This window comes from Aethalodelphis obliquidens, unplaced genomic scaffold (assembly GCF_003676395.1).
Source record: "Aethalodelphis obliquidens isolate GAN/ISIS:26980383/991018 unplaced genomic scaffold, ASM367639v1 scaffold81, whole genome shotgun sequence".
NCBI lineage: Eukaryota > Metazoa > Chordata > Mammalia > Artiodactyla > Delphinidae > Aethalodelphis > Aethalodelphis obliquidens.
Genome location: NW_020838025.1, coordinates 5,146,199 through 5,434,556, shown reverse-complemented (window position 1 = coordinate 5,434,556; position 288,358 = coordinate 5,146,199). Strand labels below are relative to the sequence as shown.

General features: G+C 42.2%; 2 protein-coding genes, 1 long non-coding RNA gene and 1 pseudogene across 6 annotated transcripts; 3 read left to right on the top strand and 1 right to left on the bottom strand.

Annotated features, from left to right (window-relative positions):
* Positions 1-67,578: 67,578 nt before the first annotated feature.
* Positions 67,579-88,210, top strand: TM4SF4 (transmembrane 4 L six family member 4). The gene is made up of 5 exons (XM_027092845.1): positions 67,579-68,418; positions 69,181-69,270; positions 81,355-81,494; positions 86,228-86,417; positions 87,554-88,210. The coding sequence occupies exons 1-5, from the start codon at positions 68,245-68,247 to the stop codon at positions 87,569-87,571; spliced, it is 612 nt and encodes a 203-aa protein (XP_026948646.1). The 5' UTR covers positions 67,579-68,244; the 3' UTR covers positions 87,572-88,210.
* Positions 88,211-101,690: 13,480 nt separating this feature from the next.
* WWTR1 (WW domain containing transcription regulator 1) lies at positions 101,691-234,315 on the bottom strand. Of its 2 annotated transcripts, none has more exons than XM_027092857.1 (7): positions 234,055-234,315; positions 233,216-233,649; positions 154,937-155,073; positions 126,760-126,962; positions 111,393-111,526; positions 109,860-109,972; positions 101,691-105,157 (listed from the first exon to the last, which is right to left on the bottom strand). In XM_027092857.1, exons 2-7 carry the CDS (start codon positions 233,644-233,646, stop codon positions 104,973-104,975), a joined length of 1,203 nt encoding a protein of 400 aa, XP_026948658.1. In that variant the 5' UTR covers positions 233,647-233,649; positions 234,055-234,315; the 3' UTR covers positions 101,691-104,972. The 2 variants fall into 2 exon arrangements, with proteins under 2 accessions (XP_026948658.1, XP_026948659.1); XM_027092858.1 differs by lacking the exon at positions 234,055-234,315 and adding an exon at positions 233,855-234,004.
* On the top strand, positions 233,452-237,797 carry LOC113612745 (uncharacterized). 2 transcript variants are annotated; one of them, XR_003429945.1, is made up of 3 exons: positions 233,452-233,565; positions 235,049-235,428; positions 237,532-237,797. It is a non-coding gene; the product is annotated as an uncharacterized LOC113612745 (long non-coding RNA). The 2 variants fall into 2 exon arrangements; XR_003429944.1 differs by having other exon boundaries at positions 233,560-233,666.
* Positions 237,798-242,284: 4,487 nt separating this feature from the next.
* On the top strand, positions 242,285-243,176 carry LOC113612711 (60S ribosomal protein L7 pseudogene; annotated as a pseudogene). The gene has a single exon (XR_003429938.1). The product of XR_003429938.1 is annotated as a 60S ribosomal protein L7 pseudogene (transcript).
* Positions 243,177-288,358: the final 45,182 nt, after the last annotated feature.

The following is a 288,358-nucleotide window of genomic DNA, read 5'->3' as shown; positions in this document are numbered from 1 at the left end:
AGGTACTTGACACCATTTCAATTTTCTTAAATTTACCAAGGCTTGATTTGTGACCCAAGATATGATCTATCCTGGAGAATATCCCATGAGCACTTGAGAAGAAAGTGTATTCTGTTGTTTTTGGATGGAATGTCCTATAAATATCAATTAAGTCTATCTTTTTTAATATGTCATTTAAAGCTTGTGTTTTCTTATTTATTTTCATTTTCGATGATCTGTCCATTGGTGAAAGTGGGGTGTTAAAGTCCCCTACTATGAATGTGTTACTGTCGATTTCCCCTTTTATGGCTGTTAGCATTTGCCTTATGTACTGAGGTGCTCCTATCGTTGGGTACATAAATATTTACAATTGTTATATCTTCTTCTTGGAGTGATCCCTTGACCATTATGTAGTGTTCTTTGTCTCTTGTAATAGTCTTTATTTTAAAGTCTATTTTGTCTGATATGAGAATTGTTACTCCAGCTTTCTTTTGATTTCCATTTGCATGGAATATCTTTTTCCATTCCCTCACTTTCAGTCTGTATGTGTCCCTAGGTCTGAAGTGGGTCTCTTGTAGACAGCATATACATGGGACTTGTTTTTGTATCCATTCAGCCAGCCTGTGTCTTTTGGTTGGAGCATTTAATCCATTCACGTTTAAGGTAATTATCAATATGTATGTCCCTATTACCATTTTCTTAATTGTTTGGGGTTTGTTATTGTAGGTCTTTTCCTTCTCTTGTGTCTCCTGCCTAGAGAAGTTCCTTTAGCATTTGTTGTAAAGCTGGTTTGGTGGTGCTGAATTCTCTTAGCTTTTGATTGTAAAGGTTTTAATTTCTCCATCAAATCTGAATGAGATCCTTGCTGGGTAGAGTAATCTTGGTTGTAGGTTTTTCCCTTTCATCACTTTAAATATGTCCTGCCACTCTCTTCTGGCTTGTAGGGTTTCTGCTGAAAGATCAGCTGTTAACCTTACGGGGATTCCCTTGTGTGTTATTTGTTGTTTTTCCCTTGTGCTTTTAATATTTTTTCTTTGTATTTAATTTTTGATAGTTTGCTTAATATGTGTCTTGGCATGTTTTCCCTTGGATTTATCCTCTATGGGACTCTCTGCACTTCCCAGACTTGATTGAGTATTTCCTTTCCCATGTTAGGGAAGTTTTCAACTATAATCACTTCAAATATTTTCTCAGTCCCTTTCTTTATCTCTTCTTCTTCTGGGACCCCTATAATTCGAATGTTGGTGCATTTAATGTTGTCCCAGATGTCCCTGAGACTGTCCTCAAGTTTTTTCATTCTTTTTTCTTTATTCTGCTCTGCAGTAGTTATTTCCACTGTTTTATCTTCCAGGTCACTTATTCGTTCTTCTGCCATGGTTGTATTCTGCTATTTATTCCTTCTAGAGAATTTTTAATTTCATTTATTGTATTGTTCATCATTGTGTGTTTGCTCTTTAGTTCTTCTAGGTCCTTGTTAACATTTCTTGTATTTTCTCCATTCTAGTTCCAAGATTTTTTATCATCTTTACTATCATTACTCTGAGTTCTTTTTCAGGTAGACTGCCTACTTCCTCTTCATTTTTTTGGTCTGGTGGGTTTTTACCTTGCTCCCTCATCTGCTGTACATTTCTCTGTCTTCTCATTTTGCTTAACTTACTGTGTTTGGAATCTCTTTTTCGTAGGCTGCAGGTTTGTAGTTCCTGTTGTTTTTGGTGTTAAGGTTGGTTCAGTAGCTTGTGTAGGCTTCCTGGTGGAGGGGACTGGTGCCTGCATTCTGGTGGATGAGGCTGGATCTTGTCTTTCTCGTGGGCAGGACCACATCCGGTGGTGCCTGTGAACTTATTATGGTTTTAGGCAGCCTCTCTGCTAATGGGTGGGATTGTGTTCCTGTCTTCCTAGTTGTTTGGCATGGGGTGTCCAGAACTGGAGCTTGCTGGTCGTTGAGTGGAGCTGGGTCTTAGCGTTGAGACAGAGATCTCTGGGCGAGCTCTTGTTGATTGATATTACGTGGGGCTGGGAGGTCTATGGTGGTCCAATGTTCTGAACTCAGCTCTCCTGCCTCAGAGGCTCAGGTGTGACACCCAGCTGAAGCACCAAGACCCTGTCAGCCACACGGCTCAGAAGAAAAGGGAGAAAAAAATAATGAAAAAATAAATAAATAAATAAAATAAATTTATTAAAATAAAAAATAAAAACGTAATTAAAAAAGAAAAGAAGAGAGCAACAAAACCAATAAACAAATCCACCAATGATAACAAGTGCTAAAAACTATACTAAGATAAACATAAAAATCAGAAACAGGTCAGTTGCATACAGCAACCTGCAAGTCTGCAGCTGCTCCCAAAGTCCACCACATCAATTTTGGGATGATTCATTGTCTATTCAGGTATTCCACAGGTGCAGGGTACATCAAGTTGATCGTGGAGATTTAATCTGCTGCTCCTGAGGCTGCTGGGAGAGATTTCCCTTTCTCTTCTTAGTTCGCACAGCTCCTGGGGTTCAGCTTCGGATTTGGCCCCACCTCTGTGTGTAGGTCACCTGAGGGCATCTGTTCTTTGCTCAGACAGGAGGGGATTAAAGGAGTGCTGATTAGGGGGCTCTGGCTCACTCAGACTGGGTGGAGGGAGGGGTACAGAATGTGGGGTGAGCCTGTGGCGGTAGAGGCCGGCATGATGTTGCAACAGCCTGAGGCACACCGTGCGTTCTCCCGGGGAAGTTGTCCCTGGATCACGGGACCCTGGCAGTGGTGGGCTGCACAGACACCCAGGGGGGAGGTGTGGATAGTGACCTGTGCTTGCACACAGCTGTCTTGGTGGCTGCAGTAGCAGCCTTAGCATTTCATGCCCGTCTCTGGTGTCCGCACTGGTAACCGCGGCTCATGCCCGTCTCTAAAGGTCGTTTAGGTGGTGCTCTGAATCCCTTCTCCTCATGCACCTCCAAACAATGGTCTCTTGCCTCTTAGGCAGTTCCAGACTTTTTCTTGGACTCCCTCCCGGCTAGCCATGGCGCACTAACCCCCTTCAAGCTGTGTTCACACAGCCAACCCCAGTCCTCTCCTTGGGATCTGACCTCCGAAGCCCGAGCCTCAGCTCCCAGCCCCGCCTGCCACGGCGGGTGAGCAGACAAGCCTCCTGGGCTGGTGAGTGCTGGTCAGCACCGATCCTCTGTGTGGGAATCTGCCCACTTTTCCCTCCGCACCCCTGTTGCTGCGCTCTCCTCTGTGGCTCAGAAGCTTTCCCCCTCCACCACCTGCAGTCTCCGCCCACGAAAGGGCTTCCTAGTGTGTGGAAACCTTTCCTCCTTCACAGCTCCCTCCTATTGGTGCAGGTCCTGTCCCTATTCTTTTGTCTCTGTTTTTCCTTTTCTCTTTTGCCCTATCCAGGTACGTGGGGAGTTTCTTGCCTTTTGGGAAGTCTAAGGTCTTCTGCCAGTGTTCAGTAGGTGTTCTGTAGGAGCTGTCCCACATGTAGATGTATTTTTGATGTATTTGTGGGGAGGAAGGTGTTCTCCACATCTTACTCCTCCGCCATCTTGAAGGTCCTCCTCAGGAAAAATTTTTAAAGGAATGTTTTCTTCATCCAATCCCATGGACTACTGAATTCTGTCCCTGCACCCAGACAAAGGACTCTTGTTTTACAGGGGTCTGGGATCAATACATTGACTCCATTTCTTCTGTTAATGTGGAGAGCACCTTAATGAGACCCATCTCCCCATGAGAAGGCAAGAGGTATATTCACTCCCTCAGGAGATGGGATAAGGAAGAGGAAGGTCTACTCTTGCGTTGTTCTTTTAAAGCCTGTATGCCTAAACTCTGTATTCAACCTGTTAAACACTGTAAACTCATTCCATACACCTTCCCTAATCCTTTACAATTTTAAAATTTATTAAAAAAAAAAAAAAAAAGCTTTAGCCCAGAGACAGCACAGTAGAGTAAAACAAACATGAGCCTGCCAGAGAACCCTTGTGCCCCAGCTTCATCTCCTGCACCACCTTGGTAAGTCCCCGGACTTTGATCCTTGGCTCAGTCACCATAAATCAGGCACAATAATAGCTACCTAGCAGCATTACGGTGAAGTTTAAAGGTGGCAACATCTATGAAATTTGTAAGCTCTGAAGAGCTGTGCAAACACTACAGAAGTTCACTGTATATTTACAGAGGACTGGGTCTCCTCTATATGTCTTTTTCTCACTGTGTGTACAGACCATGGCCCCAGAGAAAGTTAAAGTCAATAACAGCACATTAAGGAAGAAGTGTCCCTGCCTAGGGACTGGTACAGAGTGTCAGAAAGGTAGAGAGTTTCCTCTGCACCTGGTGTGTCTCAGAGCTTCTTTCCCTGCTGCTTTCTGGCTGGATAAAACCATCCTGCTCCACCAGCTCCCACAAGAAGAACACATAAAGTTTCCCAAGTTTGCTTTAACCACTGAAGTATTCATCCATCCACCCACAAATAGTTATGAAAGATATTAGAAATGGCTTTGCAGGTGCCAACCAATTGGACCTGTAGAGCCACCAGGGAATACAATGGCTCTTCTGTTTTGAAATAAATATTTAAATGTGCAAATATTTGTGGGCATTTTGTTAAGCCCCTGTACACACGGCTAACTCTTCAGCCTATACTCTGCCAAATGCCACTAATACAGAGACCATATTCCATTTTATGTGAGCAGTTATTCTTTTAAGATTTGTACATATATTTTAGAGAAACACACTGAAGTATTTTTGGATGAAATGATATGAAGTATAGATGAGTGAGATTGACCATGTGTTAATATTTGTTGAAGTTGCATGATGGGCGTGTGGGGTGTAATTATACTATTTTTTCTGCCATTGTATATGTTTGTATTTTTCCATTATAAAGATATTTAGAAGCTTTACCTGTACATAAGGAAAAACAAGGTATTCCACATTCATGTTAAATAAGTGAAAATAAAGTGAATGAGTGAAAATTTAGACTCTATCAGGTTCATCTGGAGAGATGGTTGCTATGCACCCTAGCTTGTCCTAAAATTTGTTTTAGGAATATTGGCACTATTATTTTACAGATAATAACAATGAACATTACTTTAGGCAGGAAAACACATAAAACATGATTTTTTTGCTCTGTCTGCACCTTTTTTCAGCTAGACTGATCTGATTGCCAATGACGATATCCACCAGTTGTATCTGTTCAAATATGGTCTTTTACAGTAAAACTTAGAATAGCTATTTTTTCTGAAAACACATTGAGCGATCAACAAAGTGATCAATTTGAGGGACCTGTGACCGAAATATATAGTATATATTTAAAGTAGAATTAAAATTCATAATGGAGATACTGTTATTTACTGAGTATTTTAGGTAATTGTCATATCTTTAGTACATGAAACACATATGGCAGCCTCAGTACTATAAAGATATCTTTCAACAGCAAGTTACAAGTGAACCACAATTTAAGATAATATATCTTTATGTAAATAATTCACCACTTTACCTTATAGCCAAGCCATAGATGCATTATTAAAAGGATTATCTCCTAAGAACATGAAACTGGTGATTACAGTTTATTAAGGCAACACGTAAAATGGCATTAACCCATTTTACAGATGATCCTAGAGATGAAATTTGAAGAAGTTTAAAAAATGCTCTTCTGCAGGTTGTTTCATCTCTATTTTCCTCAGTATCATTAAATTTTTATATTAGGACAAATACAGCACATTTAGGAGTGTTTGCTAAAATCCCAATGAAATGTATTAGTTTCTGCATGTTATTTAGGTTATAAAAAAGGAATATTGATCCCTTCTGTCACTTTTATGAATACCTCTATGAATATATATTGATATTTATGAATTCCATATTTCCATGAAAATTTAAAATATGAATAGTAACTCTTTTCTCCCATTCCATGTCAAAACATACAACTTTTGATTATAGCAATAGTGACTTGCTACCACAAAGACCAGCTCCCTATGTAATCGGTTCCTCTTCTCCAAGAATCAAGAAAAATCTTTCTGGGACTTCCCTGGTGGTCCAGTGGTTAAGACTTCTCCTTCCAATGCAGGGGTGAGGGTCTGATCTCTGGTCGGGAGCCAAAAAGCCAAAACTTAAAACAGAAGCAATATCGTAACAAATTCACTAAAGACTTTAAAAATGGTCCACATCAAAAAAAAAAAAAAAAAAAAGTATTTCTGCACCACCCAGGAAGCTGATTCACGACAGAAATCAACAAGCTGTTAGATAGCATTCTATATCCCATTCAGGGTCTTACTGGGGCAAATTGGGTCAAGGGTAGTTGACCAAGTTTTAAATCCTTTAAGAACATCTAATGAATAAGAAAGAAATCATACCTTCTATATCTTTATCAAATGCTGATTTGATACTGTTTCGGTTTTGATTGCTTTGATCCAGCTTGTCACGTAAAAAGAGTCCAAAAAAAACAAGTCGGTTTGGCCATGATCTAAAACTTTCAATCACGTGTGCATGGTATTCGCAACTGTATTTGTTTGATTACTTAGAGTGATATTTCGCTCAGTGCAAAAAAAAAAAAGTGAAGTAAAAACTCAAAAGGAATGCAGTAGATACAGTCCTTACTAATAATACCTCCATTTATGTAGAACTTTATGGTCCTCAAAGCCCTTCTAAATTCATAACCAAAATGTCGAGAAAAAGGCTGTGTGATTATTGTATTTATTAACTAGACTTGAGCTATTTCATTTGATGCACGAAACAGTGTTAGTACAGGCAGAGCAGGTATTGTTACCATTTTACAACTGGGAAAATTAAGACCCAGAGAGCTCAAATGACTTGCCCAGGATCACAGAAAATGTGGCAAGCCTAGAAGTAAACCTATGTCTTGTGGATCCTAGCACTTTTTCCCTCCTGCCATGCCATACTGTTTCTAAGATAGTTATGAATGATGATTGACCTTAAATTATTTGTCTATCTTTGGAAAACGTTTTTTCTCCCTGGATCCCCAGCTGCCTGGCACCAGCACTCTCCTCAGGCTCTTGGAATCATGATTAACAGGAGGAGAACAGGTGGCAGCTTGGCCATCTGCCACATGGAAAGACTAGGTCACTTCCTCGTCGTAAAGGGCTTCCAACCTCAGATTTGTCAGGCATTCTAAAATGGAGAGAAAAACAAATCCACCTCTGAAGCAGATGGAAAAATAAACACCTAAGTCGGTATTTTGTGTTCCAGATGAAAGCGTCATTCTAAAGGTAAATAATTGTTATTTCTAGAAAGAGAGAACAAAATTTCAGTTCGGTGTACCAAAACTACGGCCTCATCCATTAGGGTCACTGATGCAGAAGCAAGTAAAAACTATTGAAGGTCTGGAGTTCCTATATGACTAGGTAGTGCTTAAATAAATATTCGGTTCCCATCGTACAACTCAGTGTTTAGCCAAGTCCAAACATACTGCTGCCAACATTTTAAAGTCAACACTGATATCTAAAATAAACACAGGCTGACTATCACACACTGGTACTTTGATGAAAATGTATTGTGCAATAGCTCCCTACAAAGAGAAGCTCTTGGGCTCTTTCTCTGGTTAACTGTTGATTATTCAGAAGAATGGTAAGCTCCCTAAAATATATTTTTTTAATTCATTCATTCAACAGAGTTTTGTTTGTTTGTCTTGTGTTGTCATTGTTTTTGTTTGTTTTTTGAGCACTTACTCTCAGGAACTGTATGAGATTTTGCCCTACTTTCAAGTTCACAAGTTAGCTTGCCCCAGTTTCATAGATGCTGACACAAGTGGTGAGATTCCTGGGTCAGAGACAAAGGACTTTATCACTTGGAGCTGTAGGAGTAGCCAGTGTCAGCATTTGAGAGAACTCTGAGCTTAGGGAGACCAGGTCTCTTATACTGAACAGTAGGCATGCAGGCTTATTGCTATTGAAGGAGACTCCCTCCTTCTTCTAAGGCAGTTTGCTACACCAACATCCTTGAAAAATATTGCATAGCAGAGGCATTCAATGCCTCTACATGGAAGATGTGTAGAAATATGAGAGATCTATGGAGAATTGTCTCCTGACACCTCTTCTCCACCAGACACTGTGATAGATGCTAAAGATATGAAGATTAAAAGAAAGAACATGCTGGGGCTTCCCTGCTAGCGCAGTGGTTGAGGGTCCCCCTGCCGATGCAGGGGACACGGGTTCGTGCCCCGGTCTGGGAAAATCCCACATACCGCGGAGCGGCTGGGCCCGTGAGCCATGGCCGCTGAGCCTGCGTGTCCGGAGCCTGTGCTCCGCAACGGGAGAGGCCACAACAGTGAGAGGCCCGCGTACTGCAAAAAAAAAAAGAAAAAGAAAAAAGAAAGAACATGCTATCTTGTTCCTGATAAATCTAATAGTGCTAATAGCTTCAACAATGACACTGAACTCTTAAATTCTGTCCACAGAAAATGTGGGAAGTACAGTTTGTTCAGTATTGCTCCCTAACTTGATTCTTATAATCAAGAAAATTGGTGGGGGGTTCCACAAAGCAGAAATCCTATCCTTTGGGTCCCAACATGTTTGCTATTGAAGTGTTAAAGTGATAAGTGCCGGCAAAATGGAGCTAACACATTGCAATTGCATGAAAGTGCAATATTTCAACATTTCCAAAGTATCCAGTTTGTGGCATAATGATCCCAATGCCATAAAGGTAAAGGTCATTGGCAGGGGAAGTAGATAACAGTGTTTAAAGAAAGAAGTGGAAACTGATAGAAAAATATTATGAGGGAAACCTCTCTTAATTGTACTGATAGGACTTTGCTATAAAAGAAATAAGTCAAGCCACACCAGAATTCACACCGAAATAGTTGGCTCTAGAAAATGAAACAGTGACAAAAGGCCTTTAAAACATATTTTAGAGGTGAATTTTTCTGTGGAGACTTGAGCATTATCACCAGAATGTATCAAAAAGACAAGTTTTTAAATTTCACTGAGAATATACAGTCTGAGCCTCTGAAAATAATACAGACATTTTACCCAAATCATTTCAGCTTCAGTTGATGCTTTATAATGGCAGTTCTCATTAAGGCGATCCAGCTTCCTTTATTCTGACTTTGTTTTTACCAAACATCTTTCCATAGTACTCAACTTCCAAGGCAGACTTTCCCACAAGTGAGAGAAAATATTGACCTGAGAACATAAATATTCCAGACCCCTTAATAGCTCTATTTTTTTTCTACTTCACATTACTTAAGCAGCAACCTGGTTATCAATGAGGCTCTTGTAAATTTGGTTAGTACAAGGCAGTTCTGTAAGACTCTGATTTCCCCTAACATAAAAATAACTGAGTTTTTGAAAATTCAAACACACCGTCAAGCAGAAGTAACACAACATTGTAAAGCAATTATACTCCAATAAAAAAAGAAAAGAAATACTTATGTTCATCAGTGGGCTCATCCTGGGACCCCACAGATGAATACACATATCTGGAAGACTCTGAAGGATTAATCAACTAGCTTTCCTCCTTGACATCTTCTCAATGTACTAATGATTTTATTTGTCCTTTTCCTTTGACTTTTCCATAAAATTTAAAATTTAGAACTTGCTGAAGATCTAGCTATAGTCTTTAGTACACAGCACCATTTCCTACACTTGAGTATTCTTGGACAACCTACAATAACAACAATATCCAAATCATTTTATATGGTCATGTCTGTAATTCTTTGATCTCAGAAGTATTTCTTTGATCTCAGAAGTATTGATCTCAGAAGTATTTCATATGTATATATATATATATATATATACATATAATGTATGTGTTTTATATGTGTATGTGTATATTTATAATGTTTTTGAGACATAGTAGAATAATATTGGATAACAAAGGCCTAAGTGCATGGAAACCTAATATATGTTCAGATTATTTAAATCCATTTAATTATGATGGTGGGATTATCCCCAAATTAGTTTATCATTCCAAAATATTTGAATCATTTAACACTTAAGAAATTGTAGAAAGTTGTTCAGTTTCCCAAGGTCTCTGGCACTTTTTTTAATGAATATTTCCTCCAATGTAATTTGCTGGTGGGGAAAGGGCTGCGAGGGAATCTTAGTATCTCCCTATTTAGATACGTCCAATGTTCTGGGGTTCTTAAGAAGAACAGATTATAAAAGTCATGAAATTTGAATTACCATAAATAAAAATAAGTAATATGTTTTACTTAAAATTTATTACTTAAAAATAAGTAATAAAATACTATTTCTAATATCTATTGACTAGGTCTGAAGAAGTTACTCTGCTCTGTGTAATGTGGGCGTGAGGTTGGATTCAAAGGGGAGTGTGTAAGAGGCTGGTGAGACATCTCCACAGAATCTGCCCAGCAAACTCCTACATTCACCCATGGCAAGATTTTCAGAGAAGTTCCTTGGATGTGTAAGGAGGAAGAAGGGAAAATATATTGGAGCCAAGTTTGCTTCTCTATGCTTTGCTCTGGGTCCCCATTATTCAGCTGATACATCTCTTTTCCCAGTTTTCAAAACCCTGCGTGATGGGAGAAGGTAGATGGCGGGTCACCCAGAGGAACTGAAAAGGCACAAGCCAGTCAGCGGGAGAGTTGTGGGCATTTTATTTGGAGGGGGATTAAATGTATGCATGGTGGGAGGGGGTCTGTATCTGCCCCCTGCATGGAGTTTCCCAAAGTTGCACATTTTTTAAAACAAAAGTTGCACATCTTAAAAGGTTTAATGTCTTTAAGGAATTACTTCAATGCTACATTTGTGAAGGTCATGATGAAAAGATAAAACAGGAGGGAATGTGAAATCAGGAGCCTGAGACCCTGGGAAAGGGTGACGCCCCTACGTGATTTATGTGTTTGCCCCCCAGCAACTGGTATCAGGCCTTGCTTTTCAGTCAGCCTGGACCCCAGGCTGCACCCTCTCAAGTTAGATGCCTGCTTTTACTCCTAGCAAGAACTACAACAAGGGATTAAAAACAAAACACCAAAAAACCCAAATATCTACCTAAATAAGAATATTTGCTGCCATTCCCTATCTTGACTCAGTTCCTTAGCTCAGTTTTCTTGCCTATAAAATGGAGTTTTGACACCAACCTCGCAGAGCATTATGAAAATTAAATAAGATAGTTTGTGTCTTAAGTTTGGGTTCCCAGAAGAGACCTGAAACGGGGATTTGGATTCAAGTAGCTTATTTGGAAGGTGAAGGGAGTATTCAAAGAGGAGGAGAGTAAAGTCAGGAAAGAAAACGGCCGGTGAAAGGTGCATTAGCAAGCCAGCTGTCGCTGCCCGTTATTGGGGCTTGCTATACCTCCAATAATTCTGTGAAAAAAGAAAAAAAGGAAAAGACAGTCAAACTGGCTGTATGACACTGTGTGAATCCTACAGAGATTCATGGCAGAGGAGTTCTCTTTTTTAAATTGGTTGTCATGTGGGATTCCAATGCTCAGGGGTTTGTCCCTTTACTTTATTTAGTTATAAACTATCTAAAACAAGTAGGGCAAAGAATATAAGCTAATATGTCAGTTCTGACTGAGTGATAGCACATCCTAGAGTTTTGTCTAGAAGGATTCTGAGGGTCCGTCCATGCTCAGAAACAAAACAAAACATAATGGATTGTTAACATGAAGAGGGAGAACAGTACCCAGGCTTTGTGTCTGCCACCCTTAACTGAGCTATCATCCACACACTGGTTATTCATTTACCCAGGCCCAAAACCTCATCATTGTAATAACTTCCTTTACTGTGAGGCCTTGAAAACAATAACCTAGATATCTTTTAAAACATTACAGCTAGGGACTTCCCTCGTGGCTCAGTGGTTTGGAGTCTGCCTGCCAATGCAGGGGACACTGGTTTGAGCCCTGGTCTGGGAAGATCCCACATGCTGCAGAACAACTAAGCCTGTGTACCACAACTACTGAACCTGCGCTCTAGAGCCTGTGAGCCACAACTACTGAAGCCCATGTGCCACTATTACTGAAGCCCATGTGCCACAACTACTGAAGCCCACATGCCTAGAGCCCGTGCTCTGCAACAAGAGAAGCCACTGCTGTGAGAAGCCCGCACACCGCAACAAAGAGTAGCCCCTGCTCGCCGCAATTAGAGAAAGCCCATGCGCATCAACGAAGACCTAACGCAGCCAAAAATAAATAAATAAATTTCAGCTACAGTATTATGATTAGTTTATAATAAGAAAAATTAATTAAAACCACAGGATCACTTAACCTACAGATTGGCATATATTCAAAGCATGGATGAGCTTCTGGGGAAAGAGGTCCTCACATATGTTTTGGTGGGTTATAAACTGGAACATTTCAGAGTTTAAGTGTACATGCCCTTTGATTCACCAGTTCTAAGCATTTGACCCACAAATATACTCACATGAGCACACAAATATATGTTGAGGTATGCTCATTACAAAAATGTTAGTAGTAGCAAAGATTGGAAGCAACCTAAATACTCATCACTGGGGGAGGCTCATAAATTACAGCACATTCAGACAATGGAACACTAAGCAACTGTGAAGAGTAATGAAGATAGTCTACACAGTGACGTATGTGGAAAATCTTCATGATAAGTTGTTTAAAAAGGTGCAAAATGATTTATTATGCTAGCATTTGTGTAAAAAAGAGAAGGAAATATATATACACACAAATGCACATGTATATTTATTCACACAAATTGTATAGTTAAATACAAATTGTGTTAACAGAGGTGGTCTCTGGGAAAGAAAATTGAAAGACAGGGAGGTGTGAGTGGAATGTGTATTTATTTCTCCTTCTCATATCTCTTCTGGCACTTTTTCAATTTTTTAAACTATGTTTATGTATTTTTTTTTTTTTTTTTTGCGGTATGCGGGCCTCTCACTGCTGTGGCCTCTCCCGTTGTGGAGCACAGGCTCTGGACGCGCAGGCTCAGCGGCCATGGCGCATGGGCCCAGCCGCTCCGCAGCATGTGGGATCTTCCCGGACCGGGGCACGAACCCGTGTCCCCTGTATCGGCAGGCGGACTCTTAACCACTGCGCCACCAGGGAAGCCCTATGTATATTTTTAAATGAAGAAAATTAACTCTTTGCTCATTCTAACTGTTCGCTATCCTACTTTCTTTTCTTCATTAATCTTAATGAGAAAGGAAGCTTAGAAGGAAAGAAGGGAGGGAGGGAGGGAGGGAAGGGGGGAGGGAGGGAGGAAGGAGAGAGGGAGGGAAGGAGGGAGGGAGGGAGGGAGGAAGGAGAGAGGGAGGGAAGGAGGGAGGGAAGGGGGAGGGAGGAAGGATCATTCCTATTCTCACCACTCAGGGAGAATCATCATTAATATTTTCGTGTATTGATATTACCATGTAGTCTTTTTTTCTCTGCATGAATATTTCTCTGCCTTTTTATAGTTAAAAAATGGTATCATGTTATACATATGCTTATATCTCCTACTTTTCTCACTTATATCACAGCTTATTGTATCATTTAATATTCTTCTACAACATGATGTTTAATGCCTTATTGTACTCCGGAGCATAGATATAATATAATTTATCCAATTAATGCTTTAATATTAGATATTTAGCCATGCAGTTATTGTTGAGAGTTGAAAACATAAAGAGACTATAGTAATGAGACTGGTTTTTGTGTGTGACTTGAGGTGCTAGTTCCTTTCCCTTATTCATGGACAGTTAACATAGTTCTCTCTAATTTCTCACAACCTCAGGTATCTCCCTTAGCCAAAATCACACATGGAATATGTAATTATAAAGCAGCTTTTTATTACCAATGAATAACTTAAAAATGTGCATATTAAAACTATTTCACAAATTGTTTGCTCGTGATTATGACATTAATTGGAACTAAAAGAATGAGCATGCTTTAAAACCAAACTCAAGGGATTATCTTTTTAAACATTAAAATATGAGGAGATGTTCATTTTGTTTTACAGACTGTCTAATGGAGTAACGTTTTTCCAGAAATCAGAACATTTGCAGAGCAGAAATGCAGGGAAGCATGGAGCATGTTTATCAAATAACGCAAATCAAATAATGCAAAGAAAGTTATCAATGGTTTGTAGCTTACGAAAACAACATAACAAACTCTTGCATTTAACAAAGCCATTTCAACCATCTGTTCAAAAACCACAGTTCCATACAAGGGCAGGTTTATAAAGGTAAATAGCTGAAAGGAAGCTCTTGGCTTAAATTCCCAGTTCCCCACAGTGTCTAAGCCCCATGTGCTTGGAGGGATGCCGGCGCTCACAGCACCATCTCAGCAAGTGGACCTGGGCAGCTGCCGTTTGTTTTTTTTTGCAGACTTAAAGGATCTGGGAAGTGCTTCTGTAATGAACAGAGCGGTGCCCTTGGGAATAACTTACTAAATATAAAATAGAAATCATTATTAAAATAAGACATTTTTTAGAAACTTGGTATTATAATCAACATTTTCATATACACTAAATTTGACCCAACTGTTTATAAATCTTTTGATATGTATTTGGCACCTTAATCAAAATATTAATGTATGTTATTCATTCATTCAACAAATATTTATTTGTGCTTGGTGCCAGCTACCCTTTTCAGTTCTGGGGATATGAGGATGAAAAGGGTCTTAGGGACTGTTATTTTTTTAATATAATAAATAAGCCAAAAAATAAACTATTGGGCTTCCCTGGTGGCGCAGTGGTTGAGAGTCCCCCTGCCGATGCAGGGGACACGGCTTCGTGCCCCGGTCCGGGAGGATCCCACATGCCGCGGAGCGGCTGGACCCGTGAGCCATGGCCGCTGGGGCTGCGCGTCCGGAGCCTGTGCTCCGCAATGGGAGAGGCCACAACAGTGAGAGGCCCGCATACCGCAAAAAAAAAAAAAACTATTTCCAACAAAAAGCAATAAGTTCTATGAAGGAAACAAATATGGGCTGAGACTGAGAAAAACCAAGGGAAACCTCCCCTAGGTAAGCAGCCAGGGAGGAACTCTCTAAGGAAATGAAGCTTGAGCTGAGACCATCCCCAGGAAGAGATGGAGCTTGGGGGCATGGGAAGAAGGGCATTCCTAGCAGAGGGAGCAGCCTCCAAGGGCTATGAGTACAGATAAGACTTGGCGTGTCTGAAGAACTGAACCGAGACAAGCTCAGCAGAGCATCATGAGGTAGGAGAAATGGAACAAGACGAGGCTGAAGAGATAGGGGTGGGGGACCCTCTTCTACAAGCCCTGTGGCCCAGACCAGAACCGGGATTTTTTTCATAGCATGAGGCCAAGCACAATGTTTGTAATATGCTTTATTAAAGGTCCAGTTCCAGAAGTTGAATAAACTCAAGATCAGTGAGTTATTTTACTTTAAGAATAAAGACATGATAAGGTTTATGTAATGACAACTCAGGAAGCAGATAGTGTCATGTAGCCAAATGCAACCAGAAAAAAATTGGTCAGGGCAGGGTGATTGTATTTCTCAGTTTGCTCAGAAGAGTCCCAGTTTACACCTATATTCTCAGCATCTTTTTGGTGTAACACTTGTCCCAGAAGTGTTTTTATTAATAATTGTGTCAAAACAAGCCAGAATGGGTTGGGTAGACAGCCACTTTATACTACCAGCTTCTGCCACAGTCTCATTGAATAGTATGTGAGATGATTGTGCAATGTTGTTTCACTTTAACATATGGAAAATCTGAAAGAAACCAGCAATATCCCATTCTTCTTTTCCCAGCTCTTTCCAGAAGCAATATAGCTAATACTTCCTTGCCATCATGCAGGGTCCTCCCTGATAAAATGAGGTACCCTCAGTCATGAGCTACTAGAGACAAATAACTACTTTTGGTTTCAGGTCGTGGTGAGAGAAATAGTCCATGGGGCTAACCCCGCCAGCCACTTGTTGTATCAGCTTGTGACATTCTCTGAAATGCACAGTCACCAAGCACCAGGTCAATGGAAAACATGTAGAGTTATGGGTTAGGTAAATATATATATATGTCCAGGAAATAAAACACGACCCGTCCTACCATAGAGCTCACTGTGTAGTCTGAAGCTATGGTGGCTTTGCCATTTTTGAATGGTGTAAAGCCACAAATATTTATTTTATTGTTTGACAATGCTTTTTGATGTTTCAATAAACCCTTTCAAGAGCAATGACCTCAAGGAAATGAAAGTATGAGTTTAATGAAAACTTAAGCTCAGAACTTCCACTTTTCAAGAAAGTTAATTATGAAAGCAAAACTTGCACAAAATGTATACATTATGACCAACAATGGGACCCACAGTGAAATCACTGACCACTTGAAAATGAGGAGCTACCAATCTTCTGAAAAACACCAGAGTCTACTTCAAAAGTTAATAGTTCACTTAAGAAGATTGGGATTGAATACAAGAGTTGAGCAGGTGCAGCTTCAGAAGGTGTATTTGTACAACCCCTCTTGAATCATGCCTTTTGATGTGGCTCCAATGACATTTTTCTATTTTAATTTTGTCCTGTTTTAATTCCAAGCTCCTTCATGTACATACACTTGTAAAGTGATAGCCAATAATGTTTTGACTCCATTAACATAAGAAGAACTTGCCAAACTACTAAATGATGCCAATTTTATATCTTTGTCATCTGGTGTCATAAAAAATCCAGTGAATTATAACAACAGTTGAAGCCCTCCAAAATTTTTTTCTTGGAATCAGAGTAAAACTTTTAGGGTTTTATTTTGTTGAAAGCAAAACACCTGAATTGTGAATGCTATTGTAAATTCAGTTACAAAGTTCAACACTAAGGATTAAATTATTTGTTTTTGCAGCCGTAATATGTTTACAAACTTTGGTGGTGTGCAGAATTATGGGAAAAAACTGCTCTTACTAAATTAAAGCTATGGAACAAAAATGTACTGGAAATGATTGCCATGCACATAATTCATAATTGTGTTCAAACAGGCTGTGATACTCTACCAATTGTAATAGAAGCTGTGTTATCAACATTTACAAATATTTTTATAAATATACAGATAAAATAACTGAATTACATAATTTTCATGACAATACTGTTGTTGAAGCAAGAAAATACTTGGGTATGGCAGTGTATAAATTCACTTTTTGCTGTCCAATATTAATCAGATGTTAAAAACATTTGAATCTTTCAAGAACAAATTTCTAACTCAACGTAAGTGTCCTGTAATGGCATTGAACATTTTTTGTAAATATGTTATGTAAATTTTGCTGCATTTTGTACAAAATCAGTTGGAAATGTTTATTCAAAGTATTCAATAAGTGGAGTTCCCCAGAACTTCACCTTTTACATTTTGGCAAATTGCTATTATTGAAACTAAAGTTTGCAAACAGGAAGATATTGAAATTAAGCCATATAAAAGCAAGGGAGGAACTGAACAAAATAAACAATGAGAGTTTAAGTGGTTTACAAGATTTAATTTTAAAATTCCAAAATTGTGCTTTTGACTATTTTGACTTATATGAAGAAATGTTTGATAAACCTTTTATTTTTAATTTCCTAAACTTGTATTCTATACCACAATAGAATGAAATTGAAAGGCCTATATTTTTGCAGCATGTGTATTTGTTGAAACACTCAAAAAATCATAATATAGAGAATTTTTTTTTTTTTTTTTTTTTTTTTTTGTGAGGTATGCGGGCCTCTCACTGTTGTGGCCTTTCCCGTTGCGGAGCACAGGCTCCGGACGCGCAGGCTCAGCGGCCATGGCTCACGGGCCCAGCCGCTCCGCGGCATGTGGGATCTTCCCGGACTGGGGCACAAACCCGTGTCCCCTGCATCGGCAGGCGGACTCTCAACCACTGCGCCACTAGGGAAGCCCTGAACATGATATTTTTATTTTTGGAAGCAATTTTATTTTTGAAAATAGTTTTTGAATAGCACTACCTTATAAATTCAATAATTTGTCATTCAAAAATATTTTTAGAGCTATATTGCTTTAATTATTTTTGTTAATCTCTTTTATTCTTAAAAATGTCCCAGTCTGTATGATAAATTGTAAAGTACCTAGTTAGCGCAGTGTCTCCTTGCAGGAAAAAGTCTAAGCACAGGGACTGAAATTTCTGGATGCCCAAGCTAGCTGGGAGCCCCTCCAGGGACGTCAGGCCTCAGGAGCACAAATGCTCAGCTCCCATTTGCTCTCAGGCCTTCTGCATTTAAAACTCCTCCCTTTGAAATCTTCCCTTGGTACTTGGCTCTATCGCAAGAGGAGCCTGAGAAATACTGACCAACCTCTGTCTCTCCGAGGCTGGAGATGTCTACAGTAGATGTAGGTCACACGCCCCCGAGTCCCTCTTTAATAAAGAGGAGGTGGTGGGCAGGTCTGCCCTTCCTGGGTCCAGTCTCCTGTGGAAAGTAAAGAGAGTGGGAGGAAGCATGCCAATGAAAAACAGGCAAAAATCCCACAGAAACCCTACTTCAAGAACATTGGCAAGAAAGGCCCAAATATAAGGAAAAAAAGTAACCATGGGAACTTGCTGCTGATCCTTCCTGAGAGTTCCGAGCTGAGTTTGAGAGTGATTAAGGGGGCGTAAGGGAGCCAGCATTTCCCTCATAAGCCATTTGATTTACTCAGAGGTCCTGCTCTACTAATCACATAGGACTCCAGTGTTTTCTCAAGTACAAAAAGGCAGAAAGTCTTCTTCACAGGGAGGAATGGTATGTCCTGCTCTACCCTGAAATAGCAGAGTTCAAGTTCTCAGCACTTTCCATTTCTCAAGGTTTCTATCTCTCAGAAAGTGGGAACTCTAGGTTAGATGGGTTATGATTTCAAGGAAAAAAAATAGCTAAAGATAAATACTCAAAGAAGTTAGAATTTTTAAAAATAAATTCTATTTTAAAAGGAAAGAAAAAATCAAATACACCCTTCATAATGTCACTTCTACAAAATTGTTCCTATTTCCTTTAGAATACAACTTCTGAAACACTATTTTTCCAGGCTCTCCATGTTAATGGCCCAGCCAACTTCTCCATCTTTACGTTCTCCTAACTCTTAATCGTGGACTTTCGCTCTTGTCATCTGGTATCCTCACTGTCAAACACTCACGCCCTCCCCCTCTTTGCCCAACTGGAAGCCCTGTTTTTGATGACTTTAATTCTATCTAAATGCTATCCTTCTTTCAATTATCTACTCTAATCTCTATTTCACCATAAAGCCTTCGCAGTGTACTCTGCTCACAGTGATTTTTCATTTTTGCAAATCTACAGCACTTTGTAACAAGTCATTTCCCCTCTGGTCATCCTCATTTCCTTACCCGCAAATGAGTGACACTGTCTACTTCTTAGTGCAGTTAGTGAAGACTGAATAAGATGATACAGACACCTGTTTCCGGCCCCAGTATATAATTATCAGTCAATGATTGCCACTGCATTGGAAAAGAGTGATATTACGGAGGAATAGATTGATATTGTGGAGAGAGTTTTTTGGTTCTGCCAGCATTGGGTTCCAACATCATTTAATCCCCTGAGTTTGTAAAATGGGAATAATAGTTCCTATTTCATAGAGCTGTGATGAAGACCAAAGAAGAGAAGGTAGGTAAGGAGCCTCCTGGCTCTAGTACACTCAGTTTGGTTGTTTTTTCACCTTATTTCCTCAGAGGAAATTCATTCATTCACTCATTCCCTAAACATGTATTAAGGGCTTGAGATACAGCTGTGAACCAAATATAAACAGTCTCCTCTCCCATGACCCGGCAATGGCAGTGCTATGATGGGGACATTCAGGATGCCCGTGGGAAGGGCACCTGATCCAGACTTGGAAGGTCAGGAAAGCTGGGAGCTGAGGGTAGCAGGGGCTATGGCAGTGATGCATCTCAGGTAGAGGCAATTTTTTATTATTTAATTTTTATAATAACAGTGTTTAACTTCTGAAAATTTAACACTCAGGTCTCGTGAGCCTGTACAAGTCAGCCCAGCACACTGCTGCTTCTGTGGGAAAAGAAGGTCACCTTAGGTTGATAGAACATCACAGAGTCATTCCCTGTGGCAGAAGCATGTTAAGAATGAATTTCAATAAAGGGATATCGGTATTTAGCTGTCAGAGTAAGATCTGCCGACGTTATCCTGAATAAAGAGAAATAACCTAATTCTTGTCGATTACAGTTCAAATCTTGACACCAAATAGTCTTAAAAAAAAGAGAGAGGGGAGTCCTAATGTCCCTTTCAGCTTGAACATTCTAACAATTTAAGGTTCTGTGCTCCAACTACTGCGCGGGCACCTTGGATACGTTTCTTGTCCTCTCTGAGTCTTCGTCTGTAAAATTGGGAGAATGAATGACTTGTGAGATGGTCACAAGGAAATAAAATACTATCAGTGGTTTTTCAGAAACAACCCAATGTCCATCAGCAGATGAATGGTTAGACACTTTGTGGTTTACTCTCTGGTGGAATACCATTCAGCAACAGAAAGGAACTAACTCTTAATATGTACAACGTGTATAAATCTCAAAATCATTGCCTGAGTTAAAGAACTAGATAAAAAAGTGTACATACAGTGTGAATCATTTTTATAAAATTCTAGAAAATGCAAATTAATATGGGAACCGAAAACAGATCAGTATTTGCTGGTGAGAGTTGTAGAGAAAGAGTGAGAGGGTAGAATTACAAAGGAACCCAAGGAGATTTTCGGAGGTAAAGGAAATGTTTGTTATCTTGATCGTGGTGATGGCTCCATGGGCATATACACGTGTCAAGACTTATTGAATTGTACACTTTAAATATATGCAACTTATTGTTTGCCATTATACCTCAGTAAGCTTTTAAAAAAACAGGAGAGACCAAGAAGCAGTGTTTTCTCCATGAATCTGAATTTATAATGAATCTTGTCATTCAAGAGGATGCTCATAGTTATAAATCAGTTTCATTAGCAATCCTTTCCCACTACAAAGGAAATGCCGTTTTCTAACAGTTTGTGCCCTTATCATGTCCCACGAGATCAATTCTCATGACAGAGGGTCATAAGGATCCCGTTTTAAACACTCAAGTACTCACCAGAAGCTTGTAGTGTGCGTTCGTTGTTTTAAATTCGTGGCTAAAAATTCCCTTCTCATGACCCTGCCCACCTTTCACATGAGTTCAGGAATTACTTGTGCAATCTGCTGTTGGCCAAAGTCACAGACCTAGTTTCTGGGAAAGATTATATGACTAAGTTGAATGACAAAATTGGCTGGAGTCAGTCTTTCTAAAGATTCAAGCTGCTCAATTATTTATATATTTATATGAATACATTATAAAATGTTTTATTTTTGAAGTAATACATTCATCTGGCGTGTGTGAATACGAGAAGGCACATGAGGCATAGCCTGAGAGCTGCCCCAGCCGTTTCTCGCCATTCCTGGCTGTTCCCTGATGGTAACCAATGTTAACAGATTTTTGTGGTGTTTCCAGATATAGAAAAAAACTACATATATGTATATTCTTCCCTCCCCCCCATGTTTTAACAGGCTGTCCGTGTAACCCATTGTGCACAGAAGTTTGAGAAGCACTGACCTGACATAATCTGGGTTTTTAGTTAACAGAGGTGGATATCTTTGTCCCAAACTCCTGAGTCAGGACTTACAAAGCCTAGTTCTCAGCTGGAAATGGGGTGAGGGATGGGAGACAGGAAAAACCAAGGGGGGAGCATGTAGACAACACTTCAATCCATCACCTGATTTCCTTTATTATTCATGCCTTATTTTTAACTACAAAATAAATAAATTCCCAATATATAAAATTTGTGAAATCCCATTACCCATAGGTAATCACACTACATATTTATGTATCACTGAGGGCAATGGGATTTTATTTAATTAGTATTATTATTATTTTTTGTGGTATGCGGGCCTCTCATTGCTGTGGCCTCCCCCGCTGCGGAGCACAGTCTCCAGATGCGCAGGCTCAGCGGCCATGGCTCACGGGCCCAGCCGCTCCGCGGCATGTGGGATCTTCCTGGACCGGGGCACGAACCCGTGTCCCCTGCATCGGCAGGCGGACTCTCAACCACTGTGCCACCAGGGAAGCCCTATTTAATATTTTTATATGTATAAATATGGTGTTTTTCTTTTCTCAACATTAATTCTATTGTATGTAAATTTGTGTCTATATTTTTCTCACTAACAGTATATCTAAAGAATTTTTCCAATGAGGCGGAGGCAGTTGGTTGTCTAGTCCACTAGTTGGTGGGGAAGAGGGCATGGCGGGGTGTCACAAAACTGCAGAGACTGATCTTGAAGGCAGCCTGGGATGCGGGTTGGATCTGAGACTCTCTGAACAGGCAGGCAGCCCTGAGCGAACTGTGTAGAATCTAGGGGCAGTGACCTACCTGAAAGTCAGTAGGTGAGTTGGCCTGATACTAACATGTCCATCCTTATTTTATAGAACCCCAGTTGATGCGCCACAGGTTTTGGGGACTGGGGCCCGGCTCAGAAAGGGAGAAAGGTACCAACCTGGGCTTGAGGTTCAAAGTGGTACTAATTCCTGGAAAGGGTGGCTGTGTTGAGAGTGAGAGTGAGAAAGGGAGAGAACGCTTGATAACCACACTCACTGACACATCTGTTAGGGATAAGGTTAGCCCTAGACTAGCTCCAGGCTGGGGACGCTGAAGGCTTGAATTAGAACAGTAGTGGTGGCGATGAAGAGGATGGGGTAGATTCAAGAATTAATCTTAAGTAATAACTGGTATGAGATGGTGATGGGTGGGGAAGGAAGGGAGGAGTATAAAGAAGTTTCCCAATCTTCTCTGCTAAGAATCAACTGGAAATCCTGATAAAGACACTTCCCAGCCTCTTTTCTGAAGGTTCTGGCTTAACAAGTCTGGGGTGGGATCCAGGAATCTACATGTTATTCTTTTCTGTGTGTATATAGTTAGTATTTTTAATTTTTTTATTGAAGTACAGTTGATTTACAATATTGTGTTAGGTTCAGGTACACAGCAAAGTGATTCAGTTTATACGTCATTCTTACTGGTAGGAAGATGACTTCCGGGTCCCTGGCTTGAGGTAATGGATAAGGGTAATGGCATTCACTGATTTCAGTTTTAGGCATGTTGAGTTTGGAACATTACAACAATGGTGACTAAATCTGTTGAGCATTTACTCTATACTGGTGCTTTACATGCACTATTTAATTTAATCCGTACAACATCCGTATAAGGGAATTACTATGGCCATACTCATTTTGTAAATGAGTAAACTGAGTGGTAGGGACAATAAATCATTTTCCATTAATTTCACAGCTAGTAAAGGGCAGATCTGGCTCTTAAACCCAGGCACACCTTACCCCAAAGTCTTTGTTCTTTCCAACAATGTTCTCCTGTCTGCTGAGTGGACACGTAACCATGGGCAGTTAACACCTGAGTTGAATCACAGGTCAGGGCTGGAGATAATGATTTGAAATGAAAATTTGCTTTAGATTGCCCAGAGAGAGGCTGCAGAGAGAGAAGAGTATTTGGCCAGAGATGGAGCTGTGTTTCTATTTTGAAAGATGGGCAGAGGGATTCAAGGAGAACCAGGAGAGACAAGCATTTTATAAACTAAGCAAGCTGAATTGCCAGACGGAGTAAATTTAAGAGCAGCAGAGAGCTCCAGGAAGATAAATTATTCATTGAATCTTGCAAAGGGGGTAATTTTTTTTTTTTTTTTTTTTTTTTTTTGCGGTACACGGGTCTCTCACTGTTGCGGCCTCTCCCGCTGCGGAGCACAGGCTCCGGACGCGCAGGCTCAGCGGCCATGGCTCACGGGCCCAGCCGCTCCGCGGCATGTGGGATCTTGCCGGACCGCAGCACGAACCCGTGTCCCCTGCATCGGCAGGCGGACTCTCAACCACTGCGCCACCAGGGAAGCCCAAAGCGGGTAATTTTTGACCTTGCCCAGGAAGGTGCAGAGTGGGGGGAAGGCCAGGCTCCGCAGATTGAAGAGTAAAAAGATGAGACGGAGATGGTGAGTGAAGTCTTGTTTTTCGGAGAGGCTAAGCCATGACAAAATAAACAGGAAAGATACCCACCGAAATGGTGTTCGCTGCACTCATCTTGGAGTAGAAGGATTCTAAGTCACTTTTATTTCCTGATTTTTTTTTCTTCTCTCAGGCTGAAAAATGCACTTTAGAAAGCATTGTTCTGGGGAAAGTATGGGGAGCAGGTTTGCCTCCAGTAGCCTGGGATGGACATAAGAAAAAGATAAACTGTGGTCTTACTCTCATGTAGGGGCAGGTGAACCGTGGAAATGAAAAAGATACATTCAGTGTCTTTAAAAAATTTTTTTTTTCAACTTCAACTTTAAAAAGTAAACATGTATTGACAATAATAGGAAAAATATTTAAGAAGAAAATAAAGGTATTTGGGGCTCAACAACAGAAAGGACAGAGTCATGGCTAGAAGGGCTGGTAGGAGAGGTTTCCAATTGCAGGTGCCTGTTCACAGGACAAGGGAAAGAGCCTGGTGGAGGGAGAATTGGTTGGATCAGGATGTCTCCGATGCAATTGGGCTGAGAAAACTGGGGTCTGGCAGAGAGAGGAAGCCAGATTACGGGAAACAAAAAATATCTCTTTGTCATCCTGTGGATAATCCTTCTAACGTTTTCAGCTTCTACTTCTAGTCTGGTTTCCATGTATTTATGTAAAGCATTTTTGCTACAAAACGGATCGTCATTTTGTAATGTGATCTTTTTCACTTAGTATAGCCTTTTACATGACATTAAATATTATTTTAAAATAATATTTTAATACCTAATAATTCCTTATATCGACGTGACATTTTTAGGGCTAGGGAAACATTTTCAGATTACTTTCTAGAAAAATTATATCAATTTCTTTCCCAGCAGAACTAGATCAGTCCCGCTTCACCACACTCTCACAAGCTGTGATGTTATCAATTTTTTCCATCATTGTCTATTTGACAGGGAAAATAGGGTATAGAGTTGTTTGTTTTAATTTGCATTTCCTTTATTATCTTCAAGGTTAGTTATTTTGGTGGCATTATTAATCATATATATTTCCACTCTGAAATATTCACATCCTTTGTTCTTTTGTTTAATATGATAATCATGCTTTTATTAATTTGAAATAGTTTTAGAAATATCAAACACATTAATATTTACCTGCTATCTTGGTCACATGTTTTGTTTTGTTTTTTAAAGATTTATTTAATTTATTTTTCACTGCATCAGGTCTTAGTTGCGGTGCACAGGCTCTTTGTTGTGGTGTGCGGGTTTTCTCTTCTCTAGTTGTGGCGTGCAGGCTCCAGGGCACGTGACCTCCATAGTTTGCGGCACGCAAGCTCTAGTTGAGGCACACGAGCTCAGTAGTTGTGACATTAGGGCTTAGTTGCCCCACAGCATGTGGGATCTTATTTCCCTGACCAGGGATCAAACCCTCGTCCCCTGAATTGTAAGGCAGATTCTTTACCACTGGACCAGGAAAGTCCCAGTCACATGTTTTTAATTTTAAAAAAGTTTAGAGGGAGAATAGCAAACCTGTAAATAGAATGTTGCAGATATTGAAAAGTGATAAATATTTGCAAATATTTATATACGTCTCCTTCGCTGACTGTATGATTTAAGTGTCTGCAAGCATTATCATCATTTTCATTATTATTTTTACTTCATGCTTCAATATTTACTCCAGGTATTCTTTTTCTTATTCTCCACTTGAGTTAAAGAGTTCCAACTATGATTATTGGGTGGCATTTCACTGCCAGTGGATTTCTTCATGGAATGTGAAGGGTTGAGACGGGAACAGCAGATGAGCTGTGTAGCTTTTCTGTGAAACGTCTAATTTTTTCAATGAATTGAAATGAGAGGAAAAGCAGCATTTCATAATGATTAAATGTGGCTGCAGGCTTCAGAGTCAGAAAGCCCTGATTACTAGCCAGGAATGTATCCGTGGCCCATATTTCCTCACTGGGTTGTTGTTTCTTCCTCTGTAAAATGGGAATGCAGTTTGGAGGGGGTTGTGAGGTTACATGAAGGACGCACGCAAAGTGTTTAGTTCCAGGCCTGGCACATGGCAAAGTACCCCATAAATGGTACCGTTCTCAGGTTCGTTGGCTGCAATGCCATTGCAGAGATTATCTCCTCATGCTATGATGTGCTATTTCAATGTGATTTGGTTTTTCAAGCATCTTTAGAAAATCTTTACAACCACGAGTCCTCTTAAGTTCTGTTCTGTGTAGACTTACCTTTGATCCTTTTATGGAACTGTGATAAAATATTACAAGAAGAAATAAGTCTGGGATCCTCATAACAATTGCTGATGGGTGGAGAAGCGCTTGTTCCTATGTAAAAACCCAACATTAGATGTCTCACGGCGCACTGTGAGTGCTTAAAATACAGCTATTAGTCACCAGAGTCTGAGTAGTGGCTTGACTTGAATTCTTTCAATGAATTAAAATGGTACAAATTAAAATGGTACAGAGTTTCAAACAATATTTATTCTCCTCTTTCTCAACTTGTCAAATTTCTAAAGTAAAAGAGATTACTTCGTGGCCAGCTCACATCTAGAAAACAAAAATAGGAGGTAAAGTCTGGATCTTCGTGAAGAAATAAAAGTCATCTCTAAACTCTACAGCAGTTCCTGGTGGTTCCCGTACAAGTGCTGGCTATTCTCACCCTTTATTCTCACCTGTCATATCACCTCAACGGTCTTATCTCAGAGGCGTTCTGGACTGTTCAGTTCCTTGCCCATCGTTTTCTTTCACTTTCTGCTTGGTTCCAATGTTTAACACATTCTTAACTGATTATTTGTGTTGCACATGCATCATCTGTCCCCTTTCCTGGGATGGAAGTTCCATGAGGACAGGAGCCAGGCCTCAGCATTCAGCTCGGGCCAGGCATGATGCAAGAACTCTGTGTATCTCTTCCAGGCACACCTGTTGATTGAGACAACTTCAAAGGTGAGCTAACAGTTCAAATCAGCCATCTCTGTACCTCTGTACTGACTTCCCTCCTTTCATGCTGGCTTCTTTTGCACTTGACGAGAACACATATTTGAAATTTCTCTAGGCATGTTCAGCTCAGGCCCTTATCAGCTCTCCTTTAGTCTATGACTCTCTCTCACGGGGTTCCCAGGGGGTGGTAAATGGAAGCCCATGGAGGAATGTGGTTGAATCCTCGCTCCTTAGTCTACAATAGAATTTGCTCAGAGTCAATGCAGAGCTAAACTAGGCTGCCTCCATGTCTTTGGTTACTCAACAAAGATAAGGCTAACCATAACAGCTCGTTGACAAATTGAAATAAAAATGTAAGTGGCTAAGGATACTTTCCTCTCTCTGCACCTTTCCTTATCTCTCCTCTCTCACAGGACCTCCAGAGAAAGCCTTTGTTTCTAAACCAGCTCTTGTTCCCCACGACCTATAAATAGGGTGTTTTTCCTTTATTCCACACCACTCAGCCTCAGGCCAGCACGCCCGGCCTTTGGAGACCTTACCTGGGGCAAAACTCTCAAGAGCAGGGGTTTTCATTTTTCAGGTAACAAAACATTAGTTTTGTTCATGGTTACACAGAAACATGATAACACATGGAAAACACAGCAAAATGCCAGTCAGACAAGTATGAGCGCTGAAACCACTGCCTTCCCCTGGGGAAAAAATTAGCATCAACATTCTGGCATACCCCTCCAGGAGGTTTGTTTTTTTTTCTTCCTATGTACATAGTTTATCTCTATAAGTACAGAAAGAGCAATGATGCATTTTCAAAAGGAAACATCTTTTAGTTTGCCACGAAATTTACTTTTAAAAGAAGAGCGGGGCTTCCTTGGTGGCGCAGTGGTTGAGAGTCCACCTGCCAATGCAGGGGACACGGATTCGTGCCCCGGTCCGGGAAGATTCCACATGCCGCGGAGTGGCTGGCCCCGTGAGCCATGGCCGCTGAGCCTGCGCGTCCGGAGCCTGTGCTCCGCGACGGGAGAGGCCACGACAGTGATAGTCCCGCGTACCAAAAAAAAAAAAAAAAAAAAAAATGAAGAGAATAGCAAAATGGATCCCTGTATAGCCATTTCCCAGCTTCAACAAAGATCAATATATAATCAATCACTTTTCATCCATACTCCCATGCAGGCACATCCAACCTCCAATGGATAATTTTGAAGAAAATTCTAAACATCATTATTTCATCTGTTAATATTTAAATATGTATTTCTAGAATATAAAAATGCTTTTTGTTTTTTACCTTAACTTCAATAGAGTAATTGCATCTAATAATAATAATAATTCTTCAATATGGCTAAATGTCCATATAGAGTGGTTTAAACATATTTAAAGCTTCGGATACACATTATTAAACTGCTTTTTGGAACGTCTAAACAAATTTATATTTTCACCAACCATGTTTGAGACTGTTCGTTGCACTTTTATCAAAATTGTATATTACTTTTCTTTCCTTCACGAATTTAATAAGTGAAAAATGTTATTGATATTTGAATTAGCATTTCTTTTATCAGTGGGGTTGAACATTTTTTCATAAGCTTATGAATTATTTATATTTCCTCATTAGCACACTGTCTGTTCCTGGCCTTTGAACATTCACCAGTTTGAATCTTGGTGTTGCTTTCTGTGAGATCTGCATGAAAGTTTGTTAGAGAGGTGGCAACTATTTTTCCCATTTGTGGCTTGCTTAGCCTCTTACCACTGTCACTGAATGTCACTGAAAGAAAAAAAAAACTCTGAAGTTAAAACCCCTCCCAGAGTCATCCAGTCCTACGTCCACACCATACTTCCATACTTTGCCTGAATCGATCCTGCCAGATCTCTGCCAAGGTGTACCTGGCTTCTGTTTAAACATTTCTAGTAATAGAAACTTCACTATTTCAAGGGCATCAGCCCTACATGTGGGCTATAATGATTAGAAAATGCCTTACATCAACTGGAAGCCTTTATATTGAACTTAGTCACTTCTACCTAGTTCTCTTGGATGGAGCTACCCAAAATGTCTTTCTCAGCAGATGACATCCTTTCAAATCTTTGATGACAGTAAAGTTCCCTACATTCTCCAAGCCAACATTCCAGTTCCTTCAACCACTCATTTACTGTCATTTCTAAGCTCCACTTGATTTTGACCATTCTCTCCTGGACACACCCAGACTCAACGTTCCTAATAAAATGACTCTCTCTGGCTCCTTATTTCTCCATCTACAAAATGGCTTGCAGGACAAAAGGGGTAATACTATCATTCTTGCCCTCCTGCTCTGTGAAGTTGATTATAATGTAGCACTTTAAAAAATTCTTTAGGGACTTCCCTGGTGGTCCAGTGGCTAAGACTCCGTGCTCCCAGTGCAGGGGACCTGGGTTCGATCCCTGGTCAAGGAACTAGATCCCACATGCTGCAACTAAGGGTTCGCGTGCGCAACTAAAAAAAGAGCCCCCATGCAGCAACCCAGATCCTGCGTGGTGCAACTAAGACCTGGCACATCCAAATTAAAAAAAAAAAAAATGCTTTAAAATATGTCTCTAGATGTAAGCCAAACTTTAACATGGAACTGAGCTTTTAGAATTAGAATGAGATCGTTATAAATCATCTTACTTCCTAACATAGAACACTTGATATTTTCTCTCAAATTTAAATAGCACAAATTATAAAGTTGTTCAGATGCTTTACAAACCCAAGACGTCAAATTATATCCTGTGCATATTTCTGTGTTAGAGTATGGTTGTCAATATATATTCTCCTAACCTTTGAGGATTCTGCAAAAATTAGGTTGTGAAATATTTTCCCCTCGGATAGTGCCTAGTGATTTTTGTTTTAATGGTAGAATGTCGACTATGGAAGGCACTTTAGAGATCATGTAGTCCAACCTTCCTTCCCCAGTTTTCCAGAGAAACAAGCTGCCGTTCAGGGAGGTTAAGAGATTTTCTCAAGGACACACAAGGAGTTAGGGGCAGACTTCTGAAGAAGTTAGCCAATCAGCCAATATCTTCTATGAGTGTTTGTGGGCATCTGAAAGAAATTTGTCACTGACATCAAGACACCAGACCCCTTTTGATTCTCAGAAGGTTTTCCTAGTCAAAGATGTAACGAGTGATGGAATCTGCCAAAATAACTAAGGTGGTAGATTGTATTTTCTGAAGGTAACCACAGCAATAAATCCTGAAGGATTTCTTGACCCAGTAAATCCACACATCTGTGAGGAATAATACACTATTGTTTTAAGGCATGAAAATTTACAGCGGTTTATTATGCAGCAGGCTTTCTAAACCACTCTCAGTTGTTGTCTTTTTTATAAACTCTTTTCCAGTGGGTACGGTTTATTAAAAGAAATGCTAGTGAAAGTCATATAAAAGTATTCTTGACTCCTTAATCCCAGTGTTTAAAACCACTGGCCCTCTTTCCCAACTCTATATACTTAGTTTATTCTGTTAAATTTACTCCTAGCCAGAACCTTTTAAACAAGACACTACAATTCTCACTTCACAGATGAAGTGCTCTAGACTGAAAGATAAGAAACTCTCCCAGAAAGGAATAGAGCCAGATTCACATCCATGGCTCTCTAACTAAATCTGGAAGTCTTTCTGCTTTCAGTTAATGAAAAGGGCAAGATGTTATTGGGTCTGGAAGAAGGCCTGGCTTTGGCTGAGTGTTAAGAATTAGAGGCAGGGAATTCCCTGACAGTCCAGTGCCAAGGACTCGGGTACAATCCCTGGTCAGGGAACTAAGATCCCACAAGCCTCATGGTGTACAATCCCTGGTCAGGGAACTAAGATCCCACAAGCCTCATGGTGTGGCTGCCATAAAGTGGCAAAAAGAATAATTATCTGATAGGGCTGTTGTGACGATTAAATATAATACATATGCAGCAGTAAGCACAGTGCCTGTCTGGGAGAGTTTGTAAATATGGCCTCCAAATAATTCCACCCATCCCTGCACACACAGCTGCTCCTCTCACAAGCCATGCCGTCTATCTCCCTCCCCTTGAATCTGGGTTGGTCTGGTGGCTTTTTTCTCCAGTTTCTAAAATTTACATGAAGACATGATTTAAAACTCTGGTGAGATGCCAGTAGCGCTTTTGGTTATTGCTGTGGAAATTATTAATTTGACTGACACACTTATTAAGTACACTTCTATATCTCCATAATCACTGAACTCAAAATGCTTTTTCCTCTATTGAGGAAATGCTTTTTCCTCTATTTATATTGACATATAAAGTTGTACATGGTGAATCTACTGAAATCTAATTATAAAGATGATGTCAGCAAGGATTCAGATCAACTGAGGAAATTTTAAGTGTGATTTACGATGGACAGAATGCAGTGAAAGGGATGTTCTGGGACTTCTAAGCCCAGGTCTTAAGAGGACCGGCAGTTTTCTACTTCTTTGCTGTTAAAATACTCCCTCTTGGAATGCTTGAGACTGCCATGCTATGAGGATGCACAAGTCAACCACCTGAAGGACAGAGGTGTCCAGGACAGGAGCCTCAGCTGAGCCTGGTCCCAGGGAGTCTGCCAGCTGAATGAAGCCACGTGGTGAATTCTAGGTAGGACCAACTGCCCATTCAACATGCATTATTGTGAAAAATAATAAGTTAGGTTTTTTTAAGCCACTACATTTTGATGTGTTTTGCTACTCAGCAGAAAAAACTGAAATGTTGAAACGTATTAATGCTCAATAAATATAATCGTTTAGTATATTATTACTATTATTCAGAAGTCTTGTAAAAAGGATAATGACATTTATTTAGACCCAACTGCCAATAAGAAACTTTTGACTGCATGGGAAATGGGAATAAGGATGGGATGATAAAGAAAATTCTCTTTAATCCTTTGTAGATTTCCATTTTTATTATGTAAAGTAAAAACTTCAGGACTCCAGTTCCAACCTGGAAAATCCTTCCTGCTATGATGGTTGAAATCCCCAAGATGAAATCTGAGTCACTCAATTGTTTATTTCTTTTTTTTTTTTTTTTTTGCGGTAGGCGGGCCTCTCACTGTTGCGGTCTCTCCCGCCGCAGAGCACCGGCTCCGGACGCGCAGGCTCAGCGGCCATGGCTCACGGGCCCAGCCGCTCCACGGCATGCGGGATCCTCCCGGACCGGGGCACGAACCCGCGTCCCCCGCATCGGCAGGCGGACTCCCAACCACTGCGCCACTAGGGAAGCCCCCAATTGTTTATTTCTTATTCAACCTGGAATCTGCCTCCATCGATGGCTTTTAAATACATGTCTTGTCATATCTTTGCTTTTCTTCCTGACTTGCAGCTTTGTGTAATTGCTGTCTAAGTAGACGTTGCAGTAATCATTTATCAGATTTATAGAAACAGCACCTCCTCTAAGCAAATATATAAATGTTTCAACCCTCTCTCACTTCCCTGCCACCCCCGAACATCTGGAGTTTTAACTTCCTTCATCTATTTTAAACAGAAGAAAGATGATAGTGGAGACATCTCTCCCCTAAAAGAGATTTGCTTTCCTTCTTCCAAGCAGCACTTAGACCCTTGGAAGAAATTTTAATTTGTTTTCTCAACAAGAGCATCTTGTTTCTCTAAGGAAATACTGAGGGGACAAGGAAGGACTCATATTTGCAAATAAGACTTCTTAAAATCCAAAACTGGAAAAAAAAATTTTTTAACATTTTAAAATCCAGACTTCCAGCAAAGGTGCCAAATGGAACACAGCTAGTCTCACCCCTCCCCAATCTCACTTACACAACAATAAAGAGAGTTTTGTTGTTGCTGTTGTTTTTAGGCATATGGTGACAAAGATGTGAACAGGAGAGGAGACAAGAGCCACAAAAGCAAGAAAGCACTAAGGCAGGACAAGTGGCAACTGAGGATGCAGACGGGAGAAAACTCAATCCCAAGTGAGTTTGTTTCCTAAGGCTGCTGTAACAAAATAACCATAAACTGGGTGGCTTAAACAACAGAAATTTATCTTCACACAGTTCCGGAGGCCAGAAGTCCAAGATCAGGGTGTGGGCAGGTTTGGTTCTTTCTGAGGGCTGAGAAGGTTAATCCGTTCCCTGCTCCTCTCCTAGCTTCTGGTGGTTTGTTGGCCATCTTTGGAGTTTCTTGCTTTGTGGAAGCATCACCCAGTCTCTGCCTTCATCTTCACATGGTGTTCTCCCTGTGTGCATGTCTCCATGTACAAATCTCCCCTTTTAATAAGGACACAAATCATCTTGGATTAGGGCCCACTCTCAGGACCTCATCTTAACAAAGACCCTGTTTCCAAATAAGGTCACATTCTGAGATACTGGAGATAGGACTTCAATGTATGAAATTTGGGGGGACACAAATCAACACAACACTGAGACCCAAAGCAATTTACACCACAGAATCTCCCAGATTCCCACAGGGTGTCACCGGCTATCTCTGGAAGTGGAGGTGAAGGAGCCAGACTGCCATTAGCAGGACGGTATCAAATCTGTGTAAGCGGCCAGGAAATTGAACTGACCCTACCCCTATTGGAGGCTAATTCTCTAGAGCTGAGCTGTCCAGTGGGGTAGCCACTCGCCAAATGTGGCTAATCACATTGAAATGTTAACTAATTAAAATGAAATAAAATTAAACATTCAGCTCCTCAGTCGCGCTAGCCACGTTTCAAGTGCCTAAGCCTCGTGTGGCTAGTGACTATCTTATTGGAAACTACAGATATAGGACATTTCCAGTATTGTCGAAAGTTCTACGGGACAGCGCTGCTCTGAGGCCTACACCAGAGAGAAGGGGACAGAGTGAAGCCTTTGCTACTGGATGTTAAGAAACCCCTGACCCCACAGCCCTCTTCCTTCACTTGACCCACCAAATCATGCCCCGTGGGCACAATGCAAAGCATAAATTCATCCTTCTGGATCAATAATAGAAAACCTGTACCTTCAGTGTTCTCCTTCTAGGAGAGCAGGAGAAAAAGTGAGGGCACTTAAGCTAACTTTTTCTTGATTCACTACTGTATGCCAAGCATTTGACACATATTTTCTCATTTAATCCTCATAACAACTCAGAGTGATGGGTGTTATTCTCATTTAAAGATAAGGAAACTGAGGCTCAAGAAGGCTGAGTAGCTTGCCCAAGCTGCCTTGTTTGTAAATGCAAACTCAGGACAGTTTGAACCCAAAGCCCGCATTTTGCTTCTGCTATACTATACTGCTTGCCTAAATGACTTGTTGCCTCACTAACTTGGTATAGGCGAGTCTCTAATTGTCTCTAGGTCTAATTTGCCTTCCAGTGTCAAATATGTTAAAGAACATCCACTCTATAAGATCACCTAAGAGAAGGTTGAAAGCTTAAGTTTATTAAAAAATCTGCATCTCTGTACAGATGCAAAATATCCTCCTATCCACCCAGGGAATCCTCACAGAGAAGACTATGCATACAGTTTTAGAAGGCTTTAGAGAACTTTAAGACATACTTGGGTTACTTTATACCGTCATATCACTGTTGAATATATTCTAGCCACATGTAGAGCCAGAACTTCAAATACTTCATATCTTCCTAAAATGAAGTTTTCTGACTTGATCTAGTGTAATATTTACTTAGCCCAGGGCGAGGTTCATGGACGATGTTCAACGAATGTTGAATGATGAATAAATCAATCATTCAATTGATGAATATATCAATCAATTGCTCAATCAATTCTTAAATCAATTTTTAGACTCCAGCTAACTGTGAGCCTCTCTAACCAATGTATAAAATCCTCCTTTTGTACATGCTACTATTATTTTGAAACTCCAAACTATATGGGACTATTAGGAGCTCCAATATAGGCTTAAGTCTTCCACAAGAGACTCAGCAACAGTGATGAGGCATCTGGTATTTTATTTCCATTACAGTTGTTTTGGAATTGGGGTAGGTCCCACTATAGATATGGCTGCATTTCTACAGGGACTAAGGAGTCTTCTCCATCTTTAGCTTTGCCACATAAAATAAAGATGGTCACAGGGTATTTTCCTTTAGTGCAAAGTACTGTCCTGACTACTAACACTGAAAACAGCACAGAGAATTCCCTGCTGGCCGAGAGCCTTGGGAGTGGCCCTCCTTAACCAGGTTTATCCTTAAGGACAAGATTAGCTGTAAAACTTCTCTGTAACACACTTTATAAAGGACGATGACTTGCGTCATTGCAAGTTCGATGGTGCACATTTCTACATGGATGTGAATTTGTTTGGGGCTCTTTGGTATTTTGTCATCTATGTGGTTAACTTTTACAGGCATTTGTTTCTATATGAAGAAATTAAGTGATTGCTAATGAAACATTTTCAAATGCTATTTAGAAGAAAAGATTGTTTCCTGATTTCTTTCTACAACCGGATGTGGTATCTAAAAAACTGGATTTTCTTTAGCTTAAACATATCTGTTTGTTTTTTTTTTTTTGCGGTACGCAGGCCCCTCACTGCTGTGGCCTCTCCCGTTGTGGAGCACAGGCTCCGGACGCGCAGGCTCAGCGGCCATGGCTCACGGGCCCAGTCGTTCCACGGCATGTGAGATCTTCCCGGACTGGGACACGAACCCGTGTCCCCTGCAACAGCAGGCAGACTCTCAGCCACTGCGCCACCAGGGAAGCCCAACATATCTGTTTTAATTGAAATTTTTCTTGAGGTAATTATAGATTCATATGCAATTGTAAGAAATAACAGAAAACCTGCATACCTTTTTTTTTCTTTTTTTTTTTTCTGCATACCCTTTACCCAGTTCAAACATATCTTTTCAACTGACTTCAGAAGAAGTCAATACACTTGACTTCTGAGTCAGTACCATTGATGCTCTATGTGTATTATACATGAAGAGTGCAAACAAACTGGTCAATTACTTAGTCCTCATTTTCCAATATTTAAAAGAAACAAGTTGTACTAATTGATTTGTAAGGGTTCAACCAGTCTGATGTTCTATTAGAAACTGAGATTAAGTTCTCTGGCAAACCATGGCCACCGCTGTTTCTGTACAGCCCATGAGGATGTTTTTTACATTTTTAAATGGTTGAAAAAAATCAAAAGAATACAACTTTTTGTGACATAGGAAAATTACACAAATTTCAAATTTCAATGACGATAATAAAATTTCACCCGTAACAGCCATGCTCACTCATTTTCATATTTTCTATGTCTGCTTTCATGTTGCAATAGCTATAACAGAGACCATATGTCCCACAAAGCCTAAAATATTTATTGGCCCTTCACAGAAAAAGTTTGCTGACTCCTCTTTTAAACTATTCTTGCTGTTTAACCCAGGAATGCCACTTCTAGTGATTTCTCTGAAAGAAAAATCAGAGATGTCCACCACTAGGGAATTCATTACATAGAATATGCTACCTTCATCTGATGGAGAAATACTCAGTCATTAAAGACCATGTTTTATAAGAGTATTTAATGATTTAGAAATGCTCACAATACATTGCTCATGTTCATGTTCTTGTTAAATCTATTTTTGGGGAAAAAATTAGAAAACCTCTGCATGTATTTATATGCATAGAAAAAGACACCTGACAAATCTCTCAGTGCTTGTCTTGGATGGAAGGGTTTTGAGTGATTTCCATTTTCTTCTTTATTGTATTCTGCATTTTCTAATGTTCCTACAATGAACATGTTTTACTTTATTTCATCTGAAACAAAATTTTGTTCTGTACTAGGTTGTTTACTTGCACTACTTCTAGCTGAATAGTCACTTATAGATGTTCTTGGCAGGAAGTTAATATATTTTCTTGTAGTTTGCCAAAAATCGTCAGAATGTAAAGCAGAGGAAAATCTAAGCAAGAAGGAACTGAAATTCTAATTTCTCACCTCATAATACTTTATAGTTATAATAAGGCTAATTATGTAGTGGTTTTATATTCTCTTTAAATAAAGTTAGGTTTAGAGGTACCATCAGATTAACAAAATCTGAAAAATCTGAATACTGTTGGAGAGACAAAATTTCTAATATACTTATGATGAAAGTGTAATTAGATCAACCATTGTAACAATTAGTAAACTTCTAGTAAAACTGAAAATGCACATATCTTATTCCCCAGCATATCCATTTCTAGGTATATACCCTAAAAAATTCTCTTGTGAGTGCATAAGGGTAAAAAATCAGGGCAAAGATATTTATTAATACATTTTTTTCAAGGCAGAAATTAGAAACATTCTATATGTCCATGGTCAGGAAAATGCATTAATAATAAGTGTTTTGTTGATATGGTAATCTCATACAACATTTAAAATGAATGAACTCTATGTCATTATGATTAGATCTTAATCTAATCAAATGAAAAAGGTGCAAAAGGATATGCATAATATAATATTTATGTAAAAGTGTTAAAAATCACAAGAAGAATATTATATATATAGTTTCATTAACATATACAAACAGAAAAATATATGAAAATGTAAACTTAAAAGACACACACCAGATCTGTGACAGCATTTACTCTAGAGAGGGAAGAAGGGAATTAGAACTGGGGAAAGGTAAGAAGGGGACTGCAATTTCATTAATAAAGTTTCATTTCATTTCCAAAACAAACAATAAACAAAAATATATGACACAATGTGAACTTTTATTTTTTTGGATATCTGCTTATATTTTATATAGTTTGAAATATTTTTTCCCTCAGTACTGCTTTAACAGCCCAAGGAAGACAAGATGGGTAAAGTTCACAGACTGTGATAGTACAAAAGTGAAAAGTATCTCTAAAAGCAGATGGTACTGAGTTATCTCACAATTCACTGTAGCTATTTTGAATTCCTATCTATAAGGATGTTCTTCTGGGGCTTTATCTCTAGACCTTATCATCCCCGGAAGTCAGGTGCCTTCTCTGGTTTTACGTTAGAACCAGAGCTTTCTCCACCAAGCTAGTGACATTTCAAAGTTCAATGACATTTACAATGATAGTCATTACCGCCCTTTAAAATAACTAGAGGAGAGGGTATGGGGTTTCTTTTCAAAACATCAAGACTATGTCTCACAAGTAGAACAAGAATCACAAAGGTTCTGGGGAAAAAATAGGTAATTGTTGGTTATTAACGAGATAATTCACAGATTCTATTCTCATACCAATTATTAATATCGGCTCAGAACAGTCATCTACAGTTCACCTAAATTTTATCCAATTGTGTACACAAATTTTTAAATTACTCTCTCTCCGTCATTAAAAATACATATATAGGACTTCCTTGGTGGTGCAGTGGTTAAGTGCCAATGCAGGGGACACAGGTTCGAGCCCTGGTCCGGGAAGATCCCACATGCCACACAACAGCTGAGCCTGTGTGCCACTACTACTGAACCTGTGCTCTAGAGCCCGCGAGCCACAACTTCTGAAGCCTGCCCTCCTAGAGCCCACACTCCGCAACAAGAGAAGCCACCGCAATGAGAAGCTCGTGCACTGCAACGAAGAGTAGCCCCTGCTCACCGCAACTAGAGAAAAGCCCGCACGCAACAACGAAGACCCAACACAGCCAAAATTAAATTAATTAATTAATTAAAAAATATATATATATAACTAAGTGTGTGTGTGTGTGTGTGTGTGTGTGTGTGTGTGTGTATATATATATATATATATGTATATATAGACTGACCAGAGCACAAGAGTTAGATATTGAATGCCTGGGTTTGAATCCAGATTATGTCATTTACTCTTTAGGTGACTTTAGGAATGTAATTTAGCTTTTTCAAATAATTTAATCATTTTAGCTGCTTAGCCTTTACAGTTTTCATCTCTAAAATGCAAATAATAATAGTACCTACTTCACAAGGCAATTACACGGTTTACATGGGTTAATATACAAAAAGTGCAAAACAAAGACACTCAATAAATGTTGGAATCTTGTATACTCCTTTAATACATCCATTTACATGGATGCCATGCACTCAGTAGGCACCCAGTAATACTTATGATAAGGAACACGAAACAGCCCAAACACAGACATGAAATCCATTAAGTCACTACAAAGTCTACTCAAGCCAGTAGATTGCTTTCCATCTACTCTTGCACATTAAGGCCCCATCCTTCTTGGTTCCTGATGTCACAATACAGCACAGCTGTCACAGTCTTCTTCCATAATGCCACAGAGCAAGATGGAGGTCTCCCTGAGTCATGACTTTCAGGAGGCACACAGTTCTGCAAAGATAAATTGGTCCCCCGATACAGACAACAACAAAATGGTAGAACCTTCATAAAACAGAACTTCCGACTTAGCCTTCTCAGCTCTGAACCTAACTCCATCCTAGCTCCTTTCATCTTCTCTTATAGATGTTGTCTACTCATTTATTTTTCCCTTTTGTTCTTTCCTAGTCCTGCATGCATACTTTAAAGTGTAATAAATTTCCACACTGGATAGGAGGGCCTGCTGCTTTCCAGCGCACGCGCCATACATAGTCCCATGATTACAGACCAAACCACGGCTCTTCCAAAATAAGAATGCTAAGTATGTAGTCACAAAGTTCAGCCTCTGGGGCACCAGATTTTCAGCTCTAGAAATTACAGTTTAATATTAGTTGGCACACAGCTATACGGTTAGCTCACAGTAAGTAGCCTTATGCTACATATAATTGAAATCTGCCATGCAAGGTGAATTTTTGGAAGGTATTCAAAATATATGTTGATAATTCTGTGTGCCTGTTTTGATGATTGTAACCATGGTTTCCCTAAATCTTTAATTTCCTGTGGAGGTTTCTTTGGAAGTAACACAGAATAAATGTGACAAGAAGATTCCACTACTGAAAAATAGAAAGCCAAAAAACAAAAAAGTTCTTGTATCTCAACATTTTGATATGTCTACTTTGATTCCGTTGAAGAGCACATTCACATTTCTCAACCAGGAGTAAGAGGATTAAAGATAATTTAGAATTTTATTAAAACAGTACCACATCCCCCTCAAAAAATGAAGATTTTAGCATTTATAACGGCATTGAAGTCACTCAAGAAGCTAACGTGTTAGCTTATGTGACTCTTTGGGATCTGAAAGCTGCCAATTGTATCTCCCTATGATTTAGACACACTTCTTTCTCAGGTGTTAATTAGAAAGGTTTTTTTTCTGTTCAAACCATCTTATTGCATGTGGTGCATTCTGCCACCCAAGCCACATGACATCTTTACATCCAACCTTCAGTAATCAGTGAAGGCTACAAAGATAAATAAGCCATTAAACAGAAGGAAGTAATTAGCTTTTATTAGAGAACACTGAGATGATTACACCCATGGTTCCTAGTCATCTTGAGGTGTGGCTCACTCTTCTTATTTTTAGCAGCAATAAACATACATCTCTTCCTACATTGCTGTTGTCTATGCATTCACAGGTCTAACTGGTATCTAAAGTAATTTCCACATGGAAATTTGTATAGAGAAAGAGCAGCAATGCTACCTGAAACACATGGGGAAAAATGAAGCTTGTTCATTTGTTTTTCCTTCCAAAAGGCTGCGTGATAGGAATATAAGATACAGTCTCTGGGACCTCCCTCGTGGTGCAGTGGTTAAGAATCTACCTGCCAATGCAGGAGACGTGGGTTTAATTCCTGGTCTGGGAAGATCTCATATGCCTCAGAGCAACTAAGCCCGTGCACCACAACTACCGAGCCTGCGCTCTAGAGCCTGCGAGCCACAACTACTGAGCCTGTGTGCCGCAGCTATTGAAGCCCACGTGCCCAGAGCCCATGCTCCTCAACAAGAGAAGCCACCGCAATGAGAAGCCTGTGCACTGCAATGAAAAGTAGCCCCTGCTCACTGCATCTAAAGAAAGCCCACATGTAGCAACGAAGACCCTTCGCAGCCAAAAAACAAAAAATACAGTCTGATGAAGCCAGCTTCCCCAGCTGCCTTCTCTAGTTCTGGGTCTAGACCTTACTGTGCAAATAACAAGCACTGACCAGCATTGCAGTCTCTCCTGCCTTGTCTGATGCTGAGTCTTTACAAGAAGATAACCACTTGTGCTACAAACTGTGACAGCAACGATCCTAAACTTCCAGTTAAGATCACTAATCTCTAACTTCAAATTTTAAGCACAGGTAGAAAACACTGTTACACTGTAACTCGTTCTTCTGAGTAGTTAAAACTGGTTGCCTGTGGATTGAGTTCTTACTTGATGACATCACAAGCTCTTTTTCCAGAAGGAGTTTTGCTTACAAATCCATGCATCATGGGTTCTTATCTGAGTTGAAAAAAAGAAAGCCTGATATAAATGGCAAGAATGGAATAAAGGTTATGGCAAACACAGTGTGATGTGGAGCCCTTAATTACCATGCTAAGCCCCAAAACATGATTGAGAGGTGGTGACGAACAGGCAGTGTCACGTCCCGCTAGCAGGCATCCCCTATCATGATGGGGTAAACCTCCAGCCATGACCAGCTCTCCTGTTTAACCCTGGTGTGGCAGGGGCCTCCCTTTTTTGGTCATTAGGCCTCGAGGAGGGACACCTTCTGTAGGTTCAAGGAGGGTAGGAGTAGGTGGGACCTACATTCTGAAGTAGAGAAGGGCAATGGGATGGCTGGTTCTCTACATGGGGGAAATCACCCAGACCACCGTCCCCCAAATTGTCACAACTTTAGTTCCAGGAAGACCCAGAAAAGATGGAGTTTGTATAGCAGGGGTTAAGGCATTTCACAGGGAGGAAAGAGAATCCTGCATCAGCCATGGGAGAGATAGCAGTGATTTCCTATGCGGTGGGCAAAGGAGTCACCCAGAATCTCACTGGACTCCGGTGGGCCAGGTGAGGGCTTGGCTAGATGCTTCCAGGGGCTGGTCCTAGGGCTACCAACTTGGGTCCCAGAGTCTCTCTATGAACCATGTAAGGTGAGATGAATATCACTCCCACTTTGAGAAGACACACACACAAACATACATACACACACACAGCACCATCCGTTCTATTAAGGGACTTATAATCAAAACAGTCTAATTGAAGCTGACATATGGGAGCTGGCATCAATTAGAAAGAGTGGCAAAGAGACCACTGACAGCTCATGTGGCTTCTCCTATGACAATTCCAGGCAAGGCCATGTCTCTCAGTCCATTGGTGAGGAAGGGGGTGCCTATAGTTCCTGAAGGACTAAACTCATGTAACTAAGGCAAATAACTCCTTTACAGAAATGTAATGCTTTGCCCCATGGGGACACATTTTGATGGGAGGGGAGTCTGAACTGTAATAAGAAGAGCAGCTTTCATCCTCATTCATAGCATGGGGCCATATCCTTTGGAGACACACACAGGCATTCAGAGAAATGCAGAGGCATTGCTGGAGGGATGAAGCAGTGGCACATAGTAGAGTTTTTCTAGCATCATTAGAATGAGAGACTTGAAGGGAAGAAGAGCTGTATATGTGGGCTTGAGGAAGAGAACTGAGGAGAGAAAAACGGGTGGAAGAACAGGTAGGTTCCTAGGATACCCATCCTTTAAAGACCTTCACAGAGCCTAGGAGGGCTCATTTTTTTTTTTATTTTGAAAAGAGTTTCCCTTTTTTATTGCACACATACTTTTTTATTCCAAACACAACCAAAGAAGGACAACAGGTACTCCATTATTATTTTTTGCTGTTGTTCAGTGATGTAAGCAGCACTTACAAATGTTACAAGAAAAATGCTGTAAGCATCCCAGCCAACCGATGAAGAAACTGAAGTATAAGACTTTTCTTCATCTCGTCTTCTCACCCCTTCCCCTCCCCCACCCAGAAAAAGGCTCAAATATTTAAAACAATGTACAGGCTTATGTACAAAAGGGACAGGATTGATTTTTCCTTTTTGTTTTTGTTACAACATGAAGAGAAAAAATAGACCAGATGAGTGCTGATGCATTTTCACATTCAAAATGGACTTGAGGATATGGGGAGGGGGAAGGGTAAGCTGGGACAAAGCGAGAGAGAGGCATGGACATATATACACTACCAAACGTAAAATAGCTAGCTAGTGGGAAGCAGCCGCATAGCACAGGGAGATCAGCTCGGTGCTTTGTGACCACCTAGAGGGGTGGGATAGGGAAGGTGGGAGGGAGGGAGCCGCAAGAGGGAAGAGATAGGGGACATATGTATATGTATAACTAATTCATTGTTATAAAGCAGAAATTAACACACCTTTGTAAAGCAATTATACTCCAATAAAGATGTAAAAAAAAAAAAAAAAGGCAGACCTTCTAGTGGCCCTAGATGTGATCACCAACGAAACAAGTTTAACAAGAAAGATGAATGCTGACCTGTGAAGGTGTGAAACAGCAAGCAGTGAGATGAAGATGGAATGTTAGAAAGATCGCACATCCATGACAAAGAAGCACTTACGGCTTCAGTCATTTTTTCCTTTTTTTTTTTTTCTTAAGGATGCTACTGAAGGGTTTTTTCATAAAGTAGCCAACAGCACCAAAAAATAACAGAATGGATTTCCTAATGAAACCAGGCATAGATTTCTCTCACGTGACCCCTCCAAGGCAGGCAGTCTTTTTCTTCTCTCTCTTTCCTTCTTTTCCTTAAACAGATGCCTAGTGATGTGCTGGAAAAGAAGACCTAGTCACTCCGACCTCCTCATTTTGCCTGTGGTTAGGGAACAGCGTTTGCCCGCAGCTGCCGTAACCGCCCAAAGAAACAAAGTGGGGATTCTCTGGTTTTAACAATCACGAACTCACCTTGCACGTGACAGAAGAAAAGATAGCCAGCATAAAGCCATTTCTTTTTTTCCCACCGGGAAGCCACTGCCATGGGTGTGGGTGTCCACCTTGTCACAGTGCACAGCCACGTGGCAGTCCTTCTCAGAAGGGCTCAATTTTTATAAGACACAAAAATCTCTCTGCGTGCAAGCATTTTGATGTTTACTTTTCCTGTTCTGAAATACCCTTTGGATACTCACCTCCCTTTTTAATAAAGATACAGTGGAGTAGGGCATGGGGGGAGGACATAAAGATAGATGGAGATTTGAGATGGAAAGGGGCAGATTGATTTCTAAAGTCATCACGTTAGACGAAGATTGCTTATTTTCAAAATTTACCTTGAAAATCACCTAAATCTTCCGTTACACAGAGGATATGAGGTTTCTTACAAATAGAGCAGGTCATTTATTTGTCCAAGGTCATTTGCACCTTTTCTCCATGGATCTTTCCCGCGGGCATGGACTGTGTTGGGCTTGAATTCATCCTTTGCCTAATTACTGTAATTGAGGCAATCACTAGGTTAAAGGGCTTCTGATCTGCCACAGGCAGGAGAAACCCTTTAGTAAGAGGGACTTATGTTGAGACTTTGCTGTGTACACATCCAAACTTGTGTGGTTGTATATGTGTGTACATGCCCTGCTGGAAGATGCCTGCGATAGGATTACTGTGGTCCCTATCATTAATTTCAAGCCTTGATGGAGAAAGGCATACTCTACTATGTTTTTGCTCTTTTGTGTGGGATCGCATTTGGTTATTGGCAAGAAGGGAGAGAGTGAGAGAGACAGGGAGGTAAGGCCTGGGAGTGGCCAGGGAAGACCTTCAGGCATGAGAAATCGTAAAACCAAAAGTGTAGATTGTCTCTCACCATGATAGGTTAGGGGAGATCGCTACTCCAGGCTGGAATGGGAGGCACCATGTCACATAGGTTGCATTTTGTTCATCTCAGAACACTTCTTAGGAATCCATTGCTATGTGTTCTTCTTTACTGTCTACAGGACTACATATCTCTTAACTTCCTCAGACATATATAGATTGCATGTCCCAGGCCATGAATAAGTCTCTCTACTTCATGATGGTTCTAATATACTTTCCCTTTAGGACTTCACAGTTCCTGAAATGATTACTTTCCAGGTGGAGAAAACAAATTGAAACACAAAAAATTATCTGTTGTAAAGAGGTTGCCATTTTGGTCCTAACAATTCTTTGGATAGAGATGAGATCACAGTTTAAAAGTTACGGCTTTTCTATTCTTTGCTCCCTTCCTAAGAAGGGAGGCCAAATGAAGTATTTTCAAGGGGACTTTCTTATAGATATGGGCAAACAGATCTGTGGGTCTTTTCTAGATGAGCATAGTTTTGTTTAAACATGATGATGATTAAATAAATTAAAACTAAAATATTTTCTTAGAAAGGAGTTAGAAAAACTGCTTCTACCTCATCCTCTTCAGATGACCCCACTGCAATAAAACTGCTGTTGAAATCTGAATTCTGAATCTTAATTGCTAAGTTGGAAACTGTGCCAGACATCTGATGTATAAAATATAAGACTTGCTGAAGGTTCGCAAAGTCACTATCCTTGGACTTGAAATTATATTTTTAACCAGGAGGACAACATGCTTTTCTTTTTCTATTCAATGTTTCTAGTAGTTTTAAATATATATATATCTTATAATTTTATTTTAAACTAAAGCAAATATTTATAATACTTTATCGTTTATAAAACACACATTCATATATTACCTCATTTAATCTTCACAACAACCTTTTGAAGTGGGTATAAATATTAGTCCTCTTTGACAGAGGAGAAAACTGAGGCTTGACCAGCCTAAGTGCTTTATCTGAGGACTTTAAGCTGCTGAGTGTCCTGGGTGGGACTTTAAGCTGATTTCAGACTCTCAACTCAAAGTTCCTTCCATTAACTTGGCTCTCTCATCTTCAGTCATTTTCCCACATGTTTCATTTGCAAGTATTTTCCAGTCACTGTAAGATAAAAATAAACAGTGGTTCTCAATAGCCTGCATTCTTTTCCACAAATTTTCATTTAAGTCAATCCCATAGATGTTTATTTAACTCAGTGATGATGACACAGGGGCTCAGTCTGTTTTAGGAAGGTAGAATATTACAGTGGACTAAAGACTCTGGAATCAGACTGCCTGGGCTTGAATCCCAGCCTACCACCTCCTAAAAGTGTGACCTTGGGCAAGTTTTTGTGCCTAATTTTCTCCATCTGTGTAAAGGGTTAATAATATCATGTACCTCATAGGGTTGTTATGGTAACTGATGTTATTTATATCAAGCACTCAGAACGATACTTGAGACTTACTAAGAACCAAATAAATCTTGGTTGATATTATTCAGAAGGAAGGAGAATTGTGGTGGCCATACCTACATAAATAACTATTTGAGATGCATAAATCACTGTGCCACTTGGAGCAGGCCGAGAAGTGCCACAGAATAGGTATTAACTAGGCTTTACTGAGGTTCTAACTTAGCGAGAACCGCGGGAGGAGGCTGTCTGAGAAGGCCTGTGGGCTGGGGGAGGATGCTAAACGAGTGGAACAGTCAGAGACACTTAGGTTTTCAAAAACATGGAGATTAAAATGAATATTTGATGTAATTTATTATTTTTATTTTATTTTTTGCGATACGTGGGCCTCTCACTGTTGTGGCCTCTCCCGTTGCGGAGCACAGGCTCCAGACGCGCAGGCTCAGCGGCCATGGCTCACGGGCCCAGCCGCTCCGCGGCATGGGATCTTCCCGGACCGGGGCACGAACCCGTGTCCCCTGCATCGGCAGGCGGACTCTCAACCACTGCGCCACCAGAGAAGCCCTGATGTAATTTTTTTTAAAGCAATACAACCACTGGTGCCAAGCTCTAGGACAAAGAAAGTGGAAGAGCTTCCAAACCTCCCCGTCCTCCCATCCAAGGAAGCACAGGACTTGAATAGCACCTGGTTTGAATTTCTCAGTCAGTTACCTTGTGGTGATGCTACCTGGATTCAGAAAGACACATGTAGTATTCCTGCCGAGGAGATGAAAACTTCAAGGTCTGTCTGCCCTCCCCTTCAGTTCTGACTTATCCTGTGACTTACCTAAGTCACATAGCTCCTTAGCGGCCCCTCCTCAATTCTCTCTTCTCCCTTCCCCCTTCCTTCTCCTCCTTCCCTTCCATATTATTCTATCTAATGACGTTTTTGTGAAGGGTGATTGAGACACATACAATCACTTTGTAAAAATATAAAATGGCCTGTGTGAAAATGCCCTGTGGTTAAATGATGACTAAAAAAGAAATAAAAATCAGGGGCTTCCCTGGTGGCGCAGTGGTTGAGAGTCCGCCTGCCGATGCAGGGGACACGGGTTCGTGCCCCGGTCTGGGAGGATCCCACATGCCGCGGAGCAGCTGGAGCCTGTGCTCCGCAACGGGAGAGGCCACGACAGTGAGAGGCCCGCATACAGGAAAAAAAAAAAAAACAGTTACAGTACAGTTATAGTAACAGAGAGCTGATCAGTGGTTGCCCAGGGCCAGGAGGTGGGGTTGACTGCAAAGGAGCAAAGGAAACCTCTGGAGCGATGGAAAGGCTCTATATCTTGTGTATACCTTTGTCATAACTCATTGAACTATATACTTCAAATAGATATATAGGCATATTTTACCATATGCAAATTATACCCCCAATTAAATTGATTTGCAAAGTTAAACAAATAAGTCCCAAAGCAAATACAAGGTGTAAGTCAATGGCAGGAAATTTTTAAAATCTGTAGGAAATGAACAGCTTCCCAGCAAATATAAGTAATCGAAATTGGCCCAAGAAGATAGGAAAAATATACAGTGACCATACAATAAACTTAAGGTGATTAAAAACTACCAAAGGCTACTTAGAAATTATTTAACTTCTTGATATTCAGTTTTTTAATCTGTAAAATGGAAATAAAGTAATACTTACCACACAGAATTTTTGTAAGAATTGAACGAATATGCTTAGTATAATACTTGGGACACAGTAGGCACTCAATACTAGTTTCCCTGGTCTGCAGTGGTGTTTTGAGTCCTTTTGAGGATAACTTTACTTCTCTTTCCAGATGGACAATGTAACATTACTTAATTCAGTCAACAAACATTGAGTTCCTCCTTTTGAGGCTCTTCCCAAGGAGATTCCCAACTCCACAGGATGGGACAGAGTTTTTCTGTGTTTTCCTTTCCTGGACCTAACTGTGGAGAGAGAGGAGAAAACACAGCTAAAAGCAGGAGGCTAAGCCCTCAGAAAGGAAAACACCACCCAGGGAGGTAGGAGATCCCTAAAGAATGTCTTCAGCATATTTAACACATACCCCCTGGGCAAGCCCTAAACTAGGATGATAACTGCCAATTCTGCTCTGAAGAATGCTGAGGTTTCTGAAGTCTAAGCCATGGTGTTGCAAAACTGAGCACTTAGCTTCTAAAGCTAAGGGGAAGATTGATGGAACCAGAGCTTTTCACCACAGGTGCCTTCACCCCCCTCCCCCAACTCCTACACCTCCCCCCAGGGGAAACATCTGGGCTGAGGGTGGAACCTGCTCTCCCTGGGAGGTTTGGGAGTGGCATTCAAGGAAGGCAGCCTCCTGCCAGGTTGGAGGTCTGAAGGAATGTGGCAGGTCACTTCTCTGCTGGCCTCCTCACCTCTCCATACCCCATGAATGTTTCTCTTGGCCTCCTCCAAGATCTGGGAATGTTCTAGTTTTCAGACAGCTGCTGGAGTCTCCTTCAGGTCTGACCTGGGTGACACAGATTCCTAAGAATCTGCCACCACATCATAGGAACTTTTCAAGAATTTCCATAGGTGACTTCTGTGGACTCTCCTCCAGATAGACATGCACATTCTAGGCAAGGTAAATGGCATTGAAATCAAACAGATCTAGCAACTGGACCCTGCCATACAGCAACTCTGTGGCCTCAGTTTTCTCATCAACACATTGGGGATGATTATATCAGCTCCTTTTAATAGTATTGAGAATGACGGAGAATAGCATACATCAAGCGCATGGTACTGTCCCTGGCTCACGATAGAGCCTCAATAAATATTAGTCTTCCCTAATCACTGTCATGTCACACACTTCCAACAGGAGCACGCAAGACAATTCCCTCTATCCTGTACATTTTCCCCAGCGCCCCTTACAAAAAGCCACAGTGAATTTTGGCGAGATCTGGTTTGTTCTGCAAAAGACAGTTCAGGCTTCCCTGATGGCGCAGTGGTTGAGAGTCCGTCTGCCGATGCAGGGGACACGGGTTCATGCCCTGGTCCGGGAGGATCCCACATGCCGCGGAGCGGCTGGGCCCGTGAGCCATGGCCGCTGAGTCTGCGCATCCGGAGCCTGTGCTCCACAACGGGAGAGGCCACAACAGTGAGAGGCCTGCGTAACCGCAAAAAAAAAGACAGTTCAATTCAATTTTGACTTAAGAAGGATTTGTGGAGCACAAGCTACCTCCTTGTAGGTCCTGGATGTTAGAGATGATTACTGGTTACCTATTGCCAAAACCACGCCAAAATGTAGTGTCTTAAAACAACAATGTATTATTGACCTTTGTGGTTCTGTGGGTTGACTCAGCCTAGCTGCCTTGTTCTCACGCCATGGTACTTAGTGCTGAGTCATCTGAAGGCCTGTCTGGGCTGGGCATCCAAGACAGCTTCTTCACTGACTTATCTGGTGTCTCCGTGTTCCTTCACATGACACATGTCTCCAGCAGAAGAGCCTAGACTTCTTACCTGGTGGCTTAAGGCTCCACGAGAGAGGAAGCAGAATCTGCCAATGATCTTAAAGCCTGAGCCTAGGAAGGACCCAGAGTGTCTTCTGACAGATTCTGATGACAAAGCAACTACAGGCCAGCCCAGATTCAAGGAAGAAGGACAGGCTGTACCCCTCAATGGGGGAGTAGCATATGTACACAAAGGGAAGGAACTGATTGATGGTGGATGTCTTGACTTTAGATACAACATACGATTTCCACGTGGATATAAACACAAGATATTTACTTGTATGACTTTTTTGAGCTGATAGTTTTTCACCCAAGTGTGCTGTAAACACCATTCACCACATGTCTCAAGCTTTTGAGTTCCTACCACTGAGAACGAGGCCACAGCGAGGGACAAATCTGTGAATGCGTCAGATCATGACATTTTCCTGTTGGCTAAGACGGCTTCATCACCTTGGAACCCTTTTCCCCCACAAATTTCATCCTCCATGTGAGCGTGTTACTTTGTAGTTCATTGTTCTGTCTTTAAAGTAAAAACCAAGGCTTCTGATCAGTCAGATGCTGCTTTATATCTTTCTATTGTCCCAATAATCATAGCTTCCAATGAGTTCTAGTTACTCAGCTAATTCTTCCGCTTAGTATAAGCCACGTCCTTTAATAGCTCCTTGTACTTCAAGGCACTTACCTTAACTTGTAACTGTATTTGTGAGATTGTTGGATTGATTTCTATCTGCCTCACTATACTCGAAGCTCTATAGTCAGGTACTATTTATCTCCAGCATATAGGTCTGTACCTAGTACATACTAGATGGTCAATAATATTCTTTGAATGAATGCATCGTTTCTTTTTTCGCAAACTATTTAAGGCTGAAAGAAGATCAACCCCATTAAAATGGAAAGAAATTTTAGAAATTTATTTCAAAAATATAGTGTTTAAGTGTCAGACCTTCGAAATCTTGACATCCAACTTAAGAAAAGTGAAATTATTGGATTCTGTGACTCAAGTAGTACAAACGAAGTAATCCTTAAGAACCATTCCACAGCAGGAGATATGACCTCAGGCACGCTAAGCCCTACTACAGGAATATATCTACGTTTCGACTCCCACTTACCATTCCCGACCGTCTTGCTGTGTTCCTGTATCTCACATTCCTTCCCAGTTGCCTCATACCTGGTTACCTAACCCCAGCTGATGGATGTTACAGCTGTAGTGTCCACTTGGCTTAAAATCACCCTGAACTTCCTGACCCTCTCAGTAACTTTCAAAGGCCTGCCCTGCCTCCCGCCCACACGCACACATAACTCTGGAATCCTTGATTAAATTCCAATACCCTGATTCTCAACGTATTCAGACACAGCTCCATTCCGCTTTGGAACTCCTCAAACTGCAAACACAGGTGAGGAATTAGACGCTAGAAATCTTTTTAGTCTTGCTTTTTATTATGAAAATTTTAACAGTAAAGAAAACACTGTAATGAACTTTGATATGCCCATCACCCAGCTTTAATTATTATCCATTCGTGACCAGTCTTTTTCCATCCACAACTCCACCCACTTCCCCTCTCCCCTGATGGATTTCAGTATCCATCTCCAAAAGATAAGTACTTTAAAAAACACAGCTTAAAAAATGATCACACCTAAAAATTCTCAGGGCCCATTTCTGATGACGTCCCTTATTGTTCCATGTAAGACATGGCACTAACAGACTATTGGCTTTACTTGTTTCTGTTCTTCAAAGACCACCAGGAACACCTGTAGTTGGTTTTTCATGGATGGCAGTGGTGGGAACACACACCATGGGGAACCAAGGAGCGTCTCAATAAGAGGGCATCAGAAGGAAGCTTGTAAAGGATTGGGGCGCTGGTGGGGTAGTTTGGGGGACAGCTGAAGGAAGCAGGGACTTACTGTGGATTGGGGGTTGTCAGAAATTGGAGGCAGTTCTATGAATGGATATCTCAATAGGTCACCTCTGTGGGAGGTCAGATTAGAGAAAGGTGAATGCTGACGTTGGTAAAGAAATTACTTTCTCCACTCAGTAAACGAGGGGAACGTTTGGTATTTTGTGTTGCACAGCGACCTTGTTTTTGTCTCACTTGATTGTGATCTGAGAGGGACCTCATTTGTTATAGATATTCTGTAAGATTGTTTCTGTGCAACAGGAAAGCAAAGTGAGGCTGTGAGTGCCAGACCAGCTTGTAACAGTGTTGACATCTAGCTGTGAACATCAGATCTATTCTGGATGTCAGGGGCAATTTTTTTTCTTTCTCATTATCCTACCACTTTTTAGGGTATATGAGTTCACTGAATACTACTATTTTTAGTCCTGGTTCTGCATGACTTTCTGAACCTATTTCTCTTAAAGATCATTTTTTGTCACTCATAATTTACGTGTGTGTGTGTTCTATTATACTGTATTCAGCTGTTTATAAAGTTTCTTAAATCTTTTTCTGGAGAAGAAAAATGAATTCATTTTCAAATGAATGTTTGAAAATGTAAAACTAGCCCAGCTATCTATTATTTATTGTCAAACACTCCAAAATCAAACTCATTTTGGGTGGACGTTCAATAACATTTTATGTGTGTAGGGCAGTCGGCAGGCCTACATTACAATTAATGTATTCAATTGAACTGGGCAATTTTCTCAAACTTTTTCACCTTCACTGGGACCTTCGGAAAGAAGTACATTGTACTCAGTAAAAGGTACACCACAAAATACACACCTCAGGCACATACCTTACCAAACTCGAAATTCTACAAAGCAATGCTTATTATAGTGATATACCCCAATACTTTCCATTTTATTTCATTAAAAATTAAATACTAACCTTCTAAATTGATTTCGCGACCTCCTCATAGATCTCAACTTGCAGTCTGAAAGACCAACTTGGCGCTAGGAATTTACTTTGCACAAAGTAAAATATTTATAGGTTCTTCATTGATATTGACGTTGCTGTTGTGTTTTAAAACCATGGTGGGTGCTGTAAAAATCATTTAAAAATCTTTCCTGCCTAAAATGATGACAATCATGCCGAATGGCATAGACTGGGACAAATTATTTGTGGAAAGAAATCTTGGCCCTCCCTCTTACTGTTAGACCTTCGCGGTCTCCTAGGAGTTTCGACTCGCCCAGGAAACAACAAGAGTCGGAAGCCGATGCAAAACGCAAGAGGTTTATTGAAGGCCGGTGCACCGGGGTTCCTTGGTCCTCACGCAGGAGGTCGAAGAAGGAACCCTTTTGGGCGCGAATATGTCAGTTTTATAGGTTCCCACTTCCCCGTATGTAAATTATAGATTTGGTTGTGTTCTCCTGCTGATTGGTCCCGGCTTAGGCTCGGACCAGAGAGGGAACTTGTCCCCAGCTGCCTGATTGGTCTTTGACAGACACCTTTTTTACATTTTGTTATCTCCCTCCTTCTCCCCAGCTGCCTGATTGGTCTTTGACAGACACCTGTTTTACATTTTGTTATCTCCCTCCTTCTCGGAAGGGGGCCGGACATCCTGGAAATTCACCCATTGTCTAAGAAGCCCCTATTGTCTGGAGAGTTCTTAATCATTAGCTGGAACAATGTCCCTCGAGTCCCACATTACTACTTTTTGGCTATCCCCATGCAGAGATAAACTCCATCATACATCAGGACTCTCATAACTGGATTTGAAGCCAAGTCCGACCTTAATTATCAACAAAGAAGAACTGCAATCCAGTGCTTGTCAAGAAGAATGATTTCTCTTCTAGCCCTACCAAAAGCTTAGCTGGAAGACATGACCATAGAGGGATGACATTTGGAGATATGTATCAAACCTAGGATTTTCTTGTTGACTCCCCATTTCTACCCTTGTCACTGTCAACATCATTCTTTTTTGTCTCCTGGCTCTTTCATTTGCCATAAAGAAGAAAGGACCCAAATTTACCCAAAGTAAATGAGATTCAGAATGGAGGCTGTAAACTCACCATCAAAAGTAGACATAAACTTGGCTTTGAAGATCAAGACATTTATTCACCAACACTAGACTCGAGACCAAAGAACAGAGAAGCAGGACCAGGCTGAACACTTCAGGATGGACAGCCTGGGTTGGGCGTGGGGTTGAGAGTGATGGAGATTAACAAAGGAGGGGGCATTACTAGGCTGGAGGTGAGTGGGATCCTGCTGGGGACACCTAACCAGAGAGGAGTCCTGACAAGAGTGGACTAAGCCTCAGGGGGCTGCCCAGCCCTGCCAGAGTGAGCTCCGTCCTTCACAGTGGCAGAATGTTGAGCCAGTACATTTGACTACCCATTGCCATTCACCTAAGGAGAACACTTCAATTTTAAATAATCATTCCTGCTACGCGTAGTTGTTTTAGCTGCTACAAAAGAGTTTGAGCACCTTAAAAACGAAGGAAATTCTGACACGTGCTACAACGTGAATGAACCTTAAAGACATTAAGTGGAAGAAGGCTGACATAAAAGGACAAATATCGTGTGACTGCATTTATATGAGGTACCTAGTGCAGGAGGTGTCTCCTGCCAGACTGTCCATTGCCTACACCCCCGTTCCCTGAGGGGAAAAAGAAGAAAACAGCTTTTTCTTCCCTGAATTATCTACATCTATGGAGTTACTATAGACACAGTTGCTCCGGTCAAAAACCTGGGAAGTAGTTTTGGCTTTTCTCTTTCCCTGTGCCCCCTCCTCCAGACTTTGCCACGATTACCCTCCAAATCGTATCCCAAATCTGCCACTTCTCTGCCACCATCAACCTCAGTAAGACTCACTTGGGCCACTACCATGGCCTTCTTTCTGGCCTCTTGACTCATATCTTCGTCTTGCTATAATCCATTCCCCACTCAGGAACCAAAGTGATCCTTTTTTAAAAAAAAAAATTTATTTATTTATTTGGCTGTTCCGGATCTTAGTTGAGGCATGCAAGGTTGTCGTTGTGGCATGTGGGATCTTTTTATTTATTTATTTTTTTAGTCACAGCATGCAGGATTTTTTAGTTGCAGCATGCTGACCTCTTAGTTGAGGCACACGGGCTTCTTACTTGCAGCATGCATGCAGAATCTAGTTCCCTGACCAGGGATCGAACCTGGGCCCCCTGCATTGGGAGCAAGGAGTCTTACCCAGTGGACCACCAAGGAAGTCCCCAAAGTGATCTTAACTAAAAGAAAAAAAAATAGAAAGAACTGTGTCACTCTTCTGCTTAAAACCTCCCAGTGGCCTCCCAGTGAACTTGGACTAAACTCCCAGCTTCTGACCCTGGCTTCAAGGTCCCACAAGACCTGGCCTAGCCCTCTCTCCAACCACAGTGCCACCTCTGCCTTAGCTCACGGTCCCAGCAACACTGGGGCCAGGTCTTCCCTGGACGAGAAGGAAGGATATTTGTCCTTCCTTCTCATCCCCTCAGTGTTCCCTACTCACCTCATTATTCTCTACCTTCCTATTCTGCTTGGTTTCTTTGTAGGGTCATCTCAATTTTTATGTATTTTCTTCACATTTGCCTACTTTCTCTCTCCCCAACTAAGCCCCATGAAAGCATGGACCAAGTCTGTTTGATTTACCACTGTAAACCCAGCACTGCTGGGCACAGAATTGGTACCCAACAGAATATTCATTGAATGAATAAATAAGGAGGTATATAGGCTGTATAAGCAAATCACATACAAAGTAGGAAGTGATAAGTGCTGGAAAAAAAATGTGTGCTGTTTGAATTCAGAGTCAAGAAAAACAACTGAATGTGGGGACGGGCAGGGGGAGAATTAGAGAAAGTTACAAGTGATTACATTCTAAAAATATACCCTGAATATGTACCTTATATGTAAATCATATGCATCTTTTAGACATTTTGCCCTTTTTTGTTCACAACGTTATACTTTAAACGTTGATAAGTTTTTCTATTACGACCTAAATAAATCAAATATTCGTCCCTTGGTCTGCACTCCTATTGAGATGCAAGGGAACAGAGCTGTTTAAAAAGAGTTTCCAAACTTTTGATGATTGTAAAATTATGATTTATGAGACCAGAAAGATTAAAGAATACAGTATAAAGTGAGCTGTGTAAAACCCTGGCACACATCTGGAAGGCTTGCGTTCAAGTGCTGCATTCGTGTGGCCTTGATATGGTCACTGTCTCACCAGGACTCCATTATCTTAGCTACAATATACTAGTTTGGGCCAGATGACATTTTAAAAAATACATTTATTTATTTATTTATTTTTGGCTGCTTTGGGTCTTCATTGCTGCGCGTGGGCTTTCTCTAGTTGTGCCAAGCGGGGGCTACTCTTCTTTGCTGTGCGTGGGCTTCTCATTGCGGTAGCTTCTCTTGTTGAGGAGCTTGGGCTCCAGGCGTGCGGGCTTCAGTAGTTGCGGCTCGCAGGCTCTAGAGCGCAGGTGCAGTAGTTGTGACGCATGGGCTTAATTGCTCCACAGTATGTGGGATCTTCCCGGACCAGGGATCGAACCCGTGTCCCCTACATTGGCAGGCGGATTCTTAACCACTGTGCCACCAGGGAAGCCTGGGCTGGATGACTTTTCAGTGTTCTAATTATAGAGCATAAAATAGTCTTCGCTATACTTTATATATTTTAATATATATAAATATATACCTAATGTATTATATATTTATATATATTATATATTATATTTTTAATATATATTTTTTCCTTCCTCCTAACTTTTGTCATGGAAAACTTCAAACATGTATACAAGTTGAAAGAACAGTAAAATGGACCCCCATGTGGCCATCACCAGCTTCCCAGCCACCAAATTCCCAGCGCCGGCCAATGTTGCTATGTCTCTACACTCACCCATGCCAATGGCTATTTTGAACCAAATCCCAAGACATCATTTGTTTCATCTGCCATTCCCTACTGGAAAGGAAATTTTGAGAAGAAAAAGAACAATTTTTAAATTTAGAGCCCCACAATGTCACATTTGCTCATATATAGAAACTTAAGGACAAAGAGTCTATATTTAGTAGCGTGGCAGGAAATGGACAACAGTTTTATCAGAAGTGGTTTTAAGAGGCATGATGCCCAGTTGCAGAGTTTTAAGAGAAAGGTAAAGATGTAACTTTTTTCCAGAGTATTCTTTGCATTTAAAAAGTCTGTCGTTATTTGTCAGCTCTGATTGAAGCAATCCATATGAATGGATATGGGGATCAGAGAGAATCTGTGAGCCACAGGATGAAGGGAGGGTCAATGCCGCCGCAGTCGGCCACAATCTGCTTTTCTGCTGAGGCCCCAGCTTTTGGAAGTCTGAGTGCCTGCGTCTGCAGGGTCATTTCTGGCCTCTCTAACATTATGGGTGATCAGTGAACAGGATGACGTAGATTTCGCATAGGTTGCCAAATTTAGCAAATAAAAACACAGGACGTCCAGTTGCATTCTAATTTTGGAGGAACAATGAGTCATTTTTCAGTATGAGGAGGTCCCAAATATTGCGTGAGACACACTGATACTAAAAAAAAAAATACTGTTTAACTGAAATTCTAATTTAACTGGGCATTCTATATTTTATCTGGCAGCCTTAATTACAAGGCCTGTGTTCCAGTTACTCTGGCTGCGTAATGAAACTTAGTGGCTTAAAGTGACAACAATCACTTATTATATTTCATACTTTCTATGGGTCAGGAATTCAGACAGAGCATATGGGGACAGTTTCTGCCACTTCTGCTTCACGATGTCTGGGGCCTCAGCTGGAAGATGGAGGACGCCTGTGTCTGGTAGTGGATGCGGTTGTCAGCACGGCACAGAGCTGTTGGCTGTAGTGCTCCTGTGGGGCCTTCCTTACAACATAGTAACTGGTTTCCAAGGGCAAGAATTCCTAGAGATAGAACCACACGGAGGTCATATTGCCTTTTATGACCTAACCTCACGGTCACTTTCACCCCGTCTCAAAGGGAAGGGGTATAGACCTGAACTGAACCATCTTCGTCACATAGTGAGAAGAGTGTGTGGGATGGGATATATACACTCTGCAACAGCACGTCATGCCATTTAGATATCTTATATCTGACTGTTCACTTTCAAATACAGATAAACTTGCCAGATATAACCTGGAATGAAGACTTTCCTTATGTGCTCTTTCCGTTAACATTCTATCGGACAGCTAAAATGTAAATTTAATTATTTACATCTGTAAGGGTAAAATGTCAAAATAATTCATTTTGATTGTGAGAGCTGTCTATTTGATATACAAAAGCAATTAAGAACTACTAAATTGGTCAATAGGGAAATCAGTTGACAGTTTGTGCAATAATTCTAACCTTTGTAGAATGAATTGGTGTTCTAACTTTCATAAAATTAAATAAAATAAACTTTCAAAATTGTATTTCATTTTTGGTTATTTAAACTCTATTTGGGTCATATATCTTTCAACGAAAAGTCTTATTTAGAAATTCTTTACATATTAGCAGGATGAATTTAAAGCATAAAGATAACTTTAACCATTTCAAAATGTTATGAGCAGGAGAAATTTCAAAATTATATGACATCTGTGATCAATTATCTTTGATCTAGACAGAATAATGCTATGATTCCATATCTAGGCTATTGTGAATATATATACAATGGAATATTATTCAGCCTTTAAAAAGGATATTCTACCATCTGCAACAACATGGATGAATCTGGGGGGCATTATGCTAAGTGAAATAAGCCAGAGGCAGAAAGAAAAAAACTACATGATCTCACTTATATGCAAAATGTTAGAAGTCAGATACATAGACGCAGAGGGTAGACTGGTGATTACCAAGGGCTGGGTAGGTGGGGGACATGGGGAGATTTTGGTCAAAGGGCACAAAGTTGTAGTTATGGAGGATGAATAGAGATCTAATGTACAACATGATGACTATAGTCAATAGTATTATATTGAATACAGTACTGGAAATCTCCTAAGAGAGTAGATTTCAAGTGCCCTTATGACAAAAAAAAAAAAAAAAGGTAAGTATGTGAGGACATGATATGTTAAATAGCTTGATCGAAATAATCATTTCACTATGTATATGTATACCAAATCATCATGTTGTACACCTTAAATATATTCAGTTTCTACTTTAAAAAAAAGCAATGCTATGAAGAAAAAGAGAAAGTACTAAATAATAGTGAGGTATCCCCACATATCTTGTTTCTCCACCAGCTTCAGTCAAAATGAGCATCTATTTAGATTAGTAGACAGTATCAAGCAGTAGATAGTGCTGAGTAATTATTGATCTCATGCTAGTCACACTTCTACAAAAAGTTCAAATAATAAAATTGCAATGATAATTAAGTTTATTGGTAAAATTTCAGGTTCATTCTTATATCCCTTACGTTCATCCCATGAAGCTAATAGTTGGCTTTTGCTCAGTTTTGGATGAATATAGATTTTAACATTTGGTTGTTATGCACTGGGTCAAAATAAGTACAGTAAGCTACCAGGGGCAATATAACATATATAAGCAATAGAACTTCAGGTTCTAATTCCAAGATTCATACAAAGGCTCTGTTTGCCTACACACTGTTTTTGGAAATTTTTATTTGGTTTCCAATCACTATCAAATCAGAATATTTTGTATGATGTCCAACTACCTTTGAAAGATCTGGAGGGGTAACAGCCTGGGTCCACATTTCACAGTAGCCAGAGGTAGGAATTCTTAGATTGATTGAAGTGATGACCCCAATTAATGACTTCAGTTTGACTTTGAAGGTCCTCTCATCTAGAGAAGTCTCTTTCACCACCCTTTGAATCTGGGCAGGCCTTGTGACTTGCTTTGATCAATACAATACAGCAAATAAGATCTTCCACACACCCAGTGTCTCTCTTGAAACTCCGCCATTGTCATCAAGTAAACAAGCCTAAGTACCTACAGGAGGATAAGAGACCCCCTGCAGGAGAATCCAGTTGTCCCAGCCTAGGCCTAGACCAGCCTGCTCGTAGCTAATCTACAAGCTGACCTCAAACACATGAGGGAGCCCAACTAAGAGCAGAAGAACTGTAGATTTATAAATAATTAAAAGTGCTTATTGCTTTAAACCATTGGGTTTTGGTGTGGTTTGTTACACAGCAATTACTAACTAATACAGAAGAAAATGGATAACCGCTAATCCTAATTAGATAACATACTCCCAGCAAAACCAACATGTAACACACATGATAATTAAGTCCTTTATATATATATATACACACACACACATATATATATACATATATATGTATATACACATATATATAATCCAGACCAACTGGATTCTTTTCCAGGTGGCCTCTTATCCTCCTGCAGGTACTTCAGCTTGTTAATATATATATATTATATATATGTGTATATGTGTATATATACATACACACACACATATATTATATATATATATATATACACATATTTACATATTTCTTCAGTTTAATTTTACCTGGGGGTGGGCTGACAGAGAAGAAGGAGGCTGAGTGAACAAGAAGCTTGGCCATGTGTGTTTAGAGCCGGTAGTTGGGGTTAGGTGCTGGTAGGCATTCTGGCGTGGACGCTCTGTCTCTGCCTGCATGGTAGCAGCCAGATCTTTAGCCTGAAGTCAGAGGATGTTTAATTCTAGTTCTGCTGCTTGCTGACTGTGTGAACTTTAGCAAACTTCAGCTCCTCATCCATTAAAAGAAAACGGCTATAACAATACCTGAGTGGCCGCCTCATTGGCAGGATGGAGTGAGATGATGCTACGAATGCACACTGAAGGCTCTGAGAGGTTAAGTCATTCTCAAGGGCCACAGTTATTCAGTGGTAGAGACTTAAAAACTTTCCATCATACCATCAAGGTTTCTAAAAAGAATGGATAGCGGGCCTGCCTCAAAGGCACATGCACCCCAGTTACTCTGAGAAGGTACCTTCTTGTGGGATGATGGTCAGGCGTCTTCACAAGAATGAAGCATAAAATTCTGAGAACAGATCCCTTCAGCCAGGAAGCTTTGAGGGATCTTCGGGGTTTTCTTTCCTCGCTCTGCAGATGGTAGATGAACCATGAGCCTGGTGGGCAGCTCTGGAAGTCACCGGGAGCTGAACTCATGGTCAGGGAAACCACTAGAGGTGTCCTCAATCAGGCAGCGGTAAGACTCTGTGGATCATGACAGCTGTGAGATTGTGGCCCATGTGGGGACCATGGGTGAGTGGCCCATGTGGGGACCATGAGCCACATGAGCCAGTGGCCCATGTGGGGACCATGAGCCAGTGAGTGTTTGCACATGGGAGAAGGGAAGTGGCTGATGTTTCTTCTGTCTAAAACTTAACTGTCTAGGGAGTTTCCTGGCAGTCCAGTGGTTAAGATTTGGTGCTTTCACTGCCATGGTCCAGGGTTCAAACCCTGGTCAGGGAACTAAGATCCCGCATGCTATGCAACACGGCAAAAAAGAAAAAAAAATAAAACCCACAGCTGTCTAAACTGTTTGCCAGAAAGTGTTCAACATGATGTTATTTTTCAGGTGTTCCCCCCAATGGGAGAAAATACCATGCTTCAGTCAGGTAGGATAATCTCTCCTCTCCCTCTCTGCCCTCCCCCTAAGACACCCCCCTCACCCCACCTTGCCAGTTACATGCACTCTTAAGTAGCTCTCAATTCAGTTGTGAACAAGCAATGAACGGATACTCTTAAGTGTTAAGTGGAATTTTAAAGTGCATTCAAAATTACACAGGAAGCACAAGAGCATGGAAATCCCAGCCTTGGAAACTTTAGGTAATTAACTATACGGTTATTCTAAAAGGGTATCAAAACTGGGTTCAAGAAGTAAATAAATGATCCTATCTTGCGTTTCCACAAGTCAGGTTTTGTAGTTGTGTGGGGTGGCCGTCATTATCATTATCATCACCATTATCAGATAACAGTTTATGGTGCTTCAGTTAAGTGACCGTACTGTACCAGGTACAGTCAAGGACTTTACCTTTCTAAAAGATACAGTCACTGTCTTTAAGGAGTGGTTCATCTCCTTTCCTGGGGCAGAGGTTAAGATGAAAGTTTTTGATGTGGTGATAAGTTTGGACAGTCGATGTAGCCTTAAAAGTCTCAGGAAGGGAGAACGTTGCAGAGTGTTGACTTCTAAAGTCATTGCACAGGTAACCAGTGTGACTCCAGCGGCTTAAAGGGAAGGATGAAATGCTGCAGAGGTCAAAGAAAAGTAAGACCTGAGAAATGGGCACTGGATCGGTCATGCAGTGACTCATTCTATAGTGAGCCCAGGGCAGGAACTAGACAACAAGAGGTTAACAAATCAGGAGGGACCAGGAACTGGAAAGAGGGGCTTGATCACTAAAGGAAACCGAGAAGTAGGGTGGTAGCTGAGGGAAGGAGCAGGGCCGAGGGAAGATGTTTCTAAGGAAAAAATTCAAAAGTGGCAAACTTTGATAATGATTGAAGTTAGTGAATGGGTAAAAAGGAGTTCATTATATAATTTTGTCTGCTTGGCAAATTTTTTTTTTTGAAGTACAGTTGATTTACGTTGTATTAGTTTCAGATGTACGATATAGTGGTTTGATATTTTTATAGATTATACTCTATTTAAAGTTATTATAAAATATTGGTTATACTTGGCAGATAATTTTTAACTTCCTTAATAAAAATTTAGGAAAAGAAAGGTAAGAACCTAACATCTGGAAGAGGGTAGAGAAATGAGTAAAGGGAGGATACTAAAAGTATATGAGATCACACAGTCTCAGAGGAGGTGTGTTGGAATGGAAACAAGAGCACAGGTGAGAGAATTTACCTTCTTATAGGAAAGAAAATAAAAATCAATGACAATGAGGACAAAATCTGAGTTGAAGAGGAAGTGTTGGTATAAAAATATAACAAAGTTAAAAGGAAGATGAGGGACTTCCCTGGCAGTCCAGTGGTTAAGACTCCACGCTTCCACTGCAGGGGGCGCAGGTTTGATCCCTGGTTGGGGAGTTAAGATCCTGCATGCTGTGCAGCCAAAAAAAAAAAAAAAAGGGCAGATGAATAAAGGAACTTGGGCCTCCTTTTCCACAAAGTGGAACGAGAGATTATAAGATGCAAAGGAGTGGGGATGAAAGGAGGGAGGACTTGGGGAATGTGGAAAGGGCTAGAATAACAGTCATGGAATGCAGTAGGGAATGAGTATGAGGGAGAAGACAGACTGCTGAGTGGTAAGGCCCTTCCAGTGGACATCAGCAAAAATTTTTAATGGACCCACACTTTGAGAACTACTGCCTTAAAGCACACAGAAATCAGTAAGCCAGAGTGATGAGAGCCCTCTTGCAATCTCAGAACCTTCTGAAATCCCCAAGTTGGCAGTAACTATCTCCAGAACAAAGTTTGCCAGAGCAAGTAGCAACTGTCCACAACACCCCACCCAGGGCAGATCCAGTGGGAAGTCAAAGTGAAGGTGTCCATTTGGCCCAAAATAAATATACTAATAAATATGTACATATTCACCGTATGGTCCTAGGATCACAGGTATGTCATATGACATGACCACCAGCATCACCTGGAAGCTTGTTAGAAATGCAAAATCTCAAGTCCCACCCCAGACCTCCTGAATCAGAATCTACCTTTTAACAAGACAAGTCATATACACACTAAAGTTTGAGAAACCGTGGTCTATAACTTTGTTAAAAGCTTTGATATACATATAGGTAATCACAGTAATGCTAATCTCAACAAAGGAAAATATTGGGCCTCTGCAATGTCCCTCAAGCTGTACGGGCTACTGTGAAGACCACCAAAGACCTCTAGGATGCATTTTATACCCTCTAAGTTTAATCAGCATCGTTATTACTGGGAGGATTTTTTTTTTTTTTTTTTTGCAATTATACTTCAGTCTCCAAAGGAAAGCAGTTTATTTTAACTTTGACTTTCTGTGATTTGGAGCTGGTCATTCGATTTCAGGTGAGTGATGTCTGTCGTTCAATGCGGGCTTCTGAACACCACCACCAGCAGTGGAAGGGCAGCCCAAGTCAGCCACAGAGTAAGTAAATCCTTATCTTACCAGCTCCCTATAACAAGGCCTGCCTTTAAAATTTTGGTTTTAATATTTTCACCACCCTAGTATTTAGTCTTACCCATCATTTTCTCTCTCTTTGCTCAGTTCTTTTTTTTTTTTTTTTTTTTTTTTTTTTTTGCGGTACGCGGACCTGTCACTGTTGTGGCCTCTCCCTTTGCGGAGCACAGGCTCCAGACACGCAGGCTCAGCGGCCATGGCTCACGGGCCCAGCCGCTCCGCGGCACGTGGGATCTTCCCGGACCGCGGCACGAACCCACGTACCCTGCATCGGCAGGCGGACTCTCAACCACTGCGCCACCAGGGAAGCACTGCTCAGTTCTTTTGCAGCTGAGAATCAGCTCTTAAAGTTAATGTGAGCATTTTTGGGCAGCGGGCCAGTGTGAGCCCTCCCATCTCCCCGAGCACTGCCTTCTCCTTTTATTAAGACAAGCAGTGTGTGGGCTTGGGTTCAAATGCTGACTTGATGTTTTCTACTGCATGGTCCTCAGCAAGCTCCTTACCCCCTCTGAGTCTCAGTTGCCTCCCACGTAGGAAAGAGTGAGTTACTGTACCCACTGCAGAGGGACACTGTCACAGTTAAGTGAGCTAATAATGAAAAGCATTAAAGAAATACCTAGCAAGTAACAAGCACACAATAAATATTAACTATACAATTTTGTTAAAATTTTTTCCTTGGCAGTAAAGTTTCAAAAGTACATTACATTCTCAGAGAAGCCTCAATATTTTCCAAATGTTGCTTGTTTTATTTTTTTTTTACTGTTTTCTAGAATATTTGTGAAACTTTAGAAAGTAAGTATGACTGGGGAAATACCTGTGCAGAGGCATAGACCAAAAAAATAATATATAATTTCATAAAGTCAGCTTTATAAACATAAAAAAATAAATGCAGTGTTCACATTTCTCCACCTTTTAAAACCATGACATGAATTTCTAAACTTAGTCTACTTTAGAACCTGTGAGTATATTTAATTTTAAAAAGAGGATGAGGAGTCTCAATTAGTGATGTTCCACTTTACGGAGAGTGGGTGGCGGCTGAGTTTCTATCGAAAGTTAACTTACCACCTACAACCATAGCAGCATAAGGCCAAAAAGAAAGAACGCTAAAACCAATCGATATCTGGGCAGATCTCTCAGAAGACAGTCATCAGCCAGAGTTCATGCCTCTCTGAGGGGTCAAGCTGTGCTCTTTTGTACTGAGACCTGGGTTAGGGATGGCCACAGCACACCCCTCTGAGTCATGAGGCAGGGTGTGCTCGCTCATTCTGATTTTGAAAACAACTGGAGATACTGACATCCAGGTGTTGATGGTGCTTGCAAAATCCCCAGTCCAAATCCTAATCAAGCTGTGTCCACCCATCTAAACTGGAGAGAATTATCCAGATTAGTCAGCCTGGAGCTGAGAAGGGCCCTGGATGTGAAGCTAAATGCACACCGGCAGCCCTCCCCGTGTTGATCGAAGCACAGCGTATTGAGGCATTACACTGTGGTAGTCCAGAGCTCAGCCTCTGGAGCCAGATTCCCTGGGTTCGAATCCTACCTCTACCACTGTGGCGGGTTAAAGATGGCCACAAATACTTTGACACTCTTTTCACGCAGAGGTGAGGTCTATGCCCCTCTCCTGAATCTTAGATGACTCTGACCAAGAGGATATGATAAAAGTGGTCCTGTCCCAGTTTCTGACCCAGGCCTTAGGAAACTGACAGCTTCTATTTCTTGTCTCTTGAACCACCATATAAAATCTCACTACCTTACTGCAGAGACCATGTGTGGACCCCTAAGATTACAGGGGGGAGAGAGGGACCCTACTGAGCCCAATCTTACCACCCTTCCCATCAAGCCACGTGGCATGTGAGTGAAGCCGTCTTGGACCCTAAAAACCAGTGCAATGCAGCCCTAGATGATCAAGAGCGAGTAACCCCAATGACAATATGTAGAGCTGAAGAATTACCTGATCTACTTTAAGATGAGCAGAAGAACCTAATCTACTTCTTCTGCTCAGGAGCAGTTAATTCATTTAACCTCTGTGCGTGAATTTTTTTTTTTTTTTTTTTATCTCTTGTCCCAAGTAACAGATTGTAATACAGTTGAGGGCAGAAAGTAAGTCAGATTTATTTTGTTCACTAGGAAAGCACTTGGCACACTGGTGGACACGTTGTGGGTGCTTCAAACACACTTACTGATTGCACTGAATTGATGATTCTTCATCTATTGCCAGGCGAAGAGTTTAGCAGGCTGAGAAAGCATCACCCAAGTATTGTGCATGCCTCCCGCCGGTCGTCAGAGTTACCTGGAAAACATCTCCAAGTGCACTGCTCGTTGGTTTAGGGATGGAGTCCCTGCATCACTGCCAGGAACCCCCGGACTTTCTGCTGCTTAATCCTCTGCCATCAAACTCCCAGAGGGTGTGGTCCAGGAGGAGAGCCGCCAGGCTCATGTTCTTCTCCTTTTCTTTCTGCAAGGATCACTTTCTGTCCCTTCCAGAGCTGCCATCTGCTCTCGCTTCTGAGGTCTTCTTCCTGCAGGACAGGATCCAAAGTGGGGTTCAGCCTCAGCCACCTCCTCCTTGCTGTCTCTGAAAAGGAGGGCTCTAGCCCTTGTGGTTCAAGGGCTTCACTGCTGAACAGAGTGAACAGCAAACATCAAGCCTGCATGTCACAAGATCAGTTGCCTGAATCTCATGAGTGCCTAGAACAATGACCCCACCCTTCCTGAGGGTGAATTTCACCCAGCCTCCCTACCCTCCCTATCCCCTTCCCCCAGATTAGGTGTTCCACTTCCTGCTTGCAGGTCTAAAGGCACAATGAATAGCTGAACAATAAATGAATTAATCACCCTCCAAGTATCTGAAGTCAGGGCATTCCAGAAGGGTGACTGTCAGTGTTTCCCTTTCTCCACACAGGAAATAAATGACCTCAGGCCTCTCCCTCATAGTTACTCATGTACCACATCTTCTCAAGATTCGTGGAAGAAAACTGAACTGTGGTCCACAGTATCTTTTGCTCTCACCTGTTCACTTAGTGATTGGTAACTCCAGTTACTAGTCTGAAAAGTCTAGGACATCAGGGCTGTGTTGCCCAGTGTTATTCAAATGCGTTGGCTAACTTCTAGGGGCAAAAGTCTCTGAAGAAAGAAAAAACTGCCCCGTCCCCAAAGGAGAGCTGCCTAGCTCCAAGGTGACATCTACAAAGATGAACTCAACACTTACATCCTGAGAACTTTTGTCTTCCTCCTGGCACTATTCTCAGAACTCCCTGTCAAAGCTGGTGGGTGACAACGAAAGCTCAGTTGCACGTGCTCAGAGTGTTGGAAAACAACTGCAAGGAAAGTGATAGCAGTCCTTACCTGCTGGTGGTAGGAGTACAGCTGGTTTTCCTTTTCTTCCTTCTGCTTATCTGTTTATGTGACTTTTCTACCCCTCACCCCACAAAAAAAATCCCGTATTACTTTGTAATAAGAAAAAAAATCACAGTTGTTTGTCATTGTTCAGAAGGAAGTATATCCCACTGTACCCATATACTTCACACATGGCGTCATTCTATTGTTTATATCGAAAAGATAATATTTTGTTAATTTCTAAAAGAGAAAATCTATTAGGGAGACAATAGCCTGGGTTTTGGCGACAAAGGGTCTTGTTTTAAAATCTTAACTCCTCGCCTTATTATGCTGGGATGAACTAGCAAAATGTATTTAACCTCTCTGAGCCCTAGTGCCTTCCCCTGTAGAAGGGACATGACATCCTCGTGGTCTGTGCTTAGTACATTATACATGCTCAATAAACACCTGCTGTTTTTCTTCTCGCCCCAACCCTGAGATCTCAGAAAGTATCTTTATAGAGCAACCAATGCACATTTCACAGAATCTTCAGAAGGAAACTCAGCGTCCATCCTACCTGACTTCTCTGGAATCCTGTCCACAGCTTCCCTGGTCAAGGGTCCCTGAGCCCTGGCAGAACACTGCCCACTGCTTCCCTGGAAACAGGTGGCCAACTCCATTGTAGGACAGGTCTCACCATGATAATGATGTGACTTGCTTTTTATTTAGCTACAGTTTGACTATGAAATTCTACCTACTGTCTTATTCTAACCTCTAGGCTCTCAACAAAGAGCTAGCAGTCTCCGTTTCCACCCCCTAGTCCTTCAGCTGTTACATAGCACCAGTACTGAGCAGGGTCATTGCGTAAGGCAGGGCTTGGGCTAGGCATGGCAGAGACTTTCTTAAAGTGACACAAAGCAATTTAGTAACCGAATGCTGCCCTGGGCAGTTGGCAAAATTTCCGGTAGCAGTCCCATCTTACCTCCTCTTACGCTGCCTGATTGCTCTGCCTCCAATCCACTCGTCAGTATCTTTCTTCTCCACCCAATGCCGACCTCCCTTTCCCCTTATCCTTTGTAAAGGTGGAGCTTTTTATTCCTGCATGGAAGCTATAGGTGAACAAGGTGATTGGGAAAACAGTTTTTGCTATTTCTATCACGCCAGGTTGGGAAAGAGATAGAACTGAATGGAGTAGCAAGTATAGAAATAGAGTAATCAGGCAATAAAATAAATAGTTATTCTGATTTTGTCCTTTAAAAAATTCCTGGAGGCCTGAGCTCAGCAATACCCAACGAGGCCATCACATTGTTATTTTCCTATTGAGGAAAACAGAAGCTCTTTCAAATAACTCTTTTGCACGCTAGGCTTTCAGCAGAAAAGACAAAGACACGCACTGTAGACAATTAAGTCCTCAGGAGACATGATTTCAGCTAGGATGTAACTCAATTTTACAGTGATTTCTAAAGAGCCTGGGGGAAATATTTCCTGATTTGTGCAGGGCCATTGTCAGTTTAAGGTGCAGTCGTCCCAGATGCTGTTTGTTCCAGCCCTAGGTTCAATTGCAGCAAGGCTGAGTGTCTTGTCTGTGCTGGTGGATTATTAACAGAGGTTATTGGTCTCCATGGCAAAATCGCAATGAACGTAATCTTATTTATGAGGGTGCAGGAAAAAAAAAAGACTTCGGGTCAGGGAGAACGTATAAATGTCCATCGCCATCGAGGTTCTGCTATATTTGAGAAGCTGAAGCGACTCCAAGGACACCGTTCACAGGGTGATCTTGCTTCTCAGCTCCAACGTCTGGATTGACCTGGGGACAATTATTACGCCTCTGCGGCGGATAACTCAGAAGACAGCCTGTAAAGGAGGCATCGAGGGGGCTCATAGCGAGACCTGCATCCTACCTCCCCGGCATGTGCACTGAGAGGTGTGCCAAGTGCCTGGGCAGCACCCTCATTCCCCTCGCTGTGTCTGGCTTCCTGGCTCACCTCCTGCTATTTTTCCCTGGAGGAAAAGTGATAGACAACAATGATCACCTTTCTGACGAGGTCTGGTATTTCGGAGGAATATTAGGAAGCGGGGTCTTGGTGAGTAAGGAAGCCTTAAAATCTCGCCGAAGGAGATTTTCGCTCCATCCTTTTAAAATTGGGTACTTACTGAACAGGAAGAGATTTAGTTGCTAACGAAAGCCCAAGCATCGCACGATGAAAAGTCAGCACTTTAATCTTTTCCCTTCCCCGTTGGGACTTGCCAGGGGCATGTGCACTAAGTTGACTAAGTCATGAAATCCCCAAGCTTAGGCGTGCAGCTCCCATGGGTCAGTTGACTTCCCTGAACCAAACTGAGAGCCGCATAATATCTTTAACAAGATAATGCTGCGGTGGGTGCCGGGTTGAAGAGGTTGGGGAAGGAGCACGCATTTTCTAGTTAATCGATTGACTAAAACCCGCCAAGAGAAGGAGGTGTCTGTGGGTTCCTCTTCCACTCTTGTGCTAATGATTTCTTTACCCCTTGTTTCCAATAGCAGTTGGGGCTCTCTGGTTTAGAGAGAGAGAGAGATTCATGTTTCATGCCAACTGAGGACAAGTTTCTTATCCCTATCCTAATCCACCATGTAAATGGAAACTCGGGGTGTCATATCTTGCCTTGGAGCTGCATTTAGGTCAGATAGAACCTAAAGACTCCATAATACTTGTCTACCCACCAGCCAGGCTCCGTTAGCTCTTGCCGTCCTCTTTGGCTACCGAGTCCCACGTTGCGGATGTAGTTCCTCATACAGGCAGGCAGGCTCGGGCCCCCCCTTCGCATGCCAGACCAGACCCACTCTGAGGTGCTTCTTTTGCTGGTAGATGATCTTCCCCGCGCTGGTGTTCTTGGGCCTGGAGAACAATGACTGCTGCATGTGCTGTGGCAACGAGAGCTGTGGGAAGCGCTTTGCGGTGAGTTGGTGGGCGAGGGGGGAGGGGGAGGGGAGAGGGGAGGGGGAGGGGATTGGGGAGGGGCAGCCACCAGAACTGCTCCGGGGCGCACTGCCTCCTTGCGCTGGGCGTGGGGATGAGTTACCGGCCCCAGGCAGGACTCTGGGGGCGGCTGGTACAGGGATGAAAGTGGGATTCTTGCTGATGCAAAATAACAATAATCATAAAAATGTAAAACCCTTCTACTTATAGGGTATAAGTACCATTTAAAATGTTACAAACAGGCAGGGATATCAGAGTTGGAAAATTGCAGTGATGCCATGTAAGGAATGCATGCTCGGAAGGCAGAGATGGGGGCTGTGACTCTCCCTCTGCCACTTCGAAGCCCTGAGACCTTGGGCAAGTCATTTCCCTTCTCTGGCTCTGCATTGCCTCATCTGTAGAGGGGAGCTGGGACAGGATAACAGTTGGTAACCTCCTCTCCCCGATAGTCCCCTAAACTCTCCATCCACACCACTGCCAGCTTCACTGCTTCAGAGGCTCAGCAATTCCCTACCTCTACCTGGATTTTGCCTTGGGCCTTCTGTTTCCTTTCTCGTTTCCTGCAGCCATCCATCTTCAGTGGGCAAGCTAGACAAACTAGGCTTCACCATTCCGAGCTGGAGTGGGAAGAAGGCTGGGAGTGGGGTTGGGTTCCATTTCCGCAACTGGGGTTCTCTCTGCTGTCCTCTGTTCATCTATAAGATGAGGAAGTTGGACTAGATCAGAATGTCCCAAGTACAGACAAACTCTGCTAGTACACAGATGTGCTCTATCTTTCAATAACATCGAAAGTTAATTTTGATTCTCCTTCAGTCCTCTCGATTCTATCAAGAAAACCCTTATGTTGATGGAAATGTCTTTACTATTTCTAATCCTTTGTAATCTCCCTTTCGACCAAGTCTCCAGCTCCAGGAATGCAAGAAACGTTAACTAGAAATTCAATAATATTTTGTTTTTGTGAGTTAATGATTCTAGTTTTTCATTCATAGAGGTGATATAAATGAATAAAATAGAGAGTTGACTTAAAGAAAAATATTGAGTTCAGGTACATTGATGTGGCAAAAATGAAGAAGGATGAACTGGAATTACTGGCTGGATGATGAGTAAGACCAGCTCCTGCTCTAATTTCCTGAGATTCAATTGTCCATCTAAGAGAACCCCGATGATGAATTACACACTCTTACCGTAACCTCTTAAAGGGAAAGGTGTAGCAATTTGTCCTGAAACAGAATCATCTCTAACATTTCCTTCTCATCACTATTTGTTCAGTCAATTAAAAAATATCTATTGACTACATATGAAGGGCTGAGGCTGGTGCACTGCAAATACGATGATGCTTTTCCATGTGAGATCGAGGATCATTCAAAGAGAATGTTCTCACCTTTTTAACACCATCAAGCATTGGTTATTATAGCAACATTTAAAATCATCATTTACAAAGAGATGTAAAAATCAACCACAATTCATTTGCTACAATTATGTAACATGTGCTATATATAATATCTTACTAGACTTAATTATAAAGGAAAGGAATAAATATGTAACTCATTTTCTCTTTGAAATGTAATCCCACTATACCTTGTGGATTTGGGGGCAATAAATCGGAAACAAGAATTTGAAAAAAATTAGCAATTAAGAAAGTTGGATGAATTGGTTAGAAATCTAACAGCTCGTTCCCTGGTGCTGAGTAGAAGTCTGAAGATTAGCCAGTATAAAGCCAGGGTTTTTGCTTGTTTATTTCTTTCGTTTTTAGGTTTATACATAACCAAAGTGAGATGCGGAACAATATTCAAAGTATTGTGCAAAGAGTGATTTTAAATTAGATTTATATGAAGTCCAAGAAGAGGCAGAAAAGTCACATTTTTACAAGCACCGTTGAGTCAATACAATCTGCCCAATTCTAGTTGTCTGATTGGGTTTCCTCACCCCACGGGGGCCATCTGCCCTTGGTGTGGGTTGAGGATGACTCCTCCCGGCCACTGGCTGGCTGTCCACAAGGGGAGTGCCCGTCAAAGGACCAGCTCTGCCAGCTGGAAACAAAGGCACAGCCAGGGCTGCCCTGTACCAGGCGCACCGCACTCTAGGTGGCCAGCAGAAGGATTTCTTGTTTGGGGTTCATTTGTTTGTCAGCTGCCAACTTTTAAAAGTAGAGAGATCTCACAAAAAATATCTAGATACCTTACTTCTTTTTCGAAAAACAAAAAAGTAACCTGTTACTCCTGGGCCTCCATTTTGACACAAAAACGGCCTGCACTGGGCGTGACTGAGCTCTTCACCCACCCCTAAGGGGCACTGGGTTCATGCCTCTGCTTTAGAGCCAAGTTTCCTTAAGGTTCTGAGGTTCTGGAGCAATCATCAGTTTCTAAAGAAAGGTATTTACAAACATTTTGTCAGACAAAAAGAAAAAAAGCTGCAGCATAATTTGATGGTATTATAATGCTAAAGGTTTGAATTAGTTTTCCTAAGGCTCACAGCCTTCCCCTCCAGTGTTTAAGGAACACTGGGCTTCTGAGGAACGTGGTGTAAGAAATCCTGTTGGGCAGAAAGGTCTGTGAGGCAGGAACAGACTAGGCCAAGGGCTGCTGAGCTAAATCCTGCGGCTGTCTTCACAGCTTTGCTCTCCATCGTTTGTTTCCTGGTCTCTCTCTCTCCTCTCTTCTTTGCTGCATCTTTCTGGAACATTCCCCAGAAGTCAGCTGCATCATTCTCTTCCCTTCCCTTGGGTAGTAAAACCAGGACATATGAATCAATAGTGGAAGCAGGATGTGATGGCTGTAGAGATAAAGCAAGACAGTGAGCTGGGAAAAAAAAAAATCTTGAGGTCACCTGATTGATAGTTTCATAGTGAAACTAAAAAATAGAGGCAAACTCTCCTCTGAGGCAGAGCAAGACTGAAACCCAGTCCCAGGGATCTGCAATCTTTTAAATAAATTAGGGTAAATGAGAGTTGAGAAAAGGGAGCCCTGGGGCAAAAGCTATGAGAGGAGGGTGACTTCCAAGGTGGGCTTTGGAAACCCTGGCCTGGGTTTGTAGTTAGGTCTCAACCTCGTTCTCCAAAACTGGAGGTGCCCTAGCTGCTGATCTGTGGTTGGTCAAGGTCTCCTGCCCTCTAATCCTTAAAAAAAGAAAAAAATTTGACATCTCAGGGTCCAATGGGACAGCTGATTAATTTTATCAACGCTTTTGTGTTAAGTATATTCTTTAATAAGAGCCTTTAGAAGACCTTGACCTTGACTCAGAAGAGTGTCTCTAATAATGGGCCTGATAAAGGAGATATTTAGGGGTAGGCTGGCATTTCAGCATTCTGAAAGTATATCAGGCCGATAAAGCCCCCCCCTGCCCCCCAACCCATAGGCAGGGTCAGATGATTGGCAGACCTGTTCTGAAGGAAGATCTTGGATAGTTCATAAATCAGTCTATTCACTGTAGAGTCAGCACTTCTCCCCATGACCAGCTCGGCTCACCAGTGCCCCTTAGGGATGCCTTCTGTGTAAGTACTTCTGCCGTCAGTACTTCCTGAGGCCAAGAGCACAGCCGCCTCTGCATTCCTTGGAAGGACAGCCCGTTTGAGGGGGATGTAAGAAGACACTTCTTTTGAAATAACAGATTATCTTAAAAGGAGAAATAACGTATGAAACCCTATTTCTTCAGTAAATGTTTTCTTTGCTTCAAAATCCTCTGCTGTAAAATGGACCGTGGCAGTTGCTACCTTTCGTAAGGACATTGCAAGAATGGGGGAAGAGGTTGCAAGCCTTAGCGTGCAGGGCAGGGGAGAGTAGTACCAAGTGCCTGGGGGTACTGAGGGCACAAAGGTCCTCGATAAATGCTTGTCGGATGAATGAAGTAAATGAACGCTCTGGGAGGATTTCAGGTGATTTCCGTACTTGATCAGGCTCAATTCTCACAATAGCCCCTAATGAGTTAGGCATTAAACTTCTCGTTTTATAAATAAGGAAACTGAAGCTCTTGCAAGTTGAGTTTCCGACCACCACACCCGCGACGCCCCTGTCTGTCTTCCGGGCTTTCCAAGGCTGAGGCAGAAAATACAGGAGGACATTCACGTTTAAGCGAGAAAACACTTCAAGTAACATCTATGTACCTCTTAGAAAACTTGCTGAGAGGAACCTTCATGCCCACCAGAGATGTTCCCCCAACATGTTGCCACTGCCCAAGCCTCAAAATACCATGTCTCCGAACCACCCACCCTTCCCCCCTTCTCAGCCCCCCGCCCCTCCTCCATTTGCTTCAGCTGACGCAGTACACACCACGGACCAGGGCAGAGCTGGGATCTCATCCCACATGGTCCGCCTCCAGAGCCCGGTAGAGGGGGAGGCCTTAAAGCTGACACACGGTGAATTTGGGAGCATCTTTTTCCGTTTCAACGGAAGTATTTACAGCATATACATTAACACATATTTCTTTAGAAATACAAACTGAACATGAGCGCTGAGCAACCATAAGACAGTCAGCCTGTCTACTTTTATTTTTCTCCCCAGAGCTATACTCTCTGTATTTCTGGAAAGTTAAAGTATGTGAGGCTATGATTATTAAAACATTATAATATAACAATGACACTTATCAAGTGCTTGTTAATGTCATGGGAAATGATCCAAATCTTGGAAATAGGCGAAAGAGATTTCTGGGTATCCCCACAGTGAAGTACCAGGCATTACCTACCCCACCTGGGGGTTATCTGATTTGCGAGACAATGTGTACATTTGATTCCCTATTTCCTATTTTTGATTAGTTATCTTACATATTATGATCTCTGGGAGACGGGTAGTTATTATCGAGGCTTATTTTACAGAAGAAGAAATGGAGATCTTAGAAAGATGACCTTCTCAAACTCATGAGGGAGGAACCAGGACTCAAACCCAGATCTGTCTGCCTGTATCCCACGTCCTTGACCACTACACTACACAGTAGTGTCCCCCTTTACTATTTATTCATTTAGAATAGGGAAAACATGCCCACAGTACAAAAACTACCACGGAAGCCACACATTCCTGACTTCAAAGTCTGGCAACGCCCTTCCCCAGAGGTTACCAGTGTTTCCAATTATTGTGTCTCCTTCCAGAAATATTCCAGGCCTTTTGCCTGTTTAGTTTAAAAAACACCAACTTGAAGCATCTGCTCCCTGACATATTCAACTTGATTTCAATAACTTCTCTTTTAACATGAAAAGTTTTGTATCATGAAACCCATGATAAATGGAATGTACTTCATCTCATTTTAAGATTGATAATAGCTCAGAGTAGTAAATTTAGCAATTTTTTAAAGACTTCTGAACACGAAATGACTTAAAACAAAGTGACATATAGTGTACCTTGCTTCATGTAGGTCATCCATTCTGGAAAAGTTATGAAAAATTATTTAGAGTATTTTTTTTTATTTCAAGTTGAGATATTTCAAATGTGAATACAAAAACAAAACATACTACCTGTAGCTTTATGAAATTGTAACCTGATGCCATATTTTCTTCAGAAAGTTTTGTAAAGAAATAAAACCTTATTGCTTCAATTGAGGGTCACTGTCTTGCCCTCCTCTGTTACACATCCCTCCCTCCTGCGAGTAACCGTAATCAGGGAATCAGTACAGCCCATATCCATCCATTTTTTTTAACTTTTACTACCAAAAATCAATCTTCCACATGTTCTAGACTGTACTGTCCAATACAGGAGCCACTATCCACATGTGGCTATTGAGCGTATGAAATGTGGCCAATCAAAATTGAGATGTACTAATTTCGTTCTTTTACATGTAGCTAGAGGCAGGACGGGAATAAAGGTGCAGACCTACTAGAGAATGGACTTGAGGATATGGGGAGGGGGAAGGGTAAGCTGGGACAAAGTGAGAGAGTGGCATCGACATACGTACACTACCAAACGTAAGGTAGATAGCTAGTGGGAAGCAGCCGCATAGCATAGGGAGATCAGCCCGGTGCTTTGTGACCACCTAGAGGGGTGGGATAGGGAAGGTGGGAGGGAGACGCAAGAGGGAGATGTGGGGATATATGTGTGTGTGTGGCTGATCCACTATGTTGTAAAGCAGAAACTAGCACACCATTGTGAAGCAATTATACTGCTATAAAGATGTTATAAATAAATAAATATAAATAAATTTTTTTTAAAAAAATTGAGATGTACCTGGGACTTCCCTCGTGGTCCAGTGGTTAAGACTCTGTGCTTCCACTGCAGGGGGCGTGGGTTCAATCTCTGGTCGGGGAACTAAGATCCTGCATGCTGCGAGGCTTGGCCACAGAAAAAAAAAAGAAAAATTGAGATGTACCATAAGTATAAAACACATACCAGATTTCAAAGAACTGGTAAAAAGAAGAATGTAAAATATCTCATTAGTAGTTTTTATATTGATGACCTGTTGAAATGATAATATGTTGGATATGCTGAGTTAAAGGAAATATATTATCAAAATTAATCTCATTTTTTTATACCTTTTAAGAAGTGTCACTAGAAAATTTTAAATTATGTATGTGGCTCGCATTATGTTTCAGTTGGACAGTGTTGGGATAGAGGTGCTTACAAGGGGGACTCTTCGATAAAGGGGAAAATTATCTCATTGCTATTTTATATTAACTTGGTTTTTCATTTACTCAGACTTGCCTAAAATGAGGACTGTTTGCCTCTGTACTCACTTTTTGTGTCTGTAAACATTTGCCTGCGACACGTTCCAGGAATGATATCTAAAATCCTCCACTCATCTCACACAGCAGGAATAGCACAAGACAGATTTCTCCTCTCATTACCAGCCAGTGGATGATGAAATCCGGAGTTGCTTTAGTCAAAGGGGCCATCTGGAACCACCCACCCCTTTCTTCTGTTTGCCACCAGAAACCGAGGCCAGGGAGGCGGGGGCCTGGGTGACTGAGGAGGCCGGAACCCTGGTTTCCGCAGACTTCCAAACTGCCTTCCTGGAAAAGTGATCTTTCTTTTCTATGACAGCAATTTTAGATACTCTTCCATTCTTAATAATCAATAGTTTCATGATTCCTGACTAATAATTAGAACTCAAGATCAGAAGGTCAAATAAGCAAAAAGATATTTTTTTTCTTATCTGTCGTTTTATTTCTGTGAGAGAACCAATGTCATTCACAGAGAAATTTGCAAATAATAGAATATCTGGCGCTAGTGGCAGTGTGTTTTCTGTGTGTGTGTGTATTTGAAGAGGTGGTAGGTACAGGATACTAGACTGGGAGGGAGACCCAGTTCTTTTTTTTTGTTTTTTGTTTTTTTGAAGTATAGTTGCTGTACAATATTATATGTTACAGGTGTACCATATAGTGATTCACACTTTTTAAAGGTTATACTCCATTTATAGTTACTATAAAATTTTGGCTATATTCTCCGTGTTGTCCAATATATCCTTGTAGCATGTTTTATACCTAATATTTTGTATGTCTTATCCTCCAACCCTATGCTGCCCCTTCCCCTGAGACCCCAGTTCTTTTTTTTTTTTTTTTTTTTACGGTACACGGGCCTCTCACTATTGTGGCCTACCCCGTTGCGGAGCACAGGCTCTGGACACGTAGGCTCAGCGGCCATGGCTCACGGGCCCAGCCGCCCCGCAGCATGTGGGATCCTCCCGGACCGGGGCACGAACCCGTGTCCCCTGCATCGGCAAGCGGACTCTCAACCACTGCGCCACCAGGGAAGCCCAGACCCCAGTTCTTAATCTAGCTCAGCCACCTTCTAGATGTGTGCTTTGAGAAGGTCACAAAAGCATGGGCTTTGGAAACAAGTGGCCATGGACTGATCCTACTCCCACCACTTTACTCTTTGTTTGACTTAGAGCAATTATCTTAATTTCTAGTAGTCTCAGTTTCCTGTCTGGAAAATGTAGATAATCACACCCACCTCACAGGTTTGTTGAGAAGATTAAATGAGATAATACGTCAAAGGCTGTCGCAGAATGAAGCTCTTTGCATTACCTAGAAAGTGAGATGATTGCACTAGAAGGTTTTTGAGATCGTCATTTTTGTGAAAACATAATTATAAGAATATTTAACCATTTATTTAGTGGAAATTCTGGCTTTTGAACACTTTTAAGCAATCTTAAGATGAGAGACCCTTCCTTCACAGAATCTTCTTTTTTAATTGAGACAATCCAATCCATCCCAAGGACCACATGTCAAAAATGTTTCCAGACCACTCAGAGCCTCACTCTGAAAGGACAAGAGGTAAAACATTAGGAAAAACTGACCTGAGCATAAGCTTTCAATTGCTCTACTGGAACGTTCTAGCCATTCCTAGATTAACACCAGCTGTGTCTAACTAAACAGCAAGTTGATTGGAGCATGGAGGTTGCTCAGAGACAGAGAAGTAGCTAGATAAGCTCTCGTTAAATTGGAGCAGCATCTCCCAAAGTGTGTCGTTGCAAGGGCTCAAGGGAAGAAGTTATAGGCTCCTATGAGATCAGAAAACTCTGCAAATTACAATATACACCCAAATATAAGGTGAAACTTTGTATAAAACCACCTCTTATTTTCCCAGAAAGCAGTTTCAAAAAAAGTTATTTGACTAACGTGAATATACGCATAAGCGTTCTGTGATATATGCATATTTTAAAGTACATGTATAAAATATAAAATAATTTTAATATATTGATTTTGAAATATTACTTCTTTCCTCTCATTTATTTTAAAATGTTTTCATGTTTTTTGACCTTAATGTCTTTGCTCCCACTAAAGACACCACTGGAGCCATCAAAAGTTTCCCACAGCACATCTTTTTTTTCCATTTAATGACATTTTTGTATCCGTGTATGATGCTGTCAGCGGAAATGTCACTCAGTCATAAGTATCAATTCAGATAAGACGAAGAGAGTATTCAGACATCCCTCTTGCAAGTATATATTAATGATCCCCACAATTGTAAACACTAAACATACTTATATTAGAATGCCCTTTAAAAGGCTTGTTAACTATAATATCTGGAACTAGGAATTGTGAGGTCAACTTTCCTAGAACAATTAGCAAATCTGTGTTAAGAAGGAAATGTTTAAATAATTCTGTCATCCAACAGTAATTGGGTTGTTTCTGACTAATGTCTTTCCCACACAATACTTGTTTGTTCAAATTTGAGGAAATGTCCTATTACCTGATGGATGAAATAAGGGCACAGCTGTAAAGCAGGTCCCTCACTTCTGAGGGATAATTTGAGAGCTAATAATTTTCCTTACATTCCAGTATACATAGTATATCCCCTCCTTGGAGCTCCATGCATATTAGCATATCACAAAGATTCTTAGAAGTACAACAGGAATGAGACCTATTTAACTTTATACAATTCAACAATTTCCAAAATTATTCAACAAGACATCCTTTGGAAAAGAGATTGCCTGTTCTAACATGATAAAATGACCCAAATTTTAATTTACTTCTGACCTAGATTATATTCACAATGTTCTTGATGGTGGGAATGGGTTTAGGATACCCTAGGCATAAAAATTAAGAGGAAAAATCTAAATACTGAGTATATGAACTTTAGTCATTGAAAATATCCAATAAGTAGTTATCCAGTGCCTTTGATAAGCTGGGGAGGGAAAAAAAAAAACAAACAAACTGTTGGTGGTAGGGCTGGAGCAATGTCCTAACTATCTTCAAATAACCCACTGTCCATGGCTTCAAGGAGTTTGTCCTCTGGCTGGGGAAGACAGACATAAACAGCTATGCAGTGATGTGTTATATATACTGTGCTATGATGGGAGTTGATACAATCTAGAGCCCTGGAGGTGGGAGATATGGATGCTGAAAACTTGGCCGCTGTTCACCAGTGCCAAATTGAATCTCTGAGACAGAGTTTTGTGTGAAGTAGAAAAGAATAGCTTTATTGCTTTGCCTGGCAAAGGGGAACACAGCAGGTTCATGCCCTGAAAAACTGTGTCCCAACCCAGGAGGATTTGGTGAGGAGTTTTATAGCAATGGTTCAAGGGCAGCTTTGCTGATAAGGATCAGGGTGTATGCAGGGCCTGAACTTCTTTAATCTGATCTCAAGTGGTATCCTGATGAGCTTCTCAAGGTTATCAAACTGTGACATTCTCTGGAATGAAGAAAGTTAACATCTTCCATTTGTTGAGGGTTTTAGTTCTATAAAGAGCTCAAAGATATTATTATGTGTATCCCTTGAGATGGAACCAGGACCCTGCCCCAAGGCTGAATTACTGTTTCTTGGCTATTCCTCCCTTGTCTCTGCATCCTCTCCATTCCCTGATTAGCAACTGTTCAAATCTGCTCTTTGGGATTCTGGGAAGGTCTAGAGTCTGTTCCCTACAAACAAGAAACAGGGACATGGAAAGGCTTCCATGCCCAGGAACTCCACAGGGTCTTGTTCTCTTTCACTATGAAGAAGGGAATGGTCAGTTCTACTTGGGAAGTCAGACACGGTGCATGGAGCCAGAGCTCAGTCTTGGAAAGTTGCATCAAAAATACATTTATAGGGACTTCCCTGGTGGCGCAGTGGTTAAGAATCCGCCTGCCAATGCAGGGGACACGGGTTCGAGCCCTGGTCCAGGAAGATCCCACATGCCACGGAGCAACTAAGCCCATGTGCCACAACTACTGAGCCTGCGTGCCACAACTACTGAAGTCCATGTGCCTAGAGCCCGTGCTCGACAACAAAGAGAAGCCACCACAATGAGAAGCCCGTGCACCTCAACGAAGAGTAGCCCCTGCTGGCTGCAACTAGAGAGAAAGCGCGCACACAGCAACGAGGACCCAACGTAGCCCAAAATAAATAGATAAATAAATAAATTTTCAAAAAAAATACATTTATATATGATATGACATATGATATGAATATGAACCCCAGCTAAATAGATTACACAGATTCCAGTTGCCCAGGCACAGTTAGATCCTCTCTGCACTCTAACCCCACCCTCAAACCCTCAAATATATACTGTAAAAAGATTGATAGTAATACAGGGAAGGGGAAAGAGGAAGTATCTGACATTTAACTTGGGTTATCACATCTAACTTAGGTAGGCTTTATCATGTCCATTTTATAGATGAGAAACTGAGAGCCAGTCATCACACAGAGAAAAGTAGCAAAACTGAGATTTGAGACTGGGTTCTGCTGACTTTTAAACTCTTGTACTTTGCACTACACCTTCATGTCCCAAAGCAATAGAGGTGATCATTTTCCACCTCTATTTACAGAATTATTAATGTTTCCACATTACTCTCTAATTACTGTTTAGAATGGACATTGCCTCTCTAGGCCCCCTTTTTTTTTTTTTTTTCCTCATCTCTAAGAGGGAGTTAGCCTGGATAGGCTCCAGGATTTTTTCTGCCTTTTAAATTCAATTAAATAAAAAAAAAAAAAAACAAAAAACAAAGATGTAGTACAGTCTATTTTTCACTAACTAATCTGTCATATAAAAATATTTAAAAGAACTGGAATCGTTGGGCTTGTGTAACCCAAAGAAGAGAAAACTAACAGAGGGTGGAAGGGGTGGAGAAATGTCATATAGAAAATATTTTTGTGTAAGATATAAAATATCTTCAGATATTTTAAATGTTGCTACCACATGGAAGAGAGGTTGGACTTAATCTTTTTGAACTCAAGGAATGTAACTAGGACCGATGAGGAGAAATTCTAGACTTCTACCCTTTCTCATAAGCAGAACCTTCCTGCCACATGAGGTCCCACTGTGACCTAGCCTCAGTGAGATGATTGGACCACAGAACTGAAGATCACTTCCCATTCTAAGATTCTTTGATTCTGTAATAGACTGGTCTTCCACATTAGGCCTGTGAAGGACAATTTGTTCTTAGCAAGGTTAAAAATCCTGGTTCAAAGGTATCAAACCATGACTAGCACTTGGGTCATCAATGAATAGGTGAAAAAGATGGGGATGGGGTTGGAGAAAGGGACATGAGACACCAAAATTCATTCTAGGAGACTCCACAGGCCCCATTTCCAGTAAAAACTGGCTGCATACCCCGTAACTTCCCCATATTCACCATGCTCAATAACAGGCCAGTTAGGTGTGCTGTGTGTAATCTCTGGACACCTTAAGAACCTGGCGGTCTCTCTCCTTCTCTTTCAGATGTTCACCTCCACAATATTTGCTGTGGTTGGAGTCTTGGGTGCCGGATACTCATTTATCATCTCAGCTGTCTCAATCAACAAGGGTCCAAAATGCCTCATGGTCAATAATAGCACGTGGGGCTACCCCTTCCTGGACGGGTAAGGTACACCCTTCAATGCTCACATGTCACCATCTGGGGCACCAGCAGGTAAAGGCCCACGGGGGACACCGTTCAAGGTCCGTCATCTTGAGTTTACAAGTCTCAGGCATGCTGCTCCTTTGAGGCAGAGCTGGAGTTGTGGGGTGAAGTTACACAAGATCTCACCTCTAGGTGCTCTTTTGACAGACACCAGGAGAAATAATGGAAGAGGGCACATCAGTTGGCCTGAGGGAAGGAGGTTGGTGGTGTCACCTCTTGCATTCAGACATTTATTAGCGGGCTTCCCTGGTGGCGCAGTGGTTGAGAATCTGCCTGCCAAAGCAGGGGACACGGGTTCGTGCCCCGGTCCGGGAAGATCCCACATGCCGCAGAGCAACTAGGCCCGTGAGCCACAACTACTGAGTCTGCGCATCTGGAGCCTGTGTTCCGCAACAAGAGAAGCCATGATAGTGAGAGGCCCGCATACCGCGATGAAGAGTGGCCCCCGCTTGCCACAACTAGAGAAAGCCCTCACACAGAAACGAAGACCCCACACAGCAAAAATTAATTAATTAATTAATAAACTCCTACCCCCAACATCTTCTTTAAAAAAAAACAAAACATTTATTAGCATCAACATGAGGCAACTAATAATATTAATAAACAGGGAGCAGTGCCTTCCATTGAAAATCTTATAATAGAAAACGAGAATGACTGCTCATTAAGCTCAAAGGCTTCCACTAATACCCCAAATGATGGATAACCTAACAATCTCTTAAGGTGCAGATTTATGGAAAACGACCTTGAAAGCACTGTAGGTTCTTCATGAGAGTTATTGTTAATAGAACTCATTAAAGTAACAATATTTTCACGGTACTTTGTAGTTTAGAAAGAACTTTTTTAAAAATAAATTTATAATTTAATCTCCACAACAACGTCAAGAGGTAGTAACTCCCCACTGAGGCAGACTGAATAAGTGTGATGTGCTCCAAGTCTCACAATTAGTGGGCAGCAGAGACAGGGAGCAAACTCTCGTCTTCTAACTTCGAGTATTATTAGTCTTTTTATATTACACATCCCTCTGCCCCTAGACCGCACTGCTCAAGGCAGTAGACAGTTGCCATACGTGTCTACTTAAACTTAAATTCATGTAAATGAAATAAAGTTTAAAATTCCTCAATCACACTAGCCATATTTCAAGCACTCAGTAGCTGCACACGGCTATTAGAGACCATATATATATATATATATATATATATATATTTGTGTGTGTGTGTGTGCGGTACGCGGGCCTCTCACTGTTGTGTCCTCTCCCGTTGCGGAGCACATGGGCCATGGCTCACGGGCCCAGCCGCTCCGCGGCATGTGGGATCCTCCCGGACCGGGGCAAGAACCCGTGTCCCCTGCATCGGCAGGCGGACTCTCAACCACTGCGCCACCAGGGAAGCCCCTCAGCTTTTTTTTTTTTACACTTTCTAAATAATGTCTTTTTTTAAGCAGTACATTTCTTGTAATTGAAGTATAGTTGGTGTACAATATTACATAAGTTACAGGTGTACAATGTAGTGATTCACAATTTTTAACAGTTAAACTCCATTTATAATTATTATAAAATATTGGCTGTATTCCCCGTGTTGTCCAATATATCCTGTAGCTTATTTTATACCTAATTGTTTGTACCTCTTAATTCGCTCCCCCATGTTGCCCCTCCCCCCTCATCTTCTTAATCTGTGTATATGTTCATTCATTCAGTGAATATTTCCTGGGGCATTGTTCAAGAAAACTAGCATCTCCTCGTAGGATTGGGAGGGATGATGGAACGCAGCTAGCCCAGCGCCCAGAACACGGGCAGGACCCCGTACATGAAAGCTGCTCATTTACTGAACACTCCCTGTGCTGGAACTGGGGACAGAGATGGGGACATGGTCTCCACCCTTGTGGATGTATAGTCACAAAGAGAAGACAGACAAATGGACAGATGCGGACAGCTCAGGGTCCTGGGCACTGTGTACCAGAAGGAACCAGAGGGCTGGGAAGCACAGAAGGGGTACCACAGCCAGCTGAGGGCAGGAACATCAAGGGGTCTGTCTCAGAGGAGGTGGCGCCCGAGTTCCCCAGGCAAAGCCCTCGGGCTCCCCTGCTCCTTCCTTCAGCTACCTTTGCTGCTGGCAAGAAGTGAGTTGTATGAAATCCATGGTGTTCTACTCTGAGACTGATGGAATTACTGCATCTCAGGTGGGACCGCCCTTCACAATGATGAGATTCAGTGGGTTTAAACTGCCTCAGCTCTCCTCATGTCACAGAATGTGGAAGCATGATTTAGCCTCCAGATCCATGAAAAATTAGTGCCCTCTCACCTGGGGTTGGAGGGTTGGACGCAGCAATCATTTCCCGAGATCTGAGACTCTCAGAACCTGAGAGTTTGGGGGGAAAGAAGAAGGGCCTGTGGAACAGCTATCCGTGAGGGTTTGTAAGGGGTGAGGCAGCAGCTGGAGTGAAACTGAGAGGATTTCTCCACCCAAACTCAATCCTTGCTTCCAAATTCCCCCGTGAGCGGTTCAACAATATCACCACCAGGGGGTGGTGTCGTCCCACCGCTGGACAAACTCTTCAGCCGAGGGTCCAAACTGGGGACTGCCAATTACTTCACCTTAGGATCTTTTCTTTATAAAATGTGCCTGGAAAATATTGTCTTCTTGTAACCTCTTATAATCATCAAGTTGAAAAATTGTAAAGATAGGAAGGACTACATGGAAAAAAACAGAATGGAAAAATGAGTGTTTTAAAAATAACATAATGGGGGCTTCCCTGGTGGTGCAGTGGTTAAGAATCCACCTGCCAATCTTCCTGGACACGGGTTGGAGTCCTGGTCCGGGAAGATCCCACATGCTGCAGAGCAACTAAGCCCGTGCACCACAACTACTGAGCCCACGTGCCACAACTACTGAAGCCTGCGCGCCTACAGCCCATGCTCCACAACAAGAGAAGCCACTGCAGTGAGAAGCCCGCGCACCACAACGAAGAGTAGCCCCCGCTCACTGCAACTAGAGAAAGCCCACGCACAACAACGAAGACCCAACGCAGCCAAAAATAAATTTTAAAAATAATAGTAACATAATGAAAAGAAGTCTTATACAGCCATACATAGGTATATTAACTCAGTGAAATTTCACAATTGTGAGGTTGTTCTCAGCCCATTTTATAGATGAAGAAAATGATGTGAAGGCCAGGGGGTGGGGGGTGGTAGGTGACTTGTGTGAGGAATACACAGCCAGTGAGAGGAATGCTTGGATTCAAACCCAGGTCCATCTGAATCCAAAATACCAGCCTTTTTCTTTTAGACCAGACTGCTCAGCTTAAGTAAAATAATAACAATATCCGGGTTTATGGAAAACTTACGATATGCTAGGCACTGTTCTAAGTGCTTTACTAGCGTTAACTCATTCAATCCTTATTTAACCCTATGATTTGATATCGTTATTCCCATCTTACAGAGAGATACAAAAGTCACACAGCCAGTGAGCGGCTAGAACCTGTATTCTCATGGGAAGGTGAATCAATGTGATAAACGATGTTTTATTTTTCAATCAAGAGCGAAAGTCTCATTCTTTCCTTTATCTCTTCTGCTCGACTAAACTCTAGGGCATCTTCCATCATTTCAAAGATTTTTCAAAATCTTAATACAGAATGTATCTCAAATAAATGTGTGCTGATGCATTGGAGAAATCATCAGAGACGGATGGTCAAAATGATCTAAAAACAATGAGGTGGAGATGACTTTAGTAGTCAGACGGAGAGTTTCCTCTTGAGGCCTTGAAAGGAGAGAGGACGCGTAAAGGAAGAGGGAGAGACCAATTTGTGGCTTTAAGAACGTGAGAAGGAATATAAAGATGCAGGGATTTTACCCGCTGTACCCTCATTGTTGTCTTAAAGATACCACACGTCACATTTCTCCTTCAAGGCACGATGCCCTTGGTATTGCAGTGGACTCCTAATGTATATATTGTATAAATATATCGCAGTTTCTCCTATTTCAAAGTTTTCATAAAATGTGTATTAAGGCAGCAGATTATTTCTTTCTTTTAGTTAATTAACTCTTTTTGCAGGTGGAATCCCTACATCTTCACAAAAATATAGCTGAGTCAGTTCACAATTTGGCTAGAAGTAGGCCTTAAAAGAATCGAGCTCTTCCCTTTAACTATACGACACAACTGTACTTTACATGGCTTCACACGGCCACTAGACGTGACAGATAACTTATCAGAAGTCCAAAAGGTCCCTAAGGACAATAGTAGGATAAAGGCCGTGAACATTTGTGAGATTCTGCTCCTGGAGTGTCTTCATTTTCATTGCCCCTTAATAGATATTAAACTTACCCATCCTCCTGGTCAGCTCACAAAAATCACTCTGTCACTCAGTAGCTGTGTGAGCTGGGGTAAGTCACTTAACCACTCTGTGCCTCAGTGTTCTCATTTGTGAAATGGAAGAAAAGAACCATAAAGTTTCTATGAGAAATAAAGGAGTGAATACGTGTTAAGTGTTCAGAACGGGGTCTGGCACCTTAGTCTATACTCAGTAAAATTGTTAGGTATTGTTTTTAAAAGTGTTGTTATTATGGGATTTTTTTTTTCCCATGGAGCTTATATCTTGGATAGATAGTATTGCAGAAGAAAAATCGTTATGGTGACTTTCTAGCCTAGGGTATTGCGCACTTTTTACCAACATCTCCTTTTTTCCTCATGTTCCCGACAGAGATTACCTCAGGGACAGGGACTTATGGAGCCAGTGCGAAAAGCCTGACAACGTGATTCCCTGGCATCTGACCCTCTTCTCCATCCTGCTGATCATAGGGGCGGTTCAGATACTTATCTGTGCCATCCAGGTGATCAACGGCCTCCTGGGGACCCTGTGTGGAGACTATCAGTGCTGTGGCTGCTGTCGGGTGAGTTGGGGTCTTTGTCTTTCCTTCTCGGCACGCAGCTGAGGGAAGTTCTGCTCTCGGTGATGCTAACGTACCCAGGCTGAAGCTGACCAAAGTTTTCAGTCTTACCCCTACTCCATATACATGTAGAAGTTTATGATGATGTTTACATGAAGATCCCCACAGGAAGTGGACATCTGTTACAGGCACATATTGTCAGGAATACGCATCACGGTCTGTCCCCAAATGTTTTATTTCCTAAATAGATCTAGAAGTGGGTTAAAGTCGTCAAGTAATATATGGAAGGGTATTTTCTTTCCCTTGGAAAAGATATAGAAGAGAAAACTCATTCTTAAGTGCAAAAAATAAAACAAAATCATTTTGGGATTTACTCTCCAAATAAGACTGTAAATGATCAACAATATGAAAAATAAAAATAAACCTATGGACAGTAGGACAAGGTGATTATTTCAACTACTGAACAAGCCAGATCAGTCAATTATTCATACACATAAAGTTATTTTAAAGCACAGATCGAAGTATGAGGAAAAAAATTAAATAGAACTTGAGAGTTGGGGACTTACCTGCTTGTCCAGTGGTTAAGACTCCGTGCTTCCACTGCAAGGGGCACAGGTTTGATCCCTGGCCAGGGAACTAAGATCCCACATGCCAAGCAGCACAGCAAAAAAAAAAAAAAAAAAAGCATCCAATCCATGTTAATAACAGAAGGCTCAGTACATTGTACTGACTGTTATTTCCTCAAGAGGATGGAAATCCATGTGACAGCATATCTTCAAGGAAAGGAACACAGTCTCTGGGTTTCACCTCCCCAGGTTCTCTACTTATGAAGTCCTGGCTCCTCTACTTATTACCTGTGGCTTCAGATACATCACTTGAGCCCCATATCAAAATTTATTTTAATAATAAAATGATGGAAAATAAAATGAAGCTTCCACACCTATAGCCTAAGCACAAGTTAAGTAACAGATTAAAACTCTGAAACAAAGTCAGAAAAGTACAGAAAACATTCAGTAGGTAACCAATAAGGGGTAGGAGTAATCAGGAATAAGAGGGCTGATGGGGAGGGGAAAGGGACGGGAGGAGAAAGCAAAGAAAAAAAATGATGTTGTAATTAATTAACCTTTTCTACCTTCTAGGGAGATGGACCAGTCTAAACCTCCATGATGAGCTGCTCTAACTTAATGGTGTGTGAGAAGATACATTAAACTTATTCTTCTCTTCTTGGGGTTGCCAATTCCTATCTGCTCCCTAACTGACAAAACTTAGGGAGGCCAGAGTTATTCCTTCTCCTTTCCAACCAGGTCAGCTCACCTTAGAGTTTCATGTTAGTTTCAAATAAAAAATAGTTTGGCCACTTAAGTAATATTTATGAATCTTTCAAATTAGCTTCCTCTTAGAATCGAAGAGCAGGTTCAAAGCAAATATTTCATAATTTTTTCTTTGAGTGAAAAATGTATAAGGTCACATGTACTACCACACTGCTTCTTTGTATATAGAGGTGTTAATATCGTTGGAAGTTTTACAGGAGTCAAAGGAAGAAAGCATATTGAAAATGAGAAGCTAAGACCAATTTTTATTTTTAAGATCTGTGGGAAAAAAGAACGACTGATGGATCATAAATAATTTTTATTTGTTTTCTTTTGTGCTAACATGTTTGAATTACTTGTAACTAATCTTCTGGGCCTGCCATCATTTGCAAGCATTTCCTTGTGTATATTAAACTGAAATCAGAATTCAGAGGTAATAAAGATTGTGTGCTTTTGGGGAGGTAGGGGCAAAAGATTGAATGAATAACACCCTCTTTTCATCTTTTCTACAAATGCTTCCTTTGCTCAAACAAAAAACAATGTTTTTAAAAAGCTGATTTGGGTAATAATTTTGTCAGCCTATGTATGACCCAGGATTAAGATAATAAGTGTTATCAGTTCTACGTGTTATGTTAAGACATTAGCTTTGGTTTTATGAGTCAGGCACTAATATGGAGTCAAATCCATTCTGTTGATTTCAGCTCAAACCCCAACTACCCACATATCAGCTTGGGGATCCTGGGAAAGTTGCTTTCTAAGTCTCAGTTTCCCCATCTGTAAAAGGACTACTGAAAGGCAATCAATCATCAAGAAATTTTGGAATCCCCCAAGGGTGAAACAAAGAGGCCTGTGGGATTGTCTATCTGACTGATGTATAATACGGAGGACCTTAGAGGGTGTCACAACCTAGAGTCTCACTTCTGCTCCTGCCAAGCTGATTGGCTGCACTATGTAAACTAGGCACACCAAAAACTGGGTTTCTCACAGTCACCAAGAAAGCAATTACTAATCATAGTGCTGGCCACTGGGGGCCGGGCACTGAAGACACAAAGAGTTACATGCTGTAATTCTTCCCTCGCTATACGAGAACTCTGAGGTCAGAGAGTGCGTCCGGAAGTTGCTTAAGTGGAAGGAAGAAAGGCAGGCAGATAGGCAATTAAGATCTCATTGGCAGAACTATAAATACAAACACACACATACACATACACTCACACACTTACACACAACGTGTTTCAATTCAGTTTAGACCATTGGTTCTCCAACATGGCTGATCATTAGAACCACCAAGAAAATGTTCTAAAGTTATGATTCCTGAGCCCCAGCTTAGACCTACTGCATCTGAAAATCTAGGCGTGAGGCATGAAAGTTTGTCTTTTTTCCATTAGGTAGTGTTGAAAGCTCACCAGGTGATGCTAAACTCCAGCCACTTTGAGCAACCATTGATTTAGACCACAGACTGGCATGCACCAACAATGACGAGTCAGACCCCATAACAGTCCATTGGGAGCTTACACTCTACTGATTAATATTAATCAATGTAGCACATGCTAAACCCTAAAGGTGACACAGGTAATGGTGTTCCAGAGATTCAGAGTTGTCAGGGCATTAGGGACTGATTCACCACCAAAGTTCTTTGATGAGGAAATAAGAATGTGGGGAAGACACATCAATTCTTTTTTCAGGAGTTTTCATTGACTCAGAACTTTAGAAATGAAAGGATTGTAGTCATCATCAACTCTAGTCTTATTATTTTACAGATAAAGAACTAAAACAAGTCTTTGACACGTTTTCACACAAAAGGTTTCAAATCTAATTGTTAGGAAGTTAGGGAAAATAGCTTACCATGGATAGGAGGACTTAAAAAGAAGAGAGAGGAAACAAACGGTAAAGATGAATGGGCCCCTCCCTTGGTACATCCTCCTATAAATACACACACCTCTCAAGGTTGGTCATCCAACTGTCCAGAAAATTTAGTTTTTATTGAAATATAGTTGACCTACAATATTATGTCAAGTTCAGGTGTACTACATAGTGATTCAACATTTACATACATTATGAAATGATCATCACAATAAGTCTAGCAACCATCTGTCCCCACACAAAGTTATTACAATATTATTGCTTTTGTTTCCTTTGCCTTAGGAGACAGGTCCAAAAAAAATTATTACTATGATTTATGTAAAAAAGTGTTCTGCTTATGTTTTCTTCTAGGAGTTTTATGGTTTCCAGTCTTACATTTAGGTCTTTAATCCATTTTCAGTTTAGCTTTGTATATGGTGTGAGAAAATGTTCTAATTTCATTCTTTTACATGTAGCTGTCCAGTTTTCCCAGCACTGCTTGTTAAAGAGACTATCTTTTCCCCATTGTATATTCTTGGATCCTCTGTCATAGATCAATTGACCACAAGCACATGGGTTTATTGCTGGGCTCTCATTTCATTGATCTATGTGCCAGTACCATACTGTTTTGATTACTGTAGCTTTGTAGTATAGTCTGAAATCAGGGAGTGTGACACCTCCAGCTTTGCTTTTTTTTCTCAAGATTGTTTGGCTATTTGGGGTCTTTTGTTGTTCCATACAAATTTTAGGATTATTTGTTCTAGTTCTGTGAAAAATGTCGTGGGTATTTTGATAGGGATTGCATTACATCTGTACATTGCTTTGGGTAGTATGGACATTTTAACAATATTAATTCTCCCAGGTCCATGGTGCTAATAGGCTGGAGGGAGGATTTGAAAATGGCACTTGCCAGTGCTGATGTTATCCCAATAGAATGAGCTCCCCCGACTTCCCTGCTGGTCCCGCTGTTAAGATTCTGTGCTCCCAATGCAGGGGACCTGGGTTTGATCCCTGGTCAGGGAACCAGATCTCGCATGCCACAACGAAGATCCTGCGTGCCACAACTAAGACCTGGTGCAACCAAATAAATAAATAAATAAATATTTTTTTTAAAAAAAGAATGAGCTCCCCAAAAGGACCACCATCCCCATTCTCGGAGGGTGGGGGTGGTCCCAGTTGCCTCCTGAGTCTCCAGGATGCTCTCTAAGATCAGCAAGTGGGTGTGATTCGGTCTCCTTTAAAACTACCACCTCTGGACTGGGTCTCAGAGCATGTGAGATTTTGCATGTGCCCTTTAAGAGTAGAGTCTCTGCTTCCTATAACTCCCCAGCTCTCCCAAACATAAGCCCTGCTGGTTTTCAAAGCCAGACATTCTGGGAGTTCATCTTCCTAGTATAGGATCCCTAGCCTGGGGAACCCAATGTGGGGCTTAGACCCCTCACTCCTTGAAGAGGACCTCGATGACTGTGATATTCTTCCTGTTTGTGGACTGCCAACCCAGGGGTGTGGGTCCTGACTATAACGTGTCTCCACTCCTCCCACTGGTCTTGTTGTGATTCCTCTTTATGTCTTTAGTTGTGGAAAATCTTTTTGCTAGTCTTCAAGTTCTCCTCACAGATAGTTGCTCTGTAAATAGTTGTAATTTTGTTGTGCTGTGGGCGGAGGTGAGCTCAGGGTCTTCCTACTCTGCCTTCTTGGCATCTCCCTACAGAAACTTCTTTTATGGGAGTTACCAACCTCGTGTTGCTTTCTGGAGTACCTGACATATCTCTACACTTTGGACTACAAATTCTTTGAGGCAAGGACAGTATCTGGATTCAAGTCTACGTCTCCATGCCTAACGGGGGACCTGGCACATAATAGGCAATCGACACATTTGTTTTGTCAATGAAGGTGCCCAGGGCCCATTTTTCTTTCTCCTAGAGCCTCAGACTGAGTGAAGGATTGCCCCTCATCCTGAAATAAACTGTAGGAAGATTTCAAAAATGAGTAGCCAAAAAAAGTAGGAAGTGGGCGTCTGTGTTACAAACTGAACAAGGGGCTGGAGTGATCCATGAGTATAAAAGTTAAAATTGTATTTTCTATAACTGCGTTTGGTTTCTGACTCTGAGTGCCACTGAGCCAGGGTTTAACTTGGGCTGTTCTTGGGGTTTTCCCTTCTGCGTCAGCACTCTACTGGGCCCATGAGCACAAAGACCCACTTGAATGGGGGAAAGGAAAAGTGGGGTGCTAGGAAGAGCAAAATAAAGCCTCGATTATTTTCTGAAAATGTTACCCAGCTACATACACATAACACGCTGATGAGCCTGAGCTCTTAGTGGTGATGGAGGAAAAGAGAGAAAAAGAAATTCCAGGTTTTACCCAAACATACCAGTCACAAATACAGTTGTAGGCAAGAAGTTATAATGAAGTGCTGAGCAATTACATGTAAGTAGCACCCAGCTTCTCCTCCCACTGTTCAAGCCCTAGGAGAAGTCTGCCCGGGAACTGAGGACAGCTCTCCTCTGAGCAGCTTCAGGAAGACACAAGGTCTCTGGAGGATCTCCAGATGGAGAGAAAAACAACAACAAAAAAAAACAAATGGTCAGATGGAACGTCTCCAGACAGGCATCATAATCCTTCAATCGACAAAGACCCAGGTAGCAACAGGTTATGACTGAAGACTTTGGATGGTCGCATGGAAAGGGTACATGACGTACTTTCCTATTTAGCCAACAAGCTATGGAATAACTGTGGGTGCTAATCTATGGAGTATATTCATCCAAGAGGGGAAATAGGACAAATAAAGAAATAGAGAAGAGAGAAGAGGAGGAAAAGGAGAAAAAAGCAAAGAATAGGTCCAGGGTTTAGAACAATTCATGGGAGAGGACCACTGAGATTGGCCCCAGGGAGGAAAAAATCTGCCTTTCTACAAAATTACCTTGTCCTGTGTTAGAAATACTAACAGACTGACACTGACCTCAGCCCAGCATATCAGTCATGGTTCAGTCAGAGATTAAAGATACATGTGTGTAAAAATCACAAGGATTTTCCCTTACTAATTGTGGGAGCTCGTTAAGCAGTCTCTGATAGACTGTTGTCTCTGTGTCTAATGCTGGGGCTTGAAGTCCACAGGGCAGGCAATCGGCAAGGGGAGACGGTTGTAAAGGGTGAGAGAGCATGAACAAACTGGAAGCCACAGCATGAGCTGAAGACCAGGAGGAGGGACTGAGACCCGTGTCAGCTCTCGTTGCCTCTGACTTCAATGGTACGGGTGTCCTGCAGAAGGTAGAACCCTTTACCACGGAGCTGAACACACACTGGGTGTGGTGGACCCCGGGGTCAGAGAAGCTGAAGATCCTGGGGAAGGCGAGTAGGTGTAGATCCAGCTGCTACCTTATGTCGAAGACAGTGTGCAGGAGTTACAAGGTGCTACTGCTTCCCGTCTGCCCTCCAGAGCTGGCAGGAATCGCCCTTGTGGTGCACCCTAACGGGAAGCATAACTCTGGGAAATGCAGTTTGACCTAGCCAAGTCAACATGTTACAAAGCCACCATACTCACTTTGGAGAAGGGAATGGGTTTCTTTACTTTCTTGACTGTGTGCACGTCCTGTTTCTTAGTGTAGATCAGGGCTTCTCGTAGCTGACATCTGGGTGAGGTAATCCCTTGTCAGGTGTGAGAAGAGCCGCCCAGTGCACTGTGGGATGTCTAGCCCCAGCCCTGGCTTCTACCAACTAGATGCTAGTATCAACCTCTCCTTCTCAGTTGTGAGAACCAAAAATATCTCCAGATGTTGCCAAATGTCCCCTGGGGGGCAAAGTCACCCATTGTTGAGAATCACTCATCTAGAATGTGTACTGCTTGAGGAGAAGAGCCATAGTTCTGTATCCTGGAAACCAGCGGTGTTTACACACAGAAAGTGCTCAGTAATTGGTTGAATGCCCAAATATGTGCATAAACAAGTATCTGCCCATCACCAAAGTGACATACATACATTGAAAAGAAGGTACTCTGTTCCTTACATGTTCTGACTTCATAGCACTGCTTTTCTTGGTCTAAATACACTCCCAGATGATCGTCACTGCTGTGGTTTCATGACTATGTTCATGACCCCCATGTCTGTATCTCCAGCCCAGACCACTGCCTTGCCTGCTCGATGTCTGTCTTTGAATTCCTCACTGGCACCTCAAAGCAACATTTCTAAGCTGAACTCTCCCAGTCCCTCCATACATGCTTGTCCTGAAATCCTTGTCTTAGGGAATGTCATCCTCTGTATTAGGTAGACCTAGAAATGCAGGAGTGAGCCGAGATGTGTCCTAAACACAAAACTTAGCATGCCCCTGTCCTTTCGATGGCTTCCATCACCCAGCCCCCACTGGCCTCTGCCCTTGCTCTGCCTGGAACTCAGGGATCCAGTAACTACCTATTGTCATTGGCACTCCATACACTCTTTGAAATCCTGGCTTTGCATGTGCTGTTCTGTCTGCCTGGGAACACTCTTTCCCTCTTATACATTAGGGTAACTGCTTCTTCTCCTTTATTTTTTAAATTTTGGGGGGGTGTCTTTGTTGCTGCGCGCAGGCTTTCTCTAGTTGCGGTGAGCGGGGGCTACTCTTCATTGCGGTGCGCGGGCTTCTCGTTACGGTGGCTTCTCTTGTTGCAGAGCACGAGCTCTAGGCACGTGGGCTCAGTATTGCGGCTCATGAACTCCAGAGCGCAGGCTCAGTAGTTGTGGCGCACGGGCTGAGATGCTCCGCGGCATGTGGGATCTTCCCGGACCAGGGCTTGAGCCCGTGTCCCCTGCATTAGCAGGCAGGTTCTTAACCACTGCGCCACCAGGGAAGCCCTTCTTCTCCTTTAAGACTCAGCTCACTTCTCATCTTGTTCTTCCTTCATCACAGTACCCCCAGCTAATTGACAACCCCTCCACATTCTCCCATGACATCCTGTATATGTCAGAACGGTTGCCCTTTGCAAGTTATATCACATAACACTTCGTCTTTCCCTCTGGACTGAGAACTCCTTGTGCTTGGAAACTCTGTCTCATCAATGTTTGTACCTCTTCCCACCATTGGGCCTGGAACCTAGTAAATGCTCACGGAATAGACTGTTAGCCTTGTTGTGGCACCATGAATAAATTATTCCGCTCAAGAGAAAGAAAAAGCTACTCTCCAGCATTTTAGAATCAAGCATTTGTAATAAAAACATCAAAAAACTCGGCATTCATTGTATATACCCAGAAATCTTGGTAAGTGATATACGTGGAGAATTTCACTTAATCCTCAAAACAACCTGCCAAGTGTCCACAACGGCCCATATCTTCCCTGCTTCTTTGTCTTGACCAAGCTTTAGCGATCCCCTCTCCTCCTCACAGGACGCTGAACTCTGCTTGCTTCTAAGCCTGGGCAAGCACTCAAGTGTCCCTTTATCAGCTTACCCGGGGAATGCGCTGACCACGGCGAGACCCCGTTCCTGTCAGACTCCCGGCCATCAAGCCCCCTTGCTCACCCAACTTCCCACTGCTGCGAAGGTCTGCTTACCCCTCCCATAAAAGAAAAGCCTTTTTGATCTGTTTTTGAGATGCCTGCAGGTTCCTGAGATCGGTGATTTTCCTGTTGCAATAGTCCTTTTGAATAAAGTTTCCCCCTTTCTAAGCCTGCGTTTGTTTTTATTTGGTACAACTCTAAGATAAAGAAACTACGATTAGCCCATTTTGTATAAGACTAAAGTGAAGCTTAGAAAAAATAAATTCCCCAGGACCTCATAAAAAGCAAGTGGGAAGTCCAGGATCTAAACCCAGAGAGTCGAAAAGCAAAGTGAAAAATAAATAAATAAAAGGGACTTCCCTGGTGGTCCAGTGGTTAGGACTCAGCGCTTCCACTGCAGGGGGCACAGTTTGATCCCCTGTTCGGGAACTAAGATCCCGCATGCCTCGAGGCACGGCCAAGGAATAAAGAAAGAAAGAATAGAATAAACCCAGAGAGTCGGACTATTTGAGGGTGAGAGTCCACACTCTCAGCCCTGTGCTCTCTACCTCCCTAATTCTTCTAACAGCACCTAGGAAGGGATGCTTTCTTATGCTAACTTAAAGTTCCATTGTAAAACTGAAATATCAAAATTTTGTTATTTTTTAAAATTTCATAATTTATACTGTTCATTAATTCATGCTAACCTGAATTAGTGAAAAGTATCACTTAAAACATGTAATCAAAATCATTATTTTTATATAATCTTTCAAAGCACCTATATAAAGACATCCACACACAGAGTCCCCTGGTTGCTCACTCCTATAATTTTTATTTCCCAATTATTTCTATTGAATGATTTTATTCTCTCTGTGTGGAATAAGCTGGAATGCTGAGGCAGAATTCTATAACCCTTGGGGTTAAAAAAGAAGAAAGAAAAGAAAAGAAGCAAAAAGAAAAGGAAAAAGGGGAGAAGAAAAGAAATGAGAAAAGAAAGGAAAAGAAAAGGAAAGGAAAGAAAAGAAAAGCAGGTTCTTAAGCAATCTGCCCCCATGCCTGCCACCAGCTGAGAAGCTGACACTTGCAGAGCATGCGCTCTGAGGCAGACATCAGTCTTGACCTCCATCAAGCCCATTTAATCACAACCTGCTCCTGGGGGTTAATTATGCTAATATTATCACCCTTAAGTGAGAAGTTAGGAAACTGAGGCATGAAGAGGTTGAGCAAGAGGCCCAAGGTCACAGAGCAACACGGAGGCAGAGCTGGCATTAAACCCGGGACACCTGGCTCCACGCCTGAGCCTCCCTCTGACCGCACCAGGCTCTCCTGCAGGGCACCCGCAAGTGTCAACACCAAGACCACAAGCGCCAGGAGCTGAGTTCAGCGCAAATGGGCAGCAGGTACTGCAGACAGTGGACTAAAGAATAAAAACATCTGGGAGTTGATGTCAGTGATCTGCTTCAGCAAATGCAGAGATCTCGGCTACTGCTGAACATGCAATCTTCCCTGTCCAGGCTTCCTCAGGAACGTGACCGGTTCTCTGTTTCAGTATGTGGCCCCTCCTGGAACAGGGAACGGTGGAGAGCTGGATGCTGCCTGAGACAGTCAGTACCCTGAGACAGTCAGTACCTGGGCGGCCTTGGGGAAAGCTCCAGGCCTCAGTTTCCTCGCCGGTAAATGAGAGCAATGAGTCAGGCCATTCAAAGTTCCTCTGTAGGAGGAACTAGTTTGCTCTGAATAGCCTAGTTTATTAAAATCTCGGTCCACAGAGCTTAACTCCTTGGAGAGCTTTTTAAAATCCCAGTGTCCCCTCACACCAGTCAAAATGGTCATCACCAAAAAATCTGTAAACAATAAATGCTGGAGTCGGTGTGGAGAGAAGGGAACCCTCCTACACTGTTGGTGGGAATGTAAGTTGGTGCAGACACTATGGAGAACAGTATGGAGGTTCCATAAAAAAACTAAAAACAGAGCCACCATATGATCCAGTAATCCCACTCCTGGGCATATGTCCAGAGAAAAGCATAATCTGAAAAGATACATGCACCCCAATGTTCGCTGCAGCACTGTTTACAATATCTAGGACACGGAAGCAACCTAAATGGTACATATATACAATGGAATATTACTGAGCCATAAAAAAGAACAAAATAACGCCATTTGCAGCAACATGGATGGGCCTAGAGATTGTCATACTGAGTGAAGTAAATCAGAGAAAGACAAATATGATGTCATTTATACGTAGAATCTAAAAAAATGGTACAGTGAACTTATTTACAACAGAGAACTAAGAGTCACAAATGTAGAAGACAAACTTATGGTTACCAAGGGAAGAGGGGGGAGGAGGGATGAATTGGGAGATTTGGATTGACATGTACACACTACTGTATATAAAATAGATAACTAATAAGGACCTACAGTATAGCACAGGGAATGCTACTCAATACTCTGAAATGGCCTATATGGGAAAAGAATCTAAAAAAGTGTGGATATGTGTATATGTATAACTGATTCACTTTGCTGTACAGCAGAAACTAACACAGCATTGTAAATCAACTATACTCCAATAAAAATTAATTTAAAAAAATCCCAATGTCCAGGCCTCACCACCAGAGATACTGATTTAATTAAAGGAGATTGGAAGATCCCACGTGCCGCAGAGCGGCTGGGCCCGTGAGCCATGGCCGCTGAGCCTGTGAGTCCGGAGCCTGTGCTCCGCAACGGGAGAGGCCGCAACAGTGAGAGGCCCGCATACCCCCCCCACCAAAAAAAAAAAGGAGATTGAAGCCCAGGCATCAGTGCTTTTTTTTCTTAAACTCACCAGGAGATTCTAATAAGGAGGCAGTTTTGAGAACCATTGCTCTGGAGTGTTTCCAAACTTGAATATTCACCAAAAATACCTGGAGGACTTATTCCCACCGCAAAGTTTCTGATTCAGTAGGCTTTGAGGGTGAAGTATTTCTAGTAAGTTCCCAGAAAACACTGATGCTGCTGGCTCAGAGTCCCCACTTTGAGAATTCCAGAAATTTTCACACCCTCTGAAATGGTGTATGCAGTCAGATGAGTAATTTTTACCCCCCATCCTGGAGAGAAAATTCATAGGTTTCATTAGATTCTCAAAGAGACCTTCGACCTGAGAAAGCAGATGATTTTGCAACTTGTTCCATCTTGAAGTAGTCCCAGAGGTGTGTGTGTGTGTGTGTGTGTGTGTGTGTGTGTGTGTGTGTGTGTGTAAGTACCTGGGCATTGCTGGGCTCTATGATGCCGACACACCGACCAAGCCACACTCAGTTTCCCACCCAGAAGTTGCACTCAGGGCATCAGGTTGGGGAAGAGGGTGAACGTGACAACTTTCCCCAGCACCAAATGTGAATTCTGGGGAGAAGGAGAAGGAGAGAGAGAGAATTCCCAGTGACTCTTTGGAGCAGAAATAAAACCTCTATGGATAATCATGTTGCCTCATGCCCGTTGATGTTGAGAAAATGAATACTGTGCCATCACAATCAGCCTGCAGATCAGATAAACAACATTTCATCAGCATGAAGTATCCTTATCCTCTCATCCAAAATGTGGCGTGGGAAGTTCATATATAAAATTTAACATATATGTTCTTTCAACCTTTCAAAATCTCCATTTTTGTGAAATGTTTTATAATGTACAAGATACATTAGGACAACATCTATGTATATAATTTACAAATAGAGAAATGAGCAGGCAAACATACATACCTTGGGGTTCCATGATAGAAAAGTTTAGAGACTACTCATCAGGTGTGGCGGTCCTCAAACTTGAGAGCCCACCAGAATCACCTGGAAGTTTGCTAAATACATGCAGATTCCCAGCCCTCAGCCTCGTTCAGATTCGGGAAGTCAGGGAAAGTCACATTCTACGCTGACATCTTAGGATAATCTGAGGCAGGTGATCCATTGACTCCACTATAAACCTTGCTGTGAGAATGCCTTATTTTTTCCTTTTTTTTTTTTCCTATGCACTTAAAAATAACTTTATTCTCACTCAAAAGCTATAGCTCTTCCTGGCAAGGGATATATAGGCAAGTGCAAAGAAGGTTAACAAAAATATCAGTATTCTGTATGTCCTTCTATTTCCTGCTCCCGTGATGTCCCCCTCCTTCCCCAGCCTCTCCTGGCGTTGGTCACCACACATGACAAAGCCATCTGCTGCCCTCTAATGGCAACTCGGCCCAGCTGATCACTCAGCAAATAATTTGTGAGGCAGGCAGGTTTGGCCATCTTTCCAAAGAATCCAATTTCTTCCAATATTTCCCCGTTGAGGAACACTTTCCAGAAGCCTCTTTAATTCAAGACATAGAAGTGCACGCAAACAGGTCAATCAAAGATGGCGCCGTCCACAGGAAGGGTTGCAGTGTGAAAGACAAATTCTCACAAACATATTCATTCATGCAACAGATGTTCTGAAAATATTTTTGAACAGTGTACCAGGTATGGTTCAAGATGCTACATGCTAAAGAAAAAAAAAATCTCTGCTCTCACAGCACTGACAGGCTAACGGGGGGAGACAGCGACATCTTACTGTTAGATGGCGGTAAATGCTGTTGAGAAAAATGTGGCCTGGGAAGAAGAGAGTTGGAAAAGCTCACCAGTAAAAGAAGGAAATGAACACTTATTGACCATTTTTGAATTACTGAGTATTCTACATAAGTCACTTCTCTTGATCTTCACCGCTCTCTCATTGTAACCCCCTTTTTTAAACTGTAATAGCCAATTTACACGTAAAGAAACTGAAGTTGCACAACCCTAGAAACTTGGCTAAGGCCAAGATGTTAACTCATAGTGACATGGTACTGACCTTCTTAACTGGTTGTAGGAAGTGAAGCCCAGGGCCAATTTGTAAAGGAGACTGCTCACACCTTCCTCAGCTCTCACACCCACCCTTCTCCAGGACATTCAGTGCTGCATGGAATGTGCTGGACTCACTTTTCCCCATGAATCTTTCCCTTGTTCTCATTCTCTGAAGCTCTTATTTTACTCTATGATAATTCCATAAATGGATTCTCCTAGAGTGCGGGTGTTTAGTGACTGTTAATGTCTGCTAATCCCATAATTTTCTCCATTTATAGCCTAACTAGTCACATCATCATCACCCAGGTAAGATATTTGAGGGGGCCCTTTTTCTGGAAACAGTCTGTAATCTTAATAGTGGAAATATCAGGCCCTCTGGTTGAGCAGAAACGAACATGCTTGTTGAAATGGTGCTATGTATGGGGATTAGAGTCATATTAAAATATCAGTTTCTCATCTTCCTGTCTGTTATAAGTATTGAACTCTCGAAAATGCTATAAGAAAAGAGCGTGTCTTTGTGTGCACGACACAAATCCATCGATCTCCCGTGAGATCTGAAAGATAGAGAACTTTCACTTTTTACTTTATACTTGTTGGTACCGGGTATGAGCCCCTGGTACCTTAAAAGTGATGATGAGGGACTTCCCTGGTGGGGCAGTGGTTAAGAATCTGCCTGCCTATAAAGGAGAAACTAACACACCATTGTAAAACAATTATACTCCAATAAAGAGGTTAAAAAAAAAAGAAAACTCAGAATTGACTGAAATGTATTGGAAGCAGGACATATATTTGAAACTCAGTGACTCTGGGCTAGAAATACTATCAACAGTGTTAAGGACATATACAAAATGAATGCTTTGTGTGATTCTCTTTCTATAATACATTGTCTTTTTTAACATTGTATTGTTCAATATTTAATTAGATTATATTTTGAAAGCAAAAAAAAAAAAAAAAAAGAATCTGCCTGCTAATGCAGGGGACATGGGTTCGATCCCTGGTCCAGGAAGACCCCACATGCCGCAGAGCAACAACTACTGAGCCTGTGCTCTAGACCCAGGAGCCACAACTACTGAAGCCTGCATGCCTAGAGCCCGTGCTCCACAACAAGAGAAGCCACTGCAATGAGAAGCCGGCACACCACAACGAAGGGTAGCCCCCGCTGGCCGCAACTTGAGAAAGCCCGCACACAGCAACGAAGACCCAATGCAGCCAAAAGTAAATTTTTAAAAAATGATGATGAAATACATCTTTTAAAACGATGCTTGAGACTCAGACTCTGGACTGTGGCTAAGCTGTGTCCGCCAGGATCTCTTCTTTCTGTTGTTCAGCTGAATGCTTCTGCTTAAAAACACTCTGCTATTAAGAGTGCCCTCACCTCATAAGGTATCACCACGGCAAGAATCAGGGGACTCAACAGACAGAGAAAATATACTGTCACAAGCCTACACTCAGAATTAATGATGAGCTGTTTTTTAGTTTTGACGAGAAGCCACAGCTTGTTGTTAAGAACAGAGGAATGCCTAAGAATCCTATAGTTCTGATGTCTCAGTCAAATCTGTGAGGGTGTTGGAAGGACTGTGTGATTTAGAAAAAATATATATATATACATATATATATATATAGTTTTTAAAGTCTCAGTGAGTTACTTCAAATAAAGTCTCAATGAGTTACTTCAAATAAAGTAGAAACCAGAATTCTGCAGACATTTAGAATATTTAAGACCAGGCATTTGAGCCAAAAAAATGTTTGCCTACAAAATTTATTTCTTTCATTGTCTGCCAGGAGGGTTACATAAGCCTTTCTTCAGTACCACCCAAAGCCCTCAGTAAAAGGAACACACACAAATAACGACGAGATAAAGGTTCCAAGTGGAAATTCAACTGTATTTATTTTTCTTATACAGAATCAGAGAAGTAAAAACCAGTACCAAACTCCAGTTAAAATGGTTTGAGCTGACTGATTTTTCTGCATACTTTCTGTATGTATAGCAATCTAAATTAAAAATAAACACACATATGTCATATTACAAAATGTAGAAATAATTTTTTTAAAAGTTAAAATACTAACACATAAATGATGTAGTGTGTTAGGGAAACGGTCTCTGTCAATCACCCATTTTCCCAATTAAATTAATCTACAATTTCCTTTTAACAGCTTTTATTTTTCATAAAAGTGGCACTTTCGGAAGTTACTTTCCAATTATGTCATGAGAACACAACTTGTCACTAACAGAACTCACTCCAGATCACCTTCTTCTACAGAGAGCTTTTCTCCCAAGCTGGAGACAGCAGCATCCCAGCAAGCTAAATGTTTTACTCTGTTTTCATGTATATTGTATAATCAGTGAAAAGAAATGGCATTTCACATCCTAAATTCTATGGTGAAACGCTAACAATTACTAAGATTTCATAGAATTGCAAATAGGTTTTGACAATGTAGTTACTTCAAGAAAATGTGTTTTATCAGGGGGAATAAAAACCTTAAAAGATCTCTGAAATTATTTTTCAATTTCAATTTTTAATCTGCCTTTTCTCTGGCAAAATTATTGGATGAAATGTTGAAATTTATTGACTGATTTAGGACTAAAAAGGTGAGATATTGTGGCAGTTCTTTTATAATAAGAAATATAGTGTAAATAGCACCTTATCATGAATTCTGCAGGGGTTTTAACACTTACAATAATAGGAAAGAGCCTTTAAATAGTTGTTTTTACTTTAGATTTCTAGCTTTAGTGTTCTTTAACAAAGGCCATATTTTATGGCCTGAAAAATAACAACAAAAATTATATCTGGCTTCATTTATTAGTAAACACATAGTCAGGGTTCATATTTAATTCTGGAAAAATAATTGTTATGTTCATTAATAAATGTTCCAACTAATTTCACTAAAAAAATTCTTCTAGTATTTTCTAATGCCACAAGCTTACTAGGAAATTACGTCTAAAAATTGATAATACAAATCATCGATGTTTTAACTGCTTTAAAAAGAGAGGGGTATCTGTTTCTTTTATGTTTAATAACCTGAAAATGAGTCTATAAAAATATTTTTTAAAAATACAGTAACACTGCTCAGTTTTACTAGGTCCCTTGTTTCTGAGTCTTTTTTTTTTTTTTGCTTTTTCTTAGAAAGAATGTACAATGCTTTTTGCAATTATTGCTAACACAAGAGGAAAAGAAATAGTGCTCCCTCCAATTTAGTAGCTAAAGAAACATCTACCCCCATCTCTCTCAGAGCGCTTCGAGAGAGAGAGAGAGAAGGAATCAGAGGAACAGAAACCATGGGTCCTTCAGGGGAAAAAAGTCACTTCATTGTGTTGGAAGCAATGGTAGGTTTATGGTCTTGTCCGCCTACACACTTAACATCAGCGTAGACAGGACAAGACTAGCCCTGCCCCTCCTTCTCCCACATAAAGTGCACCGAAGCCTTCTTTTCTTCTACAACAGTCTTTTGGTACAAAGACTGTAGGAGAAAATTGTTGCTTTGCTCTTTGGGGGCACCTCATACCTCCTGCTCGTCTTGCTTTTGGGGTACTATAGCTTGTCTATTTCCATTTCACACCTAACAGCCTTTCCACTATATTCCCTAACTTTACTACTTCATCTCTGACCTTTACACTTGCTTTCTTTCCAACAAGATAAGATGTATTCTGCCATCTATCTTTTGGTAGATCGAAAAGGATCTCAGATCCCCAGCAAATAAGCCCCTCGGGAATGGAAAGGTTCCTCTCAGAGACCTGCATTATTAATGTCTCTCAAAAAAAGATATTAAATTCATAGATTATAAATAATGTCCGTTCAAAATATTAAACAGTTGAGGACTTCATTGGCAATGCAGGCAGGGTGCATGCCAGGCAAACCCAATGCTCTCTCTCAGTCCTTAAAAGCTAATAAAAAACGGTTTTGGTTACATAAGAGGTATTGAGTACATATTTCATGCCTTTTTATACCAACTGTAGCAAACAAGGTTAGGATAATATACTTAGGAATCAACATTAGTGACTTCAGAAACATGTCTCCACCATACACCCTCAGGGGGCATTTTTTTACATGTCAGTCAGAGATCTGCTTCATCCTTCAAACAGTTTCATAGATAAGATTACTTTAAACCCTTGAAATCTTGAAAGAAGCAAAACCGACAAGGCTTTGGAAGTTTAAAAGCAACAGCTTACTGCGTGTGCCATCAGGTTGAAAGCTATGTGGTCCTGATGTTTTCAGAACGGTTTCAAAAGACAGAGATACAGTTGTCACTGATTTATCAAAAACATTTGACTGCCCTTTGTCATCAGCTACAAAATGATAGTGCTTCATAAAATAAACATTTGAGTTCTAAGCTGCAGTTTAAAAACAAAAAAATCCAACTTGTAATTTTAAAAACCTTTGTTTAATAGATGTTCATAATTAGTACCAAACTGGTCTCTTTCATAAGATCTTAGTGTAGGAGCTGTGACTAACGCTGCTGTTACTCTCCTGCTGGAAGGACTAGCTGGCTAGATGCTGTGCAGTAAAATGCTAAAGGATAAACTACAATAGGACTGTGTGTGCCTTTGTGAATACAGGGTAATAAGAACCAACAGAACCAGCATGGATCCCAGACTACATTGTATTCCAAACAGCAGAATTTTACTATCTGTACAATGATTTTTAAAGCTCAAGTTAAATATTTTTTAAAGCATTTGGTACTAATGTCATCAATACAGTTTTTGAAACTGTAAATCAGGTTGAATTTTGTGTACATTTCCTGGACCGAGCCGCCTGTCAGAAGTCACTGCCTGTGGTCAGCTTTTCATGGTTTATAATCAATTGACGTATAAATTTCAGCTAACACCCATAAAGCTTAGTCATGGGGCAGCAGAAAGGAAAGCAGAGAAGCAATTCTGCATAATCAATTCTGCTGAAACAATTCTGCATAACCCATCACAGGAAGGCAGGCTTGCAGAAAATGAAAATAGAATGTTTATTTATGTTTAACTTACGTTACTATCAATCAACTCCAGGCAATGATTAAACTGGCCACAAGGAAAGGAGGGAGCATGCGTCACGGAGGCAGTAAGCGGCACACCTGCAGACTTGCTCTGCTCCATCGCTTTTTCCAAGAGGCCCAGGAAATGTCAGGTCACGGCTGCATCCAAGCTACAGTGGTACTGCTTACAGCCAGGTTAGAAAAGGCTCGCTTTTGTTCAGAGCAGATTCTACATCATTGAAGAGGGGGATCAGATCTTCAGATTCCAAAGTTCCTAGATCAACATTTGTTCCCGGAAGACAGTCAAGAAAATCAGGGAACCGGGTCTGCTGAGGGTTGATGTTCATGGGTGCCTGGCCTGCATTTTCTCCTATAACAGAATGAAATGAAACCATTTTAATTCTTTTTTAGAGCTCTTGAAAGAGGGACAGATTCAAGTGTCAACATAACTCTCATCTTCATTTCCACTGTGTCTACATTCCACCAGAAGATTTTATTGCTGCAGGTCTAAAATATTTCATCTCTGTGCAAAAGTTCAGCTTCCACATTATTGAAACTGAATTGGAGATGCTCACTCCTAAGAGATGCAGAGATGCCAGGTGAACCTTTCATTGCTCTGGGTAGACACTGTCCAGAATGGGTAAATCCAGGGAAACAGGAAAGGAGCAAATGAGGGTGCTGTGGACCTGACCTACAATCAATGACTTCCCATGACAACGGCGTGAAGAGCTGGTTTGAGTAGAGAGGCCCTGCCTGTCATAAAAACCTTATCACAGGGCTATAATCCAATGATTTAACTGTAAGCTCAAATTTGCCCGTATCATCCCTCTTTATGTTCAAAGAGAGTAGTGAGGAGTTTCTTTTAACCACGTTGTTAAAAAGCTATCTTCATTGATGACTCTAGGGGTCATTTTCAAAGTATTTTAGAGAGGGGGTGTTGCAGTTCACCCCCCTCACTCCACACACACATACAGCCCGCAAGTATCTACGCTTCTCCCAATGCATGTGAGTCACAATGCATGGGAGCTGACTAAGGTTCTGAGAAGTCTTGTAATAAGGAAGTCTGATATATTTTGCTTAAGCCACTATGACCTAAAGCCATTTTATCATCGAATGCAATTTTGGCCGAATTTATATCCTAATAGAACTAGAGTCTATAGAACCTAGTTGAAAGAATGCTGTTCCAGAGGAAAGTTAAGTGTCTGGGATATAACATGTGGAATACATGCTCTTCATGAATGATAGTATAGGAGAAGACGTACGGACAATGGAGGAAATGAGCTTTTTAGCTGTGTAACCTTATCTAGACACACTTCACCTGTCTGAAATTGGGATTATAGCACCTTCACAAATTGGAGTTAGGTGCCATGTAATACCTGCCACACATCCATGGCTCTGGGCTTCTTTCATACATACACACTTAGGAGAATACAAAAACGCATTGCTTGTTGATTGTGCTGAGAGGAAGAAAAACCTGGGAACTCAATCACAGTTAATGACATAATATCAGAGCAACTGGCTTATTCCAAGAACCCCAACCAATTTTCTGAAGGGATAAAATACACCTCACAGTCACACCTCACAGTGCATTAAAAACTATGGCCAGCTTTCACCATGGAATCACTTTTAAGAAACGTATTAAATTAGCTTTTGTGCCCTACAAGTACGGTAGCCTTCCTGAAAAGCCTGCTTAGGAATTTCACTATTCTGAGCAAAACAGGAGAAAACTCATTTTAACCATATGCATTTTCCAAGGAGAAAGAGTACATTTTTCTGAGTGATGAGGGAAAAATACTCAAACTTGCATTTTGGTGATAGTAAAACTTGATGGCTTTTCTATAACTCATAAAATATCAATGACTCTTAGGACTATTTTATAGGATTTTCATTGCAAAAGGCAGTATTTTAAAAGTTAAATCGAGTTCAACATGACCTCAATGCTGTTGTGTTACTGACTTGAAAAACATTAGTTTAGAAAAGAAAATCCAAAATAACTTTTTTCTACCCACTAGAGGGTAACAAATGGAAATGAGGCTTAAAAAAACTATCTGCCCTGAAAAATCAGCCGATCTAAAGTGCTGGATGTCTTTTTTTCTTCATCTCCAGTTAGAATTATTCATCTCTACTGATTTCCCATTTTAACTTTTTAATAAGTCAAGAATTCATTTTTTTTTTTTAAGAATTCATTTTTTAACCAAATAAAATCTCTCTGTTTAAAAGAATTCCTCTTATCCTTTCTCCTTGGGCATGGAAAGCATGAGGAGACTAGTTAAGGTTCTTCAATAAGGTTAACAATCTTAAAATCTCTCTCTTTGGAGCAACTCTGCAACCTCGTAGTAATATTTTGGGTCTTTGCAGTTTTATCCATTTAAAAAGTGGGGCATAGTGTACAACATGGGGAATATAGCCAATATTTTACAATAACTATAAATGGAGTATAACCTTTAAAAATTGTGAATCACTGTACGGTACACCTGTAACTTATATAATATTATACGGAAACTATACCTCAATTAAAATATAAAGGATGCATATCTGCATAGATAATAAAAATGAATGAATGAATGAGTGAAAAGTGGGACAGACCAAAAAAAAAACAAGCAATTCTTAAAAGGGTGTGATTATTGCAGAATATTCTGGAAGGTGGATGACTTCCAGTCTTTGCTCCTGTTATTCCCTCTACTCTATCCTCACACCATGTCCAGCTGTTGTTTCCATGTGTATTTTGCAAAGGGAGTGTTCAGCTGGCTTGTTCCCATTCAGCATGTGGTCAGCATGTGATCAGTGCATCTACTAGATCTTTGCCAGCCACACTGGAGCTCAGCTTTTCCTCATCTTGCTCCTGAAAAAGTAATTATACTTCTCCCCTTGAGGGGGTTTATGCCCACTCCCTATAAAGGCTTCACAGATGTGACCCTAAACCCAACAGGCTGACACTCACTACACCAGGTTAACCTGGAACCCTAACATTTAACAAGACCAACTTGTACATTACTTCATCCTTCTTAGAAGGAGGAGAACAGGAGAAGACAACTTTGTGCCAAGCTCTGTGACCTCATGAGCCCTCTCAACTCTACAAGATGAGCACATTACTCCTACTTTATAGGTGAGAAATCTGAGGCCCCTGGGAGGTTATGTCACTTACCCAAAGTCATTACTAAGAAGTAGAGAAGCAAAGATCCAGCTCAGGTTGCCTGACTGCAATGACTATGCTCTTTTCAGGACACCACTTAATTCTACATTTTGGCTTCAAAAACATTCCCTACTTCTCCACTCAATGTCATTTTAAAAAGCCATAGAATAGAATCCATCTTCTTTTATTTTTAAATGTCAAGCTTGGATTTAGATCTCCTGAGTCATTTCTTATTTAACTTTGCTTTTTATCTTTACTGGCTTCCCAGTGTTTAAAAGATGAAAGCAAACAATTATTAAACACAGGAAGGAGCCACTTCATCAGGCAGGTCTGAAGAGGGCAAGATAAATCTCACACCGAAAAATAAAGACAGGGATGAAGAGAGGGAGGGAGGGAAGCAGGAAGGGAGGGAGAAGGCTGAAGTAATAAATTGAAGAATAACAAAACAAACAGTTCAAACTATTCCTGTGTGACTCCTCACAAGACAGTCTGTGCAATTCTCTCAACAAGTAGATGATGGGCTGCACGGAGAGCCCGGAACAGCTGCTCCAACCTTCTGGCCGAGTTTGACTTTTGTCTGACCAGTCGTTTAGTTTTAGAGCACAAAGTGCAGTCATCGAGGAGCAGAGGGTAACAAACACGGGCGCTCTGGACAAGGGCACTGGGGAAAGCAATCATTTCATCACAGAATGATTTTCTTTCAACAGTGAGGATGGAGGAGAAACTTGCATGAACAGCTCCAAAGAGGTTATTATTTAATTTTTTAAGTCCATTTTCAGGGTGTTTTTTTTTAATTGAAGTATAGTTGATTTACAATGTTGAGTTGGTTTCAGGCGTGCAGCAAAGTGATTCAGTTGTATATCTATAGATGTAGATATAGATATAGATACAGATACAGATATTTATATAGATATAGATATTCTTTTTCAGATTTTTTTTCTATTATAGGTTATTTCAAGATATTGAATATAGTTCCCTCTGCTATACAGTAGGTCCTTGTTGTTAGCTGTCATTTAATTTTGGTTAATTTTGGTTTAATTTTGGTTTCAGAATATCTTCTTTAGGACTTTGATAATTAAGCCTTGACCAAATTTGGAGGCATCGCTCCTAGAGAAATGGTGAAAAGGAGGTAACCGGGAAGCCAGCTGAGGCCTAGCCTGAAAGCAGGGCAGGCCAGGAACTATGTTAAATTTAACTGCCGGGGGAGGACACTGTTACCATGTTAGGATTTGGAGCTGACATTTTAGAATCCTCTGAGTTGCTTAACTTTCCAAATGCCCACTGCCAATTACTTCCCAAATGCAGTTAATGACATGAAAAAATTTGCATACTGGTGGCCTGTACATTACAACCAAAAGCTAGAAAAAAGCATAAATATTCCACTGTGGAAGAATGGCAAAGCAGACAGTGGTATGTTAATGCAATTGTGAGGAAAGGGCTATATGAAGCAAGGACAAACAAAAGGAAGGAAGGGAGGGAGGGAGGGAGAGAGAAGAAAAAAGCAGAAACTAAAATCCTGTGCCCATATATAAAACTATATTTGCTCCAATAAAGATGTTAAAAAAAAATAAAATAAAAGGCTACTCCTGGAATTAAAAAAAAAACTATATTTGTATAAACTATGGGGAAGGGGCTAGAGTTTATTAATAGTGCCTGAGTTCCAGTGGCTTTTCAGCTGTTAGTTTATGTTGTTGCTGAGGTTAAGTGTCTCTCGTTGGATTTTAGAATTGAGAGGACTAGGGAACTTCCTTGTTGGTCCAGTGGTTAAGACTCCGCTCTTCCAATGCAGGGGGCACAGGCTGCATCCCTGGTCAGGGAACTAAGATCCCGCATGCTGAGCGGTGTAGCCAAAAAAAAAAAAAAAAAAACGAATCGAGATGACTAAAGAGACAATTAAAAGTGCAAACCTACTGCAAGGCCTCGCAGGCTTGGCTCCTACCTGTGTCCATCTCATCCACGTTGCTGAGGAAGTCCTCCGGAGTGGTCGGGACGCTGTAGCACCCTAGCCCCAGGCCGCTGTCGGTGCTCTGCTCCCTCGAATGATATGGCCCCCTGCAGAGCAAAAGACGGAAAGAAATTTCAAAATTAAAATACAGTCATGAAGACCCTCAACTAGTGTAGTTCTGTCAACCTGCCCGATCTTCAGATAACAAAGGGAGGTGGACTTTGCACTTCCTTTTAATTTTGAAACATATATCCCTGTGTCAGTGAAATTAATAAATTGTAAGCAAAAACAACCTGGCCATTCATACTAAATTGACACTGATTCCCTTTTCATCTCAAAATAACAATTTGAACACCATTCTACATACAGAGAATGATACCATTTATGTACACTTTTTCAAAACCGAAAACGAAGTTGAATATTGTTTCTGGATACAGACATTAACAGGCAATAAGAAATATAAAAATATGTGTGATGAAAAAAGAAAAAAAAATGGGTGTGATGGATACACAACAATTTCCAAACAGTGGCTACCACTAGGGAGGGAAGACGGGAAAGAAATGGATTTCAGTGGTGGTGGGGAAGGGTTTAAGTATTAATTGTAATACTTATTCAAAAAAAAATAAGATCTATGGAAATATGCAAAATGTGGGAGTTGGGTACGCGGGTAAATCTTAAGTTATTCTTTATACTCTTCTCTACGTTTGAAGTAGTTTTAAATCAATCATTTAAAAACGCCTTTCTTTCATTATTTCCCTTACTGTTTGTTTTCATCTCTCTATTTTTAATAACTTTCATAACTGTATTTGCTTGTTTGCCAGAAGACTCTGCAAGGGCAGAAAAGACACAGGAAATAGAATACTGCCTTTTATTTGGGTTTAAAAGGCTACAATTAAGGTTGACTACTTCTACTCATGAAGATATTTCTGGTTCAATCACCTTTTCCTTCTGCTCATATATTTCATATTTTAAAACAACACCTTTTTGTTTTAATGAAAATTTTAAATTGTGAAATAATTTTAGAATCACACAGAAGATGTAAAAAGAGTACAGAGTTCCTGTGCATCCTGTTCCCAGCTTCCCCAGGGACATGGTACACAACCATAGCACAGTGATCAACACCAGGAATTGACAATGTATAATACTATTAACTAAACTATAGACCTTATTCACATTTCGCCACAAACATCACCTCTTAATTGTGTTGCTCCCTTATTTGCCATATGACATGCTTTTTATCCCCTGTTGGCTACATAAAACCACAAGATTCTTCTAAATAATTACTATACAACACCATCCCATTGAAATCGTTAAGTTCATCCCATTTTCAAATTATTGACTAGGGGTTTACTCCATGCCATAGCAACAATTTTTGAATTTGAGATTTTTTAAACCTCCACATCCTCCCTCTATCTTAACCCCATCCTCCAAGCTCCCCAGCTTTTCCCAACATAAACAAAGATCTGTTATACTGTAAACCACATAATAAAGAAAGCAAAAATAAGTGGCCCTAAAATGTTGACTTACCCATTGAGGAAAGGATCCGAGCTATTATTAGTGATGGATCTCATGTCTGGAGTCATGGCGGGTGGGTTGACGGCAGCCTGAACCGTGGCTAGAGTCTCGGCTTCCATGGGGAGCTGTCTACAGAGGGCGGCTTCCTACAGAGAGGTGACAGTCCGAGGGAGAGGCAACAGTGATTCTTTCATTGTCATAAGGATCGGAGCAAAGGATGCTTCGCATAAAAACTTTTCACCAAACACAAAAGCGCTTTACGTTTATTCCTCATACATCAAAATCATCAGGAAATCATTAGTGTTCTTTCTCTGAAGAAATCTTATAGATATAAGTCACTTTCTCACATTCACAAAGTTAATGAGAAGCTCATGCAATATTTGCCCTCAAGGCACTTACATAGCAACTATCTAACCCATCCAATTGCTTAAAATACCCAAATCAGGGCTTCCCGGGTGGCGCAGTGGTTGAGAGTCCGCCTGCCGATGCAGGGGACATGGGTTCGTGCCCCGGTCCGGGAAGATCCCACATGCCGCGGAGCGGCTGGGCCCGTGAGCCATGGCTGCTGAGCCTGCGCGTCCACAGCCTGTGCTCCGCAACGGGAGAGGCCACGACAGTGAGAGGCCCGTGTACCCACCCACCCCCCACCAAAAAAAACCCAAATCATATAAGGGCCTCTCAAGACACTTTCTCAGAGACAAGACTATTTTTACCCCAGGTGCTCAGACCAAATCTAAGTCAATCAAAGCAGTTGGACTCCTCTGGACTAGCAGGTACATTCTGGTCTTTGCTGCTTAGAGGCCAGTAAAGCAGCGGGATTACAGAGTTCTGGCTCTGCATTGTCACGTCTGGCAGTTTGATATCAATAATAACCAGGAGGGCTTCCCTGGTGGCGCAGCGGTTGAGAGTCCGCCTGCTGATGCAGGGGACGCGGGTTCGTGCCCCGGTCCGGGAAGATCCCACATGCCGCGGAGCAGCTGGGCCCGTGAGCCATGGCCGCTGAGCCTGTGCGTCCAGAGCCTGTGCTCCGCAACGGGAGAGGCCACAACAGTGAGAGGCCCGCATACCAAAAAAATAATAATAATAATAATAATAATAATAACCAGGAGAGCAGAACAACCAGTTTAAAAGCTTGTTAGTCAATAAGTTTTTCTATGTTACTAATTATTTTGTTGACTAAAATGGCTGAAGTTTGGGGCACCATGCACATGCAATCCAAATCCCACTGACGATTAACTATTCGATAGCACGTGGATTTCATTAGCAAAAATTAAAACACTAGCATTTTTTTAAGCTAGCACTACTTTGCCAAGGAGAGTCAATCCAAAAGGTTACAAATCTGACTGCAATTACTTTCTCTAGATATAACCTCTAGGGAGTCTCTCCCATTTTGACAAACATGACCAGACATCAAATTCCTTTCAAATTTGCTGCTGTTTCCAGAGAATAATACTTTTATATATTTATACATGCATCCAAAACCAAAGTTAGGCCCTCGGCATATTTATGCCTATCGGTTTCCCACCACGCAGGCTGAATCACTGGTCTCACCATCCCTCAAAACCCCAAAACCATGGCTACAATGGCAAACAGAATATTTAGACCATCTAAGCTACAGTGTCTGTGTTAGATCCCTTCCAGCCCTGACACACAATGATTTTAGAGAGTAACTGCTGTCTAGACAAGTCTAGTGAAATCATCGGCCATAAAAACTTTCGGTTATTAGAGTTCATTATACTGTTCTGAGGAGTTATGGTAGCATAACTCTTATAAACCATGAAGACCTGATTGATAAGAAACTGCATTGTCAACTTATACTGAAATAAATACCCTGTCTAGACAGGGCTCTTGGTTCACCTCTGTTCATTTCGATTGCAAATAATCAAATACTTAACTAACAAATTTTATTCAGTAATCTGTAAAAAGCAAACCAAAAAATGGAGTTGTTTTTTTTTTAAGGGGGATTTTAATCTCAATCTTGGAAGTAACTTCTGACTAAATCTAGAAAAACTGAATTACTTCCTATAGTTGTTTTTATGTGGTAGGCAGTGTGCATTAGAAATCTTATCTTCCAACCAAAGCTTACCCGGAGGCCTCACACACAAGAATAACAGGGATTGGACCTGGTGTGAAGAGCACAGAGGCCACCAACCTCTCAAACAGACTCATACACACAGTCTGAAGACAGCTAGTCAATGATATAATTTCTAGTCCTTTATAAACTGTAAATGCAAAGATCCTTTGGGCAATAACCTTCATTAACCAAAAAAATCAACTGTAACTAGAATATTCCAATTCTCCAAACTTTCTGAATAAATGTGGAGTGTACCCCTAAACGGATACCCATTTAAACATACAGCTTGAAGAGACTGCTGCATTTCTTTACATGTGACACAATTTTATCACCATACATCTTAAGAACACTAGTTGAATTTGCAGTTTCCAGGTGGTCTGCATTTCAATATAATAAGAATCATTTCTGGAACTTCACTGGGGAAAAAAATATAGATACAATGTATATATGAATTATTTGTCATCTCTAATGATATATCATATGAAAATAAAACGTTTAAATTATAAGAAAAATATCTAGTTTCTGATATTTTAAGCTTTCCTCTTCATTTAAATTACTCTGGGAATAGGTCAAATAGATACAATATGCATTTTAAAAGAATGCTTGTGTGTGGCTAGATATATAAATGAAATTCAAAAGAACTATTTATAATAACCAAAGCTGGAAGAACCTATACTATTATATATCAGGGAAAATGTTTCATGGTGCCATTTCACGTCTGTCCCCTCTATTTAAAATGAGAGATAACTGAAGTTCCATTCCTCAGCATCGATGTTTCCCTAACTACTTTGAGGACTTGACCCCCTCGGCATCATAAGAGGCAATGCTCTGTTCTGCCTGTAGGGGGCTCGCACTATCATTTTCGCCTCCGAATGACTAACTTGGGAGAGAGAATACAGAAAAGGTGTTGAATATACCTGAAAACTAACTTTGCAATATAAATTAGGCCAGTCTGAGTTAGAAACTTTTCCGAGGGGGCAACACTTTCTTCGAGATTACTCTAAGGTCATTCTTAAGTCACAGCAGCCACTGTGAACGTTATGTTGGCCCCTGGCTCCAAACCCACCTGCTCCCTATCCCACCTGGACGGTGGCCCACAAAGCCTGCCTGACAGCCCTGTCCACGTCTCCTCCTTTGTCTCGGACGGGACCCCCTCACTCCTTCACTCCCTCCCCACTGCCCCTCCCACTTCCGGCATCTGCTCCAACTGTTCGTTCTGCTTGGAACACTCTCCTCAGATCGTCCTGAAGTTCACTCCCTCACTGATGTCTGTCTCAACAGACGCCATCTCGTCAGAGATTACATTCAGTGTTCTTGATGAAAACTTATATATTTACTGTCTGTCTTTCTCTTTAGAATGTAAAGAGAGGAAAGTGATCTTATTTGTCATGTTCACTTCTGTATCCCCACTGTGTATAACAACCCAGGCATATAGTGGGCACTTGATAAAATATTCACTCAATGAAGAAATGAAAAATATTGCTAGAATTCAAATGGAAATACTTTAAATTATAATTAACAATAAAAGGAAAACTTAACTAAGATCATTCAATTCTCATCTTCAACCACAAGTATGAGTAAAACAACAGTCTACTGTATAGATCCCAACTAACCAGGCTCAAACTCCATCTAATGAAATGATCCCATAGTGTTTCTCCTGCTCCCAACACAGGAGATGGGCAGGAGGGCAGAGTGGTCATGGGCAGGGATTCCAGGGCCAAATGCTTGGATTTGAACGCTGGCCATGCCATCTCCCAGCCAGTTATCTAATTTCTTTGTTCCCCATTGGTAAAGTGAGGATAATAACAGCATCCACCCAATAGGGCAGCTGTGGTGATAAAATGAGGTAACACATATAGGGTACTTAGAGCAGTGCTGGCGCACGAGATCACTTAATAAATGTTAACTAAGTATTATTATCGTCTTATGCTCTGTATTCCAATCCCAGAAAACAAAACAAAAGCAAAAACAAAAATAAACAATCTTAAAAGTCACACTACCACATGGAACTGACCCACTTTGAATGGTCTGACAACTTTTCCTGGCCAACTTTCACCTTGGAAGGATTACACCAAATGTGAAGTTCATCATGAGTCAGCAAGGCTAAGAATATAACTTTTTAAAAATTTTACCAAGGAGTGGTTTGTAAACCTTTTTGTATGACATAAAATTGATTTTTAATATAAGTGGAGAATGGTGAGAAGTTTCATTTCACTCAATTATGTTTTATAATAGCTCCATATTTAGTTTTTTTTTTTTTTTTTTTTTTTTTTTTTTTGCCACACTGCATGGCATGTGGAACTTCCCCAACCAGGGATGGACCCTGCACCCCCTGCAGTAGAATTTTGGAGTCTTAACCACTGGACTACCAGAGAAATCCCCAAATTTAGAATTTTTAAAGGTCTAGCCTTTTTTGAATGAAAACAGTTTCCTATTTCTGTTCATAAATTGAAACAACAATACAAAATCTAAGGTTTGGAAATAAAAGAACTAACCTCACTAACACGTCCCCATCCAAAGAAAGGAGGATTTTTATTTAAAAAAGAAAAAAAAAAAAGAAACTAAATTTAAGTATAAAATTAAACCCCAGACGCAGTATGATTTTGGCTGCCACGTGACCTCCGCTGCCCTTGCCCGGGCAGAAATGAAAGGCAAACACCTGACTTTAGTCTGACCAAGATGGGGGAGTCAAGACTGAAGGAGAAGCGGAAGCAAAGGCTGCAGATGGGGCACTGGGCTAAGTGAACTGATGTGGAAACAGGGGGACAGTTGAACAAGGCTGGTCTAGGACAAGACTCAGGTCTCCAACTCAGAGCTGGCAGTGCAGCTGCCCTAACCCTGTGCTCCCTCCCCAGCTCCCGCGAGTGCAGGCAGGATAACACATGCTAAGCTGGAGACACACCTGAGCCCCTTGGTCTGTCTCATCTCCCACCTCCACTCCAGTTCAGCAAGATCCTTTCCCAGTGTCCCTTCCACTCCCACTCACCCTATCCTCCCAAACAAGTCTTCAGTTTCCTGAAGTCCTCGGTACTTTGGGTCCCTCTTCATCAAGACATATCCCCTCATCCTTAGGGGTTCTGTTACATCACCTTTCCCAGGATGCCTTCCCTGACAACCATGACCACAGCAAACCACTACCTGCCCCTTTCCCACCCCTGAAGTCCAAAATAAAGCATCCAGCTGGGGTCTGAAACTCCATGTCTCACAGTACACTCCTCACCCGGCCCCAAAGCAGCTCTTCCTGCTGACGTCAAGCTTTCTCCTAATGCTGTCACCCCTTCTCCCAGCTCCAAATCTCAGTCAACTGTCTCCCTCAGTCCCCACAACAATTCATTCATTTGCTCCTGTATTTATTTTTTAAAAATACTGTGGAGAGGGCTTCCCTGGTGGCGCAGTGGTTGAGAATCTGCCTGCTAATGCAGGGGACACGGGTTCGAGCCCTGGTCTGGGAAGATCCCACATGCCACGGAGCAGCTAGGCCCGTGAGCCACAACTACTGAGCCTGCGCGTCTGGAGCCTGTGCTCTGCAACAAGAGAGGCCGCGACAGTGAGAGAGGCCCGCGCACCGCGATGAAGGGTGGCCCCCGCTTGCCACAACTAGAGGAAGCCCTCGCACAGAAACGAAGACCCAACACAGCAAAAATAAATTAATTAATTTAATTAAAATGTTAAAAAAAAAATACTATGGAGACTACCAGGTGCCCAGTACAGTTCTCGGCAACAGGGATACAGCATGAAAAATACAGTGTCTGCCTCTTCAAGGATTCTAGAGGGGGAGACAGACTCCAACAGAAAATGATGCAGAAGGGCCAAGCCTCATGGGGTCCGTCTCCCCGATATCTACATGCTCCAAACCTTCTTTCCAACTCAAGTCGTCTGCACTCCTTCTCTAGACCTACCAGTCTCCATGTGCAGGGGGAGATTGTTCTACACTTTGTCACGATCTTTACAAAGAGTGACCAGAGGAGAAAAATCAGGATAGGGAGCGGTCAGAGTGTCATGTCCTACGAAGGAGCAAGGGGACTGTTTAAGAGAGACTTGTGGCACACCATGGCTCTCAAACTATTATTGATTGCCACGTGGAAGAAGGAAGATTCCTTCTACCCCAGACTGGAGGCAGATCTGATGGAGGGCTTTGTAGTTAGTAGTTCGTTCAGTGATAGAACTGGCTGCTTCTCAATTCTCTGGGCTACTGGCCACTGGAATTTTCAAGCAGTTGTTGAGGGTTAAATGCTACTGGATATGACCAGGCCTTGGCACAGGAGAAAAAGTGTCCTTGGATTCAGAATGATGAAAGCTCAAATCCCAGCTGAGCTACTCCCTAGCTATAACATTTTGGAGTACATTTTTAACCTTTCAGTTTGTTCATCTGAAGAAAAAGAAAAAAAAAAAAAAGACATAAGATTTATCTTGCTGGGCTGTTATAAAGATTAAAAAGCATATTTGTCAAGAACCTGGCACAGTGAGGCAGTTACTAGAATGAGCTACTTACTCATGGTGTTAAATGTTTTAGGAGGTGGAGATGTTAGCTAATACTTGCGTATCACTTACTACTTGTGAAGCACTGCCCTAAGTGCTTTAACATACTATATCTCATTTCATCCTCCTGACAACCCAACTGTCTCCATTTTATGGATGAGGGCACTGAGGCACAGAGAGACTAAGCAACTTTCCCAGGATCTGGCCCCAGAGTCTGTTGTCATAGCCACTACACTATGAGGAAAGCCAAAGATTGAGGTCGGCAGACCTCAAATTTTCAGCCCTTTCACCTACTGGCTATAGGACTTGGGCATGTTATTTCATTTCTCTGAGCTTGTTTTCCCAGCTATAAAACAGAAATACCAACCACCCTCCTTCGGGCAGTTTAGAGGATTTAATGAAGTGGCCTGTTTCACTGTCCTGAACACAGTTTCCCTCTCTGAATTGGAAAAGAGATGGAACTGGACATAGTCTCTGATCCTTTTCAACGTATAAGGGTGGAGCTAGTGTCCTGGGAATTCACAAGCACATCCAGCAAAGTTATAAGTTCAGATTTTAAAGGCCAATTTCAGAAAGCTCTGGAAAGCTGCCCCTGGTAACCTCACCCCTACCCTGCTCCACCACAACTTTATTTTTTCTCTACATCCAAGCTGGGGGTGGAAAGACTGTTGCAAAATAAAGGCTTGAGAATCTCTTTCAGAGTTTGTGGTCTTCCATCTAGCTCCCTAAAACGAATAATTACATGCGGGTTTACAAGCACCCTCTCCTACTGGCTGGGGGAGGGGGTGTTGTGCCAAATAGCTGGAGGGGTGTGAAAGACAAAGGCCCATCTGTAAAAGGAAGGTGTTCCTGGAAGCAAACTTCAAACCTCCTTTCCTTCCAGCTCCCCACTGGCCTGCAGCCTGCCTGTGGAATAAATCAAGAGAGGAGGTGAGAAAGTCAACAGCAGTTGAAAGCATCCTGCAGCCCTGTCCATCCCGGGCTAAGGGAGCGCCTCCCGCCAGCCAGCCCTGGCCCTCCCTGGAATGTACTTGAAAGGAAAGACAATAACCTCTTCTGAGGGTGCCTGCTTGATTTAGGTGTGTGTGGCCAGGGATACTACAAAAATGGAAGATTGTACTGTTTTAATTAGAAAGGGTGGGGTGAGTAGAAACAAATGAAAGACAAAAAAAAAAAGACAATATTTTGAAATCTTAACATTAAAACGGTTATTCTCGTGCAGAGAAGTTGCTCTCTCTGCCGAAACTTCCCCAGACTTCAGAGGCAGAATGCTGAATTATTTACCTCCTTTACAAGGAAAAAACAAAAAAAAACAAAAAACACGCCCAGTGTAAATTTCTTTTTAACTCTGTGCTAAGGGATTCTAGAAATTCACTGTCACATTTCCTGGAGCCTCCCTTTTGGAAATACCTCATCACACAAGCTCAGCTGCCAGGCTCAGACTGTCGAAACTCTGACACTTCGGGGAAGACATTTGTTGAGTCCATAATTGTTATCCATGGCCTGTTTGATGCTCTTTTAATTCAGGATGTACATAGCAATCCTGTGTTGCTCCATAATCTCTGTTATCCTTTAGAATCGAATTAAGGAAAACATCATATAATTTAGATAGTCTCCTCTTAAGAAAAATAGCTGAATGGATTTCGAGGTGGAATATTTCTTCGTACCTCTGATCTTATCAAGATCCGAAATATGAAGCTGCTTTGCATTTGTGCAAACCTGGTGAGCCTCCATTTAAAAAAATGTGTTTGTACTACTCAGCCATAAAAAAGAACAAAATGTTGCCATTTGCAGCAGCATGGATGGACTTGGAGGGTGTTATGCTAAGTGAAATAAGACAGAGAAAGACAAATAATGTACAATATCACTTATATGTGGAATCTAAAAAAATGCAACAAATAGTGAACATAGCAAAAGAGAGGCAGACTCACAGGTATAGAGAGCAAGGTAATGGTTACCAGTACAGAGGTTGGGGGTAATACACAGATGAGGGGTGGGAGGTACAAACTATTGGGAATAAGACAGGCTCAAGGATGGATCGTACAACATGGGGAATATAGCCAATGTTCTGTAATAACTGTAAATGAAAAAACCTTTAAAAATGAATTTAAAAATTGTAATAACCTATAATAGAAAAGAATCTAAAAAAGAATATATATATATATGTATAACTGAACACTTTGCTGTATACCTGAAACTAACACAACATTGTAAATCAACTGTATTTCAATACAAATTTTTTTTAAACTGTATAAAAAATATTTTAAAATAAATAAATAAATAAAAAATTTAAATGTGTTTGATTTATAATATCTTTCAAAAGGGTCCCTTTTATTTATTTATTTTTGCGGTACGCAGGCCTCTCACTGTTGTGGCCTCTCCCACTGCGGAGCACAGGCTCTGGACGCGCAGGCTCAGCGGCCATGGCTCACGGGCCCAGCAGCTCCATGGCACATGGGATCTTCCCGGACCGGGGCACGAACCCGTGTCCCCTGCATCAGCAGGCGGACTCTCAACCACTGCACCACCAGGGAAGCCCTGGGTCCCTTTTCAAAGAATTGGTATTTATCAGAAAATGGATTATTTCTGGGACTTGTAGGCAAATAGAACACTGACAGCAGTTACAATGGAAGCCCTTTGAGGGTAGGGACCAAGCCTATTTGTTCACTGCTGTGCGTTTAGTGCCTAGAGCATGCTGAACAAATGAATGAATGAACGTAGACAGCCAGGTTACTCTACGGGGATCCACACCCTGGGTGGACAACATGACCTCTGATGTTGCAGTCAATCCTGAAACCTAATTCTCTGAAATGCTTTTCTAAAAGGAAATTATAGCCCCAGGTGCTGAAGGCAAGACTCTATGAAACAGCCACTACTTAGGCTATGATATGACACTTTTTAACGTCTCTAAATAGCTATTCTTCACATGACAAAAAACAGACCTCAGAACCTTCCCTGGACCAGCGCTGCTCACAGCCGGGTGTGTCCCTCCCCCGGGCCCTCGGTCAGGAATGGCTGCCAGAGGCCGGCCAGCTGGCCGGCCAGACCCGGTAGTGGTTGTCAAGCCCAACAAAAATCTGTGAGACCTGCCAAAAGAATTCTGAGGCCTCCTGCCCAAGCCCTCTCCCCTTGTCCCTGTTGCCCTGGCAACCAGAGGCCGGGCTTAGTCAGCATTTTTGTTTGACAAGCTGCTTTCCCCTGTCCACTGAGCCTCAATTAAGGGAAGGATGGGGGTAAAAGCAGTGCTGAGTCTGCCTGGGAATAATAACCATTTCCCAACAACGCAGAGGGAGCGAAGGCTTCTTCACTTAAGACTCTTCCAGGCCCTGGAGGCTGACGGGAAGTCCTCGAGGTTAAAATCATCTTTGAGGCAGAAGGTCCCCCAGCTTCATATTTAAATGAATAATACAACGAAATACTCTCCTCAGATAAAGCCAAGAGTCTGTTTTTATGTCAAGGAATTGTTCTTTCAGAGGGGTAAATAGGAACTGCGAAGCCTGTTTCTCAATTTCTTACGAGTTACTCAAATTTTCCATTTCCTCCGGTAAAGTTGTAAACATGCCCTTTATGATACTGAGCAAATACTGTGTTGGTTTTTAAGCTGTAACAGCAGAATAATCTATAGTCTTGTGGGCACGTGTGGCTCCTAGTATTTTAAAAATTTATGTCCAGAAACGTTGGAGAAAGGATTCCAGGCAGCTTAGAATAGATATGTCCAAACTCACAGCACAACTTCCATGGCTGATACAGAATAAATAAATGACTTCCCAATATATTAAGAAAAAGAGATAACAAACAGTAGTATTCTCTACTACCAATTTTGTTTTAAAAAACACAATACACATGGATACATACAAAGACTGGAGAGAAATCACCAACATCTTCATAGCTGCTCTCTTTAGGTAAGAGTATAAGTGATGCATACATTCTTTCCTGGTTTTGATTATTTTAAACATTTACTACAATGAATGTGTTTTGTCTTTTCTGTGCGACACTTTTACTTTATTATTATCTTTACTTAGAGTCGAATTCACTCTGTGAAACTGTACAGTTCTAAGTTTTGACAAATACATAATACAGTTGTGAAGCAGCCACTGCAAGCAAGACACAGAACTGTGTCATCCCCCGCAAACCCCCTAGTGCCTCTCCTGTGGAGGCAGCCCCTCCCCGATCCTTAACTGTAGCAACCACTCATCTGTTCTCTGTCCCTATAGTTTTGCCCTTTCCAGAATGTCATATAAATGGAATCATACACTGTGAAGTCTTTTTTCTTTTTCTTTTTGGCTGCACTGCGAGGCATGCGGGATCTTAGTCCCCCGACCAGGGATCGAACCGGTGCCCCCTGCAGTGGAAGCGCAGAGTGTAACCACTGAACCGCCAGGGAAGTGCCATTATGAAGTCTTTTGAGTCTGAATTCTTTCAGTTAGTAAAATGCTTTCTCTCATCTCAGTCAGAGAAAACAAAAAAGCTACTAAATTATATTTTTAAAAGTTAAAAACGATTTTTTACTTAAAAAAACTTCATAAACTGAATTCTAACTTTTTTTTTTAATGTGAAGGTAGCAGGAAGTACATCTTCAACTGAGAATTGCTTTCTTTTCTAGGGTTGCCGTTTCTTAGATGAGCCTGAAACCGCTTCACGGCGTTTTGGAAAACTTAGCAAAAATAAAACTGATTATCACGGACAACGGAGAATGTCTTTCATGAGAATTCACTCTCCATAATGTCTGTGACAGACGCCGAAAGCAGAGAAAGTTCCACTTTCCTAATAAGGCCACGTACTGCAGACCTGGCTGGGATCCCCTTGGGCTCGTGGCACCCCAGCCCTTGGAGCACCTGCCACATTCTGAGATAATTCATCAATTATCAGATACAAGCAGTTCCACTCTGTTGCTACAGCAGCCAATGCTAAATTGTAGGGATCGTTTTTAACAAAACTCTTCTACTTCAAAAGATTCCTAATCAGGGGAGATACCAAACCTCACCGGCCCTTTGATCAGAGTTCTGTTGGCCTGTGGGAATGAGGAAAAGAAAGAAAGAAGCACCTTATGCTCATTTTCACAGAACTCTGGGCTCTGGTGCATCTGGTCCCTGCTCCAGCTATGAAAGTGAAAGATGGCAGCACTGGGACCCCACGAAGTAAGGAATGGTTTGAATTTATCCTTCTGGCCACCAATCTGGATTAGAGTTCATCATTTTGTCTCCTTTGCTAAAATGTAAGTTATCTGAAGGTAGCCATGTCCCACTTATCTTTTTAGTATTTCCCACAACATAAATGTTGGGTGAATAAACAAGTGAAGAGATAAAAGAAGGAATGAAAAAAAAAAATTTTCCATCCTGAAATAATGGAGGTTCACTTCAGATCTGTAATCAGACTTTCCTCAACTTCATTTGTTAATATCTCTGGCATGATTTCAGTGACAAGTTAACATCTGAGCCCTCGGCATTGTGAGGTATACGTCAGACTGTGGAACGAGAACCGAGGAATTGTTTTCTCCACAGCACAACATCAGACTACATGCCTGGAGGAACAATGGCACAGAAACAGAAAAAAGAACAAGAGGGAGAAGGAGATGAAGAAGAAGAAGAAAAAGGAAAAATAAAATAATATTTACATGGCATATAACTCATAAGGACCTTTCACATTTATCATATATTTAACAATAATAAAAATATACAGAGTAATGGGCTTCCCTGGTGGCGCAGTGGTTGAGAGTCTGCCTGCCGATGCAGGGGACACAGGTTCGTGCCCCGGTCCGGGAAGATCCCACATACCGCCGAGCGCCTGGGCCCGTGAGCCATGGCCACTGAGCCTGCGCGTCTGGAGCCTGTGCTCCGCAATGGGAGAGGCCACAACAGTGAGAGGCCCACGTACCGAAAAAAAAAAAAAAAAAAATATATATATATATATATATATATATATATATATACACACACAGAGTACTGATGACTTCCCAAGAATTAGGAACAAATTCATTCTATTTATTAAAATTTACCAACCTCCTTTCCTATCATAAAGATGGAGCCTAGGAAGGGGCCTCTCTCCCAGAAATTCTCCCCTGATAGGAAGGTCAGGGCCTGCCTGCTGGGCAGGGACTTCAAGAAGACAGGCTGGACAGCTAGGGCCCTCCTGCAAACTAGAGGAAGGCCAGGGGAATTACAAAGTGCCCAGAAAGCAAAGGATATTCAGGAAGTTGTTGACTACATAGAACAGGGAGTGGGACAGAAAGAACAAATGGCACAGACAATCTTCAGAGCTCATCAGGACCACCACTGCCTCTGTCCCTCTACCTTCCTACCAGGTGCTGGAAGGTGGCTAAACAGGTGAGCCAAATATCACTTTTACTTCCAATCCATTTCCCTGCCCCACCCCGGCTTAAGTGCAAATAGTGAGGCTTAAGGGCAAAGCACCAAAAGAAAGCAGTAAAAAAAAACCCACAAAGGTGATACACCTAATCCACACCTGAACAATCAGACATCTTGGCAAATGCCACTGTCATCAAACACTCCGACACCATTTACTGTATGGCCTTAAATAATATCTTTGACCCTGAGTATCAGGCCGCTTCTGGATGGGGAACACGTCTGCCACGACTTAAAAAAGTCTCTTTAGACCTTTTTTCCTGTATCCATAATAAAGATAAAAAGACATCAGAACAATCCATTCCACCTTCTTCTCCTCCTCTAAGCACACACACACACACACACACACACACACACACACACAAGCTCACACGTTCAAAGCTGAACTACAGGAGACTCTGGGAGCAAATCTGGACAGCGTTCCTCCCCGAGGTCCTGTACAGTGGAGTCGACGCTGTCATGCAGCAAAATACTCCAAGTTCCGCAGCCTCTAGGGATCAGCATTTAAGGAACTTGGTTGGTATTTCTGTAATATGAACCATCAATACTAACATTCTGGTTCAAAGGCACCTATGGTTGGAATAAAGGAAACAATTTGGGGCACTTTTCTCCACCCCTTTTCAGAAATACTTTCTGTGGGAAAGGAGGAGGTGGGGTAGGGGAAAGAGAAACACAGAACGAGGCAGAAACTGAGACACAAGTCATTCTTTGCGGGGGGAAAAAAAACATTAAAACTTATAAATGCTACTAGAATACTATTTATATTACTCTATATTATAAAATAGATAAATTACTCCAAATAGAATTATTATCCAAAGACAGAAAACCATAATACAATCATTTCCTGCTAAGAAACATGATACTGTATATCTAAAAACAGTATAAACAAATGCTACCCTGAAATAACCGTGAAAGTTCAGACATAAATCCTCAGGGTAAAAAAAGCACAACGATGGTTATGTTACAAAGTTGTATCCCTCAAATTTAGAGGCTAGTTCAACAGAACAACAAAGCACAATTTATATTCATTTCCCACATTTTCAAAGGCTATGTATTAGGAATTCTTTTAATTCATCATGTTTTTTAAACTTCATACAGTGTAGATACTTTATATTTTAGAATTTATTTGATGAGAAATACATTATTTACCTATGGCAGTCAATGTATATTTTTGAAAGTATCAGATATAACTAAAAGCAAAAATCGTGTTTACCCTAATACCCCCAGCCCCCTGGAAGAAAGCTTTCTGGAACAGTTAAAACTATTCATTTCCGCCCACATGGAAAGGAAGCTACCCGTGTATCTTGCTTCATGTGAGTCATAAGGCAAAGTCTGAAGAATTAAAACAATAAACTGAAGCCTTCCTCCCCAAAATGCAGCCAGCAAAATTTATGAGACCTGAAAGCATGGGCTACATTAGTTTAGCAACACAGGAGAGAATTCTGCTTTTGCACAGACCAAGCCACTGAAGCAGGGAGAACACTGTGGGCTCCTTCATGGATTTTCTTTTCTTTATTTTGTGAAGTGAGGCCCTGAGCCTGACTCACAGAGGACACACACTCTGTTGACTGACTGACTGAATGAGGAAATGGCACTAGGTGCCTGATCAAAGCCCAGGGGGTTTTGCAGAGCACTCTATCAGAGTCTGTATGCAAAACATTTTCCTTTCTTTTTCTCATGCTCCACGATGGATCAAAGATGGTTGCAGATTCTTTGTCATCTCTTCCGTGGAACATCCCCTCTGCTATCTGCTCTAATTGGGGGTGGAGGGGTGTGCTGTGACTGCTCTGTCCAAGAGAATATGGAAGAACTGACTCTGTGGCAGTTTCCAGAGCCAGGCCCAAGACCCTGGCAGCTTTCAATTCCTGTCTCTTAGAACATTCTCTTGGGGAGACCCAAGCTGCTATGTAATACGTCCCACTGCTCTGAGCTTGCCAAGCTAGAGATGCCGTGGGCAAATACTCCAGCTTTTAGTCCTAGCTATGCTCAGTCTTCCAGCAGCCCTTTCCATGGTGCCACACACTTGAGTAAACCCACCTTGGACCCTCCAGGCCAGGCTACCCACCGGTCGACCACCGTTAAGTGACCTCAGTCAAAATCACGTACAGCACAAGAACAGTCCAGCTGAGCCCTGCCCCAATTCCTGACCACGAAATGGCGTGATATAATACAATGGCTAGTGTTTCAAGCCACTGAGTTTTGCGATAATGTATTACACAGTAATAAATAACTGGAACGTATTCTTTCTCTCCTTCTAGTGATTAGCAGTGAAAGCCACAGGCAGCCATGCTGATACAGCTAGTCTTTGTACTCATCTACGTTTGGCTCTCAAGACAGTGCAAATAGACGTTGGAAGTTTGAAGCAGCGCTTTGGGCTTTTAATGCGATGGCAAGTAGATACCTACCCACTAGCCTTGCCACCAAAGGCCGCGAAGCCTCCACCAGGCCCCACCGAAGGCCATACCTGCCTCATGAGCTCCTCTTGACGCATCCTAATTCTCTCTCTCTCCATCTGGATCCTCTGAAGCCGAAGTTTCTGCTGCTGCTGCTGCTGCGTGGTCAGCGCGTTGGGCATACTCATGAGCCCTGCTGGGGGGTTCTGAGGAGGGTGGCTCTGCTGGCTCAGGGAACTGGATGCCATCTGCTGCTGGTGCTGGTGATTCATCACTACAGGAGGGAAGAACAGGCGGGTTAACGACCAGGGACCACAGCACCTTATCAAAAAGAGATCATCAGAATGCTTTGTGCTTTACACTATAGATTCCTGAGATTCCTTCCAAAGCACTTTCCTGTTAATCATTACTGTTGAAGTAATTATTACCTTAATTCAATGCATGGAGGCTCAGATACTGGCCCTTCTCCTGGCTCACCTAGTCGTGGCTTTTGTGCCCTGTTAAAAACCTGATTTCAGGGCTTCCCTGGTGGCGCAGTGGTTGAGAGTCCGCCTGCTGATGCAGGGGACGCGGGTTCGTGGCCCGGTCTGGGGGGATCCCGCATGCCGCGGAGCGGCTGGGCCCGTGGGCCATGGCCGCTGAGCCTGCGCGTCCGGAGCCTGTGCTCTGCAGCGGGAGAGGCCACAGCGGTGAGAGGCCCGCGTACCGCAAAAAAAAAAAAAAAAAAAAAAAAAAAAAACCTGATTTCACACCTTGCCTGTGTTCTAGAATACATTTTAAACCTTTCAGAGAACAGAGTGGTCGTAAGTAAATTCCACACAAGTTGACACAGCATAAAAGCTAATTTCACCAGGACATCTGGGGGTGTGTATGCACGGTCTCAGATAAACTGCATGCTTATGGAAGGGCTAAGGAGGGCATGTGATCATTGATAGGTGGTGGGTAGAAAATAATACTTAGGATGGATGAGTGAATTGACGAGTGACATGTAAAACATAGTACCTAGATCAGGGACCTACACAAAAGCAGGACGCCATTCACGCTTTGTTAAAAGACGGTGCCCCAAAGAAATTATTTAGTGAGAAATTATTAGTGAATAATTAGAGAATCATTTAGTGAGAATTATTGTGAGAAAGAAATGATATAAAAATGCTAACAGCGTTTGTGATTGGATAAAGCCACAAGAAGTGTTTGAAACTTTTTACGGATTTTCTATTTGTCTGCATTTACCGACATTTAAAATTTTGGCATGCAGTACTTCACTTTAGAAAAAAAAAATTTGTAATCCTTTAATAAATTCTATAATTGGTGTCTCCCCACACCCCCCCGCCAAAAAATGCATCTTAAAAAGTGCTAGCTTTCCTCCAAACAGTTTACCAGTCAAATCTGTTTAACTTCTGCCTGGGTAATATCCTACAATAAAGAAAACCATGCTTTTCAGTCTATTTGCTCCTAGGTCAGGGCCAAAGGCAACAATGTGTAATTTTATATACTTACTTCATTTCTGAGGGAAAAAAACGCTCAATTTTTGCTATATTTGGTATCATTACCTTTAAAAGATAAAATCATTGGCATACTTTACTTAAAGTTCAAAGTAAAATATTTCAGATCATCAGTTTGTTATGGATATTACAAGGGAACATATTTTATAACTAAACTTTCTTAGATGAATTTTAAATTAGCCTAATCAACTATGTATTAAGTGAATGTGTAGAAAACACACACACACACACACACATTGAAAAGAAAGTACCAGGAAACCCTCCTACACTGTTTGTAGGAATGTAAATTGGTATAACCACTATGCAGAACAGTACAGAGGTTCCTTAAAAAACTAAAAATAGAACTACCATATCAGCCAGCTATCCCACTCCTGGCCATATATCTGGACAAAACCATAACTTGAAAAGATACGTGCACACCAATGTTCACTGCAGCACTATTTACAATAGCCAAGACAGGGAAGCAACCTAAATGTCCGTGGACAGAGGAACAGATAAAGATGTGGTGCATATATACAATGGACTATTACTCAGCCATAAAAAAGAATGAAATAATGCCATTTGCAGCAATATGGATGGACCTAGAGATTATCATACTAAGTGAAGTAAGTCAGACAAAGACAAATATCATATAATATCACTCATGTGGAATCTAATTTTAAAAAATGATATAAATGAACTTAGTTACAAAACAGCAACAGACTCACAGACTTAGAAAACAAACTTACGGTTACGAAAGGGGAAACGTAGCGGGGAGGCATAAATTAGGAGTTTGGGATTAACATACACACACTATTATATATAAAATAGAGAATCAACAAGGACCTACTGTGTAATACAGGGAACTCTACTCAATATTCTGTAATAACCTATATGGGAAAAGAATCTGAAAAAGAATGAATATATGTATAACTGAATCACTATGCTGTACACCTGAAACCAACACAACATTGTAAATCAACTCTATGCCAGTAAAGTTTTAAAAAAGAAAAGAAAATACCAACACTGAAGATTTTCTGTAGAAGAACTGGTTTCCTTAAGGAAGAATTAATTCCATGACAGGAACTTCCTCTGGATGGGAGTAGAGGTGGGGTAAAAATACTTTTTTTTTTTGGAATTTACTTATAACTCACTCAAGTCTTTATCACATTCCCACTGTGTGCTGGGCACTGGGTTTGTAGTTGAATAAACAGCTCCTGCCTTCACAGGAACTCACAAGGAACGTGTGAAGAAATGAGGTGGGTTTTTATGCTTGGCTGTGGAGCACTAGAATGTTAGGCTTTGTAAGGACTCCTGGAAAGCATCTAGTCCAGCTTTTTATTTTGTGAAACCCAGCGAGGTGAGGGGCGTGCTCTGCTTAGAAACAGGCGGAACCAGGGCCACAGTTGAACCCCCAACACTCCGTCCACCTGCCCTTTCATCTGTCCTTGGCCGCCCTCTGCCACACCTGAAACTGAAGACCAGGAACGATCACGGAAACTGAGGCAACCCCGCTACACACGGTTTCCCTTCAGTTGATCGCAAGGAAGCACCACTTAAACAGCAGACCCTCAAAGCACTCAAAACAGGGCCCTGGGACAAAGGTTGCTCAGGTTACAATTAGGAAGGGCTCAAGGAAGGTTTGGACAGATGTACAACTCTGCTCAATCCCAGGGAAGTCACTCGAGGCAAGGTAAGATACTGGAGTATTCTGCCCAAACAGTTTGGGCTTCACTTCCCAAATCAAGCCCACCACCAAGAACTCTCATTTCTTGGTACCGTCCCTGGCACACAGGGAAACTCAGTAAACGATGGGATGAATGACTGAAACCAGCTGGGCATTCCTTATGTTCTCAGTTTGAGAACAGAAAAAAAGCACAGCTGTGATCAATGCCAAAATAACTGAAATAAGTACGCCATTTCTACAGCTTATTGGAGCATAATCACAATCTCTATTTGAAGGCCTGGGTGGGAGGGTCAGGGATGGGGCACACACTGTGTCATCGGGGAAAAGTTCTCTTAAATACCAATTCAAGTAAGACAAGGTCCAGATATCCAGAAGGGTTTAATTCATAAGACCTCCTTCAGGCCAGAAGAAGGACGCTTAGATGGAAGAATAGTGATTATCTCCAGGCACAGTCGTTTCTGAACCTTCTGAAAAAGTATGCTCCTATTTTTCTGATGTAACTACTATAGACAAAAAAAAAAAAAAAAACCGAATTGTGTCTATAAGAGAAATGTGTAAATTGAATATTTCCAATATCAGAAATCCCCAGGTTAGGAAAAAAGCTTAAAAATGTTAAATTTTTTTGTTAGCCGTTCAGAGGTTATGTTAATTTTTATAACTCAGGTTCTTTGAAAAATATTAAAACTGGCTCAAGTCTGGTACTTACTGACATGACAAATCAGATCCATCTGCCGTAACTTGGGAAGACAGCATTGTCAGTCTACTCACACAGGATTCTGTTACTCCACTCCACACACTGTCCAGATACTGCTTGGCAGGTTTTATTGATGTCTGCATCCTTATCTGGGGGAGTCTAAGACTTGGAGAAGATCTCTTCCAAAACCACACCCTTGCGAGCCTTTGAAACACCAGCCCTTACGGCGACCAGCCATTGGGGAGGCATGGTGGACATGCTGCTTTCTCCCAGTTAATTTAGATTTGATCCTTCAGACTACACTCAGACTAAACATCTCCAGCTATTAACTGTAGTGACTGGAAAAGAGTAGAACTTAGCCAGTGGCTTTGTTTTCAAAATAAAGCACACCCACCAACGGAGAAGTCTATATGAGAATATTCACCATAGTATTGTCCATAACAGCAAAAGACCAAAAACAGTGTCCACCAATAAGACATCATGATGCATTCATTCAGAGGAATTCTATGTGGCTATTCTGAAGAATAAAGAAGCTCTGTAGGTCCTTCTATGGAACAATCTCTAAGAAACAATGTTTAGAAGAGGGAAGAAAAAAGAATCCAAGGAAAATAAATGCATGTAAGAGCATGCCACTATTTGTAACTAGAAAAATGGAGGCAGTGGGCATTCATATCATATCAATATATATACAGCAAATCTCTCTAGGAAAATACACAACAGTGGGTGCCTCTGGAGAGGAAACGGGGTGTCAAGGATGGGAGGAGATCTTTCTCTTCCTCTTCTGCACTGTTTGAAGTTTTTCTGTGTGCATTTATTATTTATGTAAAACATAAAAATGTGAAAGTAAAAAACAGAAAACAAAAGCACGGTCATGGCTCCCCTGGTGGTGCAGTGGTTGAGAGTCCGCCTGCCGATGCAGGGGACACGGGTTCGTGCCCCGGTCCGGGAAGATCCCATATGCCGCGGAGCGGCTGGGCCCGTGAGCCACGGCCGCTGAGCCTGCGCGTCCGGAGACTGTGCTCCGCAACGGGAAAGGCCACAACAGTGAGAGGCCCACGTACCGCAATAAATAAATAAATAAGCACGGTCATGTATGCATCAAATATGCAAAATATTTTCTTGGTGGACTGAAAGGAGGTAACCCCCAAATTATTTGAAAAAAAAACGAATAAGGCTTAAAATATAGTCAAGATCCTCAAAACTAAGAGCCTGCCTGGTGCAACTTCTTGTAAAGGTGAGGAAACAATACCCAGAGAAACAGTGAATTTGGTCAAAATCATAAAATGGTCCAGGGCCTAGAAGCCAGGTGTCCTGCCTGACTCAACCCAGGTGCCCATGATTCCACCCGTCACTCTGTTCCCTCTAGTCATTTCATTTCAGACTGTTTTTGAATCTTTTATTAGGTTGAATCTCATGAACTTCACCGATGGTTGAGGTTCTAGCTACTCAAAGACAAAGAGGCAACAGAGGCCCAAGACAGAGACAAACAGAGAGGAGGTCCTCAGGAGAGCACAGGAAGGAAAACATCTAGACTTGCAATGAACAAAATACTCCTTGGGATAATATTCCATAACATTTTAGGGAGAGAATAGTTCAGTTTAAAAAAAAAAAAAAAAGAAAGAAAAGCAGCAGAGTATCTCAAATGCAGTATCTGAGGCCAAACCAGTTAAGGGCAGACTGCCACTAAATGCCTCAAAAAGGCTAAAGACCTAGTCAAGTTCTAGACTTTTGCCAGTCCCCACAGAAAGGAATAACCCAAACAGAAGATTTCTCCATTGAAGCAGGAATGTATCAAAACTAAAGCAGAAAAAAAAAAAAAAAAAAAAAAAAACCTAAAGCAGAGACTTCTTTTTTTTTTCCTTCCAAGAGAGTCAGAATTTAAATTGAAACCCACATGTATCTTTTTCATTCTTTTCATCTCCTTTTCCTTTCTCTCTTTTTTTTTCTTTCTTCTTTGATAATTGGCTTTCTCTTCTGTGTTTGGCAATCGAACATAACCAAGCTCTACAGATATGTAACCAGAAACATTTCACTGCTATTATTCAATATAAAAGAAAACACCAAGAAAAACAAAACTCCACAGCATCTGAGATATGAACACTCTTTTGATTTAATGATTGTATCCTTGGTGAAGTAAACGGTCAACATGGGAATGGGGTGTGCAGAGGGGGTGACTACCCAGACTCTCTGTTTAATGCTGCCCAGGACGCTGATGCACCCTCTGACCTGCTCCAGCAAACACACTTGGTCACGTCTACAAAGCCCCACAAGTAGGCTTGAGGCCAGGAAGGTCCCTGGACTCAGTTCTAAGCCTACACATCATTTGTTGTATAAGAAGCAGACGTGGAAAAGGTGAAGGCTTCACTCCTGAACTTTTGCCTTTTGCGGCAGCAGGGACAGAGAGCGACAGCTCACAGACAAAGTGTTTGGGCAGCTTCCCCAAGCCAGGAGCTGCAGACGAGGAGGGAGGCCAGGGAATCAGGTTGTCCAGAGGGCCTCCTGGAATGTTTGACAAATGTCTTTCTGGCCTCGGAGAGGTTCAGTGGCTTGCTTTTCTGTGTCCTGGGCTTGCTTCCCTTGTTTTTAAAATAGGCTATGGTTACACACACACACACACACACACACACACAAAATGCCAAATGAAGAAAACAAAACCACAAGATTAGGCTCAACTACAAAACCTGTCACGGGCCTGCATGGGGCTGGCTCTGAGCAGATTATGGAAAGGACAACCAGCTTGCCAATGGCTAGAAGCCACACCTAAGCCCTAGAAAGACACAGAAATTACTTTATTCCCTTCAAATCCTTCTCCCTGATGCACATGTGAATCTGGGGAGGGCAGAGAGGAATACCTTTTGCTAGTTATCCACTGTTGTTCAAGATACAAAGTAACAGAAAAACAAAACGAAACAAAATGCAGGGAAAGCGGGGGTTATAAGAGACTGCCAGAGTATCTGCTGAAACTCTCCATCAGCAAATGTTGATTTAACAGGAAAATCTCAAAGATGGTTTAATTTGTACTCCAGTTTTCGCGGGTGGTAAACAGAATCTTGCTAAATGAACTTCAGTTCCACATATTCAAAGTAACCTTTTAGTTTAGTTTTGGGGTTTCTTTCTTTCTTTCTTTCTTTTTTTACAAGCTTCTATGATAAATCATCAAGCATTCCAAAGAACCCTTCTAACGTCATCCCTTGAGCGTGAGAAGAGCTTTGAAGAGGCTGACTTTTTGTGAAAACCTGGCTGCAGTTTCCTCAAAGTAGACGAATATGCAACATTCGAATACTGTACGCACCTTGGGTAATACACTTGATTTGGGATGTGGGAAACTTCCTCCTCCCATTTGGAACAGGTGTTTAATTCAGTTTGACGTTTGGGCTAATACGTTTATATAAATTGCATCAGAAACACATTCCAGAAACCTAAACACCCATGAGAGGGCAACACAAGCTCTCCTGCATCATGGACTGTTAACAACGGGAAGCTTGACGATCACTCCATTCTCTGTCCCTGCTCTACAAATGCTGAAACGGGTCTGTCACAGTGGGTGACCAGTTGTCCTAAGTTTGACTAACGGGTTTCCTGGGACACAGGACTTTCAGGGCTAAATCCAGGAGAGTCCCAGGCAAATGGGATTGGTTGGTCACCCTAGGCCTGTGAATGTCCGTGTCCCCAGAGCTAACTCATGGCAGTAGAACCCAAGTTTCCTATTTCCACGCTAATGTGTTTCCTTACAAAGAGAACCAGCGCCCGTATGAAATAACCGTCTGATATTTAGAATGACAGTCAGGCTGCCCAGATTAGCTCTCAGTGTGTCCTCCATGGGTTACAACTAGCTGCCTGTCCTTTTGTACCCATACAACTTGGTAATTGGAGAGGGAATATGACTCCTGTACTTACTCTGTAACTTTTTAAGGAAATCAAGCACTATTTATGACATTGCATTGCACCACTTGTAAACATGTACTTGGTTAAGGCTGAAAGTCAGGAAATCTTTCCTGTTGGATTCTGGGTTGGGCTATACACACAGAACAGAAGCTCTTTTAAGAAACACTGAAGCGTTTTCTTCCTGTGATTTGAACTCTCACTTTCCTGGGGGCTGGATTTGTGCTCTTTATAAATAAGACCTAGGAAGGAGCCAAGTCTGCCCCTGCCCCTTGGAACCAACCCCAATGATACGGATGTTCCTTATAAACATAGAACACAAATAATTTAGTGCATTTCAAACCTGACTTGCTGATGCATACAGTAGGCACTAAATACATTCTCCCTGAACTAAACTTCAGGGTTTATGGGTCAGAAATTGGTGTATGATATCAGTTCATCTGTAAGAAGGTGATCAGCATAGACTTTTCTAATTTAAAAGAAACATAATATGAAGAAAACTCAGAATAAACTGGAAATCCCTCCCCACCACACACATAGACACAACTCTTTCTCTTGAGGATGCGTTTTAATCACTACTCCCCTAATCTTACAAGTGAATATTTAATGAATACTAGACTTTTGTGGCTGCTTTCCCTTTACTTCCAGAACATAGTTCCCTGTTCAGGACCCATTGCATTTTGCTCTGTTTTATCATTAGTGGTTTACAAACCCCACCACACTCATCACAGCTGGGGCCGTGTATTTACACTACTTTGAAGCGTCACCATAGAAGTTCAGGCTGGAAGGGGCTCAGTCCATTTCGACCAGGGTTCTCAAGTCTTCTTTTTAGCAGCAGGATCTTTCTCCAGAGCCTGATATATGGCATGAGGCAGAGACACCCCACATGGGCAGGGGCTCATTCACAACACGCCTGGGGCCTGTGCTGGTGCCAGTGAGCGCTTAAATGGCAGCCCTTTTGACTCTCTTCTCTAAATTTTCTTGGTCTGGCTTTCACTGTGCTTTCCCTACAGGCGTTTCCCAACTCTTGTGTCAAAATATTAAACAAAGTTTTAAAATATGTTGAACAGACACAGCTCTTGGAGACTGAATACTAACTAAGCTTAGCTTCTGCTCATATGCCCTTGAAACCCTGGCATGGGGCCTTGGGACACAATTTAAAACCACTGACTTAAGCCAATTCACTCATTTTGAAATGAAGAAACTTGGAAGGTTAAGTGACTCAGCACAAATCACAGGCATAGACTGTGACAAACCTAGGAAGCCCAGGGAATGTGCTGGAATGCATGGCTGGCATGGGAGGCATTGACCACCAATCACTGCCCTGTCCTGCGATCCAAAAATATTTACTGAGTGAAATTTGGTGACAAGGATTGAGGAGTTTCCTTTTCCCTGTTTCATGAAAAGGTCTAATGCAGACTAATTTAATTAACTTATTTACTTATAAAATGATAAAATCAACACGGATCACATGTTACAATGACACCCTGCGCGATCTGGTTTTACAGAGAATGGTATAGGGCTTTCTTCTTCAGTCCTTAGAAAAAAAAAAAAAGACAAAATCAGATAACTTTGAAGAGTTACATTTCATAATTCAGGAAGGTTTCAAGGAGAAGAGGTGCTGCCATCAGGCAATACTAGCCCTTCTGGCCACAGCGGCTTTGGGGAAGTAATGATATGCAACGCACAGAAGCCAAAACAGGTGTAAATCGTATCTGACATATATGCAGACCCAGCCACACCAAGCTTCAAAAATATTTCAGCAGCAAGAGTGTCTGGGTGCAGCTGCGGGTCTTTTCCTCTCTGTTTATGGGCCGTACATGGCTTAACTCATGTGAACTGGCCAATGTCAGGTGTCACGCAGCCCTGTCTGATGGAAAACACATGTCTACGGAGGTCGAAAAGAAAAACCCAGCCTCAGTCCAGCCTGGACTCAGTCACGATACAATGAAGGGGGGAAAAGGGCTGCAGACACGTCTCTCGCCCTTCTTGCGCCTCTCTCAGCTCCTGCTAACAATGAGTCGCTTGTTTCTCTTATTTCCCAGAAACAGTATTAGCCGTCCAACAAGGTCAGCAAAAAAAAAAAAAAAAAAAAAAGGCAGCCTTTCACTTCAGGGTGCATTCGGTTCCAAAAATCTGTAAAGTATTAAACCAAGAAGCTGCACCATCCCAACTTCACACTGAGCCCTTTATTCCAATTCTGGGTGAGAATAGCTATAAGGAAATTTCTCAGCTGGCTCAGTTGATAAGGCATAGAGTTCTGGGATCCCTGTGCATTCAGCCACACTTTCTCGGCTTCAAACCTTAAAGTCACTTCCAGTGCCACCAAAACTGAACAGGTGGACCTTAGGTTTTCCAGATGCCCCCAGCTGGTCTGGTTTTAGACTTGTAACCCAAGCTGCATTTACTTCACAAGAAACCCTGAATTTTTAGCACCAGCATACGATTTTCCTACTTGCTCTCCTGTCTGCCCATCCAAACAGTAATCTAGTCAACAAACCAGGGTGCGAGTATTCAGGCAACTCTGCTCTCTTAGGTATAAAGATGGAAATGCCTGTAACCTAGGTTTTTATGTTTTCCTAGCAAATGCATCATCTACAATGTATATTTTATTGGCATTTAAAGGATTACAACATCGGTTTTCATGGTTTTGACAGATCCAGGACAAGCTAGAAATAAAAAGAAATCACATCTTTCTGGCATGTTCATTTATCTGGGTCCTTCTGCTGTAAAGAAACCATATTTCTTCTACCTAAAGCAGCACCAGAATGTGCTACTCAGATTCCATGTGATTTCTGGGATATCTCAAGATTTATCAAAAGTGGCCAGGAAGGAAGAAAATCTATGAAGGCAGTGAATTTAGGCAAATAAGGACCTAACTCGGAAAAAAGGAAATTGGGTGCTTCACTGTGTCGCTTCACAAAGTTATCTTTGTGTCTTTGAATTTAATTCCATGGCCTGGCAACAGCAGCAAAACCAAAACTTTTCTTGTTTTATTATCTTCAGACAATAGGTATACTTTTATCCCAGCAGGAAATGGAAACTCTGATTCATGCGTTTATTTTCATTCGTCAGGAGAGAGTTTATCGTAGCTTTTTATTGGTTAGCTTTCCTGAATGATTTTAAAACTACTCCAGGTGCAAAGTGTGGCAACCCAGGCTTAATAACAGAAAATGAATCCGCAGCTGCGTTCCACAAGAAGCGAGGAGAAGTTGCCAGTGTGGGCTGCTGGTTCTTAAATCTGTTTTCTTTTTATTACGTGCCATTTTAGTAAACATCTTTATTATTAAAAGAGCTCATACAACAGACGCTCCAAGAGGTAAGTCAAAGGATCTGAACGATTTATGAAAGAGAACATGTATTTACTAATCAAACATGGAAAAATTATCAGCTTCACAAGGAATCATAGAAATGCAAATTAAAGAGCCATTCTTCAGCAATCAAATTAGCAGAAATAATACAGTAAAGGTGATGTGGGTGTTTTGCATCCAGCCATGAGTACTCAGGAAAAAAAAACCAAAACAAAACAAGAATTTAACCAGGGGTAGCAGGATTAAGAAATCTGCTAAAATTATTTGTCAAGTTTTGGGACTTTGTGCTTATATGCATGTACCCCTAGATCTTATAGGATTTCTAGTGACCCCAAAAGGCTAATTACCTTTGAAATGAAAATGTATCAAAATACTAATAGTGGTGGTGCTCGGATGGTAAGCCAATGGATGATTTTTTTCTTTCCGGTGTTCCAAGTTTCATTTAAATATTCACTCACCAAATATCTGCTGAGCCCCGTGCAGGTGCAAGGCCCTGTTTCTAGGTGCTAGAGATACTGATGAACAAGACAGAAAGGCCCTGGCCCTTCAGGAGATTATAGTCTAGTGGGGAGACACAATAGCAAATATATGGTATAATTCTAACGATAAGGGCTTTGAACAAACAAATGCAGAACTATTTGAGACAGGCATTCTTTCTGTGCCTGAGGAGGTAATGTGTGATCTAAAAACATCTGGATGAAGTGCAGAAATCAGGGTGGGGGGCATACTAGGCTGAGGGAGAACAAGTGCAAAGGTCCTGAGGTGGGAAGGGACCTGAACTGTAGGCTTGGAGTACTTGAGCAAAACGGGGTGGCCCATGTGGCTGAGGGGCACAGGGGGAGAGGCAGGGGCCAGGGCCTATGGGGCCTCATGGCTGTGGTGAGCACCACAGTTAGCCTCTGTTCCAAAGTGATAGAAATCTCCTTCGGGCTACGACATGAGAAACTGTCAGAGTATTTCATACACTATGGTGAAATAAAAAATTCCGAAGAAATCAACAGATGGAGAAGTTAGGGATCTGTGTCTCTGAGCTGTTGTCTCTCAGCCCTGTGAGGTCGTTCAGAGTCATCTTTGGGCAAGAAAAGAATAAGTTCTGCGGTGGAGGTAAGGAGAGGTAGAAACCAAAACAGCTCTGCTCTTTAAACACTTTCAAAAGGCGATTCTGGTCCCAAGCCAAACAAAAACAAAAACCGACGCCTCTAAATTTCATTTGTCAGGATGTGCCAAGGGGGCCCTGTTCTTAAAAACGGAAACAAAACGAAACACACACCAACAACAAAAAGCTACAACTCTGGATTTTCTGAATTGTATGCCCGAGTCCAGCTGGTACGCGGGGTAGCCTTGTGGTCTGCAGCCGTTCCTGGCTGGTTCTCTGAGATGATGCCACAACCTAGGGTCAAGGAAGGGTAGAGAAAACCTCTCTCTAGAACTCCGGGTATTCACAGTTGGGAGACTTTTTGAGGACTGCTAGATCGCAGTGTCTAGATCATGTATGGGGAATTAGCAGGAGAACTCCCCCTTCGGCCTCTATACCTGGAAAAGCTTTGCTTCTCCTCCACACCCGGCAAGCCTTTCCCTGACGGATGCTTTGACTCCTGTAACTGAACATATCTCGTCCTCCGAGCACGAGCCCCCCCAAGTCTCAGAATCAAACCTGCAGGCACCTCTAGCAACCACACGAGGCCTGCAGTATGCGTTTTTCTCCCTGACTTTATTATTTTCTCAGCCACAGTCTTCTACCCCAACTTAAGTCAATTATTTATATGTATACTTTTTTTTTTTTTTTTTGGCTACACCACGCGGTATGTGGGATCTTAGTTCCCCAACCAGGGATCAAGCCCACGCCCCCTGCATTGGAAGTGCAGAGTCTTAACCGCTGGTCCACCAGGGATGTCCCTATATGTAGACTTCTGAATTAAGTGTGTGGGAAGAGGCAAGGGTAGAATCAACAGATGGAAGCATCACAGTTTCATTTCAAAGCTCTATCTCTCTATATACAGCTACACCAATATAGCATTTTTAAAAATTTTATATTGGAGTATATTTGATTAACAATGTTGTATTAGTTTCAGGTGTACAGCAAAGTGAGTCAGTTGTACATATACATGTATCTATTCGTTTTCAAATTCTTTTCCCATTTAGGTTGTTACATAATATTGAGTTCCCTGTGCTATACGGTAGGTCCTGATTGGTTATCCATTTTAAATACAGCAGTGTGTACATGTCAATCCCAAACTCCTAATCTATCCCTCCCACTACCCTGCCCCCCTGGTAACCATAAGTTCGTTCTCTAAGTCTGGGAGTCTGTTTCTACACCAATATAGTATTATTATTGGGTTTTTTTTTTGCAGTACGCGGGCCTCTCACTGTTGTGGCTTCTCCCGTTGCGAAGCACAGGCTCCGGACGCGCAGGCTCAGCGGCCATGGCTCACGGGCCCAGCCGCTCCGCGGCATGTGGGATCTTCCCGGACCAGGGCACGAACCCGCGTCCCCTGCATCGGCAGGCAGACTCCCAACCACTGAGCCACCAGGGAAGTCCCTAGAATTATTTATGAATTAAATAGTGGTCTGTGAAGCCTAAGTGACCACGCTAGATATGGCATTTGCTCATCATCCAGAGGACGGAAAAGAGTTTACATGACCTGAGGCCACATCTTACAGAGGCCTGGTGGACCAAAACGTTTTTCCTCTTATTGCACTGTCTTTGTGGAGCACACTCATGAGGCAAGCCAGCTGACCCAAGAAACTCATCCCATATCACCCGTTCTAGGACAAACTGGCATCACATGCCTCCTGACAGGATGCAGGGAGACGAATACAACATCACTTCTGTGGTACTCCTGCCCAAAATGTATAACCTAAACCTAAACCAGGAGGAAACACCAGACAAAGCCAAATTAACATCAATCTTCAAAATAACCGGCCCATACTCTTCAAAAATGTCAAGGTCCAGAAACACGAGGGCTGAGGAATCATTCTAGGTAAAAAGAGATTAGGGAGACAGGACAATTAAATGCAATGCATGACCTTCAATAGATCCTGGACCAGAAACCAGAAAGGCCATAAAGGACATTACTGTGGGGACTTTCGTGGTGGCGCAGTGGTTAAGACTCCGCGCTCCCAATGCGGGGGGCCTGGGTTCGATCCCTGGTCTGGGAACTAGATCCCACATGCATGCCACAACTAAGGAGCCGGTGAGCCGCAACTAAGGAGCCCACCTGTTGCAACTAAGACCTGATGCAACCAAATAAATATTTAGGGGGGAAAAAAGGAGATTATTGTGGCAAATGAAATTTCAAATATTGACTGTGGATTAGACAACAGTATTGTACCAATGTTGAATTTTGTGATTTTCATACCATACAGGCATACCTCAGAGATATTGAGGGTTCGTTTCCAGACCACTGCAAAAAAGCAAGGCATACAAATTTTCTGGTTTCACAGTGCATATAAAAGTTATGCTTTTGGGGCTTCCCTGGTGGCGCAGTGGTGGAGAGTCCGCCTGCCGATGCAGGGGACACGGGTTCGTGCCCTGGTCCGGGAGGATCCCACATGCCACGGAGCAGCTGGGCCCGTGAGCCGTGGCCACTGGGCCTGCGCGTCCGGAGCCAGTGCTCCGCAGCGGGAGGGGCCACAACAGTGAGAGGCCCGCGTACCACAAAAAAAAAAAAGTTATGCTTATACTATACTGTAGTCTATTAAGTTTATTATATATACACATATATATACACACACACATAGACAATATATATAATGCAATGGCATTATGTCTAAAAAAAGTACATACCTTAATTAAAAGGTACTTTATTGTTAAAACATGCTAACCCTCATCTGAGCCTTTAGTGAGTCAATCTCTTGGCATTAGTAATCAAAGTACACTGATCACAGATCACAATAACAAATATAATAATAATGAAAATGTTTGAAATATTGCACGAATTCCCAAAATGTGACACAGAGACACAGAGTGAACAAATGCTGCTGGGAAAATGGTGCTGATAGATTTGTGTGATGCAAGGTTGCCACAAACCTTCAATTTGTAAAAAAATGCAGGATCTGTGAAGCACAAAAGTGAAGCTCAGTTAATATGAGGTCTTCCTGTACTGTGCTTAAGTAAGAACACATCCTTTTAGAAAATATGATCTGAAGTATTTACGGGGAAAAGGGCATTACATCTCCAACTTAGTCCTGAAGAGTTCAGAAAAAAAAAATATATATATATATATATATATATATAAAATACATCTTCATACAGAAAAAGAGAGATAAGCAAATGAGGCAAATCATAAACAATTAACAAAGGCAAATCTGGGCAAAGGGTATGTGGGAGTTCCTCGTACTATATTTGAAACTCTTCTGTAAGTTTTAGATTATTTCAAAATAAAAGGTAACATATTACAGCAAAGAAAAAAACTTCCTCTAAACACACCCTAAACTCCCTGGAGACTGAAAATTCTCAGCCTGGCAGAGTCCAGACAAACCGTGTGGTATACAGGCCGTTGTGCAGCGATGTTATTTCTCTTCGAGGAAACTGCTACTGCTCAGTGGTTTTGAGAACTGACTGGGGTTTGGAGGGAGAGAACCCTAATTGTAACAGGTGCTTCATGATCCTGATACCTGACACTCACCATTTCTCCCAGCCTCACCACCTCCATCCCCAACCCCAACTGTTATTTGTGGACAAAAATACTTGTGGCTGCCATTTCAGTAAACAAAGAGTGGTTCCCGCCATCAAGCCAGCAGCCGACCCCAGTGGTGAGTCCTGAGGAGCACTGAGGATGGAGCAAAAAAGGATGCTGGCCCTAGATAATCAACATGTAAATCAAAGGAGTAATTTCAACGAGTCCAGACTCCTGCATCTTCCCATACATAGAAAAGCACTAAAGTCATTAACTTGAGATGTCTGTTTTTTACGATTAGTAGTAATCTTTTGATGTGCGACTATTTTTTTTTTCAGCAAAAACTCCTATATATCACGGCACCTCCCTTACCTCTTCAGAACAGCCCCTCAGAGCTATCTGAGGGGCTGTCTCCTGGGCTACAGTCCTCAGTAAGGTCCCCGAATAAAACATAATTCTCAGCTTTTAGGTTGTGCGATTTTTTTTCAGTCGACACATCACAAGAAAAAGAAAAAACTATGTGTGGTGATGGATGTTAATTAGATTTACTGTCGCGGAACCTCCCTGGCGGTCCAGTGGTTAAGATTCCGCGCTTCCAATGCAAGGGGTGCGGATTCAATCCCTGGTAGGGGAACTAAGATCCCACACGCCGTGTGACACGGCCAAAAAAAAAAAGGATTTATTGTCATGACTACTGCACAACATATACACGTATCAAATCACTGTGCTGTACACCTGAAACTAATATACTGTTTATGTCAATTACATCTCAATTTTTTTAAAAGAGAAAAAAAATCTCATTTTTAAAAAATAGAGAGCCTGGAAAGACAGGACAAAGCGGTGTCCTATGGGACTGGTCTTTCAGAAGAAACAGCTCTGGAAAACTGTACCTAACGACAAGACGCTGAACTAAACAATTACAAGTTTTCTTGGGTAGAACCTGGGCTCCAAGAGTTAGCTGACTATAAAGCTTGAGGCCCTGGGATGAAAGGCCCTCACTTCCCAGGATCAGAGGTGAAGAAATTGTTCCATGTTGGCCTTCTCGATAAAAGGAAAACTGGACAAGCTAAGAAGCGCAGAGTGGAGGCTGGAGAAGGAACTTTCATTTGCAGCTGCCCTGAGCATTCATTTTGCTAGGATGGGATGATCCAATTCCATCTGGGGAGAAATGATAGCTCCATTCTAATTAATTCAGGCATTATGGCATTTGATAAGAGTGAAAACAGAATATTTTTCTTGATATTTAAAATGTAAGCTTTGAAGCAGCTATATGAAAGTCTTGTGAGCCAGGACTAAATCAGCCACGTTAATTTTCCTTTTTTTTTTTTCCTTTATTTTTTTTCCATCTCTGCAAATATTTAACTCTTGGCAAAACTGAAAACTCACTCTTCACTGGTGCCTGCGAAATATAATACTGGAAAGGAAAAGGACAAAAATAATATGGAATGAAATGCATGACATGTACTGGGAAGCAAACTTCAAATGAAACTTCCATTTATGGCTTTAGTCAAAAACATATGGATATGCAAGCTGAAAACCAGAGCTAGTGGGAAAGCAAGGTGCCTGGCTAAAAATACACTTTTTGTGGCAACCTTAAATCATATTTTTGTAAAAGAAAGTAGCAGCCCAAACAAATCCTCCCCAACACACACAGTGGACCTGCAGACAACTACTTACTTAGTTCGATGAAAGTAAACCAGGTCAAAATTGTATTTTTTTTTTAAAGGAATTCTCATACTTTCCTAACAAATTAACTTTCCAAAGAAACTGGAAAAAATGAGGAAATTAAGGAAGGCACAAAAATTTATGTACAAGAATATTTACTGCAATATCATTTATAATAATAAAAAATAGAACTAATCTATACGTCCCTCAATAAAAGAACTGGTTAAATAAATTATGGTAGAGTCACACAACGGCATATTGTACAGTCATTAACATGATGTAATGGCGTATAGAGAGAAATATGCCCAAGTCCATTCATAACTTAAATACATGTACAAACTAAACAATGAGAATCTAGTTTGTACCTATCAGAATTATAAAGACTAAAATGTTTGATAATGAACATTATTGGCCAGAGTAAGAATAATATTGGCCAGGGAGAAAGAAACACTTTCATACACTGTTGGCAGGAGTGTAAATTGGTGTAACATTTTTGGAGGGAAGTGGAACATCTATTACAACTTTAAATGCACATAACTTTGACCCAGGAATTCCACCTCTGCAAAATTATCCTATACATAAACAGCATACGGCACAAGGATTTACATACAGGGACACACATTGTGGCATTTTTTAAAAATAGCAAACAATCAGCAAAGAACCTAAATATCCAGCCTAGGGGACCGGTTGAATAATTATGGTTCATCAGTAGAATGGAATATTATTTACTGCTAAAAAAGAATAAATACATCTCTAAGTGCTAATTTAGGAAGCTCTCTAAGATATGTTAAGTTCTAAAAAGGCACAGACATCCAACCACACGTATGTATGTAGAGTATTTCTGGAATACAGATGGCCCTCTGTATCTGCGGGTTCCGCACCCACGGATGCAACCAACTGTGGATAGAAACTGAATCTGCAGATGCGGAACCACGGATACGGACGGCGGACTACACTGTGCCATTTTATGCAAGGGACTTAAGCATCCTCAGATTTTGGTACAGTGGGGGTCCTGGAACCAATCCCCCGTGGTTACCGGGGGAAGAGGGAAGGCTGTACTGAGGAAGCTGGGAGTAGTGGTTTCCTTGGGGAGAAGAGAAGGGCGGGGGGTCCTGGTGTGAAGGAGACTTACTTCTCTTGAATGCACTTTAGGACGGTTTGAATATTTCACCATGTTTGTGTTACTTTTCCAATAAAAACAGCTAATCAGAAAATATCTACTGAAACAGAAAGATGCTCATGATACATTAAGTGAAAAAAGCAGGCTACAGAAAAGAACGTAGAGGATTCTCCAACCTCTTTTGTTTACATTTGTATTGAAAAAAGACAAATACGAGACAATGTTAGTGTGATTTTGAATGGTCAGATTACAGTGTTTTTTATTTTCTCATTTTTTGCTGATCAGTATTGTCTACAGTGACCAAGTAGTAATTATATAACACGGGAGGAAAATAACATCTTTTTTTTTTTTTTTTTTTTTCGGTACGCGGGCCTTTCAGTGTTGTGGTCTCTCCCGTTGCGGAGCACAGGCTCCGGACGCGCAGGCCCAGTGGCCACGGCTCACGGGCCCAGCCGCTCCGTGGCATGTGGGATCTTCCCAGACCGGGGCACGAACCCGCGTCCCCTGCATTGGCAGGCGGACTCTCAACCACTGCGCCACCAGGGAAGCCCCGAAAATAACATTCTTGAATCTTGCTGCCTCAAATATGTTTTCGAATCTTAATTTTTCCTGCATTTTGTTATTTTTTTTTAAACCAGGGAGATGGCTGATCTTCCTCTCTTCAGTGCACGTAATGAGAAAAGACCATGACGGCTTTTGTTTTCCCAGCTTCTCTTATGGTATTATTTTGCTGACTTCAACACAGAGAATTATCCAGAGTCAAGCGTGGCAGAACAGCTGTTCCTGACCACCAGCAACTGCAAAACACCCCAGGAATAAATTTAGACTTCCAGAAAGGAAGAAGAAATCAATCTTGCAGTTGATACAGGGTGGAGGAGGTGATGATCAGGTGGGGACAACATCACCAGGGGCCCCAAAAAGGAGATCAAAGAAAAGTGTCCAAATGTCACTCAACACTTATCAATTTGGAACAAGTGGCCGAAGGACAAGCCATCCCAGAATCCCTCTGCCTAAAACTGTAACTGGGCAACATTCTCCACAGCAAGGAAGTTCCTGGGGACAGACTACTGGAAGTCAGCCAGCAGATAGTACTAAAACTGTCCCAATTATTTTTAAAACTCTTGAAACAGAGGCTCGCAGCTTAGTGAAGAGATTAGACTCCATTAAAAATAAATAAGTAAATGAAGGTCGTGCCCACAAAGAAGCGACTGAGGAAAAGCTTGACCTGGCCTTTACCTCTTTCCTAAGAGACTCTGTGCTTCTTTGGGGTATGGGGTGCCCTCCAGAATTTTTCAGGGCTTTAAGCTTGCAGAGGCCTGACTCTTTGGTCAGCTCTCAGCTAGCAAAGTTCAAGATGGGCTTATACACTGACCCTATGAATTTAGACAATACACTTCAATAATCTAGTTGCCAAACTGCAACGTCTCCCCCGGTTTTTGAAGTTTACTTGGTATGACTGGGGTCAGAACTCTCTGGAAAGCAGCTTCAGCATTCACATACGCAAAGCTCATGTGTGCACTGACACCAAGTGCCAAAGTGACAAATGCCAATGTCACCATAAACGTCTATTTCAGGCAAAAATCACAGTTAAAAGTTGGTGAAATAAGTCAGACAGAGAAAGATAAACATTATATGTTATCACTTATACATGGAATCTACAAAATAAAACAAATCAATGTATATAACAAAACAGAAACAGGACTCACAGATACAGAGAACAAACAGTGGGGAGAGGGAAGCGGGTACGGGCAAGATAGGGGTAGGGGATTAAAAGGTACAAACGACTATGTATACAATATATAAGCAACAAAGATGTACTGTACAACACAGGGAACAGAGCCAATATTTTAAAATAACTATAAATGGAGTATAATCTTTAAAAATTGTGAGTAACTGTGTTGTACACCTGAAACTTAGACAATATTATACATCAACTACACCTCAATTAAAAAAAAAGAAGTTGGTGAGCACACTCGGCGTTCTTTTCAGGTAACTCAAGTTAAAGACTGGATCTCTGAGTGCGTTTTTGCCAGTTGTTCTGACGGCAGTTTCCAATCTCTGTGCTAAGGCACAGAGTTCCATGGCTGTTCCTGCACTTGGCTGGTGACCAGAGGTATCTGAGCACTTGAAAACAGCACCCATTCCTAGACTCCACCCTACATGGTCTGAGACAGGATTTCGCAGGGGTGGGGTCCAGGCAGTATTTCTCCCAGCAGCTGCACATGACTGTTCTTTGGGCAGCAATCAGGCTCCTACAGGACTCTGAAGATGTATGTGTAACAAATGGCCCAAGGAATCCGACCCATGCTAGACCTGGGCCTCCACTTGAAGAAACACAGATCTTAGAGACCAGGGAATGACTTGTTTGCCACAGGTAGACTCGGCTGCAGAAGCTTGACGATTCATGGTTCTGTCTCTATTGCACACTGGGCCTAGAGACTTCTTCCCTACACCCCATCCTCCTCTCCCACCATAAAAAGCTCAAGACACCAACCAAATGGCTCTCCTTTTTTTTTTCTTTTGGCTATTATAAAACGAATATCACCATATTACAGAGAAAATTAAGGGGACCACCCCCAATTCAAAAGCCTTACTATAATCACTATGAACATCTAAAAATACATAATTGATTTACTCAATACATTTATTCTACTAAGTGGTGCACCTGTGATGCATACTGCACTTGGCCATGGGCTAGAAATACACAGGTGGAGAGCATCGTCTTTGTGGGAAAAGAAAATCTAAACAAAGTCTTTTTTAAAAAACAAAATTATAATCCTAGTATAAACAATTTTGCCTGCTTTATCAAATCAGACTGATATAATAAAGTTTTCCATGTGCCATATAGTCCTATAGCTACTCTTAGTTACAAATATATTTATTTTCATATTGCAGGCATTTAATGGGGGGGGAAGCATCTTTGTGTACAGTTTTCCAAAGTGTTCATCTAGCAACTACTTGGGAATTGTACCTTGGGGGATATTTTCTTCGGAAAATTTTGGCATCAAACATTTTTCATGGCTCTTAAGACTTCTTATCAAAGAGATTTGCTACCTAAATTTCTAAATTTTGTGTAATAAAATCTATAAGTCTTCATCACATAATCTTAATGCATATGCAGATGAACGAATACTGATATAGATGAGAGATTCAAGAAAACACAAGGTTGGTTTCTTTTTTTCTTTTTTTTTTTTTTTTGCGGTACGCGGGCCTCTCACTGTTGTGGCCTCTCCCGTTGCGGAGCACAGGCTCCAGATGTGCAGGCCCAGCGGCCATGGCTCACGGGCCCAGCCGCTCTGCGGCATGTGGGATGTTCCTGGACCAGGGCATGAACCCATGTCCCCTGCATCGGCAGGTGGACTCTCAACCACTGCGCCACCAGGGAAGCCCAAGTTTCGTTTCTTTATCGACTATTACGTACCACTTTATTGCACAAGAAGAATTGAATCAGTTGACTTAATTATTTGTGTTTGGCCCCCATTTCACATAATCTTTAAAAGCCTTAAAAGGTAGGAACTGTAACGAATCTCCTTTAGGAAATGCTGAAGAGTGGTCTTCAATAATGCCGACAGACTAAATTCTGACAATTGATGGATTCCTCCAAATCTCTCTAAGAAAATAATATTGATTTTCTACAGCATTTAGAAAACTGCTCTCTCTTTTTTTAATCAAGAAAAAACGAAAAAACATTGTAACCAGAACCCCTTCCCCTTTCCCTGTGCCCACCAGTCTTCCTTCCCTTCCGTAAAGACCCACTTCCCACCACAGCACTCTTACCAGCACCCCATCACCACCACCCTCCCCCTTAAGGGTGGAGGTTTTTCAGTTGTCTTTGGGTTTGTGTGTGTATGTGCTTGTGTGCGTTAGGCTAATTCATGCTGCGGAAACCGCAAAGTTCAAAAAGTAGTGAGAACATCAGAGCTGGAAAAATCACAGTAGCCAGATGTGTCTGCCATAAACTCACTACATAAATTTGATTAGAAGAAAACTGCCGGAAAAAGACAAAAATAAGATAGCCTACGTATAAATGTAACTTTCAGCACACTTTCAGGATACCTCTCTACATGCTTTCAGCAACACTAGGCTGCGGTGTCCCTTAGCTATTTTATTTGCTTTTGATAAAATGTCTTCAAGTGCCTTTGTACACTTCCTAGAGGGACAAAGGAGCCAACTTTGCAAACTGAGCAGAGACTAGATTTTCCATCTTGTCTTGAAAAGCATACCCTGCAAAAAAAAAAAAAAAAGCAAGAAAACCACACGTGTTTACAATTTGAAATACAGATCAAGATAGACCTGGAGGACAAACTCTGGCCTGGTGGATGGCGCGTCTTCAAAGGGGGAGTGTGTGATATTTAAAAGATTCCTATAGCATTAAAAATACACTCTGACTGCACTTTACCAGCGGTTTCTCAACTGGCTAGGGCTGGCAGTCTGGTGAAGTTGTTATACAGTCTTTATTTTTCCTGTCCTGTCTGGAAGGATACTGGCATCCCAGGTCAGGGTCTCATTCCAACAAGGAGGTCCATTAATGTGTGACAGGAGGCCAGCACACCATGGTTGACGATCACTAGGGTTATCACCAAAAAGGCAAAACTGCCTGTCACTTTCTCTCTGCAAAGACATTTTAAAATATGGGGAGATTTTAAGTTACTGTACGAGTTCAGTCCTCGTGTGCTGAGAGATAGGAAGACCTTGACACCATCACACTTGCAGAAGGAGAAGGTTCTTTATGTGGGGCTCGAAGTGAACCTGCCCTTCCCAAACTGCCTCTGCTCATCTGCTCATGAACGAGCCCGGGCTCGAGCGTGTTTCTCACAGTCGCTGCCTGGGGTTCAAGATTAGTTTCGCAACGTGTAAGCAAAAGTGTCCAAAAGATCAAAGCTGCAGGAACTGAGGTTGGCTTTTCCTGAGGGAGAAGGAAGAGGATGGCTTTCTATCGCACACACCACAGGCTCTTCCTCTGGCTACACAGGCCAGAAAAGTGAGGAAAAAAACAGGCTACTAGCTCATAATAATAGTTACAACAATATATTTCTTGGGGAGCTTTCTCTATGCCAGCTACCAAGGCATGGAATACCTAAGTACTCAAAACTTTTATGGGGAAGAGACTATCATTATCACCATATTACAGATAAGGAAAATGAGACCCAGGTTAGATAACAAACGAAACTAGTAAATGTCTAACCCAAGAGAAACTCAGTTCTGACTCCAGGTCTTCCCATTAACCACTATACAAAGAGGTCCCTGCCCACCACACCACCCACATTACCGCCCTAACAACCAAACTGGTTTCCTTAGCAGGTTCCATTTGCCCCGAGCCCATTGTTTTATGTATTATAATACGGGCTGTGTAGAGTCCTTTTTTTTTTTTTCCTGTTTGTTTCATTTTTTCCCCTCCTTCAATAAAATTTAGTGGCTATTAAAAGTAATTAATCATACCAACAACCCACTTAAAAGATATGAGATCCCACCTGGTTTGTGTCATGCAAAAAAATCAACTTTCACACTTATAGTAGTTTTCCCCCTTCACTGTGTTACATAACAGTGAGGATTTCAAACAAGTTGTCAGCCCCCAAGTGATACGGCCTCCACCCAGTGGTAATCTCTCCTCTTCGCTATCTAAAGTTCTCCAAAACCTTCCTTTCTTCTTCCATTCACTGGGTATCTCCGGGGACTCAGACGCAAAGGGGACCAATCTGCTCAAACAGAATCAAATTGGATAAAACCTGACAGACAACCCGATTGGGTAAATACAAAAACAAAAATTTCAGTTAAAAATTAGACCAAGCTGGGGGCTTCCCTGGTGGCGCGGTGGTTGGGAGTCTGCCTGCCGGTGCGGGGGACACGGGTTCGTGCCCCGGTCCGGGAAGATCCCACATGCCGCGGAGAGGCTGGGCCCGAGAGCCATGGCCGCTGAGCCTGCGCGTCCGGAGCCTGTGCTCCGCAACGGGAGAGGCCACAGCAGTGAGAGGCCCGCGTACCGCAAAAAAAAAAAAATAATAATAAAATAAATTTAAAAATTAGACCAAGCTGGAGAGAGCTATTTGAAATACCCCTTGAGAGTCTGTTTCGTTTTACGTCAGCATTTGAAAAGCGAGTGAGTTTAGATACACAGCCAACCTGCCATCCTACCAAGAGATAGATGCCTTTTCACTGGACTCTGAGGCAGCCTGACCAAAGTATGCTCACGAAGTCACTCACAGAATGACTTTCACAAAGTCACTCACTCCAGGATGCCTTTGAGTGATGGATCTCTTCTCTCCCAATTAAAATATGGGTTGCCTTACAACCCACATTTCAGGAATAGAGCTACTGAAAAAATAAGATATCCACTGACAATAAGTTTCTCGGGGGTTGGGGGGGGGGACTGGGAGGACTGAAACATTTCCACCAGAGGGCGCTATCCTCACTGAAAGTAAAAAATACAGAGTTCCTAATTTAAAGCTCTTTGCACACTAACCAGCCTAAAATAAATTCTTTTTATGAGAGCTTTTAAGATGAACAATGAAATTGTCTTCAAATCTAACATTCTATAGTTAAATAAAACTTTTCTTTCCACAAAGAACAATGATGACATAACATTTCATTACGTGCCAGGCATGGATCTATGCACTTTACTTATAAACTCATACAACCTCCTCACACTATAAATATAATCCTCATTTTACATATGGAGAAACTGAGGCACAATTAAGTGACTTAACAGAGTCACCAATAGGCAGAGCTGAGATTCAAAGTCTGACAGTCCGACTCCCAAGTCCATCACTAACACATAGAAAAACACGGAATCACAATATAAGGAGATTTATTGCTGAATGTGTTTTGCTATGTCACGGATTATATCATAGTTCCAGAAATACATAAAATTAGCTTATTACTAATTCTATCACCTGACAGTAATGTTCATTGCATTTTGACATCATTTTCACTTGTACATAAATATCTATCAGTGAAGGGGACACATCACCTAAGTTCACTTATTTGTCAGATGTATGCCATTGAAAAGACCAAAATTCTAGAGTTAAGAAGAAGTAGGAGGAGGAGAAGGATCTTCTCTGGTTAAAAGGTAAAAAGAAAAAAAAATGCAGTTGATGTAAAACCGACATAGAAGTTTTGAATCATATTCCAAATATTGACTTTATATGTTTACATATATATGCTAATGTATGACGTAGGTATAATATATGTAAACACAGATGTACACCTATTATTTCTAAAATAATGAAAATAAAATACCACATACTAAACCTCAAAAAAAAAAAAGTAGAAAGATCTGCTCTTTCTATTTTTAAAGGTTGATAATAAAGAGTATAAACTACAGGCAGAGCTATAGCTTTAAATAAAATACTCTGAGTAAATCATTTATTATTAGGACCATATTGTGACTCTCTAAATTACCCCCAGTCTTTGGAGCTTACTTTGCATTCCCCATTATATTTCCAAACTTGGGACACATCTGTGATTCTCGAGAGGCTAGCAACGCATTTTGTAATGGGCAAATATTCAAATATTATTGGAAAAACCCCAGAATGTGTGTCTTGAGAAATTTACTGCCCCGATTTATTAGAAATCTGGAAAAAGGTATTTTATTCAGCCACAGGTAAACTTGTTTCAGACATTCAGATTACAATTTCTTTAGATAAACTTTACCAGCAATTGGGCTTTTAGTGCGTGGGGGGATGGGGGGAGGGTAGACTCACATGTGCCTTCAGTATTAAGCTTTTAGCATTCGAAGTCCTTCTAATTTAGTCCACTTCCTAATCGTTGTGCAATTTTGTAAAATTAAGGAAAGTACATGAAACAGCACAAACAAGGATCTTCACTCCAATACTGGGTGCACTAACAACACACTAAACCCAAATACCCATCAGATGGAGGCTAGTTAAACAATTATAGCATATCAACATGTTGGACTACTCGGCAATTTAAAAAAAAAAATGAGGCCGCTTTGCGTATACGGATATAGAAGTAGAAAAAAAGCAAGGTGCAGGATGGGAGGGAGACACAAGAGGGAGGGCATATGGGGATATATGTATACATATAACTGATTCACTTTGTTATACAGCAGAAACTAACACAACATTGTAAAGCAATTATACTCCAATAAAGATGTTAATAAATAAATAAATATATTATGAGCAAAAAACAAAAAAAGGCAAGGTGCAGAACAGTGGGTATAACGTGCTAGCAATTTATGTGAAGAAACATACACATAACTGGAAACACTGATTGACTCCAGGCAACATACAAGGGACTGAGGCATGGGTATCAGAGGAAGACTTACTTTTTGAACACCCCTTTGAAAAACGTGTTTGAATTTTTTTAACCAGGTCCATGAAAGATCCTTTCCAATTATGATAGATTATAAAGTTAACATTAATAATTTAATAATCAGCTTTTAGAACTTTTAATAAAAATTAAATGGCTAAAGAAACCCTAGTCTAATGCTACCTAAAAATTAAATAAATTAATAAAAATTAAATGGCTAAAGAAACTAGTCTAATGCTACCTGATTTGTGGTTTCCTTGCTACACTCGCATCTGCTTTCTACTTGACCTCTTATGTACTGGGGACAAGTGACTCACTGCTCGTAGAAGCAGTGGCACCATTTTCCTTGATCTACCCTTTAGATACGAAACACAACAGAGGTTGTTCTGAGTCGTTTGCTTTTTGTATATATTTTACATCTGCAAGCTTTAAAATGGTAGATCCAGACTTCCTGGAAGAAGGGACAATATATTTACTTGAATATACTGACTCAGGTCTCCTTGAGTCCATACTCACCATGGCTAAGCCACAGTTATAAAGGAAGGGTGTCCAGGAAACTGCTTCCATTTTTATCCTGTTCATTCCTGAAAATCCAACAGGAGATTCTTTTCATTCTCTAAAATTCTGTTCTGTGTATAAAGCAGTATCTGGATATCTGATCTTAAATGGAAACATTACCTGAAAACAGCACCATCTTTTTAAAAACTTCAAAATTGGCCCTCTTATTTTTAGCCTTTGGGGGTGGGAGAGGATGACTAACAAAAGCTGACTGGTTCTGCTGCAGGAGTGAATTCATTCACATCTGATTCTCTCCAGTGGGCAGAATTGTATTTCTTCTGAAGTAAAGGCAATTAGCAGAAACGAATCTCAAGTTTAAAATCACACTTATTCAAAATGAAGTGAAATGTGAGCCGTCCTATCCTAGGGCAGGTGTGGGGAGAAGCCACCCGCAGATTATGTAAGGGTTGAATGCATTCCCCAACCTCAGTTCCAACTCTGGCTCTACTAGCCCACAAGCTCGGACTTGGGAAAGTTTCTGCATCTATAAAATGGGAATACTGTCACTTCTTGTACGGTTTTTGCGAGGATTGAATGAGATAAGGCAAGAAAACACCTAGTCTGGTGTTAATCACACATTGTTGGGGGGCGGGGCTGAGCAAAGAGATTTGAGGCCAGAACTGTACACTCTGGCAGTCTTCAGGGACCAAATTCACAGAAAGGGGCCCTTCTTGCCTTGGTCTGGATGAAGACAGGACGCCTAAGTGAGTTTTCAAAGAACTTCACTAAATACAACTGGAGGGGATGCTGGAGCTGTAGTGTAAACCCTGGTAGCAGTGTCATGAACTGTGTAGCCAAGAGGCCAAGAAAAGAAGGCAAGGGCAGTGAAAGGGTAATGCAGCCAAGAGGGAGGAGAAGATACTACCTGGGCGTGTGAGTAGGCACTGAGGCAACCAGAGCTGCTTCTGAGCTCTCGAGGCCCTCGGTCGAATGCTTGTTTATCCAGCTCCGGTCAAAGCTTACCGAGATTCGGCTGAGACACGGCCATGGACCTCTGGGGCGCTGGTGTGGAAGTGGCAGCTGGGTGGAGGTTCATATGATTCAGGGGCTGATTCATCGCCTTCCTAGGGTCTTGCCATGTGGTGATTTTTTCTATGTGACTAAAAGAAGGAAAACAATTATCTCTTTCATTGTTAGCGTTATCAATGTCATCATCACCAGTAACAACACAACAGTTAAACGATGCTGGCTCTTCTTGCCCTAGGACCTGCTTATACGAGGTTGACACATTGTTTGTTTTCAGCCAAGGTCAGGCTTGCCCACTTACCCTCCATCCAAGTTGGGCCACGTTGGGGATTTTGCAGGGGACTCTCTGAACATAAGTCCATGACTTAGCTGACCAGCTGCCCCTAGGTGCAAACACCCTCTTAAGGATTTTCTGCCTTACCAGGGATGGACAAGCCCCAGCATTCCTCCCCACGGTCCAAGGAGGCTATGTTCTCCAATGCCCTGTGCTCACTGCCATTCAAGCACTGCGATACCACAGTGCAAACTCCTCTCCCAAAGCCGGACCTTGCGCTCCTGCCCGTCTGCCCTCCCACACTCTCCCAGCTCATATAATTGACATAATGAGGATGCCTCCACCTGTCCTCAGCCAAAGACAGGGCCCTTGAAACCAAACTCATAAACATCACATTGCCGAGCTCTTACAAAGGGTAAGACACTGTGAGGTCCACATAGGTAATACATAAACCCTCAAGAAGTTTATGTTCTACCATGCAAGACACCAACTGTGTAGCTGGAGGACAGGGCAGCAGGAAATAAGGCCAGATTATGGAGAAACCCAGATGCGGAGGCATAAAGGTTTCTGAGGGAGGAGACGCGATTGGACTTTTGGTCATATACAACTTCCAGGGTGTGTTATTACAACTTAATCTCAGAGAAACGAGCATGACATCAGCTTCTACCCAGAGTTTCCGATGTGTCTGTAGAAAGATGGATGGGGGACTTCCCTGGTGGTCCAGTGGTTACGACTCTGCGCTTCCACCGCAGGGGGCATGGGTTCGATCCCTGGTCGGGGAACTAAGATCCCACATGCCTCGCGGTGTAACCAAAAAGAAAAAAAAAAAAAAAAAAAAAAGATGGGTGGGACATCTAGCTTTGCCTGCCTCCCTCCAGACCACATCTTAAGTCACTTCTGGTGCCTTAAAGACCCTGTGCCACTCCATAAACTCTTTTTTGAGAGTTCCTTACATTTTTCTTTTAAAGATAAGCATATTCCTTTGGTGTCACAATTCTTGTTTTATGAACTGTATCAGAGATCTTTCTGTATTTATCAAGGACAACGAACTTTGATAGCAGAAGCTGAACGTCAGCCCTTTGTTCCAAGCCTTGTAACTAGGTTGTCTCTCCCAAACCAAAGGGCAATGTCAACCCCACACACTATAGACCTTTCTGGATCCACGTGAAAAGGAGAGAGCTTGCTCCTTTCAAACACACCTTGCTTTTGAATAACAATGGCTTCCTTTGAATCCTCAGCTTAGGAAACCACTATTAGTATCATTAGGCTAAATCCTAAATCAGTGCAATCTCCTACACTGGAGTTGTATTTATCTTTTAGTTTGCTTCTGTTTCCTCACATCTGAATACTGCCACGGCTAAAATTCTTCTTCAGATTTCTTCATCCCAGACTGCAAGTTATTGCCATGGGGAGCTCATTCATTGCCTTGAGTGAAAACTTGGATGTTTTCCCAAGAAGGCCTTTAAAATGAGTATGATTAAAAAAAAAAAAGTCAGCTTCCATAAAGGAGGCAAAATTACGTTTAACTGTTGAGTTTCATACTATAGGAGCCATCAGTGGTCTTTAAAAAATAATCAAAAATAAACTGGGAGGAATAAAAATTAAAAACCAAGACGATTTTGTTAAGAAAAACACAAACGGGGCGGGGGGTGGGTAGGGGGCTGAACTACAGAGATGAAAGTCAATTACCTAAGCCTAAAGGAAGAAACAACGGTCTTAGTTACACCTTCAAGCTTAATAATTGTAATTCTGTTCAAAGCTTGCATAAAATCCTTTGTCAACTTTTGGTCTCGTGAAGACTCATAGCCAGCCTCAGGGGGTCTGTCACAGGCCTTCCAAGTGAGGAAACAATTGATGAGGATTTCAAAATTAAGCTCCCTTTAGCAAAGTAATGAGTGAAGAAACCCTTTGACTAACTATTCCTTCAGGACTCTTACTACTAAAACGTGTTTTCCCAAGGTAGGCACGTCCTACAGAAATACTTTCCACTGTGGTACCAGGAGGGGAAGTATCCTTCTCCCTTTCGTGAGCCTTTCTTAGAACCTCTGGCACCATGGATATCGATACTGTGGTAGAAGCAGCATGCGTGCAGCCCCGGTGAGACGCAGTGACATACACCGTACAGTGGAAGACATTTAAGGACGCTGCTGTGTACAGACACTCAGCTATCTGTCAGTGGTCGGAACTATACAGGAACCCGAATGATGCATTCCCAAATGCCAGTCCCCCACCCTCCCCTCCCATTCTGAACAAGTGGGCTGGGATTCCCAAATCTGGGGAGATCAGAAAGGCCCGCACCCAAAGTGGTAGAGGAACTCAGCTTGCCTGAGGACTGCCACCACAGCTGGCCAGCCTCCATCCCCTGGGACCGAGGTGAGGGCTTTCTGGGGGAACACTCTGGCCCTCATTCTGATAGATCCGACCCCAAAGATGCACAACTCAGCCGCGGCTTCAAGCCCCAGAACTCCCCCAGGACCGTGGGAGTCTCCGCAGCCCACCCTTCAAACTCCACACCCAGCCAACGCTTTTAAAGGAGTTTTGTTCCCAGCGGGTTTGTTAATTAAAAGTGTCACTCACTGTATTCCCCAAAGACTTGAGTACAAGAGGGAGCCTTTCATACGTGAGCAGTTCTCATTGCTCTGAAACAACTCTGAGAAGAAAAGCACTCCAACTCCCAGCCTCTGCACATCCGTCGACCTCACGGCAGCTTTGCTCTAAACCTCAGTTTATGTGATGTCCAGGGCGGCTCCTGGTCTGAATGCCAACAGCAAGGGCACTGCTCACAAGAACTTAATCCACTGCTCATGGTTTGATTTGAAAACTAAATTCTCTTATTGTTCACATCACTTAGCTCCCCTCACCCCATTCCCAAACGTAGGATAAACCACCCGCTATTCCATACTGCTGTCTCATCTCTGCTCCTTCTCTGAGCTACTGAGTCACTTCCTTTCCTGTATTTCTCAGTGCAGCCTTACTGTTTGCCAGGACCCACAGTTTAGCTAGACTAATCCCCACTTCCCTACTACTCCCACCCCTCCCTGATGTCACTCCCTTAAAGAGTCCACTTCAAGAAAATGTCTAAGGGAAAAAAGAAAAAAAAAATCGATAGGGCTTCCCCGGTGGCGCAGTGGTTGAGGGTCCGCCTGCCGATGCAGGGGGCGCGGGTTCGTGCCCCAGTCTGGGAGGATCCCACATGCCGCAGAGTGGCTGGGCCCGTGAGCCATGGCCGCTCAGCCTGCACGTCCGAAGCCTGTGCTCCACAACGGGAGAGGCCACAACAGTGAGAGGCCCGCGTACCGCAAAAAAAAAAAAAAAAAAAAATGTCTGCAAGGGTTACACATGGAGGCCTGGGGTGGTGTGCAGCGAAATGGTACCTGAAAGAAAGATAATCAGGCCCCCTCTTCCTTTGGGGGCCCCTTTGACCACTACTTCCCATGCTGCCTTTCTTCACAGTCTCATAAAGGACAAACCTCCAACCACATCAGGGTCTGTGATGTCCAGGTCGGCAAAGAGCCTCAGCTCTGAGGACCTGCATTTTGCCCAGGGGCAACAAAGGTCAGCATTTCTCTGAGAAGATATTTGGCTGGAAATGGTAGCTTATGGAAAACTGTGCTGTGTTAAATAATTTTTCCTTCTGGAATTAATGTGTTCTTCAATAAAGACACAAGTTGAGAAAGTCATTTTATGTATTAGGAAAATTCTATGTTGGGGGTTAGAATGTCACGGAAATCAGTGGGGAGGGGCAGCATTACCATCCTCTCCTATCGGCCTGGCCCCTCCCATCGGCCTCCAGGGGATTGTTAATTTAGCTCCTATTTCCTCCCTTCCAGCCCCCTGCATGACCTTTCACCTTGATGAGGGCAATGGCCTCCAGGCTTCTCCAGTCTCTCAGGTTTTCCTCTTGCCCTCCATCCCTTCCCCACCCTCCCTATCTGACAATCCCTTCTTTAACCCACCTCCAGACTCATCCCAAGGACAGCTGGGATCCAAGTCACCCCCGGATCCTTAGTCTCCCCTGGCCATTGACAGCCTACTGGGAGACAGCATGAGGCACTATGGCCTCTGGAAAGACCACAGGCTTGGAGTCACACATACCTGAGTTTTCATGTAGCTCTGACCCTGTGTGACCTACGTGGACAAGCCATTTAACCCATCCTAGTCTCAGCACCCGTATCCGTGAGACAGGTAAAAAAGAACAAGTGCTCCGGTTCCTCCTTGCAAGGGTGAAAAAGGTCTGCTCTGGGAAACCTGTAACCACCAAAGTCACCTGCCAATGTCATGACCAGTTCACTGGGCTTCCCCTGCTCACTTCCTCAGCAAATAAATCCCCAGAAGACAGCTCCAGCCTCCAGCCCAAGGCTGGCAACCTTTGGTTCAAGTTTATTCAACAAGTGTGGATTGTGTATCTATTGTGCACGTGCACTTGGTAGGCATATAAATGAAAAGCATTTTGTAAATATAAAATCCTGACTGGCAGCAGAACCATGAAAGGCAAAGATAAAATCTTATCTGTAAAAATAGAATCCACCGACTTCTTATAGCCCAGGAAAAGGCCTGGTGTTTTTGGACGAATTTACCCTCCAGTTCATGACCTATTACACTAACTTTATGGAAGGAAGCCACACAACAAAGACTTTCTGAAATAGAGAAGGCCTATGCAATCCATTTTGTATTGCTGGAAGCATACAGAGATATAAAAATAGGAATGATTATAAGTGCTTAATTTTGAAAGAATTCAGAGTTCGTAGCAACATAATAAGCTGCTTGCTCATTTCTATGGGCAAAGATTTCATTTCCAAATGTAAGTGTTTGGCCTTTTTCCTCCTTCGCCTCTCTAATATATTAGAGTTTCACATTAGTTAGTGTCAGAAATTACTTAGGGCTCCCTACACTCAACAGAGCTATTAGGGCAGGACTTAGAAGCAGCGTCTTCTTTTCTACCACCCAGGCCCAGCTAGGTGGTTAAAGAGAACCACACCAAAGAGATGGGAATTTAAAGGCGACCTGGGGTCATAAAACCAAGGCTGACTGGCTCAAAACTCAGTTCACACTCAGCGCTGCTTGGCTTCATCCCCTGGCCAATCCCCGTTTCTCTTTAACCTCTCCCCTCATTCTTTCTTGTTTGGGGGGTGTTAATATTTCTCTTCCAATGGAACATAAGCTCTTTGGATGATAGATAGGACCCTAGGGGTGGAGCAAGGTGTCCTGCACATTGTAGGCACTTGAAAAACAACACTCCTGCAACCCCCCATGATATTCACAAGACCAATTGAGGGCAAAAGTAAATCATCTTACTTTTAAAAATCAGACATTAAAATTTTTTTTGACTTACCAGGCCAATTCACCACCCTCTTAATGTTCTAACAAAAGTATATATACACTGAAGATTATGTGCTTAAAAACTGCTAACTGAAATAGCTTTGCAGCTTGCTTGCTGTGAACCAGTTCAATTAAACTCATCAGTGTTAAAAATGAAAACTGACACAGATTTGCATGAGGTTGATAATTTCCCAGACAGGGCTTGCCAAGTAAACTGGAACCACTGTCAGCAGACAACAAATATTATGCCAATGTTTAAGCCTATACCAGATGGCAAGAAGAGTTGCCCAAGACTCACATTAAAGTTTTGAAAATCTTCCGCAATTAGAATTAAAATACAAACACTAAAAGCTGGTTTACTTTTATATTGTATTTCAGGGATAAATGCTGCCTGTGTTTCAATCACATTAAACATGTAGGCAGTGTGTTCTGATTTAAATTTCAAGACCTAGGAAATGACACATCACATCTTACTCATACCTTGCATTCCTCTGAGTGGCGCCTTTTGTTGCACTTTGTTTTTTGCCAGTGATACTTAGCTCTTCCGACTGACACCAGAGGTGGGTCTTAACCACAAGAACAAAGACAGCTGGAATACACACTTACTAATTCTCCCAGGCCCAGAGGCACACTCTTAGTTCCTCTGCTGTCACCAAACCCAGAGAGAAGTGGGAGCTGATCACAGTGCGAGCCCCACGGCAGTGGTAGCTCAAAGCCCACGTTTAAACTGGCAACCCGATCTGATTAGTAGCCATCAGTAAATTGTTCCCCTCTGTTTAACCCTATCAGCCCAGCTGGTTCACGGGAATTTGTCTTCTGAATATACTGACAATTGGAAATAAAGTGCTGGCTCTCCACCTGACTGAACAGATCCGTAGCTAATGTTTTATTTTCTTTCTAAAGCCACCAGTCTCCCTCCCAAGTTGCCATCCTTCCTATTGTCACCCCAATTGATGATTCTTTGTCCCAAAGCAGCTTTCACAGCACTACAATTGGTTACAATTCTTACTCTGTTCTGCCCAAATCTTAAACATCACCACCTCTTGCTAGCCCGATTCCTAAGAAGAGAAGATAAAAAGAGGTAAAAAGTCAGGCTGCAAATGTACCTAGCGGACACATCCATTAGCAAAACATTCATATCATTCACAGATTAAGTCCGAAAGCTATAAAAACTGACTCTCTCATGTCGTACAATAAAGGTGACTGTTCACACGACAAAAGTGTGTTGGCTGAGAAAGTTCATCCTTTGAAACCACAAGTAATTTATAGTTAAAAGGTTCCGGTCAGATTTTCACTTCGGCAGCTCATCAGACATAGCTGCAGTCTGTGACACAGGACTAATAACTCATATATAAGTAGGGAATTTTTTAGGATCCTCTAATAAAAGATGATACCAGACCAGAAGCATTATTTTGGTGCACGCTTCTGGTCTCTACCATTCACTTGCCAATTCAAAAAATTTCAGAGTTCTCTGGAATTCCGAATGAATGGCAGGGATTGTATTTTTAACTACCAGGCTCTAATCCTCGACTTCCATCCCAGCAGTGCCAAGAAGTCTCTACGTGTTTAAATTAGCAGCAGTAGGAGCCGCAGCAGCGTGAAAGGTCGGCGGGCACTTCCGCCGCGGCCAGCTGTGGGCATCTATCTACGTGAATCCTATCCACAGAGCAGCACCAGCTTTTCTGCAAGTTCATTCCTGAACCTGCTCGGCCCGGGCAGAAGCTGAGTCAGGCAGAGCTGCTGTCAGCCCCGAAGTGCAGAGTGAGCCCACGTGAGGCTGTAATATACGTAGTTCCTTCCTGCAGGGGTTTATTTACCAGCGTTTTGTCCCTGGGGCGGGAAAGTAGGGGACACTATGAATACACCACTTTTGGAGAAAGCCTCTTTGGGAAGCGGGTGACTCATGGACACAGGCCCCAAGGTGTGACTCACTGACCTCGCCTCGCAGGTTGAGCTATTGTGTGAGGCACCCCGTCATCCCCGCGGAGGTCTCCAACGCCACCCGACCGGGGCAAAGCTGACTTGGTCTCTGCAAACTGGGCCAGCTCTTGCTTCACCTCATTTTTCCTATTCCCAAAAAAAGCAAGAAGAAAAAGGACTGCGTTTCTGTTTGCTTGTTTGCCTTTGGCCAAGCACCCGATTAAAGAACTTTGGCTGTATTGCAATTGTATTACCAACGCTTAGCCTATTTTTTCGCTTTTCATATCAGGATCAATAATGATATTAAAAGATTTATAAATCACGTTGTTTCTTGTGTTGAAACCAAACAACAATGTAAGAGTTTATTTTACCACTCTTTGTTATTTTATTATTTCCAGGTATCAAGTATAAAATATGTACTTGGTACCTCTTTTCCCACTTTTTCCTTTTTCACAAACAAAAATACGGGATGGGAATGAGGAGAGGTGAAGAAAAGATGAGGTTCCTAGTGAATAGAGAATTCTAGAATTATCAAAGGAAGTGAAAGGCACTCATCCGTTCATTCAGTTCGTTCAACAAGATGCATTTACACTGGCACTGTATCTTCCACGAGGATTCAGTTCCAAAATCAGTTTTGGCAAATGCGGAGTGTGGTGAAAATTACCCCTGAATATCCTTTAAATGGCCCATAATGTACAGTCTGCTAAGCTTTGTGTATATTATAAGGTCTTTCAATAAGCCCAACACAGATGGATCCTTCCAGAGTTAGGACATGGTACTGTTTCTACAGCCCAGCTCCAGATGAAGTGATGCTGTCCCCAGATACCTGTGTTGGGATTTGGTAGGTATGGAGAGTTGAATTCATGCCACTTAAATAGGCATATGGTCCTGAATGCCTGCAGTGTCCTTTCCTCTGGGATGGACGGAACAGTAGATGATCTAGCATGGGCCCTAGGAGCTGGCAATCAGGTGGCTAGTGGCAACCAAATAAAGGGTGGCGTGGAGGTTAACAGAGCACAGCCCTTATTATTATTGTTATTATAAATGGTCCAGAGCCTGACATTCTGTCTTGATAGCTGCATGTTAGATACGCTCCCCATATCAGCTGCATCTGACATCTGGGAAGCAGCTTTAATCTCGCGATCAGTATTCTAAAGAATTTTTTTTAAACCACCGAGCTACTTTAAGTGCTCAAATACTTTGAAAGTTGTTTTTCCAGGCTTTCTGTGCCCAACACGTGTTTCAACGTGTTGTTTTTCCAGTTGTTCTTAAATGGGACATTGACACACAGCTTCTTCTAATGGGGCCAAATGAACTAAATGTCACTTGCCCAAAGAAACAGGACAAAACCTCCTAAAAACCAAAAATTCTTTTGGGTTAGTCTAGTTTCTCCTCTATTCATGTGGGGAGAGTCAATCCCTTTTTGTTGGTTTTTTTTTTTTAATTCTGGGAAAGGGATGAGCCACCCTGGGCTCTGGGTGTCAGTCACTTTCTGCACATGTTTGAAAGACAAGACACATGGAACTAGAGAAAAGACTGGCACGAACCCCAACCCCAGTCTGGAGAAAGGCTGGAGGTGCTTTTCACAGCCCGCATCTCATTTCGCAAGAAACGATTTGGAGGATGGAAGACAAAAGAAGGGGAGTTGAGTTAGGCTTCCCAGGCAGGGAGGGGAGAGGGACATTGGAGGCCTTGAAGATAGTCACCGGGCAACACTGCTTATGTTTCCTGTAAACTCAGCCCACAATGTCTCTTTACATGTATTTCTTGGCATCTCTGGTTGAAAGCATCACCCAAATGAGGCAGTACTGCAGTAGCTTTGAACTTTGCCTCTGCAATTAACCAGTTAAGAGACCACTGAAACTTTACTTAGCATCTCCAAGCCTCAGTTTCCTCCACTGTAAAACAGGCATAAGAACATCCTTTCATGAGGTTGTTTTGAATATTTCATCCAATAACAAAAGTAAAACACCCACTCGTGAGTGCCAAACACACATGACACTCTATAAATATTAATTCTTCTTCTTTCTCTCATGAAAATGTATCCCAACTTTCTACAAAGATCTGAGGAATTCAAATGCAAAAAAAATCTGCAAACACCCTAGGGTACAATGAACCCAAGAAAATGGGGGAAAATAAGAGTGGACATCCATTCACTGAAAAACCTACAGATTTATTTGATTTCACATAGAGTAGCTAGTTAATAACTGATCTAGAGACAAAAACATTCTCAAAACACAAAAGAACTAGCAAACCACCAGCCTCAGTGGCTCCTTCACCACCACCCCTCCTCCCACCCTGCATTCTAATAATAACAACTCTCAGATCTCGTGTAAGAAAAGGCCAAAGCTGAGATTCCTCTAGTGCCCTCATTGGGCACTTTTAGCAGTGATGAGCATCCCATGTCAGCACAAGACTTTCAGCCTCATGTATAAAGTAGAAAGGATTTCAGCTTCAAGCGAAAAGCAAAAGACTGAATACTAGAAAAAGAGTATCTAATGGCTTTCCATCCTTCCTAACAGAAACGTTCAAGAAGTTTTACACTAATTTAGTTTTTCAATCACTTACAGGGTGACAAGAGTTCACCCCCATAGCTCACCCCAAAAGGTAGGGGTACAGATTAGGTACAGAAACGCAAGAAGACTTGAAGTTTCTATGACTCAACAAAATGGAAAAACAAATTTAGCCTAAAAAGTACTATAGTTTTATACAAAGCATGTTAATGCAAACTTCAAAGAGAGTTAATGTTAATGTTAATCAAAAATATACTACGGTTTTAATCTTTTGTATTTAACAAAGAACAGAAATATGGATCTGTTTCCATTTTTTATGACTTATTTCCCCATCTAAACCCCACTGTTCTTCACTAAAGTGGCTGGTATTAATTCTCATCTTAAAAAACATCTATTTCTGTGTATGTAATTTTTATTTTGATAAGACTTTAAACTTATAGGAAACTTGTAAGAATATACAAGGTACTGTCACCTACTGATTCACCAACTATCATATTTTTTTCAAAGAAAGATGGGGGAAAAAAGGCTAAGATATCTGAATAACCAAATTAAGGAACAGAGTGACACCAAGTTTGTTAATATCTAAACAAAAGCAATAAAAATTTGGCAATAAGGATGACCCTTAATATCCTTTCACAGAAGGAGAAAACAGACCCCACCCAAGAGGAGGAAACCCCAAGCAGAAGATTCCTTTATTTTTGGAGCTACTGATGGCCATGCCACAGTGTGACAGAAATCAAACATCTATATATCTGAACAGACGTGGGCTGAACAGCTTCTTCACTGTGCCTTTTTACTTAACTGGCAGGGAAATTTTTCAGACTGGGAGGGAGCCACCTTACTTGGGTTCGTTTATTAATTCACTCTCCAAATAAGTTTTCTTAGAAGTGGAGGAAACATGTGTGAACAGCGTTTGAATTCTCAGCCAAATGTCCTTCTAATATCTGGAAGGAATGCTCTACTTGTACAGACATCAATTTTGAAGAAAAAACTGTAAATATATCAACACCCGCCACATCAACCCTCTGAAGAATGTGTGATTTAAACAAAAGAAAGAACACAGCTTCAGGAAAATCGCTTTAAAAATGCTCATCCAAGAACCCACAGCCTCACTAAGGGTCACTCTTGCATATTACTGAGCTTAACTCGGTAACCTCTTTCTGGAGAGTAGTTTGTCAGCACATTACAAAACCTTTAAAAAGCTTTGAACCAGAAACTCCACTTCCACGAAGCTTATACCAAGGACACAGTTAGAGAGATATGGCAGAGATGGCCAGCTGCTTCTGAATATCTGCTCTCCCTCTCTTCTGGGTGCTAAGTGTGGCCAAGAGACTAAGTTCTAGACACTAAACAGAGTGCTGTGTGAAATTCTGGGGAAGTTCTTTAAATGGAAGGGATACACAAGCTTTTCTGCTTTCCACCCTTCTTTCTTCCAGCTTGGAATGTGGACGTGATGGCCAGAGCTACAGCAGCCCTCTTAAATCATGAGGAATGAAAGCCACTCATTAAGAAAAACACAGTAGAAAAAGACAAGTACCTGTGCAGCCATCACATCAGCCCTTGATCGCCTTACCTTAACATTAGAGATAAATAAATAATCTCATTTCACATCCCTGTTAATCATAAACATAATTCCAAACCAACACAACAAGTATGCAAAATGTATGTGCAGGGATGTCCATTGCAGTTTTGTTTATATCTTAAATGTGTCAAATGGTTAAATAAATTATGGTTCAGCTAGACCATGGAAGACTGAACAGACATTATAAATGACACAGATCTATATTTGTTAAACTGGAAAGATGTTCACAATATATTGCTAAGTGAACATGATCCTATTTTGGTTAATATACATACATATGAATAAGGGGAAAGTAGGTTTCATTCATATCTTTAGATTTGTTGATACTTCTTCCATTTTGTACAATAAGCATTATTTCTCAATCAGAAAAAAGGAGAGAAAGAATGAGAAAAGCTATCCTCCCCCACTCCAAGTAAACTCACTTCCTGCTTAAAAAATCATGTTGCATTCCACTTTTGAACCTAAAACTGCTAATTACAGCCTCCGAGAATAATTCCACAGCTAGAGTGTAGGGTTGAACATCTGTGAGTCCCTCAACTTTGAGCTGGACAAGGCACCACCATAATACCCCTCTGAGTGCTTAGCCTAAAGGTGCTGTGAACCACGGAGGGGCACAAGGGGGCCGGGGGGAGGGGGGAGCAGTAGAAGGAAGGGATAAAGAGGATCAAGGGAAATTCTATAATTAAGCAATATTTCACGGCTGCCTCTGGCAGCTGTTTGAGCAAGGTGGGGGGACGCTGAACGAGGCGTCAACAGACGGAGCAGCTCTGTCCTCGGACAGATCAAGCGGGGCCTGTCATCCCGAGCACTGTCTATACTTCACGGGACAATCTGGGGCATCTTATATCCAGCACCTGTCAGCTTTGGAGACTCCCAGCTGCGGTGCTGTTACTCCTGTCATCTGCCTAATCCAGAAGGGAGAGGCATTTACTGTCTCTCAAAAGATTAGGTTGAAACTATCTTTGATTCTTCTTATGAAAGAGAATGCATGCCTCATGTCACTGTGTTTGTTTTCTTCTCATCCCTCCTGACTTTTTTCTTTTCTTATTAAAGGAATAAACCTACCCTTGCAGCTGTATTTTTCATTTTTTAACCCCACGTTAATTATATAGTCGCTCCAAATAAGGGTTTAAATTTAGTCCGATGACCAACCACAGGGCTCTTTCTCCTCCCGCTCTGAGGCACATCCTGCCTGCAGCCCTGCTACGCAGTTCCCACTGACTTGCAGAGGAACTGTGTAAAGAATGAAGCAGGATAAAGATCGGAATAATGGTCAGAGGAAATGGTATGGAATATTTTCTCTACAGGATGCGTTTAGATTTTTCCTTCCCATGAGACTGTTTTTTAAAGGGTGTTGAAATTGAAGGAGACTTTAAATAAGCTTTCAAGTTCTCAGTAGTTCCAATATTGTATTGAATATGCAAGACCCACAGCAGATAATCAAAAACTACTCATGGAATAAACGACTTAGAAAAGGAAGGAAGGAAGGAAAGCATTTAATGAGTTTTCTTTAACAAATCATTTTGCTTCTCACTGTCTGTATCAAATGAATCTTACGCATATCTTATATAGCCTTACGTATCAAGTGCTCAAAAAACTCAGCCAGGAAAATGTGTTCTTTACTGGTCCCTGGGAGGACATGAAATCTAGAGGATGCTGCAACACCCTCTAAAACAAATGAAATCACTATCAGTTCATTCTTGTTTGATTCAGCAAAGTGGTCAACTGAACCACCACCGAGTGCCACCCACCATGGCTCCTGAGAGTGCACCGCCTTGGGCATATAGCAGACACTTAATAAATAAATGCTTTTTGTTGTTGTTGTTCTTTGGCCATGCTACGTGGCTTGTGGGATCTCAGCTCCCCAGCCAGGGATTGAACCTGGGCTACAGCAGTGAAAGCGCCGAATCCTAACCAGTAGACCACTAGGGAACTCCCAATACATAAATGTTTGTCAAATGAATGAATAAGTGAACAAACGAATGAATGAAGTGGTACTAATATTTATTAATAATGACAGTCATGATAATAATGATTCATTATTAGTCATACATCATAATATTCACAATAATGATGGCAATAATAATGTCTGAGAGCAACAGTTGGCATGTATATAGCATTTTATAGCTTCAAAAATTATCTTAATTTGGGCTTCCCTGGTGGCGCAGTGGTTGAGAGCCCGCCTGCCGATGCAGGGGACGCGAGTTCATGCCCCGGTCCGGGAAGATCCCACATGCCGCGGAGCGGCTGGGCCCGTGAGCCATGGCCGCTGGGCCCGTGCGTCCGGAGCCTGTGCTCCGCAACGGGAGAGGCCACAGCAGTGAGAGGCCCGCGTACCGCAAAAAAAAAAAAATTATCTTAATTTGATCCTCACACAGCAGATTTACTAACTTCCATTTTTAAGATCCAGAAACTGAGTTGGGAAAAGTTAAATGGCTTAAAAAATTTCCTGAGGTTCTATGTGACCCAGCAGAGAGCCCAATCTTGCTCTCAGAGTCGCATCTGGGGCTTTTTTCCATGACATGTTACTGCCTTGTGAACCCAAAGAGGCTGACGCAAATAACCTGGACCCTTAGGAAGGAAGGAAAAGAGGGTATGGACTGGTGCTGCTGATAGCCTAACTCAGTCCTGGAACAACAGCCCCTTACAAACTCAGTCCTTCGGAGGAAAGGACCCCACAAGATAGATACCCCACCCCGCCCCCATCTTGCTTCAGTAACACACCACCATCCCTCCTCATCCCTCCTGAAGCCCTTGAGACATGGGGTGTGTATACTGGCCTGCAAGGTTGACCTTTTAACTGGCCTGTTTTTTTTTTCTTTTTTTGCGGTACGCGGGCCTCTCACCGTTGCGGCCTCTACCGTTGCGGAGCACAGGCTCCGGACGCGCAGGCTCAGCGGCCATGGCTCACGGGCCCAGCCGCTCCGCGGCACAGGGGGTCTTCCCGGACCGGGGCACGAACCCGCGTCCCCTGCATCGGCAGGCGGACTCTCAACCGCTGGGCCACTAGGGAAGCCCTAACTGGCCTGGTGTTAATCAGGCCCATCCTGTCAAGAAAAGGGACTCCCGTGACAGTAAAACAAATTAGCTCCATGTGATCCTGTAGCTGGTGCTAGGGAGGAAGGAGAGGAAGAAATACAAGTACTACTTCAGAAATGTAAACCAAACACAAAGCCAGACTCCCTGCTATCACTTAAAAGGAAGAGGTAAAAGGACTCTGAAGATGGATTTGGAGACGCAAAGGTAGCAACCGAGCATGCCTGCCTTAAGCAGGGCTCCAAACCAGAGCTGGGGCTGTTAAAGGTCCCGCGTCCCGTAAAGTTTGTTCCTTCAGAAACTCTGACAAGAACAGCTTCAGCCTGATTTGTCTTTGGTCTTCATTAATGTCGAGTACTAGGGAAAATATTCAAATAGGGTTGATGTTCCATAAATGTGTTCATTCTATAATACTTTAGGTTACTGGCTTTTATAATTGACTATAACTATAATTACTTAAGTGAAATTCAACATGTAGATGAATCTTTCCTACTTAATCATTTTATGGGGAGAAAAAGAAATATTGGAGATAATTCTCGTTTTCCTAAGCTACTCCCTTTTAGCTCTTCATAATATTTTACATTTTTAACATTTACACAAAGTACATTTTTGTAATGTGCTCTGAAATGAAAATATGAGAAGAAACAGCCCAGAACTATGAGGATTTGCGTTCATTTTAAATGACTTTTTGAGAAAAGGTTCACGTTTGCATAGTCAGACACATAATAAATATGATTTTAATACAAAGTGCAGGAATATGTACACATGTTATCATATGTTGTCTAACGTGAGAAAAGGAATGTCTATTATTGCACGGAAATGAAATCAGGAGGAAAATGACAGAAACACGACTTTACATGACTATCTAGATAAACTATCTGTATTTTCTTATTTTGCTCCAAAATGTTCTTTGAACAAATTTTTGTCAACATGTTCCTACAAAAAGAGGTTAAGATAAGCCCGGCAATCGAGCTTTGGTCTGGAAAATTGCCATAATCCTGATAACAACTATTTTGACAAAAAGATGAAAATGAAAGTGTGCCCTAAGGTGCGGGCATGGGGGGGGGGCGGTAATTAATACTAAGTCACTGTGAGGTAATTAGGGGGAAAGACACTTCTGAGTCTGCCAACAGCATCACTGCGTGGGTGGACCTCATCTGACATTTCAACCTAAAATCAACTTCTCAGGTAACAAAAGCTTTGGGGCTCAGTCACACTGGTTGTGAGGAGAGGCAGTTATGGGCAGGGTACCCTCAAGTACGTTCTATGGGATATTAGCCCTAGAAGATAATCCCCCAAGATTGTACCCGAAACGGTTTTGTTATCAAGTTAGTTTGGGAAACACTGAATGTTATATTTCCCCCCCTAAAATTTATACAATATATATGCATTATTATAAAAGGCTCTGTGTTTAAATTAGCTTACCTAACATTTCTCTAATTTATTTTAGGTGTAATCTTTTTTTCACTTTATTAATATGCTGTAGAATACATTTTAGGAATTAGAATATACCATTTGTGGTACTTACACCAAGCATAGATTCAGATTAAATCCAGCAGCATAGTCTGAACACACAATATACTTCAGATATTATAGCAATATTTTTATTGCTGTAGTAATATTTTTCTTGTTGGCTACCAACTGACCAGAACTAAAAAACTATAGGCAGTTCCCATCCGGAGTCGGTGGGCAAATGTGGGCGTGATGCTATGAAGCCATGATTCCAAAGCATCCTAATGACAGAGTTTATTCAAAGCAGAGTTCATGTAGATTAGAGAGAGAGAGATAGAGAGAGGCATATATAAGCATGTGTGTGTGTGTGTGTGTTTAAAAAAGTGAACTGAACTGTTTGTACCCAGAAGCTTTTTTTTTTTTTTAAACATCTTTATTGGAGTATAATTGCTTTACAATGGTAGCACCCAGAAGCTTTTAACCTTCTTCCTTACTTTAACATCGGGAGCCTGTAAGTATCTGTCTATTCTTAGTGTGCTTTCAAAATGCAGCGTCCCTTGGCTGGGGTCACAGCTGCTGCAAAGCACTCTGGGTGGCTCCTCTCCATCCCCTTGAAACAACTGGTGGGAACCCAGCACTAGGCCATCAACCCAGCTGTTCAATCTCACTTTCTAACTTTAGCAAGTCACTTCAGAACTAATGTCACTAGAGCATGCCACATTGAAAACCACACCAGAGAAGGTAGATTCTTCCCCCCCGCCCCCCAGAAAAAAATCCAGGCACACAGATCAGTCACACTCAGGTACCTACAGCAATACTACCCAGATGCAAATATAGGACCCACCTGACCTGATGGATGTGGGTCATCTAAGAAGGCTTCACTGGACACCTCTCTACCCAGTTCAGCCCATTAGAAGGATACCTGTTAGCAGCTGCAGAGCCCAACAGCCTAGAAGTCCGTGAAAACGAACCTTGGGTCAAGATACTCGCACATAAACTGTGCTATCGGCTTTCCTACTAGAATGCAGGATGCATGCCTTTCCACATTGTTAATGTACCATAAAATTGTCATGAAAAGCTCATAATGTAATTACTTGCATTTAATTGATTATACATGCCCCCAGCCTTGTTTTCTTTCTTTTTTTAACTGCATGCTCGTTGTAATGACTTGTCCCAAAGCCAAGTGATTTCAGAATTATTTGACTGTTTATTATCCTTTGAGCGTTACTAATTAAAATACTTCCCTCCAGTGAAAAGAGTTGCTCTTTTCCTGAATTTGCTTCAGGATGCTCATCCCTGAGGAGAACTCCAGGAATGCCTTGCTAAGCTCCCCTGTAACTGACGGCCTCCATTGTTAACATATGCGCGGGCTTAAAAAACATTAAGCGACTTACACAAATGGAAACAAAATGCCCTTTGAGTTCTATTGATAACTTAACCTTTAGCGTTTTGGATTAAATCCCTTTTCTCGGGGAAGCAGGGGGAGCCACTGAATGAAACCATTATGTAACACATTGTTGTGGGAATTATTTTGTGTGAAAATATATACAGTATATCATCTAAAATGTCTTTGATTGACGGTGGGTTTTCATAATTCCTAACTACAATATACATATCTTTTATTGCTTCTCTAATTTGTGCTCCCTTTTTTAGGGAAATAGAAGTAATTTTGAGCAGGCAAATGATCCCATGACACCAGACATAGTGGAAACCCTGGAGAATGTGGGGGTCTAGAAGGGGTAGATGGGGTACTTATTGGAGCTGGGAAGGTCCTGTTTCTTGAAAGCTGCTTAGGTGGGTGTGTTCAATTTGTGAAAATTCATCAAGCAACATACTTAAGATTTGTCTACTTTTCTACAAAAATTATAGTTCATTTTTAAAGTAATTAAGATAAGTTATTTCAATTTTTTAAATTATTTCAGTATTAAAAGTAATTTCTATAAAAGAAAAAGGATGTAGTTGCCATCTAGCAGAAACACAAGCATTATCCTAAAGTGTTTACAAGGAACAGAATTAAGACTGGTCTCTTTTTCTACTTTGTTTTAAAATGATGCACAGGGATTCCCTGGTGGTGCAGTGGTTAAGAATCTGACTGCCAATGCAGGGGACACGGGTTTGAGCCCTGGTCTGGGAAGATCTCACATGCCGTGGAGCAACTAAGCCCGTGCGCCACAATTACTGAGCCCACATGCCACAACTACTGAACCCTGCGCGCCTAGAGCCCGTGCTCTGCAATAAGAGAAGCCACCGCGATAAGCCCACGTACTGCAACGAAGAGTAGCCCCCGCTCGCCGCAACCAGAGAAAGCCCACGCACAGCAACAAAGACCCAACGCAGCCAAAAATAAAATAAATAAATTAAATAAATTTTTAAAAAATGATGCACAATATATGCTTTGACAAATCGATGTTAAAAAAAATCTGAGACAATTGGGAAAGCCTGAATATGCACTGGATATTAGGTGATATTAAGAAAGTACTGTTTGTATCTTGATGTCATGCAATAAGAAATTCACAGAATGACATATGTTGTATTTTTGTCAAAACGTTTGACCTAATTTAATCATAAGAAACGCATGTGGAATATTGGTCTAAAATGTTCTTTTTTTTAAAGTTAATGTTTGGAAAAAGAAACAAAATGGTAAGAGAGGGGCACATTTCTGAATCAAAACAGAGGCATAAAACTAAATGCAATATGTGAACACACACACACACACACACACACACACACACACACACGGCTGCTAAAGATATTTTACAACTGGGAGAATAAGGCCTGTATATTAAGTTACATTATTTAACTAAGGCTAATTTTTTTAGGTAATCATGGTGTTTGTTATTGTGTAAAAGGATGTTCTTAGGAGCTGCGTGCTGAAGTATGCAGCGGTGAAATCGCATGTTGCCTGTAACTTGCTTTCAAATAGTTTCGTGAAAGAAGAAAAGAATACACACAGAGAGACGTGGTGAAACGTTAAGAATTGCTGAATCCAAACCAAGGAAGAATACGCTCTTCTTCAGTACCTCTCTGGGTTTGAAAATATTCAAAATTTTGTTTTAAAATCATTGTTAATTTTGTTAGGTCTGTAAATGGGAATTTCGTTATGTAGGAAAATGTCTTTAATTTTTAGAGATAACTATTCAAGTATTTAGGGTTAAAATACCATATCTATTATTTGCTTGAAAATATTATACTTTCATTAAAAAATATGAAACAAATATGGCAAATGTTAACCATTCTTAAATCTAGGTAAGGAATATATATATATATATATATATATATATATATATATATGTATGTATATATTTACCAATAAAATCCTTCCCAAGTTTTTTTGGTCTCAAGTTACCAAAATAAATTTCAGTAGCAGTCTTCCCCAATTAATTTTCAAAGCTCTCCATAAATTGGTAGAGCTTGGAGAGACAGACACCATTAGTTCAGTGTACCTAGAATTCTGACTCTTTGTAAATAAAGTCAGACGACACACTTCCCTCTCAACTCCAGTTATAACAACAATTAGGAGAAGGGATGATAAAGGTTCTAAGAGAAATACTTCAGTCTGCTCTGAAATTTAAATGTTGTCTGGCCATCTTCCAAAGACAAGCCATCATATTCCCATCCTGCTCTCTCAGACGCTGCCCCTGATAACACAACGGCCTCCAGGAATTCATCTTTTTCTTCTGGGCCATTCTCCATTGGGGAATCAGCTCTGGCACTTCTAAAGCCCTTGCTGGACCCCAAGCAAGCCCTGGCACCACAGCTCTCCCGGCAAAACCCCTCTGTAACCTGCCGCCGAGTCTGTGCACCAATTAACTTAGAAAAGGAGAGCCCACTTCTCTGTGGCCCTCTGACCTCAGGGAGCAAGAAACTGTAGCTTTTAATCCACAAGGCAACAGCTCTGCTACAGTGGGCCTTTGGCGGGGCCCCGGATGTGCTTTTTCTCTGCTGTAAGGACAGCAGAGGGCCAAAAGCCCTCAGAGCAGCACCTAATCCCCTAGCCTCGGACTCCGGAGACCATATTGCACAACACGCAAGGGTGTGGGCGGTGGAGTCCTAAAAAACATGGTTTGAGGTCCACATCTGCCACTTACTAGCTGTGTGACCTTGGAGGAGTTACCCAGCCTCTGTTTCTCGGTTTCTTCATCTGTACAATGGAGATAACGCAATTAGTAGCTAACAGGTTGGGGGGAGGGGGAGGGGGGAATGGGGGAAGGGGGTCAAAAAGTATAACTTCCAGTTATAAGATAATTAAGTTCTGGTGATGTAATGTACAGCAGGACTATAGTTAACAATAACCGTATTGTATATCTGAAAGTTGCTAAGAGAGTAGATCTTAAAAGTTCTCATCACGAGAAAAAAATCTGTAACTATGTGGGGAGATGGATGTTATCTAATCATTTTGAAATATATACATATATCAAATCATTATGTTAAACTTATACAATGTTATATGTCAGTTATAATATATCTCTATGAAACTGGAAAAAGAATGTTTAATTAAATTTTGGGGGGCTGCACTGCAAAGTTTGTGGTATCTTAGTTCCCTGACCAGGGATTGAACCCCGGCCACGGCAGTGATAGTGCAGAGTTCTAACCACTGGACCGCCAGGGAATTCCATCCACCCACCCCCCCAATTTTTTTTTTTGCTAATCTTTTTATTTATTAAAGTAATTAAATTTCTAATTATAAAACTTTCTCATAAAGAACATTCTAGTCCCAGATAATTCACTTTTGAACTTATTCAAACTTTAAAGAAGACGTTATCTAATGAACAACATTCTTCAGAAAAATGAGGAAGAGGAAATATTTTCCAATCAGTTTCATGAGGCAATATATCCCTCTTACATAATCATGACAAAGACATAAGAAAAAGAAGCCGCAGACTGATATCATTGTGAGAATAGAAACTACAACCTACTGGCTAAATCCAGCCACACCCATTCATTCATATATTGTCCATGGCAATAACATTTTTTTAATTTTATTTTTTTATTTATTTTATTTTATTTTTGGCTGTGTTGGGTCTCTGTTGCGGTGCGCGGGCTTCTCATTGTGGTGGCTTCTCTTGTTGCAGAGCATGGGCTCTAGGCGCACAGGCTTCAGTAGTTGTGGCTCGCAGGCTCTAGAGCTCAGGCTCAGTAGTTGTGGCGCATGGGCTTAGTTGCTCCACAGCATGTGGGATCTTCCCAGACCAGGGCTCGAACCCATGTCCCTTGCATTGGCAGGCGGATTCGTAACCACTGTGCCACCAGGGAAGCCCCAACATTTTTTAATGTTACAGAAAAAAGAGGTCTGGAGTCAGGCTGTATTCCATTTCTAGCTCCTACAATTATTACTTGTATAAACTTGGGCAAATGACTTAATCACTCTACACCTCAGTTTCCCACCAATACCTATGACACAAAAAGACCTTAAAACAAAGCCTGACAGGTAGGAAGCCATCAGTAAGCATTAGCTACCATTATTATTACCAGGACTAAAGGACCCACCCCATTATCTTGAAATTAAAGTTACTAGGACACCTAAAGCTCTTAGCATAGTGCCCAGCACATCATAATTGTTTATAAGTATTTGCTATATGTCTGGAGGCATAAATGGCAGGAAAGGTGTTTGGGGGGGATTCACGGATTGGAGAAAGAAAAAAAAGTTTGCTATTATTATTGGACTTCACAATAGCTCTGTTAGGTAAGCAACAGCAATATTAGCATTTTGCTGATGAGGAAACAAAGGATCAAAAACACTCAATGACCTTCCCTCTGTTGCAGGCTGACAATGACTACTATCCATGCCACTTCCTAAAGTTCTCCATGCCTCAAGGATCCACTAGGAAGGAGACAGAAAAACTGAAATAGCATTTGAAGATGTACTCATGAACATCAGCATAAGTATTCTGAAGCTAAGTTTAAAAGATAAAATAGTAAGTGATGGGAACAATTGTAGACTGCCCTGAGAAAGATGCTTGGAATTAAAGCAAACCTGGACACAACTGTACTTTACTTTGTGCCACTGAAAGCTCCTGCTAAAATCCTTTTTCATTTGGTTTATTTTAATCACATTTGAAATGCAGAGAGAGCTCCTTTTGAAAACTAATTTTGTTACAAACCTTTCTGGAAAGTGAGTGATTATTTTTCCTAACGAATTAAGCTCCCGCCTCCTTTATCAACTTATTATAGATAAGTTGATTTTTCTGTACCTGTTTAACTAAAACTAATCAGCATCTGTATTCAAGAGAGTGCATGCCTTCAGGTGGGTGTTGGTCCATCTTAGGTAGAAGAGAGTGACGGTCCCTACCTGATCTATAGTGGACTAGAAAAAGCCCACTATAAAGGCAAATTCTCCCAATAGATGCCTTGCATCATCTGCTTCTCAGCACCATGTTAGATTAGCACAAACAACGCAAAAATCACAGCACAAAGTCAAGAATACAACCGAGAGTACCCTCTTGAAGCTATTAGTACTAGCTACCACCCAGCTCTTGGTCTCCTACAGAATCTCAGGAATTTTCCTTGCATCATTATCTCATTTAATACAACAAAGAGAAATTATTATCCCCATGTTATGAATGAGGAAACTGAGGTTCAAAACGTTTAAGATATGAGACTTGCCTGAAGCTCCACAGCTCATTAATAGTGTAGGAATTTAGACCCAGGTCTGCTTGGCACCAAAGCCAAGCACTCCTGAAATTTTCTGTAATCTTGTTAGTGTCCCTTGGAAGAAAAAAGAAGATACTCAGAATCTTAAGAATCTGAATCCAAAATTAAAAGAAAATAAATATTTTAAAGAATTAAGCCCGGTCGAGTCCAAGAATTCCCCCATGGGCTCTGGGCAGAGCAAGGCATCACTTTCTAAACAAACGCAGCCTGCTAGGTGTCCCACCCCGAGCATGTCGCCCCCTGCTTGGTTCAAAGTGGCCACAACGCTGACCACGGTCTCTGGTCTTCTACTAGCTGTCCTGGGCCAGCACACAACTCAGAGATTAACTTTTACAGGTCCAATCACAGCTGGGGAAGTTGATGAGGTATTAAAAGAGAAACAGAGACAGAGAAGGTGGGGGAGGAGAAGAAAAATAGAAAGCGGGTAAGAACTAGCACTCCCCTCTCGCTAAAGAATGTGAGTCCGTTGCTGAGCAACAAGGGGGAGAAAAGCAGTTGACAGCCATTCTAGCATCTGCAATTGGGCTTCAGTTCAAGAAAAGTAACACTTGCTTTTAGCTACTGCCTCTGTGCTACAGAGCTGCATTTAGATAAATTTTATGTTTTCCACATTTTTACTCTTTTTTCCCTTCCAATTGGCAGGCTTTCTTCCCAAACCTCTTCAAGGAGATATAAAATTCAACTGAAAGGGGAAAACTGCTAAGAGCAGCATCATTCAGGAATTTTTTTTTTGAGCAAAATAAATATAGGTGGTGTTTTCAATCACTGTAACCTGCAGTGGTAGGTCCAACCTCTCAGTGAGGCGGTGAAAGGGGTGAAGTTTCATGACACTTTTTGCCTACACTGTCCCCGTGTTTTCTACATTCAAGAAGGTAGCTTAGGGCTTCCCTGGTGGCGCAGTGGTTGAGAATCTGCCTGCCAATGCAGGGCACACGGGTTCAAGCCCTGGTCTGGGAAGATACCACATGCCGCGGAGCAACTGGGCCTGTGAGCCACAGCTACTGAGCCTGCGCGTCTGGAGCCTGTGCTCCGCAACAAGAGAGGCCGCGATAGTGAGAGGCCGGCACACAGCGATGAAGAGTGGCCCCCACTCGCCGCAACTAGAAAAAGTCCTCGCATATAACGAAGACCCAACACAGCCAAAAATTAATTAATTAATTAATTAATTAATTAATTAATTTTAGAAAAGGGCTTCCCTGGTGTCGCAGTGGTTGAGAGTCCGCCTGCCGATGCAGGGGACACGGGTTCGTGCCCCGGTCCGGGAAGATCCCACATGCCGCGGAGCGGCTGGGCCCGTGAGCCATGGCCGCTGAGCCTGCGTGTCTGGAGCCTGTGCTCTGCGACGGGAGAGGCCACAGCAGTGAGAGGCCCGCGTGCCGCAAAAAAAAAAAAAGAAGGTAGCTTATTCATTTGCAGCAACATGGATGGACCTAGAGATGATCATACTAAGTGAAGTCAGTCAGAGAAACACAAATATCATATGATATCACTTAAATGTCTAATCTAAAAAAATGATAAAAATGAACTTATTTACAAAACAGAAACAGACTCACAGACGTAGAAAACAAACTTACGTTACCAAAAGAGAAAGGCGGGGAGGGATCAATTAGGAGTTTGGGATTAACATATACACACTACTATATATAAAATAGGTAAATAACAGGGTCGTACTGTATAGCACAGGGAACTGAAAATCAATATTTTGTAATAACCTATAATGGAAAAGAATATATATATAACTGAATCACTTTACTGTACACCTGAAACTAACACAACATTGTAAATCAACTATAGTTCAATTTTTAAAAAGTTGGCTAACTTGTTTAGATTTTTTTCAAATTAAACAAAAATGAATAAATTTTGATGTTTCTTGCTATTTTGGTGACACTTACAAGCATCAAAACCTGGGGTCTTAGCATTTTTATATTTAAAATTATATTTTATGTTTGAGCCCTTAGGAGAAAAACACATTTAAACAGACATACACATTTAAACAGACATATAACTGTATAACATACAGTTATACTTCCAAATGCAGATCACAGTGTTATCATTTTCAAAAAAGACCCTTGCAAAGATGTTCCAAATACAGATCACCATGCCCCATTCCCATCAAATTTTGTGTAACTGAGTAAGTAGACTGATAATTAAAATACCAGGATGCTTTAATACTCATCCGGAATCCACCCCAGACATCTCTAGCAATGGTCTAGTCACTTATGACAGCACCATAAATCATACAGCATCTACTACAATGTGTAAGTAACTTTTCCCAACAGAACTCCTTTGTTCCTCGAGCTATTTGTGTTACATAAAGCCCACAAGTAGTGTACAGAGAAGACCAGATAGGCAGATATCTTCCAGTCAGGCTCACCCCACTAAATAAATGGTCTTATTGCTAATAGTATCCAGCAACACGTATACATTCATCGCTTATTAGAAGGGCTGTGCTTCTGAAAAGCTGTGATCAAATAGATCTTTTTAAATCAGAGTCCCTTTTTTCTTTCACTTTCATATGATCAGAGCTTACTCCTAGCAGACAAAAATGTACACATAGTTCCATGCACACCTCAGATGTTAAGAAATGGAAAAAACCTTAGAGACCATGGAATCCAACTTCCTTGTTAATCTGTCTTCTGCTTCACTGTGCCACATTCGTAAGTGACAGCAAGAAGCACTAGAGTCACACACATCTCCCAGACCATCTCAACCCACCTCACAGAGGAAAGAGAATGGGACTTAGACATGAGTATTATTTTTTTCTTGGTGCAAGCCCAGGGGACCTCCCCAGTCTTCCATTATTAGAGGGCTTTGTTCCCCACTCCGAAGACTGGAACTATCAACAGTTGACCAGTGGCAGCAACCAAGTTTTATCATCTGCTTATTTTTACAGAGTGAAAAAATGATTGTTTTACAGAGTGAAAAAATGATTGTTTTATTTGATTTATTTATTTTTGGCTGTGTTGGGTCTTCGTTGCTGTGCGTGGGCTTTCTCTAGTTGCAGCGAGCGGGGGCTACTCTTCGTTGCGGTGCGCGGGCTTCTCACTGTGGTGGCTTCTCTTGTTGCGGAGCATGGGCTCTAGGCGTACGGGCTTCAGTATTTGTGGTTTGCGGCCTCAGCAGTGGTAGCTCACGGGCTCTAGAGCGTAGGCTCGGTAGTTGCAGTGCACGGGCTTAGTTGCTCCGAGGCATGTGGAATCTCCCAGGACCAGGACTCGAACCCGTGTCCCCTGCATTGGCAGGCGGATTCTTAACCACTGCACCACCAAGGAAGTCCCAATGATTGCTTTATTATTGAGGATCACTCATTACATGTGGACTTTTAAAATTATTATTTGTGTACAAGAGCAATTTAATGATATTTACACTACAAAATTATCTTTGATTGACCAACCAATTTTTAATCATATGTCATTGACATTCCATTCCCACCATGTTTGAATTATGTCAGTCTATAAAGTGAGGATTCTAAAAGTGCAATGACCAAGGTCTATCCTGGTAACCTTGTTCAGAAATTAACATCACTCTGCAGAGTATTGATTTGTAGATTAACAGCTGGATACTGGAAGGAAGATCTGATTCATCAAAGTTAGTAGGCTGGGGAAAACAATGGGTCTAATTAGCAAATAGATTATTCTTAGGCCCTTTGCTAATTTCAAAAGGATAAGCTTATTGGTTCCCATGGCAGAAAATGCAGAACAAATAACCAGGTTAATCACTGAAGTTCAAAAAAAGTTGGCCAGTAATGGTCATCAAGGGCTCTGTGTCCAGGAAATCCCGCCAGACAGGCACTGTTTGCAAATGGCTGGGAAATATGGTCCACTGCCATCAAAAACAGATGAAAAGCAGGATTTGGTTAAAAGAGTGAGTCTTTGCCCAAGCAAAACCTTTCCAAAATAAAGAAACAGTGTATGCTGGCTGCCAACTGACCTCGGCTGAAAAGAAGGGACAGTCCCGCACTGGTGTTCATTATACTCACTCTCAATACTATTAAATGGTGTTGAGTGGAAATAAGACTCAATCAAGGGAAGACCCTGCCAGCTCTGACAGTGTGGTAATATCCCCAACTAAAATACTCAGATTCTCATTAAATCACATACTTTTTAAACTTAAAAGTAAAATACGCCAAGATAATATCTATACTCTAGTGTTAAGAGAAACTACAATAATACGAGGAAGGATTTAGATATGTGTTCAAAAACATCGAAATTCCAAGAATTTTCCAAATACCTCTAGGCTATCTTTAAAGAGCAACAAGGTATATATTATACAGAGTAATTAAACAGGGCAAGGGATTATTAATAATAATCTTTTCAAAAAATAATGTCATTATTCAGAGTCGATAGCAGTACTCTAAGATTCTTCCTGTAACGTAATCTCCTATGGAAATATAATTGAGTTAACAGATGTAAAGGACCTGGTACCTCGTAAGCATTATGTAAGTATTAGCTGAGCTAATAAAGTCACAGGGCCAAAAGGGGAAAGAGAAACCTGACAACTTCCTCATCCAATCCTAACACAGGGTGCCTTCCTAACCCCTCCAAGAAACTCAAGCTGATATCCAGTCCTCTGTTCCTGACACACTGTTCACCTGAACGGAAATAGTCAAACAGACGTCAAGACAAGCACTAACCATACCTCACGTACCTTCCTTGACCCTTGGTAGGAAGGAGGCCACTTCCCCAAGATAAGAATCAACCTGGGGGGACCCATTTGATATGTTAAACGAAGTTCAAATAAAATGTTTCCATAAGTCACGAAATTGCCTATTTAAAATTCACATGACCAACTGCTTGACCAATAGAATATAGTGCCAGTTTCCAGGCTCAAGTCTTCAAAAACTCACAACTTCCACTTTCTGTCTCTTGAAAGGCTCATGCTTAGCACCCAGGCTCCATGTCGTAAGGAAGCTCAAGCAATCAACAGAGAGTCCCTCATGGAGAGAAACTGATGCACCCAGCTGACGGCCAAAACCAACTTGCTAGGGTGAGCTGCCTTGCAGAGGATCCCTGACCCTCAAGCCGCTCTAATGGACACTTCGTGGAGCAAAGATAAGCTGTTCCTGCCACATCTGTCCAAACTGCAGATTTGGGAGCAAAATTAATGACTGATGTTTTAAGCCTCCCCTTCCCCCCACCCAAAAAATCACATTATCTCAGTAAAACATAGAGCTATGCTCACGTTCTAATTAATCAACATTCCTGAACTCAAAAAATATAAATTTTAAGAGATGGGTGCATATTTTAAAACAAGCAACCAAAAAAATCACCAGGCATGACTATTTCTCCTTTTCTTGAAACCAGTAAGGTCAGTTCTCCCCTGAGAAATTTCCTTAGTTCATATCTAATACTTTTCCACTTAACAACCAGTCCAAATACCCACAAACCAATATATGCCCCGATTCCTCATTCTATACTATCATTTAAACAAAGCAGTATGAACTAGGATATGAAAACAAACTTTTTGTCGATTTTTTTTTAAACAAGGTCCTGTTCCTTGCATACCTTGTAAGAATCCTCTAAACTACTTGAGAAATTTGTTCATGTTTATAACACCCAGCAAACAAGCCTAAAGGCCATAGAGCAAGTAATCAGCCTTGTAATCATATGGTATGCAATGACTGCCTCAATACAGAAAGAAATTCAATGTAAGCAAGATATGAGAGTTGAGGTGCACTAGACTTCAGTTACATTTATTCAAAGAGATTTACACTAGCGGTGGTGGTAGGTCTTACTTCTAACAGATTTTAAACTCCTTTTGACCTTGGACCATATCTAATCTTCATATTCACCACTAATGACCACAAACCAGACCCCACTAGAAAAACTATCAATATGCATTTTGTAGGCACTGAATAGTGCTGGGGGGAAATGGGGAAACAATAAAGTTTTCCCACAGGAGAGAAATGTATCTATGTAGGGTTCAGAGAAATGTTAAGAAAACTCAAGGCAAAGTTCAGTTTGAATTTTTCATTCTCGAAGTCACAGTGTAAAGGGGTATTTGAAAATCTTTTATATTCTTGAATGGGAATTTGCATCTATTTTTGCTAACAGCTATTTTGGAATGAGCCGAGGATTTGGATTAAAGAAGAAGGAAAGGATGTGAATGGAGGCCACCCGAGATGAGAAGACGGTTCTGGTAGCAACGATCCTCCCTCCTTCATTTCACCCTGAGCCCTGAGCAGCCCTGAAATCCCAGCAGTCACAGGATCCTCAACGCTTGGGAACAACCTGACTCAATCTCGCAGACGTCAAAGGTACAAAGCACAAGATCTCAGGAGCTTAAACTCCAGTGGTTGACCATTACTGTGACCCAACTTTTAAGTGTTCAGTAAACCCCTTAAATAGCTCATCTTCTCATCATTGTTTAAATTGACCATGCTGATGTTCAAATAACTTACGAGAAAAGCCTAATTTTCAAGCCAAATAATAATAATAACCAGGCTTCATCCAACTCTGGGCTTCAACTGTAGAAATCTATGTTCAAACTGCAAAAAATATTAACTTTGGGTAAGAAGGTTTTTAATCTGACAAGAAGAGACTCTGAGGTAATAGTTGTGTTCCTCTTACTGTGAGGGGCCAGTGTCACTGCTGAGCTGCCCCTCTCTGTGCCCACCCACCCTGGGCCCACAGACTGCCTGCATCACTACCACTCTCTGGCTTCCCACCAAGTCCTCAAGACATGATTTTCTAAGTTCAGTCGAGTAACCAGATTCTATGAAATAATAAAAGGAAAATGGAGTTCATGACTGAAATCAAGCTGGATGGAGACATAAAGGGTCTTTTGTTAATCACTGTACAAGGGAATACAAATGAAGTCAGGCTTCGCAAGGAATTCTGATATCTTAATGAAGATTTATGAAGAATTGTTGGCAAATAAACCTCCAATGCAAGGAGAAATGGTCACATAAAAATACGGGTGTATGATTTCTTTAGCTTAAAAACAATTCAAAAGACAGTTCCTTCATAATAATCCTAATAATTGAACCGCGAGGGGTATTTTTTTTTTCTGTTCTCTAATTACACTCCCCAACTCCCATTACACTTGTCTGTTTCTTCTTTCTTCTTTGGTTAACTCTGAAGTGGGATAGCTCATCAGCTTGCCCTAAAGCTGTGAACTGCCCCACTGATGAAATCATGAGAGTGATTAGATTTCTCTACTCCACACAGAAAGTTTTGTTACACAGTTTTCTTTGTTCATGTTCTTAGTAATGCAGAAAATCAACTGACATTTTCTCCTAATAATGATTGGATTATGAGAGAATGTCAATGGAAAAAAAAAAATGCTGTCACGGTAAAATGCTTAACTGGTGCTATGTAAATGTCACACAAAAAAGCAGCATGTGAAGCCATGCAGATCTCATAAGGAGCACATTTCCCACATCCAAGGTCAGCAATGGTATTTTGCCACAGTCATGGATTTTACGTTGCAATCAGGACACACGGAGATAATTAGAAAGACAGTGAATTCATGAAATATATTCAAAGGATGGGGAATTGTTTAACTTTGTAAGCAGCAATAATAATATTACTAGCAGTAATACACTATAAATAAGTAGTTTATGCAAAGTATTTTCACATTTCATAATATGCAAAGCATTTTTGCTTTTGATTCTCCAGATATTTATTTCATTCTCTAACCCTGGAAGAGAAGTATTATCATCCCTACTTTATAGGTGAAGAAACAGAAGGCTAAGTAATTTGCCTGAAGTCATGCTGCTAGAAACATGGCTGAGACTCAGTCCCCGGGGATGAACGCACTCATCACAGCTCACAGTGCGCAAGTCCCGGGGCAGCCGAGAAGGGGTCGCCACAGGCTTTGCAACAGCACCCGAGCAACCGAGTTGGCTTTGACATCTATTCATCATCCAAAAGAGGAGCTGGAAGAGAAGCCAATCTTGGGAAATCAATGCTAGCAGGGTCTGGTTTACTCCTAGTGTTCTGGCTCCTCCTGTTTTAGCTGTAATTCAGAAAATGCAGGAAGTGAAGCAAGGAGGTCAAAGAAAGAGCTCCGGGACTTCCGGGAGAGCCAGGTGCTCCCTGTGTCACAGTTGCTGCTACAAGGGCTGCCTTAATCCCTGGTGCCTCGCCCAGTCCCATTCCTCCCAGCCCACATGCTGACCAGCTGCTCAGTGCTTCTGTGCGGGGAGCGTGGGGGGCAAATGTCAGGCAAGTCCAAGGCTCCTGGCCCTCCAAGCACTACCCTTCCTCCTGACCCACCCTCACACCCTCCTCCAGGTCCCCAGATCAGACTTGAGGGCAGGCCAGGAAGCAGGTGCGAGGACAGGTGCCTGGAGAAACCAGGCACAGAGAAAGGCTCACACAGAAACTGAAGCCATAAGTTCTGCATTCTTCCCCCACCAGGCAAAGAGGGGGAAGTGTCAATGGAAGGCTTGAGTTACTGAAGTGCAATAGTCACCTTATCCCCCTGGATTTCAGGGTGTCAACGTTCATGGCAAGGCTTTCAGGCCGGTGCCCCTGCAGGAAGGAATGATCACTAATTAAAGGGACAAGTAATTCAGACAAAGGGAAGAGCACTGTGAAGGTCCAGAGGCTAGCAGGAATGCAATATATATATTTTTAAGTTTATTTGTTGTGATTGTTTGTGAGATATTTCTATATTTTTTTAATTTATTTTATTTATTTATTTTTGGCTGCATTGGGTCTTCATTGCTGAGCACGGGCTTTCTCTAGTTGCGGCAAGCAGGGGCTACTCTTTGCTGCGGTGCGCGGGCTTCTCATTGCGGTGGCTTCTCTTGTTGCGGAGCACGGGCTCTAGGCACGCGGGCTTCAGTAGTTGTGGTGCGTAGGCTCGTAGTTGTGGCTCGCGGGTTCTAGAGCGCAGGCTCAGTAGTTGTGGCACACGGGCTTAGTTGCTCTGTGGCATGTGGGATCTTCCCGGACCAGGGCTCGAACCCATGTCTCCTGCACTGGCAGGCAGATTCTTAACCACTGCACCACCAGGGAAGCCCAAGAATGCAATATTTAGGAGGAACTATAAGAAGTTCGTATGGCCAAAGAGTAGGGGTTGGGTCACAAGAGCCAAATGAGGAGTTTTAAAACAGATGCTATGACACTAATACATTTGTCTTTTCAGAAAATCACTCTGGCCACAGCATGGCAACCAATCAGAGGAGAGTAAGACCATCTCAAGGAGGGGGATCAGTTAGAAGACTACTGCAGATGCCCAAGCAAGAGGTGATCGTGATCTAGACCAGGGAACATAGAGAAGGGAGGTTATGGGGATGCTGATGAGGTGGGACTGTGAGAAAGATTGGATGTGATAGGTGAGGACAAAATGATGGGTGAGGTTCCAGCCTGAGCAACATTTACTGAGTTCCAAACAATGGAGGAGAAGCAAGTCTGGGAATGAGATCATGAATTCAGTTTGGACATGTCGTCTTTGATGTGACTGTGGTACACACAAGTGGATGTGTCTAATGGACAAGTGGAAACAAGGGTCTGGAACTCAAAAGAGAGATTTAAGCTGCAGGTTTAGACTAGGGACTTACCAAGTACAGGTGCTGAAACCTTTTCTCTAGTTACCGAAAAGCGGCCATGCCTTACAGACCCCCTCAAGCCACAACCACTCCATGAAGCTGCTTTCTTATCACCAGCTCATGTTCTGAACTCCTGTCCTGAACTTAATAGCCTGTACAATATCACTGAGATATCGGCAGAAAAAGACCAGACAGGTGTACAGACAGACAGCCGTTGTCACTGGTTGCATACTATTTATTTATTTATTTATTTTTATTTTTTTGGGGGGGTGGGGGGCCATGCCACACATTTTTCTGGGATCTTAGTTCCCTGACCAGGGGCTGAACCCGTGCCACCTGCAGTGAAAACGAGGAGTCCTAACCACTGGACGGCCAGGAAAGTGCACTAATAATTTATGCATATGTATTTTCCTGCCCCACCCAACTTTAAGCTCTTTAAAGACAAAGATGTGTCTGGTATAGGCTCTGGGTTTTCCAAGGTAGTCTTGGTTCCAAATAGCCTGGCCCTATGCATTCCTGTGCCATTAAATTTTCTTTAAAAACATTGGGCTTCCCTGGTGGCGCAGTGTTTGAGAGTCCGCCTGCCGATGCGGGGGACACGGGTTCGTGCCCTAGTCCGGGAAGATCCCACGTGCCGCGGAGCGGCTGGGCCTGTGAGCCATGGCCGCTGAGCCTGCGCGTCCGGAGCCTGTGCTCCGCAACGGGAGAGGCCACAACAGTGAGAGGCCCGCACACCGTAAAAAAAACAAAAAACAAACAAAAAAAAACTCCAACATTTCCTCAAACAGTAAATGAACAAATTTTTCAGCAAATGTTACAATTAAATATATAGGTCATGAAAGATTGAGGACCACAAAAAGACACACAGACCCACAGGATGAGGAAACAGTAAGATTTTTCACTAAATTGCATTAATAGCTAATATTGATAATTCTGAAGTGCCCGTGAGAGGCCAACTCTGGGGTCACACAAACCTGGGGTAGCACTGAAGCTCCACCGCGGATAGGGATGTAACCTTGGGCAAATTACTTAACCTCTCTGTGCCTCAAAAGCCTCCTTTGTGAGGGAAAGATGGAAATACATAACTAATAGTTTCATTCATACCAAGCTGGGTATAGACAGGCAAACACAGACTCCACGTTCATCCAGCTTACTGTCAGATAATGACAGAAATAATTAATTACAGTTGCTCTGAAGAAGTAGAAGATGCTATAGGGCTTATAACAAGGGGAATCTTCTGTTCCCAGGAAGGTCAGGGAAAGCTTCAATGAAGAGGGGACCTTTTAAAGCAAGACAAGAGGAATTAACTAGATGATAGGGTTAAAGTGAGGGGAATCCCAAGGAGCGGCAAATGCAAGAGTGAAAAGTCTGCGGCCAAAATAAATGAAATTTTTAAAAAAAGAACAAAAAAATAAAAAACAAAAGCAAAAAACCTCTGAGGCCAGGGACTTCCCTGGTGGCGCAGAGCTTAAGAAACCACCTGCCGATGCAGAGGACATGGGTTCGAGCCCTGTTCCGGGAAGATCCCACATGCCGCAGAGCATCTAAGCCCGTGAGCCACAACTACTGAGCCCGCGAGCCACAATTACTGAAGCCAGTGTGTCTAGAGCCCATGCTTTGCAACAAGAGAAGCCACCGCAATGAGAAGCCCGTGCGCTACAACGAAGAGTAGCCCCCGCTCGCCGGAACTAGAGAAAGCCCACGCACAGCAATGAAGACCCAACGCAACCATAACTAAATAAATAAATATTTTTAAAAAGTGTCTGAGGCCAGATATAACTTTATTTTATCAGAAAAACTGTGAGGTGACCACCCTGAATAAAAGTGGAGCAGAGGTGGGATTGGTTGGAGAGGAGTGATAAAGCACAACAGCCTTCACTATTGTTGGATTATTTATTACTGTCATTGTTATAAAACTATTATCATAATGGTATTTTTCTAGTTGTAAAGGCCAAGAACGCCACCCTTTTACAAAAATAAAATTTGTGACATCAAGGCAAAGCTATGTGACAGCTTTAATAGGTATTGTTAAGTATTTCAGTTCCTTTTATTTTGCCTATGATTTTTTTAGTACTCGTTTATAAATGCCTGTGGAATATTTTTATAAGAAGTACTGTATGGGCTTCCCTGGTGGCGCAGTGGTTGAGAGTCCGCCTGCCGATGCTGGGGACACAAGTTCGTGCCCTGGTCCGGGAGGATCCCACATGCCGCGGAGCAGCTGGGCCCGTGAGCCATGGCCACTGAGCCTGCGCGTCCGAAGCCTGTGCTCTGCAACGCGAGAGGCCACAACAGTGAGAGGCCCAAAAAAAAAAGAAGAAGAAGTACTGTGTAACGCAAATATAAATCCACTATTATTGCTTAGAAGGCTGATAGTATAAATTAACTTAAATGTCCCTTGAGAACTTGACATAGTAATTTTCTAAAAGACCTATTTGACTGACCTTCTCTAAAGCTCTGAGTTGAATGAAGTGCTTTCCAAATTAGCCGACATAATTAAAAAGAGTGAATTCATTCTCCGTCAGTGAAGAATCAGAGTCATCTTCAATGATTAACAACTTTGGGAGACTGGGAAAGTCAACAAAGAACTGTGTGACTATAAAATTTCCTCTAATAATTCAAACACATTACTCAGAGATTTGCCAAAAGATAACTGAAACAAAAAATACATGTGTGAAAAACAAGTAGTGAGTAAGCAGACCTCCTCTGAAAAGTACAAATAAAACTACCCACCCATCACCTTCAACAAAAGATTCCCATTTCGAATACAAGCTTTATAAGGGCAAACAGTTTGGTCTTCAGCGTCTAGACGAGTGCCTGGCACATAGCAGGTGTTGGATGTGTTGGATGAACAAAACAATAAACAAATGAGGAACCACAGTAACAATGCAAATATTGAAATCTGATATTGAAAATTTTGAATTATTCATATAATTTTTTAACAAATATATTTTAGATGTATAATTACCATATTATTTTTATAACTATAAGAAAGACTGTTTTTCACAAGGTGGAAAACAATTTCATTTGGAATACTGAAACGTACATTTCTGTATTCTGACTACCCCACCATCACATTTCACACACACAACCGCACCACCAAGCCCTGTACAGTTAGGGTATATTTGTTTCCCAATAAATATCTAAATAATTTTTAGGAAGGTAAATTGCAAGAATGATCATCAGAAAAAGAACGGAAGCATAAGTGATAAAGGGTCTAAAACATGAAGAGCTACATGAAGCCTTAGAAGGCATCTAGTCTGACCCTATCGTACACCAGATGGGTAACAAGATGCAAAGCACCGGTCAACTTCCGTATTAATGGGGCAAGGACAGAAGCACCAGATCCTAAAGAGTCATCCGAATTCCACTAGGGATTTTCTTGGCAAATTTGTGTTAACTAATCATAATCAGATTATCTACTAAAAGGTACTGAATACCAAAGACCACCACACCCTTCCCCTCTTCAAGAAATTGTCATGCCAACTCACTAGGACAGATAGGGGACAGCAGATGATGCCCTGCAGCCGAATCCCACCCACCCCCTGTTTTTCTACAGCCAGCAAGCTAGGCATGGTTTTTACATTTTTAAATATTCAACTTTAACAAACTAAAAGTACGATAATATTGGTGACCCATGAAAATTCAGATCTCTGTGTCCACAAACAAAGTTTTATTGGAACACAGCCACACTCATTTGTCTAGGTATCGTCTGTGGCAGAGCTGAATAGTTGCGTCAGAGACCACAGGGCCCACAGAGTCTAAAATATTTATCCTCTGGCCTGTTACAGAAAATGTCTGCGACCCTCGCACCAGGAGATAGTTAATGGGACTCCAGTAAATTTCACCTTCAGAAAGAGCCAGCCCTGTCCCCGCCAACCAGCTGTAGTCACTCACATGCTATTTCCTCTTCTTTGATTATTGAAACTCCACAGCAAACTATTGTTTTTACCAGTCACTCAGAAAACAAAGATAAAAGTTTCCACAGAGGAAATAATAACCTTCCTTTTCCAAGGTCCTCATCTGCCTCACTTGCAGTGAAATTAAAAAGCCATGCTTCACTCACAAGTTGGTCTGTGTCATTTTCCCCAAGTGAATTCAGAAGACTCCAACAATTCACTTTTAAAATGAAGAGCTCAGGCAGAAAAAACAACAACAAGTAGCCAGGTTAGTGAAGATGAACTTATTTACCCTACGGGGGAAAAGAAAAGAACATTTATTATCTGGAACCGAAAGCAGTTTTCTCTTCCTTTGATGTGCTATTATTTTAATATCAAAATGTGCGAACTATCCTTAGGTACTATCCATCTTCTAAAAATTGAAAATTATAATATCCACACTAAAATTTTTAATTTGCCGGTTTTCCAGATGAAAACAGAGTACCGAATTCATACCTGCTCAGTGTTGCAAAATGACTTTTAAGATGTCAAGAAGTTTTTTGTTTGACTTTGTTCCATATTACTTTCCTCTACCAGTGTACAAAGTACTGCCTTGTAACAAACACATCAACTAGGAAAATCCCATTCCTGGAGCCTTTGGAAATAACTTTAAAGGTGTCTGTGTTCACTTACATCATGACCCCAGCTGTTATGTTCCTAAAGTTACAAATGGCCACTTTTCATTTTAAGAGCACATTTAAAGAAACCTAATGTTAGTTCAACACGGGTAAACAGTCTCCAACACTGTATAAATAAAGAATTCTTTGAGTTGTAAATAGTAGTTGCTCAAAGTAGTGGAAAGCGGGCTGAGAAATATAGAAACGAGAGATGGACACAAAGTTCGCAGGGCCCTCCCCCCAACCCCCTTTCCAGCAGGGCAAGGAGTGAGCACAGGACATCAGAAGCTGGGAGAGCTTGGCCACCCAGAGGGGCACTGAAGTTGTCAACACCTGAAACCAGCTGCCATTCAGTCACTGTTCGCTCGCTGGCTGAACATCAACTGAAGAGCCTCCTACTTATCCAAAATCCAGGGGATTCAAAGGCAACAAAGGCCTAGACTCTGCCCTTGAGAAGCCTACTGACATGCAGGTAAGAGAGAATAGCCTAGAACCAGTAAAGCTACCCGGAGGACAGTGACATACGCCAGGGGTTGGCTAAATGCAGCCTGCAGGCCCAATCCAGCTGACAGCCTGTTTTCGTAAATAAAATTTTATTGGCATATGGCTACACCCACTCATTTATTATCCACAGCTGTTCTGATGCTATAACGGCAGAGCTGAGTGAATGCAACAGAGACCATGTAGCCCACAAAGTCGAAATACTTCCTAACTGATCCTTTTCAGAAAAAGTTTGCCAACCCCTGAATAGGCAGACAGCTGGCATCCAGTGAGGGTAATCGGAGGAGACTACACGAAAGAGCTGGTATTTGGTCTGAGCCTTGAAGAATACGGAGAGTTTCAAAAGCAATGGGAAAAGGATATAGTGAGGGACAGAACGGCCAAGATGAGACGAGTCTCGAGTGAGCAAAGGACCCAACCTGAACATGGTACCGAATAGGAGCCGGGCGTTGTGTCACCACAGCCAACTGTACTCACCTAGACTACACGGTTTAACCTCTAATAATGCAGTTCCAGCACGTTTGCTTACTCACTGGCAGTGTTATTCCCCTTTCCTCTAGCTTCCTTGACGTTTATGGCAACCTCATCAGAACCTAGTAGAAGCCAAAGTGCATTACGAAAGTTCCAAAAAATGTGTGTTTGCTGAATCATTATTTTATCCAATCATAAATTTGCATGTGAGTTTAATTTCAAAAACACTTGTATACATTATTGCCTTTCTGATTATTTTAGTTTATTTAAGACTTCACGCCTTTTTATTTTATTTTATTTTTTTTATTGGAGTATAGTTGATTTCCAGGGTTGCGTTAGTTTCGGGTGTGCGGCAAAGTGAATCAGTTTATACATATACATATATCCATTCCTTTTTAGATTCTTTTGCCATATAGGTTATTACAGAATTTTAGACTTGCGTTTAATCCTCAATCATGGCAGACATTACTACTTCCATTTGGCAAATGAGGAAAACTTGGACTTACTGCATGTCCCCTATGGAGTCAGGGGCCAAGAGACTGGCCTGGAACCCTGGATTCCCCATTCCATCCCACGGCTCACTTTAGGAAAACACTCTGTTGGAAGGCTTGCCACATGGCCTACATTCAAGACTGGAAATTCCAATAATCAAATACCAGATAATCAAAGGGAAATGATTTTTGTGGACACATCCTTGCCAAACTTGAACTGTGGCCTGCATTAGCTGGTGCTTGGTGCTACTTAAAATCTAGACCAAAGACCAAGAGCTGGAGGTAAGTTCACTCCGTGCTTCAACGTCTCTGGTCAACATGCACATTTTGTTACAACGGGCACTAGGTCAAACTTCACATGGATTAACTTGAATCCATTAGAGATGAAAACAAAACTCACCTACTAATATATGTCTTGGCAGTTGGATCACTTTATTCTGCATTGGAAAACTCACAGTCCTTAAAAGAAAGGCATCATTAATAATTAATTCCCCTGTCCCTCTGTACTGGCAAGTACACAATAAACAGGATTTGAATGAGTCCCTTAGAAACCCCAGTTGCCTGCCAACTGAGTAATATCTTCTTTTCAGGGAAGGGCCATGAAAGAGATTCTAAAACCTTGGGTCGCTAAGTATTTCCTATGCAACAGGACATGAGGCTTCAGCGCTGAATTTCTCCACCAGCAGGATATTCGCATGATGAGTAAATTAGCAAGGAAAACAGGAGTTGCTCTCACCATTTGTCATGCCATAGGTCAGACTTTCCATAATCACCAAGTTGGCATAAATGGCTTCTTTAATCACGGAAGCTGTTTCTTCTCAACCCCTTCCCCTTGTCTCTCCACTCACATCTCACCTCCACTAATCCCTCAAAACATCTCTTCCTGCACAATTGTTATTTTTTATTTTAGTTTATTTTTTAAAGATTTGTCTGACTCGCTTTATTGTGATATTTGTTATTTATTTATTTGGTTGTGCTGGGTCTTTGTTGCGGCAGGCGGGCTCCTTAGTTGTGGCATGCGAACTCTTAGTTGTGCCATGCATGTGGGATCTAGTTCCCTGACCAGGGATCGAACCCAGGCCCCCTGCATTAGGAGCGTGGAGTCTTAACCACTGCACCACCAGGGAAGTCCCCCTGCACAATTTTTAATTTGTGTTCCTTCAACATAAGCCCATCTAGAGGCCTGTATAACTAAGCTATTTTCATTATATTTAACTTCAGAACAGACAATGGTTCCAAAGCAGGTCTGAAAACCATTTTGAAAAATAGAATAACTCTTCTTCCAAAGTAGAGGTGGGCAGGCTGGCAGCAGAGCACAGAGGCATTTTTATGTTTTCAGGATCAGAGGAGGGACTACACCTGCTCTCTGAGGTCGCTGTCCCAGTCATCCTGCCAATGTCCTGTCTCCCAGCATCTATCATCTCCTAGCTTTTTCCCAACACCCACCTCTTGAAGCCAGGGCATCCTCAGAAGGTAAATCAGGACATGTAAAGGCAGAAGACAGAACAGAATCAAGTATGAAACCTAAATACAGCTTACGGGCCTGGCCTAGGAAGTATGGTCGACGGGTCTCCCAACCTGGCCTAATAAAATGATGTCATGAAGGTGAGCATCACTCCCCAGCATCAGCACCAAGGAAACAGAGGCAAGAGCCAGGGACCAAGTACAGGGCTGAAGATAAGCAGCAAGACCAAAGGTAAAAACTTGGTAGTTAAGAAAAGGTATCTGCCTTGCACTGCCATGGTCACCTAAATATAGCCAATCTCTACTCCCTCATGCCCTCTTTTATTCTGGTGACTTACATTCTTTCATTACTTTTTTAACAAGCAGATAATCGAGGTTCATGGTGGGGAAAAAATGTAAAATACATATAAACAAAAATGAAACATAAAGATGCATGGGTGGAAAAAAGAAGAAAATCCATAATTCCTCCACCCAGAGAATCTATTGCTAACATTTTGGTATTGCCTTCCAAACTTGTTCTTGCTTACATGTCTTTTGAGGGGGTCTTTTCCTGAACTGCTTTCAAACAAACAGATTTTACTTTTATTCCATCTGGAAAAAAATCAGTTCCTCTGAGAAACTATTACTGACACACTTCTCAAAGGCATGATGATTAAGAATTTCCTTGCATCTAGTATAATATAAATGTTTGATCCTATATCTTTTTCCAAATTATTAATGCCATTTGAACCCAGGAAGTCTTTTATGAACAACATGAACACCTTTCAAAAAGTGACTTTGGAGTGACAGCTTAGGTGTTCAGTACAGTGGGGGTTCACCATACTACTCTACTAGTATTGGGATATGTTTGAAAACTTCCATTATAAAAAATGCTTTGCACATGGACCTCAGTATTAATTTACGTGCAAACCAACATGTGAAGTACTCACTAAATAAAATAAACAATACTTTGTACTTTCAAAGTGCTACTCTTGAATAAAATATTTGCAAACATCTTCTGATTTAATGCAGAAACAGCTAAAACTCAGCTGTGAAAACTGGGCTCAGAATATTGGTTTCTGCCATTTTTAAAAGAGTTTCTCCTTTGGCCAACGGATTTTTCAGACTGAAAAACTGTGTACAAAATTCCATGCCATGTGGAATCTGCTTTAAAATAATGTAGCTAGCAATTAATCATTACAAATTTTAAAACATTTTTAGCCCCAGGTTTTTTTTGTATTTTGGCCACATCACGTGGCTTTTGGGATCTTAGTTCCCTGACCAGGGATTGAACCCATGCCCTCAGCAGTGAAAGCATGAAGTCCTAACCCCTGGACCACCAGGGAATTCCCTTACAACATTTTTAAAAGAGAGAATGGATCAATGATGAATGTTGAAGTGGGTAATGATGGGCACGTGGGAATTTATTATACTATTCTCTCTGCTTTTATGTATATCTGAACATTTCCATAATATGAAGTTTAGTTTAGTTTTGTTTTTAATCACTGTGAATATATTGCTCCTGTTGTGAACAAATCCTTCATACCCAGGGTGAAGATTACTAAGCTCCACTGGAGTGGCTTCAGTATGGAGTATGCCCAGTGCTGGCCCCAGCATGTTGTACTCATCTATTCCTCATGACCCGCCTGCTGGGTGGGTGTTACTGGTCCCGATTTGGTATGTGAAGAAACTGAGACCCAAAGAAACAAACAGCTTGGCCAAGGACTCAAGGCAATGGAGATGGGGGAAGGAGAACAGCCACACCATGGAGGTGTCTGCTACACATATTGTTTGGTCCCTTTCTAAATATTATTGTACGTGAGCATGTCTGTTTCATTGTCACTTGCAGTATTTTAGTGCATCCTGTTTTTCTAGAAAAATGAATCAGCCCCTCTCTGTTTATCCAAGATAACAAAACAAAACAAAAAAGCCCAGAGAACAATATTGGTCTGATGGAGTTCATCCTGACTGTAAAAGGAAACATCCCTGAGGCAATATCCTCAGTGAGAGACATCCCTTCATAAAACAAACCAGGAATATTCCAACGGGGCTCCAATAGGCACAGACATCCACACCGTTCAGTGGAAGCTACACTGTACTCACCAACCGGAATTTTGACCGTGTTGTGGAGGCTTTTCCCGTCTCATCTCGGATTCATTCCATGAACTCTATTCCCTCCAATGGCTCCAGCTTTAAACTTTCATGCGTCTTGTTTTTCCCCTTAACTGAGAAGGCCTCTCCCACCGTCTTTTCTGCCTCTTGAAACTACCCTATCCTTAAAAACCCAGCTCAGGGAGCAGTCTCCTCTGTGACCCCATGTAACCCCCACCCCCGGCTGCAACTAAGTGTTTTTTTCTCTGTACTTTCCTAATAAAATGGCTGTGGTCTCCTTTAATAAATTTCCTTGCATCGCTGTGTATTATGATAAGCCACTTTCATATTTCTCTCGAAAACTCATTGCCGATTATTTAGCACAAAGGCCATTCATTTATTATTACATCCCACAGTCCCAGCACATAGTAGAAGCTCAGTGTGGAAGGAGAAGAAAGAAGGAGGGAGAAAGGAAAATGCTGCTTTATATGTACAGCCCAGAGATAAATCTAATAAGGGAGTTAGGATCTAAAGTTATCAAGCGAAGACAAAACTGATTCAGGAAAATTGCTCTTGAAAATCTAACGGAACATTAAATTTGCTGTACCATTTGTAGACATCCTCTCTCTTAATAAAAGCAGCATAGCCAGTTTTCCCTCCAGCTTCAGGACAGACAGCTGGGGAGATACTGGTTTTCACTTAGGTGTCATATTGTAGTCATACCCTGAGGGTCTCCCTGGAACCAGGTGCACAGAAGGAAAAACAGACTCACCTCTCATTTCACACTCCCTCCAGGGCATACCCTGGGAGGGCTAGAGTGGAGCATTACGCAATCCATCTTCACTTTCTCTCTGGCCCCCTCTCTCTCCGGGCTCACATGGGTGCATCCAATCACACGCAATGTAACTGCGCTGTGCATCCTCAAGTTCACGACTACTGGAGGCTTATGGGTTTCCAAGGATTAGCTGCTTTCATTATCTCTAGCTGACCTCACTCTAACAAAGGATTTATTTGGAGCCCTTTAAAATCCCATATAGCATATCAATATTACTCATGAACTCTAAAAACCTCTCCCACGAATACAAAATTAAAATGTAGTATATTCTACCACTGGATAAAAGAAAATAACTGCTCAAGTACACACACACACACAGAAACCTGGAAAGATAGATACCACAGTGGACAGTGGGTATTCAAATGGTGAATTATGGGAGATTCCCCCCCCCTTTTATTTAACAAAGAACTATGGATACAACATTACTAATCATTAGAGAAATGCAAACCAAAACTACAATGAGGTATCACCTCACAGCAGTCACAATGGCCATCATCACAAAATCTACTTTTCAAATAATTTTTAAGAATTACTTTTTAAAGGCTACTCTCAAGTTCTTAGGGATGGACTGAAACAAGAGATGCCAAAGATAAGTCTGTGCCCTCTGCAGGCATGTTCTTTTGGACACTGAAGAATGGTATGAGGGGCTCCCTGAGCCAACAGGCTGCCTGCCCAAGTTGGCCACAAGCCGGTGCTACAATGTCAGGCAGCTAACAGATATGTCCGGGCGGCTGGGGGGTGTGGGCAGACACTGAGGCGCTAGTACCAAGCTGGGGGTGGGTGGACCAACATCTCTGATCATCCATCTGTGCCGGCCCTGGTGCCGGATGCCCCACATGTGTTTATCTCTAATCCTCACAACGACACCCAAGGCAGGCAAGCAGCTAGACAACTTACCCAAGGCTACACAGACAGAAGATGGCAGAGCCAGAGTGGGAAGCCAGGTCAGTCAGGTTCCAGAAAGTGCTCTGAACCAATGGAATACAAAGATGTGGTCCTCACACACCTGGAGCTTACAGACTGATGGAGAAAAAAGTGAGGGCTATGCAATGTCAGGTGTGAGAAATACCAGTGAAGGGTTAGGGGCAGGGAGGGTTTGGGAATGCAGAGCGGAGAAACCTTATAAAGGGCAGAGGTGAAATCTGAACCCAGTTCTGTCTAGACCTAAAGTCTCTGGGCTCTGCACTGTAGTAGGCTGCCTATCCAAGCTTCAGGAGGCTGGGAAGGCAGAGGAAGTGCCAACTGAGAGGACAGTGACCTCACAAGTGCAAACCTGTCCCCTCTCCTTCTCCCGCCTCCCTCCGGGCTCCAGAAAGAGGCAATGCGGGAGCCAACGCCACCTCCAAGCCATTGACATTGATACCCAGAGACATTCAACCCAGAGATGTTTAATGTTTAGGCTGCTGGCCAAACAAGGAAATCCAAGATAAACCTGCCATTCTGTCATGACCTCATCCTGCTGCCAGACAGGCAGAGACAATGGCAAAGAGGAACAGCCCTGCTATGTTTTCATGGTACCTTTCAGGAAGAGATGAAACTCACCATCAGTCACACCCAATTGAGGCTGTACCACGTGCTGAAGCAGGGAGCAGGAACTCTCCTGAAGGCAATCCAGTGGGCTCCCGCAACTTCTCAAAAGATGGAAAATAGGGCTTCCCTGGTGGCGCAGTGGTTGAGAGTCCGCCTGCTGATGCAGGGGACACAGGTCGTGCCCCGGTCCGGGAAGATCCCACATGCCGCGGAGCGGCTGGGCCCGTGAGCCATGGCCGCTGAGCCTGCGCGTCCGGAGCCTGTGCTCCGCAACGGGAGAGGCCACAAAAGAGAGGACCGCGTAACGCAAAAAAAAAAAAAAAAAAAGATGGAAAATAGCACGGCCTCCCCTCAAACTCTTCACACTACCTGACAGCAGTTCCTACGAGGCAGTGTTGTCAGCTGTATTATTGAAAGAGAAATCAGGTATACAGTTGACAATTTCTTCAATCTCCACACTCTTTTCACTGGAGCACAACAAAGGTACTTTTGTTCAAGCTTCTTACTTTAGGCTTTCATTGACTGCCAAGAGAAGGCTCACAAATATACCTTTATTGCCCAAAGATGGGATGGCCCAGCAATACTGCCCACTTGGGTTGCCAGTTAATCCTAAAAACAGGCTGAATCTGGGGATTTTATTACACCAATGGCCTGGTTCTCTCAAGATCTCAGGCAACCGGTTTCTAAATTTTGTTTTCCAAACGGTGGTCCTTTGGAAGCACCTAGAATTCCACCATTGCACCTTCCTTTAGGTGCCCGATTATGGACTTGGCTCCCCTGAACATCTACACACTTTGATTTTTAAACTTATTTTTGGTCCTGGATTCTAGCATACAACACTCTTAAGCACTTACCTAAGGACTTTATATAGACTGACTCTCTTAATCCTGGAAACAGCCTTGTTTAATAGGTGCTTTTGTTATCTCTGTTTAGAGATGAAGAAACTGAGACACAGAGAATTATGTAATGTGGCAGAGAGAGGCAGAATTGAGAACTGAACTCCAACACTTTGTCTGTAGAACCTATATTCTCAACCCCTACCCTAGACCACCTCCTCTAAAGAGGGTTTATGGTAACTTGGTTTCTTTCTGCTTTAGATGAGGTACTCACAAATGGAAGCAGGGCACGTGGAACATAAACAGGTTCAAGGTCATGTGTGGTCATCCTAACCTCAGTGGTATGAGACCCAAGGATGTAACTGGATCTCCTTTGAACCTGTTTGGTCAGTCCTCACGTTGAAGCAACAGAATTCACCTTCCAAGACGATAGTAAGTCTGACTGCAGAACCCAGCTGGGCTGACAAGTCTGGATGAAGGACAGTATTCAGGGATCGGTTGCCTTCAAGTTCAGTTCCAAGTGCCTTAGGGAAGACCCTTTGAGGAGCTGAATCTCACACAACTGAACTTCATGTTCTCCTTCACCCCTCCTGCACACACCCCCACTAACATCTACCTTTGTAAAAGACTTCATTTAAACAACACAGAGTAACTCATCTACTCAAGACAGAGAATGTTTCTATAGGAGCTGAAATGAATGTCTAGATCATTTTTATCTAGATCGCATCTATCTACACCTCAAGATCCAGCTCAGATCCAACCTGTCCAATTCCATTAACAGCATTTCCATTGCTAAAAGTTACAACTAGTTCTGCCCCACACGCATCCAGGATTGAACCATATCTCCAGGCTGAGGAGACCACAGCCTTTACCTAAGAATCTCCAGCTCTTTGACTATAGAGCATTCCAACGACTCTATTTGCTCAAAATGACGCAAGTAGAGAGAACGCAGAATTGTGGAGCATCGTAAAAGAATCCATGTCACCCTCGGTGGGAACAATTCTATACTGGGATTAAATTTGCTGAATGAACCACAGATCCCTAAAAACAAATTGGCTGCCATTCTGACTTTATGGTCCTGAAAATGTCACAGAATGATATGCTTCTCTACCTTGGCTTTCACCTCACTTGAACTGTTTTGAGGTATACTAGATATGGCATTTTAAAGGGCAAAAAACATGCACCCAAAAGCTTCTAGGCCTCCCTTATGAAGAAACAGTCCTTGTTTTTAAACTTTTCAAGCTTCTTAAATTTGCTTCTTCCCTGTCTACTTTTCCAGACGGGAATGCTAATCACAGGAGTCTTTGTGAAACTATATTTCTGTGATTTTTTTTCTTAACTCAAGTAATGTTATTGGAAGGAAGCAGAAGACCACAGGGCCCAAACAGAAGTGACTAATGCTGGGAGCAACTGCTGGAAGAAAGAAGGCCCCACAGAGAAAGAGACCTCTGCAACACAGTAGCCCGTTGTATGTCACTGTGGCCACGACTGTTTGGAGACTGGCACCCAGATTGTCCAGCTCTCTTGAAGTGCTAACCAAAGTAACCAGGTGCAACTCCTTTCCCTGGCAATCTTTTGCTAAAAATGATAGAAAGAAAAAAAATAAATAAGAAAAACTAAGGAGGAGAGGAAGAAATTCAAGTACAACGCTCAGTTCAGTAGAAGACAGAGTCATTCTGTACCTATCTCAGTTATATGACAGATCTATTTTGTTTACTTTATTTATGTTGGTTTTGGCCACATCGCGTAGCATGTGGGATCTTAGTTCCCCGACCAGGGATCAAACCCGTGCCCACTGCAGTGGAACTGCAGAGACTTAACCACTGGACCGCCAGGGAAGTCCCTTTATTTATTCATTTATTTTATTTCAGACCGATTTTTAAAGAACTACACATATTCTATCGTCTGATGTTCCGCATTGCAGGTGTTCTCAAAAACTGTTACATGGAAGACAGGCCAGTGACCTAATGGTTAACTCTGAATTCCTCTGCTATCATTTCAACATGTTGTTGGCACAGTTTCAAAATCAGTATGTGGTTTTTCTTTGGTGCTATAAGGATGTTTGCTCTCGGTCCCAAAATGTCTTCATCATTTCACCTTCCCTATCTTTATTCTTTCAACTCTCACTCACTCACCTTTATATAAAAACTACTTTGATAGAAATCATGAGTCCATACGCCACACCTTTCCCCTGCAAAAATAATACCTGTATCTGTTACTACTCACTGCTTCTCACCCCCCTCTTCTGATATGATTGGTAATAACTACTTCTTCATGAATATAAAAGTGTTCATCTCAAAAACAGCAAGGGACTTGTTTCAGCCCAGTCTTATGAGATGTTTCCCAGACAACAATGTGTTAGTTACAGTCAGGTTGATTAAAGCACATTGTGGACGATGTTGCTGTTACTATATTCCCAAGTTCCAGTATGTTTTCTATCAAGGTTGTTATTATTTGAATAATAGAGTTACTTTTCAAAAACCATGAAAATACAATCAATTGTCAATTTATTAGGGACATTAAATAATGGATGTATACCAACAACATAATATATGAATCATACACAATAGTAATAACAATCATTTGGTATTTACTACCACATTCTATTTTCCCACAGAGTAAAAGAAAATAAAGAATTGATGTACTTGATTCAATAGCCAACCAAAATGATTCTGAGTTCATCATGATTCTTTCCCCCACCATCCTCCATGGTAGTAATAGCCTTGGATCCAATAATTTCTAAGAATGAATTCTCATGAAGCAATCACGGATGTATCTTAAAATTTTACAAGAATGTTTATCACATGGCTTATTTAAAGTGTGAGAACAGGGAACAACCTCAATAATCAGTCATGGGGGCTGGATGAATAAATTAGGGTACAACCATAAAACGGAATGTCGAGCAGCCAATAAAAGTCATGCTGTGATGCCATTAGCTATGAAAGGCATCCCAAATCATTTAAGTCTGCAAATGTGTTCTCTCTTTTTTATGAATTAAAGCCTATATCCACTGAATAACATCACTTCCATGAACTTGCATTCTGATCTTACTTGAACAGGAGAGAAATAATAATTTCTATGGGTGAATGTAGACCTGTATAAATAGAAATGATATCATTGCTTTCAGGACTAATCATCTGCTATGTGTCCATAGAGAAAAGAGGTGAAATCCTGATGAGAAGTTGCATATAATGCTAAAACTCCACAACCCTCTCTGAATGACCTCAACTCACACTGATAGCACTTAACTCTGCATCTCCTCATTACTCTTACGTAGTCTGGGCAATGCCATGCTCTCTCCCATGTATGCATGTTAGCGCTCCAGTCAGCCTACAGGGTCAAAGCCTGGGTTTTTGTCTCCCACTGTAGTTAAGGTATGTGGTTATTATCTGCCCTGCATCTCTTCCCCTCTTCTGACCAGAGAACCTCCCACCCCACCACTACCATCACCATGACCACTTCCATTGAGCAACGGCTCTTTCTCCATTCTAACGAGGTGATTCTTGGGTGGTGACCAACCCAGTACCTTGCTTCACTGGGCTCAGGGAAGGGCAAATGAGCAGATACTGGCATACACTGAAGCTGGGGGGAGAAGGAAGCCCTCTCAGCCCTTTGACATGGCTTACCTGGAATATAGCAAGCCCAGATCTGCCTAAGGCCACACTCCTGCCAACCAGAGAAGAGAAGGTGGCCAAGGGGAAGAGAGATGTCAAGGAAATACATGGGAGTCCAAATGATACTGATGCAGTCCCTGGATGTGGAGTCAACCTTGGCCTCACCTGGTACATATCCTGGCTGGGGCTAGTGTGAGTTAGCTGTCTGTCATTTTCAGCTGCAACAGTCCTGACCGGTCCACTCTCACTCACACAAGCCAAAGACAAGAATCTACATCCTGTGCTATATTCATGGCCAAAAGGTCCAATCTCTACTATCCAAGCCCTTCCAGGTAATTGGGTTACCCATCACCTTGGAGGTGTGCAACATACGAGATCCAGTTAGCTGCATCTTTCTAAAGTTCCAGCGCTTGTACTAAGAAGAAAGAACTGGTTCATTCTGTTTCTTCTAAAAATTAGAAAAATAAATAATAATCACTCAACCTTCATAGGAAGTCTCTTCTCAGGAAAAGTTGGTTATCAATGAAATAGACAACTCTGTCCTTTTGTTATCCCTGCTTTCTATGACAGAGTTACTGTGACTTGGCTGGTTTGTTTGTTTTTAATGAAGCAGAAATTAGGACCACATGCAAATAAGTGTTTTCTCATAAGGAAGACATGAGCTGTTCTAAGCACAGCACTAAAAGCCCTGACTCAAACCAAATGCCACTTCCTTAATCACTAATACACCTCCAAACAGCACCCTGAGTTTCCCATTCAAGTACCTACCAAGTCCCTCCCTTCCTAAATGTCTGACACCCAGTTGAGCTCATAGATCAAGGTGACATGCATCAACCATTCCAAGCGATGAATGTGCTACAACCATACAGTAATGGCCACAAAATAATTGTCACTCACGAACAATGAGTTTTCCTACAGGGCCCAAGAAGAAAAACATCAGAGATGGCTTTCTGAGTCTAACCAAGGTCTAAGGGACAGGCCTTCAGTTGGGAAAATTGTCCGTGTGAAAATTTCAGCAGTAAACAATTGTAAATAAATTAATCCCACTATATCAATCCTCTGTGTTCATTATTGGAGTAATTACTGCATTGCTAATTATAACAGAGCCTCCAAAAGTGTGCCTCCAAACCCAGCAGACAGTAATGCAACATCCAGGGGCAGACCACGTTAGATAAGCATCCTTTATGACTCATGACCGTATTTCCCATGGGTTTTTTTCTCCCCTAAAATACATTCAGTTGGAATCAGTCACTATACAAAACAAAGCTAATGACTTCTCTTACTTGAGCCAGAATGTTAAAAGAATGTATGTATGCATATATATATATATATATATATATATATATATATATTCTGTAGTGTGTAATAAATACATAAGTAAACAAATACATACATACATACTATTGACCCGAACCAATGTGATGGTTAACATACAAATGAAAAAAATTATTTTTTACTTTATTTAAATAATTTGCATTAAAACCCTAAAAGCACACTCAGTGTTATTGGTTAGAGATGAAATTCTACTCCTCTTTTTCCAAACTCCTAGAGAAGGTACTGCAGGGATTTGCCCATGAAGACTACAAAAGGGCATCAGCTGGGGCTTCCCTGGTGGCGCAGTGGTTGAGAGTCCGCCTGCCGATACAGGGGATACGGGTTCATGCCCCGGTCCGGGAAGATCCCACATGCCGCAGAGCGGCTAGGCCTGTGAGCCATGGCCGCTGAGCCTGTGCATCCGGAGCCTGTGCTCTGCAACAGGAGAGGCCACGACAGTGAGAGGCCCGCGTACCGCAAAAAAAAAATAAAATAAAAAAGGGCATCAGCTGGATAATTGCCCATGTTTGAATGTGTGCTCAGATGGGGCGATAAAATACATTAAACATAGGGTTGCATCCAAGAATAGTATCAAAAACAAGGTGTTGCCCAACCTTGGCATATCGTGAACAGGTAGTTGAACACCCACTCTGTCCTGAGGCCACCAAGCAGCTGCTTGGCCAATGCTTTATTAATGTCCTGCCCTGCCCTGTCTTAGTTCACACTAGTGTAATGGCCTGCTCATTGTGCCACTCCCCAGCAACTCTTCAAAGAAGGTCAGGTAAGGTAGAGGCCTACAAAAAATGTGAAATGAGACTTGAGAAGTAACTTAGGGACTTAGGATTGCCAGATTTAGCAAATAAAAATGGAGGACACGGGCTTCCCTGGTGGCGCAGTGGTTGAGAGTCTGCCTGCCGATGCAGGGAACACGGGTTCGTGCCCTGGTCCAGGAAGATCCCACATTCTGCGAAGCGGCTGGGCCCGTGAGCCACGGCCGCTGAGCCTGTGCATCCGGAGCCTGTGCTCTGCAACGGGAAAGGCCACAACAGTGAGAGGCCTGCGTACCGCAAAAAAAAAATAAAATAAAATAAAAAATGGAGGATACCCAGTTAAATCTAGATTTCAGATAAGCAACAAATAATTTGTTTAGTATAGTACACTCAAGAAATATCTGGGATATACTAATACTAAAACTCGATCCATTGTTTTATGGGAAATCCAAATTCAACTGGACATCTGCATTTTATCAGGCAGCCCCACTTAGGATAAACATCTGTTGTTGACTACCCATCACCTATACCCACTGCCTCCCTAACCACAAGCCAAATGTCCTGGGAAACACCTGCCCCCATTTTCGGCTTTGTGCAGTGTCGTAAGGAGTAAGTCAACTCTGAATATCTGCTGGGCAATGAAATTGAAGGAGGAACGCAAATTTTTTTAGGAAGAAACTACTCTTTATTCTCCTAAAAGTGAGAAGGCTTCAGAGAAAGGAACGTATGCCAGCTGCCTTAAACCATGAGCTTCCCTGCCTGCCTCTGAAGCGCCAGAGAAGCCAAGAAGGGGGCATAGGTGGTAACAGCTGAAGAGAGTGTGATGTGGCTACAGCTGGCATCCCCAAGTCAAACTGGTTAAAACTTGTACCAAACCAGCCAGAGATATCCATGCTGCATGGCCCATGAAACCACAGGATTTTCTTTCTATCCATTGGGAAGACTTACAAAGCTCTCTAGGGTGAGTCTCCCCCCTTTCTTTGTATAGTGTAACCGGTGAGGGTCTTTTTTTGTTTGTTTAAGGAAGTATTGTTTTTTTAAAAAAATTCTGAAGGTATAAAAAACTACCATTAGGGCTTCCCTGGTGGCGCAGTGGTTGAGAGTCCGCCTGCCGATGCAGGGGACACGGGTTCGTGCCCCGGTCCGGGAAGATCCCACATGCCGCGGAGCGGCTGGGACCGTGAGCCATGGCCGCTGAGCCTGCGCATCCGGAGCCTGTGCTCCGCAACGGGAGAGGCCACAACAGTGAGAGGCCCGCGTACAGCAAAAAAAAAAAAAAAAAACTACCATTATTAAGCCAGTTTGGAGCACTCTGAGCTGCATGCTTTGCAACAGGAAAACCCAGACACGCAAACACTAGCTTCAACAAGTAGCTTCCACTGACACTACTTAGTTCTTGGTATTGTCCATTGCTTTTTATGATGGGCTAATTCTTCCCCTGGAAGTCTCTTTTTCCATATGATAGAGCGTGTGTATCCCTGCCAACAGGAAACACAAGGTGAGCTTTTGGAGGTCTGGAAAAATGACCGTGCAGATCATCTCTTCTATTTTCCAAATACCAGTAACTTGTTGTCCAGAGTCTTGGTGAATTCTGAAACAAAGCCGTAAAGATATCCTTCTCCACCACAGTATAAGCTGTGATAATTATCTTTTGTTTTAGACATGACTGGCCCTAAATAACGCACTAAAAGCCCCTATGAGTTTTAAATTGGGTGAAAGCGCATAATAGAGGAATTTAAAAACAAAAAAAACTTTCAAGTCACCAACCCATCTACTCCGGAATATTTGATTATGAAAGCAGATAACGAAAAAAGAAAAAAGCAAAACAAAACAGGGAATTCCCTGGCGGTCCAGTGGTTAAGACTCTGCACTTTCACTGCCTAGGGTCCGGGTTCAATCACTGGTGGGGAACCAAGATCCCACAAGGTGAAAGGCACAACCAAAAAAAAAAAGAAGAAGAAGAAGAAAGCAGATAGCGATATGAAAAGCATATATATAAGCACATGGGGAAAAAGTAAAGTTATAATAATGACATTTTCTGTGGGTCTTTCTTTGCTTTTTTTAAAAAAAAATTAATTAGCATTGTAAATTATCTTGCTTCTGACTCTGGCTCTAGCAATGAACAGAAAGAGATTTTTAGAAGAAAATCTCCGGACAAAAGAAAATTAGCAACTTATCTCCAGTCTACAGACAAAGACAGAGATCTAAAATTTTCAGAGATCATTTACTGTCTCCACGATCCCTTCTAGCCACTTCACAGGCAGGATACACCTCCATCTGGGGACAGGTGATCAGAATTTCTTCTTGCTCTTCCTCCAGACCAGCTCAGGCCTGCTCAGCTCACTGTATTTTCCAGTCAGCCGTGAGCCAGAAACACAGGGCCAAGATTCGTGGCTTCACATGAGGCCCTAGTCACGTGTCCAAGCCTTTCTGCCCTTGGTGGGCTGGCAAACAGGAGTTTACATGTAAGTCAGCGCCCTCAAGCCCCAGGACCAACAACAGGAAGCAGAGTCATGATGCTTAAGGTAATAAGCTGTCCTTTTGGACTGTGGACTGTGTCCACAGTCACAGTATGGACCACAAGGCCCTGAAGTCACCCCAGAAATAATGTCTATTCTCATCCCATCCATTTGTTTCTGTACAGATTGTATCTGAATGCAGCAAACCACATCTCCTTTACTCATTCCTTCCTTGTTTCTAAGCTGTATTTAATTCTGAAAAGAGCTACAATCTAATGATGGAAAGGTCAGACTTAATGGAAAAAAATGAGTGTCAGTCCTCCAGAAACAAATACTCTTTTGTCGAGATCGCCCACACAAAATCTGGTCATCCTCTCAGTCTGGACATGTTGGCCTGTTCACAGTTGCTGTGCACAGTTCAGACTAGTGCGAAGGATGCCAGGCAAGACCTGTCCGCACTCACCTGAGGCCAGAATAGAAGAGGGGAGGGAAGATTCATGTAGCCCCACCAAGTTTACAGGGGCAGAAACTAAGTTTGGACAAGGACAGTGGCTTACTTTCCATTCTCTCAAAAGATCTGCTACTGTACGAGTTGTATGTTTCCAAAACCTATTTACTTTAAACAATAAAAAAGGCTTTTATTTTGGGTGTGGAGGCAGGCTTTGCCTAAAATCCACAATTGTAGGGTTCCTTGATTCTTAATAACGATACTCGCCAAATCAGTGATATTGCTATGATCGCACCCTCCAAGTAAAGTTGGAGTGAATTAACATTTCATCTCTCTTTCACCTATTTACCAAAAAAGGCTTTTCAGTCTTCATGTACAGACTCCAACTATAAGAGCCAATAGATGTTGAATAACCGTAAAAGAGCTCAGGGTATCAGCTACACTCCGAGACTAAAGCTTACAAAGGAAACACTCCATCTTCCCTGTCCTCTTCCACAGAGTGAAATTCACTCCCTCTGTATCTTTTTATCAAAGACAGAAAAAAGGCCTTACCCCCTATAGTCATTCTTCTCAAATGGCCTGATGAAGTAGTACCAGAGCACAAATCTAGACCCAAGACCAAGCAACACCATTAACACATGCAAGAGGAGACATTTAATTGTCCCAATAAGACTAAGCAGGTCCACCTTGGCGACCGCAGCTGGGGTGATGGTCCTGGGCTCCATGCTTTGAGTCACTGCGTCTTACTAAAATTGACAACGTTAAGCACCTATTTTTTTATAACCTTCATTTTTATTTATTTACGTATTTATTTTTACAGCCATAATGAGGTCTCTCTGTGCTGAGTGGCCCCAGGCTCCACACACTTTCTAGCATGACCCTGACTGTACAGAAGCAAGCAGGGGTAGTTTCCATTTTACAGAAGAGGAAACTAGGGCTTGATGAAGTTATGCAAGCTCATGAAACGGCAGAGCTGTGATTCAAACCAGAATGTCTGACTCCAGAGCTCACGAGTACTCCCTACAACTACTGCCCGCTGCTGATGACCACGTATCCAACCCCCGGGCACCTCCACTGCACAAACACAGAGTCCTACTCTATTAAAGCAGCAGAGGGAAACTACTTTTGGCAACTGCAGAAACCACAAGAGGAAAGGCCATTTTCCCCTCAAAAATAAGTATAATTAGCCAAAAGGTGGAAACAACCCAAACGCCCATTGACAGATGAATGGATAAACAGAATGTGGTATATCTATACAATAGATTATTATTCAGCCATAAAGAAGAACGAAGTTCCAATACATGCTACGATACAGAGGAACCTTGAAAACACTAAGCCAAGTGAAAGAAACCAGTCCCAAAAGAGCATATAATATATGATTCCACTTACATGAAATGTCCAGAAGAGGAAAATCTATAGAGACATAAAGTAGCTTAAGGCTGGGGGGATGAGGTTATGGCGAGGGGAGGACGATAGCTAATAGCTACCTAGCTAGTAAGGGATTCTCTCTGTAATGATGAAATTGTTCTATTGTTGATTGTGGCGTGGTTGCACGTATCTGTGAATATGCTAAAAACCACTGAATTGTACACTTTAAATGGGTGAAATGTACGGCATATAAATTATATCTCAATAACGCTGTTTAAGAAATTAAGTGACGTCAGTTAAGCAAACTCAAAGAGACCTCGGCTATCTCATTCAAGTTCGTTTTTAAAGGTGAGGAACCCTAGCAACGAGCCCAGTATGAGAGTCTAAATCAGTGTCCCAGTGTGCTCTGTCTGCCGGTCCCACTACTCAGTGTTCCTGGGCACTCGGTTCAGTGCCAGGCCATGGATAATGGGAGACCCTCACCACTGCCCCTAAAGAGCTTAAATGTAGTTGGGTTTTTTCAGGCCTGAAACAACAAATCCATTCAACAGCCTGTAGCACTGGATCAAGATGAGGGGAAGACCATAGGAGCTGAGGAGATGGACAGGAGGTGAGGCCTGAGACGGGCTTTCCGAGAGGAATGAACTGGATGAAGGCCCAGAGAAGACAGGGGAGGGCAGTCCTGGGAAGGGAGACAGACGCTGCGGAGTAAGTACTCAATTTGCACCATGTCTTTCAGATAAGGTTTAAACAACAGTATAGTCCTGGGACTTCCCTGGCGTTCCAGGGTGAAGACTCCCCGCTCCCAATGCAGGGGGTGCGGGTTCGATCCCTAGTTGGGGAACTAAGATCCCTCAAGCCACAGGGCGCGGTGGAAAAAAAGAAAATTATAGTCCCATTACTAGGAGAATGGGTAAATAGGCGAGAGTTCAGCCCCGACAGGACAAGATGCCAGGGAGAGTTCTGAGCGGGAAAGGACAAGGTAAGAGCTGTCTTTACAGAAGTCTGTCTGCCGCGTGCAAGGGACCGAGGTCGGAGGCCAGGGTGTTACAATCTACAAGTGAAGTATCAAGTACTAGTGTAGGGGCAACAGGAATGGAGAGAAAGGAAGGAAGGAAGGAAGAGAGATCACAGAGGAGAAAAACAACAAAATCCAACCATACGAAGACCTGTGGGAGGGAACAGAGGGACAACCAGGGCACTGACTCTGGGCCCAGACTGCCTGGGTTTAAATCCTTACCAGCTGTGTGACATTGGTCAAGTTACTTAAATGCTCTGCGCCTCAGTTTCCTGAGTAAAGTGAGGATAAAAATTGTGCTTCTGTCTGTCAAACAGTTGTTGAGAGAATTAAATACAGACAGTGCTTAAAACAATGCCTGGCACTGAGTAAGTGCTCTGTACTGTTTGTTCAATAAATACATGTAAATGCGTATTCAGATCTCCATGACCTCACTTTCTGAAGACAGCAGCGGCAACAAGGAAAAGCCTCATTATCTCCCATCAAGCTTCCTTTTTCACTCTCTTTTCCCCATTCATTCACCCCTAGGTGCTAAGTTCTAGGAAGAATAAAATATGCTCCCTGCCCTTGAGGGTGGGCCTTCTGGGAAAAATTGAACAGAAAAAAAAGAGCGATAACTATTCTCCACCAGGATCCAGGCACAATAAATGGCTGAACCACAGGCTTGGTGAGCAGCCCAAAGCAGCAAATGAAAGAGCCTGGACCAGGCGGGCCTTTGGGGCTCCTGTTTAAACAGCCCTGAGGGACTGCTCACCTGCTCGCCCGGGGCTGCCCTTTCCAGGCACCGCCTTCCAGCCAGAACAACTGAGCCTCTTCCCTGCCCTGCTTCCTAATAGCTCATCTTCCCGGCCTGGCCACACTACCTCGCCACCATGCCTGTCCCCTCACAGCTTAAATCAAAGACTCTGAGGCCAAACCTTGAACCGACGATGCTGGCCAGCGAGCTCTGGGCAGAGCTTGTAGACCACAGAGGAGAGATGGGATCCTTGCCTCTTGACCAAAGAGCCCGGGAAGGACAGACATCTGACCTATCCTCACCTTCACATGGTTGTGATCATGCGTTGCTGTCTCCCCACACCCGCACCCAGCCCACCCTCCTCATGCAGACTCACAAGACTGCTGGGGTATCATGCCCCTACTGAAAAGAAGGTTAAACTACCATACAAACACAGTGTATTTTTAGTAATTGGACTTGAGTCTTCTATCTTTGGATAATTACTAAAAAATCTCCCTTCAAAATGATAAAAAAAAAAAAAAACGAGGAACAAACAAAAACCCAAAAAACTCAAAAGAAGTAAGAATTTAATTTATACCAGGTCTTTCAGATGAGATTTAAATAACATTACAGTCCCATTATTAGGAGAATGGGTAAATACACTGTAGTAGTTTATGATGATGGAATATTATGATGGAATCATATATTTAGGTAGATCTCTAGCTACTGTCATGGAAAAGCATACTTTTAAGTGAAAAGAAAAATGGGACATTAAGGTACAACACGTAAAAACAAAATCTGAATCACAGCTTTGCACGTGCACTTGGACAGACTGTGAACTGCAAAGGTGGCTCACCCTCCGCAGAGACGATACTGGGAGCAAAGGAGTCAAGAGAGACTGTCTCTGGCTGGATTTCTTAAAACAAAATGCATTCACATATAACTTGGGTAATTTTTTTAAATAAAAAATAAATAGATACTGTTGCATTTAAATACACGACCATCTATGGGTAAAGTAAACCTAATTTATAACTTTAAATTCTTCTTCCCTTTATTCTGATCAGAAGAGGGTTCAATTCCTGCTCTTTGGAGATCTGAAGAGATGATAAAATTAAATCCTGGTTGTGTGTGACTTTAAGGGACTTGTAAGGAATAAAAGAGCCCAAACCAAAATTTAAAATAAAGATATTAATAATAGGTATATGATTTCGAAGGTGATGTTCCCAGGAGAACATCCCATTTCTCCTGGGTTTATCTGGCTAAACTTCCTTTCAAGTTTGTTTGTGGAAGCTGATGATACCACTGAGGATGAACTTGAGGCTGTGTTTAAATACTTGCTACTCTAACTAGCTCCTCTGACATCTCTCTGTATTCACTATTGACACAGTTAATCTGCTTAATTACAGTTCTGTTGATATCTCAAATTCCCCTTATTTACTTTGCATCCTGAAAAGTCCTTTGAAATCTAAACAGTCTACTACCTCTCCAGCTCTGGAAAGATTACAATCTTAGGATCCTTTGAAAGGGGGTTGGGAGTGGGGGCTGTATTTCCAGCATGGAGTGGAATGTGGAAATAATCTGGGAACAGATGAATATACTGGATTTATTGCCAGCAATTTTGCCTCTCCTAATTCATTATTGTTCTGCTTGAGGAAGTGATTTCTTGGAATTTATAGTCAGACTAATAATTAAATACAAAGAATAAAATATATTCCAAAGTGTAGTACACTTCATGTGGGCCCATTATGCTAATAAGCACAGTACCCGTATCTGCACACAGTATGTGCTCAATAAATATCTATTGGCTTACTGCATAAGGAAGAAGCATCAGATGATCTAAATAATGGAGAAATTTTTAATTATTTATATTTCTTTCAGCAAATATTAATTGAATTCCTATCATGCATGCCAGGCATTGGGCTGGGCGCTGGAGAGATACAAATGGGATAAAATTCGGTTCTTTGTCCTTTATATAAAGAATGAAAATAAAGCATAAGCACTCACCCTTGGTGCAAAAAAATCAAGTTTGCCTATAACTTCTAACACTCAAATTCAAATCCAACTCGTTGTACTGTTACATCTAATCTAAAAGCATCCTTTTCTGGGACTTCCCTGGAGGTCCAGTGGTTCAGACTCCGCGTTCCCACCGCAAGGGGTGCAGGTCCAGGAACTAAAGTCCCGCATGCCGCATGGTGCAGCTGAATAAAAGAAAAGCATCCTTTTCTGCCTCTGACCACTCAGTAACATGTTGATCATTTCAAAACATGTTCAGCATTAGCCTTGATCTCAAAAAATATTCCTTCATATCAACAGGCACTAGGCATGAAGGACAACACAACACCAGGTCCATATCCCGAGAGTTGAAATGCTGGGTAAAGTGAAATAAATCCATTCATTTAACAAGCCTTACACAATATTTTAATGGACAGTAGAAAAGATCAATTGTCAAATTACCCATACAGATCAAATTCCTATGGGGTCTGGAGAAAGAGGAGGAGATCCTTCTAGCTGGTTGGTCCAATAAGGTGTCAGAGAGGAGATGGAGTTGGCTAGACCAAGCAGGAGATGGAGAACATTCTAGGCCAGTGAGAGAAATGATACATTACTCTTTTTGTGTGTGTGTGTGTGTGCGATACGCAGGCTTCTCACTGTCGTGGCCTCTCCCGTTGCGGAGCACAGGCTCCAAACGCGCAGGCTCAGCGGCCATGGCTCAGGGGCCCAGCCGCTCCGCGACATGTGGGATCTTCCCGGACCGGGGCACGAACCCGTGTCCCCTGCATCAGCAGGTGGACCTTTAACCACTGCGCCACCAGGGAAGCCCCAATACACTACTCTTAATCAGAAGTCCAAAGACGAGACACTCTGTATGAAATATACAGAGGCCATGAGCACAAAATGGAGAGAAAACTGGAGTGATAAGCACCCTCACAGTCATTATGGGCTGGCTACCCTCAGTCCTGTTTATTAACATATTCCCCCCAAAATCACTCCACTGTTAGATACACACATGCCTTGAATCGAAAGGGATGGACCAACTGCAAAAAGAGATACAAGTCCCCAAATAGAGTATAATTCCCTGACATTTGTATTTTTAAAGAGTTCATATGAAGGGCAATGGCATTAGCATAAAACTGGCCCTGAACTTCGGAGTTTTAACCACGTGTTCAAAATGATTCGTTTTCTCTTGTCTCCCTCACTCTCTTGGCCTATTTCTCTCCTTTCTTCCTTTATTTTTCCCTCTCCACCCTTCTCGGTGTAAGTTAAAAAAAAAAAAAAATCAATGCCACAAGTCTGTATGTTTAAATTCAGCCCACATGACATTTCCTTCGAGTTTAATTGCTTCCATACAATTTATATCCGCTAGTCACGCTACACCCCAGAGTATTAAACATGCTCTTTTACAAAGAAGCTCTTGTCCTATAATAACCCCATAATCAAAGTGCAGGAATTATGGGTAAGGCCCAGCCAGATGACGGGTGAAACAAACAGGTTTTTAAATTCACCCAAAGCAAGCTTCGGGCAGGAAGCAAATCAAAGCCGGCCACTCTACCATCGGGCTTGAGACCAGAAACACTGGCTTGAACAGAGATCTGGGCATCTTCGCACGTCCAGCCAGGAAGAAATGAAGTCAGATACTATTTTTTTTTTTTTTTGAAGTCAGATACTTTATATTTGGGCTGCCTTGAAGGGTCACCTGGTTATATTTTCTCTGCTTTCAAGTCAGCCCATCCCAAAAAGTCCTAGTGATGGACTCCAAAGTCCACTGTTTAAATCATTCTTCTTTGTTATTCTGAGTAAACTAAAGTTAGCTTTTCCATCTTCCCATAAACAACTCAGGTAACATTTCTGGCCTTGTCCTATAGCAAAGGACATCTACAAACATCTCGGAGGTCTTTTATAAACCTTATCTTTCTAAACACTTGTTACTCATCCAATTACCTTCCCCACCTCTCAACAAACCACCTCCCCAAAAGTTCACCTTTGCGATTTTATAACTGCACAAGACACTAACAGGACTCTGAATCTTTGGATCTCCCTTATTCAGCTAGCCCACTTGGCAAAAGAGTTGTGTCTACCCTTCTTAAAAGCCTTTTAAGCAACGTTTTTGGTCCTCCCCACTGGATTCAGATAAATGCTTCTCCACCAGGATAAGACATTTTTTAAAGAACAATTTTTAATTCCATGCAATCTCTCCTTGTGTTCAAAATCCACTCAGGGCAAGAGCCAATCAATCTTTACAACAAGGGTCTAAAATATCCCCACACTTGCTTCTTTTTTTTTTTTTTAATAAATTTATTTATTTTTGGCTGTGTTGGGTCTTCATTGCTGCGTGTGGGTTTTCTCTAGTTGTGGCGAGCGGAGGCTACTCTTGGTTGCAGTGCGCGTGCTTCTCATTGCAGTGGCTTCTCTTGTTGCGGAGCACGAGCTCTAGGTGTGCAGGCTTCAGTAGTTGTGGCTCACAGGCTCTAGAGCGCAGGCTCGGTTATTGTGGCGCCCGGGCTTAGTTGCTCCCCGACATGTGGGATCTTCCCAGACCAGGGACAGAACCTGTGTCCCCTGCGTTGGCAGGTGGATTCTTTACCACTGCTTCACCAGGGAAGTACACCCCACCTTTGCTTCTTAAAAGACTTAGTAAAGGTTTCTATAGCTTACCCCTTTGCCTGTGTTCCCTCATTGATTTTCAGAGACCAGTGATGTTGTCTATGGATAAAGGTTAGAACCAGTAGAGTTTGGATCAGATGTTATTCTAGTCTTAGAAACTGGTGGATGATAACATTTTGCTTATTGCCAATGAACTACTTTTGACCTATTCTAATAAAAAACAATTTCTACGCTATCACTAAAACACAATGTCATTGAAGGTTTATTTATCTTTTACATGCTATACGGATGTATTATTTACTGTAATAGTCTAGATCTGGACATATTCTGAGTCATAATCACTTTATGCATCAAGTCACTGGACAAATCAAAGTAAAATCAGATTTTTAAAACATTCATTTAGAAGCTCCTATTTACATTTTGGAAAGGAAACTTTATATTTTAATGGTATTAGATATTATTTATTATGCAGTGTTCTTTTATCTTATTCCACAATGCAACTTTTTTGTTCTACTCTTGGCAGACTCGACTGTCACTGTACAAAACAGACATTGTTCTAAAAACCCATTTGTAGTGTCAGTAAATATAATCTTTCACTTCAGCTGAAGCAACTCCACAGCATCAGTTTACACCTCCGTGATCACTTGCAAGTTTATAATACTCTTTTTCAGCAGCTCTCAAAACTAGACTCCGAAGAGATATGTACCAGTCACCAAGGTGTTTACCAGGCCTCAGAAGGACCTTCAGAGAACTCTTGAAACTTAACGTGCTACCGATACTCAGCTTTAAGGTGAGTATGGACAATGCACTTAGATCGTGGGATTTTTTTATTCACACACATAAGGTAAGCTGGACATTCCAGTGCATGAGCAAGTGGAAAATCGAAGTCCTGTAATGGTTTTCAACCAATTAACTAGGGCTGGCCAATTATTAGGTTAAATGAAAAGCACTGTGGCAAAACCTGACTCATTTCACTATGGCTAATAATTAAAAAAGGCTGTGTTGGTCTAGCCACCTGCCAAAGTTTCAGGCAAAAGTTTCAACAATTCTGAGTCTAACCTTTAAAATCATTTCTTTAATGTTGACACTCCAAATTGTTCATAATGACTCTACACTCTCCTCTGCTCCTACTGTTAAATATCTGTTAATAATCACCGACTACTCAATAGTTATTAAAATGTAAGCAACGGACAAACAGAAAGAACAATGTCTCCACTGTGTTCCGTATGGGTTACGGCCCTTGGACCTTTGCTTGAGAACTTTCCGAAGCCCCAAACACAGCCCTTGCCATCTTCATGCTTACAGAAACGCCAGATCAATAAATGCAAGTTTAACTTTTTTCAGTCCATAGATAAGATAACTAAACTTTTTTAAAAGCGTATGGAAAAAACGGACCATAATTTATAAACACATCTGGGGGGCTTCCCTGGTGGCGCAGTGGTTGAGAATCTGCCTGCTAATGCAGGGGACACGGGTTCAAGCCCCGGTCTGGGAAGATCCCACATGCCGCGGAGCAGCTAGGCCCGTGAGCCCCAACTACTGAGCCTGCGCGTCTGGAGCCTGTGCTCCGCAACAAGAGAGGCCGCGATAGTGAGAGGCCCGCGCACCGCGATGAAGAGTGGCCCCCGCTTGCCACAACTAGAGAAAGCCCTCGCACAGAAACGAAGACCCAACACAGCCCTAAATAAATAAATAAATTTTTTAAAAAAAGAGTAAATCCTATAAAAAAAAAAATAAAAACACATCTGGGTACAGCTTGACCTTTAAGTAGGTGTTCTTTCCCCATTCCTGTCTTTCCTTCCTACAAGTTTTTACTACAGTACATATTTATGGTTGGATTTTATGCTAAAACGCACCAATAGCCAAACATATTCTGGATGATATAGTTATGTAACAAGAGTTCATATTTGCCAAAAGTCCTATATGCAAAGGTTTATATTTCACATAGTACCCAAAACTAAGACCCATAAAAGTGGTGACAATTGCACTAGAGAGTGCGTCTACAGAAAACATAAGTCATTTTATAAGCAGCACTGAAGTTTACTGCTTCTTTTATGACTCTTAATCCCTCCTACTAAATTCACATGTTCACACAAGTCCCAAACCAGTAACAGGGCCACTAGATGCTCCCATATTAGCAAAATGCAGCAGAATAGGCTTTTAACCACAATCCCAGCTTTAACTATAAAATGTATTCAAACTCAAACCAGTTTGAGAAAATCAAGCATGTTTCATTTACTTACACTGTGAGAGGATAAACTGACCCAGGGCATTTACCTGCATTCATTTCAGAATCCCCTTTGCCAGCTATCAAAATCAGTTCCGGCAAACGGAGAAACAAAGATGGAATGATAAACGTTTATCTGAAACTACAGTTACATAATATTCTGAACAATAAATTTTTTTTTCATAAATTTTTAACTGATACTCTCCAAACGTAATCTGCTATTTTTATGGCTGCAATTAAGTATGACGCGTCTCGGCAGTGACGGTCCTGTGAGCTACAAACTGTGACAAAAGTTTGACCACAGCGAGGACCGGAGATGGCAACTTTCCTCGTGGCAAGTGATCATCATATCAGTTAGAGTAATATTTTTACCCAAGTCTCATGACTTATCTCAGTTAGTTATAAAACACTGATTTCAGACCTCATTTTAACCAGATGTTTAAATAAGCAAATGTGTGGTCCTTCTAGACAGCCAGCGGATCTCTACAGGGAGAGCACCTTGCTCCTTAGCAGGACACCTCAGCCGAGGTGGGAATTTGTGGGACACGCCTTACCTAATTCATATGCTTATTTTCACCATTTTTCTCTCTTCAGAAGCTATCTTATCCGAATTAGTGCCCCAGGCCCTTGACCTGGCCCAGCCCTGGAGAAAGAAAGTGGCCTCAGTGGAAAAACCATTCACTGGACATTTTTCAGTTCTCATCTTCCTTGACCTCTGAGAAACGTGCCACGAAATGAACCCTTCCTCCTTCTTGAGCTTCCCTGGATTTGGGGCATTACTTTCTGGATTCCCTCCTATATATTTCTGGCTGTTTCTTCTCCATCTCATTTACCAAGTCTAACGGCACTTCTTTCTTCTCAATCTATATGTAACCTCTCTCTAAGGAATCTCATCCACACCTGGATTTGAATAATAATAATATATATATACGGTTATAGTTATATAGATAATATATGTAGATAATACAGTTATATAGATAATATATCTACCTATCTAATAGGTAGATATAGTCACCTGGAAAAAGAAAAAAAAAATATATATATATATATATATATATCCCTTGGAAATCTTAAAGTCACCTTACACTCAACATGCTAAAACACTTCTCAACCTCTTCTAAACCTTCCAGTACTGCTTGTTACAACTAGAAGCACCACCATTCAAGCCATTATATAGCCAGCAACCTGCAAATTTTCCATTTCACCTGTTTTCCTCACTGCCCTTATCTAATTCATCAGCAAACCCTTTCAAATTTACCTCTCTAGGGCTTCCCTGGTGGCGCAGTGGTTGAGAGTTCGCCTGCCAATGCAGGGGACACGGGTTTGTGCCCCGGTCTGGGAGGATCCCACATGCCACAGAGCGGCTGGGCCCGTGAGCCATGGCCGCTGGGCCTGCGCGTCCGGAGCTTGTGCTCCGCAACGGGAGAGGCCACAACAGTGAGAGGCCCGCGTAACGCAAAAAAAAAAAAAAAAAAATTTATCTCTCTAATATCCCTGAAATGATTTCACTATCCCTCAAATGATTGATTTCACTTCTTCCCTTTTCCAGCACCACCAAAGCAACTTCCCTGTGATTAAATCACTCATATGCTCTATCTGCAGGGATGGCATATCACCAATGAAATGATAACACATTTGCTCCAAAAAAGATTGTGAAGGAGGCAATATAAAATATCTAGAATGGAGCCTAACTTAAAAGTCTTTAAATAAAAAAAAAAAGAGATAGTAAAAAAAAAATCACTCATACGAGTACCTTCATTCCAGAGTGGCAGAATATTCAAGTCACAGCTTGTGAATCCTGAAACTGCAGTTACAGTGTCTATCCCCATTTCATCCCAGTACAGCCCGCATCAGACAGCCCTGGAAACCCTGATCAGTTTTGGAGCACCAAGGGCAGCAATTTTCTGAACCACAAAGCCAAATCCCAGTCTCTGAACTATAGTTACCTCAACAAGGTTTCTCACCCTGAGACCTCCCCCTCAGGCATCACATGAATTTCTCCAGAATTTAACCCATATCTATTCTCAGTCCTGAGGCTGTGTGAGGGTCAACCAGAAACAAAGACCACCTAAGCTGTGATTCCCAAGATCCCAAAACATCCAACTGATGCAAGTATAAATGAGATCATGTGTATACATAATAAATCCCTGAAAGATACACAAGCAATTGTGAACAGTGGTTCTATCTGAGTAAAACTAGAGGGTGGAGTCCTTTTTTTACTTTATATCCTTCAGCTCTGCTTAAATTTTTTGATGAAAGTATGTTAAAAAGCAGTCTTTTTTTTTTCCTGGCCATGCGGCTTGCAGGATCCTAGTTCCCCAACCAGGGATCGAATCTGGGCCACCAGCAGTGGAAGCTCGGAGTACGAACCACTGGACTGCCAGGGCATTCCCAAAAAGCAATCTTTAAGAAGAATTCCAAAAATAAAATCAAGTCAGCAAAAGTTATGTCTGGGAGCTTCCCTGGTGGCGCAGTGGTTGAGAGTCCGCCTGCCGATGCAGGGGACACAGGTTCGTGCCCCAGTCCGGGAAGATCCCACATGCCGCGGAGCGGCTGGGCCCGAGAGCCATGGCCGCTAAGCCTGCGCGTCCGGAGCCCGTGCTCCACAGCGGGAGAGGCCACAGTGGGAGAGGCCACAGTGGGAGAGGCCCGCGTACCGCAAAAAAAAAAAAAGTATGTCTGTTCATTTTGGTTATATTTATCATTTGCTTGTGTTTTCTACTTTTGATGGACTATCACAGTTGCTTCCTCAACCTGTGAACACCTAAGCCCAGAAAGGTTTTCCATGGGCAAACTGGGAGAAAGACAAATATTCGTATCTCAGTATTTGCAGAGAAGCCATCACAAAGGAAAACATATTTTAATAAACAATCCAGCATATGCATTTTTCCACAGTCACCATGTTTTGTTTGTTTTGTTTTGTTTTGGCACCCCAGGTAGGACACGAACCCACAATCCCTGGCTTAGGAGCCATGCTTTAATTACTGAGTCTATAGCTAGCCATGTTTACAGGTAGATGAGTCACCAAAAAGAACAGAATTTGAATTTATCTTCAGTGTTCAGAATTGAAGTGTGTCAAAGCATATTTTTAAAACAAAGAGTTAGTGTAGGGGGCCACAAAGACATAAAATATATTATGTACTGAAAAATTCATCATATACAACCTTTGTGCCATAGAATTTGTTTCCATATTGAGACTCGTTATTCAACATCTTTGGTTGATTATTCTTAAGTTAATGAAAGGTGTGATTAATTGATTGATTAGTTGGTTGATATCTAAAAGATAGTTATAAGGGTGGATGGAAAAATAAAATGATAGGTAGGTAAGTGGATGGATGGATAGATGATAGATAGATAGATAGATTGACAGATAGATAGCTAGATAGAATTAAGGAGAGAGGAATAGATTAGTGCTTCTCAAACTATCTGTTGTAAAGCACTAGTGTTTTTTCTTTTCAATCCGCCAAGCCAAGTATGTGGTCCTACTGTAGATGGCTTGTGTGTAGCTCAGGCCACATGTGACTTACCACACAAGTTTGACGCACCCAAACTACCCTGTTCCACAAGGCAATCCCATTGATCATGTGCTTAGATGTCACAGCAATGTTATTTTGCTATAAAAGTTTCTAAACACTCTCGACTTCTGTATCTAGCTCATCACAGGCCCGTAACATTAGCACACTGGTGTCAGTCTACGGACTACACTTTGAGTAGCACTGAGATACAGGCTCAGCTACTTCACACTGCTATGCCACTCATTCCGATTGGTTGGGCATCCATCTAACTGGCCAGTGCATTTGCCAGCCCATGTATCACCCTTGTATAAGAAGGGTAGGTATATTGGTTAATAGGTAGAACAGTAGATGATAGAGAAATCAGATAACAGGTAAGCTAGATATCTAATAGATATCTAATAGATTTATTAGATATCTAATAAATTAGGTAGGAGCCAGATAGTCTCTGCTCTTTATGCAAATAATTCTCTAGATAAAGCGTTAACAACGGTTGTCTCTAAATAGGGATCCAGGGAAAATCAGAAGAATCTATTTTCCACTTTCCTCCCTCCAGTGGTGGCTGAGCATATAATATCTTTATACTTAAAAATAAAATCAGAAACAATCTAAGTGTCCATCAATAGGGGATCCGTTTAAGAAATTCATTGTACATCCATACAATGGAATACTATGTAGTCCTTAAAGAAATAAAGCAGATATTTATGTACAGAAGAGGAATAAACACCAAGATATACTAAATGACAAAAGGAAGGTACAGAAGAGTGTGTACCATTTGTACTGTATTGAAAATAGTCTAGGTGGGAATACACATTTAATTTACATATACATATGCATACTTGTACGCACACAGAGTTTCTCTGGAAAGACAAAAGAAACTGGTATGTTGGGGAGGGTACCAGAGGACTAGAGGGAGGGTAAAAGAGACTTCTCACAGTACATGCTTTGGTACTATCGAAAATTTTGTCATTTCCATGTATTTATTACCTATTGGAAAAATATTTTTTAATGTGAAGTCATCTGAAAACATTAACCTGTGATTCAGCCTCATGAGTGAGTGTGAAAAGGCGCCAGTGGGCTCCACTAAGAGTCTCGGACGGATTCCCCTGAGAGGGAGGCCACGGGCTGCTCAGGGCCTAGGTGGGCTTCGTGGACTAACTGTGGTTCCAGAATCTCGATTTTGTCTGTGTCCAGGTGACCAGCCTCGTCCAAAACTACAAGAGTATTCTGGGAACAACCAGACCTGCAAGCTATTCATTTACAAGCAGAGATGGCAGATTCAGTGGGGATGGGCCTGAGTCGAGGGTAGCCCCGTACCCCACTAACTTGGAGAGCAAAGACCACCCGCTATGGTGGAACTGCACGGGCTAAATTAAATATAGGACCAACGAATGGATCTGTGGATGGACAGAGGAATGGCTGCTTTGCTAGGAAAGCACTATCATTTCAGACCCATACGTTAGCATAAAGTGCTTAGTTCCCTAAAGAACTAGGAAGACCTCAACATAAGGGACAATGGTGGGGTCTTATGCTACATTCAGATAACTCTAGAATTGGTGGATCTCAATGAAGGGATGAGGAAGCTGCCACACGGACTAGTGAAAGGTCCGTGTACCCATCCTAGCTGAGGTTCTAAAGCCTCAATGGGATGCATGGTCATCTAACAACCAATACTTATCTTCAAGCTAAGTCAGGCCAGGTTCTTCTTGGCCTCAAAAATAGACCCTTAGCATTTCTGCTTCTGCACTTCTCTTCCTATCCCCTCTTTCCTGGAAGGCCCTTCTGCTCACCTGCCCACATTCTTCCCATTTTTCAAGACTCCATTTATGCCCAACCACCTTTACAGAGACTTCTTTGAACACCCACCCTTCATCTATCTTCCTCTCCACTGCATTCAGTACGTGGAGCTAGGATTCTAAACTTTCAATCCAGGATGCGCACAGACCTGATGGAACTACATTCCTGAACACGGCAGATTCCTATGAAGAATTCCAGGGTGCAAGCTTGCAAAGATTTAAAAGAAAATATTATGGGATTCTTTCTTTATCAAGCACCTACCTCTGTGCCAGGCCCTGTGCTCAGGTTATACAATGACAAGTAAGAAAAACATCATTCTTGCCCTCATGGAGGTTACAGTGTAGTAAGAAAGAGAAATAAATCAACAGTAATATGGGGCATTCCCTGGCAGTTCAGTGGTTAGTACTCTGGGCTTCCACTGCAGGGGGTGTGGGTTCGATCCCTGGTCGGGGAACCAAGATCCCACATGCCGAACGGTGTGGCCAAAAAAAGAAAAACAACCACACAACGATAGTATTATAGCAGCAGTGCTACGTCTGCAGAGCCACAGAGGGCTGTGGGAGAATCTGGCAGGAGCATCTAAGCCAGTGCGGGGGTTGTGAGTCAGGCGAAAACCCCTGCAGGGCTGGCATCTAAGGTGATGCCTAAAGGTAGTGTAGGCATTAACCGGGCAAAAAGCGGGGAAATAATATTCCAGGCACAGGTAGCAGCTTCTGCCAAGTTCCTGAGGCCAGGAGCACAGCCAATGGGAGAAACCAAAAGACGGTCAGCCCAGCTGCAAGTTTCAGACCTAATAACCGTAATAGAAATGACAGCCTTATCGTGACACACCTCAAAGTGCTTCCAACCCAGGAGGGCAGCTGCGCACAGGTCAGAAGGAGGCTATTTAGCCTGGTTTTGTCTGTATTCCCCATGTCTCTCCAGCTAGACTGTCAGCTGCCTGAGGTCCGAAAAGCTGCCACATTTCTCCCCACCCCCACCCCCGGGCACAGTGCACTGCGTTGGCACACAAGAAGAGTGCAATGATTTTTTGTTGTAAATGCTGAAATGGCTGAAGACCTTTAAGATGGCACAAAGGCAAGGCCCTGGGAGAGCACTGCCCCCACCACCATCTCAACCAGGAACAAGACAGGAGTAAGTAAACTTTCAGGGTTTCTCGCTGTGCCAGGCGCAGAGCAAAGCACTTCGCATATATTCCTGGTTTCGCTTCATCTAACAGCAAACATCGTTTATCCCTTTATCATCTGCTGGGTCTAGATGGAACATTCAATAAAATCTAGAAGTCCAGGAAGAAGTGTATGCAAATAAAGAATATGTTGAAGGAAATTCAGAAGATTTGCCATGAAGTCTACTTCTTATCCTGACTTTTCTGGAGAATTTTTGGTTAAGATTTTAGCAATTACGGTGTTCATTTCTAAAGAAAATAACCCAAAACAGATTAGCAGATGCAAACTGCTATCTATAGAATGGATAAACAACAAGGTCCTACTGTAGAGCACAGGGAACTATATTCAAAATCCTGTGATAAACCATAATGGAAAAGAATATGAAAAAGAATACATGTATAACTGAGTCACTTTGCTGTATGGCATTAATTAACACAACATTGTAATTCAACTATACTTCAATAAAATTTTTTTAAAAAAGAAAGAAAAAAAAAAGAACCCAAAACAAGAAAAACACAAGCAGTTCCCAAAGAGGATCTCGTTGGTAACATAAGCTCCAGGCTTCAGTTACTGAGCTAAGGCTACAAGATCCCTCCCATGTCCCACACACCTACCCAAATGTACCACTCCATCCTCCCCTGCCTCTCTGCTTGCTTTCTGCTGTGGTTTTCCTAACTTCCCCCTTCCCCCAATTTAGAAAGAAATATGTTTATTATGCGACATTTGGAACATACAGAAAGGCAAAAAGTAGACAAGAAAAATCTCCATAATCCCACAAATGACCATCAAACACAGTTTGGTACGTAACCCTCTATCAGACAGACACACACACACTTTTTAAAATAAAATCAGGATTAGGACCCTTTCACAATGTACCATAATTATTGGGTTTTTATGTGTCATATCCCACTTGTCTGATATTTAGGGCCATTTATTATCTCTAAGCATTGGTAACTAACTGTTAAATCGAGAAATATAAATGAAAACGTAATACATCTACTCAAAGCACACTGAAAAGAAAAACTGTAACTTGATTTAAACATGAAACTCTCAACTAGAGAAATAACAATGGAAGTCACAAAAACGCTTCCCAAAGTCCATAGGACATTCCTAGGTGGACAGTATGAGATAATAGTTGGAATAAAAATGTTCAAAAGTCAAATATGCTTGTGAAATAGTGGCTTAAAAATAAACTAGTTTTGTAACAAGTGACTCCGGAGTCTTGAACGTGTATTGTGAAATTCCAAGAGAGGGACAGAGCCTGCAACATACCCCAAATCTATTGGTCCAGGAACCTTTTGTTCACAAAGTATCTGAGTGGACTAGGGTTCTAAGGAATACACTTTGGAAAACATTGCTCTGCTGATATTTCAATGCACGAAAACATTCACAGTCCCCCACAGACCAGCAGAAGGGCCATCCCCTCAGAATTTCCCCCTCAATAAAAAGTTTATTACTTCAGTCCTCAGTCTTCCAAATCACCCTTTAAAAAAAAATTATCCCCTGGATTGGTGGATTCATTTACTTCCACCATCCTCTCCTGTGGTTAGATATTTCATTGAGGGAGGATGGGAAAAGCAGAGATGATAAGTAAGGGTGTAATTCCTACACGTCTTAATTTGTCAACAAAAAAAAACTGACACTGAATCAACCCTGTAAGCGATGTATTTCGAATCAATCTCTGCAATTATAAAGACAAGGAGAAGTAAATTTTTTTTCCTGTAAGCTACTTTACTAACATCTAACTAACCCTCTCAACAAGTCCTCAGCAACATACCCAATCCTGACATACATTAGGTCATCTGCCCTCCATGTCACATCTGTGTGCCCTGTAAAATGATATGGATTTATTAATGGTGAAAATCTCAATGAGAAGAAAAAATAGTCATTGTGGGTATACTATCCATTTCTGGTTTGGTTCATCATTTCTCTCTCTCTTCAGCACTGAGAGCTCCAAATTGGATCACCCAGACTGAGTTTAGAAGCGAACTCTAATGCTCCATTCACCACTCCAAAGTTATCTGGTCACCAAGGATACCTAGTTACAGGGCCTAATTATGGGCATGTAACTGACATGAGGCAGTACAGTACAAGTGCAGAAGTACAGGTTTGAGAATCACATAATTCTAATCCCATCTCTGCCACTCGCCTGTTATGTGACCCTGGGCCATTTACTCAACCTTATTGTGCCTCAGTTTCCTCAACAGTAAAATGAGAAAATAACATGTACCTGTTCACAGGTCACTGTGAGAGTTAAAAGAACGTGTGAAAAGCACCTAGGGTTATGAATAAAGTTTCCTTACGCATGTGTCAGGAGTGTGTTCCATGGGTGATTCTGGCGCTGCCTCTCCGGGAAGTACTGACTTATAGCTCCCTGCCTCCTCTGCAATAGAGCAGGTAATCAACCAATGTCAATTCCCTCCCCTCTTCCTCTCACCCCACTTCTCAATCTCACTCCCCCTCCCACACACAAACGGGGCTCCACTAGTAGCTACAAGCCAGATTCCAAAAATCAGAAGGTAGATCCTCCTCAGAAGAGGTTAGACATCCTCTGCCCAAGACGCTGCAGCAAAAGGGAATCTGTGGTGGGCATTCCTACCTAGGTTTTTTAACAGGAAAATTGATTCTCAGTCTTTATTTACAATTTTAAAAACCAGCTTGCAATTCCAGATCCAGGCTTCATTCAGCACCAAACAATAACTGAGAGTCAAAATTAGTTTATCCTACTAGCAAGGTCTCTGCATCCGATTTTGGCCAGGTGGGGAGGGCAAGGGGAAGCAAGTGGGGAGGCAAGGGGAAGCAAGTGGGGAGGCAAGGGGAAGCAAGTGGGGAGGCAAGGGGAAGCAAGAACGAACTTGTACTGAAAGTCTACTATGTACCAGACACTTCAAATATGTTATCTAATCTTTAGAAATACCGTGAAATAGGACTTCCCTGGTGGCGCAGCAGTTAAGAATCCTCCTGCCAATGCAGGGGACACAGGTTCCGTCCCTGGTCTGGGAAGATCCCACATACCACGGAGCAACTAAGCCCGTGCGCCACAACTACTGAGCCTTTGCTCTAGAGCCCACGAGCCACAACTACTGAGCCCATGTGCCACAACTACTGAAGCCCGCGCACCTAGCGCCCATGCTCCACAATGAGAGAAGCCACCGCAATGAGAAGCCCGTGCACCGCAACCAAGGGTACACCCTGCTCACCGCAACTAGAGAAAGCCCACCTGCAGCAACAAAAGACCCAATGCAGCCAAAAATAAATAAATAAATAATAAAAGCAATCTCTCTTTAAAAAAAAAAAGAATCCGCCTGCCAATTCAGGGGACACGGGTTCGATCTCTGGTTGGGGAAGATCCCACATGCCTCAGAGCAACTAAGCCACAACTACTGAAGCCTGCATGCCAAGAGCCTGTGCTCCGCAACAAGAGAAGCCACCGCAATGAGAAGCCCACATACCACAACCAAGAGTAGCCCCCGCTCGACGCAACTAGAGAAAGCCCATGTGCAGCAATGAAGACCCAAGGCAGCCAAAAATTAATTAATTTGATAAAAACAGTTTCTCAAGTATGTACTCCAGCAAAATGAGGGCATAAACCAAAAAAGAGGAAGACAAACAAACAGCACTCCTAGCCATGGAAAGAAGTAAAGAGAAGCCCTAAGGATGACAGCTCTGATGTAGAGCTAGAGAGCAACAAGAATGGAACAGAAAGATGAGGGAATCTGACATAAAAGCTTAAGGAAAGGAGACCTGACAGAACCCAGGGGATTGAGAGCCTGGAAAATTTTGAGATCATAATAAAGGCAAATAGTATATAAACATATAAAAAGACAATTAGAAATAATAGGAAAAAATGTTTAAGAAAGTCAAGATCCAAAGATGAAGAAACTAAAAGGTAACACAAATTTTAACAACTGATGAAGAGTGAAAAGAAAGAATCCCTATGACTTTGGGGCTGGATATATCCTCCTTTGAGTGTCCCAGGAGTCCTGACACCAGACACAATGTGCAAGTCTAAGATCCAATGTTAATACACAAGGCAATAAATTATATTAAATGTTGCCTCCAGTTTTTCAACTTCAAGAATAATTTATGAATAAAAAAGTCAATTTGGGGACAAAGCACAAAACTTTTATTAGTTATGGGTTCAGAGCTTTGGAATATTAAGGTGTCACTAACAAAAAGCAAATTGTGGAACTGATAGCCACCCAAACCTCCTTGACTTACAAAATGGGGAATCAGAAATACCGTAAAGGGGCTTCCCTGGTGGCTCAGTGGTTAAGAATCCACCTGTCAGTGCAGGGGACATGGGTTTGAGCCCTGGTCTGGGAAGATCCCAAACGCGGCAGAGCAACTAAGCCCGTGCGCCACAACTACTGAGCCTGCATGCCTAGAGCCCGTGCTCCGCAACGAGAGAAGCCACCGCAGTAAGAAGCCTGCACACTGCAACAAAGAGTAGCTCCCCACTCATGGCAACTAGAGAAAGCCCACAAGCAGTAACAAAGACCCAATGCAGGCAAAAATAAATAAATAAATAAATAAATTTTAAAAAATAAAATAAAAATTGAAAGGTTCCCTCTGTGAGCCTTGAGAAGGTGAAGGAAACCATTGTGTTTCAACAAAAGTCCTTTTATACTATTGGGTTTGGTACCACCTGCACAGATCACTTTGACAAAAATAATTTTCTACCACACATTTCAGAAAAGGCAAAACACTAAAATTATTACTAAAAATTGAGAGTGCCAGCAAATGTTATAGTTGGAATTATATTTAAGAGTGGGGATAATTTTTCTTACAGAATATGTTATTCAAATAAAAATTTTCTACAAGAATGGAAAGTTCTACTGAATCCAGATCACTTTCTTCTTTATAATTCTCTATTTTCTGGTCTATGTACACCAAACATGTATTCCATTTATAACCAGAAATATTTTTTAAATTTTAATGTGATCAGTGTTCAAAGTCAGCGTGCCAGTTGCTAAGAGCCCAACACCTACACACCCCAGCCTGATTTATGAGCTGTAGAGAACAGCAGGAACAATGCAGTCATCAGAGGCCATGCGTTTTAACATTCTATCCTCCCCATTGTTAAATGCTACCCTAACACCACAGGGAAGGTGTGAATGTTTAGAAAAGGTGCCCTGTAACAGGTACCAGAAAGTGATTACACCATATACCTAGGAACAATCTTGCCTGAGAAATAACAAAAAGGTTTTTTAAAGCTTCTTAGATGTCCAGGCTTTGTATCCCATAAAGCTCATTGTTCAGCTGGGGAAGTGACATGAGGATAAAGGTGGGAGTGGGGAAAACGGAAGACTGCTCCCTAAGTAGATGACAACAGATTAGAGGGCCAGTCCAGGGTCCACCATTAAATAACCACAAATGGCATTCCCCAAGTCACGTGAATACCCTTCCCTGGCCTCAGTTTTCTAACCTTCCCCCCAAGAAAATGACCTTGTCAATTATAAAATACTTTGATTTCTGATTTATAAAGCCCTCAACTCCTGACAAAATCAAGACTAGGATTCTACTGCTAGCCCCATTTCACAGATGTTGGGGCAAAGTCATGGGTAGATTTTATGAAAATTAATTCAGGGTTAGTTGCCACCATTTTCCAAGCTTCTACTTAAATCCACCAAAATACATTGCTTTTTGAGGCTGTGGAACAAAGTGTGGCATATAACATTTATCTTATTCCAACTTTAAACAAAGCTCCAAAAGAAATTCAGAGAACTCCTGGCAGATTGCTTATCTCAAAAAACAAAAGTCACAGTGACTTAATTTCTTAAATTCCCTTAGCTACTTGGCCAAAAAATTTCCAGGGATAGCATCAGATCAAGCCTACAGGCCTCCTGCTTACACGTTTTTCCAGTTGTTGTCTTTATTGACTATCCAAAGGGAAATGAAGATGCACCCAGCTTTGGACTGAGGAGTGACTGTTAGTTGGGGGGATGAGGCAAACGGAGCAGATCAACTTTCTCTAAACCCAAGGCCTACTTCCATTTTTAACCTAGTTTCACAAACATATTTTAGAGCTACTCCAATCATTCAAAGCCTGTCTAAAAGGGAACTCTTTTGTTTTATTTCTGTTTAGGGATCTTTTCCCCCTAGCTTTCCTCAGATATTAGGCAAGCCCAGCTCTTATTTCATATTTTTAACAACCAGCTATACCAATCATATACATATTTGTGTGTGTATATTTATAAACACAGTTCAAAAATCATTTGGGACCAAAAATAGCCTCCAAAATTATTAGAAATTATTGGGTCTTTTTCTACTTGTAGGTACTACTAAGTCCATTTCTATAAAAGTCACAGTAAGATATTCAAAACTGCATTTACCTAAGTAAAGCAATACAAGATGCTACTTCGGATCTTTATATAGTATACAAACTAATGCCATCCTTTGGAACAATATCATCACACTTAGAAAAATGTCATGCTATTACATCACATACTTGAATTCCATCAACTATTTAGAAATTAAAGCACTGGACTTCCGCACTGGACTTCCCTGGTGGCGCAGTGGTTAAGAATCCTCCTGTCGATGCAAGGGACACAGGTTCCGTCCCTGGTCTGGGAAGATCCCACATGCCGCGGAGCAACTAAGCCCGTGAGCCACAACTACTGAGCCTATGTGCTACAACTACTGAAGCCCGCGCACCCAGAGCCCGTGCTCCCGCAACAAAGTCAAGCCACTGCAACGAGAAGCCCGCGCACCACAACGAAGCGTAGACCCATCTCGCTGCAACTAGAGAAAAGCCTGTGCGCAGCAACGAAGACCCAACGCAGCCAAAAATAAATAATTTTAAAAAAAAAAGAAATCAAAGCACTGAGTACGTGTCCACACTGTCACTCAAAACCCAGGAGAAGACCAGTTGTGGACTAAAATGACCATCAAGTCTGTTTTAGGACAAGGGCTTCTCAGCAATGCATCAACCCCAGCAAAAAAATAAAGCACTCCTCCTTGCACAAGACATCAACAGCTTTGGGATGGGAAAGGAATAATTGGCCACCAGTATGAGTCAAAGGGTTGGCTATTATAAGCCTCATCCATCCTTGTGTATTTGTTATTAGGGTCCTCTCACAGCAAAGTATCAAATATTAGTGCCAAAGAAAGGGTTGATTATCTTTTTAAAATAGCACATAACATCTTAACGTCTAAACTAAAGCTACTCAATCAAAGAAATATGGGCTTTAACATAAATTCCAAGGCAAGTTCTTAGAGGAGGAGTTTCCCTCCTTGGCAGTGAACAGCCCGCCAGGGCAGGCAATCCTGGACCAAGTGGTCCAGCTGGCACGACTTCAATCCAGGCCATTGATAGCCTGACCCCCCATGACCTCACTAATTACATTGCAAGTTCCAGCTTGGCTTCTCCTCCAGAATACAATTATCTTAGGGTACCACAATGGAAACAACCTTCTTTATGCCTATGAATATATTTTCCTATACAGTCTAATTCCACTCAAATGTAAACTTCATTACATCAAAAAGCTGGAACAAAGGGAAGGGAAGAATGACAAAGCAGGCTCCTGATTCGATGGTATTTTAGGTTACCAAGGGCGACATAATAAAACTCCGACCCAATTTCCACACAATTGATTTGTCCAGCCTACAACTACTTCACCAGGCAGTTACTAATTACATCACAGGTGCTGTGTGGTCATCACGTCACCAGTAAGGCCTACCAGGCAGTGTTCACTTTTCCAGACTGCTTTTCCCAAGAATGGAGAGACTGCAGACCACCTACACTACCAAGAGTCCCTCTCCTCCCCAAGCCTCAGATCTGCTCTAGCATTTATGTTGATGTCATATCTCAGTGGACCAGGCTCTGACTATCTGACTTAGAGTGGGCAGGGAAGGGAGTAAGAGTTTGGGTCCAGGAGTCTGTATCAGTACTCCAGCTGCAGGGCATAGTCACCTATGTGTCTCATTGAGAATTCTCCCAAAAGTTTTTTTTTCTTGTACCTCTAAGAGTTTCCATGTCCCGAATCTCTTGTGACTTCCAGAACCCTGGAAGAACTTCACCAGACTCAGTTTCTGATCCCTTACAATTCCAACACCCAGAGACTCACTCCCTACTTCCAGCCTCCCAGATCTCTGGGAAACAGCCGTGGAAGGTAACACATCACCTCTCCCTCTCCCTCTCTCTCTCTCTCTCTCTCTCTCTCTCTCTCTCACACACACACACACACACACACACACACTCAAGAACAAGCGTGCACACACCCTGGGTATCATGACTCTGTGTCCCCCCTAGCTCCAGGCTGACTTACTTGAGGAAGTACCTCTGGCCAGTGGCCGTGAAGGTCATCTCCCAGCCTGGGGGCAGAGGCAGCTCGTCGGTCACGTCGTAGGACTGCTGTCGGAGGTGCGCGTGCTGCTGCGCCGGGCTGCCCGCAGCGCCCGCGCCGGTGCCCAGCTGCAGAGACGCGGGCGACGAGTGCGAGCGGACGTGCTGGGCGCCGCCGGCCAGTCGGGGCCCAGGGTGACCACCGGACGAGTCGGTGCTCGACTGGCGCGAGTGCGAGCCGGAGTCAGGCTCCTTGAAGAACGACTCGGGCAGGATCTTCTTCCGCCACGAGCTGGGCTTGGGGTTCATCACCGAGTTGAAGAGGGCTTCGAGGTCCGTGTCTAGGTCTTGAGTGACGTGAATCACTTGCTGCCCGGGTGGCGGGAGCGGAGGGGGCGCCGAGGCCGGATTCATCTTCTGCAAGGAGAAAGGAGGTCAGATGAGCCTTTTATTGAGGGTCGGAGAGGGTGATACGGGGGGGAGAATAGAGAGAAAAAGCAAAAGAGACAGATAGGTGTCAGCCTCGGGATCCCAGACACCCAGCAGTTAAGACCAGCCGGAGGGGGGAGGGGTCCCTCCTGGCCTCGAGAATTATGCAACTTTCTTGAAGCCAAGAAGTTACCAGGAAAGGGGGGATGGGGTGGCTGCTGGGAGTTAACTGCACTGGAGACGCTGCTGAACTGCTGGTGGCAAAGGACAGGTCGAAACTTTCCAGGGCAGTCAGCCCCCCAAAGTCTCCAAGACATCTCAACTCCGGAAGCCCGAGGAGCCGGGCGCCCTGGCGTGGTGCCGGGTGAGCGGGCGCGCGCCAGCGGGCACTACCTGGGCGCGCAGCGAAGCCGAGTCTGGGCGTGCGGCGGCCGCCGTCCCGCCCGAACTCGCTGTCGGGCCTGGGTCGCTAGGGTGCGTCCCGAGCTTGCAGGGCTGGAGCCGGGGCCCGGCTGGCAAATCCTGACCCGACTCGGTGCCTGGCAGCCGAGGGCCTTCTGCTCTCACATCCCCCGAACTGGCTTCAGGCGCTCGCGCTCCGCGAGGAGGCTGAGGAGAAGCAGACAGCGCGGCCGCCGCGGCTCCCGGACTGTCCCATAAACAAAGTTTGGAGCAAACTCCCACTCCCAGGAAAGAGGCGGGGCCGAAAGTTGAGCTGTTGAATTATGCATGACCTCCAAGTCCCCAGCCTGCCTGCCCCCGCTCGTCTCTCCCCTTTCTCTTCCTCCTCCTCCCACCCCCGGCTCCAGAAAACCCTGGGCGTGCTGGGTACTTTGCAGGGTAAGAGGAGACGGGTGCCCTCCACCCACTCCTCCTGGTCGCGCGGACCTCTCCCGCGGAGCCCTGGATCTGCATTCCTTTGAGTTTACCACGGACTTGGGGCGGGATCAAAGGGAAAGTGGCCCGAGCCTGTTTAATCAAGGACTTGTGGACCGAAACCAAGGCTGGGGGCGGCGGAGGGCACGCGGGTGAGGGGCCCAGACCGAGTAAGGGCCGGTCCTGGGCGCCGCGCCCTCCCTTAGTGCCGGGTGCCGAGGCCGGGAGCGCCGGAGCGCTGCACTGATCCGTGATTCTGCCTGAGGGCGGGCCCGGGTGCGCTCCGGCGCGGGGAGACACCAGCAAGGCCAGCCTTTCCACGGGAGGCTACTTAGCGCTTGTGACCATATTTGGTCTGGCGAGGAGGCATCTCGGCTGTTTGGCTTTCAATTGTCTGCTCGTGCGCAGACGGTGCCCAGAAAGTGCCTCTGTCGCTAGGGATGCGGCTTCGCCAGCTGGTTCACTGTAAACAACCTTCAAACCATTTATCAACCCTTGTTTTCCTCTCCAGGGTAACTCAAGTCACTAGGGGTTGAGAAGAAACCTGGTCAAAGCTTGGGCGCTGGAAAGGGACAGCGATCGTGCCCCCCTCTCCCGCGACATCCGCGCGGGTAGTGGGAGGATTGGAATGTCCCTGACGCCCTCCAGAGAGCCTGGAGCCGGGATGGAACCGGAACAGGTGGCTGGGAGCAGAGAGGGTGCGCCAGTGACCCGGAAAAAACCACCCACCCTCCCACCGACCTGATCTAGGCGAGGGGTGGAGACCCCCTGCTAGATCTAGACTGGCAAGACAGCTGCGGGAAGTAGGAGGCGGCCTGGTCCTCCGGAGCAGCTCAGTTCCTTCTTTCCTTGTCCCTTCTCCATTGGGGAGAAGGGGAGAGTGGCTGCGAGGTAAGTCAGGCTTCAGAAAGTCCCTACCCGACCCCATTTGATTCAAACGTAAGTTTATGAAATAAGTCATATGAGGCGATATATGTAAAGCACTTTGAAGACATACCTGCCTACATACCTCTTTGTTAAATAAAATAGAATTGTATCAAGTGCAAGTATTGTGCCTTCACAGTTTTATAAGGGTGGAACAAAGTCAAAATTAAAATCTGGAGTTGCTTTGAAGGAGGAAAGTTTATGGGAAAGACAAGGCCACCCCATAGTTTTTTTTTTTGTTTTTTTTTTTAAATTTATTTTTTTTTTTTTTTTTTTTTTTTTGTTTCGGGGGCCTCCCCCTGTTGTGGCCTCTCCCATTGCGGAGCACAGGCTCCAGACGCGCAGGCTCAGCGGCCATGGCTCACGGGCCCAGCCGCTCCGCGGCATGTGGGATCCTCCAGGACCGGGGCACGAACCCGTGTCCCCTGCATCAGCAGGCGGACTCTCAACCACTGCGCCACCAGGGAAGCCCCACACCCCATAGTTTTGCTTTGGAAAAGGTAAGAGTATTTGGGGCACATTCCCTGAATGGCTTCTCCCTGTCAGTGCCCAAAATAGAGCAGAGGCCACCTAAGTGAGCCCGCCCCCCATTATCTGTGTTTGAGGGTGTGCTCTGATTCCAAACTCCCCACAGATGGGAAAATCAAGACTGCCTGAGAGAGAAAGACAGTCATGTGGATCACTGTCAAAGGTGAGCAGAGCATGGCTCCTTCAGGAGACTCTGGAACTATTTCCCATCAGCAGGTCCTCTGCCCATAGGACCAGTAGAGGGAAGGGGAAGCTGCTACAGGTCACTCCATGGGAAATAGCATCTTTACAAGCTATCGTCAGAAGCCACCACAGTTGCAACAATGGGAAAATTAGCTCTGGAACTAGAGGAAGTGACTGGGACCGAAAGGTTACTAATTCAGAAGCCACTTGATGAACAGATGCAACCTTGAGGCCAGCCCAACTCCAGGAAGGTCCTCACCCAGGAAGGAAGGTCTTGCTTTGTAAAGAGTTCCTGGCTGCTGCACAGAGGAAGATGCTGAGGGAGCCATGAGATTAATCAGTTAGGGAGAATCAGGATTGAGGTTGGGTGGGCAAGGATGCCGTCATTCCTTGCCAAACTTCAAGACATAGATAGTGGAGGACAAAGTAGATGCCTGAAATGGAAATTGCTCTGATCACGTGATAGCTCAAAGGGAAAACTCCCAGTTCCCAAACAGTCTATAAGATATGATAGCGGATGGCCAAAGAGATTTGCTTCAGTGCCTCAAACAATAGTTTCAGATTAAATAACATTTATAGGTGCCTTGTATATATCAGGTACTGCCCATAAGAGGCAGTATGGTGTAACAGGTAAGTGTATAATGAATCTCTGGAGGAAAATACCTGAGGCAAGATACTGAAACTCTCTATTCCTGAGTTTTCTCCTTTGTAAATTAGAAACAATAACAGTACCCACCTCACAGGATTTTAGATTAAAACAAATTACAGTCGGCCCTTTGTATCCTTGGGTTCCACATCCACTGTGGATTTAAAAAAAAAAAAAAATCCAGGAAGTTCCAAAAAGCAAAACTTGAATTTGTGGCACACTGACAACTATTTACATAGCATTTAATTGTATTAGTTATTATAAGAAACGTAGAGCTGATTTAAAGTATATGGGAGGATGTGTGTAGGTTATATTTAAATACTACGCCATTTTATATAAGGGACCTGACCATCCTCAGATTTTGGTTGGGGGGCGCGGGGTGTCCTAGAACCAACCCCCTGCTGATACTGAGGAACGACTATATACAAATTTTATCTGTTCCCACTGATTTAGAACACAAGCTTTGAAATGCCTAGCTCTACTCTCTACATTGGGCAAGTAATTTAACCTCCCTTAAATCATAGATTATTCATTTACAAATTGGAGATAATAGTGTGGTAGTCTGTGACACTGCAGGCCTTCAATGGACCACCCTTCTTTTGGTCACAACCTTATGGAGTCCCTCCCACTTAAATCTCGACTGGGCCAGTGACTTGCCTTCGCCTGGAAAATGCAGCCCTGCATCTGTGTTTGTTCCCTCTTTTAACCCCAAGGGAGGTGTGGAAGTTTCTGCTTCTGTAATTTTGGGAGATCTGAGCCATGCTGGGGAAACCACGTGCAGAGGAAGAGGCCCTGAGATAGGTGGAGACAGGGAGAACTCCAGCCATCCAGCACCGGAGCTGAGCCCAGCCCCCAGCCGGCCCAACAGCTGACTGCAAGGGCATCAGTGACCAGCATCAAGACCAGTAGAACCAGAGCCCAGCTCAGCCCAGCCCAGATTGTAGAACAAATAAAATGAATATTGTTTTAAGCTACTAAATTTTCAAATTTTTTTTTAAATGCAGAATGGGCATACTAAAGATTAAATAAGAAATTACAAATAAAGTTCTTAACACAAATTCTGTTACATGCTAAAGTATTTAATAAATAATGGCTGTGATTTGGGCTGAGACCCATAAAATAGATAATAGACAAATATTTTACAGGTAAGGAGACTGGCCCAGTGAGTTTTAAAGTACAGGAAGATCTCACTTTGTAGCACTTCACAGATACTGCGGGTTTTTTTTACAAATTGAAGGTTTGTGGCAAACCTGCATCACGCAACACTACCGGCTCCATTTTCCCAACAGCATTTGCTCAGATCGTGTCTCCATCATAGTTTGGTAATTCTCACAATATTTCAGACTTTTTTCTTACTGTATTTGCTAAAGGTGATCTGTGATTAGGGATCTTTGATGTTACTATTGCAAAAAGTTTACAACTCACTGAAGGCTCAGGTGATGGTTAGCATTTTTTAGCAATAAAGTATTTTTTAATTAAGGTATATACATTGTCTTTTTTTTTTAAACATAATGCGATTGCACATTTAACAAACTACAGTACAGTGTAAACGTAACTTTTATATGCACGGGGAAGCCAAAAAGATTCGAGCAACTGGAACTAAACTGGCAATATCTCCGAGGTATGCCTGTATTTTGTCCAAATACGTGAAATGAATTCTTGGGGGGAAAAAAAGTGCTGGGACATAGCCCAGGGTTTGTAACCCTAGATCGGAGTGCTTTTTTCTACTCTCCCCTCCTTTGAGCCAGGAGTTGCTCTCTGGTTTTGTCATTTTTAATCAGTGAGATACCTACTGCCTACCTATCTCATAGAGAAGAAACTCCACAATTTTTATAAGATAATCAATTGAGAGTACACTCCTGCCGATATGTAAATCTCTCTACTTGCAAAGACTTTCTCTCCTCCCTCTCTGTCCATATCCAATCAACGGCAAGGACTGTCAATTCTTCCTTCTGATGTCCCTCAAGCCCATCCTTCCTTTCCCACTCCCACAACAGGACCTTATCTTCAAAGCCTGCAGTGGCCTCCTGATTGGTTTCTCTCCCTCCAGTCCCTCATTTCTGGCCTCCCATTTTCATGTCATTCCCTGGCTCACAAGCTTTGAACAACTACCCACAAGAATAAAAGTCAGAGCTATCAATCCAGCACCCAAGGACTCCCAACACACTGCCATCTTCACAGCATTCTGACCTTAATTTTTACACAGATGTGTCCCTCATCCTCTCCAACTAGGCTCTGACCCAAGCACATTTGGCCTAATCCTTCACTACACCTATCTCTTTGTTTGAACCCTGCTCAAAACTGCCCTCCATACTCCATGGTCAAACCTTCATCCATCCCTCCTTTCCCTTAAATTCAGGCTGTTCTTGTCTTTTTCACTCCCTTGACACGTAATCACAGGTAACACTGCTTTATATTCTGTTTCAACTTTTACCTCAGTATCTCTTGCCTCGCCAACTGGACTGTAAATAGCTGCAGGGCTAGACACATCTTGCATTTCCTTATGGAATTGCTTCTCTGAAGGCCATAATTCCTTGCTGAGGGAATGCTGATCCTTACATGACTTTGCCTGTTCCTCTTCCAGCACCCACTGGTGTCCTCTTAGCAGTTTGTAAGGCACCCTCTCACCATTCACCGTAATTCTGGCACTACATATGGACTCAGCTCCTGAAAAGGACTGCAAGCTCTTAGAGGACAAGTCTAAGAGGACTTCATTTTCCTTTTTCTCTTCCCCGTGCCTTACAAGGTGTTCTCCACACAGGAGTGTCCAGTACACTAGCCTAGCCCAGTGGCCGTTGCCTGCCATTCTGCCTGAGGAAAGCCACAGGCCGCTTTTCTCAGCTCTGAATCACTGACTTGGTCTGAGTGGATGATTCCAGCTCAGGTGAATGGTCAGAAACTTGGTGGGGTGAGTGAGTTGTTAAAAGACTCTAGCCCAGGAGCCCTTGGGGCAGAACCTGCCTGGACTTGCTGAACCAGTATGGAGAAAATTCCCAGAGCAGAATCACCATTAGCAACTGAAGGGGAGCAAAACAGACAAGGACTTTGAATAGATAAGGGTTTGAATGATCAAGAGTCCAGAAAACTGTTGAAGAAGATTATTTCAACAGGAGGCTAAGAGTTGACCAGTTCCTTGACATAGTATGTGTGTATTCATAATTTACCACTTCTCAAGTGTCTACCACAGTGTCCAGCACATGGCAAGTTTACAAATACTTCCAATGATTGCTGCTGCCACCCAGTTCTGCATTCACTCTCCTCACATGCGGGTCTCACTGTCAGGCTTCACTTTGGTGTTCCTAAAAAATGCATCACTGGTATGATCGTAAGGAAGATAATTTTGATAAAGGTGATGATGACGGTGATGATGGATGGGACTGTGGTCTGCCTCATGTTATCTCTTACTTCAGCAATGCAGTTGGACAAGAGGAAGAAGGAATTTCTGAGATTCAGTCTGTACTTGGGTACTGTGCACGAGTTGTTTATCCTTTAGTATTTTTACTATACATATGTATTTGGGGGGGGGGGACTGGAGAAAATAATTTTAAATGGAAAAATTAATTAATTAATATATATTTAGAAAAGAAAAATACGCTTTTGGAAATGCTTAACACGGGAATTCCCTGGATGTCCAGTGGTTAGGGCTCCACTTCACTGCCAACATGTGGGTTCAGTCTCTGGTTGGGGAACTAAGATCCTGCAAGCCGTGTAGCACGCCCTTCTGCCCCCCCCCAAAAAAAAGGAAAGAAAAAGAAAATGCTTAACAACGTAAAGCATGGTTTGGAGGTTAACTAGCAGCTGTATTGGAAAGTTGCCAGTTGCAGCATAATCTATAGTAGGGGAAAATTAGAAGTTTCTTAAACACTTAACATGAGATTGGTTAAGTATATGTGACGGCTTAATATATCCAGTGAATTTTTGGTAGCTATCTGAAGTAGTACTTATGAAGATAATATATCAATGTGAAAATGTCTTTTTTAATAATTTTTGATGAAAAAAATCCAGAAGCAAGTATTAATGAATACCATAATTACAACTTTGTTCAAAAACATTGAGGCAGGTGGGAAATGAATAAAAAATACGATGCTAAAGTAATACCAAAAAATAAAATGTCTATATAAAAATAAAATACATAGATAAATGTCTCTCTTTATGTACTTAGGTCTGTGTAGATCTATAAATGTGTCACATGATAGAGAAATTGAATCATCACCCTCAGAAGCCTAAACCATATTATTAATATTATTTTGGGTGTGATGAAAGAACTAATTACCAGTGTTTGGGGGGAAATTTCAAGGTGCTCAGTATTATTGATATATTCAAGAAATATATATATATGTGTTATACATATACGTATATAAATTTGGAAAAAAATTTTTAATTTTTTTTAAAGAAAAAAAATTGGGGTCCCCACTATGTGCAGGACCAAAAGTGGTCTTTCAAGCCGAGCTTGGAAGAGTTTACCACCTGATAGGACATTCATTGGTTGACGATGTCATTCAACTCCTCCCTCGACCCAAATAAGTCCCAGATCTGGTTACACCAGCTGTTCAAGCCACCTCTCTTCCCCTGTCTTATTTGTCATGTTGACAGGAGCCAAGCATATACAAGCTCTACTGTTATCTCTCTGTCTCAGAACTGTCCAGACTCAAGTGAGGTCACTTTTCGTGCCTGGTAAAGAAAAGTCAACCGTGGTTTGGAGCCAAGGAGCCAAGGAGAGGACCAGCCAAACCAAGACAGGGTGGAGGGAGGGCCCAGGAGGCAAATGCTGCTCCACGAGAGAGCTAACCCTACAGGCATGAGTTCAACTCACACATGCTTAAAAACAACAAAAGTTTCCTTTAAAAATATATATTTGAGGGCTTCCCTGGTGGCGCAGTGGTTAAGAATCTGCCTGCTAATGCAGGGATCGTGGGTTCGAGCCTGGGAAGATCCCTTGTGCCGCGGAGCAACTAAGCCCGTGCGCCACAACTACTGAGCCCACGTGCCACAGCTACTGAAGCCCGCGCGCCTAGAGCCCATGCTCCACAAGAGAAGCCACCGCAATGAGAAGCACGCGCACCACAACGAAGAGTAGCTCCCCTTGTCGCAAGCCCGCACGTAGCAACAAAGACCCAACTCAGCAAAAAACTAAATAAATAAAAAGATTGGCTTATAAAAATAAATTAATTAATTAAATAAAAATATATATTTGCATATAATCTTGGATCAGAGGGTGAATTTATTCTCATGCAGTGTCTACCATACAGTAACTCCTAATTTGACCATATGACTGTAGACATTTCCCCTTAGTCAAAATAATTAAAAGTTATTAGTATTTCAATTGTCACAATAAGAGTGAATAATATTTGTATAATACTTTACAGACTACAAAACAATTTCACATGTACAGTCACACATGAATCTCACAGTAACTCTGTAAGAATTGGCAGGCAAGCCTTACTGGAACACCTATTTTACAGATAAGAAAACAAAGGTTCAGATAAATTTGTGTCTTGCCGAAGGTCATTGAGTTGTAACAAAAGAGCCAGAACTCAGCCCTTTCCGGCTGGAACCCCGGAGGGTGCGGAAGAGAAGAAAAAGAAGGTTCCTGCTGTGCCAGAAACCCTTAAGAAAAAGCGAAAGAATTTCTCAGAGCTTAAGATCAAGCGCCTGAGAAAGAAATTTGCCCAAAAGATGCTTCGAAAGGCAAGGAGGAAGCTTATCTATGAAAAAGCTAAGCACGATCACAAGGAATACAGGCAGATGTATAGAACTGAAATTCGCATGGCTAGGACGGCAGGAAAAGCCGGCAACTTCTACGTAGCCACGGAACCCAAATTGACGTTTGTCATCAGGATCAGAGGTATCAATGGTGTGAGCCCAAAGGTTCGAAAGGTGTTGCAGCTTCTCCGACTCCGTCAGATTTTCAATGGCACTTTTGTGAAGCTCAACAAGGCTTCAATTAACATGCTGAGAATTGTGGAACCATACATTGCATGGAGGTACCCAACCTGAAGTCAGTAAATGAATTGATCTACAAGCATGGTTACGGCAAAATCAACAAGAAGCGAACTGCCCTGACAGATAACGTGTTGATTGCTCCATCTCTTGGCAAATACGGTATTATCTGCATGGAGGATCTGACTCATGAGATCTATACTGTTGGAAAACGTTTGGGTTCAAAGAAGCAAACGACTTCCTGTGGCCCTTCAAATTGTCTTCACGAGGTGGAATGAAGAAAATGACCACCCATTTTGTTGAAGGTGGAGATGCTGGCAACAGGGAAGACCAGATCAACAGGCTTATTAGAAGGATGAACCAAGGTATCTACCATGATTACTTCTGTAATCTGGCCAGTTAATAAACAGTGACTGCTTTCAAATTGAAAAAAAAAAAAAAAAAGAGAGAAAAAACTCAAACTGTTCACGCCCCTCAGGCTTTTAAATTATATTTCTCTTATATCTTCTTAACTGAATCAGAGTCTTAATTGCTTCTTCCTTTGTGAGCATTACAGAATTCTGTCTGTTCCTCAAAAAAAAAAAAGAGAGAGAGAGAGAGGATATTTTTAAAGTTTTTTCTCCTCCACTGACTTACAGTATCATTTCACAAATGCTTTGTCATCTAATGGCCATTCAATGCACAGAAGATTGAAGTTTAGTTGTCTCTTCCCTCTCATTAAGTAAATGAAAAGTCAAATGTGTTGGAGGGAACTTAAAGTGCAATCAGGTCCTGATTAATGGAGTGCTTGTGTGTATTAAAGAACCCCTTCTGTGTTGTGAATCGTCACTACTAATTAATATGGAGCAGGCAGTCCCTGCTTTTTTTTTTTAAAGGATTGTAGTCCTTAAGTCGTTTTCTAAATTGGTCATTTGGAACTCAGTATGCATTTTGTTACAGAAAAAGTATATCACAAATGATGACTAGGCACTCTAGCCTAGCCATTTAACTAGGGGCGCTAACAGCCCCAAATCCTTGGGGGCCCCCAAACCTCAGTCTGTCCTGACCCTCAGATTGAGTCTTTCTAGACCCTTCAAGGGCTGGTGTGGGGAAAGAGCTCAGAAAACAGGCAGATTTCTTCTGCAGCAAGAAGAGGCTCCTACAGGATCAAAGTGTTTCCTGTGAGTCCAGGATTACCTTGGTGGACAAATTCATATTTTCTATATCATACACGTGCCAGGAGTGGGAGGAAAAGTTAAGACTCCTCTTGGCTGCAGGTAAAAGGTTTTGTTCACTTAAGCAAAAGTGAGCAATTACAAGGATACTGCATAGAACCTGAAAAAGTCCACATCTCTCTCTCTCTCTCTCTCTCTCTCTCTCTCTCTCTCTCTTTCTGTCTCCCCTACCCCACTTCTCTCTGCATATCTTCTTCACTCTTCTTTCTGCACCCAGCTTTTTCTGCTCTTCAATCCACATGGCACGTGGTTGTCTACACCTCACAATTTCACATATTATACAGTTTCTCTTGAAAGAGAAATGGACTTTTGCCTCAAGTCCAAATTCCCAGGGAAAGGTGTCTGATTGGTTTAGCTTGAATCAGGTGTCCATCTGGACTAATCACCTTTAATGGTGGGTAGGAGGCAGAGCAAGGTCAAGAATAAGTACAATGAGCATGATTCTCAAGGGAAGGCAGGAAGCTCTCAGAAAGAAGGCCCAGGCAGAGAAACTCAGAGATGGAATAGCTGCCTGTGTTCATATGCTTGGCATTTCTTAGCAGGAACAAAAATCTCTTAGCTCTTTACCTTTTAGAAACAAATCACCAACAAAATACTTAGAGGTATCACATGATGCCCTTACAGCCAAACAACTTTAGGACTACATGGGTACCAACCTAGTGGCTGCACATTGTAGTTCTACTGAATCATCATCTCCCATTTTGGAGGCAAAGATTTCAGGCAAGAGACATTTTATTGTTTATTCTGTGAATTTCCTCCCACCCGCCATTAAGGCTCTTTCTGGTATTGATTGTACAGCCAGGAGCTCCAGGTTAGAGATGATAATATAATTCAGCCTGGCTAGTAGACATTGTATCAGTATCTGTAAAAATAAAACTTGTTATGGCTTTCAAGGGAAAAAACTTCAGTTTTAGTTTTCTCTTGCAATTGTTAAAAGACTTGGGACTTCCCTGGTGGGCCAGTAGCTAAGACTCCGAGCTCCCAATGCAGGGGTCCCGGGTTCAACCCCTGGTCAGGGAACTAGATCCCATATGCCACAATTAAGAGTTCACATGGCACAACTACAGATTCCTTGTGCCGCAACTAAAAGGCCCTCATGCCTCAATGAAGATCCTGCACAGGGCAACCAACACCCTGCTTAGCCAAATAAATAAATATTAAAAAAAAAAAAAAAAAAAGACTGCCTTATTCAATTAAGTATGGCAACTTGTACCTTTCAACGAGGAATGACAAAGTTCTTTGTCTGATTCTGATTTAAATACGTCTCAGGTGAGAAATCTATCTCTTCTGTCTGCCCTGGAGATAGGTTATATTGAAGTGTCCAAGAGCTGATGCTTCATTACTTTACATCACAAGTCAAGGTCTTAAATTAGAAGTGGTGGATCCCATTCTTAGAATAAAATTAGTCACTAATAGAGAGGGGCCCTTTGGGTGAATTCCCTGACAACTCTGGAGCAATAGTTACATTGATTCTTCCACATAAACTCCCTTAGACACTCTACTCACCAAAAAATGTCACAGGGGTTTCAAAACATTTTGTGTTAGTGTTCGAACGTCACAAGAAATAAGTCTCAGTCTGTTTGGTTGAAAAGACAGACATAATGTGGCGGTACATTTCATCCTTGCTAATGAATCTTCCTTTGACTTTCTGCGCAGCTTGGCCAAATGAGTTCGGAGACCAAACTTTACAGCCTCCAAAGCAATTTGCTGGTATGGGAGAGATGCAGCCCATTTTCCCTAAAATTACCAAAAGCCTTCGTGCAGAATCCAAGTGTTTATCTTTAGTCGGTCTTTTCTGTTTCATCACTGCCAGGAGATTTGTTTCTGTAGGAGAGGCAATAAGAACCCCACATATGGGTATTTTCCTACCCAGACTCATCTACTTGCAAGGGAACCTCTCTGGTGGGCGCAAACTCTCACCAAGGAAAATCCCAACCAAGTTTATTACTGGGCCAGTTCCACTAACCCGCAGCTTGGGGCGGCAGTGTGTAGCTGGTCTGGGAACAAGAGTGCTCTTTTCTACTTATCACAAATCCATCTGAACTCCAAAGGGCCTCACTTAAATCAGGAATTCCTGTTCTTCTGGAAATGTCATTTCATCTGAATTAGCAGTTCTGTGGTTTCAAGGAGACAAACAGGATTCTTACCGCTAGAGTCCAATGGCAGGGAAAAGGGAGGCAACCATAAAAGTAATCCAGGGAAAGTTTGGAGGTGAACTTGCCCTCCTGTAAATAGACAAAATAGACCTCTGTTTCCCTAGTACAAGTTCTAGAAGACACTGACATAACCTGTAACTCCTCTGCAGAGTTAAATGACAGTAAATTGGCCAAGAGAGATACCTGTATTGATAGGGTAGGTGTCTGTTTAACCTTCAGGTTTAAACGCTTCATCAAGCAAAAAAACCCAGAAAAACAGTTGGTTACTTGGAAAAGAACTATTTAGAAGTGTGATTTGTGGGTCAGTTCAGATCCACCAGGAAGCAGATGCCAAGATGGAATTAGAGGAGCGAGAGATGTATTGCAGGAAAAGCCCGTAAAGAACGGAGGGGAGAAGGAAGAAAAGCAGGCAGGATGGCAATGCAGATATGACACCTGTGAATGGAGGAAAGAAGGAAGGAGGATTGGGTGTGAAGAGCTTCAGACTGTAGTGCAACCCTGAGAAAGTCCTGACCCAGCTGATGGGGAACTTCAAGGCAATCCTTGACTGACAGGTGGCCCACATGGGCAGCAAGGGCCCAGCTTTAGCACCCTGCTGAGTGCAGTCACTGGCAGGCTGAGGAGAGCATGGCCTTCAGCAGTGAATTTCACAGAGGCAGCAGCTGCGGCTGTTAGCTCCCTGCCCTCCTCACAGGAGATTCTCTGTTGAAGGGAGCCCTAAGCAGTGAACCCGCATGGTTTTCACCCTGGTCTATACAGACTGCATCACATGGGCAGACTTCTCTATCCATTTTCAGGGTACAGTTCTTCCCAAGTTCCTGTGGACCTCTCCTCTTGAGGAGAAACTTAGAAGAGGCAGTTTAGTGACCCAAACCACAGCCCCCATGCTGCAGTTGGTCTTGAGGCCATAACTGGCATTTATCTTTTCTCTCCTCAACTATCCACTCTGAAGACTCCACATCCTACTCTATCACCTTTGCAGGAGTTGATGGCTCCCTTATCTGGTAGTGCAACTCAGACCTTCATTCTTAGGGGGCCCAAGCCTTTGGAATCGGACCCTTCTCAGAGTGAGGATGTTGTGTAAGTCCATCCACAGTTATAACTGAGAAAACGAGGGCTTCCCTGGTGGTGCAGTGGTTGGGGGGTCCGCCTGCCAATGCAGGGGACATGGGTTCGTGCCCAGGTCCGGGAGGATCCCACATGCCGCGGAGCGGCTGGGGCCGTGAGCCATGGTCGCTGAGCCTGAGCATCCGGAGCCTGTGCTCCGCAACGGGAGGGGCCACAACAGTGAGAGGCCCGCGTACCGCAAAAACAAAACAAAACAAAACAAAACTAAAAATAACTGAGAAAACGAATCCACCAAGTAGATCACCTGGTTGTGCACATTTCTCCCTCCCCCTTGCCCTCCCAGTGCAATATCAGCCTTAGCTCCTCCCACTGCTCAGGGTCATTGGTTCCGGCTGGAATGATGGCAACTCTTCTCTCCTGTTGGTCCTGGACACAGGAGTCTAAAGTGCCTGTGTGGCATTCATAGATTATAGTTCAATCATACCATTATGTCACCTAGCGCACTCCCTTTGGGGACCTGGACCTCTAACCCTACAGAGCCCAAAGTTGTGAGGATGGGAAGCACAAAATTCCCCAATGGGTCACTAGGAGTGATGTTAAATGGGCCTTCTCTTGTTGCCACCCCTTCATTCTTGTACCCGTGCATTCTTCCTACAAGTGACATAATATCAAATAAACGTCTCTGGTTTGGTGTATACATTGCACTCTGTAGGATGGCAGCTTATCCCTGCAGAGTCTTGCTTACAAGCTGGTGCTTTAGCTGTGCCTTCTGTCTACCAGTTTAGCTAATTCTATATATTGAAGTATGTAATATAACCAGTGGATTCTATAGCTAAGGGGTAATTTCTGCGCCTCCTCTGCTGCAAAGTGGGTTTCGTGATCGGATGCTATATTGCGTGGGATTTTGTGCTCATGAATCAGGCATTCTGTAAGTTTCCAGAGAGCAGTGCTGACTGAGGCTCTGTGGGCAGGGAAGGCAAATTCATACCCCAAATAGGTATACATTCCTGTGCAGGCTGGATGGAGGGGGCCCACTGCGGTCAACTGGCCAAGTGGCTGGTTGGACTATTCCAGAATACTGCCACATTGGATGCTCAGTCTCTGTTTTTGGTACACTGGACATTTAGAAGCAGCAGGAACTAGAGCAGCTTTGGCAAATGGGAGTCCGTACCGTTGGGCCCATAGTCTCTATCTCCAACACCTTTCACTTGTCCATCGTGTCCGTTCTGGGGTGGTTGAGGGCAAAGAATGGCTAATGTCAACTGGCCAAGTCCATTCTGTCTACTTGGTTTTTTCGTGCCTCTTCAGTGCTTAATACTTTTGGGTGGGCATTAATATGTAACACAGAACCTTCATGCTTCATGCCCACTTTCATATATCCATCTACATGCCTCTGCTTCTGACCTTTGTCAAAATCCTCCAGTGCTTTCCCTTTCAGAGTCACTGCACAGGAAAGTATATGTATTCACATCTCAAGCAGTTACCTCTCCTTCCATACAAAGTGAATGACCTTGCAATGCTTGAAGCTCTACTCACTGGGAAGTTTATGAGCCACTGTCCATTTTTGTCTTGCACCCACATACAGAGCCAACCTATCCATAAGCTAACCCTAGCTTTGAATTGTTCGTCCCCCCTCAGCTGGTTGGGAACCTACAGAGAGTGAAGGCAGCTGGTGCACCCGTAGTGGATGACATGGGTGTCTGGGATACCTGCTAATGCAGTTTGCTCACACCCTCTGGTCCTGCTCGGGCTCAATCCTGGATGTACCATTTCCATTTTATGATGGATTGCTCTTGGGTCTGTCCAACTTTATAACTCGGAAGACCAAATAGAACCCAGTTTATAATAGACAATTCTAAATGTATGCTCACATGTTACCCCATGGCCAACTGCTCCATCTCTACCAGGGCCTGGTAACATACCAGTGAGCTATTTCTGAAAAGATGTAAAACTCTCTGCTGCAGATGGCATGGCCCAGCTCTAGAAATCTTAGAGTCTGTGCTGTGATTCTCTTACTAGGGCTTGCTATAAATTCCACACTGTATCATTTCCCACCTCCAACATTATAGGCTCTGCCAGGGAGTATGGTCAAGTAACGGGGCTGCTTACACCCTGTACTTGCTATAGAGCCCTTTCTTGCTCTAGGCCTCACTCAAAGATAGCGCCTTCCATGTGACCTGGGATTTGGGCTGCAATAGCATTCTTAGATATGGAATATGTTGCCCCCAGTACATGAAGAAGCCCACCAGGCATCGTGGTTCCTTCTTTAGAGTAAGAGATGCAAGATGCAGTATTTTGTATTTTACTTTGGAGAGGTTTTCCCAGAATACCCTTGACTACTGAACCCTTAAAAACCTCACTGAGGTTCAGATCCCTGAATCTTCATAGGTTTGTCTCCCATCCTCAGGTGTACCTGTCTCCTACCAAGGCTGCCAGCACCCTAGCCACATCATGCTCATTTGCCTAATCAGCACACTGTCACTGATGTAATGGATCAATGTGATGTTCTCTGGGACGTTTAGATGGTCCAGCTCTGTATCTGAACCACACATAACAGAGGGTGGAAAATTAACATATCCCTGGGGCAAAATTATAAATAAATGTTGTCTATTCCAAACGAATGCAAACTGGTTCTGATCCTCTTTTCTTTTTTGTTTTTTTAATTTATTTATTTAATTTATTTATTTTTGGCTGCATCGGGTCTTTGTTGCTGCGCGCAGGCTTTCTCTAGTTGCGGCGAGTGGGCACTACTCTTCATTGCAGTGCATGGGCTTCTCACTGCGGTGGCTTCTCTTGTTACAGAGCATGGGCTCTAGGTACACAGACTTCAGTAGTTCTGACTTGCAGGCTGTAGAGCACAGGTTCAGTAGTGGCACATGGGCTTAGTTGCTCCACGGCATGTGGGATCTTCCCGGACCAGGGCTCGAACCTGTGTCCCCTGTATTGGCAGGAGGATTCTTAACCACTGAGCCACCAGGGAAGCCCTGATCCTCTTTTCTTTCTTTCTTTTGTTTTAAAATGATTTTATTCATATATATGCACCTAACATTTTATTCTGGTTAGAGTTTATTTTATTTATTTACTTATAAGTTTTGTTTTGTTTTGTTTTGTTTTTTTTAACATCTTTATTGGAGTATAATTGCTTTACAATGGAGTGTTAGTTTCTGCTGTATAACAAAGTGAATCAGCTATACATATACATATGTTCCTATATCTCTTCCCTCTTGTGTTTCCCTCCCTCCCATCCTCCCTATCCCACCCCTTTAGGTGTTCACAAAGCACCGAGCTGATCTCCCTGCGCTATGCGGCTGCTTCCCACTAGCTATCTACCTTACGTTTGGTAGTGTATATATGTCCATGCCACTCTCTCACTTTGTCCCAGCTTACCCTTCCCCCTCTCCATATCCTCAAGTCCATTCTCTAGTAGGTCTGCGTCTTTATTCCTGTCTTGCCCCTAGGTTCTTCATGACCATTTTCTTTTTATTTTCATTTTTAGATTCCATATATATGTGTTAGCATATGGTATTTGTTTTTCTCTTTCTGACTTACATCACTCTGTATGACAGACTCTAGGTCCATCCACCTCACTACAAATAACTTAATTTCATTTCTTTTTATGGTTGAGTAATATTCCATTGTATATATTTGCCACATCTTTATCCATTCATCTGTTGACGGACACTTAGGTTGCTTCCATGTCCTGGCTATCGTAAATACTGCTGCAATGAATATTATGGTACATGACTCTTTTTGAATCATGGTTTTCTCAGGGTATATGCCCAGTAGTGAGATTGCTGAGTCATATGGTAGTTCTATTTTTAGTTTCTTAAGGAACCTCCATACTGTTCTCCATAGTGGCTGTATCCATTTACATTCCCACCAACAGTGCAAGAGGGTCCCCTTTTCTCCACACCCTCTCCAGCATTTATTGTTTGTAGATTTTTTGATGATGGCCATTCTGACCGTTGTGAGATGATATCTCATTGCAGTTTTGATTTGCATTTCTCTAATGATTAATGATGTTGAGCATTCTTTCATGTGTTTGTTGGCAATCTGTATATCTTCTTTGGAGAAATGTCTATTTAGGTCTTCTGCTTATTTTTGGATTGGGTTGTTTGATTTTTTGATATTGAGCTGCACGAACTGCTTGTAAATTTTGGAGTTTAATCCTTTGGCAGTTGCTTCATTTGCAAATATTTTCTCCCATTCAGAGAGTTGTCTTTTCATCTTGTTTATGGTTTCCTTTGCTGCGCAAAAGCTTTGAAGTTTCATTAGGTCCCATTTGTTTATTTTGTTTTTATTTCCATTTCTCTAGGAGGTGGGTCTAAAAGGATTCTGCTGTGATTTATGTCAAAGAGTGTTCTCCCTATGTTTTCCTCTAAGAGTTTTATAGTGTCTGGCCTTACATTTAGGTCTTTAATCCATTTTGAGTTTATTTTTGTGTATGGAGTTAGGGAGTGTTCTAATTTCATTCTTTTCCATGTAGCTGTCCAGTTTTCCCAGCACCACTTATTGAAGAGGCTGTCTTTTCTCCATTGTATATTCTTGCCTCCTTTATCAAAAGTAAGGTGACCATATGTGCATGGGTTTATCTTCGGGCTTTCTATCCTGTTCCACTGATCTATATTTCTGTTTTTGTGCCAGTACCATATTGTCTTGATTACTGTAGTTTGTAGTATAGTGTGAAGTCCCGGAGCCTGATTCCTCCAGCTCCATTTTTCTTTCTCAAGATTGCTTTGGCTATTCGGGGTCTTTTGTGTTTCCATACAAATTGTGAAATTTTTTCTTCTAGTTCTGTGAAAAATGCCATTGGTAGTTTGATAGGGCTTGCATTGAATCTGTAGATTGCTTTGGGTAGTATAGTCATTTTCACAATATTGATTCTTCCAATCCAAGAACATGGTATATCTCTCCATCTGTTTGTACCATCTTTAATTTCTTTCATCAGTGTCTTATAGTTTTCTGAATACATTTCTTTTGTCTCCTTCGGTAGGTTTATTCCTAGGTATTTTATTCTTTTTGTTGCAATGGTAAATGGGAGTGTTTCCTTAATTTCTCTTTCAGATTTTTCATCATTAGTGTATAGGAATGCAAGAGATTTCTGTGCATTAATTTTGTATCCTGCTACTGTACCAAATTCATTGATTAGCTCTAGTAGTTTTCTGGTAGCATCTTTAGAATTCTCTATGTATAGTATCATGTCATTTGCAAACAGTGACAGCTTTACTTCTTCTCTTCAGATTTGGGTTCCTTTTATTTCTTTTTCTTCTCTGATTGCTGGGGCTAAAACTTCCAAAACTATGTTGAATAATAGTGGTGAGAGTGGACAACCTTGTCTTGTTCCTGATCTTAGAGGAAATGGTTTCCATTTTTCACCATTGAGAACAATGCTGGCTGTGGGTTTATTACGTATGGCCTTTATTATGTTGAGGTACGTTCCCTCTATGCCTACTTTCTGGAGGGTTTTTATCATAAATTGGTGTTGAATTTTGTCAAAAGCTTTTTCTGCATCTATTGAGATGATCATATAGTTTTTCTCCATCAATTTGTTTTTATAGTTTATCACATTGATTGATTTGTGTGTATTGAAGAATCCTTGCATTCCTGGGGTAAACCCCACTTGCTGATCCTCTTTTCTGATTGGAATGCAAAACAACTCATTTGCCAAATCAAACACCTCACACCATGTATCTGAGTCCTTATTCATTTGCTGTAGCAAGGATACGTGGCTTGCACCGCAACTGCAATCATGGCTACGACTTGATTGAGCACACAGTATCAATAGTCATTTTCTGTGATCCAGATGGTGTATTAAATAGCAATATAATCAGGAAGACCCACTCCCCTGCATCCTTTAGATTTCTAATGACAGCACGTATCTTTACCACCCCCTCTCCCACTCTTACCTTCAGGATGCAATATTGGTTTTGATTTGCTGTCTTGCTGGGAGTGGACAGTTTCTCAGGGTGCCATTTCAGAGGATTGTACTTGACCTTCCCCACTGTGATAACTCTTACCCCACAGGCCAACAGCCAATGGGAAGATTAGTCCAACTGCCAAGAGGATCAATCCCAATTATATACTCAAATACAGAGGAAATGGCTATCTGATGGGTCTGCAGACCCAGGGAATCCACTGTAAGTCAGACTGCCAGAACTCCATTTTATTTATTTATTCTAACTGTGGGAAAAGGGGCATGACAATGCTTCAGGTCTCCAAACGTCAATACCAACTCAGAACCTGTATCCAATAATCCTTGAAGTGTTTGAGTATTCTCCTTTCTCCAAGAAAATAGCCATAGATTCCCTTGGAAATGACTGAGAATCCTTACAGCATTACTTGCCATGGTGTTCCAGGGCTCCTGAAGACGTGGCTACCTCTTCAGGCAATGGATTACTGATTAGTAATTGGCTCAGACCCAGGAACTGAGCAAGAGATCGTGACTTTTTATGGGGGCAACCAGTCTCAGCCCCCTGCTCCTTCATTCTTGTCTTATTCTGATTGTAGATATTAAGTAGTACCCCTCAGGTCATGGACAACACCTAGAATGTGAAGAAGGCTATGAAATACCTTAAATGCTATCATTAAATGTCAAAGGTGACTTATTTAAAAGGCAATCTTACTTAATAGTCCAAAATATTTAAAGCCATGAACTTCCACTTTTACATACAACCCAAACAGAAATGTTTATGTATGTTCACTCAGAGACATGAACTAGAATATTCATTGTTCACAGCAGTGAAAACTTCAAATAGGAAACACCCAAAAATCCTTAAAGAGTGGATTGAATAAATAAACAATGAGGCACTATGCAGCAATAGAATGTAGAATATTTTAGACTGAACAACTACAACTACAAACATAACACAGATAAATCTTACATATATATTATTGAACAAAAGAAGGTAAACATTCAAGAATATATACTGTAGAATTACATTCATATAAATGATAAAAACAGGAAAAGCAAATCTGTGCTGTTTGAAGTCAAGGTAGTGATCATCCTTGGCAGGAGAGGACTGACCGGAAGGGATTACAGAGAGTGGGGTGCTTCTGGGTACTGGAAATGTTTTGCTTCTTGATCTGGGTACTGGTTCCATGGTTATGTTCAGCCTGTGAAAGTTAATCAAACTGTACACTCATGATATGTGCACTTTTTGTACGTAGTATATCATGTTTCAACAAAAAAGTTCAAAATGTATATTTAAAACTACAAGATACCGAAGGAGAACTTCAGAATACAACGTTTTGGATTTCTTAATGTAAATCAGTAGTTCCCAAACGTTGAGAAGCATCACAGTCACCCTTTCCCCAACCTATAGAACCGCTGGGGTAGAGAACAGTAATTTAAGTGTGTTAGGAGCAGGGTGAGGCTGACTAGGTGGGTTTTCACGATCCACAGCAGAATATGGTCAAAGAAGCATTCCTGGGTTTCTTAGCCTCCTACACTCTGGCCACTTCAGAGTGCTTCCTAAATTATACAGCATATGGAAGTTCTAGCCAACTGCTTGGTCTTTACTCCTGGGGACAGCACCTGACCCTAGTCTCAGTCCCTTTCCAATCCTGGTCAAAGTAGCTGGACAGTTCTAATGGACATCTGATGTTTTCATCTGTCTTGCATTTCCCCCCTCCTTCTGAAAATAGAGCACTTCTGTTCCTAAGGAGGACCCATTCCAAGGAGATTAGGTGAGCCTGACCCCCACCCTAGCCCTCTAGCCTTAGGAGTAGGACTATGACTTAGGCCTAGCCAATCAGAGTTCTGCCTAGGTCTTTTTTACCTGCAATGTCTAGAGACTTAGCTTCTTTACACTGAAGCCACAAGCAAGGAAGGTACAAGTCTGGCCACTGTAGCATAAATCATGTACTCCACATGCAAGAAGCCAGTGTAGAGTAAAGACAATTAGAGCCAAGTGAACATTAAGGACAGGACAAGAGATAGATTTCCAAAGATATTATTTGAGCTCCTGGATATAACCATTCCTGAAATCCACAACTATACAGTTATAGGACCAGTAAATTCCTATTATTGTATGAACTGATGTGAGTCCATTTCTGTTCCTTGAAACTGAACTGATGACTAATACCTAGAATAAAACAAACCAAAAAAAAAAAAAAAAAAACCAAAACGCTTAAATGCCTCTTTACCCTCTTTCCTTAAGCTTAGAAAAAGCCATAAACTTACCTGTTTCCTCTATTTGGGGCCCACCATGGTCCTTAATTCCTCTGTGACACAAAAGGATTTTAATGAGGCCCTGCATATTCAAGGAAGTACTTTTTAATATAAAAAACCCCAAGCATATTGCCACACAGCCATTTTCAGTTCCTGAATTTTATCATCCTTGCACTCTACTCCTCCACTATGGAGAAATCCACGCCTAATTAATAGGAACAGAAGGAACATGACAGATGGCTATACCTCAGGTGGCCATTCTCCCCTCTGCTCTGTATGTTTTCTTTATTTTATTTTATTTATTTTTTTTTTGCTGCATTGTTTCTTCGTTGCTGCACACGGGCTTTCTCTAGTTGTGGCAAGAGGGTACTACTCTTCATTGCGGTGCACGGGCTTCTCATTGAGTTGGCTGCTCACTGCAGTGGCTTCTCTTGTTGTGGAGCACAGGTTCTAGGTGTGCAAGCTCAGTAGTTGTGGCGCACGGGCTTTGTTACTCCGTGGCATGTGGGATCTTCCCGTACCAGGGCTTGAACCCTTGTCCCCTGCATTGGCAGGCGGATTCTCAACCACTGGGCCACAGGGAAGTCCCTGTATGTTTTCTTTTGTCTAACATGTTTAATTTTTCTTTCACCATTCATCCTGTTTGGTATTTCAATGGTGACTCCTTTCCTTCTGATATAGATCTTTTCTTTAGTACTGGTCCTTCACACTTACTAGGTCCCTGACCTGGAGTAAAATGGGCCCAAGAACAAAGTCTAATGAGGCAAGGTCTTGGCCTGTGTCTAGAGGCCAGTCTTGGAAAATGGGAGGGAAGCTTCCCTCAGCAGCCAGTGGCTACAGTATGAGAAATGGAATATTTCCTGATAAAAATCATGGAGGGCTTAACTTCCTTATAGCCAGAGCATCTCAGTCTTACCTATTCAGTCCCACCCTCTTAGAAGTGTCTCTAAATGGAGACAGACCTTAATAGCACTAACCACACTCCTGTCACCTTGCTATCATTTTTAGAGCCTCATGGGAATGTCTGGATATTCAGGAAAATGAAGACCCACTTCTTGGCCTTCTCACCACCAATCTAAGAGTGTTTAGGGTTGGGCAGCAGACCTGGGCACAGGAACTCTGGAATCCTTATGGTTCCAGGGTTATCATTTTAAAGCATTTTTACATTAAAATCATTTAAAAGGCCAGTGATATTAAAGTAAGTGTTTCAGCTATCTCTTCCTGCAAAACAAGCCACCTCAAGCTTAGTGGTGTAAAATGATCAAAGTGGTTTGTTTGTTTATATCTCTCATGGTCCTGGGAGTTGACTGAGCTCAGCTTGGTGGTCATCTCTCAAGGGATCGCATATAATTGATGCCAGGTGGTGGCTGGGGTTGGAGTCATCTCAAAGGCTGCCTCACTCACATGCCTGGTACTGATTCTGGCTGTTGTCTGAGGCCGTAGCTGAGACTGTCAACTGGAATGCCTACAAGTGGCCTCTCCACGTGGCCTGGGTCTCTTCACACTACGGCATGTGGGATCTTCCCAGACCAGGGATCAAACCCGTGTCCCCTACACTGGCAGGTAGATTCTTAACCGCTGTGCCACCAGGGAAGTCCCAAGTCAACTATTTTTAGAGAATATTTGGAATCTTGTGTAACTGGTAGAGTAGCTAACAACTAGAGAAGAAAAAAATCAGTAAGGATGATCATGTGTCAATGGAACTATTTAAAAATCCAAGGATTAAGAAAGGCATTAGGGGGACTTCCCTGGTGGCGCAGTGGTTAAGAATCTGCCTTCCAATGCAGGGGACACGGGTTCGAGCCCTGGTCTGGGAAGACCCCACATGCCGTGGAAAAACAAAGCCCGTGTGCCACAACTACTGAGCCCGTGTGCCAAAACTACTGAAGCCCGTGTACCTAGAGCTCGTGCTCCTCAACAAGAGAAGCCACCGCAATGAGAAGCCCGCGCACAACAAAGAGTAGCCCCCGCTTGCCGCAACTAGAGAAAGCCTGCGCCCAGCAGTGAAGACCCAATGCAGCCATAAATAAATAAATAAATAATTTTTTTAAAAAGAAAGGCATTAGGGAAAAATCATTGAAACTCTTTGAGTATTTCTACGTTATAAGTGTTCTGTGTCGCTAACTTTTGTTGAAAAAATTACGTGCCCTCCAAACAAACAAACAACAAAAAAACAATACTTGATTCAGTCTTTGTACATTTCAAGGACCAGCCCATAGTTTCTACAGTAATCTAAATTTTGTTACATATAAGATTAAATTATTTTTATAGTTTTTAGTTTTCATTTTCAGATATAGTCTAAGTCAAACTTCTTCCTATGAAATTCCTTTTTTTTTTAAAAGTGTTTCCCTTTTTAAATGTTTAGCAATTTTCATGACCTGTGAATAGTATTCTAAGCTCTTAAATGGTAGAATGGGAGCTGCCTTGTCCTGTGACTTTTTTTTTTTTAATATAAATTTATTTATTTTTGGCTGTGTTGGGTCTTCGTTTCTGTGCGAGGGATTTCTCTAGTTGCGGCGAGCAGGGGCCACTCTTCATCGCGGTGCGTGGGCCTCTCACTGTGTGGCCTCTTGTTGCGGAGCACAGGCTCCAGACGCACAGGCTCAGTAGTTGGGGCTCACGGGCCCAGTTGCTCCGAAGCATGTGGGATCTTCCCAGGCCAGGGCTCGAACCCGTGTCCCCTGCATTGGAAGGCAGATTCTCAACCACTGCGCCACCAGGGAAGCCCCCCTCCCCCCCCCCCCCCATGAAATTTTGATCCCTTGTTGAGTAGATTTACTTCAATGGCTTCCTTCCCACTACTTTTGAGAAAAGGTCCTCCTATAATCCGCGTAAGCTTTCATCCTTCCCTAGAGTTAAGCATGAGCAACATCAATTAAAATAAGTTCAGTGAGAATATTTTCACAGCTTTCTTAGAAAGCCTGTTAATCAAGTGAAATTAAATCTGAGACCTTTACAGGAGCATTAGTTTTGGCCCTAGATATTAAGACAAGACGCATCTGTAGCTGTCTGCCAGCTACTCTCCATCAAACAAGTATCGAGCACCTGCTTAGTGCAAGGCAATGTGCTAAAGATATATGGGACTCATGAAGATGAATAGACTGTGACGAAAGCAGTAATATATGTGTTTTCATTCCAGGTTACTGTGAAGCTTACACCACCACCTCCCACCTCCCACCTCCCTCTACCATCAACACCACCATCACCATCAACACCACCTCCACACCTCCCTCACCACACTTACCACCTTTATCACAACCTTCAGCAACCACATGGATCTAACAGCACTGACTGTGCAAACTGGAATTACATAAAGAACTTCACCCTAAAGTTATTTGGAAAATAGTATCTCTTACGCATTTAATTCACTTGTACTTTTTTTGGTGCATATCACATATTACCAAGTGATACACACCAATACACCGAAATTTTCAGGGCAGTTTTTCAGCATTTTGACATGTTGAGAGGAGATTTTAAATATGAAGGAATCATAGAAATTACTTATTCCAACTCCCTCATTTTTCAGATGAGGAAAATAAACCTCAGAGAAGTGAAGTGGCTTGTCCAGGGTCACATGAGTGGACAAGCACAGATCAAAATAAGAGCTCAATTCCTCCTGATTCAAATCCTCCTGATTCCCTTACCGCCCAGGGTCTTCCTCCCTGCCACTCACTCCTGCTAAAGAAGGACTCAGTAAGGACTGTTAGTCCAGCCAGACAAAAACGTTATCACACCTGTCAGGCAAATAGAAACTCTCTGAAGAACAGAAGAAACGGCAAATCCCCTCCCAGGAGTCCTTTGTTAGCTCGGTTTGGGGCAGGTTATGTAAATGAGGAGGCACTGCATGAGAATGGGGTCATGAATTTCCTGGGGATTAAGCATGATAATGTGCTGAGCTCAGGAAAGAAAATGATACTTTGCACTTGTATACCTTTCACCCATCCAACAATAATAAATAAGACTTTATACTTTCAGACAAATATTGCAAAGGACTTAACAAATGTTTAACTTATGAATCCTCAAAACAACCAAGAAAGGAAAACTTGAAAGGAAAGAAAGAAAGCAGCTCTCATCCTCATGAGTCAGTGCGAAATCTGAGGTCAGAAGAAATGAGTCCGCACCTAGCAGAGAGACACCACTGGCAGGATTCCTGACCTGTAATGACATTCCTGTGTTGGAACACTGTCCAAGATGACCTAGACCCAGGATTTTGAAAAGGGCAGAGGTGAACCAGAAAAGACCCTGCTTGTTCTTCCAGCCCAATGAATCTAGGAAGCTTTCATAAGAGGTTTGTTTCTGAGTTTTTAAAGGTTCTTTGAAGAGACTTTTTTTTTTTTTTTTGCGGTACACGGGCCTCTCACTGCTGTGGCCACTCCCGTTGTGGAGCACAGACTCCGGATGCGCAGGCTTAGCGGCCATGGCTTACGGGCCCAGCCGCTCCGCCGCATGTGGGATCTTCCCGGACCAGGGCACGAACCCGTGTCCCCTGCATCGGCAGGAGGACTCTCAACCACTGCGCTGCCCGGGAAGCCCTCCCCTATCTACTTTTATCCTAATATACTATATTAGGGTGCTCGATGGTCTTATAATTCATTCTGTTAATATAAATGTTTGTAAATTAAATTTGTAAAACTCCTGTAATTTTGTTGGGTTGAGCTGTGGTTACAAATAGACCCAAGAATGTCTTGGCTCAGCACAATCAAAGTTTCTTCCTTTCTCTCATGATAGTCCTGGGTGAGGTGCTCAAATAAGCAAGGTGCTCTCCTCCAAAGAGTGATTAGGGGACCCAAGTGCCTTCCATCAAATGGCTCTGCCATCCCCTAGAACAAGGGTCTAGCTTGTGGGCCCATTTTTAGATGTCCTGGGAGCTTACAGTAGATTTACTTTTTTTTTTTTTAGATTTACATTTTTAAAGGATTCCTAAGAAAAAAAGCGGAATATGAGACAGAGGCCTTGTGTGGCCTATAAAACCTAAAATAGTGATTGTCTGGTCCTTTGCTGAAGTTTGCCAACCTTCTCCTAGAGCCTTATTCTTGACTATATCTAGCTTGCAGAAGGAGAAGCAAAGAGTGCAAGGAACTGGTTTTTAGGAACAGGCCTGGAAGTGACCCACATCATTTCTACTCATATTCTGTTGCCCAGAACAATTACATAGCCACCCCTTGCAGCAAGGGAGACAGGGGGATGTAGGCTGGCTGTGCATCCAGGAAGGGGAGAACATGGGGGACTTCCCTAGTGGTCCAGTGGTTAGGACTCGGTGTTCCACTGCAGGCGGCCCGGGTTTGATCTCTGGTCGGGAAACTAAGATCCCGCATGCTACAGGGCACAGCCAAAAACAAAAACAAAAAAAACAGGGAGAACAAATTTGGGGAGGCAGCTCAGCAATGCTACCATGGTCAGGCTCTAAAGTGTCAAAAAAAAAAATCTATCATTATAATTATTAGCAGTATAAAATTGATCAAAATAACCCACATATATGACAAATTAAGATAAACATTAAAAGTAGAATGTCATTAAATATGCAGCTCTTAATAAGATGAATGAGACTGTTTACTTTTCAGGAGTGAGGTATGGGACATTAGGACAGGGGCAATGCTCTTCTTTACCTCTTCCCCTTGCACATACCAGTTTTTGCAAATAACTTTCACATTGACATTTGGGGCTCCGATATCACCTTCAGGCTCTATTTCCATGCCTCTAATTAGGTGCTGGCCATTTCCACCAAGAAACACCACTACTCTTCACATTCAACATTTATAACACTGAGAGAGTCATCGTCTTCCTCTAAGTCCTTCCTTTCCTCTGGCCTTCCTCATTTCTCTGGTCAGTGCCTTTATCCTCCTGATGATACAAGCTCAAAAACTGGGAGGCCGGGTGGCTGAACAGCATGATGAAGACCCCCAGTTGTTCTTTCTCTTCATCCATCTTCAGGCCAGCTGCCCTTCCAGTTATAAGATGACTGCCAGAGATTTAGACATCACAACCAGACATCCAATGTGCAGATAAAGCAGAGTGCCTCTCCTCATGTGTGTCTAGTAATGTAACCACAGTATGTAATCTTTTATTTCCTCTTTAAAAAAAAATTTTTTTTTTAGTTTCGCATCCATTTGAAAAGAAGTGGCATGCCTGATGCTCTATGTAATGTTAAAGGGAAAGAAGAAAAATTTTATACCGTGAGGTGCTTCCACACTTTTGTACACAATTACAGCAGCTAATAATGGTGCTATGTGCCAGACTTATGTGTTAATTTACTTAATTTTTAAAACAATCCTCTGAGGAAGGGACTATTTATCATAATTCCCATTTTGCAGAACAGGAAACCGAGGCACAGGAAGTTGAGTGATTCACCCAGATCTTGCAGCTAGGAAGTGACAGTGTCTGTAAGGAGACTGGTGTAGTGAAGAGATATGGGCTTTGGAACCAGACAAATGCAGACTGAATTTATCACCCTCCCCCAAATATGTCCTTCCTGTGCTTCTCAACTCAGAGACTGGCACCACCGACCACTCAGGTTGCAACCAGGAAGATGTACTTGGCTCTTCCATTTCCCTTGACATTTTCTAAATGTTTAGTATGTATGGGGATTACACTAAAGTCTTTATAGGAATCCTCTCTTTAATTCTTACGATGACCTTATGAGGTAGATACTATATTACCTCCATTTAGATTTTTTTTTTTTTTACTACAGCACAAATGGCATTTATTGTGTGCAAGAGAAGGGGATACGACAGCTCCATCTCCTGGGGCAGCTCTCCACGCATGCAGTCACTGCTCTCGAAAAGCTCGATCCATCTTTTACTCCATTTTGCCAGTGAGGAAACTGACACTTAGAGAGGTTACAATGCCTTGTGCAGTGTCACAAGCATTTCTGTCCAAGAGCTCTGCCCAATATCATAAGCAGTTCAATATCCAACAGCTCCGCACAGAATGTATGGCTACATTCTGTTTGACTAATAAAATAACAAGGAAGATTAGGCTTCTTTTAACTATGGAGGGCAAAAATCAGTTTAAGGATCTTCAGTTTTGACTATTGCTTACCAGGCTGGCCATGGCATTTCTGAGATCGCAAGGGCTCTGCTGATTCTGTTTTGCCGTTAGACTGGCCACATGCCACCCAGCCCAGGCCCACTCAAGTTGCTGCCAGGGTCGCCTCCCGTGAAATCAGCTCTGCCAGGAGGGTATCCGTTGCAGGAATTCTCACTCTGGCACATGACATTTACCAGGGACCTAAATCCTCGCTCGTCCTGTTACTCATCTTGTTACTTCCCCTGCCTCCATCCACCCTAAGTCCAAATCTACCTCCACACCTCACTCTACAGAAGGAAGGTCGAATATAAAGTCTCCCACCAAAATAGATATTGAATGCAAAAGTTTTCTCACTATAGAGATTTTAGTCACTCAGAGATTTCTCTCTTCGCGTTGCCAGGATGTGAGCTGAAATGAGTGGATTTAGGGACTCGGGTTTGGAAGCCTCTGGTGTTGTGAAGGTTTGTCACAAAGTGGGAGCCTGGATTTCAGAGCCCATCTGGGGCACACATGTTGTTTACATCTATAACCACATAAAAGGTGATGAACAACCCAAGCGAGTTTTGCCAACAAATAGAAACATTTACCCTGCAGCAGTTATAGTGGCCAGACTATTAAGAACTGGTAGAAATTAATGAATACATTTACAAAACTATTCTAGATTAGCTGATCTCATCAGCATTCTTTGACTTGGAATTCTGGCACAGAAAGTCTAATTTTTCAGAACACTTCATTACATTAAGAATATCTTTTTAAAAAAAATACTGATTAAAGTTGGCTGACTGAACAAATGCATTTACACCCCCCCATTAAAATGGAAATAAAGAGATTTTTAAAAATTAAAAAGAGGAGGAAATCACAATAGCAACAAAACGTTAGAAGCTGAGAAATAGGAGAATTGCTATCTGAGTTAGCAAATTGAGAAAGCTAAATCCTAAACTAGCAAAGAGGAAAACCAAGAAGCAACTCAATTCCCAGGATCGGCCACCCCAAAGCCCCAAATGCAGCTTAGTCAACTGCCTCTCTCCAAAACAGCAGAAGACTTGAGGTTTTCCTCTGCAGGGGATAGGGTCTCTAAGCCAGAATTCAGGGCCCTAGGCATGATTAACATTGGGAATACTATACTGAAAGCAGAGAGATTTGAAAAAAAACGTTTGTATAATGAAGTGTTATAATTCCCCAGCTCACATTCAACTTTCAGAACAGCGGCAGCCAGGTATAATTAAGCCCCTTAGACAGGAAAGTAGATGTTTCCTCCCTGAAAAACTTAAACAGACCAAGAAAAAAAAGACCTAAGGGCAATGACATTTCCCCTCATATAAAGGGCCCAGGCAGCTCCCCCTAGGGTGGAGACTGAAGTCGACGAGCTTTGCCCATGGCACAGAGTTTCCCATCAGCTTTAAAACATGAGTGAAGGGTAACGATTACCATACATCTGAAGAAAGCAAGCCTCTACCAAAGAATATAGAGATACGACATACAAGGTGAAAAAAACCAACTAGAGAGGGAACAGACTATGCAGGGAAATAAAAGCTCCCCCTGCCCCCAAAGCTATTATTAACATCCTCAGAGAAGTAAAAAGATAGTATACAAATATGATGCTATAAGAAAAAAAAAAAGAATCATTAGAAAACAAAAAAGAACTCCTGGAAATTTAAAATATGATAATAGATTTTTAAAACTTTACAGAAGGTGTAAGATGATAAAGTTGAGGAACTCTCAGAAAATAAAGTCAAAAGACAAAAGGAAAATAGGAAAGAAGAGAGAAGACAGTCAGAGGATCAGTCTGGAAGGTCCAATATTCTAATGAATAGGAGTTCCAAAAAGAGAGGAGAGAATTAAGAATGGGGAGGAACTCATAATAAATGAACAATTCACGAAGATTTCCAAAACCAAGGAACATGAGCTGCCAGATCGATAGGGTCCAACAAACCCCTGGTACAATGGATTAAAACTGACCAAAACCGAAGCACATCACTGAGAAATTTCAGAACCCTGGAGATAGGAGAAAATCCAACCAGCTTTTAGAGGGGAAAAGTGGGTGTCATACAAAGGACCAGGAGGAATCCAAAGATTGGAAAACAGTATGAGATGGTAATTATTAATCCACACAAGAGACAGGCTACCACTTCAGTTTCTACAAAATAAAGTGAAACAGTAGGTGGTACTCTAGGGGAATGCTTGCCGGAGAAACCCTAATTCCAAAACATACATCTGTAGGACAGGGAACGGAAGCAAGTGCTCAATGTTTTAAAGTTGAATTGAGAAATAGATTATAGCAGGGATTCCTTCTTAATCCTTGGGTATCAACAAAACAACAATTGTAATAGCTAACCTGGGCCACACTCCTCACTAAGCACTTCTAACACACATTAGCTTGTGTCCTCCTCGTGCCAATCCAAATAGGCAAAAATAACTAAGGGAATTTTACAGATAAGTTTATGTTCATTAAGTAATTTACCAAGGCCGCACATAGCTGGTTAAGAGGAGAAGCTAGAATCCAAACTCTAAAACCCATTCTTTTAACCACTATGCCATGCAGCCTTGGGACATAATCTTCATATTCAAATATTTCAATCACAGCTTTTATAAAGCTCAATATTTCTGCCAATACTGACTGCTTAGAGACAGCAAAAATATGTATGTGAGAACTCTATTTTATATATTTGTATTGTGAGAGATATAGTATAAAAGGGAGATTAGCTTAAAGGTATTATAAAATAAAAATCCTAGTTCATGATTTTTTGGAAAAGAATGTCTTGGTTAGCTGGCAGGATTTCTAGGAAACCTTGTAAGAAAAGGAAAGCCTCAAAGATAAGGGTCCCCCAAGAGAGTAGCAATATATTCGTTTTAGCTGGCCTACCACTCAGTGACTCAGTGGCATCAATGCCCAAACTAACAGAGTTTTGTACAAGGCTTTTATAAGTCATCCTGGCAGCCATTTTTACGTACACCAGCACCCCCCATACTGAATTTTCCGTATTAATGTGTTTCCATTGTTCTCAGTTGGGCTGCAGTAACTTTAGCCCTTTTCCAGATGTTTCCTGACATCAGCATCCAAGATGTGCTGGCCAGCTGTCTTTAAAATTGCAGGAATTCTGTGTTGTGTGCATTAGTTATGCAAATGGAAAAGCAAGGACAAGAAGCCAACGTAGAGGATAAAAAGGAACCTGGGGAGGGATTGGATCAGGGCTTTACTGGCACATGTAGAGCAGGTAGAAAGCCAAACAGCAAGCTGGCTTTGATCAAAACCCCAGCAGCCTTCCTCACCGCTGCCCACGCAGACGGGTCAGGGTCCTCAGTTCCCAGGTCAGCCCGGGGTTCTGGAACCCTCCTCGCTATTTTGGTGACTTAACAGGGACACACTGAGTACCCACAGATCTATCCACCCTCTAACCAGCTTCTCCTTTGTTCTACTTTGTCAATGGAAAAATATCTGCATAGACCAGAGAATAATTCCCCAAAGTGTAGTCCTCAGTTAATTAATAGATGTTTTATGAAAAAAAAAACAAAAAAAAAGTTTGGGCAGACAAATGAGTTTAGAAAAACCCAGGTTAAACAAAGTCAAGCAATTCCCTTTCCCAAAGTACTCTCAGCATCTCTGAAATGTTCACATGCATCATGAATATTGGAGGAAACCGTTTCTCAGAGGACTACAGCTCACCTGAGGAAATGCAGGACGAGAGGCTTCTCTGCCCCAATCACCATCTCAGACCTCAAACTCACCATCGACAGAACAGCTTTGCATATCCCCAAACCTCACACGTCCATTCCTGGACTCACAGTTGCCTCTTCCACCTCAGGTTCCAGCCTCCCCTTCCTGGTGTATGGCAGTACCATCACTATTCTCCTAAACAAGAATGATGGCAGTCGTCTTCCATGTTTCCTTTGTCTTCATTTCCATCCTCCCCCATCTAATCCACCTTTGTAGTAAAGGGCTACTGCTTTGTCTTCCTAGAACCTCCACAGTACAGATCACCAACCTCAGACCCGCATCCCTAGCTAATGACTGGATATTTCTATTTGGGTCACTAAAGACCACTGTACCTGGGCTTGTCAACGACTGAGTTCGTGTCTTCCCCACCCAGTTGGCATCCTTTTCCTAACTCTCTGTCACTCTCAATGGTATAGAATCACTGTGTTCTCAACAAGGCTGGTGGGTTTTTTCTTGTTTTTTTTTTTTTCCTTTTTTGTTTGTTTAGTTTTTCATTGTTGTAAAATATACGTAGCATAACATTTACCAGCTTAACCAGTTTTAAATGTACAGTTCAGTAGAAATAAGTCCATTCACATTGTTGTACAATCAATCTTCAGAATTCTTTTTCATGTTGCGAAGCTGAAATTCTGTAGTCATTAAACAACTCTTCATTTCACTCTCCCCCCCAGACCCTTCTATTTTCTACAATCACCATTCTACTTTCTGTCTCTCTGAGTTTGACTACTCCAAATACCCCATATGAGTAGGATCATACAATGTCTTTTTTTTTTTTTTTGCGGCACGCGGGCTTCTCACTGCTGTGGCCTCTCCCGTTGTGGAGCACAGGATCCGGACGCGCAGGCTCAGCGGCCATGGCTCACCGGCCCAGCCGCTCCACGGCATGTGGGATCTTCCCGGACCGGGGCACGAACCCGTGTCCCCTGCATCGGCAGGCGGACTCTCAACCACTGCACCACCAGGGAAGCCCATACAATGTCTTTTGTGACTAGCTTATTTCACTTAGTATAATGTCTTCAAGGTTCATCTATTAATATGTTATAGCATGTGTCAGACTCCATTGTATGCATATACCACATTGTGTTTTTCTACTCATCTGTCGATGGACACTTTGCTTGCTTCCACATTTTGGCTACTGTGAATAATGCTACTATGAACATGGGTGTACAAATATCCTTTTGAGATTTTGCTTTCAATTCTTATATAGTCAGAAGTAGAATTGCTGGATTATATGGTAAATCTATTTTTACTAGATTTTAACCTAGGGTAGGTTACTTAACATCTGTACTTTGGTTTCCTCATCTGTAAAGTAGGTTTAATTATAGTACTTACAGGGTCATTGTGAAGATTCAATGAATTAATACCCACAAAACACTTACAAAACATTATCATTATCTCCTTTTAACACAGGAAGAAATTGAGGCATAAAGAAGTTAAGTAGGGGCTTCCCTGGTGGCGCAGTGGTTGTGAATCTGCCTGCCAATGCAGGGGACACGGGTTCGAGCCCCGGTCTGGGAAGATCCCACATGCCGCAGAGAAACGAGGCCTGTTGCTCCCACAACTACTGAGCCTGCGCGTCTGGAGCTTGTGCTCTGCAACAAGAGAGGCCGCGACAGTGAGAGGCCCACGCACGGCGATGAAGAGTGGCCCCTGCTCACCGCAACTAGAGAAAGCCCACGCACAGAAACGAAGACCCAACACAGCCAAAAATAAATAAATAATTATTTTAATTAAGTAACTTGCCCAAGTTCACATATCTAGTAAAGAGCAGAGCCAGGATATAAATTCAGGTTCACAGCCAAAGTCTGTTCTCTTTATCACAGTGCCAAAGTGATTTCACTCCCCAGCTTTGATGAATTCCACCCAAGTTGATTATGTGTTGATTCAATTACATGCACACAGTTTGGGAGGAAGATGGGGGGAGGGGAAAGGGAGGAAGTCTTACATACCTGGAAAAAAAAAATCAGAATCTTGTTATAACAGTCAAAAGTATATGAAGGGCTTCCCTGGTGGTGCAGTGGTTGAGAGTCCGCCTGCCGATGCAGGGGACGCGGGTTCGTGCCCCGGTCCGGGAAGATCCCACATGCCGCGGAGTGGCTGGGCCCGTGAGCCTGCGCGTCCGGAGCCTGTGCTCCACAATGGGAGAGGCCACAACAGTGAGAGTCCCGCGAACGCAAAAAAAAAAAAAGTATATGAAATCAGGGACTTCCCTGGTGACGCAGTGGTTAAGAATCCACCTGCCAATGCAGGGGACACGGGTTCGAGCCCTGGTCCGGGAAGATCCCACATGCCACGGAGCAACTAAGCCCATGTGCCACAACTACTGAAGCCTGTGTGCCTAGAGCCCATGCTCCGCAACAAAAGAAGCCACTGCAATGAGAAGCCACCGCAATGAGAAGCCACCGCAATGAGAAGCCGGCGCACCACAAGGAAGACCCAACGCAGCCAAAAATAAATAAATAAATAAGAAGTAAAATAAGTACTTAAAAAAACAGTATATGAAATCAGTAGTAAAACTGAAACAAATAATTCTATTATCATTACTAGCACAACATCAGAAGTGATAGAAACCAAGTAGATTCACCTCTGTTTTATTTTTGAGTTGCCAACTGTCAGCAGCTTCTTCTAGGGTGTGTGTCTGTGAGTAGGAGTGAGGGTGTGAGAGTCTGCGTGTGTTGCCCGGAAGCGGAGGTGGGACGTTATTTAACTTGGCTCCCCTCAGCTCATCAGCCATCTGACATTCACTACAAAGTTAATTCTCTCTCCCTTCTCTCCTTAGGGGTTTATAGGAAGACCACTTTTATAAGAAATAAGTGCCTAAAATGGAGAAGGAGGTGTAACATCTTCAATCAATAATATTTTACAACTAAATCACGCCCTTAAGTTCAGTACTTATCTTTCTTTACGGCAACGTTTGCAACAGTCATAGAAACCGCTAACAAGTTTTCCAGTAATCCTGCTTATCGCGTGGAGAACTTACACAAGATAAGTGACCTGTTCAGAGAGCTTAGTATTACACTCTAGGCTGTCAGGAAGACGGGCTCATGGATAAATTTGGTGGGGTGGTCATTCTGAGTGAAATTTGCTTCGGGCCCGGCCAGATGTTTCCCTAAGGGTCACAAAAGGCTGTGCAGTTACACTCAAGAGAGCTGCAAGATGTGTGTGCTTTGTGAGAGAGGGGCACTGGAACTTGTTATCCTGTTTTACAGAGAAAAATCTACCTCTGCTTCTGGGCACACACAGCCTGACCACTGGTTTCCATCCTTTGCAGACGCCTCCCCTCAACCTTCAACCCCTGGGCTTCCATCCAGATCACCGCCCCCCCCAGACCCTGATTTTGCCCGTGTCACCGAAGGCCTACTCTCATAGTCACTGTGGTTTTGAGCCCTCTCAGCAGCATCAGTTGACTAGTCTCTTTCTTGAAACACTTTCTTCTCTTGGCTTCTGGGCACCACATTTTCTACCTATCACTCGGGCTCTTCTTTGACAGCTTCCCTTCCCAGCTATCTGACCTCTTAAAGACGGAGGGCCCCAGGGCCCACGGGGATTTCCGCAGTACCTAGCTCACAGCCCTGCTGCACTGCTTGCTGTTTGTGTGCCAGGTATGTCCTCATCTCTGGGAGTTTGCACTGGCTCTGCCTGGAACACTGTTCTGGGTGTCCACAGTGCTAACTCCCTCACTTCTTTGAAATCTCAGCAAGGCCTTCCTGACCTCCCTATTTAAGACCATAAGCCAATTCCACCCCTCACAATCCTAATTCTCCTCTTTCTTCTCTTTTTTATAACATTCATCACCTTCTAGGATACTACATAATTGACTGCTCTAGCATCAGTATAGAATATATCCACTAATACATTATAGGCACTGAGTATAAATTTTTAAAATAAATGGTTCAATCTCCATGCCAACAAATGTCACATTATATTTCCAGCTCTATTCTCTCTCCTGAGCTTCAGAACCACGTATTTAACTGACTGCTTGGCATCTGCATTTGGGTATTTGAAAGGAATCTCACAATTAATATGACCAAAAATGAACTCTTGGTGTACATCTTTAACATTTCAGCAATGGCAATGCCTGGTGAGCAGGGTATGTGGGTGGAGAGGAAAGGTAATACTGGGAAAAGAGAAGGGCGTCTGAAACTTATGACTGGGGTTGGGCTGGATTTGGGGGAATTGAAGTTCAGAATCTATTTTGCCATGTACTCAGTATTAATATAAAAATATATTTCAAGTTCAAATATTTGGCTTAAAAAAAAACCTCCACCCATAAATGGTTAGAAATTCAGGACTACCTGTGCCTATCCTAAAGAATAAAACAAAAAAACGAAACCTCTCCTGTAATGAGGTACATCTTGAATTTTAAAATCTTATCAGTTTATTTAGCTTCCCAGAGGCAGCTGTCCCTCCCATAAAATGGAGATAACAGTGTCTCCAGGATGTATTTCACGTGGGAGTTGGGAGATGATAAGTACAACTTGGTGCATGTGAATAAAGCTCTCTACAAATACTAACTTCTTTCCCCATTACTTATACTTATCACAGAAACAGTCAAAATGACAATAGCAAAGGGTGGTGTGTATCCCTGAGGAACTACAATGTACTTATAATGTTTCAATGTGTTTTATTTTGGTGGAAATGAGCTGGGGAGCCCCCACCAACATTTATAACATCATCGTCAGAGGAATATTGGTCCCAACTTTGCTTACAAAGAAAACGTTGACGAGGAATAACAAGGTCCTACTGTAGAGCACAGGGAACTATATTCAATATCCTGTAATAAACCATAATGGAAAAGAATATGAAAAAGCATATATATATATATATGTTTAACTGAATCACTTTGCTGTGCAGCAGAAATGAACACAACATTGTACATGAACTATACTTGAATAAAGTAAATTTAAAAGAAAAGAAATTGTTGACAAATTTTTGAGCATAAAAGTTCCTTACCACTGAAAGCTATTTGTGTTGAACTCAGGACTGTTCTGATGCTCTGAAGTCTCTGACACTTCCAGCTAAATCGAATTATGCTTGTCAAAGAGACAAACAAGATAAAAAGAATCCTAAGAAATTAGAAAACTAAGCATACTGTGATTGAGGGATGGCCCAAAGGAAAATAAAAATATTCTTATTTGGCATTAGATGAAAAAAAGGTATTTATACATATTTGTACATTTATATTTTCTCTTGGGACCATTTACTCATTGATGGTTGAGACCAGGTTTCTCACAGTAAACAAAAAAGTCACATATATTTTTAAATTTTAATTTGTAGACTTCTTAATATCCACTACATCCTAAACGTGTACAGATGGCTATTTGGATGGTTCTAAATGTGCTTTTTAGGATAAGTCCACACAAGAGTTAACTGGTCTAGAAAATGAAAATTTTTCATAAAGGAAGCTCAACAGAGAAATCATAAGAAAAAATAAAACTATGAGAACTACATTCACAAAGACCAAATATTAACTTTTCTCTTTTTAAAAAATGTGTCCCTACCAGTGAACTTAGGAAACAGAAACAGACTCACAGACACAGAGAACAGACTTGGGGTTTCCAAGGGGGAGGGGAGGTGGGCAAGGGATGGATTGCAAGTTTGGGACTAGCAGATACAAACTATTATATATAGAATGGATAAACAGCAAGGTCCTACTGTATAGCACAGGGAACTATATACAATATCCTGTGATAAACCACAATGGAAAAGAATATTAAAAAGAATGTATGTATATGTACAACCGAATCACTTTGCCGTACAGCAGAAATTAACACAACGTTGTAAATCAACTATACTTCAATGAAATAAATTTTAAAAATAAAATAATTTTAAAATGTGTCCCTAGCAATTATTATGGACCGTTTATTGATTACTTGTCTGGCAAATGGCCAGGTCTTGTTAACTATCTCCTAAAGGTAAGTCTACTTTGCAATTATATGGGGTTTCTTTCCCTTTGAAAGCAGTTTCACTTCTATTATCTCACTTTATAAGCTTTGAAGGCTAGAGTAATGAATAGAATTTTAGATTGTCTTTAGCCTAAAAACAATGAAAAGTTAACAAGGACAACAACAACAAAAGATTATGAACGGATTATTTACAAAGACTATTTACAAGAACAATTCTTTTGATTGTGCTGATTGATAAAGGATGGCAGCCTTCTGAGTAATCACTACTTTTTGTCTCTGGTGGGTGTGTTGAACCATTGGGAAGACTTTAATTATCAGGAAGAGCAAAGTTTAATTGTTCCTTTAAGCTTCTTCAAGGTGCTGGAGCAAATCCAGAGGAGAAAACTGCTGTGGAGGGAAAAAGGATTTGTGTCCCAGATAAAGTGAGACTTAGAAGTCTGCCCTCTGGTGCCCAAGAGGTGAAGGACAAGGGTGACAATTCCAATGTAACCGATTTGTAAATGTGAAAAACGGTGAAGGACTTTACCTCCCTGATTAGGTGTGGGGAGGGGATAGTAGTGAAGGAGAATATTCTCAGTTTGAGGTAAAGACATAAAAATTCACATATTTGGAAGATCTCACTTAAGGTTTAGAAAAAAATTAGTAACTTGTGAGTATTCAGACATTTTCTAAGCATTTATGTTTCTCCCCAAGATTTTATGTTACTGTTAGTAAAACAAGTAACATTATTATCCTCATTTTGGAAAGAACAGAAATTATCATATTGTCAAGATTGTATTTATACTGAAAAATAAGTGAATGGGGGAATTATACAAAATTTCATCCCTGAAATGCATGCTCGGGAGAAATAGGCCATCAACACAAATACATCACAAAATTGCTTGCTCTTTTTGCCTGATGCATCTGTATTGAAACTACTAAGTTATCAGGCCCTAGAGACTTTTTAAAAAGTCTGTGTGGCCATCAGAAAATTAAAGGGCCTTCCAAAGTAACCTCACGGTCTCCCCTCCTTTTTTTTTTTTTTCATAATCACATTAAACTTGGAATTTAAGATCTCAAGGAAGTGAGACTGTTCTCTCCGGAAGCAGATCAGAAAAAGGGAATTGAGGAAGAAAAGTAAGCAGATGGCAGGAAATGAGAGATCATTACTAACCACTGACTCAGCCCTAGAGTACCAGCCATCGGGTACCATGGGCCACCCACCTCTGCTCTCGTCACCAGCTCAGTGGCTCCCAGGGACTTTTTCTCAGGGTCTTCTTGCTATCTCACCTGGGGTCCTTTATTTTAAATGTTTTCATTTTTTTTTATTGTGGTAAAATAAACATAACAGGGCTTCCCTTGTGGCGCAGTGGTTGAGAGTCCGCCTACCGATGCAGGGGACACGGGTTCGTGCCCCGGTCTGGGAAGATCCCACATGCCGCGGAGCGGCTCGGCCGATGAGCCATGGCCGCCGAGCCTGTGTGTCTGGAGCCTGTGCTCCGCAGCGGGAGAGGCCACGACAGTGAGAGGCCCGCGTACCGCAAAAAAATAAATAAATAAATAAAATAAACATAACGAAGTTTATTATCTTAGCCATGTTAAGAGTACAGTTCAGTGACATTAACTATATTCACACTGTTGTGCAGCCGTCACCATCACCCATCTCCTGAACTCTTTCTTCATGTTGCAAAATCAAAATTCTGTACCCACTAAACAATAATTCCCCTTTCCTCCTTGCCCCCAGGCCCTGGCAACCGCCTTTCTACTTTCTGTCCCTATTATTTTTCTATTCTCTATTTTGTTTATCTCTGCTCTAATCTTTATTATTTCCTTCCTTCTGCTAGCTTTGGGTTTACTTTGTTCATTCTAGTTCCTTAAGTTGTAAAGTTTGGATGTTGATTTGAGATACTTTTTTTTAATGTAAGCATTTGTAGCTATAAATTTCCCCCTTAGCATTGCTTTCAAGGTATCCCGTAAGTTATGGTATGTTATGTTTTTATTTTCATTCATTTCTATGTATTTTCTAATTTCTCTTCTGATCCATTGGTTGTTTAAGGTATGTGTTGTTTAATTTCCATGAATTTGTGAATTTTCCAAATTCTTAGAGAGTTTTGGCCACTATTTCTTCAAATGTTCTTTTTGCCTCTTTCTCTCTTCTCCTCCTGCGACTTTGACGATGCATATGTTGGTCCACTGATGGTGTCCCACAGGCCCCTTTGGCTTCGTTCACTTTTCTTATACCTGTTTCTTTCTGTTCTTCGTATGCTATAAATTCCACTGTCCTATCTTCAATTTAGTTTACTGATTCTTTCTTCTGCCTGCTCAGATCTACTTTTGAATCCCTCTAGTGAATTTTTCACTTTAATTATTGTACTTTTCTGCAGAATTTCATTTTTCTTTTCAGGTTTTCCATCTCTTTATATTTCCATTTTGTTCATACATCCTTTTCTTGAGTTTCTCTACATCTTCCCTTAGTTGTTGAGCATCTTTAAAACAGTTGTTTAAAAGCCTTTGTCTAGTAGATCCATCATCAGGTCCTTTTCACGAACAGTTTCTGCTGGTTTCTGTTTTTCCTTTCAATGGGCCATACTTTTCTGTTTCTTTCTATGCCTTGTGGTTTCTTGTTGTTGAAAACTGGACACCTGAATCTAATAATGTGGTAATTGAAAATCAGATTCTCCCCCTTCCCCAAGATTTGCTGGGTTTTGTTTTTGTTTTTTGTTGCAGGTTGTCTCTGTGGCTGTTCTCTTTTGTTCTGTTATAGGCTGATCGTTGGGGGTCAGCCTGAGGGGTAAACTTAAGGTCTTTTCAGGTCTTTTCTGAGCCTGCACCTCCCCCTGGGGATGTGTGGTGATTTTTCTAGTCTCCCCATATATGCAGTTGCTTTTGAATGTCCTAGTCTTCAATGTCTGGCTCCCAAAAGGGGGAAAAGAGAAAACTGAAGGGTGGGGGGGCAGGAAGGTGCTGGCCCTTTAAATCTCCTGGAGGTCGCTACAGCCAGAGGGGAGGGGCTTGCAACATGAGGGAGGTGTAACAACGGGTGCCACCTTTTTGTCTGCACCTCTGTGATCAGAGGTAGCAATCAGCAATCAGAGCGCAGATCCCCGATATTTGGAGGATAGGGTCCTTTATGCCCACCCTTGCTCCCACAAATTGTGCGCAAGCTAATCCAGGAACAAGTACGTGACTTGCCACAGGGCTGATGGGTGACAGATGCGTAGCTGCTACTTGCTAAAAGCTGAAAGTGGCCAAAATTAACCACAGTTTATCATCTAACCATTTCCCTGGAAGTTGCAAGCTTTCGACTTGAGAATTGTAAAATAATTTCATCAGACAGATTCTGCCGGTGTAACTGTCGTGTAGGTGAGGAGATAGGTCTCTGGTGCTTCTTACTCTGCCATCAACTCAGAATCCTCTCCTTTATTTATTACTTTATTTATTTTTTTATTTTTTTTACAGTACGTGGGCCTCTCACTGTTGTGGCCTCTCCCGTTGCGGAGCACAGGCTCTGGATGCGCAGGCTCAGTGGCCATGGCTCACGGGCCCAGCCGCTCCGCGGCATGTGGGATCCTCCCGGACCGGGGCACGAACCCGTGTCCCCTGCATCGGCAGGCGGACTCTCAACCACTGCGCCACCAGGGAAGCCCTCTTTTCTATCTTCTTAACTTGACTAATTTTTATACCCTCTACCCCTATGCCCCAGATGCCTTTTAAAAAAACCAAAAAGGAAAAAGAAAGCAGCATTTAATCCTTCTTAATGGCTTGAAAATCTGGTGAAAATTATGGATAATTACCCCCCCCCAAAAAAAAGACACACACATAATTTTACATACAATTTCAGGAGGTTCACGGACACCTTGAAGCTCTCCAAAGATCCCAGGTTAAGAATCCCAGTTTTTGTCTACTCTAAACGGTGATTCCCCCTTCCTTGCCTGGCCGTTCTCATGTAGTTCTCGTCCACAGATACACAGAACTATAAGGCGGGAAGCATTCAGTTCCACCCCCTTTTTATTGTGCTACTGTGGCTACTAGACATAAAGAACTAACGTGCTGGCCACAAATCCTGGAGTGTGAGCAACAGAACTAGAGGCTCTGCCAATATTTGTCACACTAACCTCATGCTAACTCTGAATACTTCCCTGCCCCTCTGACATGAATTAATACCAACTCCAAAATAGGCCTAAAACCCACTCTAAAAATACCTTCTTCAGCGCACCTCATTCTGTCTCCTCCCTTCTCTTTATTCATGGGACATTGGATTTTCATGAAATGCAAGGAGGAAAAATACTAACAGACTCAGAAACCAGATTGGAATTGAAAAATTAATTCAAAACAACTTTTTTTTTTTTTTTTTTTCCCCGGTACGTGGGCCTCTCACTGTCGTGGCCCCTCCCGTTGCGGAGCACAGGCTCCGGAAGCGCAGGCTCAGTGGCCATGGTTCACGGGCCCAGCCGCTCCGCGGCACGCGGGATCCTCCCGTGCCGGGGCACAAACCCGTGTCCCCTGCATCGGCAGGCGGACTCTCAACCACTGCGCCACCAGGGAAGGGCCAAAACAACTTTTTAACAAGTATATTTTAGCTGCAAAGGTGTCTATGCTTCTTTGTCAGGGTTCAATTTATGTTCAGCTCTGCTCTTTTCTCATTTGTGGAGAATCTTTGGGATGGACCAGTGAACTAATGCTTCCTCACCTTGCGTAGAAGGTTGGGTTGTTATTCCCTGTATCATTCTCCCCAGTTCTTCTTCTAGTGCTGGACCTCAACCGTGGCCATACGTCAGAATCGACTATAGAGTTTTTTAAATCCCGAAAAGAGGTGGGCTCATATCAGCCTGCTCCAGGTTTAGTGACTTTGGGGTCAGGCTTCTGGGTGTGCAGCCAGGAATAAGAATCCTGCTGTGATGCCATGTGCAAGGAAGTAACATCATTATTAGTGCTGGAAGCCTGGGAGAGTACTAAAGTTGTTCCACAGCTTGTAGTTCAATAACAGATATATTTTTGTCTTTTATTTTTTTAAGGCAGGAAAATTTCAGAAGGAAAATTTAGAAGGAACTTGGCAAATGTAAACCACCCTGGGGTAATATTTAAAATATGCTGTTTTTCTCCACTATTTAATTCCTAATGTAGCATAAACTTCTTGGTTCATCTGGGATATAGGTTTTAGGTAGTACATAATATATTTTTAATATATATATTTACCTTATTTTAATTAATTTATATTATAAAAGTAATACATATATTTTATAAACATTTTTTTGGGGGGTACACGGGCCTCTCACTGTTGTGGCCTCTCCCGTTGCGGAGCACAGACTCCGGACGCGCAGGCTCAGTGGCCGTGGCTCACGGGCCCAGCCGCTCCGCGGCATGTGGGATCCTCCCGGAACGGGGCGCAAACCCGTGTCCCCTGCATCGGCAGGCGGACTCTCAACCACTGCGCCACCAGGGAAGCCCTATAAACATTTTTTAACTGTATAGAAGAATAAAAGTGAAATCCCAGAGAAAATTCTGTTAACAGTTTCTTATGTAACCAAAAAATTTGCTATCCACATCAAACATTTATATATGTCAATATTTATTTATCTCTGGTAGTCTCGGGACTCACAGGTCTTGGAGATTAACATAAAGACATGTTTCCTTTCCTTCCCTCCTACCCGAAGGGAAACAGGAAGTCCAGTCTTTTACCAGGTTTACCTCCCAAATAGCCCCAAGAAGCCCTGGGAACATTCTCCTGTCCCATAGGACCATCATGGTCATTGCATGTGGCTCCAGGGGTAAACCTCTGTGCAGACCTTCCTGAGATGTTAGGACTGGCCTCTCACAGCAGGTCGCTGATAGTCTCCCTGGTACTGATTTCTTACGTGTGTGCTCAACCTCTTTTCTTAATCTCACACCAGACTGGTGAAGCCAGACTACAGCTTCTAATAAGGTTTTGTTGAAGTTTCAGAGATAACAGAAGGAAAATACAGCACAAAAGACCACTTATAATTCTTACTAGAGGTGGCCTATATCAGAACGTTCAGCCCCAGAGCCTGGCAGCCTCTCTCCGCTTAACTCTCAGCCAGTCGTAGTAAGGCAGGGGCCAAGTCTCCTCCCTCTGGCAGGTGGCCCTTGGGCCTGTTTCTCCTAACTGAATCCAGGCTCCCAGATTCCCTCAGGCCATGAGAGAAAGGAATAGGTCTTAACCTCAGTCAAAGCCCACCATGACTGTCCATCTCCACATGGAGAATGTTCACTTCCTTCAGGGAATGTCTTTCCCTTTTCACTCAGGGAAGTGTGCTTTTGACCCAAAGGTAGTCAGAACTCAGGACATTTTCCACAGCTTGGATTCTTCAGTCTTGGAACAAAACCATGTGTGGCAGTAAGGGTCTCCTGTGGCTCACTATGGGTCAAACCTAGTCAAACCCAGGCCAGTTCCCTAAGGCTCAAGGTTAAGTTCTGGCCTGAGCACCCTTCCTGGAGTCCTCAGTCTTGCTCTTGATTTCTTGTGAACAATCCTTTAAGTAACAGCACACATCACACTTCCCCAAGAACAAGTGAAATTTTACCGGGATAATGCAGCCTAATCCCATATTTACAAAGACACCTTACTGTTAGGGAATCATTATCTGAAGAAGTACATGTCTTCTAACCACAGTGATCATTTTCATATTAGTAGCCTAAACAACTTTGCTCCTCAACTGAAAAATCTCCATCTCAGAAATGATGTCTGAGATTTGACTCAAAATTACATGGGAGCGGGACTGGGTGACACAAAGTGGGTAGGGGTTTTGATGAAACAAAATCGGCCGTGAATTGATTGTTATTGAAATTAAGTGATGGATACACGAGGCTCCATTGTACTATTCATCTACTTTTGTTTATGCTTGAAATCTTCTATGGTTAAAAACAATAACAGCATCTCTGCAGAGGACTTGCCCATGATGTTTCTTTCTTCTTTTTTTAAATTTTATTTTATTTATTTATTTATTTTTATTTTTGGCTGTGTTGGGTCTTCGTTGCTGTGCACGGGCTTTCTCTAGTTGCGGAGAGTGGGGGCTACTCTTCATTGGGGTGCGCGGGCTTCCCATTGCGGTGGCTTCTCTTGTTGTGAAGCACAGGCTCTAGGCGTGTGGGCTTCGGTACTCGTGGTGCGGGCTCAGTAGTAGTGGCACATGGGCTCTAGAGTGCAGGCTCAGTAGTTGCGGCGCACGGGCTTAGCTGCTCTGCGGCATGTGGGATCTTCCCGGAAAAGGGCTTGAACCCATGTCCCCTGAATTGGAAGGCAGATTCTTAACCACTGCACCACCAGGGAAGTCCTTTGCCCATGATATTTCATCACTGGAAGATGTCTCTTTGTTGTTTTCCAGCGTAACGGAAATTGTAGCCCTGCAGATGAATTCAGTCTCCACCTCCTGCAAATAAGCTTCTTCTCCCCCTCTCCACAGATGAGTCCAGAGATTTTAGGGCCATTAATTACTCAATGCTCACGTTCTAGCTACTGAGTTCTTCCTTATCACAAGCACTCCCTTCAAGGGAACTTCTCATAATTAGCCCTACGTTGATGATACCCGCAGGTCTTGTTCTCCTTTCACCATGTCTAGGGATGTGTACCATCACGCTAGGTATATAGACAAAGGATTCAGGCACTGTATTTCTAAATGGTAAAAGAAACTTTACCTGTGCCATTTTGTTCCACTTAAAAAAAAAATGCATTTTACCGGTACAATGTGAATGGAAAGGAGTCTGGTGAGGGTGGCTTGAAAGAATGGCTGGCCACCAGGACAGGATAACATCTCTGGTCTTAGTAAAGTTTATGGCAGGGGCCTTGTTCTGGAATGTGATCCTCAGTTTTATAAACTCAGAAACTTAAATATTAGCACACGTAGGCACAATGAGACTCTAAGGGCTGATGAATGCCAATAACTTAACTTGCAATGGGAAACATAGCTATGAGCAGACCCCAAACCCATGTTTGCTGGTTAGCACATTTCTACTATGGGAAACTTTTTATGCAAAGCAAATTATAATCAGAAGAGTGTTTGGGGAGGGCAAGTTCTAGAACAGCGAATTTTTAACTAGGGAGAGTTAACTTCCCTTGGGGGATGGGTAAAGGGAAGGGGGCTTTTAGGGAAACTTTTGTGTGTGGTGAGTTGTTGTTGTTTTTTCTTTTTTAGCATATGTCATTAGAAATGGCATAACTAATATTATAATTCAATAATATATTTCAGGGGGGAAATGTAAACCCTATTGCTTTCCTAATGACAATTATAAAAAGCAAAGCTCAACAGAATCTTCTTGGCTGGTGACAGTCAGCTTGGAGGGTGACAATCCACAAATCAGACTCTCTGGAGGGTCTAAGATTTTTTGTTTTTTCAAAATGAGGCAAGAAAATATGTTCACTGAGGCACCAAGCAAAAGCCATGCATGAGGCCACTTACATTTGCGGGACCCAAATCAAATTTTCTGTTCTCAATTTTTATCTCACTAAACAGTTTTGTGATGAATATAACCTTATTTAGTTTCTTATTAGTCACTAACTGTGGGACTCAATGTGGAAATGTATCTATGCTACTTAAACTGTAGTATGTACTTTATAGTATAGCATACAGTACAATACTATAAAGTACTACTACAGTTTTTGTTTTTTGTTTTTTTTTTTGTGGTACGCGGGCCTCTCACTGCTGCGGCCTCTCCCGTTGCGGAGCACAGGCTCCGGACGCGCAGGCTCAGTGGCCATGGCTCACGGGCCCAGCCGCTCCGCGGCATGTGGGATCTTCCCGGACCGAGGCACGAACCTGTGTCCCCTGCATCGGCAGGTGGACTCTCAACCACTGCGCCACCAGGGAAGCCACTACTACAGTTTTGAGACCAAATTCTGCCGCTAGGCCAAACCACTGTGTGGTTACAGCAGACTTCTGATGGTCTCAGCATTGATTTTTCTCCCCTCCTCCTTTCCAAAAGGCCCTCTGTTCACCTGAGGTTTGCTACGATTCCTGGGAAGAGGGCTACCGTACCGTCTTGTGCTAACACATTCCAACCCCTTTAACACAGCAATTGGTTTGTAACCTAAACCAGTCCAATGAGAGTGAATCTGAGAACTTTTTGTAAAAATAATGATACTTGGACAAAGATGGGCTCACTTTCTTTCTTTCTTTTTTTTAGGTTGCGTTGGGTCTTCGTTGTGGCACGCAGGTTTTCTCTAGTTGTGGTGAGCAGGGGCTACTCTTCTTGCGGTGCATGGGGTTCTCATTGCAGTAGCTTCTCTTGTTGCAAGCATGGGCTCTAGGCACGGGGGCTTCAGTAGTTGTGGCACGTGGGCTCAGTAGTTGCGTCTCTCAGGCTCTAGAGCTCAGGCTCAGTAGTTGTGGCGCACAGGCTTACTTGCTCCATGGCATGTTGGATCTTCCCGGACCAGGGCTCCCCTGCATTGGCAGGTGGATTCTTAACCACTGCACCACCAGGGAAACCCCGGGCTCACTTTCCAGGTGCCTTTAGCAGCCATCTTTGGCCATGAGGAGGGCCTAAATTAGGAGAAAGCCCACACCAAGACAGGAAAGAGAAACAGAAAGATATGGAGTGACTGGGGACATCACTGAGCCACTGGACCAAGTTTGCCTGAAACCAACACTACCTCTGGACTTGACAGTTACTTGTACCAACGAATTCTTTTCACTGTTTCAACCATTTTTAGTTGTAGTTGAAAGCACTAGTGGGTGAATCAGGGCACTGCTGAACCTGGATTGTTTGAATTTCTTATTTTCCGATAGGCTCAAAAGTCAGTCAGTGAAGCAAGTCACAAAGACAAAAACTCCAGTAACTGTCATGTTCTTAACTTTTGCTGTACATCAGAATTATGTAGAGAGCTTTTAAAAATCTCAGGCGGATTAAATGAAAATCTATGAAGGTGGGGCTCAGGAAACAGAATTTTTAAACCCCCTCCAAGGGATTCCAAAGGGCAGTCTACACTGAGAACCACTAGTCTAAGTAAATATCTAGCTCTATCCATTTAATGGTATCTGCAGACTAAATGTCCAAAATATGTCTTTCCACTAAAGGGGGAGAAAAAAGCTGACATGTAACTTGTAAGGTTAATGCAAACCATACAAATAGTATGACAGAAAAGCAAAATTTATTTGAAGTCTTGTTTTACCTTTAAAATGTATGCAAATTTTGTACTCTACTCCATTTTATATTCTTTCTTCTCTTTCCCTTTCTCCCTTCAACATTTAATAGGAGCTTATCATGTCCAGTCACAGTGACAGACAACAGGAAAACAAGGAAAAACACAGTTCCTACAATCCAGGAAAAATAGGTAATTAATCTAGTAATTACAACAAAACCTGCTGACTCTATGATAAGGTCAGCTCAGGGCGCCATGTAAACAGAACGGGGGCTCCTGACCTCCTGGAGGAAATGTTTACTCTGAAACCAGAGGAATGCATATCAGTTACCTTTGTATGATGACGGAAGAGGATCCAGACAGTGGAAGTAAAGGAACTGAAAGAACATAGCAGGGGCAGAGGAGAATGCGAGAGAGATGAGGCTAGAGAGAAAGGCAGGAGCCAGGACTTCCCCCCCAAAGTAGTGCCAACCAACTGAAGGGTTTTAAGCAGTCAAAGGATGTAATTTCTCTTTGGAAGATAATTCTGGCTGCTGTGTAGGAAATGTATTGGAGGGGAGGACGCATGTGGGGAAAAGGGGAACTTAATAAGAGGGGCTCAGGGAGACCAGTTAACTGGGGGCAGATACAGTAGCCCAGGCAGGCAAGAGCAAGGAGGCCACTGGATGGAGAGAAGTGGGCTAATCTGAATGACATTTAAGAAGGTGTAATTGATAGGACTTAGTAATTGACCAGCTGTGATGAGTGAGGGGGAGAGAGAGAAGCCAAGAGTGACATATGTCTCTTGTTTAAGCAACTGTGTGGATGGCAATGCCATTTGTTGAATAAGGAACACTGGAAAAGAACCAAGTTTGTAAGAGATGAGTTGAATTTTGTCCATCTTGAGTTTGAAGTCCCTGTTAGACATCTAAGCACAGACAACTGATACATGTGTTTCAAATTCAGGAGAGCAGTATGAGTTAGAGATCTACAGTTGATAGCCATCAGCAAATTGATGGTAATAAAGCCAAGAGAATGAACTAAATTACCTGGTATAAGTCTGTAGAGAGAAATGACTTAAGATAAAGCTCTGTGGACCACCTACAACTAAAAGGACAGTGGAGGACAGAGTCTTGCAAAGAATAACAAGAACACATTGATAGAGATACAGGAGGCAAAACAGGAGAGTGTTTGAAAAAAAACAGGGTGAAAAAGGGTATATTTTCTGTGTTTTTATTTTGGTTGTGCTGGGTCTTAGCTGCGGCAGGTGGGCTCCTTAGTTGTGGTATGTGAACTCTTAGTTGCAGCATGCACGTGGGCTTTATCTAGTTGTGGTGAGCAGGGGGATACCCTTCGTTGAGGTGCACAGGCTTCTCATTGTAGTGGCTTCTTTTATTGTGGAGCATGGACCCTAGAGCTCGTGGGCTTCAGTAGTTGTGGTGCACAGGCTCAGTAGTTGTGGCTATGGGCTTAGTTGCTCCACGGCATGTGGGATCTTCCTGGACCAGGGCTTGAACCCGTGTCCCCTGTCTTGGCAGGTGGATTCTTAACCACTGCACCACCAGGGAAGTCCTGGGTATATATATATATATATATTTTTTTTTTTCCGGTACGCGGGCCTCTCACTGTCGTGGCCTCTCCCGTTGCGGAGCACAGGCTCTGGACGCGCAGGCTCAGCGGCCATGGCTCACGGGCCTAGCCGCTCTGCGGCAGGTGGGATCTTCCCGGACCGGGGCACAAACCCGTGTCCCCTGCATCGGCAGGCGGACTCTCAACCACTGCGCCACCAGGGAAGCCCTCTGGGTATATTTTTTAGAAAGAGGGAGTCCAATGCTGTCAACCATGTCAAATGCTGATGTAAGATCTAGTAAGATGAGGACTGAAAAACATACGTACATTGGATTTAGCAACATGGAAGTTCCTGGAAATGTAACCATGAGTGGCTTAAGAAGGGAAGGTAAAATTTTTCAGAAGTTGCTGAAATGGAGAAGAGACAGAGTGTATGGTAACTGGAGAGGGATGTGAGTCAAGGGATATTAAGATGAGATGGACTTGGACTTCCCTGGTGGCACAGTGGTTAAGAATCTGCCTGCCAATGTGGGGGATACAGGTTTGATCCCTGGTCCGGGAAGATCCCACATGCTACGGAGCAACTGAGTCCGCATGCCACAACTACTAAAGCCCACGCGCCTAAAGCCCGCACCCCGCAACAAGAGAAGCCACCGCAATAAGCCCAAGCACCGCAACGAAGTAGCCCCCGCTCTCCACAACTAGAGAAAAGCCCCCACGCAGCAGCGACAACCCAACGCAGCCAAAAATAAGATAAATTAAATAAATTTAAAAAAAAGATGCGATAGACTGGAAAATGCTGTTTTTTCTTTTTTTAATGGAAGGAAATCAGGAAATGGATAAAGTGGAAAATACGAAAGTGTCAGGATACTGGAAGGAATGGGATCCAGACACGTGAGGGATGCCTTTTGGACTGGAATAGGAGAAACAGTATTGGTGTAGAGAGCAGCGAGGATTGTAGGTGTGTTGGCCAGAAGTGGAGAGAAATCCTGTCCGATCACTTCTATTTGTTCTGTGGAGGAGGAGGCAGTCATCAGCAGAGAATGAGAGGGGGTGGTGGGTGGGTGAGGGGTTTAACGGGAGTGGAGACGTTTTGAAATCGTTGCTGAAAATGGGAGACGGCTAACTAGGGAAACAGTAGGCTAGTCGGTCGGTGGTAAGGGCTTCATTGAGATTGATGACCATTAATGTAAAACCGGGACAGCCTGTGTGCTTCAGCATATTTCTTCCGTGGGTCTCAGCGGCCACGAACTAGCAGGAAAAAAGATGGACACCTGCATTCATATATGGCGGGCAAGATAGGTGCAATGGAAGGTGCAAAAGAAAGGCTTTAGAATATTGGCAGTGATAGGTTGCTTGAAGTGATGGGTTGTGAATCAAGCTGGTGAGGGAGGGAAATACCAACAGGCAGAGGCTGTTAAATGGAGAGGGTTAGGGTAAGAAAACTGAAGGTCTCTTTGAAGCTGAAGAACTGGGGTGTTGGAGGTAACTGACCAATGAGCGGGATCAGTTTCAGAGCTTGGGATGTTTGAGATTGTGATTTCAGAAATAGAACTGTTCAGGTGGAGACAAGGGCCAGGGTGTAGCAGTGGAAGCAAGTGGCTGAAAGAAACATGGAAGGCCTTAGGAAATGAGATCAAGGAAACAAGAAGCCAAGGTGTTGGATGGATCATCCACATACCCCAGTTTGATGGGAGGACTTCAGAACACTTGGAAGCTAAAGGCCCCGCGTAATCTTGCCACTGCCCACTCCTCTGATCACTCCTATCCTTACTTAACTCCAGCCACACCACCCTCCTTGCACACTCTCAGATGTGTCAAGCTCATTCTCACCTCAGGGCATTTGCATATACTTTTCCTTCTGTCTTGAATACTCTTCTTCCAAATAGTCCACATTTTTTTTTTTCCCAATGTAGTCCCCTTCTAAAACCGTAATCAAGCAATTTAATACTGTAAAATTATTTTCTATCACAGATGAGTGGTTTCTAAGAACTTGTTCTTGATAGCTGTTGTAAATCACGATGACTTGTTTTACTAGGATTCACCGAAACATCCCTAAATCCAATCCGTAAATCTATAGAATTCATTTTTCCTATTCAAAACTGTAGAGGTTCTTTATTGTTACTAAACACAGACAAACCTAAGTCACTTCCACAAAATGTGATTCATGCCAGAAAGCTTTGTGTGACGCCTTCCAGACCACAGTTCCCGCAGGTCAGTGAAGAGGGCAAGTCATTTCACCTTCTAATAAACAAACACTCTGGTGATTCCAGTTCCTGATAGCTAGTGATCCTCACCCCTCATTTCATTCGGGTTTCTGCTCCAACATCACCTCTTCAGAACTTTCTCTGACCAGTCTACCTAAAATAGCAGCTCTCAGCCCCTCGTTCTTTTCTTTTCTTTTTTTTGATTGAAAAGTAATTTTACTTTTTTTCAACTTTCTGGCCTAAGGAATATGGATCAGGACATTGTAATCCTTTTGATATCACCTTAGAGGGTTAAGATGCTCTTTGACATTTTTTTTTAAAACTTTTATTGGAGTATAGTTGATTTACAATGTTGTGTTAGTTTCAGGTGTACAGCAAAGTGAATCAGCCATACATATACATATACCCACTCCTTTTTTAGAATTTTTTCTCACATAGGCCATTACAGAGTATTGAGTAGACTTCCCTGTGCTATACAGTAGGTTCTTATTAGTTATCTATTTTATATATAGTAGTGTGTGTAGGTCAATCCTAATCTCCCAATTTATCCCTCTGACCCCTCACTCTTTTTTTTTTAAATAGATCTTTAAAATAGAATTTAAAAAAATTATTTATTTTATTTTTGGCTGCGTTGGGTCTTTGTTACCGCATGCGGGCTTTTTCTCTAGTTGTGGCGAGCGGGGGCTACTCTTCATTGCGGTGCATGGGTTTCTCATTGTGGTGGCTTCTCTTGTTGTGGAGCATGGGCTCTAGGTGTACCGGCTTCAGTAGTTGTGGCTCGCAGGCTCTAGAGCGCAGGCTCAGTAGTTGTGGCGCACAGGCTTAGTTGCTCCGCGGCATGTGAGATCTTCCCAGACCAGGGTTTGAACCCGTGTCCCCTGCATCGACAGGTGGATTCTTAACCACTGCGCCACCAGGGAAGCCCTGACCCCCCACTCTTAACCTCTAATCTTTTTTTAGTTTTCTTCAGAGCATTTAGCACCTGAAGTTACAGTACACATGTATTTTCTTAATTATCCATCGCCCCACCAGACTGAAAGTTCAATGAGGGCAGTGATTTTCTCTTGTCCCCACTGTATTCTCCGTATCTAAACAGATTCTGGAATACACTAGGTACGCAAGAAGTACTCGTTGCATGGAGAGATGAACAGAGAAGAGGAAGGATCAAGGAAGCACATGAAAGGCAGCTATAAATGATAAAGACGGCACGGCTGAACAGCATAAATTCTAAGGAAGTAAGGCTTTTTCTTTTTCTTTTTTTTTCTTTTTTCCACACCACGCAGCCTGTGGGATTTTAGTTCCCTAACCAGGGATTGAACCCAGGCCCTGGGCAGTGAGAGCGTAGAGTCCTAACCGCTGGACCACCAGGGAATTCCCAGAAGTAGGGCTATGAAACAAGGGTGAAAGGAGAAAGTTTGAAAGACACATTCGGTAAATGACACTGGCAAACCCCTGCCCTGTCCCATTCCTGAAGATACCCAAGGCAACCCCACTCGAAAAGGCAAAAGGAAAATGAGGTCCTAGGGGGAGAAGGAGATCTAAGGTTGCAGTGACAGGGGCTCATCTTGCACAGGGGCCCACGAAAGCAGCAGCCACGGTCCACTCCATAGCTCCAGCTTATAAAAGTGCAGCTTCTGATTTTCTGCTTTTGTGCCTTTGTTCATCTTCATCTCCTGCTCAGAATGCCCACCTTGCTTGTCTATCTGCTCAAATCCTGTCCTTCTCTCAACAACTCAGAGCCAGTCTTCTTCTGACCACTCCAGGCTGAAATGCTTTTTCCCTACCCTCAAGTTCCACAGAGAATATAATGTATACCATTCACTCATCACTCTTATTTACTCATTCATTTGTTCATTAATTTGTTTAACTACGATGTACCAGGTACTGCTTCATTTGACAATTACTGTTTTGTTATTATCTTTTTCGGGTTTTTTTTGACTGTGGCACCATGTGGCACATGGGATCTTAGTTCCCCAACCAGGGATTGAACCCGAGCCCCCTGCTTTGGGAGCACAGAGTCTTAACGACTGGACCACCAGGGAAGTCCCTGTTTTCATCTTATTTTCTACAAGCAAACTGTAATATACTAATAACTAAAATGATTACAGTGAAACCACAAGATTATTGCAAGTTCTAAGGAAATAGTTTATAGACACGACAGAGGAGATAGGGAAAGCAGATAAAAGGAAAACTACAGTGTTAGAAGGAAAACGGTTTTATGTTTTGAATCTTGTCTCTCTAATTAGACTGTGAGATCCTATATTGCAGTCAATCTATATCCTAAAATAATGCCTACGTTTTAGATGCATGACAATTTGAAGAGCTATTTTACAAAGATCCATTTTATGAAATAGGGTATGCAATTTTACAAAATGAATCTAATTTGTATCCTCTGTAGCATTTAGAATTATTAAGATGCCAACTGAAGCAGAGAATCAATTTATTGGAATTGTATTAGGCAGGCACCCTGCAGAATCAAGGGGCAGCTCTGACACCAGGTCCTTAAAGAACAAGA

Coding starts and splice junctions, on each gene's coding strand:
- WWTR1 (XM_027092857.1), bottom strand. CDS start 233,646: ATGAATCCGGCCTCGGCGCCCCCTCCGCTCCCGCCACCCGGGCAGCAA. Junction 111,527..126,759: donor AAGAGGAGCTCATGAGGCAG/GTATGGCCTTCG, acceptor ACCTCTCTGTAG/GAAGCCGCCCTCTGTAGACA. Junction 105,158..109,859: donor CGTGGATGAGATGGACACAG/GTAGGAGCCAAG, acceptor ATTCTGTTATAG/GAGAAAATGCAGGCCAGGCA.
- TM4SF4 (XM_027092845.1), top strand. CDS start 68,245: ATGTGCACTGAGAGGTGTGCCAAGTGCCTGGGCAGCACCCTCATTCCC. Junction 69,271..81,354: donor GCTGTGGGAAGCGCTTTGCG/GTGAGTTGGTGG, acceptor CTTCTCTTTCAG/ATGTTCACCTCCACAATATT. Junction 81,495..86,227: donor GGCTACCCCTTCCTGGACGG/GTAAGGTACACC, acceptor TGTTCCCGACAG/AGATTACCTCAGGGACAGGG.